This window comes from Rhinatrema bivittatum, chromosome 3, assembly GCF_901001135.1.
Source record: "Rhinatrema bivittatum chromosome 3, aRhiBiv1.1, whole genome shotgun sequence".
Taxonomy (NCBI): Eukaryota; Metazoa; Chordata; class Amphibia; order Gymnophiona; family Rhinatrematidae; genus Rhinatrema; species Rhinatrema bivittatum.
Window position 1 is genome coordinate 28177773 of NC_042617.1, and position 288358 is coordinate 28466130.

Sequence of the window (288358 nt, forward strand, 5' to 3'; positions counted from 1 at the left end):
CCAGAACTGTGAAGGACTTCAAAGGGGCATGGGATAAACACTGTGGATCTATAAAGTCTAGAGGACGTGAATGAAGAGTGGGTGGCTCGTGGGAATGATGGCTACTACCTGGAGATAATACCCTTATTCAATTAACATACACACGGTTAATGCGACTCAAACACTGCTCTAAGCTTCAACGGCAAGAGGAAATGTGGAAAAAAGGATTTGCATTCACAAAAAAGCGGGGAGTAGCTTGCTTGTTACGGCGGTTACTACCCCAAACCAAATAAGCCTGATACTTCACTTCAATGCATATCCAGCATAGCTCTCTGCTTCAACGGCAGAGGAGAAAGACATACTTCACGCATATCCAGCATAGCTCTCTACTTCAACGGCAGGGGAGAAAGACTGCTACTTCATGCATATCCAGCATAGCTCTCTGCTTCAACGGCAGGGGAGAAAGACTGCTACTTCACGCATATCCAGCATAGCTCTCTGCTTCAACGGCAGGGGAGAAAGTCTGATACTTCATGCATATCCAGCATAGCTCTCTGCTTCAACGGCAGGGGAGAAAGTCTGATACTTCACTTTCAATGCATATCCAGCATAACTCTCTGCTTCAACGGCAGAAGGGAATGAAGAAAAGTGGATCTATATACAACCAACAAGGACTGAATTAGATAGTCTGGGTAAACAAATAAGCATGGGTGTAGCTTGCTTATTGCGGCGGTTACTATCCCTAACTAATTAAGCTAGATATTTCACTTAGATGCAGTTCCAACACTGCTCTCTACATTAATGGTGGGGATGGAAGAGAAATAGAACCAAAAGGTTACTAAGAGCCAAGAGTAACAGATAAGTATGAGAAAAAAAAGTGTGAAGCTTGCTGGGCAGACTGGATGGGCCATTTGGTCTTCTTCTGCTGTCATTTCTATGTTTCAATGTTTCTATGTTAAGAACAGTAGCCTTCAAAATAACTATGCAATAGGAAATTTGAATGTAGAAAGAAAACATTGAGGAGACAATTTCCCATACATTTTTCCAAAAGGTTGAACATTATTACACTAAGATAACTGATGATTCAAAGTACCAGTTTTGGAATTAAAGAACCAGCATAAGCAGAAATAGAGGTATCCATTTTATGCAGCTTCATTGGAGTCCAGAAACCCCAGGGAGCAAGATAAAAGTTAGACTAAGTTAAAGAGGCAGACAAAGAACAATGGAGCATTTCCTCCCAGAAATACTCCCCTTTGTGTATCTGAGAAGGTCATTTTCAGCTCATGTTCACACACCTTTTCCACCCCTTTAGAAGCTAGATTACGGTCATCCCTAAGTATTCTAAAAGCCTGCAGCTACATGACCATTGACCAGCAATTGTACACAGGTATTCAGTACATGGGTTCATTATTAGGAGAGGAGAGGTCAATCCTTGAGGAAGAAACCCAATGCCTTAATTGTAACCATTGGAAATAGTAAGAAGATGGGATGCCATATTGCAGTGAGAGGTCTCGAAAGGGAACAAAAGAACCTTCTTATAGAATAAAACAAAGGGACCAAATATTACAAGAAATCCATTCCAGTCAGTGCATGGATTTTCACCCACTGTTGAAAATTAGATTATTCCACAGTGGGCAGTACAGAGAATCATCCCATTATATTTCGTGTTCTTTCCTAACAGAGCAAATGCTCTGCAAGTAGAGCATAAGTCAAGATTCCATTTCAATTTATTAGGGAGTGGTACCGCCTGGAGATAAAACAGAGGATATGCCGCAATCAAGGAGTGTTTATGAAGAAGCCATGCAGGCAGAGGGGCAAGCAAATCTTGCTCAAGCCAACAACAACCTTAACTCAAAATAAAGCGTTGCGATATGAATACAAATTTGGAAAACTCACCCCTCCTCTTTCTCTAGAGACCCATAACTTATGCAAGACTATTTTTGGTGGTTTCTCCTTCCAAAGAAACTCCAGCAAGAGTTTGTCAACAGCCTTGTAGAAAGCAGGAGGAAAGAGAATCGGGAGCATATGAAAAACATATAATACTAAAAGAACAATACACATTTTCTTTCCAGGTACTTAGGAAAGTAAGTTTATCTGAGCAATAGGAGGACAGAACAGATAAAATCAAATCATACAGAAGTAATGGTAAATAATTTCTACATATATATATAATAACAATTTTCTTTTTCTTTTCATTGTTGCTATAAAAGACCTCTGTCAAGATATAAAAAAAGAACAATACACATTTTAATAGACTCCAGTCTTCCCTACCATGAACGATATACTCCATTGAGAGCAGAGATCTCGTACTTCAACCAGAAGAGTGGATATTGTTGATGAAATAGAAGAATCAAGATCTGCAGGAAATCATATACTCAGATATTTCATCCCACTAGATGTCCACTGAAAGGGGAACTCAGACGACCTCATCCCTTGTACAGAACTGTTATTTATCTCAAGTTTAATAGTTATCTGTAAACACTGCTGCTATTGCATAGCGCTGTTGTGAGTTCCTGTTGAATGTAAACCGATGTGATGTTACTAAACGATTATCGGTATATAAAAGCCTCAAATAAATAAATAAATAAATAAAAAAAATAGGACATTTAAGGGCATAGCCTCTGATTTGGTCCACTTAATTTTATATCCAGAGAATTCCCCCAAGCTATCGATCAACTTCAGTAGATTCAGGAGGGTCCTAGCAGGATATGAAAGATATAACAGCACATCATTAGCATAGATGGATAATTTATATTCTGTACCAAATTTCAAGCCTGAAATATGTGAGGACTGAAGTATAGTAAAGGCCAAAGGAGAGAGGGAGCATCCTTGGCAAGTTCCCCACCCCAAAGACAATTATTTACATACAAACAGACACTGGGATCACTATAGAGAACCTCAATCATACTAATGATGCCATGTCCAAGGTTCATCCATTCCATGGCACGGAATAAGTAGAGAGGATCCTACTTTGAGATAGTTTTTTAATTAGCATAGGCTACATTGTATCAGTTGGTTATATAGGTTGGTTGTATGCATTGATGAAAGTTGGAAGAGGGAAAAGTAGATATATGTTTTAGTAATATGAATGGATTCATAGCGTGTATGTGTGTGATTCATGGGATAAATGTTATTGAATATATCTTTAGTGATATCAATACTACATATTTATATATGTTGTGTTTTCTGCCTCTATTTCTAGTATTCATTTTTTGTAAAATAAAATTGTATTTTGTATTTACTATAGCATCTTATATTTCATTATATTTTGGTATTTATAATGAATAAGTAATTTTTAATCTTATTATAAATTAATTAAAGATTTATATTAAAAAATTATTTTATAAGTTATTAACATTTGATTCCTTCATGTGATATATGTTTGAATATTGACATCTTTTTATTACTAACTTCTAGGGATGTGAATCGTTTTTTGACGATTTAAAACAATCGTCAGATATATTTTAAATTGTCAAAAATTGTTAGAGCCGCGATACAATAACAATTCCCCCGATTTATCGTCAAAAATCGTAAATCGGGGGGGCGGGAAAACCGGCACACCAAAACAACCCTAAAACCCACCCCGACCCTTTAAATCCCCCACCCTCCCGAACCCCCCCAAAATGTTTTAAATTACCTGGGGTCCAGTGGGGGGGGGGGGGGGGGGCCTGGCGCGATCTCCCACTCTCGGGCCACGGCTGCATTAAGAGAAATGGCGCCGGTGGCCCCTTGCCCTTACCATATGACAGGGCAAAGGTAGCACCGGCGCCATTTTGGTTCCTGTGACCCGACGTCACGAGTGCAGGAGATCGCTCCCGGACCCCCAGGGACTTTTGGCCAGCTTGGGGGTGCCTCCTGACCCCCACAAGACTTGCCAAAAGTCCAGCGGGGGTCCGGGAGCGACCTTCTGCACTCGGGCCGTATTGCCAATATTCAAAATGGCGCCGGCACTACCTTTGCCCTCACTATGTCGACATAGTGAGGGCAAAGGTAGCGCCGGCGCCATTTTGCCTGTTAGTATAGTGTAGTGTAGTATAGTGAGCAGTCTCTATGCAGCCATATTGGTCAGCACCTTAGCCATGCCCCTGGATAAAGGTGTTATAATGAAACTTAGTCTCAGAAACAATCTATTTAAGAAAAACACCATTTCAATGAAATCAAAATAAACTGATTTTAAGTAATATAACAGAGACCTATTTACTAACCCATGGAAAAATGGTGTGTTCCCATACCTGTTTACTACAAATTATGGTAGTTCCTGTAGGATTTAATAAACCTTGGGGACACGTTGATATGGCTAGAAAACTGTGCACATTCCTGTCCATGGCAATATGAGATCTTGAGCCAGGGCCATGATCTTTAAAGAAGCATTTTGCCCAAAGATAACTCCCCCCCCCCCCCGTCACCAAATGCCATTGTAAAAAAAAACACCAAAAAAGACCCATTGGTCCCTCACAGCAGAATACTTCCGCAAGCACCCCAATACAGTAACATGAAAGCCCTGCCCCCATCCCAAACCCCACCCCTCACTCAACTTAAGAGAAAACTGAGGCCCTTTTACCCGAGAGCAAGCAGAGGTCTTCAGAAGCAAGACCAAGGAGAACCATGGGACATTGCTCCTGCCCCAGACATCCACTTACCCTTGTGTGGGGAGGGCATCCATGTTACTCAATTGAGAGGACTTGGGGGAGGGGTAGTTATGCTGCAGCAGGGGGCTGTGAGGGGCCAGGGTGTTTTGGTTTTTCTTTTTTTTTTTTTTACAATGGCATTTGGTGACTGGGGGCAAGGGGTTTACTTCAGGGTGCATGCCCCTTTAGACATCTTGAGGAGGTGTGTAGGGTTTCTCATAGATGTCCTGGTTCTTCCACACCCCTAAATCTGATCCCCGTAAAGTTTTTGGAGTCTGGGAAAACAAGCACATCTGAAAGAAACTGCACCCACAGGAATCTAAGCAATTTTTTCCAGCATCATTACCAGATACTTTTACTTGAAAGAAAACAAAGCAAAAAAGAAAAAAAATACATTATGTAAGAACTGATCAAGCAAATATATTTATATCTAATGAATAAAATTGTCTGAAGTTGGTATATAATTCTCTCCATGAGTTGAGCTCAATAGTAGCAGCCTGATATGTGATACCAACTTCATTTATTCAAATTAATTAAATCACTTTATTGTTGAAGTGGAACAGGAAGTAGTTATATATTTCAGCACCTACTGGTGTGGCCAGCTGTGATTTCAATGTAGGAATAAGCTTGAGCTGTTCGATGTTAGTTGACAGGGTTGCCAAATTTGCATACCATGGGGGACCAGGAACTGGCCTTTTGGTTTTTTATTGCTATCTCTGGACCCCCACCTTACAACGAAACATTACAAAATTGGGAACCATCCCCCAAAATGAAGATCTTAATTCTTTAACTTCTTGTTCAAATCACTTAGCACAAATACATTTTTTAGAAGTAATATTTAGCCAAGAAGAAGGGGGAACATCTGCACAATCTAATTAGCATATGGACTCATAATTGTAGTCATACAGAAAAATGAGCCTATACACAAGCAGAGAGAGGAATATTGCCCTGCATACAATACGTGTCAAATATGTTTTCAGTCTTTATTTATTTAATTTGAGCTTATTATCCACAACATCCAATTAATAATTGATCAGCGCTGATTCCAAATGGCAATAATAAAATCAAAATATACAAACCAAACATAATATAAAACACATTTTTCCAATTTGTCATATTCAAAAACATAAAATATTCAATGAAAAGCAATAAAATAAAAACATAAGAATAAAAGTTAAGACAGTAACTTTCAAACTGGTGCGCGTGTGCATGTGTCGGCCCGCACCCAGGGACCCGGCCATTTTATAACATACACATGCATATATACATGTTATAAAATAGCCTGGCTGCACACACCGTGTGCTTGCAAATTCTGCTTTTACCACGTAAATTCCCAGTTTTACCACTATGTCCCCAGTTCACTCAGTTAAGGAATACATCTCACCCCCTCAGTTATCCCCGACCCTTAAAACCCCGCAGATCTGCCTATTTTTCTTTATTTTTTAACTTACATGTCATCCATAGCAGAAGTAAAGTTATGTGTCAGGGGGCCTTGGAGTGTGCCGGATCATGTATTTACGCTCACATCTCAGGATCACACCCCAAAATGCCCATGCCCCACCCCCATTCTGAAAACTTCCAGGCGGCTTTTAAAATCTGCTCAGCGCACGTGAGCCTGACATATTCACACATTCCCTAACTAATGTGAGCATCAGGCTTTTAAAATTCACCTTTAAGAAATGAGTTCTTTAAAAATATTTGCCTTAAGCTTCTTTCTAAAACACTTGTAGTCTTCTTCCTGCCGGAGCTCAGAAATCTAAAGCATTCCGTAACACTGGACCAAGCTGCGAAAACGCTCTTAACCTGATTTGTGGGCTAGGTCTTACAGTGTGCCATTCCACGCACACTATCGGAATTCAGTCTGCTCTTTCTCAACACATGCAAATAAGCCTTGTAGAAAAATAGTGTGCCAAATTTTGCAATAAAAAATTTCACAAAGTTAACTTTTTGACAAAAAACAGGCCTGCAAACATATTTTCATGTGCAGGTTTGTGCTTGTAATATGGTTAATGAGCTGCTTTGCATAAATTTGCATTGCAGCAGCTCATTGACTATGAATTTAAATGACATTTCATGCATGGTGAACTACAAGCAATATTTTGCTCCTTGTGAACACAGGAAGTTTTGCAAACGATGCTTCGTGTGCTAAAAGCTGAAAAAGTGTATGTAATCACAAATAATATGCATTATTTCGGGAAGTCCCATTTGTGGAGTTTTCCACACTTTAGCACATCACCCTCTTTGTGATCTGAGGGCCTCATTCAAAAGCACTTTTTTCTATTCTGTGGCTATGAAAAAAAAATCTTCATTCCTACAACTCTATGGTAGGGTTAGGCAACTCCGGGCCTTGAGGGTCACAAGCCAGTTGTGTTATCAAGATATTCACACTGAATATTCATGAAACACATTTGCATGCACCACATCCACTGCATCAAATGCATTTCATTATGGATATCCTGAAAAACGACTAACTTGTGGCAGTCATGGACCAACACTGCTTACCCTTGACCTATGAGGAAAAGTTACTAAGCTGCAGAAACATGCTAAAGCATGTTAATACTCGTCAGTAATATATTCCTCATCAAGATTAATGGGGCTTGTAGGTAACAATGTGTTAACGTGCATTGCATTTCAGTAAGTAGGGCTGTGTGTCTGCTACTCTTTACAGTGTGGTTATTCCCATGTGAATGTATGGACTAACTATCTGAAATTTTCTAAAACTAATTTAAAATAGCATCCCTGGTGCTTGTTGAGCATTAGTACTGCCATATTGTTGCAGGTGTGGACTCTTGGGCTGAGGTGGAGTTGGCGCAACCTGCAGGTTGGAGCTCTGCAGATCCCCACCATCGGCTGGCAGAACTGGATGAAGCAGAGGCCTGACTACAACTTCACTTATACCAGCCCTTGTTCCCCTTAGGTTGAGCTTTTGGGTGTTGGGGCCAGCAGGTCTTAGATGGGGCCCTCTGCTGATGAACTGGAGATCCTTAGAGAGGTTCAGTTTACAGGCCAGGGTCTGGGGCAGACGGAGTTCAGATGTAGTTAGAGAACAGGCAGTGGTCAGTGGCAGGTGGAGTTCAAGCACAGTCCAAGGCAGGCTGAAGTCAGAACCGGGGATACATCCAAGGAAGGAGGGACAGACAGGCAGGCGAGGAACAGCACAAGCAGGCAGACAAGGCTACAGAAGACACCGAAGAACTGAAGACTGACCATAAACGGAGACGAGGACCACTGGAACAAGGAATACAGGAAACTAGGAACTAAAGAAACAAAGACTAAGACCTGAAGAGATGAAGACCAGGAACACAGGCAGGAACGCTGAGGCAACTCGCTCTACTTGACAGTAGTGGACCTATTGCCGAGGCATCAAGGCAGGTTTAGTAAGGGGTCTTTTGTATGCCAGCACATCAGATGTCATCCAGGGGTGCAGCGGGGCTTCCCAGTCACGGGCCTTTTAAAATACCCCGTGTCGCACGTGCACGTGGCTGTGCCTAAGAGGCATGAGAGTGTGCAGGAGCAGCGGCATGTGCCATAAGAGGACCTAGCCGCTCTCTGCCGCATTTGGGGACAGCAACCCAGCCTTCGGGAAACAACGAAGCATCGCAGTGCTGGAACAGCCTGTGGACCACCGATGGCAACAAATATGCACGTTTTTATATAGAACGTTTTGTGAAGCAGTTTTAAACAATACAATAAATCAGTAACTATTCAGCCATGGTCATAACATTGTGTCCCCAGAAGGGTCAGGTGACAGGGCATAACAATTCTCATCCCCACCCCCCGACCCCTCATCCCAATATTGTACCGGTTTTCATTCTCAGCCAAAATTCAAGAAGGGACCATCTTTGGCTCATGGCTCAGGCCTTACATTTGGTCCTAGCCAAAAAGAACGAAAAAGGCAGAATTCCTGGCTATGGACATCCATGGATCATGAGCCTGATCGCCATGGTAGTTATTCATAAGGACTCAGAGAGGTCCCTCTTCTTTTTATTATTGGTTAAAATGCTTCACAAAAAACATGGAAACAACGCCCAACTAGAGCAAAAAAAAAAAAATTGTTCAGAAGGAATATCAATCGGAGACTCCTTTCTGCGGTGACCATGAACTGGTGCTTCTTGTTCAGAAGTCACGGAGGTGCTTGGCAGGGCTGGCTCAGATCAAAAAGCAAACGATCCACCTAGAACAGAAGAAATGGAAATTGTAGAAATCACAGATGAGAAGGTTAAGTTACTAAGACTATAAGAAGGCGGCAATACTCGATCCGCAAATCAAGCAGCACAAGAAACATGGAAGGTCCAGGTGGCACCTGACTCCCAATCTTAATACTGCAGCTGCAGCAGCCAGGCCTCAAGGCAAAGTAAGCTGTGGGCTGGTTTTATGGGGAGGAAACCTTTCAAAGTGATTTACCACACGTCAATAGCGAATTCTGCGCATAAAGTAGCCATCTCCAAACTGCGCTTTCTCAATGCGGCTATCAGTACGCACGGCCTTCCACTTTTAGACACATTTGTAGGAGGGCATTTCTGAGGTCAGGTTTAGTCAACTCTTCGTGTCTTATTTTCCATGAGAAAAGCATCCACACACGGAGCAGGTAGAAACGTCCACAGGTACTTCGTACATGTACCAAGTGTCAAATGAAGGGATACACGCACTTTCTTTCTCTTTGGAACTTGGTGCAGAGTCCGTGGTTATGTAGTATCTACGGACTTTGCCCTAATGCAGACAGTCTGAACATTGCCCCCTATGGGGTAGATTTTAAAAGGTATGCAGGCGTGTCCATGGCCGATTTTATAACATGCGCACGCATGTTATAAAATCATCGGGCCGTGCGCACATGCGTGCTGGATTTTGTAATCCGTGCATGTGTGTGCGTGGCGCACATAAGGGGGCAGTAGATTTTTGCAAACTTGCGCAGCGATGCATTTCGGCCTTCCGCAGTTCATGCCAATTAAGGAGCGGACTGGGAGGGAACTCGCCAACCCCCTCTACCTCACCATCCCTACTCTTCCCCTCTCCTCCCCAGCCCCTAAATACAAGAATTTTTTTTTTGTTTACCTTGTTTCAGTAACTTACTTCAGCTCCCGAGCTGAAGTAATTTGCACGTGCCGGGAGCCAGGTCTTCGGGACAGCGAACAATGGCGCTGTCCCGGCCCACCCCGCCCCTTTCAGGAAGGCCCGCACTTATGCATGTACTGACCTTTACGTGCGTGGCCGGGCCTTTTTGAAAATAGGCTCGGCGTGCGGTAGGCCCGGCCACGCGCGTAAAGGCCGGATTTTACACGCGGCCTTTTAAAAATCTACCCTTTTGTGTACTAACATGAACAATGGGCTATGTGATTCATTCCCGTTTGAGGTCTAGCCCAAATTTTGTTGTCTCTAGTGGCAAAAGGTGCACACCTCTGCATCATCTGATTTAAATAAGATAACAGTATAATATTACGAGAGAATAAGGCACGCTCCCACCTAATAAAATCAAACCACACCAAGAATGGGCACTGATTGTAATGGCAGTCCCCCGAACAGCTGCAGGCAGCACTGTCCACAGTCATCAAGACTCCTTGGAGGACAGATTTGCCAATGTAGCATCTTTTGATTTTTAATCAAATTATAAGACAAATGTCCATGTTCCATCACTGGCCGGTTTGCAGTTAGCCAGATAAATTTGGAGGGATATTCAGTGGTGCAGCCACCCTGTTGAATATTGTAGCTATTTTAAAGATAGCAGGTTAAGTTTATCTAGATAACTTTAGGTTTGCTCTATGGCATGATCAGAGTTAGCCATATTTATTATCCAGCTAGCTCTGACTATCAGAATTCTTCAAGATAATTTATTTAGCTAACCTAACTCCTTCCAGAAATACCACTGGATGACTCCTAAATTATCTGGCTAAATTTTTAATGGATAATGAGATATCCGCCATAGTTTAGCTGGATAAGTGCCCAAAATATTCAAAAGTCAGCATTTAAACAGATAACATTTATCTGGCTAAAGACTTGCTTTTTCCCTGCCTAGCTAAGGTAATTTAAGTTACAAAGAAGACAGCTCCTGGCCATTACATTTTGAAGTCAAGAAATGCAGCACACAAAGAAGTAAACAAATGTCCTTTTGAAAACCAACAAAAGGGCAATCATCCCTTGTTTATGATGGGCACTTCAGGATAATATTTCTCTTTGAAGGTTTAATAAGTGGGGGGAAGTAGTGTCTTACAACTGCAAATTAAGAAGTATGTTATCTATTTGCTGGCCGTCAGTGATACCATGTGGGCGCTACTGGAAGAGGAGATGTTAATTAAACCTCTTCTGAAACAGCAGACTTTTGCCTCAAAGCTTAGCTATGATATATTATATATTCATATCTCTGTAGACAATAAGAGGCAGGAAACAAAGTACTAATGAGACTTAACTAATTACAGCTGTTTCTTTAGAAACCTGGGGGTTCTTTAGTTTGAACAGAGAGAGTCAGACAGAAAGAGACAGAGAAAGAGTGACACAGACAGAGATATAGCCATGAGGTGGCATTTTACCTGCAGCTTTGCTATGGGGGACAAAAGAGTTAAAAAAAAAAAAAAAAAAAAAGGAAAAAGGAATTTTTCTTTACTGTTGTTTTATTTAGTCAGCTGAAACAAGAATATCCTTTTTGCTGTTTATACGAGCAAGAGTTATTAAGGTGATTTTTAGATAAATTTTGGTTTATTTTCTAACTAACTGAACAGTATTAAGAGTAGACGTTACACACCAAAAAGTGAATTTTGAAAGCCTGTTGCACGCATTAATTATGGATACACAAATAAGCCTGGCTTCTGCGCGTTGAGCGGATTTTAAAAGCCAGGGAGCTATGCATGTATCTCGCAGCGCACGCATATCTTGGAAGTTTTCAAAAAAGAGGCGAGGCATGGTCTGGGCAGGGCCTGGGCATTTCAGGCATGAACCAGAAATGTGAGCAAAAATGCTTATGCAATCCAGCGCATGCCAAGGCCCCTGGAGGCATAACTTTGCTTCTGCTATGGATGACGTGTAAATTAAAAAATAAAGAAAAATAAGCAGATCTATGGGGTTTAAGGGTCACGGCTAATTGGGAGGGGGGGGGAAGGCTATCAAACCAAGGGGTGTTGGAGGACCTATGTCTTAACTGGGCAAACTGGGGATGAACTGGTAAAACTGGGAGTGGCGTTGGCGCGCCCCTCTTTTAAAATTCGGAGATTTACACAGTAGAAGTGGTATTTGCGTGCCCATGTGCACACCCACTTAAAATTTGGCGCACATGTGCGCATGACCAGGCTATTTTATATCATGCACGCATACATGTGTGTAAGTCATAAAATAGTCGTGTCCCTGAGTTTGAAAGTTACCGGGTTGCATGGTGGTCCTGGATTTGGGCCAACACGTCCTTAACCTTATCTCCGAAGAGATTCTCTCCAGCGTAAGGCACATCAGCGAGTTGCTCCTGCACCTCTGGTCTGAGATCTGAGGCCTGCAGCCTTGCAAGCCTGTGGGTGCCAATTCCCACTGCAGAGATCCTCAATGCTTTTCGAAAACATGTCAAACGGACCTCGTGTTTTCTACACTGCAGTCCCTTATGCACCAGCAACAAGAGTGTGTCTTGCTGCTGCTGAGGCAGTTGTTTGGCAACATCCTGTACCTGCTTCCAGATGTCCCACATGTATTGGCTCATATAGAGTTGATAGGCAGCTATGCAGGCAATAAGAATAGCCCCCTGGAACACCTTTCTCCTAAGAGCATCCATCACTCTTTAATACTTCCCTCAGTGCACAGAGGAATGGGTCAGAGAACGCTTGGCCTTCTTGAGAGCAGATTTGACTACCACCAAGGGGTGGGGCAGCTGACGCTTGTTGAATTCGAGAGCCTTCTGGATGAGGTGGATCACATCCGCCTTCTTGTTCATGGGAGGCACTGTGAGGGGGTGTTCTCATATCCTCATCAGCAACTCCATAAGGATCTTGTGCACTGGGACTGCCATGATCTCCTTGGGAGACTCCACGGACTGGAGGATATCAAGAACTTTGTGCCTGGTGTCCTCTTCAGTTAGCAACTGAAAAGGGATGGCTTCTGCCATCAACCAAACAAATCCTGAGAAGGAGAGGTCCTCTGGTGGGGACTTCTTCACTCTTCTGGAGGAGATGGATCTGAGGGGAGACTCTCCGAAGCATCATCGGAGACCCTGAATGAGTCATTCCCCAAGGAAGGTGCTCTGGGTGTTCTGTTTTCATCCAGTGGTGTAGACACTGGTGGAACTGGACATGTGGTTGTAGGCACCGGTGCCTTTGGTGGTCTGAGAGGAGCTTCTTCCTCCAAGGAATCATCAACAATGATTGGCATGGCAGGGGGAAGTGGAAAACCCCCACAGGGCATCGATGCCATCCTGGGGAACTGATGCTGGCTGGGTTGGTTACATGGCGATCAGTACATGCAGGGACTCGAGCAGCAGCAAGGAGTGACGGTGCCAGCTGTACATGTCTCTCCATGACCAGCTGTTCATGTCTCTCCAGTGACTACTCAAACATTGCCAATGCCAAAACAGGTTGGGATGGAGGTGTAATCAAATCCTCTTTGGAATCGCGAGGAGGATCAGTGGCTGGCATTGGGACCGATGGAGTCTGTGGTGCACCCCTGGCATCATTAGAGGGCTGGCTCTCTTGGCTGAGGGGTCGCTTCGGGGGCATCACAACAAAAGCAAGTGCATCCTTGTGCCCAACACTATGCATCGACGGGGACTGACGCCGATACTTATTTGGCTTTCCTCTATGCTTAGCATGATCCTTCCTCCAGTGCCGAGGTTGATGGAGAGGAACCTGACTGCCTCAACCTGGAGGAGCCCGACAATGGCCAGTCTCTGGCATCCCTTTTAGTCAATGAAGCGATGGTCCTGCTGATTTTGATGGTTCAGTGTTCATTGGTGCAGCTCCGAGGTCCATTGATGGCGATGCCAATGAATCTCTTCTTTGACCTGAAGAGGCACTCCATATTATTGAGTCAAATCTTACGTCCCTTCGGGGTCATCTGGGCACATCTGCTGCAACCCTAGATGACATACGATGTCCCAAGGCACAGGACACACCTATCATGGGGTCCATAATAAACATGGTCCTCATGTATTGGGGGGCAACGCTTAAATCTCGAAATAGACATTTTTAAATAAAAGGGATATGAGATCGAAGTCAATGGTGGTGGCCAACGATGGCCGGTGGGCACCAAATGCACCGTCATTCCAGAGTATTGACACAAAAAAAAAAACTTACCACTAAACATTAAAAATCCTACCTAAGATGCTAGAGGGAGAACCAGAGGGGACAACGCGTCGACCACACAAACCAGCAATTACAAAACCTGTAGAAAAAGTTTTCACAAAAAATAGGCCAAGTAAAATGACAGGCTGTGCGGAAAATAATGGACTGAAGGGGACCCCATGTGGTGGCATGCCATCATGTATGCTGAGCATGATCAATGAGGCATAGTCAAAGTTCTAGAAAATTTGACAGAAGTTTTCCGTGCCGGGATCCATCTGATGATGTCACCCATATGTGAGGATTACCATCCTGCTTGCCCTTGAGAAATGTACTTTACCTGTGTAAATGGGCTTTTGATATTGTTTTGTCAATTGAATTGTCAATAGGTTTTACTTTTGAATATTTCTACGATAGTATGTAACATTTACACTCATAACTACTTTTAACATTACCTCCTATTAGTAGTAGGAAAACTTAATTTTAAGGAATATTCTGAAGATTTGTCATGATTTTATTCAGAATAGAGAGGGAATTTTTATTTTATTTTGGTGAGGATCGCCTAGGCCAATAGAGTGCTGGAATTCATTGAGGATTCACCAAGCATCTTATAACTGCATTTATCACCCAACTGGAGCAACTGGACTGCAAAGAAATTCTTCTCGTCTAGAGTATTCAATAATCAGGTGAGATTAAACTGAGAAACCGTATACTAATATTCTGGCTAGAATTTAGTTGGGAATTTTGGGTACTCATTTTTAATTTGCTTGAACTGAGAGAAAGGGCAGTGTCTATGGTTTTTCCATTTATAGTTTACAAAAAGTAAATTTTTCTGTCTTTTCCAATGCTAATAAATTCTTTATTATAATGCCATGGGTTTCGGTCTCCAATAGCATATATTAGAGTCTAAATGTCAGTGCATACAGATTTTGCTTATATTTCTTGTGATAGTAATATTTTGTATTTTTTAATTTTATCTCATTTTTTTTCTGTTCTTCCCTTTACCCCCCATCCCTGGAAGAATGTGTTGGCAGGTTAAGTGCCCATTTTAAATTGCATAGCTGAGAGGTGCTGTTATTTCTGTGGCCCTCTTCCATAGATGAGGGTTTCTTCTAGGAAATTTAGCACTCACTCAAGGTTCAGGATGACATGAGGCTCATTGTCATTCTCCACTGATACACAGGACAAGGCCAGCAATACAGCGACAGTGCAAGCTTTCCCCACCAGCATGCACCATGAGTTCCTTTAGCCAAGGAAGCCTTGATCTCCCTCTGCTGAGACTTGAGTATGGATTTTGATTTGTGTTGACTCTATCTGCGGGGAAGGGTTGATATGGAAGTCCGTGTGCTGGGAATTCAACTGAGAAAACAAACCATTTTTTTTACCTATGGGACATTCCATGTCAAGGGACCAATTTAGAAAGTCATCCACGCTCGACCTCCTTCAAATGGAATACAATTTTGTGTGGATGTTCGCTAGGGCCTCAAACAAAACTATGCAACATTTTTCGGCTGGATTGGTTCAAGAGCTCGAGGCAGCTGAATGAAGGTCATTCTTAGAGTACCGTGCTCCGTGCAACACAAAACAGCCACTTTGTCTAGACACTGAAGCCAAACAACATCTGTTAAGGACCTAAAATTTTGTGGATTTCTACATCCTCTGGTGCTAAGTTCTTATGCAAAGTTTGGAACCTAACATGAGCTTGCCAACCTTTTTATGGGCCAGAAAACTATGTGAAAAATTTTACAGAAGAAATTTAAGGCCTATTTTGACTCCTCATTGCTCCTGATGTATACTTAGATTCAGGCCAATAACTGGATCAGTAGTCATGGCCCATGACATACATCTAGGATTTGCACTAGGAGGCTTGGCAGCCAACTGGAAGCAAAGATTATGGGCCGGATTTTAAAAGGGTTAAGCGCATAAGGTACGCGCGTAACCCTTTTAAAACGCCCCTGCGCGCGCCAAGCCTATATTGCATAGGCTTTCGGCGCGCGCAAAGCCCTAGGACGTGCGTAAGTCCCGGGGCTTTCTTGGGGTGGGTGTGTCGGGGGGCGTGACGTGGTCGGCGCGTCATAGGGGGCGTGGCGTGGTATCCGGGGCAATGCTACGGGCGTGGTTTCAGCCCGGGGGCGTGGCCGCTTGTGTTCTAATTTGTACCTGAGGCAATAGACATTGAAGTGACTTGCCCAAGGTCACAGGGAGCAGGTGGTGGGATCTGAACCCTGACTTTGCTTGTTTGTAGCCCATTGCTCTCACCATGAGGCTACATTCCTAGATTTGAATGTTGTATCGTCTGTGAGAGTGGAGTCTTGAACTCATGTCCCAGAATATCCAGGCAATAGCAGTTTGCCATGGGTATTTAGACAGCACATCTTTGGCATCCAACTGTGAAACATGCAATTGAGCTAGAGATGTGAAATTCTACAATGCAGCTCAGTTTACTGTGCTTACCACACTTTTAGCTTTTGACACATATTTGTTTAGACATATTTTCAGAAATTAGACATCAAAATCAGGGCAAAACTTTGTAAGCTGATTAGTTTCCTTGCTTTGGTCAATGGTGCCTGAGCCACTGCCAATTCAGCAAAATTGATACCCTCATCACCTAGGGGCCACTCCAGACAGCCATCCACAGGTTTCCAAGCTTTTATTTAAGCACAAAACAAGAAAAGGCAAGACTCTACATACAAGAATTACTTAAACTGCAGATTTCACAAAAATTCCCTTGAGTCTTTTTTCCTGCCTTGCCCATGGTTTTGAATGTCCCATCAATGTGTGACAAAGTGGCTTGTGAATAAATCTACTGCCTGCACGATGAAGTTGTTATGGGTGCATCAAGGTTAGCAATAATGTGCTCTGGAACCCAACAAGTGTATCTACGGGGCGGCCAGTAACATGACCTGGCAGGAGCTTGGGGGTGCAAGAAATTGACCAAGACATCACGTTCCTAAATGGAGACTTTGCATATATGGCCAATTACACCAGGATTTATCATACATTCAAGCTAAATACTGTCCAGGTTGGAAGCTGGATACTTGGAGGGCAGGAAAATATTCACGTTCATGTTCAGGAACACTTGCAATGAATGAGGTGGTGTCATTCTAAATTTTGCTAATGCAAATTTTAGTTGCGTCAATGGGCTTTTTAACGTAGCGTGCTTACGCATGTAAATGATGCATATCATTGGGGGCCTAAATTCTGACCAAAGCAAGATCGGGTCCAAAATGAAACAGGATGACTTTTGTAGAAAAAAAGATGCTCTTTCAAAGGACATAAAAAAGAAAATAATTAAAAACTACGTAATAGAGATATTTGCACCTGAAAATTGGCAAAAATTTGCACTAAAAAATGACATTGTGTCTTTATGTAATCATATCTTTGCTTCCAGTTGCCTGTAAAGCTTCTTAGTGCAAATCTTATACGTATATGCCATGGGCCATGACTCTGGTCCAGTCAGGGCCTGAATCAAAATACAAGTCAGGAGCAATGAGGAGTCAAAGTAAGCCTTATATTTCTTTTGTAACATTTTTCACATACTTTGCTGGCCCATAAAAAGGAAGGCAAGCTCACGTTATGTTCCAAACGTTGCACTGGGACTTACCACCACAAAATTTCAGGCCCCTGAGAGGTGTTGTCGGGCTGCAGCACCTGGACAAAAATGGCCATTTTAGGTTGCGCGGAGCATGGTTCTCAGAGGTGACCTCCATTCAACCGCCTCTAGCTCTCCAACCAATGGAGATCCAGGTGAAAAATGTAGTACGGTTCTGTTTGAGACCCTAGAGAACATCCGTGCAAAATTTTGTTTGATTTGGAGGAGGCTGAGCGTGGACTCCTGGTCCACTTGACATGGAATGATCCCTATGCCATATAACAGCTTTCAGATAATCAGGGCTTCTGGTAAGGACTGACCTGTGCCAGACTTGGAATATGACAGGCTTAAAATTATAGTCCTAAAACACTGTCTGATCTCCATGTACTATCTTGCTTGAAAAAAAAATTCCATTCCTACCCCATGTAGTAAGGCATCGAAAATCTTTTTATGTAACCAAGTGACTTTAATAGGACTAATAATTTAAGAATGCTTCATTGTACATATATCTTTCTGGTACAGTGGGCACAGTGAAAACAATCCTCATGATTTGCAATACCAGAACCTACTGGGGCATCATTATTTATTTATTTATCTATCTGATTTATATTTCGCTTTTTTGGCACCTCAGAGCGGATTACATTCAGGTATTGTGGGTATTTCCCTGTCCCCAGAGGGCTCACAATTTAAGTTTGCCATACGGATTGTAGGAATGACCACTACAAAGTACCACTCCCAGCTGAATACAGTGAACACCATGATACAGCATTAGAATAAGTGCATGCATGGTATGCACGACACATAATCTATGGGAAACGGACTGCTCTTGAAATCACAAATTACAGACCCACTGTAGGAGTGATGCGCTGTGAAAGGGTTCGCAGAGACATTGTGGTTATAAGAAGACTTGCTATTTTGTAAGCGGAGTCTATGTGAGAGGCACGTACCAGGGGTGAAGTTCTGCCTTCCGGCTTTAACTGTACATGATGTGTTGCAGCCACTGTAAAAAGCACACAGATCAGCTTGTTAAATATCTGTATCGCTCTATAGGACCACCTTCAGCAGGGCACCACCATGGCCATCTGTGTGATCCAGCGTTTGTGCTTCTCTTTTCATATTTTTTTTTTACCAATAGAGAGCAAAGAAACAATACAGGACAAATGACATCACTCGCCTGTGCAGAGATTTCTCTCTTCTAGCGATTAGCTTATTTCCAGTAATATATATTCTTTAAAAGACTCTCTCTTCCCAAGCGATACATAGTTACTGAATGTAAAAGACCTGAGTGAAAGGTAAATTCATTGACAACAAAACGAGCAGATGTCTAGCACCCCTCTTCTGAGACCTGAACTTAACTTCTGCAGAGTGCCCAGACTTTGAGGCTAGATCTCTCAGCTAAAGCACCTATTGAACAAGTTTGCTGCCAAGTCGCACAGCTGGCACCTGTATGGGACTCTTCAGCAACTACTTCAGCTCTCCTTCTCAAAACCAGGGCATTTTCACTTTGCCCGTACCGTGCGTGCTTTTAGGTAAGGCTTGGTGAGGTGAGTGGATTCAGATTATATCCAGTCTCCACCCCCTCTTAGAGCATTCTCAAGCAAAGATTATGGGACATTTCTGGGGCTGGAACATCAACATCTGGTTTTCCGTCTCAGTCAAAATCAGAATTAGATCAAACGGCTTAAATTCATGTTTTTTTTAGGTTTGCTGTGAGATCTGAACCAGGTCGTTCCCAACTTGCTTAGCCTTATTTCTGATAGCAACCCGAGCCTTAATTCCTGATGTCCAGTGGCATCCCTTCTTTACCCCTATGCCGTCCTGTGCTTACCTCCTTCCTTCCCACGGCCTCATCCTTAATCCTTCACTCCCAGTGGCATCCCATCCTCTCATGCCTCCAGTGGAACCCCAGCCTCATGGAAAGGGATTACAGTTCTGGATTTTTATCGTGACAACTATGAACTTGTTCATTAAAGGCCATTTCCCCCTCGCTACTTAATAAGAAGAGGGAAGGGGAATCTTAAGATCCCATGCACTCTCCTAAACATAAACCAAACACGTTTCCTCTTTGTTTTCAGTCAGTCCAGGCGCTTTTTATGGCAAGTGCAAGTTTTGACTAATTATTCTTATTACATTTGTCATAATAATTTTTTAAAAATCATAAACAGCATAGGTAGTGCGCTACCAAGTAAGAGTAAGCACAGGTAGGTCAAACATAAGATTAACATTATCATAAAGGTATAATAGCTAAGGATCTTCCCCCCTCTCCCTCATTAAACAGATTACAGTCTAACTGGTAAAAAAAAGTGAGATATACATAAGACAGGCAGATGCTGGTGAAACCTATGAGGATAACTTTCAAAACTGCCCACGAGAGCCCATAAATGTGTGAATGCAGGTGCATGAAAATTTGCTACTGTATTTTATAACTTGCACACAAATAATATTCTCAGGTTATAAAATATGGGGTAGATTTTAAAAGAAGTGTGCGTGGCCTACATGTGCACGCGCTACCTGCACTTTTAAAATAGAAGGGATAAAGTCTGGGCAGATGTGTATAATAGGAAAATTGGTTCTTATCTGCTAACTTTTGTTCCTGTAGTACCACAGATCAGTCCGGACAGGGGTTAAGCCTCCTTACCAGCAGATGGAGACAGAGAAAAACTCAAAGGGTATCCTGTATCAGGACAATGCTTCCCCTGCATCCCTTTACTCTAAACGTCATCAAAGCAGAAAAATGTAACCTCAACTAGAGAAAAAAGATAAAGCAAGTAAAATCTTTAACATCCAAAATGTAACTGTAAAAATTTGAATAAATGCAAAGCAATCTCTCTTATTTATTTAATACATACTTCCGGTGCCATATAGCTCTTATATGTTGAGTCGATAGTTCCAGTGCCTTGTAAATTGGGCTGTCTGTGAATGTAAAGGCTTCGAGCGGCTGTCAAAGAGAAAAGGTCAGATTCCCTCCAGTAAGGGCAGGCGTCTGGACTGATCCGTGGTACTACAGGAACGAAAATTAGCAGGTAAGAACCAATTTTCCTTTCCCTGTACGTACCCGGATCAGTCCAGACAGTGGGATGTACCAAAGCTTCCCTAAGTAGGGTGGGACTGAGATAGTCCCGCTCGAAGCACCTGTCTGCCGAAGGAACCAAAGAATGGTGCTTGTACATCGAGGCGATAATGACGAGCAAAGGTATGAAGAGATTTCCAAGTAGCTGCTCTGCATTTCCCTTGCGGGAAGACCAACTGGCTCTCTGCCCAAGAGGTAGCCTGCGACCGGAATGAATGGGCTTTTAAACTCTCCGGGACTGATCGGCCCTGACAGATATACACACAGACGCAATCGCCTCCTTTAGCCAGCGAGCGCCCTTATTGGGTCTACTCCATAAGACGAAGAGATGATCAGAGACTTGAAACTCATTTGTAACTTCTAAGTATCGCAGGAGGACTCTGCTAGGTGTGCTCTCAGTGTCTTCCGAAGAAAAGGCAGGTAGCACCACTGACTGATTTAAGTGAAAAGAGGAAACGACCTTCGGTAAAAAGGATGAGTCTTGAGTGAAACACCTGAATCAGAAAAAATGGACACTCTCCTGGCCGAGCAAATAGAGACTAGAAACACTGTTTTAAGAGTGAAGTCCTTGAGTGTGGCCCACTTGAGGGGCTCAAAAGGTGTGCCACAGAGAACCCGAAGAACCAGATTAAGACTCAACGATGGGCAAGTAGCACAGATGGGCAGATTCAAATGCTTCGCCCCCTTGAGGAAACGAATGACATCAGGGTGGGCCGTCAACGCGAAACCATCGACCCGCCCTAGGAGTGAGCCAAGAGCCAACACTTGCACCCGCAAAAAATTGAAAGACAAACCTTTGGAGAGGCCATGGGACACCGGGGCCCTGCGCGCCGGTACTCCCGAGTCAGCACACATAGTCTCAAACACCCTCCATACTCGAATGTAAGCCAGAGAGGTGAAAGTCTTACGTTCACGCAACAGAGTGGAAATAACTTCCTCCCTATATCCCTTCTTCCTTAGTCTCCACCGCTCAAAAGCCAGGCCGCTAGACAAAAGCGATCCACCTGATCAAAAAATACTGGACCTTGCCGCAGAAGGTTGGGGAGGTGACCGAGGCGAAGAGGACAGTCCATCACGAGGTTCATCAGATCTGCGACCCATGGTCTCCAAGGCCATTCTGGCGCCACGAGAATGACCGGCCCCTTGTGAAGTTCTATTCTTCTGAGTACCTTTCCCACCAGAGGCCAGGGTGGGAACACATAGAGGAGGATGTCACGAGGCCAGGGTAGCACCAGAGCATCCACCCCTTCTGAGCAGTGCTCCCTTCTGCGGCTGAAGAATCTGGGAGCCTTCGCATTCCTCAGAGTCACCATTAGGTCCAAGTGGGGAGTTCCCCACTTGCGAACGACAAGAGCCATCGCTTCTTCGGACAACTCCCACTCACCGGGGTCTGGGTATGGACGACTTAGGAAGTCGGCTTGAATATTCTCCTTCACCGCAATGTAGGAGGCTGCCAGCCGAGCCAGATGGCGCTCTGCCCAGGAGAACAGCTTGCTGGCTTCCAGGGCTACCAGACAACTCCTGGTGCCCCTCTGGTGATTGATGTAGGCTACTGTGGTGGCATTGTCAGAGAGAACCCGAACCGCTTTGCGACAGATAAAAGGCAGGAAAGTCTTGAGTGCCAGGCGGACCGCTCAGGCTTCCAGGCGATTGATGTGCCATTGAGATTGAACTGGGGACTATTGCCCTTGGGTAGATTGATTCTGGCACACTGCTCCCCAGCTGGATAGGCTGGAGTCCGTTGTAACAATGATCCACTGGGGTGTTTCCAGGCACATCCCCTTCAATAGGTGAGCAAGTGAGAGCCACCACTGAATACTGGCGATAGTAGAGTCGGAAAACGGTAAAGGCGTCTGAAACTCCTTCAAGACCGACTTCCAGCGGGACAGCAAAGCTTTCTGTAAAGGATGCAAATGTGCAAAGGCCCATGGAACCAAATCTATAGTTGAAGCCATAGAGCCTAGGACCAGGAAGTAGTCCCAGGCGGTGGGCACGAAGAGAGATAACAGATGTCATACCTGATCCATGAGCTTGACTGCCCTGGCCTCGGGAAGCAAGACTTTGCCCACGCGTGTATCGAAACGTGCCCCTAGGAATTCCAGGACCTGAGAAGGCAATATCTTGGAGAAATTGACTATCCAACCAAAGGAGCTGAGAAACAAAAAGACTCTGTTAACTGCAATCGTGCAGTTTCACCACTTTCTCCTGAATGAGCCAGTCGTCCAGATAAGGATGGACCAGTATGCCCTCCTGGCGGAGGAAGGCCGCCACTACCACCATGACCTTGGTAAATGTGCGTGGAGCGGTGGCGAGACTGAACGGGAGAGCTCGAAACTGGTAATGATGCCCCAGCATTTTGAAGCGGAGATACTTCTGATGTTTCAGGCAGATGGGGATATGAAGATAGGCCTCAGTTAGATCCAGAGAAGCAAGGAATTTCCCTGTGCAAACCGCCGCTATGACTGCCCTCAGGGTTTCCATCCAAAAATGGGGGACCTTGAGCGCCTTGTTGACTCTCTTGAGGTCCAGGATTGGCCGAAAAGAGCTGTCCTTTTTTGGAACCACGAAATAGATGGAATACTGGCCTGACCCCTGTTCCTCAGGGGAGACAGGAACTATGGCTCCGAGCTGTTGAAGTCTGTCGAGAGTATGGCTAACAGCTTGACGCTTCCGAAGTCCGCAGGGAGAGACTACATAGCGGTCCGGGAGGGCCCAAGCAAATTCTAAAGCGTAGCCTCTTTCGATTACTTCGAGGACCCACCAATCCGAAGTAATTTTTACCCATTCCTCATAAAAAAGGGAGAACCGACCTCCCAAGTTGGGAATGGAGGAATGGGCCAGCTGCATCTCATTGCGAGGACTTTGGGGTGGATGCTTGAGGGTTTCCATCCCGGAATGGTCGTCGCCAACGAAAGGAATGAGACCACCATTGAGTTCTTGTGTGATGAATTTCTTTATGAAGCCCCTGGTGCCTGCTGTACCTGTGCTGCCCCCTGAAACAAGAGCACGAGGGAAAAAAGGATTTGGACTGCTTAGGGCAATCCTCAGGCAGCTTATGAATCTTGTTGTTCCCTAAAGATCTGATAAGCTGTTCCAGGTCCTCCCCAAAGAGAAACTTACCCTTGAACGGGAGAGTGTTACGGCCCCGGGCCCCCCACCTACCTCGAGGCTGGCTTGGGTTGCTGCGGTCCAAATTCGGCCTGTCCAGGACTCTGCTGCGGCTCTCCCTCCTCGAGGGAGACACCGGCGTTCCTTCGCGGCTGGCCCCGCCCCCTAGGCGCGTGCGCAGGAGCTGGGGATTTAAAGGGGCCAGCGCGGGAAACCATAGGACTGCCTCCAGATGACATCAGACGCTCAGCCCTACTTAAGTTCTGCAGTTAGGCTCCTTCCTTGCCTTGCAACGAGGTTCGACAGTCTTCTGTGTCTCTAGTTGCTGCGTTGGACTTTGGTTCACCTCTGCTGACTTTTGACTCCTGGCTTCTGACCCTGCTTCATCTCCTGACTTCGTCTTCAGTCTCCGCTCCTGGTTTTGGTTCATCCTCTGAATTCTGGCTTTTAACCTGGCTCCGTCCCACGATCCGGCTCCATCCCACGACTTCAGCTTTCATCCCTGGCTTTGGTTTGGATCTCTGACTTCTGGCTTCTGACCCGGCTTCGCTCTTGGACTCTGATTTCGGCTTCTTCCATCATCGCAGGTATCTGGTACTTGCTGGCCCAGAGGATTCTTCTAAGTCCCAGTGGCTCGGGCTCCTCCCGGGGGAACCGTGAGCTTCCGAGGGTGAAGACTCTTCATCTACCTGGGCCCAGCCATCCTCCATCCATCTCTTCAGCCGCAGCCCAGATCCTTGGTCACATAGGGTCCCACCTAAGTCCAAGAGGTCCGGGTCCCTACGGGCTCCTCCTGGGGGGACCGTGGACTTCCAGTGGTAAAGCCTCTCCGAGTCTCTTCTGTGCCGCCTCCCGGCTGTGATGCTCACTGTGGGCCTCCACAGCATACCATCCACTGTCTCAGCCGGCCCAAGGGTCCACGATCATAACAGAGAGTGCCCAGCTGAGATTTAGAAGAGGAGCCTGCTGCCCAATTTCGCAGCCAGAGGAGGCGCCTGGCTGAAACCATGGCTCTGGCCTTCACCCTGAGTAGATCATAGAGGGCATCAGCCCCATATGCAACCACGGCTTCCAGCCGTTCCGCCTGTGCAGTCGGGAGGGCCTGGGTGCTAAGTAGTTGTTGAACCCACCTAAGGCTTGTCTGCTGCATGATACTGCTACAGACTGTTGCCCGAACACCTAATGCCAGGACTTCAAAGATCCTTTTAAGATGCAGTTCCAACTTACAATCCTGAAGATCCTTTAACGCCGTTGCTTCCACCACCGGGATGGTGGTTCGTTTGGTGACCGCAGAAACCGAAGCGTCTACTTTAGGGACCTTGAGCGTCTCTAGGCATTGGTCTGGTAGGGGATAGAGCTTGTCCATCGCCCTACCTACCCGAATTCCGGGGATTCCCACTCTCGGAGCAGTAACTGCATTAGCATGGGATGGAATGGGAACGTACATGGGGGAGCTCTCAGCCCAGCCAGGACTGGGTCCACGTTACTTGAAGTGGGGGCACTGGTGGATTCTTCAGGAGGGACATCTATCCCCAGTTCGTCCAGGACAAAAGGAATGAGCGTCTCTCTTCCCGCTGAAACAAGCGCAAGACTCATGGGTCGTCTCCCTCAAACCTCGACCAGTGGATTTTGAAGTAAAATATCTGTATCTGGGTAGGGGTCTGGCTCAGGGGAGGGGTTACGAGGGTCTGCAGGATCCGGTACCCCCGGTACGGTCCTAACCCTAATAGTCCCTTGTGCATCCGGGGGCTTAGGGCCCTGCTCTATAGACACTCAAGGAATCTTTTCAGGAGGGGGGGTCTGGGGAGGGATCATTTTGCTCCTGTAAGCTGGCAAGATAGGCCTTATGTAATAAGAGAACAAAATCCGTGGAAAAATGGTGAGGGGCTTTTCCGGACATTGGGGAAGGGGGGAAATCGTGGTGGAGGTCAGGGACTGCATCCAGAGAGTCCATGGGGCTTAAATCCGGAGGAGACTGACTAAAATCAGGATCCCTTCCCCCCTCCGGCCCCAAATCTGCTGTGAGATCTGGGGACAAAATGGCCACCATTCCTGCGGTTTTCAGGGATGGGGCCAGCCTGGCAGCGCATTTGGTGGCCCGATCACGGATCGCTGATTTCGCCGCTGCCGAGGAGGGTCCCTCCCCGCCGGGCAAACAATGAGAGCAAAGCCCTTCATGGGAGAGCCGCAAAGCAGGCTCCCCGCATGCCAAACAAAATGATGATCATGGCATAACAATGGAGGTGGGGGGAAAGAAAAGCTGCCGTGGAGAAAACCGGCAGAATCAGCTGTGCCTGGCTGGGACCGGGAGCAGGAGAAATCAGCACTGCTCTGGCTCCTTCCCCCAAAGTCTGTTAGCTTTCAGCTAATTCTGTAATCCCGGGTAAGCTGAGTACTCCTTGGGGGTTTTTTTTGTTTTTTTTCTACATCTCTGTTAAGAGACCCGAGGCATGGTACATCTTAGGGGTCTTATAAAAGGGGGAGGGACTGGACCACAGTATCTCCCCGGAGCCAGGCAATGGGTCACTGGGAAAGAAGGGGCCCTAGGCTGAAGACTCAAGGGGAAAATCCCCCCATGGACCCTATAAGAGCAAGGAAACAGGCTTCTGTTTCTCCTGTCAGTAAAACTTTTTTTTTTTTAAAGATTAAAACTTAAGTAACAAATACTTGCTTGATCTTGAGAAAATTAGAAATAAGAAGGGAAGAACTTCCTCAGAGAAAGAAAACAGCTAAATACTGGGAATCGCAGGTTCTACCACCTTCGTCTGCTGGAGACAGAGAAATACTGAAGGGACGCAGGGGGAGCCCTGTCCTGATATAGGATACCCTTCGAGTTTTTCCTCTGTTTCCATCTACTGGAAAGGAATGTCAACCCACTGTTTGGACTGATCCGGGTACGTACAGGGAAAATATTTATTCTATATACAATACCACCGATGTACATAGTGCTATATAATATAATTAAGAAGGTTACAAGCTCCTCACCCACTGAACCTACAATCTAAGATCTAAGAGGAGTGTTTATTAAGGTGCGACGTGCAGTAACGTGCCGCAGCACACATTATTGGTGAATAGGCCCATTAGAAATAATGGAAGCCATGATAAATAATTTGCGTTAACACATGCTACGCCTTAGTACATAGAACCCCATCCCCACCGCTAAATCTGAAGAGAGAAGTTAAGTGAGTAGTGGTCGGCAGACTGAACCAGGGGTTTTGAAAGGTTACAGCTCGATGCTCTAACCAAGCACTATAAGCATTACCCCTGCAACACAGTAGGACCAGACGTGAACAGTCTCACGGAAATTAATGGAGTGTGAGTAATTTATGACAGCAGCCTGCTCTGTCATTTCTTTTCCCGTCATGGGTTATGGTGGTGTGCTCAGGAAGGAAAAAAAACATCTATTCATTGGATTACCTCACCTGTTCTTGGGTCAGATAAAGCCCGTTTTTGTCCTGTAAAAACTGAAATTTTCCTGAAATTAAATGACAAAGACAGGTTAGGTTATTATCAGACATGAAAACAGTAATTTTAAAAAATTTCTAATACCAAGGAAATCTATCTAGTGTTTAACAGGGGATATCCCAGGGAGTAATTGCTGATACAGTGCAAGTTCTGCCCAGGGCTGGGTGGACTCGTTAGGAACCTGGTTCCTGGCCTAGTTTCCACACAGACCCAGCTTGGATCTTTTCTGAAAGTGTTTGGGTTTTACTTATTTTACATAAACTTTAAAACATGTTGTGAATCATCCTAACCTAGTGCATTCAAAAGTAGCTTTAAAAAATATTTCTTCACAGGAAGGGTGGTGAAGGCCAGAACAGTGAGAGAACTCAAGAAAACCTGGGATAAATACAGAAAGGAAAACTGGTTCTTACCTGCTAAATTTCATTCCTGTAGTACCAAGGATCAGTCCAGACTGCTTGGTTGGGTCTCCCTTCCAGCAGGTGGAGTCAGAGAAAAAAAATTTAAGGCACCCTATGATAACCTAGTGTGCCGCCTGCGATCCTCCAGTATATTGAATAATAAAGAAGAAATTATGGAATGGAAGTAGGACAATCAATGACTAGATCAAGATAAAGAAAACTATATACAGGAAAAAATAACACGGAGAAATGGATATTCTTCAGAGTCTCCTAAACCTTGCAAAGAAAGAAATACAACAAACCAATGAGCGGGCTCTCCGGAAAAAGTATCTGGGCGGGCGTCTGGACTGATCCTTGGTACTACAGGAACGAAAATTAGCAGGTAAGAACCAATTTTCCTTTCCCTGTACATACCAGGATCAGTCCAGACTGCTGGGATGTACCCAAGCCGCCCTAAATGGGGTGGGATCCGGAGAGTCCCTCCCTCAGCATACTGCTGCCGAAGGATTCTACGTCCGGAGCCCTAACATCCAAACGATAATGCTTAGCAAAAGTGTGTAAAGATTTCCAAGTCGCCGCTCTGCAAATCTCTTGCGGCGAAACACATTGGCTCTCAGCCCATGAAGCCGCCTGAGAGCGCAGCGAATGAGCCTTCAGACCATCAGGAACTGGTCTGCCACGACAAATGTATTTATTTATTTATAACTTTTTTATACTGAGGTTCAGGTAACAGAGTTACTAATCACTTCGGTTTACATTCCAACATCAAACAAACAATGACATAAGATATGTCTTACAATGAACAAGGAGGAAAACAACTTGGATACAAATAACTTGGTAGAACAGGGTGTAAAGAGTGGGAGAAACTGGACTAGTGGGGTCTAGAACCAACAGGAGGGAAGGCTGACTAAGGGAGGGGTAGAGGGAAAAGTGCTACTATAGCTTTGTTAAATATGAGAATGGATACTTAGAGGTTTGCCCTGGGTGGGGGCAGTCCGCGGGAGCTGTGGATGCAGAGTATTGCTAAGGGAAGGCTTGACTGAACAACCAAATCTTGAGTCTTCTCTTGAATGTGATTGGCATTGTTCTAGTCTGAGGTCAGGTGGGAGCGAGTTCCACTGTTTGGGACCAGGGTGGAGAGAGCTCTTTTTCTTAATGTCGTTTTGATAGGTGGGCCTGTAGAGTGCCTCTCTGTGCTAATCTCAGCGGACGGGAGGATGTGTGAGGTTGCAGAGGAATCTTGAGGTCCAGCGGAGTGATGTTGTGAATGAATTTGTGGATGATTGATGATAGTTTGAAGCGGATTCTAAATTTGATTGGGAGCCAGTGGAGATTCTTTAGAATAGGTGTTATATGGACCCTTTTGTTGGACTTTGTTAGATCCTTGCTGTTGCATTTTGTAACATCTGAAGAGGCTTTAGAGCGTTGTCTGGAAGGCCATGTAGGAGTGAATTACAGTAATCAATTTTTGAGAAAATGATTGATTGCAAAACTGACCTAAAATCGTGGGAATGGAGGAGGGGTCTTAACCTTTTTAAGACTTGGAGTTTAAAGTAGCATTCTTTTACCGTGTTGTGATGAAACCTCTGTAGTTCATTTAATTATCCATGACTACCCCAAGGTTTCTGACTCGGGGGGATAAGGCTGGAAGTGTCACTAGTTGTGAGATATTTAGCGGGAAGTTGCCATCTTGTGAGATCAGGAGGAACTCTGTCTTGTCAGTGTTGAGTATCAGGTTGAGGTTTGAAAGGAGGTTATTGATGGTAAGAAGGCAGGAGTTCCAAAAGAGTAGGGTTTTGTGCAGTGAGTCGGTAATCGATATGAGGATTTGGACGTCATCTGCGTATACGTAATGGGTTAGCTTAAGATCGGAAAGGAGATGACATAGCGGGAATAATGTAGGGGATAATGATGAGCCTTGAGGGACTCCTCGGGTGGAACTGAATGGTAGAGACTCTATGCTGTTGATCTTGACTTTGTAGAGCCTGTTCTGGAGGAAGGATTTGAACCAATTTAGGGCTGTGTTTTTGATGCCGATCTCGGTTAATCGATCTATGAGAATCTCATGGTTAACTGTATCAAATGCAGCCGTTAAGTCAAGAAGGATGAGCAGGCAGGGCTGTTTTTTATCCAGGTTCATGAGGATGTTGTCTGACAGTGATAAAAGGAGGGATTCTGTGTTTCGGGATTTTCGGAAACCAAGTTGCGCGGGGGGAGAATGTTTGTCGAAGCGATGGTTTCCTTCAGCCATCACGCAATGGTAGCCTTAGAAGCCTCAGCCCTTCTTAGGACCGCTCCATAAGACAAAAAGGTGGTCTGAGAGACGAAAGGCATTAGTCACCTCCAAGTACTGCAGGAGCACACGGCGCACATCAAGCCTCTGTAAGTCCCTAGTCTGAGGAGAAGACCGATCTAAATCCTGAAACGCTGGCAGCTCTATCGACTGGTTGACATGAAATGCGGAAACCACCTTTGGCAGAAAGGATGGAACTGTGCGCAGCAAAATCCCCAAATCCGAGATTCATAAGAATGGTTCACGGCAGGACAAGGCCTGAATTTCCGATATACGCCTAGTGGAAGAGATTGTCACGAGGAATACCATCTTGAGGGTTAAATCCTTCAAGGTGGCATGCTTAAGAGGTTCAAATAGAGGGTCACAGAGACCATGAAGAACCAAATTCAAACTCCATGACAGAGTGCTCGAATCGGCGGATTCAAATGTTTGGCCCCCTTCAAAAAACGAGCCACATCTGGATGTGTTGCAAGAGACATACCATCAACCGTACCACACAAATAGCCCAGCGCCGCTACCTGAACGCGGAGCGAACTGTAAGCGAGTCCCTTCTTTAAAACTTCCAAAAGAATGCCAAAATGTTAACTACAGTGGCCCGGTGCGGAGACACGTTCAATCCGCTACACCAAGTATCGAAGACTTTCCATACTCGAGGTTTTTCTTGAGCTGAGCAGGGTGGTAATAACCGCTTCCGGGTAACCCTTCTTTCTCAGCTGTCGCCTCTCATAAGCCAAGCTGCTAGACAAAAGCGAGCCGCCTGATCAAAAAATACCGGACCCTGCCGAAGCAGGTTGGGAAGATGGACGAGGCACAAGGGGCCGTCGACCGCTAGGTTGATGAGGTCTTCAAACCACGATCTCCGTGGCTACTCCGGAGCCACAAGAATCACGGGACCCCTGTGGGACTCTATCCGTCGCAAGCTTTTCCCACTAATGGCCACGGAGGAAACACATAGAGGAGTATGTCTTGGGGCCACGGGAGGACCAGGGCATCTACCCCTTCTGCCCCGTGCTCCCTCTGTCGGCTAAAAAAACGAACTGCCTTTGCATTTATGCGTGTAGCCATAAGGTCTAGCCAGGGCATCCCCCACCAACGAGTGAGGAGTCTCATTGCCTCCCCGGACAGCTCCCACTCTCCGAGGTCGAGCTGCTGGCGACTGAGAAAGTCTGCTTGAATGTTGTCCACTCCGGCTATGTGAGATGCCGCTAAACGACGCAGATGACGTTCTGCCCAGACCATCAACTTGTCTGCCTCTGTGATGACCGGACGACTCTTTGTACCGCCTTACCTGTTGATGTACGCCACCGTCGTTGCGTTGTCGGAGAGAACTCTTACCGACCGATGCTGAACCAGTGGGAGAAAACTGCGTAACGCTAGACGAACCGCTCTTGTCTCCAAGCGACTGATGGACCACTTGGCCTGCTGTGGTGTCCACTGTCCCTGAGCCGATTGTGACTGGCATCCGTTGTCACAATTATCCACTGTGGATTTTCGAGATCCATTCCCTTCTGTAAGTGATCGGGGACTAACCACCATTCGAGACTGGATCGGGCTGGCTCCATGAGGGGCAGAGGCAGATGGAACTCCTCGGACTTGGGGTCCCAACGGGAAAGCAATGCTCTCTGTAAAGGTCGCAGATGCACAATGGCCCAGGGGACCACCTCTAGAGTAGATGCCATAGAACCAAGAACTTGCAAAAAGTCCCACACCATGGGTAATGGGAGATCCATAAGGCGGCGCACTTGAGACATCAACTTGAGCATCCTGTCCTGTGGGAGAAAAACTTTGCCCACAGCTGTGTCGAAACGTGCGCCCAGGAACTGCAAGACCTGGGACGGCATCAAATGACTCTTGTTGAAGTTAACTATCCAACCGAGGGCATGAAGATGATGTAAAACTATCTGAACTGCCAGCTTGCAAAGTTTCCAACTTCGTCCGGATGAGCCAATCGTCCAAATAGGGATGAACCAGAATCCCTTCTTGTCTGAGGGCTGCTGCCACTACCACCATCACCTTGGTAAACACTCGAGGAGTCGTCGCTAGACCATTTCTACCCGACCAAGGAACAATGTAGGATGTGTAGTAGAGGGGTTGTAGTAATATAAAGAAATATGTCCTGGGTTGAGTAAGGGTATGTGTGTATATATATATATATATATATATATGGTTTAAGGATGTAAACATAATATCTAAATAATTTGTAATTTTGGTGCCTTATAGGTGGTGAAGAACCAATTTATAACCTGAAAAGTGGAATTGAATTTAAAACGTTGGTGGCATCAAGTCGTCGCTCATAACTGCAGCTGGTTCAGTAATTATAATTTTGATGTGTAGATTCTCTTAGTAAGAGTATGGTGTGAGTGGTGTTTCATGGATGGCTTTATTTTAATACACGGGAGTAGTGGTTCTGTTCGAGTTAATATATTTTGGGTCTTACTATAGATGCTGTATGTCCCCTGATGAAGCCATATGGGAGAAACAATGTCCCCTGATGAAGCCATATGGGAGAAACAAGGGCCTCTTTGTAGGTTGATTGTTGATAACGTGGAGGGAGAAGCATTGTTATTCACGAGAAGTGGAATAGTTTTCAACACCGACGGGTGAACAGTGAAGAACATAGGGAGAATTGTGGCCTGTTGAAGACATGGAAAGATTCCAGCATTGATGACAGTACAAAATATATATGGAAATTGAGGAGTGATTATTTGTTTATTCAAATATTGAAGACCTAACAGTTATTGACAAAACATTTTCCCTTTAAGGGTTATAAAGCATATTTCAGTCAATAAGATTCAGGTTATAATAATTGATACAGATAGTGATTATATGTTTGTGTGATTATTCCCTGTGTTAAGAGTTGTAAATGGCATATAAGCCATAACGGGGTATAAGATTGTTAGTGATATAAAAAAACACACAAACTTAAATACCGTATTTACCGGCATACAGGACGCACTTTTCCCCTCAAAATATACCTAAAATTTTGGGTGCGTCTTATGTGCCGGTAAATACGGTATATGTACCACAGAGGGAAAAACATGTAATACATCCGTCAGAAGAGATAAAATGAGTCTTATGAGTTGAAAGACAGGAAGAGGCTGCTCGGCCCTGGCAGTGGTAGGAGAGCCCGATGTGCCCACTTGAGTTTAATGGCCTCCTTTTAAATAGAAGCCGAGCGTATCGGGAAGACACTTCTCAAAGAAGGCAGTCAGGTCGGTACCCTCATGCCCTTCGGGAAATCCCACAAGTCGGATATTTTGCCAACGCCCACAGTTATTTTATTTTTATTTTATTTAGCACTTTTATATACCGATTTTCCAGTAACAGAATTACTAATCAAGTCGGTTTACATTCTAACCAATAACAATGACAAGAGGATGTCTTACAATAAACAGATAGATTGAACTTGGATAAAAATAGTTGGGGTTAACAACATAAAGTAACAGATATGGGGCCTAATGTAGGCTGGAGTTACGAACGGGTGTTGGGCATAAGGCTAGGTTTTTAATATTGCTCTCTGGGGGTTCTCAAGGTCTTCAATTTTTTCAGTCACAGCTGCATATTGATGTTCAAGCTTCTCTACTTTACTGCTACCTGAAGTAGCCGCCATATCAAGAGCCTCCATCTTAGTTTCTAGGGAATCAAGTCTCGGTGTTCTGTGATATTTTATGTTGAGATTTCTTGGCAAAACATGGCTCAAGAACAACGCAGATTCTGCTATGATATTGCTTTCAAGCTACGAGTGATTGCGTATGCTAAAAAACATGGAAACAGAGCAGCAGAGAGGAATTTTGGGTCACTGCCAACTGAAAAGATGATAAGAACTTGGAGAAGACAGGAAGAGGAATTACAAAAAGCTATGCATAGTAAACACAATCTGCGACATGGAATTGCAAAATGGCCGTAACTAGAAGAAGAATAAAAAACTTGGATATTGGACCACAGAAGCTCGGGATTTTCAGTTTCCACAAAAATGATTATTCAACAAGCAAGACTGATAGCTACTAACAGGGGCGTCGCTGATTTTACAGGATCAACGTCATGGTGTTTCTAGATTCATGAAGAGAAATGACCTAAGTATGCGGACTAAAACAAAAATAGCACAAAAGATGCCAACAGAATGTTACTGTTATTATGTCACGTTACTGTTTTCCAGTCATTCCCTGTACCTGACAAAAGGAAATGCTTTGCTTCCTGCACCTTCAAGTTAAATATAAACCGATGTGATATGTAAATCGAACACTGGTATATAAAAACAAACAAATAAATAAATAAATAAATATGAACACAAGATTGAGTTTCATAGTTTTGTCATTAATGCAAGAAAAAGAGAAAATTTTGAACTTTCACAAATAGGAAACATGGAGGAGGTGCTTGAACTTTTCTCTCTGACTCCACCTGCTGGAAGGGAGACACAACCCAGCATTCTGGACTGATCCTGGTATGTACAGGGAACAGTAGATTCCAAAGGTGCAAAAAGTGTTATTGTTAAAACATGTGGACATGAGAAAACACATTACACAGTCATGTTGTCTTGCTGTACCAATGGAACACCTTGCCCAAGGAAAAACTGCCTAAAGGTGTGTTTGTGCACGTTCATCCTAAGGGCTGAATGGATGAAGGGGGGATGAAGTTGTGGATAGACAATGTGTGGTCTAGGTGTCCTGGTGGACTGTTAAAGAAACCTGCCTTGCTAGTATGGGATCAGTTTCGGAGTCACAGAACAGAAGCTGTGAAAAATAAAATCAACCAACTGAAAACTCAAATAGCTGTAATTCTAGGTGGCCTAACGAGCCAGTTTCAACCTTTAGATGTCTGCATTAATAAACCTTTTAAAGAATTCATGAAGGAGAAAAGGAACAGTTGGATGCAGTCTACAGATTTTGAAGTGATACCATCAGGAAGAAGGAGGAGGCCTAGCATTTCGCAGATTTGTGAATGGGTCAAAACTTCATGGGATGCTGTGAAACATGAGACAGCTGTAAAGTCATTTAAGAAATGTGGAATTAGTAACTCACTTGATGGCACAGAGGATGATATATTATACAAAGACTCAGTTTCTGAAGAAGAGGCTTCAAGTGATTCTTCATTTAGCTCTGGAGATGAATTTCTGGGTTTTGAGGATGAAGATTGAATGGTACCTAACTACAGTGCTCCCTAGTTACATTTTTGTAGACATAAATAACTATCAAATTAGTACAGTAAATCATTATGGAAATTCATGAAAAAATGTTGAAAATTATTTTTTTCTTAAAAATGAGTATGAAAAAGGGGGTGCGTCCTATACGCCAGTAAATACGGTCTGTAGGTGGGTACAACAAGGTTTGTCATTAATAAGGATTGTATCCTTGTTTTAATATGAAGAATGAATGGGTACGAGTGTGGATGTGTATAAGGGTGAGTGTTGTCATGCCATTGAGACACATTTTATGGTAATTGTTAAGTAAAGTTTGATAATAAAGTTTGTATGCTGTCTTTCATGAATACTGTATAATAATTGTTGAGAGTGTGGACAATTTCACCCACATTGTTTACATAGTTTAACTGGAGTCAGGATGCATTATATGGGTAGCAAGGTGCTGAAAATACTGGAGACTTTCAGTATTCAAAAGATATTCAAAAGATTTAGGCAATCAAAATCACATTTTTACCACGTAAATGTAACTGGTTGAAAATTTCCAACCCCCCCCGCCAAACCGACTGAAATCTACCTGCACAAAATTGCAAACACGATTTAGCCAGACAAAAAAGGGGGCTGGATCAGGGTGTGGCTGTGATTTTAAATTCAACCGCTTAATACAATATTCAGTGCCAACTGACTAGATTTGTCTTCTTAACTGCGACTGCACAGATGCCTGCCTTACATCTGGCCCTGCAGGTTTTGTGCATTTAGATTTAACCAACATACTCAGTTGGGGGCAGATATTTAAAACCAAAACGGCTAAGTAACTTAGCTGGATAACACTTATCAGACTAAGTGGCAAGGATATTCAGTAACACGGCTAGGCCGCTGAATATCCGTGCACAAGACGCTGCATAGCTGGATAAGTGTAATCCAGATAAGCTGCTACTGAGCACGTCTAGACTTATCTGGATTATACTAAGTGCTGCCTCGATCCGCCCACTGCCTGCCCACTTTTTCTCTGGCTAACAGGGTCATTCATCAAAATGTGTAATGGCGTTATCGCAGGCGTTAGGGCCCTAACGCCCATAACAACACCATAATGCATGTGATATTTAGCGTAACGCGCGGCATGAATGCACATTTTTAAATTTATTTACCACCAAAACCTCACCTCGAGTTACTAGCTGGCCCTCCTATAGTGGTATAAAGAGTTGACTACTATAAAAGCCTTATAACGAGTGCCTGTCTGTCTGTCTGCCTCTCTCTCTCTCCACAAAAGTGATGGTGCGATAACTTTAACACACAGCACAATAAAGTACCTATGCAAAGCGCACGGTGCGGTAACTCTTAAATTATTATTGCCACACCCCTTTTCCTTATCGCGGGCATTATTCTTCCAAAAATTATTGCATTTTGATGAATCTAGGCCTAAATGACTTATCCGGTTATCTAGCGGCTGCTGAGTTTACCTGGATATTCAGCGGCCACTAAATAGCCAGATAAGTACTACTTCCCTCCCCTCCCCCACACCTGATCCCCTTTTCCTAATCTGGGAAATATTAACATTATAAATGACCTTTTAATTGGACTTTTGCCATATACAAATTATGTTGATGTACAGGGCACTTGTTTATCTGTTTTTTTGATCTTTTAAATGTTTTTGATCTTTTTTTATTGATGAATAAAATCTGTTTTTACAACATTAAAAACATATCTTTTGTGGGGTAAATGATTATAGAAAGTGAATAGCTCCTTGCTTAGAAGCCTGTTTTCTGCTACCCTTTCAGTTCTGTTTTGGACACGTATTGTCTTGCCTTCTTGCACATACTGTATATGGTATATAAATTTTGATAGCATGCTTTTTTTGTCTCTGTTCTGAATTCTATCTGTCTATATAAAAGAGAATAGCTAAGTATGAGCTGTAAATGTTAATATTTGTAGTAGTCAATAAGTGCATATGAAGTAGACTTGAATGAGGTTCGTGTCTATGTTCATGTTTTTGGGACCCACAGCTCAGTATATAGTACTGTTAAACTAGGCTTCTTGTGGGCATGGACCCCCCACTTCCATTCAGTGCTATACATTCTCTCTGGATAACTATAAAGTACAATCTGCACCATTTGATCCCATCAAACATTTTATCAATAGACTGAACCCAGCAGGAGGCCAAGACATAGCAAGGGGCAACCCTGATCAGTGTCAGGGATAATAAATCTGTACATATATTTCCTATAATGCAACAATGGGACCTCAGAGAGAAACGATTTATATATGAAACTGTTTAATTCTGTTGGAGTGCTCCTAAAGTCTGCAATACCATGAAGGACTCCAAAGAAAAGAACTTACTGGTCATGATTTTAAGTCGGATCATACAGCACAGAAAATCGGTGAAGTTCAGTCTCCTTGAAGAGTCACCATATCTCAGAACCATCACGTTTAGCATGTCATTGCTAACGTCAAGATCTAGGAAACCCAAACATAGAAAGAAAGTTATGTCTCCATTCTCCACACAAGGAACAATGTTATCACATATGTATTTATTTATTTTAAAGTATTTATACACCGTTTTTAAAAATACATTTTTGTCAAAACGGTTTACAAAGGTATAAAAATAAACAAAATTAAAATTAATTTAAAAATAAAATACATAAATTGATATATAGCTAGCTAGATAGCTAGTCTTAACAAAAAATCTTATTTAAAAGAAGCTGTGCCATGGGGGGGCGGGGGGAAGAGGGGGATGAAGAGGAAGGTGAGTATAAGGAAGAATTCTCTAGACGAGAGGGGGGGTGTGAATCTGTTTTAAATGAAATGGATCGTCTGGAAGAGTATCATAAAGATAAAGAGGGAGTGGAAGAGGGTTGAGAAGTGGAGGTTGAATGAGTTGATGAAATATTAAATACAAGTTGAAAAAGATATGTTTTCAATGATTTTTTGAAATGAAGAGGATTTGGTAATAAGCGAAGAGGATTTGGTAAAGAATTCCAGAGGGAGAGTCCCGCTACGGAGAATGCTCTCTTTCTGGTGATATCTAATCTTGCCTGTCGAGGTGATGGAATGTCCAGTAAGTTTTGTGTTAGTGATCTTAAATGCTGAGTGGGTTTATAGATACGAAGCAGAGAACAGAGCCAAGTAGAAGAGGAATTATGTATTAAACCATGTACGATAGTGAGTACTTTATATTTTATCCTGAATTTTATGGGTATCCAATGAAGGGATTGTAGAATGGGGGTGATGTGATTTTGGAGAGAGATACCAGATAAGATACGAGCTGCACTGTTTTGAACTAATTGTAGAGGATGGATTGAGGAGTCGGGTAATCCTAAGTAAAGAGCATTACAGTAGTCTAGGCCGGAAAAAATTAAAGACTAGAGAATAGCTCTGAAATCATGGTGAAAAAGGAGAGGGTGGAGACGTTTTAAGAGTTGCAGTTTTTAGAATGATTTTTTTATTAAGGAGGAAATGTGTTGTTTCATTGCTAGATCCGTGTTTATAATTACTCCAAGATTTGTGGCATAGTGTGTTATTGGGATCGATATACCATTTGTTGTCAGATGTGAAGATGGACCAATTGAGGTATCTGAAATGGATGTTAGATGAATGACCTCAGTCTTAGATGGATTCAATTTTAGACGATTATGAGAAAGCCAAGAAATGATAGTGAATAGATAAAGTGAGACCATAGATAAGGTAGCAGACCAGGCTGTTTTATAGGGAACAAGGAACGTCGTCTTTCATCCGGGGGAGAGGGCTCTGATGGTAGATCATCTGTATCCTGGGACGTATCATCTGTCCAAGGATCATAGGGTTGATCTCCAGCACTTAGTGGGTCTCCAGCAGGGAGAAAAGGTGCTAATCCTGAGGGACCAGGCCTAGGCATCGGAGGTGGCACCGATGGCATCGATGGAGGAACCGAAGGCATCGATGGAGGCACCAAAGGGTCCGGTGACATCGATGGACGAGTCGGTGGTAAAATCCCAGACGGTGGAATGGGTATCGGTGATTCTTCCTCATCTGATGATAATGGAATTGGTGTAGAAGGCACCGGAGGTACCGGTGCTCTCGGTTCCATCGATGGCAGGGCACTGATCAACGCATCCAGTCTTCCCAGTAGCAGTGCGAGGGCTATGGGAATTGGATCAGTGACCGGCTCGGGGACCAGTACTGGCGTCAATGGAGGCTGGAAGGCCTGAAGTGCTTTACCGATGGCCTCCTGGATTATCCGATCCAATTCCTCGCAGAAGCCTGGGGCGTGGAACCCCGGTTCTGGAGTAGGAAGCAGCACTGGCATAGCCGGAGGGTCCACTGGTGAAGGTGGAATCGTGGAACCCTGCACCACTAAAGTGGGGAACGCCTCGGTGACCCAGTCACAGAAGAGGATGGGGCCTTTTCTGTACGGGGCTTCTTTGTCGGTGGCTCTGTCGACGCCAATGCCAAGGACTTGCCTGGATCGGTGGACTGAGCCTTCCGATGGCGGTGTCGACGCTTTTCATGATGATCCTCTCGGTCCTCTTCTTGAGGAGGCAAGGAGGGAATCGACACCTTTGGAATTGCTGACGATGGTCGGGCAGCAGTGGTGTCCCGGTGCTGACGAGAGGTCGATGGTACCGGCTTGGATGAAGTCGAAGCTATCGATGGAGTCGGGGATTTTGCCTGAAAGAGAAACTCCATTTTCCCTAAACGAGCCTTACGACCCTTTGGTGTCATTTGGGCACATTTGGTGCAAGTAAGGACATCGTGGTCGGACCCCAGACACATAACACAGACCCGTGCAGGTCAGTAATGGACATTGTTCAAGTACAGTTGGGGCACCGACGAAAACCCGATGCCATGACTCCGACAAAAATTTAGCCGCGATGCGGTCAATGTCCAGTAGGCCCCGAAGGGAAAACTCAACGGGAATCGACCGCAATTAGGGTAATGCCTTACCTTTCGAACGCGGAGTACAGATATCGATAGGGAGACCCCTATGGGGTAAACATTTTTTTAAAATTTTGAAAGAAGTTCCGTGAGGAAAATTCCTATCAGGAATCTCTAGAGAGCTCCTTAACCCACGTGGCTACTGCTGCGTGGAAAAAAGAAGACTGAAGGGGGACCCCTGCTGAATGCAGGGTTGGTGCTTTGCTGGGCATGCCCAGTAGGTGCCAGTCAAAGTTCTAGAAACTTTGACAAAAGTGTTCCGTGATTGGGCTCCATCCTGATGATGTTACCCATACGTGAGGACTACCATCCTGCTTGTCCTGTGAGAAAAATGTGTTCATTTTGTAGCTTCCCAAGGCTTAAAGAATTATTCCTTATATGAATTATTTTCCCGTTGATAAGCAGGCTGAATTAGCCATGCTCTCTGGGACGTCCCCCTGGCGGCCCGACATGGAAACTCTTTCAGTAGATACAGAGCATGGAGAGTGAGCGGTCACCCTTAAAATTAGATTTGGGAGCCACCCACTCCAAATCAATCGCATTTTTCACTGGTGAAGAGGAAAGAACCTAGATAATTTCCTTATACTGATCATATTCAGCTCCTCCTTGTAAGTGGAAGTCTTCTGCGATATGAAACGTGTGCAGGGACTGGGAAATCAGTTCCTTCTTATGAAAGATGTAGCATAGACGTATCATCCTCCTCCTCAGGGGGACATTCTCCTTCTTCTAACTCTGCTTCACTATTGCCTTGTTGAATATATGAAATCCCTCCAGATAATTCTCTGAAGAAGAATTATCTGGAGGGATTATCACTTTCATTGACTGCCTTTCCACCTTTGTCTTGGACATCTTTTTGCCCTGTGAGCCTGAGAAATCCAAAGGTACCAGAAAGTTTGCAGCAGACCCTAGAAGATCCTAGGCTCATTCCTTGCCCCATACAAAATGTCTGCAGGCCCTTAAAAAATCCTTAGAAAGAGTAGCGAGGTAATATCTAGCAAAGGAGAGCCCTGCACCAATGCATCCGAAGCAGCTGCAGCCATAGGAATGACCACGGCATCCAAAACCTGGTGTTCAGGACCATGGGAGAGAGGCATGAAGTCCACTTCACTGCTCCACAGCTATACAATTGTCACCAGAGATTCCTCTGATACTTGGGGTCTGGTGGGAAAACTCTGCTGAGGAGCTTCCAAAACCACAGACCTCTCTGCCGAGTTAAACTCGCCGCTCTGGAGCTGTCCTTCAGCTTTGGAACACCTGCGGCAATATCTGGATATTTCCCTACCTGCATCTTACTGAGCCAGCAGGCAGAGCAGAACACACATGTCTTCCTGTGCTTAGCTCCCAACGACATTATCTTGCCCACCTCCCTGCTTCTGAAAGAAAGTGAAACACTGTCCCAAAAAATCAAAAGCTTTGGGGACTCATCCAGGCTGTACTCCAAAACAAGCCCCAAGGACCCATTTTCCTTCTGCCCTGGTGAGCTCAGGCCACTGAGCAAGACTTGCCTTTTTTTTTTTTACACTTTATTGATGCTTGCAAACAGAAACAACTCAAGCTCTTAAAGAAGAAGACTCAGAAGGACCAAACAGAAAGGACCAAAGGGAGACAGCAATGGAGGGGGAAGGGGGTTAAGACCAAACCAGACCTCCTGGAAGCGCCATAGTCCTGGCTCACTCTACTGAGGAAGGGAGCCTAAGGCTTTCTCTTCAGGAGCACAAAATCCTTTTTTCCCCATTTTTTTTTTTAAGCCCAAAGTCCCCACTCATCTGAGGGAGTGAGAGCTAGTCTTTCACCTCAGGAGCCTCTCCAGTCTTTTCCTTTTCAGCCTACTAGGCTGCAGTCCACAGCAGAAAATGCTCGCCTACCATCTGATGTCAGCACGGATGCATATAAGGTGTGACATCAGTGAGCCTGTCGATCTGTCTTCCTCTGCTGGTTGGTGAACACATAACCCACTCGTCTGGACTGGTCTGACTGGATGAAGAGGAACTCCAGTTTTTGCTTTTGCTGCAAAGCTTTTCACACATCTTGGCTTTAATTTCTGCAAACAGACTTAGATGCTACAACTGAAGAAAAGCCAATTCCCCACCGTAAGAACGTCTTTCAAAAATCTACCCTGGGCTGTAATTGGGAATAAGGACATTAGTGTAGATGACTTGGTATAAAGGACACATCTCAGAAACTGAAACTGAGAAACAGACTGAGCTTCCAGAGAGGGAATACGGTGGCAGAACTCTTATTGTCACCCACTTAGTGGAAAAGGGGGTGGGGAGATGGGGGGGTGCTTCCCACTGCTTCAGCACAGGGCCCTCAATTCTCTAGCTAGGGATACTGAATCTTCGTGGACCTCCATAGAGTCAAACCGTAAACGTCTGTCAAACGTCTCAGTCTTATACCTGCAGCTTGTATCGCATTCCGTAAACCACCGAACTCAAGAACCCCCAACTGGTTTACATCGGCCTGCTGGAAAATGTCCTGAAAAACATACATGTTTTTTTTTACCGATAAATCATTTTTTAAATTGATAACATAGGCGACTGCAATGCAATGACTGTACTGGGCATATAACACAGTTCCTGTGTGGGTGTCCTTGGATGCACAGAATGTTTTCAAATTTTCCTGCCTCACAGGACTGATTTAGTTTGTAAAAACGTAGTCCTAAATGTTTATAGCAGAGTAACCCACCCTAACTGTGAATGATGGTAATAAGCAAAGAGCAAAATGAGAAATAAGACAAAGCAAAAGGGTGGGCAGAGTTGTTTTGCTAATAGGACTTTTTGTTTTGTGCAAATACTGTTTCAATCTTCAGGGTCAACGTGGGGAGGACGCTTTTACAAAGGGATGACATTTGGTAATAAGGAATTACCTGGCCAGGAATGTGGGGCAATTTCTTTGCTCCCCAACTAGATTCCTTTGGACTAAATATAGTCCCTCAAAGAATGAGTGTCCCCCGTGGTGAGGTGAAGTCGGAGGAGAAATCTACCTGCATATGTTTGATATGTGGGGAGTTTACCTACACTCATTTGCCCCATCTGTCTAGGTGGTGCAGATCTACGCTGCTACTTTGCCTCCCTTTCAAATTGCAGTCCCTGCAACCCCCAAATCTATAAAAGACCCTTAAAAGGACACTGGCCTTCCCCCCTCCCTTCAGGACCCCTCCATCTCCCCAGAATCTCATCTCATATTTCTGGAAGGTCTTCTGACTTTGCCGGCAGAAGGGATGCAATTTACCTCCTGCCAGCACCGCTGGGCTACATGGAACGGTGACCCCATGTAGACTGGAAACGTCTTAGGAGGGAGGACTGTCAGAGACTCTTCTTTAGATATGGAGACCCATCAGAGAGTCTGTTTATCATCAGGGGTGGAAAGAGCTGGGATCCTCTTGTGTGGGTCGACCTTTTTGATTGGGGGCAGAAGGAGGGCAACGCCAGCTCAGAGGGAGTTTTACATTCAGGACTTGTGCGATTGCATTTTGTCCAGCTAAGTTACTAAAAAGTTTACATTTCAGCCACAACCTAGCTAACTTGGTTGTAACTGAATATTCGCCTAAACTTAGCTAGGCAAAATCTAGCTGGGTAAGTTGAGCACGCAACGGTGTCTAAAAGTTGCATCCTTCACCCCCTTCCCCACAAATGTAGACGTTTGAGCCATCTGTTGAAATGAACCAAATAAATAGAACTGTTTATTTATTTGATTTGATTTATATTCCGCTTTTTCAGGCACATCAAAATGGAATACATTCTGGTACTGTTCTAACCCAGGCCCAAAATGTGGGGAACCCACAAACTTTTAGCCATGTTGAGCTGAAGGTGGAAGGTGGCCAGCTTTAAACTATAGACACAGTACGGTGCATCTTCTCAGCTGCTGATATTCACTGTAAAGATGCATTACTTTTGGAAAACAAAATTTGGTTAAGTTGAGAGCCTACTATGAGCTACAGATCTGTGAGAATAAAGGATATCTGTTTTGAGAGCATACCAGACCAGGTTGCAAGCAGCCCGTAGCCTGAACAAATTGTCATGAAAAGTTTTACTTCTGGCACGGACACATTGTCACAGAGGATTTGCTCCTTCAGGGAAGCTCTGGTTTTCCAAAAGAGGCCACAGGTGAGAACAGAGACTGTGTGTTAGCTGTGCTTACGTCATAGCCCAAGAGTGAAGGAATAGCCCAGAACTGGAAAGGGCAGTGGACGGTGGCCAGAGACAGTCTGTGGATTCCCATCCTTGACTTCGTTCTGTGGTCCCACTAACCCAACCCTACTACCCTCTACCACAGAAGCGTTAGAACAGGGATTCTCAGCCCACTCCTCAGCAGGGACCGAGCCAGTCTGGTTTTCAGAATATCTGCAATGAATAAGCACTGCCTCATTGTGGATCTGCTGAAAACCCACTGTCTGGGTGAATCCCAAGGACTGGATGGGAATCACTGCATTAGAAAGTGAAAACTGGAACAGGCAGGCGTCTGTAGAACTTGTACAGGGCAAGAACACAGTGCAGATGTTCCTGTTCCTGATGTTCAGTGGTGCCCCTAACTGCAAAGTTACCCGCACAAAGTTAAGTGCGCATAAAATGACCTGATTTTAAAGCACATGGTACCTGCATAAACTGAGTTTGAATATCGGGTTATGTCACAAAATATACACGCGTAACTTTACCAGTTGCAAAATGAGGTGTAGCGAATAAGCGTAATTTTTGAATATGTTAAGTTACTCTTGTAAATTCATAACATGCCCTGAAAACACTCCCGCAGCTCATTCCCAGAACGCCTGTTATATATGCGGCCAAATGTATGCACATTATGAACTTAATATGTGTTATTTTAGGTGGTTGAAATTCCACTTCAGTGTATTTCGTCAATCTACACACAAAACTCCTTATTTTATGCACGTAAAACCAGATTAAGCTTTTGAAAATGTATACCTAAATATGCTGATGACCAACTTCCCCTCCCCCACGTGGCATTACAAAGGAAACTCTGGCGGGGGGTTTATTGGTTAATAATAACAATTCTCATATACCTTAAACTCATTCAGATAGCTCCATAAGCATCTACACTCTTCCAGTTCAAGGCTCCCCTTACGGTTGATCTGTATAATACCTGTTAAGTGTTCACTACAGTAGGATGTGGAAAGAGGTTCTGTTGGCCCCAGCAAACAGCTGTGGTGCTGACACAGGCACACTTTCTCAGCAAATAATACTGTAAGACTTTTGCTTGACTCTTACACCTGGCCCTTAATCATCTTCCCATAGCACTATTATTCACGGTGAACCCGTCTCCTAAAAATCCCCCTATTATGTTAAAAGAGACACATCTAGTTATTCATCATTGAAGCATGATTGAAATACTACCCAAGAGGGTGCTAAACACCCTGAGCAGGAAAAAATATTTACATTAAAAAGTATATCCGTCAGAGAACCCTAAAACAGGGTAATGTTTTTAAAAAAATGCTTAATCTTGCAAGCGTTATTACACAATGGCAAAGAATATCAAAACTATTCAAAAAATAAAATTGGCCCAAAAACACACACACACACACACACACACACACACACACATATTTATCGATTGCCCTGGTCAATCATTCCTCATTCACCCCACTTCTAAACTCTCTTTAGTGTTATGCATTTATAACATGTATAGATATCCACATAAAGCATTGTCAGAGTGCTGGTAATGAAACAATGAAACACTTGCAATAAATGCAGCTGGACTTCAAGAAAGGTACTTTGGGAACTGCAGATGAGTCGCAAGGAAGATGAATCGCAATGCACAAGAAAGGATACTTTGTAATTGATTCACAGGTCTGCTCTTCCAATGATGTTTCTGTAGTCGCTCTTCATCTTCTGCTATACCTTGAATTCTTTCTGTCCCTACAAAGGCCTCTGTTTCGCCGTACAGGCTCCGTTCATAACTCTTCTTGCGTTGACACCATGGAGTGTATTTAGTGAAGAGAACTCGATCTCTTATTGTCGATTCTTCCTAGCGTGTTGGAAACCTTTTCAAGTCTCTTTGCTGGAACTGTGTCCGGAGCAGACCTCCAGTGCTTCTCTGCAGAACAACGAAGGTATCTTCCATGTGACTCATTTGCAATCTTTGCCCAGAGAGTCCAAATCCTCTCTCTCTCCCCAGGGGTGAAGACTCTAGATGGGGGTCTTCAAAGGTCTCAAGTGTTCTTCCTCAGAGTTAGGTGGGTCTTTATTCTCTTTTTCTCACACTCGAATCCCTGATGAGAGGTATCCTCTCTGAAACATGCAGCCCTGGGATGTTCCCCAGAAGGGCAGCAAGATGGGCGGAAACATTCTTCCTCCCTGATCGTCAACCAAAACAGCCTTTTCCCCACAAATGAGGTTAACACTGGAGTTTGTGCCTTGCTTCAGGTCACCACCATACCTCCTTCCTCATTGAGGGTACAGAGGGGCAGGTCTTCCCTACCCTGGGTAGCCCAGATGCAGTGTTCCCCGTGCCCTGTATCCTGGAGATACCCATGGAAGGGAAGGTCTCACAAGGCTCCTACCACGAAAATGCAAAATCCCACAAAATAACCCAGAGGAAAGCCCCAGCCTGCCAATTAGTGGACTGGTAGGAACCACCTCCCAACCTCGCTTAGGATCCCCAGGCAGGGTTTGCCTGGATCCTCCAAACAGGCCTGAAAATCCAAGAAACTAGCACTCCTTACTGCCACCTAATTCTCCAAACCCCGCAAAGCAGAGCTGCTTATAAACCCTTATGGATGGCCATTTCAACACCCTCAAAGGGAGGGAGCTGCATATGAATGGTACCTCCCCCCCGCCAATTACTAACCTCACTATCCCTAACTAAAGGACTTAATTATAATGAACCCAAATGGTCCATTACAATTACTTCTAATTTTTACTGTTTGTTTTCTCTCCCCCGAGCATCCCAAGCCATCAACGGCATACTACTACGGTGAGGATCACCAAACTCCCAAGAAACTGGAGCACGAGGCTACTCAAGCAAAGGCTCCTTGCCAGAGAGGGAACAAAGCTTTAGGAAAATTGGTTCTTAACTGCTAATTTTCGTTCCTTTAGTACCACGGATCAGTCCAGACAGTGGATTGAGCCTCCTGTCCAGCAGATGGAGACAGAGAAAAACTGAAAGGGTATCCTATATCAGGACACAGCCTCTCCTGTGTCTCTTCAGAATTAAGGATATCAAAGTAGAGAAAGAGAACATTAACTTGGAAATGATCAAACAAGAAACTTTTAAACAATTAACTCGTAATTCGAAATTCAAAAATCCTGTAAGAAATAAACTGCTCTTATATAAATATCTATCAGGTAGATATTTCCGGTGCCTGAAAATCTGATAGGAAGCAAAGACCGATAGAAAAAAACCCTCGTTCAGAAGTACTGTGTAGAACAAAAAAATTTCGAGCAGGCATACTAACGCAGCAGGTCGGGAGTCTGGACTGATCCGTGGTACTACAGGAACGAAAATTAGCAGGTAAGAACTAATTTTCCTTTCCCTGTATGTACCCAGATCAGTCCAAACAGTGGGATGTACCAAAGCTTCCCTAAGTAGTGTGGGACCGAGATAGTCCTGCTCGAAGCACTTGTCTGCCAAAGGAGCCAAACTCTGGCACGTGGACATCAAGACGATAATGCTGAGCAAATGTGTGCAGAGGCTTCCAAGTAGCTGCTCTGCATATTTCCTGCGCAAAAACCAACTGGCTCTCCGCCCAAGAAGTAGCATGTGAACGCAAAGAATGGGCCTTTAAGCCCTCTGGTACCAGCCTGCCATGACAGATATATGCCGATGCGACCGCTTCCTTTAGCCACCTAGCAATAGCAGCTTTAAAAGCCTTGTTCCCTTTATTGGGACCACTCCATAAGACAAAGAGATGATCAGAGACACGGAACTCATTGGTGACTTGTAAGTATTGTAGGAAAACTCTCTTGACATCCAGTCACCGCAGGTCACTACCTGGAGTGCTGGAAATGTCCTCTGAAGAAAAAGCCGGAAGCTCCATGGAGTGATTGACGTGAAAAGAGGACACCACCTTAGGTAAGAAGGACAGGACTGTTTTGAGGGAAACCCCAGAATCAGAAAAACGGAGAAAAGGTTCCCTACAGGACAACACTTACAAAGGCACATTGCAAGCCCCTCAGGTAAAATCATCACTGAGCAAAAGAGCACTATCTTCAGGAGGCCCCCACCAATGGAATGCGCTCCCCCCAGATCTAAGACTAGAACCAAGTCATCAGGAGTTCAAAAAAAAGCTAAAAACATGGCTTTTCCGTCAAGCCTTCCCAGATATCTAATGCTACCTAATCAAGTCTTTTAACCCAAATCATGGGTTATCTCACTGTTTTTTCCTATTACAATTTTTTTCAACTGTACCTTAATTTTTGAGCTCTTTCATCTTTGTATTTATACTTTACTCACACTCCATTTACTCTATCTCTTTTATATTTTTTTTCTATATAATATTTATTACTACATTACTATGTTTAATTGGTTATCTATTCTATTTGTTCCATAATTTATTGTTAGTTCTATTGTTACCTGTTTTATTGTTCAACTGTTCTATGTAAAGCCCACTACTCTTTTTGGGCATTTAAAAGTTGTATGTAAACCGGATTGATTTGTAGTTCCTACAAGAACTTCGGTCTATAAAAATTAAAAATAAATATAAATAAATAAAAATAAACACTTGGAGCTCGGACACTCTCCTGGCTGAGCAAATACTGGAATTTGAACTCATATTCTCAAACACCCTCCAAACTCAGATATAAGCGAGAGAGGTGGACGTTTTACGTGCCCGCAACAGCGTGGAAATAACTTCTTCCTTATAACCCTTTTTTCTTAGGCGACACCGCTCAAAAGCCAGGTCGCTAGACAAAAGCGATGCACCTGATCGAAAAATACAGGACCTTGGCGCAGCAGGTTTGGTAGATGACCGAGGTGGAGGGGACCCTCCTCTGTGAGGTTCACCAGATCTGCAAACCATGGTCATCGAGGCCACTCTGGTGCCACGAGAATGACTTGACCCATGTGAAGTTCTATCCTCCTGAGCACCTTTCCCACCAGAGGCCAAGGTGGGAAGACGTATAGGAGGACTTTGTGAGGCCAGGGCAGGATCAGGGCATCTACGCCTTCCAAGCAGGCTCCCTTCTGCAACTGAAGAATCTGGGAGCCTGTGCATTTCCGAAGGTGGCCATCAGGGCCAAGTGGGGAGCACCCCACCTGCGCACGACAAGATCCATCTCCTCCTCGGACAACTCCCATTCTCCGGGGTCTAGATGTTGACAACTGAGGAAGTCGGCTTGAACATTCTCTGTCCCCGCGATGTGGGAGGCCGCCAGCCGATCCAGATGGCGCTCTGCCCATGAGAGGAGCTTGCTGGCTTCCAATGCCACCAGACGACTCCTGGTGCCCCCCTGGCGATTGAGGTAAGCGACTGTGGTGGCATTGTCGGATAAGACTCATACCTCTTTGCGACAGATCAAAGGAAGGAAGGACTTGAGTGCCAGACGAATCGCTCGGGTTGCCAGGTGGTTGATGTGCCACTGGAATTGCATTGGGGACCATAGTCCCTGAGTAGATTGATTCTGGCACACTGCTCCCCAGCCGGAGAAACTGGCATCCATCATAAAGATGATCCACTGGGGAGTTGTCAGAGGCACCCCCCTTCAGAAGGTGGGCGAGCGATAGACATCACCGCATGCTGGCTATGGTAGAGTTGGAGAGAGGTAGCGGAGTCTGAAACTCCTCAGAGACCGGCTTTCAGTGGGACAGCAAAGCTTTCTGTAACGGACGTATATGCGCAAAAGCCCAAGGAACCAAACTGATAGTTGAGGCCATGGAGCCCCGGACCTGAAGGTAGTCCCAGGCCTTGGGAATGGAGAGAGCTAAGTGATGCCATACTTGATCCATGAGCTTGAGCGCCCGGGCCTCTGGTAACAAAACCTTGCCCAAGCGAATGTCGAAATGCGCTCCCAGGAACTCCAGGACCTTAGAGGGCTGGAGGATGCTTTTGGAGAAGTTGACTATCCAGAAATGTCAAGACTCTGTTGACTGATATCATGCAGAGGTCCTCTGATTTGGTGCAAATGAGCCAGTCATCCAGGTAAGGATGGACTAGGACTCCGTCGCGGCATAGGGTGGCCGCCACCACCACCATGACTTTGGTAAAAGTGTGCGGCGCGATGGCCAGACCAAATGGAAGCGACCGAAACTGGAAGTGTTGACCCAAGATGTCAAAGCGGAGAAACTTCTGATGGTTGTGGCGGATTAGGAAGTCGAGAGACGCGAGAAATTCACCTGAGCGAACCGCCACTATGACCGCCCTCAGGGTCTCCATCCGAAAATGGGGAACCTTGAGGGCCCGGTTGAATCTCTTGATGTCCAGGATTGGTCTGAAGGAACCATCCTTTTTGGGAATGACAAAGTAGATGGAGTACTGGCCGGATCCCTGTTCCTCCACAGGCACAGGGACTATGGCTCCCAGCTCTTGCAGCCTGACTAGAGTCTGACACACCGCCGGATGCTTCTGGTTCTCGCAAAGAGAGATGAGGTAGCGGTTCGTGAGGTCCCAAGCAAATTCTAATGCGTAGCCTTTTTCAATCACCTCGAGGACCCACTGATCCGTTGTAATCTTGACCCATTCCTTGAGAAACAGAGACAGACGACCACCTAAATTTTAAACAGAGGAATGGGCCGGTCGTATCTCACTGTGAGGACTTCGCAGAGGGGCCTTGCAAGTTACCATACCGGAAGGGACGTCGGCCACGAAAGGAATGAGACCACGGCTGGGATCTAGCAGAAGCACCTCTTTGGAAGGATCCCTGCACTCTGTTATTGTACCTGCACTGGCCTTGGAAGCGAGAGCGAGAAGGAAAGAAGGACTTAGCCTGTCTAGGGCAGTCCTCAGGCAGCTTATGAATCTTGTTGCCTCCCAAAGATTTAATAAGCTGCTCAAGGTCCTCACCAAAAAGCATCTTACTCTTGAAAGAAAGCGTGCCCAGCTGCGTCTTGGAGGAGGGATCTGCAGCCCAATTTCGTAGCCAAAGAAGCCATCTGGCCGATACTGCGGACACCATGGCCCAGGCCTGCACCCGGAGCAAGTCGTAGAGGGTGTCAGCTCCATATGCAACCACAGCTTCCAGCCGATCCACCTGTTCCGTCTCTGCAGATGGGAGGTCCTGGGGACTGAGTAATTGTTGAACCCACCTGAGGCTTGCCCACTGCATGAGGCTGCTACAGACTGTCGCCTGAACTCCTAAAGCGAGGACTTCAAAGATCCGCTTGAGATGCAGTTCCAGTTTGCGATCCTGAACATAGGTGGCGCTCCATCCCGGTGGTTGGAGCGCCATGGCTCCAACCACCGGGATGGTGGTGTGTTTGGTAACTGTGGAGACCGAAGCGTCCACCTTAGGAACCTTAAGCATCTCTAGGCATTGGTCAGGTAGAGCTTGTCCACTGCCCTACCCACGCGGAGACCCGATTCGGGAAACTCCTATTCCCGTAGGAGGAGCAGCATGAGCATAGGGAGGAAGGGAAAAGTACGTGGAGGAGCCCTGAGTCCCACCAGGACCAGGTCCATGTTCCCTGGGGCAGAGGCACTGGCAGATTCCTCAGGTGGGTTTTCGATCCCCAGCTCATCCAGTACAACAGGAATGAGCGGGTTCCGCTCTTCTCTCTGGAATAATCATAAAACCCGCAGTTCGTCACCCTCTATTGTGGGATTTGGGAGTATATCCGGATCCGGATGTTACGACTATGGCTGCTATGCAGCCGCCTCACCACCAGAGGTCCCCCATGAGCATGTTCTCCTGGCTGGCCCAGTCCGCCCTCCTTGTCTACTCTATGTTTCTGACTTCCTTTATAACCCTGTCTAGCATTTTCCTCAGTGCTTCGGCATCGAGCTCGTCTGGGCTCCCTGCTCTAGCCTTCTGCCTGCCTCTGTGTGGCCTTCGGGCTTCTGCCTTGCCCTGCTGCCTTTGGGCTTCTACCTTGCTCTGTTGCCTTTGGGCACTCAGCTTAGTTGTGCTGCCTTCGGGCTTGTGTGTTTTATGTTTAGTGCTGTAATGTTTGATTAGTCTGTCTGGTCATTGTCAGTCTTGTTTTCCCCGAGTTCCCTTAGTCCAGTCACTCATACCAACAGTCAGTATCACCCTTACCTGCACGCAACCCTGAGTCCATCCTTACCAGCACCCAGTTCCAGTATTCTGATCACCTCTACATGCATTCACTTCCACACATACCTCCATGCTGTTCCTGTGTTTAAGTTCACCCTTACCTCCACGCACTTTGTATTAGACTCCCTCCAGCCAGCTCTCACTACCACAGGCACCCTTCTGTTAGTATTCAGCTCCATAAACCTCAGCCAGTACCCAGCCTTACACACTCCTGCCTGCACCAGATTCTACCCCAGCCAGTATCAGAGGCTTTCCTGCAACCCCTGTCTCTCTCCACCTGGAGTCACCCCCGCAGGTGGTGTTTACCACACCTAACCGGTGTCCATTCGTAACAGCGGATCAGGATCTGGAGGAGAGGGCTGGGGAGGATCTGGGGTGGTTGATACGCCCGGAACGGTCCCGACTCGGACAGGACCCTGGGAATCTGGGGCCTGAGATGCATGTGCAACGGACCCCCGAGGGATCTTTGCCAGAGGAGGGTCTTGGGGGGGGGGGGGGGTCCTCCTGTTCCTGAAGGCTGACTAAATAAGATTTGTGCAACAAAAGCACAAAATCTGGAGTAAAACGATGCTGAGCCTTTCTGGGTAATGGGGGGGAGGGGCTAGGTCAGAAAGGTCAGGCACCCCCTCCAGGGGTGTGCACGGGGCTCAAATCTGGAGGCGAAATCGCAAAATCTGGCTCCCCTCCCCCTTGAGGCACAGAATCCGTTGCAATCCCTGAGCCCAAAATGGTCGCTGTTCCCACGGTTTTTCTCGAGGGAGCCAGCTTGGAAACGTGTCTGGGAGCCCGACCCGGACCGCTGATTTTGCTGGTGCCCCGGAGGGTCCCTCACCCCCAGGTAAACAATCTGAGCAGAGGCCATCATGGGAGAGCTGCGAACCAGGCTCCCTACTGGCTGGCAAGTTACTGATCTCGGCATGAGCAAGGGAAGGCTGCCGCTAATGAAAAACAGCTGAGCCGGGCTGCAATCGTGAGCAGGAGCAGGAGAGTGAACCCTGAGCTGCTTGTTCCGTTTGTCCCCAGAGCAACTGAACGGGGGTGAGGCGAAAGTGTTCCTTCTGGCTTCCTTGACTTTAAAAAAAATTTTTTTTTTAATATCTGCAGCAGCTTAAAAATGTCAGTGCAGCAGTACCCGAAGCAATACAAACTCCCGGGTGAGGGAAGTCAAGAGGGGGAGTGACTGGAACACCAGTATCGCCCCAAGCCAGTCAAGGGTCACCGGGTAAGGAATCCTAGGCTGAATATTCAAGGGGCAAGCCCCCCTAGGACCCTATAAGAGCCAGGGGACAGAGCTGTCTCCCTGAGAAACACGGGTTTTGAACTTTGAAAAATTTCTTTTTTTTTTTTTCTTCTGATATAAGATCCTGAAGTAACAGTGAGGAAGAAAAAACCCCCCACAGAAAGAAGAAATAGCTAAAGAAGGGGAGCCGCAGGTTCAACTGTCTGGATCTACTGGAGACAGAGAAATACAGAAGGGACACAGGAGGGGCTCTATCCTGATATATGATAACCTTTCAGTTTTTCTCTGTCTCCATCTGCTGGACAGGAGGCTCAACCCACTAACTGGACTGATCCGAGTATGTACAGGGAACCATCATTACCTTTCACTTATCAATATATTATTTGGTGTAATTATAGGGCTTTGTCAACCAATCCCTACTGTCTATGTCTAAATTATCTCTCTCTCCCCAATCAAAGGCTGATGATCTGGAACTTGGAGGTCGTTCATTGCCAGGACCAGTAACTTATATCCTTCTAAAAAAGGGCATTGCGTTCTGCACTGTTCAGGGGGTAGGAAGGCTTTCAATTGAATTTCATGGTACACAAACAGAGATGAATGGATTACGCCCACTCACACCAAGATGAATGATTGTAGTCTCCACGCTGAATGTGTTTTTCAATATGTTTGGCCATAACTCAAAGCAAAAGAAGATGTGAAAAGGAAAATATCAATTACTCTTAGTAAAAAGGATACATCCATCAATGCTAAAATTCCTCGGCATTCGTCCTCTGTGAATCCTCCACCTCCTCTCAGCCAGCCTGGACAATCTGTATATCAAAAAGCAAAAATGAAACTTTGGGGGATTTTTTTTTTTTTTAACAAACTATATTGAAGGAAATTGAGAAAGTGATACATATGGTTATGAAATATATGAGGCTTCTGACTCTGAAGACACCGGTGGAAATCCGACATCATTCTCCCTCTTCCCGCTACTCCTAACTCTTCTCCCTTCTCTAGTACCATCCTGAGTTTGCCAAGCTTTCCCTTCCAGCACTCAGGGCAGCAGAGGGAACCCAAGAAAGACTTAAATACAGCCAGGATCTAATTAGCAGTGAGAAGGCTGAAGCTCCTCAAGTCTCCCTGTAACTCTTTTGTTTTAAGCAGTAAGCTTGCACGGGCATAAAAAAAAATAAAACATAAAACAATATAAAACATAAAACAGTATTGCATTTTCTTATGTTCTTATGTTCTTAATATGCGCGTGATGACCCTTTTTTTGAGCTGGGAGTTAGTGGAAGGTAGCAGAGGGAGGGGGTGGCTTTATTTCTGAACAGCTCCTCCCTGGAGGTTACTGGAATGGCCAGCTCCCCTGCTGCTTATAAAAGCAGGCGGCAGCAGAGCCGGGTGTGGCATTTTGGTTAGGAGTTAGAGACAGTAGGAGGGCCTTTTCTTGAGTTGCTCCCCTGCTTGGGTACAGGGTTTCACAGACTGGGCTAATACCCTAATGGGAAGGGGACCAGTGCCTACTTGGTGCTAGTTCCATTTTTTGATTAGGACTTTTGGATGCTTATGCCCTTTTGAGGACTTCTCCTTGTGAAAGCCCTTGACCGGAGAATTCGGGGTATCAGGGGGGTAAGGAAGACTGCGCTGCTCTCCAGTCTTCACACAGGGGGCTGGATCAGGGGTGACCCGATGCAGGAGGCTTCCAGAGTTTCTACATTTTTGTGGGTTTTTTTCTGAGCTCCCAGTAGGAAGTTTGTGGCCACCTTCCTGACGGAAGAGGGGTCGTCTGCAAAGAGCTGCTGTGTTCCCTGCTGCTGGACTTTTCTTCAGAAAAATGCCATTGAGATAACCGAAGAGGTAAACTCTGAGTAAGACCTACAATTCTACTGCGAGGACACCCATCTGGGGTTTTCACGCTTGGGGAGAGATACTTTGGGGAGACTGTCCAAAGACTGTATGCCTTTTTGTCAGCAGCACTTTTGGAAGGGGTTCTCTGTCCCAGCTAAGGATACCCTGCCCAACTGCGAACACCATGGAGCGTAAGAGTTTCCCTGCCCAGTATTGAGAGACCCTTGCACGGAGAGAATTGAAGAACTGTAAATTCCAACCTGTGCTAAGAACTGGGCCTTGGAGGACTTTATCCTCCCCCTCATTGGAAAGAAAGCTGTCCCGGGGCTCTTGGTCTGTGCTGGAGTAGGGGGAAAGTTAAAAGACTGGCCCCGGGACCCTCGTGTCCCCCTGCCCTCTTGACTCAAGAACATGAAAAGAGCTGCACGGCAGGTTTCAAACACTTGCAAAGCCCTGCTGATCTGACGGTGAACACGACCTGTGCCCACAAGCTCCTCCTGCTTCCTGCCCTTCACAAATAAAAGGAAGCTTTACACGTGCTCTCAGGAGAGGGGGAAAGAGAAGAACAGTATTAATAGTTCGATGGAGGAGTGGAAGATTTGCTTATAAAGGCTGTGGAAATTTCAGGTTAGGTGTCTTCTCTGTGTCCTGTGAGCCTTCATCACACCCTTTCTGATGTCTTTTGTCGCGTCCTTTGAATGTCTATGGGCCGGGTTTTGTCTCCGTCTAGTCCCTGGTAGGGCAATAGTCAAAGCACTTTGCATGGATATATAACATTTTAACCATGGAAATCAGGGTTTCAAAAACAGCCTAACCTGTCCGCAGGTAAAAATATGCGTGTGGCTGAACCATATTTATTTTTACACATAGACTGCAAAGGCAATCCTGGGGGTGGGGACTGAACAACGCACGTAGTTTTGATTTTGCAAAAGTACACGCGTAGTTTTGTGCCGAAAAGTGACATGCAGAGAAAGCAGGCACAAATCTCTGCACGTAACTTTTCCTTACACAATAATCTATGCAAAACTACCTGCATGGTTTTGCTTTTATTACTGCTGCATACACCATGGGTTAAAAATACCAGCAGAGTTTGCACCAATGCACACACTTTGGATTATTTACCCCTAGTTCTCCTCGAGTTTGAACAACAGGAGAGAGGGTGAATGAGTGTGGCAGGAGTTTAGTGTGTCAGCTGGTGTGCGAAGAGTGTTAGTGCTATGCAAATTGTTAAGATGCAGAGTAGGCTGGTGGAGTGGGTGCAGGAGTCAGGAGGGGCAGGAGCCGAGGATGATAAAGGAAAATTAGTTTCTTACCTGATAATTTTATTTCCTGTAGTACCACGGATCAGTCCAGACTCCTGGGTTTTGCCCCCCCCCCCCCCCCCCATTCCAGCAGATGGAGACAGAGAAATTTTCACAAACTCTGCCCTTTACCATGAGGTGCCACCCACAGTTCGTCAGTATTTCTCAGTAACAAAGCAGAATGGATCAAAACCATCTAACAAATTAACTCTAAACTCCAAACTGGCTCACAAACCCTCAAAAGGGCACAGAACCCAAACAAACACTGTGAACAAATTGATCTGCAAAACCGAAATTGAAATAGACCATACTGCACGAGCGGACTCTCCATTGCCTGAATGCTGACAACAGGGGGACTCTGGACTGATCCGTGGTACTACAGGAACGAAAATTATCAGGTAAGACACTAACAACTCCTTTCCCTGTACGTACCTGCATCAGTCCAGACTCCTGGGATGTACCAGAGCTATCTTACCTAGGGCGGGATCCGGAGAGGCCCGCTCAGAGCACTCATTCTCCAAATCCTCCGGAATCTGGAGCTTGGACATCCAGTCGGTAATGCCTCGCGAAAGTGTGCAAAGACTTCCACATTGCCGCTCTGCAAATCTCTTGAGGCGAAATGTGTTGACATTCCGCCCAGGTTGCTGCCTGCGCCAGAGTAGAATGTGCTCGAAATCCACCGGTGAGGGCTTCTCACGCAGTAAATAAGCTGAACTTATAGCCTCCTTCAGCCAACGAGCCATCAGTGTCTTAAAAGCCATATTGCTGCTTTTCGGAACATTCCACAGCACGAAAAGATGGTCGGACAAACGAAAAGCGTTCGTAACCTCTAAGTACTGCAGTAACGCCCTACGAACATCCAATTTCCGCAAGTCTCGCACGATAGGATCCGCACAATCCAAATCCACAAATGAAGGAAGTTCCACCGACTGATTCAAGTGAAAGGAAGAAACCACCTTTGGAAGAAAAGATGGGACCGTATGCAAGGAAACTCCCAACTCTGAGATCCGCAGGAAGGGCTCACCACAAGACAATGCCTGAAGTTCTGACACCCTCCGGGCCAACGAAATAGCTATCAGAAATACCACCTTCAAAATGAGATCCTTCAGCGTTGCCCTTTTCAATGGCTCAAAGAGCAGACCACACAGAGCTGTAAGGACTAAATTCAGACTCCACGAAGGACAAGGCAGTCGGATCGGAGGGTGCAAGTGTTTGCTCCTCGAAGGAAACGCACCACATCTGGATGTGTTGCCAATGAGATGCCATGAATGGAACCCTGGAAACAACCAAAAGCCGCCACCTGGACCTTCAGGGAACTACACGACAAACCTTTAGCCAGTCCAGCTTGTAGAAAACACAAAATGTCAGCCAGTGACGCCCGGAGTGGGTCTACCTCCTGTTCCACGCACCAAGCCCCAAAATCCTTCCACACCCTGACATAAGTTAAGGATGTGGATGGCTTGCGGGACCGTAAAAGGGTAGCGACCACCACGTCCGACTACCCCTTGTTTTTCAAATGGAGCCTCTCAAAAGCCATGCCACTAGACAAAAGTGAGCCGCCTCTTCCAAACAGACGGGTCCTTGACGAAGGAGAGCCGGGACGTCCAGCAGACGTAGAGGGTCCGTCACGGCCAGGTTGAGCAGGTCCGCAAACCATGGCTGCCTCGGCCACTCCGGAGCTATCAAGATCACCTCTGCTGGGTGAAGCTCTATGCAACGGAGTATCTTTCCGATGAGCGGCCATGGAGGAAACACATAAAGTAGCACTTCGGATGGCCAGTGGAGCACTACAGCATCCATGCCCTCGGCCCCTCTCTCCCTGCGCCTGCTGAAAAACCGCGGGGCCTTGGCATTCTTGAACGTCGCCATCAGATCCAGGCAGGGAGTGCCCCATTTGTCGCAAATGAGCCAAAAGGCCTCATCTGCCAATTCCTACTCTCCGGGGTCGAGGCGGTTCCGACTGAGAAAGTCCGCCTGCACATTTTCGACGCCCGCTATTTGGGACGCCGCGATGCGGGACAATTACTGTTCCACCCAGCATATAAGAAAATTGGTTCTTACCTGCTAATTTTCGTTCCTATAGTACCAAGGATCAGTCCAAAGAAGTGGGTTGTGCATCCCTACCAGCAGGTGGAGTCAGAGAGCAAAACTTTGGGCACTGCCATATATACAAGAGTGCCACCTGCAGTCCCTCAGTATTGACCTGTACCCCAGCCAAACAACCAATACTAATGGACGAAGGGGCGACCAAAAACCACTGTCCCCCACTTCGCCCCAAGGAAACAACATGAGTAAATAAACCTTTAGAAAAAAACTGCTCCAACAATTGAATTCTGCAAAAAAGGAGCTCTATGAAAAACTAGGCAAATTGAGCCAACACAGTCTTTCGGTAACTGAAGTAAGAGGTGGGCCTCTGGACTGATCCTTGGTACTATAGGAACAAAAATTAGCAGGTAAGAACCAATTTTCTTTTCCCTATACGTACAAGGATCAGTCCAGAGAAGTTGGATGTACCCAAGCCACCCTACACTGGGCAGGAACCCGAAAGACCCGCAAGTAGAACACTTGCACTGAAGGACGCCTCATCAGAGGCCTTAACGTCCAAGTGATAATGCTTAGTAAATGTGTGCAAAGAGGACCATACCGCCACCCGGAAGATCTCCTGAGGTGATAGCAACTGACACTCCACCCAGGAAGTAGCCTGAGCACTGGTGGAATGAGCTCGGAGACCCAAAGGCACTTGGCGGCCGCGGACCAAATATGCTGAAGTAATAGTCTCTTTAATCCATCGAGAAATGGTCGCTTTAGACACCTTGTCCCCTTTTTTTGCACCCCCGAAAAGAATGAACAAATGATCGGAGCGTCTGAAGTCATTGGTAACGTTTAGGTACTTTTTTAGGTAACTTTTTGGGTACTTGCCAGGTTCTTATGGCCTGGATTGGCCACTGTTGGAAACAGGATGCTGGGCTTGATGGACCCTTGGTCTGACCCAGTATGGCATTTTCTTATGTTCTTAGATAACGCAATAAGACCCGACGCATATCCAAAAGAAGAAGATCCTTGTCCTGAGGCGACCCCCTGGAACCCTGCTGGAACCCTGAAAGCTCCACTGTCTGATTAACATGAAAAGCCGAAACCACCTTAGGAACAAAGGAAGGAACCATGCATAACATCACCCTATCATCGTGAATCCGCAAAAAAGGGTCACGGCACGACAGGGCCTGCAATTCATAAATCCGACACGCCAGCAAATGGCCACCAAGAACACCATCTTCAAGGTTAGATCTTTCAGGGAAGCGGTTCGAAAGGAGCGCCACAGAGCACACGCAATACAAGATTTAAACTCCAATCTGGACACACCACTCAGACGGGAGGTCGTAAATGTTTGACCCCCTTGAGAAATCGAACAATGTCAGGGTGTGCTGCAAGCAAACCACCGGAAAACTTTCCCTACAAGGCACCCAAGGCTGCTACCTGGACCTGAAGAGAATTGAACGCCAAACCCTTCTTGAGCACCTGCTGCTGAAAATCCAGTACCAGAGAGACCTCAACCGTTAAAGGATCGCAAGAGCGCTGATGACACCAGATCTCAAAGAGCCTCCATACCTTCACATAGGTCAGGGAAGTGGATGGACGTCTTGCCTGCAATAGAATGGAACCGGGAGAAGCTTAAGCGCTATATTATTTATTCAAGATACGTCTGTAATGCGGATGTTGTTGGAATTAACTAATAGTTATTCAGTGTGCTCTCATTTAAGCCCCTGAGGCAGCCACTGGAATGTGACGAAACTCGGCGCAAGTCTGGCATTTTTAATTAATCACATACGTCTCCACCAATTAAAGATTTGGAAAAAGACCCTTGGGCATCTATTCTTTGTTGTTATCCTCACGGCACTGTTTGATTGCCTACCTTGCTGTTTTCTAGGCCCGTACCACGGATCAGTCCAGACGGTGGGTTAAGTCCCCCGTCCAGCAGATGGAGTCAGACAAAAACTTCAGAGAGTGCTGCCATATAAGCCAGCACACCCACTATCCCAGAAAACAGACTATCAAAGCCGTAGAGAGAGAGAGAGAGGAGGAGGGATCAAGCAAACTACGTTAATGTAACTTTGAACTGTAAACTTGAACAAACCGATGCCAAAAGGCAAACTTGCAAAGAGAACTCTGAAACAGCTCCACAGGTGGATAGGATAGCCATAGAGACACAGAGAGGCAAAAGCAAGGAAGTAGATCCCAAACAGAAATCCCAACAAGTATGAGGGAGGGCGTCTGGACTGATCCGTGGTACTACAGGAACGAAAATTAGCAGGTAAGGAATAATTTTCTTTTCCCTATACGTACCCGGATCAGTCCAGACGGTGGGATGTACCAAAGTTTCCCTACTGAGGGTGGGCCCTGGATAAACCTGCTTGAATGACCCTGTCGCCAAAAGAACCAAAAGTCGACGAATGGACATCCAAGCGATAGTGCCTAGCAAAGGTATGCAATGACTTCTATGAGCCGCTCTGCTTATCTCTTGAGGAGAAACGGAGTGACTCTCCACCCAGGATGCCGCCTGGGAGCGGAGAGAGTGGGCTCTGATGCCCAGCGGGGGTTGCTTCCCCGCACCTATATTCCTGGCCCCAATAGCTTCCTTCAGCCAACGAGCAATCGTCGTCTTTGAGGCCTTGGATCCCTTCTGGGAACCGGACCAGAGGATAAACAGGTGGTTAGACAGACGAAACTCATTGGTGACCTCCAGGTAACGTATCAGGATGCGTTTGACGTCGAGCTTGAGGAGATCTCGAGGGTCATCTGAGAAGAAAGAGGGAAGTTCCACCGTCTGATTCAGGTGAAAAGCAGAGACCACCTTGGGCAGGAACGAGGGCACCGTGCACAAGGTGACCCCAGAGTCGGTGAGCCGTAGGTAAGGTTCCCTGCAGGACAGCGCCTGGAGCTCGGAGACCCGGCGGGCAGAACAAATGGCTACGAGGAAAACCACCTTAAGAGTGAGATCCTTGAGAGTAGCAGCACGTAGAGGCTCGAAGGGAGGTCCACCCAGGATCCGGAGTAACAAGTTGAGGCTCCAGGAGGGACAAGGAGCTTGAAGCGGCGGCTTCAAATGCTTCACACCCTTGAGGAACCGGACGACATCTGGGTGAGACAAAAGTGGAATTTCCTCCCGTCGCTGGATCAAGGACCCAAGGGCAGCCACCTGCACCCTCAGAGAGTTGTAGGCTAGACCCTTATCCAGACCCGCTTGCAGGAAGGAGAAGATCTGAGGCATAGAGGCCGTCTGTGGATGAGCTGAGTGGGCAGTGCACCACGATTCAAAAACCTTCCACACGAGGAGCGGTGACGTCACCAGCCAAGATGGCCGCCTGAGCTTTCGGCTCCCTCCTCCTCCGGTGTGGATCTCCCTCCATCGGGGCTTAATTTGGCTTCTTACCCACTTTATTAAGCACCTCCGAGTCCAGCAATGACGGCTCCTGCAACTCCGCGGAAAAAACCGGATTTGAACCGCTTCTCATTCGCGGCAGCAGCAGCTGCCGCGACTCCCGACACCGACGGCAAAATGGCGCTGAGCAGCGAGACGGGAGAGTGCCCGGGACTCGTGACGCCAGTCGGGGAGTTGGAGGTCCCTTCGAGACAGGAATTTCAACAGTGGTTTCAGGACCTCCGGGGCGATATGGCTCGGGTGAGAGAGGAGCTGAGTGCTCTTCGAGAAGATATTAAAACGGACATTCGTGAGCTGGAAAGAAGGGCGGATGAAAACGAGGCCGGCCTGGAGGCAGTGCATACAGCGGTGGACGAGGTACGGGAGGAGCAGGGCAAGTACCAGGAGGCGCAGGAGGAACTCCAAATGCACGTGGAAGATTTGGAGAATAGAGCCCGGAGGGTAAATCTTCGATTTAGAGGAGTACCCGAGGGGGAGGATTATAGAGACAGCACTAAAGTAGTGCAGGACATTTGTTCAGCTATTCTGGACTCAGAGGAAACTGGTGGCAGGCCCCGGGAGGTGGTCCTGGAAAGGGCTCATAGAGTATATGGCAAACCAAGGAATAACTTGCCCCGTGACATCATTGCATGTTTCCACAGCTTTCAAGTCAAAGAAACGGTGGCTCGAGCTGCCAGGTCCCAGGGCTCCCTCAAATGGAAGGGCAACCAAATTGAAGTTTTTCAAGATCTAGCGACTTCCACCATTAGAAAACGGAGGGAATTCCGAGATGTAATCAGTATCCTGAGATCTCATAATATTAAATACCGCTGGCTTTTTCCATTCGGATTGCAATTCACCATCAGTGGCACGGATTCCAGGGTCCATAAGGTTATGGAGGCTGAAGATATTCTGCGGATGGCGGGACTGATCACGGCGGACACCCCTCTACCTAAGGCCGTTGCCACTCCTAGCAATGTCCGGAAGGCAGATCGACCGCGTTGGAAAAGAGTGGACAAAGCGGGAAAGCGTTTGTGTCGCAGGTCAGGAGGGTCAGCGGACCTGGAGGAACCGGGCTAGGACCGTTTTCATCCCGGAGCAGGTTAACCTTGGCCCGATATGGGCACTCCATTCAGTGAATTAGTGCAAGTGGGACAAATGATGTGTGGACTTTATAAAGCCTTTTTCAAGCCTGGTTATTAGATGCTATTAATGCTGGAGGGGGATCCATCTATTCCCATCCTATTGTTCTGTTTGTTCTTAATGTTTATTGTCTGGCATCTGTAGGGTGGGGACGGGGGAGGGGGGGAGCTCAGTTCTGTGTGTTATCGTTATGGTTGAGTTGGCGTCGGCTCTCTCATGGTGGAGAACCACTCGGAGGGGAGAGTGGAAAGTGGGGGGTTGGGCGGGGGTGGGGGTGGGAGGGGTTGGGGGAGGGTGGGTGGGGGGGAGGGTAAGCGAGGACCAAGGCCCCATTAGCGGAGCTCCGAGTGGGAGTAACCGTAGTAGTTTGATTTGGGGATTTCAGGGGAGCACCCCCAGCCTGTTAGGTGGTGTTAGTTGTACACTTCTGATATCATGGGGTCACTAAAAATAACATCTATCAATGTGAAAGGTCTGAACACATACAACAAGCGTCGATTGTTTTCACGGGACATGCTCCATATGAAGGCAGACATTATATATTGTCAAGAAACCCATGTTAGAAAACGATATGAGCGGCTATTAACCATTAAAGGGTTCCAACCAGTGTTTCATGCAGCGGCTTCAGTTTCACACAAATATACGGGCGTGGGAATCCTCTTGGCCAGCTCTCTAGCAGCTGATGTGGTTTCGGTTGTGAGGGATGTGGAGGGCCGGTATATACTTGTAAAAGCTAAGATCAATGATGGGCTGTATACTTTTCTGAATCTTTATGCACCCAACACAGATCAGACTACATTTTTTCAAAAAATTTCCTCCATAATTAGTGAGTGGGTGGACGGTCATCTTATTGTAGGCGGAGATTTCAATATTACACGCTACCCTTACCTGGATAACTCTCAAGGGGGGGGAGCAGGAGGGAAAGCGGCCCGACTGGTGCTTAAACACCTCATACAAGATAGGGGGCTCATAGACATTTGGAGATTACAAAACCCCACGGCTAGGGATTATACATTCTATTCCCACCCGCACCAGACTTATTCTAGAATTGATTACTTTCTCATAGATAAAGGTTTAGTGGGATCAATCAGAGATGCCGGACTGGGGGTGATAACGTGGTCGGATCATGCCCCTATTTGGCTTACTGTGGTCATTGGGGGATGTCAGGCGGGCACTAAATTTTGGAGATTAAATGATCGTTTACTAGATGACAAAGATTTTGTAGAACATTTGAAGACAGAGATAGCTGTCTATTTAGAAATAAATGATGATGGGGCGGTACCTCCCGGAGTACTTTGGGACAGTCTCAAAGCTTATATTCGGGGTCTGTGTATTGCCAGGGCGGCTTTTGTAAAGAAGAAAAAAGATAGGGAACGCCTGGCACTAATGGAGACCATTGCTAAACTCGAGTTGAGTCATAAGCGTTCTCCCGACCATAGTGTTTACCAACAACTATCAGCAGCAAGGAGAGAACTGCACACTCTGGAGTTGGATGGGATAGCGCACCAGTTAGAACAGTTGAAACAACATCATTTCGAATGGGGGAACAAAGCGGGTCGATACTTAGCCCGGAAATTGAAAGAGAGAGTTTCTCAATCTCAGATTACTAAAATTAAGGGGCCCCAAGGGCAATATGTCTATACTCAGAGGGAAATTGGGAACAGCTTTAATAATTTCTACAAGCTTTTGTATGATTCTGAGGACCTCTGTACCTCGCAGGAGATTGAGCATTATTTGCAGGACTTACCACTGCCGACTCTCTCTCCAGAGTTGAGGGGCCAGCTGGATGCAGAAATTGGGGAGGGGGAGGTCTCCCTTATTATCAAGGATCTTAAATCTGGAAAAGCTCCGGGGTTAGACGGATTTACTGGCAAATTTTACAAGTTGTTCAGTGCTGAGTTGTTGTCCCCGCTGGTGGCCATGTATAATGCACTGCGAGAGGAGGGTACCCTATCTCAGGAATCTAACACTGCGGGCATTACAATCTTGGCGAAGCCCGGTAGAGATCATACTTTATGTGGATCCTACAGGCCCATTTCCCTGATCAATATTGATCTCAAAATTCTGGCTAGGGCCTTGGCCCTTAGACTCGGGCGAGTAGCTCCTACGCTGGTGCTGAACGATCAGTCGGGTTTTATACCCAGTAGACTCGCATCTGATAATGTTCGGAGAGTGGTAGAATTAATGTGGTGGGCGCAATCTAAGAATATCCCGGCCGTAATGCTCACGGTGGACGCGGAAAAAGCGTTCGACCGGGTTCATTGGCCTTTCTTATTCAAAGTACTGGAAACACTGGGGTTGGGGGTTTTTTTCATTAACTGGGTAAAGAAATTATATGGGGCACCGCATGCTCGTATAAAGATTAATGGTGCATATTCGGACCCCTTTGAAGTTAAAAGGGGTACGCGTCAAGGTTGCCCGCTCTCGCCCTTACTGTTTGCCCTCTCGCTAGAGCCCTTTGCAGAGAAGGTGAGGAGACATTCCAATATCTCAGGCATACAAGTGGGGGAGGTGGACTACAAAATCTCGCTGTTCGCGGATGACTTGCTATTCACTGTTACGAACCCTGAGTCCTCCTTAAAAGTGTTATTGGAAGAAATGTATAAGTTTGGGCGATTGTCTGGATTCAAAATCAATGCTGATAAATCAGAACTGCTCAATATCTCTATGCCAGACATATCGTATAGGGCGGTGGGGAGCACATTGCCCTTTCGCTTTGCGAAAACCTGTGTTAAATACCTGGGGGTGCGATTAGGGACAAACTTAGATGATCTTTACCGCTTAAATTATGATCACTTGCTGTCTCAGATCCAGCAGGATTTGGATAAGTGGGACCGGTCCGACATCTCCTGGTTTGGCAGAGTGGCAGCTACGAAAATGAATATCCTGCCTAGGTTCTGCTACTTGTTTCAAACGCTCCCAGTGGAGGTTCCAGCAGGGGCTATGCGCATTTGGCAAAGGAAAATCTTTCGCTTTATCTGGAAGCGTAAGCCCCCAAGGGTCTCCCAACATATACTCTTTAAAGATAAAGCAAGAGGAGGTTTGAATATTCCCAATTTAAGTTGGTACTATACTGCAACGGTGCTAGGGGTTGTCGTTAACTGGCACAGCGTGGGGGAGTTGAAGCCTTGGGTCCGAATCCAACAATTTATTGCGGGGGATATAACATTAGTGGATAGAATTTGGAGTAGGGATGCCAGGTGGATGCTTAGAGGTACGCTATCCCCATTTGCTCAAGGGGTTCTCAGATTGTGGGCTAAGCGGCGCAGCCGATTGACTGGCCCCAAGGGGATTTACTCACTTACGTCCTTTCTCTCGAATCCGGGGTTCCGTCCCGGGTTGGATGCCGCTTTTGCCACTCGGTGGAACCAATTGAATCTCACGAGAGTAGGTCAATTTGTCTCTGGGTCCCAACTGATTCCTTTTCCGGAGCTGCAAGCCTCCCATGGGTTATCACAGGGAGACTGGTACCCATATTTACAAATTGTTCACTTTCTACGAGCGGAAGGGGCTCTTGCAGACCTCGGTAAGGGTAGATCGATATTTGAATCAATATGTGCACAAGCTAGGCCCTTGAAAAGGCCGATATCCCGCCTTTATGCGCTTCTCAATAGTGGACCTAAGCTCAAAGCGTCCTATCAGCGGCAGTGGGAAGTAGACCTGGAAGAAGAGCTCTCAGATGATGATTGGGAGCAATGTCATATGGTTATGGGTAGAAGTTCTGTTTCTGCTCTCATAAAAGAAAATGGGTACAAATTGCTTTATAGGTGGTATTTAGCCCCTGACCGGCTGCACAGAATGAACAAGAACTTTAGTGAACTGTGTTGGAGAGACTGTGGAGCCAGGGGGTCCTTCTATCATATGTGGTGGACGTGCCCTAAAATACAGAATCTATGGGAGCAAATGGCGAAGCTGGCCACTGACTTCACGGGGGTGGGTATTCCTAGGTCCCCCAAAGGTTGCTTGTTAAGCTTAGTGGGAGGGCAGCTTCGAGATGCACAACGATTGCTCGTGTTACAATTATTTATTGCTACCAGATGTGAAATTGCTTATAGATGGAAAAGCACTGATGTCCCATCTGAAACACAGGTCCTTACAAGGCTTGATAAGGTGTATCATATGGGTTATCTAACAGCAGTGAAGCATGACCGTGTTCGTAAATTCCACGAGGTTTGGGACCCCTATTGTAAATGGACAGGCAGAAAGGGTCAGGTCTGAACAGTTGAAACGGATTTCTTTAGAGATGTTCTGGAAGGGTGGGGGGGGGAGGTTAGTGGGGGGGGGATAGAGGGGGAACAAAGGGTAAACTTGATTGCATTTTCTGCTGGGCACACTACATGGTTTCTTTGAAGTTTAGATGCAATTCTCTCTCATTGTTTCATGAGTGTTTAATATTGTTGATCTATATACTATGAGTTATTTGTATGATCTCATTGTGATAGTATATATTGTTTAACAAGGGATGTATTTATTTCTCATTATGCCTTGTGGAGTGTATACCAGTTGGTTCTTTGTTTGTATATATGCTTAAATAAAAATTTTCAAAAAAAAAAACCTTCCACACACGGACATAAGCAACGGACATGGACTTCTTCCGAGCCTGAAGGAGGGTCGAGACCACGGCCTCCGGATAACCCCGGCGTCTTAGCCTGCACCTCTCAAAAGCCAAGCCGCAAGACAGAAGCAATCTGCCCTGTCGAAAAATACTGGCCCTTGGCGTAGGAGGTGCGATAGATGACCTAGGCGGAGGGGCCCGTCCACCGTCAAGTTGATCAGATCCGCGAACCATGGACGACGGGGCCACTCCAGTGCCACCAGAATCACCGGACCCTGGTGAACCTCAATTCTTCGGAGGACCTTGCCCACTAGGGGCCACGGTGGGAACATGTAGAGGAGAAGGTGACGGGGCCACGGCAGAACTAGCGCATCCACGCCCTCTGCGCTGCGCTCTCTTCTGCGGCTGAAGAATCGAGGTGCCTTCGCGTTGCGAGCTGTCGCCATGAGGTCCAGATGAGGGATTCCCCAATGCCGGTCGAGAAGCTGCATTGCCTCCTCGGAGAGCTCCCACTCCCCGGGATCGAGACGTTGACGACTCAGGAAGTCCGCCTGAATGTTGTCCACTCCTGCGATGTGTGAGGCCACCAACCGGGCAAAGTGGAGTTCCGCCCACTCCATGAGCTTGTCCGTTTCCAATGAGACATGACGACTTCTCGTGCCGCCCTGGCGATTTATGTACGCCACCGTGGTCGCGTTGTCCGAGAGAATCCTGACCGCCCGATGGCGGACGAGGGGAAGAAAACTCTTCAGTGCTAGTCGGACCGCTCTGGTCTCCAAGCGATTGATCGGCCAAGCCGCTTGAGACGTCGTCCAGTGTCGCTGCATGGACCTCTTCTGGCAGACTGCTCCCCAACCGGAGAGACTGGCATCCGTGGTGACTATTACCCATTCCAGAGTGTCCTAGGGCATTCCCTGCGCCAAGTGGAGTGGGTCCAGCCACCAGAGTAGACTGTCCCTGGCAAGTCGTGGGAGTGGAAGGATGGCCTGGAACTCCCGCGACACTGGTTTATTAAAGTAAATATGATTTAATAATTGAATATTCCATTTTTGGAATATGCTCCTATGCCTACAACAGTAAATGTACCATTAATATTTGGTATTTTGCTTCTTGGTTTCTGTGAAGCTGAAATTTGTTGTTTGTATTTTATTTTGTTTTTATTATGTATGTATTCTGGTATATCGCTTAGGCCTTGTTAAGTGTTAGGCGATTAATAAATGAAATGAAATGAAAATGGTTTCCAGCGGGAGAGTAACGCTCTCTGCAGTGGACGCATATGCGCAAAAGCCCAGGGTACTAGATCAATAGTGGATGCCATGGATCCCAGTACCTGCAGATAATCCCAAGCTGTGGGAAAAGAGGCAAGAGAAGCGCTGGATCTGCGCCGTTAGCAATTGGGCCCGATCCGGCTGCAGGAGGACCTTGCCCGTCGCCGTGTCGAACCGCACTCCCAGGAAGTCTAACAACTGTGATGGAGTAAGACTGCTCTTGGTGTAGTTGATGATCCAACCAAGGGATTGGAGGAGTTCTACCACTCTGTTGACCGCCTGATGACCCTGGATCAAGGTTTTCGCTCGAATGAGCCAGTCATCTAGTTAAGGGTGAACAAGGATTCCCTTTCGGCGGAGAGCTGCCACCACCACCACCACCATAACCTTCATAAATGTTTGTGGGGCAGTCACCAGACCGAAAGGAAGGGCCTGGAATTGAAAATGCTGACCTAAGATCTTGAACCTGAGGAAGCACTGATGCACTTTGAGGATAGGAATGTGAAGGTAAGCCTCCATGAGGTCCAGAGAGGCCAGGAATTCTCCCCGATGGACTGCTGCAATCACCGAGCACAGGGTCTCCATCCTGAAGTGAGGGACCTTGAGGAACTTGTTCACAGACTTGAGATCCAGAATTGGGCGGAAAGTGCCCTCCTTTTTGGGGACCACAAGGTAGATCGAATAGTGGCCGCAGCCCACTTCTGTGGGGGGGCACTGGGATAATTACCCCGAGAGCAAGGAGCCGGTCGAGCGTCTGGCGTTCAATGAGCTATTTTTGTAGTGACCCGCAGGGAGAGAAGAGGAACCTGTCCCTTGGGGGCCGAGCAAAGTCCAATGTGTAGCCTTGCTTTAGAATATCTAGGACCCACTGATCCGACGTGATCCAGACCCAATCCTCGTAGAAGAGAGAAATCCGTCCCCCAATCCTGGGGATCGAGGAGTGGGTCGGCTTGGCATCATTGAGAAGGCTTGGAGGATGTTCTGTGGGCCACCCCGTCCCTGGCAGGTCTGCGCCCTCAAAAGGGACGGGACCAGGATTGCGAGCTGGACGAGGGCATCCAAGGGGTCTGTTGTCTCATGGTGCGGAAATGGCATTGACTGCGGAACCGGCTTCTGGAGCACTGAATGATCTAGTAGTCCGCGCCGATCCTCCGGGAGCCTATGCACCACATTCTCTCCGAGGGACTTAATAATCTGGTCCAGATCTTCCCCAAACAAGAATTTTCCTTTAAAAGGGAGGGATCCCAGCCGAGTCTTGGATGAGGAGTCTGTCGACCAGTTGCGGAGCCAAAGGAGGCGTCGAGCCGAAACCGCCGCAACCATCGACCTGGCCAGGACTCCTTGGAGGTCATACAGGGCATCCGCCCCGTAGGCAATTACGGCCTTCAACCTGTCTGCCTGACGTGTCTCCTCCGGTGGTAGGTCTTGTGAAGTGAGGAGCTGCTGCACCCACTGAAGGCCCGCTCTTTGTGCCAGCGAGCTACAGATAGCCGCCCGAACACCCAGCGCAGAAACCTCAAACACTCTCTTGAGATAGACCTCTAGCTTTCTATGTTGAAGATCTTGCAGCGCTGTGCCCCCTGTAACCGGGATGGTTGTGCGTTTGGTGACCACCAAGACAGTGGAGTCGACATTGGGACTTTGAGCAGATGGAGGAAATCCTCAGGGAGAGGGTATAGCTTCTCCATGGCTCTGCTGACTTTGAGGGAGGCTTCGGGTGAATCCCACTCCCTAGATAACAACTGGAGGAACGCAGGATGAGTAGGAAAAACTCTAGACGGTGGGCAGAGCCCCACCAACATGGGGTCTCCCTACTTCCCTCGGGGAGCGGGGCCAGACGGGTCCAGAGGGGCCTCAATGTCCAGTTCTTGCAGGAAATGCAGGATCAAGGTTTCCAGCTCATCCCTCTGGAAAATCCACAACACCCTAGGGTCATCTCCTTCCATCTGGGCAGCGAGCAATGGATCATCCAGGGCAGGGTCTGGAACCAGATCCGCCCCCTCCGCAGGGGAAGAACCAGACGCACTTTGGCGGGCCCCTGGGGGATGCCTGCAGCCCCCCCCCCCCTAGAGCTTCTACTCCCTGGGGGGCTCCCCCGGGAGGAGGGTCCGCTGTCTGTGCCACTTTGGGAGGGGGGGGTCCAGGGGTGAGATCCAGCGGCTGGGACATCCTGGCTAAGTAGGCATTGTGCATAAGTAGCACAAAATTCGTGGAAAATGGGGGTGGACCTGGGGGGGGGGGCCGAGATGAAGAATCACTCGAAGGTAAAACAGGATCCAGAGGTGGCACTGGTGTAAGGATCGGGGGCAAAAGGGAGAAAGTAGCCTCTGCTTTCTCCGCAGAGGTAATCGGGTCCATCGGCTCCTGATCCAAAATGGCCACCGTTCCCACACTAAGCGGGAGCGGGGCCTGTCGCTGCCTGAAGGGACACGCCTGACCGCGCAAAACTGAACCACCCGCCGGCTGCGAGGTGCCCTCCCCACCAGGGAGGCAACTCGTGCAGATCCCCTCGCGGGACAGCCTGGACCCTGGCTCCCTGCACATGTTGAAGCCCTCGGCATGCCTGAGGGGAGGAGGGGACCGCGGAGAAAAGGCAGGCAGTGCCACGGTGAGCAGGGAACGCTTCCGCTCTAAAACCCCACCGACCCTAGGATCTCCACCGGGCCCGCCGAGGAATATGACCTCTCAGCGGGCAGCAGCCCCAGGGAATGTGCATCTCGGGGCCGCAGGTTGGGACGCGGCAGGGGGGGGGGGAGAAGTTGGAACCTCCAACGTGCACCCCCAGTGGCTGGACCGGCGAAAAAAAATCCTGAAAGGAAAGAAATTAAACAACTTACCCTGGCCAGCTACATGAGAGAGGCAGAGACCAAAGACAGCAGACAGAGGGAGAGAAACAGGTCTGTCTGCAAGTTTAAAATGGAGAACCTGGTTTTTTGTTTTTTTTTGAACTAGAGAAACTTGATCCCTCTACAACACTGCAAAGGAGAAGAAAAAGACAAGAAACACTTAAACAGTGTGCTAGGGAACCGAGGTTCCCCTGCTCCTATCTGCTGGAGTCAGAAATATATTGAAGAGGGATAGTGGGTGTGCTGGCTTATATGGCAGCACTCTCTGAAGTTTTTGTCTGACTCCATCTGCTGGACGGGGGACATAACCCACCGTCTGGACTGATCCGGGTACGTACAGGGAACCGGCTAAGTAGCATTGGAATATGAACCTCCTTCTGTTGAGGTGGGGAATTGCTTTTAAAATGGGATATATTTTGGGTAATCGTTGGTTGCTAGAAGGATATAGGAATTCTGTGGTAAGTTCTGCCCTGTGGGGCATATTGTTTTCTGATACGTGTTTGACATGGATTAATCTATGGAAAGCATGTGCTGTCTGTCTAGCATTGATGGAATTGATGTGGTATGTTACATTGATGTTGCATTGCTTTGCAAGTTATTTTATTTATTTGTAAAACACCTAGGGGTAGATTTTAATAAAATACGCCCGCGCGAACAAGAGTATGCCGGATTTTAATAGATAGGCGCGTAGCCGCACGTATCCTTTAAAATCCGGGGTCGGCGCGCGCAAGGCTGTGCAAAATCGGCAGCCTGTGAGCGCCGAGCTGCACAGCCTGCCTCCGTTCCTTCCGAGGCCACTCTGAAATCGGAGCGGCCTCGGAGGGAACTTTCCTTCCACCCCCCCTGCACCTTCCCCTACCTAACCCACCCCCCCCCCCAGCCCTATCTAACGCCCCCTACCTTTGTTACAAAAGTTACGCCTGCCCGCACCGGGCCAGCTGCCTGCGCACCATGTTCCGGTCCAGGGGCTGGTCTGGAGGCTGCAGCCACGCCCCTGGAATGCCCCCGCACCGGCACCACACCCCCCCAGAACGCCCCCGAACACTGCGCCACCCCCCGACATGCCTCCCTAGCAAAGCCCCGGGACTTACGCCCGTCCCGGGGTTTGTGCGCGCCGCCAAGCCTATTCAATATAGGCTCAGCACGCACAGGGGGAGGTTGGGGCAGGTTTTTGGGGGGTACGCGCGTATCCTACACGCGTACCCCTTTGAAAATCTGTCCCCTAGAGTGTTTTAAGTATAGGGCAAGAAAGAAATGTGAACAAATATATAAATAAACAAATACCTTTCAGGAATACCCCATTAAGCAGCTTTTGCAGTTGGCATGCATCCAGTCTTTGGCCCTGATGAAAAGCAAAGCAGAATAGCTTCGGCATCATTTATTTTCATTGTCAAAGCAACTTTGTTAATTTTGCTGATGGTCTTCCCTTTTGTTTTTTTTCTGTAGCAAACAATTAAATCTTCATTTAACTAACAAAGCGCGGGATCAAGGGGTAAGAAAAGGAACTTTGCTCTTCACTGCTGGCATACCTGGTCATAAGGATGCATGAAAAGGACGCAGTTTTTCTACTGCAGAAGTTATTCTGCAAGATGTTTATCTAGTTTGCATTTCCCACAAGGCTTTCACCGGGGAGGGCGGGGAATGCAAAACTGCACAATCAAAAAAGAAAAAAAAATCCCAGTAGTAGAATTTGTAGGAGAAATGCGGAAACTGATAAATAGGGAAAAATTATTATTATTATTATTTAACAGCTTTTGTATATCGGCATTAGTCAGAAACATCATGCCGGTTCACATTTTAACAAAAAGGTGTGGAAAATACATTGTAACAAGGGATAGAGGGAAAAACAGGATAACAATAACCAAAGAAAGGCAGACAGCATTATAACCAAAGAAAGACAGACAGCATTATGGCAAAAGATTATGCAACGCCATCTGGCCATTTACAATATGCTTCTATGAGCACGGAAACACAAATGAAGACTGAAAAAGGAGTATTTTTTGCAAATAATTTGCAAGAGGCAAACTCTCCATATTTTGTACTTTCCACTTTGCGTGCAAAGATATTCAGATTTCTCTTTCTGGGCCTGCAACATTTTTTTTTCTGCCAATGATTTTCAGTTCTGCAAAGCATGGAAAGAAAGGTCAGTGACAAAACCATAGTTAAGTGACCCCTTTTTCACTGGCCTAACTTCATAACATTTCTTGAGCAGCTTTTAGGGGTTCCACTCCCTTCCTCAGGCCACAGCCGCCCATTCTGCTTTGATCGGTGAAGGGAGGATTGCTACAGTAACTAGGTAAGAAATATATTAAATTGATCCAATAAAAAGGTAATACCTATGATTTTTTTTTTTTTTTACTGACCTTCATTCCCATGCATTCTAGAAAAGAAATTTAACTCTCATCATCTACTCATGGATGCACTAAAGAATATCCAGTGAAAATGTGTCATCTACAGATTGTTACTTTTGTCTCTACAAATCTAAGGAGACTAACGCAGTTTTATTTATAAATAAAACTAACGCAGTTAGACTAACGCAGTTTTATTTATAAATAAAAAAATTTATAAATAAAAATTTATTTATAAATAAAACGCAGTTTTATTTATTGCTTTAATTCCTCCACCTCCTGCTCTTTGTATACTCCTCCTTGTTCGCCCTCCCTGTTCATTATAATTTCTGCCTTTTAAGTTACATTGTAAACCGGTATGATGTATGCATACTAATACCGGTATATAAAAGTTTTTAAATAAATAAATAAAAAAATTTTTAAATAAATAAATAAATAACGCAGAAACTACATTACCAAGCCCTACACGTGAGATTACTGTTTCTAATTTACGAGTTAATTAATTTTTCTGCCTTAATCTGGGCTGCACCATTCCCTCTTGGCGAATAGAAGCCGCCTTTGCTGGTAAAAATAATGGAGGTATTTGTTGGACGTAGGGAGGCAGAAACCTGTGTGTGTCTCTCTCTCTTTCCTTATGGGTGCAGTATTCAGTAACCCCATAGTTGCACAGTGCATGGACGCTTTTAACATGCATTCTTCACAGTTAACTTTGAAAAGAGAGCCACCAGGTCATTTCTCTTTGATAATTATCTAGCAGCGTGTACGCGTGTACGCATGTACAAAAGGCACGCTTTCTTTGAACATGCTATTTGCCCGAGTGGCCAAGAAAGAGTAAAATATCAAATGTGCCTTGGGAAATCCAAAGGTTCATATTAAAAAATATTTAGCAGGCTAACTCACAAGTTAGCTGGCTTTAATGACTGTTTGGGCTCTTATCTGGCTAACTTCTAGCTAGCTAATAAGTAGCACAAGTTAGGGGCGTTTCAGGAACGTAACTGAGAGGAGATGAATTAGCTGGATCAGTTAATCAGCTAACTCTGACATTCAGAGTTAGCCGGATAACTTAGCTAAGACCTAGATTTATCATTTTGCTATAAATTTTGCCAGAATACTGTGCTGTTTATACGTATGACTGTGTAGGTAAAATTACTCCCTAAACCCCAAGTCACCCCCACAAACCTCACTCCGAGTTCATAATGCCCCCTCTTACAGTGGTATAAAAAGTTCAAAATTCAGTGGGCCTCCACAGAGGCTCTCTCTTTCTCTCTCTCAACATGATTTGTGATTTTAACTGTAAATTCCAGTTTGGGAATAACGCACAGCATTAACGCCAGGAAAAAAGGTGTAGCTATTTGAGGCATTAAAACACGCGATGGCATGTGTTGCGCTATCGCACGCAATGTTAGGCACCCCCTCATTTCCATAAACTCCGCCCAAACTCCTCCCTTTTGAGTAAATTTTAAAAATTTGCATATGCATCTCGAAATGCATTTATCGCATGAGTTGTGGCATTATCGTGGGCGTTAGGGACCTAACACCCGCAATAAGGCCCTAACGCAATTTTATAAATGATTCTGTAAGTCTGGTATGGCGAAAGAGCTGTCCTAAAGTTAGCCAGCTAACGTTAAGATAGCCGTCTATATTCAGTGGTGCGGCTGTATTACTGAGTATGTCTCCAAAGTTAGCTAGATAAGTTTAGCCGGCTAACTTTGCTATCTGGATTGTGTCTGAATATTGACCTCACCAAGTACATGGGCTGTTTTATGCACCTGACCTCAACATGCCCCTGGAAACAGCTCTTTTTAATATGGCTGAAAGTACAGGCATAGTTCCAGATGGGAAAGGTGAAGGCAATTTTCAGCCAGGTCAGTTTACAAAGGCACATGACTTTGAAAATTGCCTACTCCGTGATATTTTCTCTAGCAGAGCATGCATTAGTGAATTTCTTGAAGAACTTCTGAAGCACACCATGCAAATAACTTAAATCCAATAATATAAGGATTAGGAGGCCCTCCATGAAGTTAGCAAATAGCACATTTAAAACAGATGAGAGACAATTCTTTTTCACTCAGCGCACAATTAAGCTAAATGACTTAGCGGTGAGATTAAACATCACATGCATGTAAATTCTAGCGGCATAATAAGTTATACCTCTAGAATTTAGTCGCATAAGTCAGGGGTGTTCCAGGGGCCGGCAGGATTCGTTTTGGGGATAAGTGGAGTTAGCCATATAACTTATGCGGCTAACTCCGGTCGTGCTGTATGGCTGTCCTAAAGTTAGCCGGATATACTTATCCGGCTAACTTTAAGATAGTTGGTATATTCAGCGATCCTGCCGTACCGCTGAATAACCCCATTAAGTTAGCCAGATAGCTATATCTAGTAACTTCAATTAGCCACTCCGTGACTGAATATCACCCAGAATGTGTAAAATCTTTACCATTAAAGTCAAGGTTTATATTTTTCCGTTTTTCTATTGTTTGTTTTAGATGCTGACTGATGTGTTTAAAATTGCAGGGTATGGAAGAAACTGGAGAAAGGCGAGGGAATTGTACCAGGGGAGCAACCTGTCAGATTTACTTTATTTATATATATATTTATTTATTTAAAATTCTTTTATTCCACTGCCTCTATACAATAGTTTGGCACGGATTACAAATAACAATAAAAAAATGTAAAAATAGACAATAAAATTATATATAAAATAACACACAAAATCATTGTTGATAAGCTGCAAATTAAAACACAAGCATCATCCAAATGCTATCTGAAAAAAGACTGCCTTCAACGCTTTTCTAAAGTCTTTTAACTCTTCCAGCTGCTTCACCTCCTGTGGAATTTTATTCCATTCACCTGGAGCAACGACAGCAAAAGCACGCCCTCGAGTTCTAGCTAGCTTGAAATTCCTTACAGATGGAACCTCCAACAAATTAAGATTGGGTGAAGTATATAGCACGGGAAGGAACATACGGTCTTATCAAGTCGCTGAAAGCACAAGAGGAGAGATCATGTACAAATTTAAAAACTAAGGTCATAAGTCTAAATTTACTTCTCCATTTAATAGGAAGCCAATGTAATTCTCTCAAGATTACGAAATTCAATTGTCATCTCAAAATAGTGAATAAGCCACCTGCGAACATCCAAGCATCTGAGAAGCCTGAATTCATTCCTTTGCTTCTCCCAAGAGAAAGCTGGGAGGGACACCACCTAATTGCAAGGACAGATTGGCCTATCGGGGGATCGGGCATCCCCTGGTGGGCCGATCGCTCCAGTCACGTGGTCTGTGTGCGCGGCTCTGACAGAGCCGCGCTCGGCAGAGCAAGTGACATGTCCTGGGCCGGCCTGGGCGGCGAATACCTGGGCCGGTCCAACATCGTGAGTCCGCCGCTGCCTAATTGATATGAAAGAACAAATTCACTTTTGGGAAGAAAGATGGAATAGGGAAAAAACAATCACAGTTGAGGAGATGACGAGAAAGGGATTGCAGCAGGAGAGGGCTTGAAGTTCCAAAATCCTCCTGGTGAAACAAACAGCCACCAGAAAAATAGACTTTAGAGTGAGATCCTTTAGCGAAACATGTTTCAGCAGCTAAAAGGGATGTGCCTTCAGCACCTTCAGCACCAAAGAGAGATCCCACTGAGGAAAAAAAAGGACGAAAGGGTAGAAGCAACCGCTTAACTCCATGAAGGAACCAAGCAACATAAGGTGCCCTATCACTGACACACCCTTTAGACGCCTCCCCTGTAACATGAGATGGCTGCCAACTGGATTTTGATGAAGTTCAAGGCCAAATTCGTATCTAGGCCCCTCTACAAAAAAGCCAGGATGCAAGGAATTTCAACTCTCCAAGGGGAGACTGAAAACTCCTCACAGAAGCTCTCAAATAAAAGCCAAACTCGAATATAAGCCAAAGAAGTGGGCATCTTTCTGGACTTTAACAGGATGGAGATTATGGAGGCAGAATAGCCTCTACTGCACAACCATCTCTGTTCAAGCCATAAAATAAAATCAACCCAGATCCTCCACAACCACCGGACCCTGAAGCAACAGACCCAGAACCTCCGGCAACGTAGTGGATCCTGAGCCGCATCAAGTCTGCATAGCAGGGTCTCCATGCCATTTCTGGAGTCACGAAGATCACCTGGTTAGATGATACTTTCACTTTGCAAAGCACCCTGCTGATGAAAGGCTATTTGGAAAGAGGTACAAACGCTCTTCTACTGGCCATGACTGAAGCAGGTCATTGATGCCCAAAGCACTGAAGTCTCTCCAGTGACTGAAGAACACAGGGAACTTGGCATTTCTGCAAGTTGCCATCAAATCAATGTGGGGTAGGCCCCACCATTGAGTGAGAAGTTGAACAACCTCCAGGCTCAGTTCCCACTCCCCTGGGTCCGGGAGAGTCCTGCTGAGAAAGTCTACTTGCATGTTCTCCTGACCTGCAATGTGGGCTGCTGACAGTAACAGAAGGTTCTGCTCTTCCCACAGGAAATGGCAGACTTGTCTCTGCGGATACACCCCGACTCCTGGTGCCTCCTTAGTCATTCATATGTGCTACTGCCATTGCATTGTCCGAAAGAACTTTGACTGCCTTGCCCTGGAGAATTGGAAGAAAGTGTTGCAACACCAGCCTGATCACTCGCGTCTCCAACGAGTTGATCGACTATGAGGCTTCTATCAGAGTCCACTGACCCTGAGTCACTGAGCCACCTCGCACATGCAATGCACCCCCAACCGGTTAGCCTGGCATTTAGACTGACCCTTTCAGCAAATAAGAAGGCACTGTCTACCACTGTCTACCATCTGCACCATGGGCTCTGGCAAGGAAAGGCGAATTCCATTGTTTATGTTGGGGGAGACCATGTGACAGAAAGGAGGCTTGCAGTAGCCTAATATGGGCCCTAGCCCAGGGGGCAAGGTCCATCAATGCTGCCATCAGGTCAAGCCTTGGGAGCTCACATAGCAGCAAATGTTCGCACCTGCTGAATTACCTTGCTCACTCGTTTGTCCATGAGACACACACACTGCACCTGAGTATTGAACAGCGCCCCCAAATACTGAAGGGACTGGAAGGGTCAAAGTTTCCTCTTTGGAAAATTGATGACCCAGCCCAAACTTTCTCAAACTTGAACCACTCGGCCTGGCACTCGAATGGCATCCACATGGGACTTTATTCAGATAAGCCAGTCATCCAGTTAAGAGTGGACAATAACACCTTTGTGCCACAAGAAAGCCGCCACAACTAACAAACTTGGTAAAGCCTCATGGGGCCATCACAAGGCCAAATGGTAGCATCCGGAACTGAAAGTGATCCTGCGGCATGCAAAAATGGAGCAACCGCTGATCCTCCAGATGTATCGGAATTTGAAAATAGGTTTCTGACAAACCCAAAGATACTCTCCTTTTCATACTGCCACACGAATAGACTGAAGCGTTTCCATGCAGAAGTGCGAGATGTGCAAACAGCGGTTCACCCAATTGAGGTCTAGAATCAGGGAGAAGCTGCCGTCCTTTTTGGATACCATGAAATAGCAACCAGTGCCTTGTTCAGAGACGGGCACAGGAACCATCGCCTGCAGTAATTGTAACTTTAGGATGGTCTCCCAGACTGCCCGCTGCTTGACTGGGGATGAACAAATGGAAACAATAATGGCATCTGTCGCCAGATGCCACACATCCAGGGTGTAGCCATAGCATATTTTATCCTCATTGGTCCATGGTTAATTGGCCCACTCCCAGTAAAAACTCTGCAAGCAGCTGCCTACAGGGATCACCAGTGAGCGAACCTATCTCAACTCATTGTGGGGCTTTCCCTGACGGAAACAGAGGGTGATGGGACTTACCCAAAGTCACAAGGAATGACAGTGGCCTCCAACCACTAGGCTACTCCTCTACTCCACCACTGTCTTTGTTGTAAACATTCATTAATTGAAGATAAGTACAACTTCTTTTTGGGCTGGAAAAAACAGCTGAATATCGTCCGCATACATTTTATAAAAAGGGACGCATTTTTCTAGAATTTCTGTCAAAAGACTGATGTAAATATTAAATAAAGTTGCAGGCAGAACTGATCCCTGAGGCACATCACAAGCAGAATCAAACCCTGAAGAATAGTGCTGGTTGGTTTTAACTTGAAATGTTCTTGATAATAAATACAAAGAGAACCATGAAATAACTTTACCATTTATACCAGTTTCCTGCAACCATAATAACAGTCTTTGATGATTGACAGTATCGAAGGTGGCACTAATATCTAACAAAAAAACAGCTATAACTGCTCTTTTAGTTTCTACAGTACAAAGTAGATAATGAGAGACAGAAATCAACAAGGTCTCTGTACTGTGCCCTTTTCAAAATCCGCTTTGATGTAAGTTTAGAATATTAAGCTCTTTCAGAAATTCCGTTAATTGATGAAGCAACATCTTTTCTAAAATGTTAGTGATTGATGGCAAATTGGAAATAGGCTTGTAACTTGTACAGGCATCCTTTGGAAGTGGCCCACGTTTTAAAATGGCTTTTATTATAAGCTTCAGGAAAAAACCCTTCATTTAATGAGCTGCAGATTATCTCAGTAATAGGTTGCAAGAAATGGTCTTTGCCCAAAATTAGTAATCCTATTGAACATGGATCAAAAGGGCAGTAAGAGGACTTTAACTGATACAATAGCTTTTCAATTTCTATTGCTGATGGCAATTCAAAAGTATCCCAGAGTTCGGAAGTGGAACAGACAGCAGTACATTTTCTAACAGTAAACAAAGAGGTATCTAGATTTTGCAGTAAAGTGTCGGCCTTAGATACACAAAAAAATTCCAAATTCTTTGCAACTAATTTCTATTTGGGCAGAAGCCAAATAAGTTAGTTAGATGTTTTATCTTAAGAAACAATTCCTTTGTTTATTAAATGAATTTCTTAATTGCTTAATGTAAAACTCTTTTTTTAATTTATTAAAAAGCGATTGATAATCATTATGAAGAGAAACAAAATCATCTGTAGTAAAAGGCAATGGGTGTCGTGACCATTTTCTCTCTGCCTGTCGTATGACAGACTGGAGGTTCCTCCACCTTAGTGTCCTCAATGCAGAAGCAGGTGATCACTTCAACAGTAAAACCCCAATCTTGTCCCAGAGGAAGAGCCTAATAACTGAATCTTCTTCTGCACCGGGCGGGAGTTCACCCTCTTCCAAGGAAGCCAAGCTCTCAGCATCTGGAGGCCTCTCAGACCCTCCTGGGGTTCTTCCCAAGGCAGCTCCAGGCCTCCAGGGCACCCCAAGCCTTTTTTGATGGTACCTCCAAGGCCAAGGATGAAGGAAGGGCCTCCCAAGATTTAGGGAGCACTGTGGACATAGAGGCCTCCCCAGGCCTTTAGATTGCACAAAAAGTCTGATGGAGAAAACAGAAGAACTCCGGCAAAATATCTCCGTGCGCCATTGAGGCAAAGAAAAAACAACTGGCTCCAAACACAGGGGTAGAGGGGTCCAACAACCCCTGACTCTGTAGGAAGAAGGACTGGGAACTCAGGAATGGCAAACATGGGTGCCTCCAGGCCTGTTACCATTGAATCCCGGTCAGCTGGTCTACCAGGCTCCTTCCCAGCTGACCGCAAAGAGCCTGAGGCCCCTGCAGCACCACTTGTGAGGTTTCCCTGGATCGCTCACCGGAGCTCACGCAGGCCAAACACAAGAGGACCCTCCTGGGGAGCAGCATGCCTGACCCCGTGCACACCACATTTTTATTTATTTATTTTATTTATTTATTTAAGGTTTTTATATACCGGCAATCATGAGCACATATCTTGCTGGTTTACATGAAACGGGAGTGCATTAAATACATCAACTAGAACTGTGGTGATCGCAGGAGCAGTTACAAATAACAAGGGTAGCAGAACTTGGATAAGAAGGAAGAGATAGGAAAGAATAAACGGTTGAACGGTATACAAATAAATTAAATGCTATGTAAAAATGGCATGATTAATGGCTGAATATTTGAAGTCTTTGGTTTGTATCTATGACGTGATATTAGATTGTGTCTGGGAAAGCTTGCTTGAATAACCAAGTCTTAAGTCCTTTCCTAAAAGTTAAGAGGCAGGGTTCCAGTCTGTGGCCCATTTCTGACCTCTCCATATGCAGGGAAAAAAAACAAAATGGCGGCGGGCCCAGCCGCCGTGAGATGCACGCTCTCACACCTGCCCCGCTGGGGGCACACCCTGTGAGCACCCTGCTATCCCGCCGCTCTCCTAACTAAGGCTCCGATCGTGGCGCTCGACCCCCGCCGCCCGACATCGGCACTCACTGAGAAGTGGAGTCCGGCACATGGCCAGGCCTGCTGTAAGCTATCGATCTGCCATGTCCCTCCCTCAGCCGGGCTTCTGGTCTGTACTGAAATCCAAATTTTCTACAACAACACCCTCCCCCCCCCCTCCCCTTTTTTTATTTCAAAGCCCAGAACGTGTGGGAGCCACAAAGGACTTTGACTGCCTATAACAAAGGCAAGTGAGAGGCAAGGCCAGGAGAAATGCCAATTCGAGCTCCCTTCTGCTTAAAGTATTTTTTTAAATAGCCTGCCCCCTCCAGCTCCTCTTGGTTCCCTCTGGGACTTGAGGCTAATAAAGAGGGTTTGCTGTGCTGGCCGAAGCCAGTGGCCTGGCCCAGGGTCTGAAACAACTTCTAATCCGCTGCTGAACAGCTGCACCATCTAGGATCTACCTTCTTATCTGCTGGAGGCAGAAAATACTGGATCTTTCCAGAGCTACGTAGTGGCGGTGATATCACACTAGAAAAAAACAAAAAAACAGTTTTGTCTGCCTCCATCTGCTGGTAGGGGGGAAACAACCCCCAAGTACTGCCTGAGCTGGTGTAGCTGGATGAAATGGAATTGCGTATTGGAATTACAATTTCTATCCTTCTTGCACCGTGCAATTCCAGCTGAATCACAATTCACCATAAGCCTTCATGTATCATTTTATAACTATCCAAGGAGCATCCTGATTTTACATCCCCCCCCCCCCCCCCCCGCCCTCTGTCAAACATGCACACACAAACCTCGCTCTCCTTCCTAGTCCAGCAAAAACGTAGTATATCACCTTGCCAGGGATCACAAACTGAGTGAGGCTCCTTCTGACCCCCAGTTCACGTGCATCACGAGCCATTAAGCATTGGCCGAGAGACCCTGTCCCTCCGGCAATTGCGAACGCTGGCTCCGTGGCATCCCACGGATATCTTATTTTATAATTGCATCTTTGATCAAGGACTTGTAAAGAAGAGCATTAGATTAATATAAGCAAACGTTCTTCTTAGTTACGCTAGGTGTTCAGGGTGTGTAATTAGGTTGGGGGGTTAGAAGCCCTGTTTCTGTATTTGGCAGACCCCGATGAATGATGCATGTGTGGGTGGCAGACGTTCCTGGCCTTCCACCACGCTGACGGGGTTCAAGGGGCTATAATACAGGAAGAATGTGCCAGTTCCAGGAAAGTGTAAGGCGCGGCGCTGGACTTACCTGACTGGCGTATTGTCCAAATTTGTTTTCAAAGGAACTGTGCTCGGACATCCTGCCACCTTCCTGAACAAAATACAGAAACCAGGCAAGTTAAAAACCAAACTCTGAACGTACAAAAGTCGCTCCGCGCCAGCCACTTCAGAGGGAGGGCGTGCAAAACGTGTTACAGAAGGTGATGCCCAAGGGATCGATGCAGGAGGGGAATCGATCTGAGCACCCTGCAGCCTTTATAAACCATCAGGCGCAAAGCAGGAGCCTTTGAAAGTGTCCCTTTCTGTTCCCTGGCATTTTTTTTTTTTGCTTTAACTGATATTTAACACGTGTATTCGGTTTTTATATACAACAGGTGACATTTCTTTCAGCCCCAGCTACCGGAACATTCCGGTTTGCAGGGAACATTCTTTTCCTTGCCAAGTAATTCCTGTCACAAGTGTGAGTATGTGCGTGCTTGTGTGTGTGTGTGTGTGCTTGTGTGTGTGTGAGTGTGCATGCGTGAGATACAGGTGGACCCACCGCAATTCAGTTTTATGGGGTTATTTACTGGGAAGGAAGGAGCCACGGCACAGGATGCCGGGAGGAGGATTAACCTTTTGATTGCTGAGTCCTGGAAGCCCCAGATTTCTAACAGTGGTCAAACAGCAGCGCCAGCACAGAAACAAACAAATTCATTTTTCATCCACAGTCCACCAGTTTTAGCCAGCTATTGGCAATCATGTGAAAGGTGCTCCGAGAAAGACAGAAGCACAGCAGCGCAGGGTGTTTTTGCTTTTTTAATGTATCAGGACACACTCGTAGGCTTTTTGAGAACTGAGTCACAGATAAGAACATAAGAACATGCCATACTGGGTCAGAGCGAGGATCCATCAAGCCCAGCATCCTGTTTCCCACAGTGGCCAATCCAGGCTACAAGTGCCTGGCAAGTACCCAAAAACTAAGTAGTTCCCATGCTACAGATGCCGGTAAAAAGCAGTGGCTATTCCCTATTGATTAACAGCAGTGCCCTTCCCCGGCGCCGGCAGAAATTAACGCCTACCTTTGCGCGCGCCGGAAGCCTATGCAAGATAGGCGCACAGGGGGAGGTTTGGGGTAGGTTTTCGGGGGTTACACGCGTAACGTACCCCTATGTATTTATAGTAACAGATTTTCCATGAAAAAGAACATTCAAAGTACAATCTTCTAAGTAAAAATATCACTTACAACAGGTATATTATTTACATGTGGTACCAACCAAAAAACTCCGCAAAAAAGACACCTGTAGCCATATGGTGTTGGGCCTATTGTATAGTGTGTCCGGTGTGGGCTCGGCCCTCTGAAACTTTAAGTAAACTGAATTACAATATAGCAAACCTCCCAGATGAAAACAGCACTAACTGACAGCGTTCAAATAGTAGCAATCCTACCTGTAAAAAGACAACACTGCAATTATTACACCAGGTCCTAAAAAACCAATACACCTGCTAATAGAAAAACAGAGCAAGCCAATCTGTTATAGATCCTGACACAGAAACTACATCCTAGCAGAACACCTCACTTTAGTCACACATGCAGAACACAGACAGACCCTCACCAAATTACAGAATAAAGAGATAATAAAGTATAAATATAAACATGCAGACAAAAACCATAACAAGCGAGACTCCATATGTAGTGCAACAATGGAAAAACAAACATCACTACTCCTCATTAAATGTCAAATAAAATCAAGAAATTTAAAACATCAATCATAATAGTAAAACCATACTCTCAAAAGAAGAAATATTTGAAAGTAGCTGATGCAATGATTGAAAATATATAACAGTGTTTTTTTAATTTCCCAAACATCAATAACATATTTTAAAACAACAGACACACCAAATAATGCCCAATAATTAAAACTAAAGCTAACAAAAATCTCCTGCTCTCCATACTTGGGAACTTTATAGATCCAGCCATCCTGGGATTATCATGGATTAGTCAGGGATGGGAATTATGCGTAAACTTTCTCCTCTCTTTCATATATACACTCATGTTCATTCTAACACAAGCTCCCTTATATTTCCTCTCACATACATGCTCACTGACTCACACGCTCTCTCACACACACAAACTCACTACATCACACACGTGTCTCTCATGCTGTCACTCACACACATGCTTACTCTCTGGCTTATATAAATGTTCAATGACTTGCTCTTGCTCACACATATGCTCAATCACTCTCTCTTATGCTCACACACATGCTCACCAGCTTATATAGTCCTTTTGCTCACACATATACTCATTGGCTCGCTTGTTCTCTCTTGCTCACCACATGCTCACTGGCTCACACACATGCTCTGGAAACCCCAACAAAACCAAATGTGTTATGTAGTACAACAATAGAAAACACAGAAGCATCATCCATCTTCACAAAACATCAAGCAAAATATATTAAAACAGCTGACAAACATCCAATAATGAGAAAAATTCACAGAATTTTTGTCTAATATTTCCCAAGCACCAAATATTTCAAAACAGCAGACACATGAAATAACACCTACAAATTTAAAATAATAGGATTAAAAAATCTCCAGCTCTCCATACCTGGAATGTTTTGATTTACAGTCTATCAACAGCTTCAAAATCAATGGTACCACCAGAAATTTAAACACCTCAAAGGTTTTCTTATCTTATATGTAGGCCCCTTACTTTGAGGGTCTGTATTATGGCACAGACTCTACTATGGTACAGGGTCACCTTGCTTTAATTTTTAAATTGTGAATCATTTTTGAATTGTGTATCATTTTTTGTTAGGATTTTTTTCTTACATTAAAATTACTCAAATCTCAATAAGTCAGTGTCAATCATCAATTTTCTCACAATATTCGCAGTCTCCAAAGGTACAGAGGGGACACTAATACTCATCTACTCCAATCCTGGTAGTTTACCCGACACGACCGTGTTTCGGACACAAACGTCCTGCTTCAGGGGGTATTCTTCAGTATCTCCTTGTGAGAGCGTTTTCACGGAGCCTTCTTCAATTTCCTGGCTTGCATCTTCTTCTTAATTTCACAACAGCCCCATTGAGCTACGTCTGCTCTTAGAATGGCATACGACCGGAGTGATCCTCTTATACCGTCAGAGCCGGAAATTACTTCGCCGGAAGCCACAGTCTTCTTTCACGTCCGGTTCATTTCTTTTGAAGACACACTAAGACCACTCTTTCTTTCATGGTTTTATTACTTAATGTAAAATATCGGAAACCACAGAAGCTTGTCCATCTCTATCGATCTTACATATAAATTATCACCATTGTAAAAGCCGCGTTCTATGGGATGCCGTCGTCAAATGAAGTCTTCTTTCACGTCATCTGTTTTTAAATAACTCCTCCCCTTCATCAATCACATGGACTCCCATCTGAAGTCTTCTTTCACGTCATCAATCACATGGGCAAACTTTGTCAAAGTCTTCTTTCACGTCAGTCTTTTATTCCCCGTCATCCATAGCATCCGGATTTGCATAGCTCCTCCCCTTTATCCATCACATGGACGCCCCTCTGAAGTCTGCTCATCATCAGTCACATGGACTATCTTGTCATCAATGGCATGAACAAAATATTCCCCCATCTACTTATAATTTCAACAACGGCCTCCTCTGATCTCTTCTTCCCATCGCCCATCCCATGCATCACCTTCTTCACTCCAAACGTATGGGTTCTCTGTTGAAGTCCACTTTTTGTCTCAAATTGCCACAATAAGTTGAACCAGGTATCTAACACCACGGGACGTCGTTTATAAATTGATTTCCACTGCTCTTCGTGGTAGTTTAAAACACATCCTTCTGCGTGTTGCAACTCTTCTGTATCTTTATCTCAATTTACTGGTGGTACCATTGATTTTGAAGCTGTTGACAGACACTACGGTACACTGGAATACGGTGGTTTCTGGGTGGAAAGGTTGTGATTGATTTACAGTCTTCCAGAGATTATTGTGGATTGGTGGAAGGGGGAAAAACTATCCTCTCTCTCCCAATTTCACACACATATGCTGTCATATACACAGGCTCTCTCTCACTCACATCTGTGCTGTCACACATACACAGGTTCTCTCTCACTAACATCTGTGCTATCACATACACAGGCTCTCTCTCACTAACATCTGTGCTATCACATACACAGGCTCTCTCGCTCACTCACATCTGTGCTGTCACACATACACAGGCTCTCTCTCACTAACATCTGTGCTATCACATACACAGGCTCTCTCTCTCTCACTCACATCTGTGCTGTCACACACACACACACACACAGGCTCTCTCTCTCTCACTCACATCTGTGCTGTCACACATACACAGGTTCTCTCTCACTAACATCTGTGCTATCACATACACAGGCTCTCTCTCTTTCACTCACAACTGTGCTGTCACACATACACAGGCTCTCTCTCTCACATCTGTGCTGTCACACATACACAGGCTCTCTCTGTCTCACTCACATCTGTGCTGTCACACATACACAGGCTCTCTCTGTCTCACTCACATCTGTGCTGTCACACATACACAGGCTCTCTCTCTCACATCTGTGCTATCACACATACACAGGCTCTCTCTCTCTCTCTCACATCTGTGCTGTCACACATACACAGGTTCTCTCTCTCACATCTGTGCTGTCACCATACACAGGTTCTCTCTCTCTCTCACATCTGTGCTGTCACACATACACAGGTTCTCTCTCTCACATCTGTGCTGTCACCATACACAGGTTCTCTCTCTCTCTCACACATCTGTGCTGTCACACATACACAGGATCTCTCTCTCTCTCTCACTCACATCTGTGCTGTCACACATACACAGGATCTCTCTCTCTCTCTCACATCTGTGCTGTCACACATACACAGGCTCCACTGTGGCCTTGCTGAGCCATTTTTTTTTGCACCACAATGGGTGAGCTATATCACGACCCTGCAGTCCTCTCTTCTAGCCACGATGGAATGGCTTCCACCTTGCCCCTGCCATGTCTTTCTAACATATACATACTTACGCTCCGGCGTAAGTTCCTGTTCATTGTACACCGACGTGATATCTTTGATGAGCGGCGGTATATAAAAAACTATAAATAAATAAATAAATAAATAAATATACTCTAGGATCTTGGCCTTAACATGCAAACGGGAAAGATTATGGAAAAAATACTTCCTCTACCTATCTTGCTCTAGTATCCGAAAGTTTGCCCCAAAACCACTAAGTTGTGACAAGTCCCAAAAAAACACGACCAAGTGCCTCCTTGTCCGTAACACATTTCATACATCTATCAGAGACTGCTTGTGATGAAGTGACCCTGTTTCCCCCCTCTTTGCATATGCGGGCCAAGGCATTTAGCCTGGTCCACCTTAACTCATACAGAGGGAGAGAGCTCTGTGGGAGGGACCCTGCTGGGAGGGGAATAAGAATGTGAACCCAGCCGGATTCAGGAGGCCCCTAGGTCCCCAGGAGAAGGCAGCTCCTGTCAATACAAGCTGAAGGAACTGGAAGTGTACTGCAATGGCAGGCAATCACTGTTATTACTGAAGTGCTGTTAATGGTATTAATTTGAAATTGCAAGAAGAAAAACTGGAGTCAGTGTGATTTCCTGACTCCAGAGGGTGAGGTTTTTGCTCAGCCATCCTCGCATATGGTGCCAGGTCAGGGATTTTATCTAAGCTGGGCACAGAAAAAAAAAACAAACCCCCAAGTCTCCAGGGGGAGAAAAGTGAAAGAAAGTGCTTGGTATTCAGCCCGCTGAGAGGTTTATTTATTTAATTATTTGTTTGACAACTCTTAAATTCCACATATTCCACAGTTCATAGTGGAGTACAAATGAACATACAAATCAAGAGACATATTTAAAACATTTAAGTCATTAAGACTTAAGTTATAAAATTTTAAGTTATAAAATCTTTGATGCAATCACAATTTTTATATTCAAACGGCAACTCCACAGTGTAATAATACAGAATTTATAGTACAGAATGATGGACCCTGAGAGAGGCACTGCCAAGGGGCCAGATAGAAAAGCCGCAGAGACTTTGGAGATCCCAGTGAGAGGGGCTGCAGAGAAGCCAGATGGAGGCACTCCAGGAGGGGAGGCCACGGAGAGTCTTGAGAAAGGGGGCATAGAGACCCTAGCAAGAGGGGCTACATAGGAACCAATGAGTAGCACTGACAAGGAGTCAGCGAGTGGCACGCTGGAATCGCCAGTGGGCAGTGATCGTGATGGTGCAGAGAAGGCAAAAGTCACCGGAGAGTACTCAATACCAGTCCTACAGGCAATCCAAAGAGTCCCACTAGGGTGGAATTGGAACCCGAAGCCAGCAATGGACTCAATTAAAAGATTGTGTGTGGACACTGGGCAAATGGCGCAGTGGGTGGTATTAATGTTGTCTGGGCTAACCCTAATGTGTGGGGGTGAGCCTGACCCTAGAACCCCAATCCCAAACCTAGATGATGGAGGTTAGATGAAGGGATTTTGGGATGTGAAGCACTTCCCTGGATGGGATCCAGGGGGAGTGGAAAACGCTTGAACCAACAGGTCCAAGCTGAGTGTGGGGGGGGGGGGGATGTGATGAAATGACTCTGTTTTCCCCCTCCTTTACATGTGTGGGACTAGGCATTTAGCCTGATTCACCTTAATGCCTACAGAAGGAGAGAGCTCTGTGGGCGGGACCCTGCTGGGAGGAGAATAAGAATGTGAGCCCAGCTGGGTTCAGGAAGCCCCTACCTCTGCAGGAGAAGGCAGCTCCTGTAAATATTTCTCACTTAAGCTGAAGAAATTAGAAGTGAACTGCAAAGGTAGGCAGTCGATGTTATTACTGGAGTGCTGTTAATGGCATGAAAGTGAATTTGCAGGAAGAAAAGCTAGAGTCAGCGTGTTTCCTGACTCCAGAGAGTGATATTTTGCTCAGCCATCCTCACACTGCTATCTGTGCTTTAAATGCCCTATATGGAGAGATAGATGCCTTTAGATGGAATTTGTACCGGGTCTCTCTCAGGACATATTTGATGAAAGCTCTTTTATTCCACTAAAACATTTGTAAAAGGCCTCTGCAATGAGATTCACATCTAATTCTGTCTTCATCTTATCTCACAAGTCCACAAGAAACGTTCCTTTCCCATTTTCACTGAGGTGTTTTGTGTGCTCAAATTTTAGATGGGGGGGGGGGGGGAGATTTTTAACTGATTTGTGTGTCTGAAAGCCAATTTAAATCACATAACTCTTTTGAATATCAATCCCTTTTGTCAAAAGAACTTGAAAAAAGATATTTTCTGCATGCAGGAGGCGTTGTCACTGTGGACGCTCTACTGATATCCTCCAATCCACCAACAAACAGGTCCAGAATAACTGATAAACCAAAATACAAATGTGCCTTTTTTTTATTGATCTCCCAGAGTTCTCAGATATGAATACATTTAATCAAAATGGGATGAAATTTAGGCTGGAGCTCTGGAGAAGGAATGGGCTGAGAACCAGGGAAACTAGGGTTTATCCCACTGCCCCCACCATCCTACAAGTTGCTTTATCTCCTAGTTTCTTATGTATGTATCCACTTAGACTGTAAAGGCCGGATTTTAAAAGCCCTACGTGCATAAATCCGGGGGGGGGGGGGGGGGGGGGGGGGGTATGCGCGCCGGGCCTATTTTCAATAGGTCCGGCGATGCGCGTAAAGCCCCGGGACGCTTGTAAGTCCCGGGGCTTTACTAAAGGGGCGGTCCGGGGCGGGGCGGTCCGGGGCGGGGCGGTCCGGGGACGAGGCCAGAGGCCTCCGACTCAGTGGCTATTTGCCGCTGTGTTGGAGGATCGTGTGCTGGCAGGCCGCCGGCGCGCGCAACCTGAGGCAGGCGCAAAAGGTGAGATACAATTTTTGGGGAGGGTTAGAGTAGGGCTGGGGGGGCAAAGGTTAGGGGAAGGGGTGGGAAGGTTAGGTTAGGGGGAAGGGAAGTTCCCTTCCAGGCCGCTCCGATTTCATAGCGGCCTGGGAGGGAATGGGGGAAGGCCGCGTTGCTCGGTGTGCGCAAGATGCACAATTGTGCACCCCCTTGTGCACGCCGACCCCTGATTTTGTAACACGTGCGCACCTGCGTGCGCAAGTTATAAAATTGGGTGTACATGTGTACTCGCTGGGTAGCGCAAGCACATGTACGCCCGCGCGCTATTTGAAAATCTACTCCTAAGCTCTTTGTGCAAGGGAATTATTGTATCCGAATTCTAATAATACTGTAAGCTATCCTGAGCATTAGCTGGAAAGGCAAGCTAAAAATCCAAATTATTATTATAAATACAACTCCCCTTACTTCCTCTGGGAGCAATTCTGACCTGTTTAAAATTTGATAATGCTATCAGCTTATGAAAACATAGAAAGGCCAGTTAGAACAAACTCTCTTTTTTTATTCTATCATATTGCAGACTATAAAATGTAACAAGCTTCCTCCATTTTAAGCACTGGTTAACGTCCCCCATTCAAAAATCACTTTTAGAGGGTCAGCGCCACTTTTGCTACTTTTAAAAAATGCTTTGACTTATCCTAACTCCTACCTTAGCAGATGAAACATGCACACCATCGCTTTTACCTTTTTCTAAGCTTAGTTTTATTCTAATTTACAACCTTACTCCTTTTCTCTCACACGCTCACACTTGTATTCTCCACCCTTTCTACACACATATAAACAGTGAATGGGGCCAATTCATGGATAGAAGCTGAACAGTGATTTTATTTTGCAGCAGCCAACTGAACAGGCATGACCAATAAACCACAGAGCGGCCTCACATAGGCTGCCCACAGGTCTTAGTTGTATTGGGAAAAATGTCAAAGCTATGCAAGCAGGTGAAAATACAAAAACCACATGCACTGCTGCATCCCGCAACCTAACCCTGCCCAGGGAAAATGTCCACAAAAATGCAGGTAAAAGTATATGTACTGGGGAATAACGCATCTACTTTTACTCAAAACACAGGGCGGGCAGTTTTAGACAGCCAATTATTTGGTTATATGGCTTTTGAACGTTGCCCTCATAATGTGACCTTTATCTGCACAAGTGTAACCCCCAATTCAGGGTGTTTAGGGAATTTTACTGGGGGGCTAAGTCCCAATTGTAGAGTCTCAGGGTGGGGTTTCTTTTGTAAAGGGGGGGAAGGTTATCCTGAGCTGTAGGTGGAACCTCTTCCCTGTGTATTACTGTCAGCTCTTCGATACTCTGGAAATAACAGGCTGCACTCACTGGTCAAAAATACTCAGTGTCCATACAGAGTCCCACTGTATGCTCCTCTGTGGAAGTGTCCCTTAGTCTGGACCCTGAGAACTTCTTACCCTCCAGGAAGAGGATAGATAAATGTCCCAGGTGGGTGGGGTATCTTAATTGTGGTGGAAGCCCTTTCCCCAAAACAGTACCTGAGCTCCAGAGGGTCTCCAGCTATTTCACAAACCAGTCTCTGTCCCGTGCCCGGGGCGAAGACTCCAGTGGGGGGTCTCCTCACTCCTGCTCTCCTCTCCACTCTGCTGCCGGACTTCTCTGGATGAAAAATCCCAGGCTGAGAAAATAAGTCTTTACATTCCCCAAGCTCTGGGCAAGGTAGGGTGGCTCCAAATTTCCTGCCTCAACTCAGAAAAAAAAACACCAAAGTAGGATTTAATCACAAAACCAAAAAGGGTAAAACTCTTTTCTGAGTCTCCAATGGAATGAGTCACTTCTGTCCCTTCTCTGACCACCCGGGGAGACAAAATGACTTCCCAAAGAAAGCTTCAGTCTGTCACCGGAATCCAGGAGCTGGGCAGAACCTTCCTGATAAGGGAGAACCTTTTCAACTGTGATTAGGTTGGAGGGCCCAACCAAAATAACAGAGAACCACTAACAAGATCCGTACTCTCCAACTCGAACACAAAAACTCACCCTCCCTTACTCAGAGAGGAGCTCACCACTTCCACAAGCCTCGGAGGGGCGCTAGTCAGACCGGTACGCCTCTTCTCCTGACTCATTTACCCCAGGATAGGACTAGGGCCATCCAGTGGAGACCTGGAGGCTCTCTAAACAAGGTTGAGTAAGGAAGAATGCAGTGGCGCTTCTCTTGGCGCAGCCATGCCACTGCAACGTAACGGGATAATATCAATAGAATTAACATGAAGTTTCATGATTTTCTTGTGGCAATATATTTATCTTCTGTGGGAATGAGCTGTGATGAACCACATTGACAGATTTATCAAACAGGGGTCTAGGTTCTGTTACATCAAGTTCTTGTTTTGTCCTCCAAGGCTGAGAGCTGGCACAGAAGGAGCAAGACCTATAGGCCCTCATGCTAGAAAGCAAAGGCCAATTCTGCAGGACTTTTCTGATTTGTCCAGGAATAAACAGCGCATGTCCAAGAATTTAGTAATCAACGTCCAAAAGAGCAACCATATTCCAGAAATAAAGAATCTGCCTCCCAAACAAATTAAGTAAAATCCAAAAACAAGAGATTATTTCTTAATTAATGAAAGTCTAAAGAACTCATCCAAAAATGAACAAGGCACTAGAAATGAATGCCTTATGAACAAGTTGATTAAGTAGAGTTTTCAGAAATAAAGAAATACCGGTAATCTGTCAATAGAATCTTCTGGAATGAAGTATTAATCTCCAAAAGTTACAAATTTGCCCTCTCAATAAATTAAAGCTGGGTTGCTGATATAATATATTTATCTTAGAATGTTTTGTTTTTTTTATCAGAATTTCCATGGATAATAAATGAATCTTCCAGTTGTGCGGCATTCACCCTCAAGAAGATTCGAATCACAGGGAATAAAGGTTTCATCTCTGAAAGTTTTAGTCACCAGGAGTAAAAACTTAATCTCTCAAGGTATTAAACCATTCCCAGGAATAAATGAATGATTTTCCAATGCATTAAACTAAATCTTCAGCTAGGAAGGTTCATCTCCAGTCAAATCCAATAAGAAAAGATTTGCCCAGAGTAAACAGTCCACAAAAAAAAAAAAATATTATTTCCCATATATGGTGCATTTCTATAAATCTAGGTGGAAGGCATTTCAAAAGAGATTAGAGTGCCAAAAGCAAAGGATTCATCTTCCAATAGCTCATAGCCTCCAGAAATAAAGGGTTAATTGTACAATTGATTAAACAGTTTGTGCTCTTGAAATAAAGGATTTGTCTCCCACTAGACTCTCTCAAGAATGATAGATTCACCCTCAGAAGAAGGGCCTGATTCACTCAGATTTTTTACCCCCTAGACACAGAATGGGAGACAATCCATAGTGAACCAGACTCTTAAATAGCGTTTCCCGAGTTAAAGATTAATCGCCCAACAGAACAGAGGAATCATCACAGAAAAGACCCATTAATTTCCCAACGGACTAGAAATGTCAGGGAAGAAAAGTTTAATATCCCCTAAAAGTATCTGCTCCCCAAGTGAAGCTGCATCAAGCAGCAACAAGTTAAGCTCTCAGTAGATCATTCTCAGGAATAAATTATTACAATCGTCAAGGTTTCAACCGTAAAGGCAGCCATAATAGGAAGAAAGGAGCTGAAACAGAAAGAAAACAGAGGCTGAGGGGACATAGAGTAGGACTGTGAACCAGGGCAGGGAAAGGCAAATTTAAATGTCCTAGCGGGTCAGAAAGTATCAGATAAGATAAGCAGCTGCCAGTCTGGCCCCACTCCTACAACGTTGCTACAGGTACATCTCGTAGGATCTGCGACCACCAAGACCTGGGAGGCTGTTCTGCAGCTCAGGAACCAGGGTGCTGCTCCAAGAATGTCCCCCCCCCTGCTGGAAACGTGGGGGGGGGGGGGGGGGGGCGGGTGACCAGGATGTCTGGTGCTGCTCTGGGGGCTGGGGTTCTTATCGATTGATTTTAAAATACTTGTTACCCGCCCTCCCCACGTTCGGGGCGGGTAACGAATGTTCAGGAATTCCAGCTCGGCATCTCTCTGAAGCTCCAGTAAGGGATGAATTTGGGATCTGTGTGCATCTCGTGTTTGTTCTATCATCAACAGCGAATCACTGTACAGCAAGGCACTGCTCAACAGTAGCTCTTTGTCTAGTACATTTGCTTGTGAAAGGAAACTGGTTTATTGGTAATAGCTGTTGATCACATACACAATTAAAAGGAAATTATTTTGTACTGGAGGAAGAAACTCAATAACATAGTAAATAAGAAACTCAGTAAGATAGTAAATGATCAGGCACAAAAAAGATCAGCTTGGTCCATCTAGTTTGCCCAATTGAAATTCTTCCACTTTAGGTAGACGAGAATATAAATTCCCATATTCAACCCAACACCAGCTACACCCCCTCCCCCTCCCTGAGACTTCTACATGAACTTTCAATCCCTTTTCTATCACGGCCCTACGTAGCAGTCCCAAGGGTGCCAGAATCTGTTACTGGTCTTTAGCACCTCCACTGGTAGACATTTCAGACCTTTATTTAGTTATTCATTGTATTTTGTTTTATATCCTTTCCTTCTGTGAACACACCCTTGTCATCTTCCTCTATGATTCTTATGAAGACCAGCATTGACTCCAACACCCAGGTCCCCTTCCATGTCTTATTAACAAAGCAAAATGGGCTGATTGAATCAGCAATGGGAAGTAATTAAAAGCAATTGTTCTCCTGTAAATCCTATCAGAATTGTGAACCCTTGATACGGAGGGGAGGTTGGTGCCATCTACTGAGCAAGCCCACTAGGTCCATCCTGTCAGTTGGTGGAAATGCCCTGTGGCAGGATGAGCCCTGCAGGTTGAGCCCTTGGGTTCTAGGGGCCAGCGGGACTTAGGTAGGTACCTAGGGTAATCCAACGACAATGTCATATACAGGCTCCCACTCCCCCCTCCCCCCCCACAAACAGACTCTCACATGCTCTTACAAGCTCCCATTCCCAAAAACACATACACACAGGCCCTCACTCTTATTCTCACCTGCTGTCTCTCACATGCAGGCCCCCATTCCCCCCTCCCAGACACAGGCTCTCACTCTTACATACTTTCTCACACACACACAGGCCCTCACATGCAGACTCCTACTCCCATACATATATACAGTCTCAGGCTCTCACTCTCACATGCTGTCACATGCAGGCTGCCATTCTCTCTCACACCCACACACAGGCTTACACATGCTGTCTCTCACATGCAGACTCCCAATTCCCCCAAGACACACCCAGACTCTCACTTTTACATGCTCTCTCACATACACTTTCATATTTCCACATAAACACACAGACTCACATGCTCTCTCTCACATGCAGACTCCCACTCCATAAATACATACACATAGGTTTTCACTCTCATAAGCTCTCCCATGCAGGATGCCACTCACACACACACACACACATACACAGGCTCCCACTCTTGCATGTTCTCTCTCACCCGCAGGATCCCACTACCTCATACCCACAGACTCTCACTCCCATATGCTCTCTCTCTCACAACATACATATAGGTTCTCCCACCCATATGCTCTCTCTCTTTCTCACACATACCCCAGGCAGGCTCCTAGTCACATCTCCCCCCAAATAGGCTCCCATTCACACACACACACACACACACACACACACACACAGAGTCACACACCTCACACCCAGGCAGGCTCCCATTCACTCACACACACACAAACAGAGGCAGGCTCCCTAGAAAGGGCTAGTACTTCCTCTGTGCTGATCTTGCAATGCATGAGATCAGCATTGAGTATCTACTGGCTGCACATATTTTGAATGCCACAGGGTCGGTACACTTAGAGGAGCAGGAGAATGGGCTCCTTCCCAGTTAGATTATATTTTTCTCTTCGACCAACCATGGGATGGTTCTACTGGCATCCTCCCTGGCCTCCTCATCGTCTCAGCCACCAGTGGGATGGAGTCCACCATCGGCTTCTCTGACCTCTTTTTTCTCCTGCTCCCAATGAGATGGGGGGGGTCCATCGGCGGCCTCACGGGCCTCCTCCTCTTCTCTGTCGCTGCTCCCCTGGACGTGCATGCCTTGTGTGTCTGCTGTAGCCCTGCGACAAGGCCTCTCTTCTTGGGCTGCTAGGCAACACTGATTGGGCAGGCCAGAGCCCAAAGTGGGTGGGCCATGGCCCACCCAGGCCCGCCCGTGGCTACACAACTTGCCTGCTCAGAATTGAGGCCGTGCTAAGGAAGGAGGAATCAATATTTATTATGAGCCCTTCTTCTGGTAAGAGAAGTGGAATGCAGATCAGAGACAGCCTTTTGTTTCACTTTTTAGTCAATTTTTTAGATCTGCTGCTTTTTGTCCAGAAGGAAGTTATTGACTTGAGTCCCAGATGGCTGGGACATATTTCTGTGTGTTGAGGGCTGTTTATGGTAGCTACAAATAAATAAATAACTAGAAGTATGTTTACGCAGTCTTTTTTCCACCGCATTTTTCCCACTGTTTTGGAGGGCCCAGCCCTAAATCTGGTAATTATGTTTCACCCTTGTGCGATGACTGGGGCTCCCTGCCCCTCTTCCCCCCCCCCCCCCCCGAAGGGCTGCACTCCCTCTGGAAGATCCCCAGTCCCAGCTGGCCTGAGGAGCAGAAGATCGGGCCTGGGAGTCAAGCTCAGGCCCCCTGTGTACACAGCAGAGCCACTGGGCCAGCCTCATTTTTACCACCTTTAATTAGCCCCTTCCCCAGAGAGCTTGCCTGAGTGGCTCAAGTGCCGTCACCGCCCAGAGGCTGGATAGACGTCTCTACCAAGCAAGGTCCACCTCTTCTCCCTAGAACTAGGGGAGAGGTTTAGCAATCCTTGCTTTAAAAGCAAACCGCACAGCTTCCTGAGCATCAATAACCCCAATACTTTCTCTGCTGAGTTTTTTACCTAGGAATTCCTGGTAAAATATATTCATCTAAAAGTTATTTCTCCCACGCTTCTGAATCATTCATTTTAATTAATTTAAGAACAGAAAAAGAATTTTCTTTCATCTGCAGAGCCAGATGTGTTCAAATTTGATGTTGTAATGCCTGTGTGCTTAGCTTTGCAGACAATGAAAGGATTTTTTTTTATCAAGTATGCGGTATAATCATGTACTGTAGAGTAGAGGAATGACATACAGTATATAATTGTAGGGGCATCAGTAATCTATTCATAGAATTACCTCATACATTAACTCATAATTGCACATAATTTCTCAAATGCACATCATATTTATTGTTATTTCAAAATTACCCACAAAAACTGTATACAATAATCATTTATACATTAGTCCACAAAATCATATTACACAGGAAAATATCTAGGGACATATCGGAAGGTATAAGACATCTTTATAACATTAGAACCACATTCCCTAATATACTCGTATCAAAACCCATACACATATTATCAACTCCCTCCCCCTTTTTTTCATCCAATCACAATCACTCCATCTCACCATTCATACACCGTACCAAACATTCATCATACACATTTAAAACCACCATAAAAACAACAGGGAATATGATGTGCATTTGAGAAATTGTGTGCATTATATGAGTTAATGTATGAGGTAATTCTATGAATAGATTACTGATGCCCCTACAGTTACATACTGTTATGTTATTTTTAGTAGGGGATGTACTCTCTGTGTTATGTACCTGAAACGAGTAGAGGAATGAACCACCTCTGCCACAGCACAACCCCTGCTGCAGGTTTATTCCTGCTCACGTATTAGCAAGGGACCCCTGGCCTCTCTGTGACTTTTTTTTTTTTTACTTTGGAACTGAAAAGGTGGGAGCTTTTCCTTTCACTTCCCTAAAGTTTTCATAGGACAGGCCTGAGGCCTTGGCTGAGGAAATCCTAATCAGTTCCGAGATTTATTTCCAACTCACACAGACAGTGGATGATCATCCGTATCTCAAGTTTGAATGTTTATACTTGGTGTGATTTTTTTTTTTTTTGGTATGGAAGAAAATACTATCCACATGCCCTACCCAAAGGAGGAGGGAGATTTGAGGGGTTTTTTTTAAAAGTTATCCCTGTGTCCCTCAGTCTGAGGGCTTACCCTGCTGATTAGCTGTAGGAGGAGTGAATACCCCACTGGTACTACAAGTTGGAGACGAAAGGAGGAACTGAGCCAAAATCACTGGTGCTCCCTAAAATCAAAAGGCTGAGAAGGTGCCCACAAGGCACAAGAGGAGAGGAGAGGAGAAAACAGACGCATTCAACAGCAATCAGCGGTTCCAAGGGGAATCCTTAAGGCAATAGAAGGACTCTTTTCAGAGTTGCCCAGGACAGACTCATATTCCATCTAAAGATGGGACCCCGAGGGAGAGATTAAGAGACCACATTCACATATTTACTGCTTTTTGTTGCATTAAGGAGATAACCTGAGAGATTTTTATCAAGTGCCATATTATCCATGTTGAACTACTACTTCAGTAAACTTTTATGATGCAACATCATCACAGCGTCCAGCTTCTTTATTAGCATTCGGAAGACCAGGTTATACGAAACGCCTAAGGTCTTAGAGGTTTACCCTTCCCCTCAGCGAAGAACCTGCATTCAGAGCAGATAGAGAGAAGACCAGGACTCGGCCTCAGTATTGAGTGCATGGCCCATCATCTTAAGGAGTGTCTGCGTTGGGAGTTACATGCGTATATACACACACTCACACACACACACACAAACAGCTTCAAGATAAGCTAATTAAGGAAAATCAAGATCCAGCACACAGTCAAGATGTCTGGAAATAATAGTTCTTGAAATTGTTCTATGAAAACCTGGTCCATTGCATTTGTATTTTTCCACAGATTTTCTTATGTTTTTAAAACTAAAATTAACCCACATCAAGTGAATCTGGTTGACAAAAAAAGAATAGTGTTAATCTCTGCATGCAACATAATGAACATTACCACGACGTACCACAGGCAAGTTAGGGCTTAGCTTGGTTCTCAGTTCCCTGGAAAACAGAAAAAAACAGATAGTTATTGCCAGTTTTTCCTAGTTTCTTATTTTTCTCCCATTCTTCGAAACCTCAATCTGTTTCCTCTTTGCCAACAAGAATTGATCAGGGAGCCATGATATCTGGCCTCCAATACTCTGCGCACATACATGCCCAAAAGGTGTGATTGCTTCAGAGGTATTAAAAAGCATGTATCTCGACTGGATGAATGAGATATAATCTCAAAGAATTATCGACATCTCATCACTAGAGTAACTCCTCTGGGCACACACTGAATTGGCATTGGTACATGGTATTCATGTTATTCAAGTCTTATGTAAACTAAGTAACGTAGCAACATACACAGAATCAACATGGCATGCTACCAAAATCTGGGAAGCTGCAGGCAGTCCCTGTGGAGACAACAACACTTCTCACTGTTCTCTTAAGAGGGGTACTTGTGAATGTCTATAGGAAAATTGGTCCTTACCTGCTAATTTTCGTTCCTGTAGTACCACGGATCAGTCCAGACTCCTGGATTTTGCCTCCCCTCCAGCAGATGGAGACAGAGAAGTTTGAATGGACTCTGCCCTATACCCTGAGGTGCCACCCAGAGTCTGTCAGTATTACACTGTACCCAAGCAGAAAGGTTAAACCATAACGTCCACTGTATCAAAACTTCCCCCCGAAGAGCAGAGGGTATGAAAACCTATAACGTAATTAACGAAACCATGCCCATACTCACAACCTGGGGCATACACTACCTGGGGCATACACTATAAGAACATTCGAGAAATCTGCAGAATATGAATAACTACCGGCCGGGTGGACTCTCCGTTTCCCCCAACTCCGAAATAGGCGGGACTCTGGACTGATCCGTGGTACTACAGGAACGAAAATTAGCAGGTAAGGACCAATTTTCCTTTCCCTGTACGTACCCGGATCAGTCCAGACTCCTGGGATGTACCAAAGCTTCCCTAACCGTGGTGGGACTGAGAGAGTCCCGCTCGGAGCACACTCGCCCCGAAGGAACCGAGCTCTGGGGCCCGGACATCCAGGCGATAATGCTTGGCAAAGTGTGTGTAGATTTCCAAGTAGCCGCCCGGCAAATTTCCTGCGGCGACACCTGTTGACATTCCGCCACGAGGCCGCTTGCGATCGAGTAGGATGAGCCCGAAGGCCCACCGGGATCAGACGGCCCTGAACTAGGTATGCAGAAACAATAGCTTCCTTTAGCCAGCACGCAATAGTGGCCCTTGAAGCTTTTTGACCCCTCCTGGGGCCACTCCACAGGATGAAAAGATGGTCCGAGAGAAAGAAACTGTTCATAACCTCCAAGTAAAGCAACAACACTCGTTTCACGTCTAACTTCCTTAAATCCCTAGACTCGGAAGTAGAAGAAAGGAAGGGAGCTTCACTGACTGATTCAAATGAAAGGAGGACACCACTTTCGGGAGAAAGGAAGAAACTGTCCACAGGGAGACCCTGCCTCAGAAATCCATAAGAAGGACTCCCTGCAAGTTAAGGCCTGAAGCTCTGATACACGCCTTGCTGAGGAGATAGCTACGAGGAAGACGACCTTTAATGTCAGATCCTTCAGGGTTGCTCACTTCAACGGCTCAAAAGCGCATAACAAAGGGCACGGAGTACCAGATTTACCTTCCATGAAGGACAGGGGTTCCAAACTGGAGGACGCAACTGCTTAGCTCCACGCAGAAAACGAGCCACATCTGGATGGGATGCTAGGACAACGCCCTGCACTTTACCTTGAAAACAACCAAGGGCCACCGCCTGGACTTGTAGGGAATTAAATGCCAACCCCTTAGCTAGACCTGCCTGAAAAAAGGCCAGAACATCCACAACCGAAGCCCTGGATGGCTCCAACTCGTGGTCCAGACACCAGGTCTCTAAAACACCCCAAAATTCTTATGTACGCCATGGAGGTAAAGGCTTATGGGATTGTAAGAGCGTGGCAATCACTGCATCTGCGTAACCCTTACTCCTTTATCTCCGCCTTTCAAAAGCCAGGCCATTAGTCAGAAGCGATCTGCCTCTCGTAAATAAACAGGGTCTTGGTGCAGAAGACTCGGAGACATACAAAACCTCAGGGGTCTGTCCACTGCTAGATTCACGAGGTCCGCAAACCATGGGCAACGAGGCCACTCTGACGCCACAAATATCACTTCACTAAGATGAGCTTCGAGGCAGCGCAGAACCTTGCTGACCAATGGCAAGGCGGAAATACATACAACAGAATGTCCTTTGGCCAGGGAAGGATCAGAGCATCCACGCCCTCCACTCGTTCTTGACCACTGTCCTTGCACCACTTTCCCCCGACAGACTGCTCCCCAACCTGAGAGGCTGGCATCGGTGGTTACTGCTGTCCAAGAGGGACTATCTAAGTCCACTCCTCGACGCAAATTGTCCGGGAGGAGCCACCAAATAAGACTGGAATGCACCGAGTCCATCAGTGGCAGGAGAAGATGAAACTGTTCGGAGAGCAGATTCCAACGGGAGAGTAAGGCTGACTGAAGAGGACGCATATGTGCAAAGGCCCATAGGACCAGATCAAGAGTGTTATAATTTGGTGTGGTTGTGGACCCCTGATCGAAGTGACAGATGACTCCACCCACAGGGAGGAGCCCTGCGGGGACTCACTACGTTAGGCGTGGCCTCAGCTGAGATGGACACAGACAGTATAGAGACTTTATTAGACTGGAATGTGGGGAAAACCCACCAAGTGAAAGGAAAGCTCAGTCTGGAGTAGTGATGAAGCTCTAGATGTAATCCCGGTAGTGGTCCGCAGAGCGGGGTACGCCGGGGAGCTCCTCTCCCGATGGTTCAGTTCTCTGAATAGATCCGGTAGTGGGCTGCTGCGCAGAGTACGCCGAGAATCAGCACAGCAGTGGAACAGAGAGGTGCGGAGATCAGCAGAGCAATGTAGATGATGGTACTCACTCTGAAGTGTAGAAGATAATAGGTGGGATGAGCACGGTAGTGGCCCGAGGCATGGGGTACACCGGCAGTTCCTTCAGTAAGATGATGATAGCAAGAAGCGTACTCACAAAGCTGAACAAGCTGGATACTGCAGGCAGAGGGCCCTCCGAGGAGCGGATAGCCCGAACGTGACAAGGCCCCCAAGGAGCGGGTACCTAAGGCGTTCAAGGTTCCAGACAGTAGCAAGTTCAGTGTAGCGAAGCAAAGCGTCTCCAAACAGAGTGGAATAAGCAGGAAGGAAGTCCTTGCTAACTAGTAGGAAGCATAGGCAGGAAGGGTTAAATACGCTTGACGGGTGATGTCATGCAGAGGGGGCGCCCCCAAGGTCCCCACCATGACATGAATAAGAGAGGGCCTGGCGGGTGCATGCTGCCGGGATCGCCCACGCTGTTCCAGGGACACTGAGGAAGGCGGTGTTTGCAGGTTGAGGCTGCCAGGCTCTTGAGAATCGCTGGTGCAGGGAAAAGAGAGGTGAGCAACAGAGGTCACAGCCATCTGTGAACGACGGGCGCAACAGAGAGTGGAAGCCATCGAACCTAGAACTTGTAAATAATGCCAGACTCAGGGACGAGGCATGGACTGCAAAGACTCCACTTGAGTTTGAACCTTGGTAAGTCTCTCCTCGGTAAGAAAAACTTTGCCCAAGAGTGTGTCGAACCGAGCACCCAGAAATTCCAAGGACTGGGAAGGAACTAGATGACTCTTGTCCAGATTGACAACCTAGCCTAATGAGTTCAACAGTTGTAGGACCCACTGAACCCACTTCCGGCAAAGGTCCTCCGATTTCGCTAGAATTAGCCAATCATCCAGGTAGGGATGTACCAGTATACCCTCTCTCCGGAGAGCCGCTGCTACAACCACCATTACTTTGGTGAACACCCTGGGCGCTGTCGCCAGAGTAAAGGGCAGTGCACAAAATTGAAAGTGATGTCCAAGGATTGCGAACCGCAGATACTTTTGATAGTCGGGATGGATGGGTATGTGCAAATATGCTTCTGTCAGGTCTAGAGATGCTAAGAACACGCCCCTGTGAACGGACGTTATCACAGAGCGAAGAGTTTCCATGCAAAACAGAGGCACACTTAGAGTCTAATTGACTCTCTTTAAGTCGAGGATGGGTCGGAAAGTGCCTTCCTTTTTGGGTACCACAAAGTTAATGGAGTAGCAATCTTGCCTGAGTTCTGTGGGTACTGGTACTATGGCGCCCAAGTCCTGTAGACGTCCTAGGGTATTATGCACAGCCAGACATTTTTGCTGGTAAGAGCACAGGGAAACCAGGTATCGCTCCCAGAGCAAAATCTAAAGCATAGCTGTGTTCTATTATATTTAGGACCCATTGATTGGAGGTCAAATTGGTCCACTCCCCTAGAAAAAGGGACAACCTGCCCCCTATCTTCAGTATGGAGGAGTGAATCGGCCTCGCTTCATTGTGTGGACATGAGACCCCCATGTGCCTGTGGGGCTCTGTCCCTGCCAGGACATCGGCCTTGAAAGGACTAATTCCAGGAATGTTGCCAGCTAGGACCCTGACGAGACGAGGACCCGGAGGATTGGGAAGAACGAAAATGGTGATTCCCTCGGAACCTCGATCGCTGGGGAAAGGATCCTCTCATCCTGAGCTTATCCTCCGGTAACTTATGGACCTTGTTCTCACCAAGAGACTTAATCATGTCCTCCAATTGTTGACCGAAGAGCAACTTTCCCTTAAAGGGCAAGGAACCCAGCTAAGCTTTTGAAGAAACATCCGCGGACCAGTTTATGAGCCAGAGGAGTCTGCGGGCCATGACATGACATAGTTCTGCCCGAAGTACGAAGGAGATCATAAAGCGCATCTGCACTGTAAGCGACCATGGCCTCCAGCCGACCAGTCTGAACCGCTTCTGCATCAGAAAGGGATGCTGCCAATTGTAAGTGCTGCACCCAGTGGAGGCTGGCTCTCAGTGCAAAACTGTTGCACATGACGGCACGAACCCCGAGAGTCGAGACTTCAAAAATCTTCTTAAGTTACAACTCTAATTTGCGATCCTGCAAGTCCTTAAGGGCTGTGGTTCCTGTCACCGGGATGGTGGTCTTCCTCTGGTAGCGGGTACAATTTGTCCATAGCTTGGCTAACTTTCAATCCCAAGTCCGGAGTATCCCACTCATGAAACAATAGGTCAGTAACTGACATATGGAAGGGAAAAGACCGAGCTGGACCCCTGAGTCTGACCATCACCGGATCCACAGCACCCAGCCGTGAATCCTCCTGAGGGACCGCAATCCCCAATTCTTCCAGAATAACTGGAATGAGTGGTCCTAATTCATCCTTCCGGAATAAGCGTACCACCTTGGGGTCATCACCTTCAACTATAGGCGTTCCCATTTGCTTGGTAGACTGGAGCTGGCTATCCTGGTCCGCATCAGGCCCCTGAGGATCCTGCAAAGGGTCTCCCCTCCATCCGAATGCTCCGAAGACGAACTGTCCATCGGACAAGAAATAGACCTGAGAGGGCGTTTGGACTTCGTGGATCCCACCTCCGGGGGGAACTTGGGACGCTTATGGGTAAGATGGAGTCCTTGCCCCCAACTGAGGATGCTGGAGCTGGATGAGGGACCCTGCTACCCTGAAGTCTAGCTGCCTTCCGGGCCTTAAAGGCCTTGTGAAACAATAAAACAAAGTCTGAGGAGAATGACGAAGAAGATTCATCCGAGGCCCCCCTGGGGTCATCTCCTGACGAGTACTCCTGAGCAGCCTGCGAATCACCCCCCCCCCCCCCCGAGACCCCAGGCCGCGGCAAAAGAGGTAGTGGGGAATTCCCTTCCCCCAGAGCAGCTTTCTCCTGATCGCTGAATGTTTTAAAATGGCTTCCGTTCCCGCGCTCAGCAGGAACAGGTCTGAGGGCTGGCGCTGACTATAGAGCCTCCGAGGCTCTTGGCGCACTCTGGAACTGCTGCCGCGGGAAATGTCACCAAGCGCCCTCCCCAAGGTGCCCTCTCCTCCAGAGAGGCAATCTGAGCAAATGCTGGCTCTTGAGAGCCACGCGCATGTGCTCCCACACGCCGAACAGGCCTCACCACTCAGCATGACGAGTGGATTAAAATTAACCCGGGAGCTCGGCAGTAAGCAGCTGGACTGAAGAGCGGCGGCGAGAGGAGGGGGAGGAGACGAAGAGGACGCTGGGCCGGCCGTGAAAACAAGAAAAAGAAATTACCTGTTCGTCTTTTTTTTTTTTAATAAATAGAAGCTCTGCGCTCCCCCCTTCTGAGGGTGAGTGAACTGGGCTCCCCGGTATCACCCTCAGTTGCTGCGGAGGGCAGTTACTGGATCCTCAACCCTCTGCTCCTCAGCTTCTATTACCAGGGGGGATGGTCCCACCAGGCCCTGACAATCCCCTGGGAGGCTTTTTTTTTTTTTTTTTTTAACTGGAAAGCCTTAGAAAAACTAAATTAAGCCCTAGAATCAATCTAATCCTTAAATTTAAATTAATACTAGCTAATCCAGACTGAAGGGATTTGCACCTCCAACATCTGCTGGAGACAGAGAAATATTGACAGACTCTAGGTGGCACCTCAGGGCTATAGGGCAGAGTCCATTCAAACTTCTCTGTCTCCATCTGCTGGAGGGGTGGCAAAACCCAGGAGTCTGGACTGATCTGGGTAGGTACAGGGAACTCCCTTTACCATCCTGTGTGTGTGCTTGTGTTCAGAAGACATTACTGAAGCACTGGCTATTATTAATTAAAATCCACTATAAGGCTCTGTGCACCAGGAATTCTCTATTACAAAAATGGCAAGACTGTAGTGAAGGGTGCTATGGTGAGCTTGGCCTGGTTGGTTAATATTGACCTAAGCTAAAAAACTAATAATGAAAAGTAGCAGTAAGAACATTACAGGTAGCAAGATGGATCCATCGCAGCTGGGTCATGGTATTTTGTAATAAGGCCACTATGGGGCACAATACATCCCTCAGATAGGTTTGGTACTTCTTAGGGGACAAACATATAAAAGATGTAGTACATGTACTTCAGAGACAACAAAGGTCTCGTCTTTGGATGTCAATGAATTTACAGTACCTTGCACTTACAGTGTATGCAGATAGTACAGTAGATGGTGAATTTCGCACTCATTTGAACGAAAACTAAGTGAGGATTGCTCAAGAGCTCTAGCTAGCACCGCTAGAAATCCTTACTTTCCATTTCCTCTGTCCTGCAAAATTCTCCTATCTTTACTGCAGCATGAGAAAAAAAATGCCGTGATACCAAATGTCTCTGGGAGTTTGGCTATTTATTCAGGGGAGGAATTTTGCAGAACCAAGGTACGGAGAAAGCAAGGGCTTCAAATTTAACACAGTGTATGGCTTCGCAGGTGACAGCACAGATCATTAAAAATATTCATTAACCCACATCACAGCTGTGAGTCAGCCGATACCCGAGAAATACCACATGGTTGAAAAGCACAAAAGTCTTTAATGTCTTTACTTGGTGCAATCCTTGAAGTAAACTCGGAGAAGGAAGTTCGATTCCCGCCCTTTGTTGTTTGTAGATGGAACGATGACGTAGGTTCCTGCGGGCAGGTGGAATCTCTGGATCACTTCAAACTGATTACAAAGAGGGGTTTTTATGGCTCTGGGCTCACACTGAGAGAAGAATGTCGGCGGCAATGCATTTTCCAGCCCTTGAAACTGAAGGAAATAGAATGGATTTTAACCTTACAAAAAAACCCAAAAAAACTGTTTTTGAAGAATGCATGGTCTTTGAGAAGAAGAATTTGAAACTCAAATAGAACTCATTTCAAATTATTTGAGGAAAAATAAAGCATACATCGTAATGTTCTGATTTAAAATTTTGATTTTTCGCCTGCCTCTCCAACAGGCTGATACAATAAGGTGCGTGTAGCGGGACGCACAGCTTTACCTGCCCTTGAACGCACGTTCTGTGCATGCAAGCCCTACTGCTGATGTAGGAAGGAGCTAACGCTCACAAAATGTGCATGTAAAGCTGTAGGCCCCACTTAATGCCCTTGCATGAATGACCCCTGCACATGAGGGCAATAAAGCAGTGAGGAGAGGTGCGCTGGCCAAACCTGGGGTTTCTTAGTGCTGGAAACCTTACTGCTAGGTTAGAGATGGAGTTAAGTTTCCAGAGCTGCTGTACCCTCGCAGAATTAAAGTCCATGGCCACTGTAGATGGTGATTCAATTATTAGGAAGGTTGATAGCTGGGTGGCTGGTGGTCATGAGAAATCGCTTGGTAATTGGCCCGCCTGCTGTGAAGGTGGCGGGCTCACGTGTCACACAGGTAGGATTTTAGATAGTGCTGGGGAGGAGCCGGCTTTCTGGGTACGTGTGGGTTCCGATGACATAGAAAAGGAGCAGGAAGGAGGTACTGGAAAACAAATTTAGAATTTTAGATAGAAAGTTGAAATGCAGAACCTCCAGGGTAGCATTCTCAGAAATGCTCCCCATTCCACAATGCTAACCGGTAAAAAAAAAATGCGATCTGAAAGGCCCCAACCAGCCTCACTCCTTGCGGGGCTGAGCCTGCCACCTAGTCACTGCTCCCAAAAATGCCCTGTATTGGCTTGTATACCACAAATAGGGGCCGGGGTTAATGATGGTCTAGCCACTCCCCCTCCCCTCCACCTCTTGCTCCTTGGCTTGATTTTATTTTTTTCCAAAAACAGTCAAACTCTGGGGCCGCCCCCTCCTTCCCTCCTAACCCTCCCACCCTTGCTTTACCTTATCTTTCTCTTTTTCTTCAGCCCAGATTACAGTAGCTTCCTACTGTGACTCGAGCCCGACGCTTCTGGCATAGCTAAGCTTCTAAGCGACTGTCTGCTTTCCCCCATCACCTAGTTTAAAAGCTGCATCATCTAGTTCAGAAAGATTAGTACCAGCAGCTTATTCCACTCTGGTTAAGGTGGAGTCCATCCTTTCGGAAAAGACCCCCCTTCCCCAAAATGATGCCCTGTTCCTAACAAACCTAAAACCCTTTTCCCTGTACTATCATCTCATCCACGCATTGAGACTCTAGAGCTCTGCCTGCCTGGGGAGCAGAAGACCTGATATGAGAATCAAACTAGGGGTCCCCTGGTACACAGCAGACCCCATCCTGCTGGCGACTAAGAAGAGGTCCTCTCAGTGAGAGTGTGTATGTGAGCCGGTAGGTATGTGAGCCTGTGTGTGTGTTGTGAGCTAGTGTGAGTGGGAGTGTGAATGTATGTGTCTTGATCTGGACTGCCCGCGTTCACTCCATCCGGAAGACCTCGCCTAAGTCCAAGCGGCTTGGGTCCTCATGGGCTCCTCCTGGAGGGACCTTGGGCTTCCAGTGGGGAAGTTCCTGTTGGTCTCCTGGCTCCTTCTACTCCTCCGTTTTGCAACTTCAGGACAACTCTTCGGAGGCTCATCTTCAGGAGACAGCACATAAGTCCAAGCGGCTTGGATCCTCAAGGGCTCCTCCCGGGGGGATCTCGGGCTTCCAGTGGTGAATATTCGGTGGTTCTCCAGACTTGATCCGCCTCCCGGCTACGACCTCCACTGTGGGCCTTCTCACAGTGCGCTTTCATCATCTCTAGCTGGCTCAAGGGGCCACGAATTCAACAGAGAGAAAGCTTGTGATTGCATGAAAGAGACACAGAGAGAGAGGGTGTTTGACTGCATGTAGGGGAAAAGAGCGTGATTGCATGTGGGAGAAAGAGAGAGTATGATTGCATGTGTGGGAGAAAGCATGTAATTGCATGTATGGGAGAGAGTGTGTGTGACTGTATATGTGGGAGGGAGAGAGCATGTGACTGCATGTAGGAGAGCGAGAGAGAGCATGTGATTGCATGTGTGGGAGAGAGAGTGTGTGATTGCATGTTTGAGAGCGAAAGAAAATGTGATTGCAAGTTGGAGAGTGAGAGAGAGTGTGATTTCATGTGTGAGAGGGAGAGAATGTGTGATTGCATGTGTGGAGAGAGAGCGCGAGCCTGTGTTTGCATGTGGGAGAGCATGTGATTGCATGTGTGGGAGGGAACGAGAGACAGAAAATGTGATTGCATGTGTAGGAAGAAAAGAGAGAGAATATATGATTGCATGTGTGGGAAGCGATGAGAGAGAGAATGCGAATGCATGTGTGGGAGAGAAAGAGTATGATTATATGTGGAAGAGAGAAAGAATGTGATTGCATGTGGGAGAGGGAGATTGTATGATTGCATGTAGGAGGGAGAGAGCAAGCATGAGTGTATTTCTGTGTATAATTGATTGTATGTGAGAGGGAAAGAGCAAGCACTGAATGTGGGTGACTGCATGTGGGGGGAGAGAAAGAGAGAAAGCATGTGTGTATGTGTTGGAGAGTATATGTATATGAGAGAGAGAGAGAGAGAGAGTATGAGAGAGAGAGAGAGTATGAGAGAGAGAGAAGAAAGTTTGTTTGTACCCTTCCCCACCCCAACTAATTTATAACAATCTCAGGGTGACTGGAAATCAAAGGTTCCCAAGTACGGAGAGCATTTTTCTTTAAATTCTTATAAGTTTTAATTATTGGGTGTTATTTGATTTCTGTTTAGAAATATTTCATTGGTGCTTGGAAAATATAAACAAATGTTTATGAGTTTTTAATTACTGGGTATTATTCTATTGGTCAGCTGTCTTGAAATATTTATTCTTTTTATTGGTATGGTTTTACTATTATAATTAATGTACGTTATTAATTTTGTTTGCTGTTTTATTTATTTATTTATTTATTAGGCTTTTATATACCGATGTCTGGAACAAGCCGTCACAATGGTTTACAAACAGAATAAAATAAAACAGAAATTATTAAAACTGTAAAATAATAAACAATTAAATCTAATAAATTAAAGAAATACATAGAAAAACAGGATCAATAATTTATTACATAATAATCAGTAATAGAAAGTTAAGAATTAATTAAATACAAGCCTTCAATAATCATAAAAACTATAAATAACATTATATATTCCCACACTATGATAGATAATTCATTGAAATGGCTGCAAAACTAACATACATGAAAAATAAAGATTATAATACCATCTGACACGACTGGACCAAAATAAGTTCCAAGTTTTAACTCCATCAGTGAGTACAGATGAAATTATCATCAAAATACAAACAGCTTAGATTTTTAAAAATTTTGCTTAATAAATGAACATATGTTCACCTTGATCACCAGATACTGCAGTAACTGTTATGAGGTAAGGTGATATTTCTGTTTTTCCTTTGTTGCACTGCATACAGAGTTTCGCTTGTTGCAATTTCTAGCTCAGTTTTTGTCTGTTTCTATTTATAGTTTTTTATGGTCATTTTAGTTTATTCGGTATTTGGTGAGGTTCTGCATGTGTGGGATTCTGGTAGCTAACATGTAGTTTCTATGTAGCAGCCTGGTCTGTTCTAATAGGGGGTGTATTGGTGAGGAGGGAGAGGCAGTTAGAAACATTTTTCTCTTCTCCTTTTTAAAATGTTGGTTTTACATGCGGAAAACATATCAATTTCAATCATATTTTTACAGATCTCTTGAATATTTTAACTGAAAATTAATGTAAAGTAAAATTAATATTCAAGCGTTGTGTGAATCAGGCTTGTGGGACTCGAGGACCAGAGTTACCTATCCCCCATTTAAATCTTGGCCCACCACTTCAGAAAGGGTGCCTGCCCCTAGCTTACTGTGTTGGGAATATTAAAAAATGTTAACCTGTGCATTAAGAAGCTAGGTGCTGAATTTGAGCACACAGTTTAAATGCACAGATTATTGCATCAGCATGCAAATGATGCTCAAGGCAGCTTAGAGCATTATTAGAATTCAGGTATATAGACATTTATTTTCCTATAAAGTTCAGTTTGATTTCTTGGCAATTGGTCATACAATCAAAAACAGATCTCGCTATAGGCTACAATATTTATTTATACATTGCCTATTTCCCTGATATATCTCCCTTTCTCAAGGCATTCCCTGTAGAAGATAAAGGGCCACCTTCAGATGCTGCAGTGTAGGGAAAAATGGCTACAACTCCAGTTTCAGAATTCTCCAGTGGGGAGGGCAGCAGAGCTGACGATGAAGACCCAATGGGATTAATAGATATCTGTGCAGGAATCTCTATCACCAGCACTATAACAGCCATTCATTCTCCAGGAAGGGCCCCAGGTGGACAGGGTATCCTTTGCCATTATTGGCAAAAATAGTCAAAAGCACAGAGAGTCAAAAGTTCTCTCTCTCCCCATGAGTGAAGGCGCCAGTGGGTGTCTTCAGAGTTGATAACTTCTTTCTCTCTTTAATTTCTCAGCATCTCTTGATGCAATGGGCAGGAAGAAGGGGGGGATAGCATAAATCTTCCTCCCAGATCTTAAACAAAAAACTCTGGTTCCCAAAAGCTGAGGCAAAACACCAGAAGGTCGTGGCTTTGAGTCCCAGCGAGGCAGGTCTTCCCTAGCCTGGGTCTCCCAGGGAGTTCCCCGTGACCTCACTCCTGGCAGCATCCAGCCTCTTTCCAAAACCCCAGAACAACCATGGATGCAGTCTCTGCCCTCTAAAGAGTGGATGGACAAAGCAGATCCCCGACCTGTCTCACAGACTCCCAGGCAGGGTTTGCCTTAGGAGGAGGCCTCTAAAGGTCCAACACAAGAAAAACTCCAACTCGTCTCCTAAACTTCCAAAAATCAAGCTCTCAGGAGAGAGCTGCTTATAAAACCTTCAGAGGGGGTTGACCATCCCAGCAGCCTGTGAATGGTTCGGCCCCTAATTACCCACTCTATATTGTACTAAACGACCAGGAATTACCAGGGTTTAATGGTAATGAGCCCGGAGAAGCCATTACTTTAAAAAGCTTACTGAAAAGTAGTAGAGGCCCATTTTCAAAAGCATTTACAGGGTCATTCATCAAAGTGCATTAGGGCGTCATCGTGGGTGTTGGGGTCCAAATCGCATCATGAGATGCGAAAAATAATGCATGCGATATCCCACGATGTGTATGCAAATTAAAAAAATTTAGCCAAAGGGGAGGAGTTTGGGTAGAAGTTATGAAAATGAGGGGTGTTTTAACATTGTGTGCAACAGCGTGATGCATGTTATCGCATGGTTTTTTTTTGGGGGGTTTTTTTTTATTGACAATTTTTATTGAGAAGAATATGTAACTGGTTATTGCAGGTTTTAATGCTGGAAATAACCACCTTTTCCCTGTACGTACCCGGATCAGTCCAGACTCCTGGGTTTTGCCCCCCCTCTAGCAGATGGAGACAGAGAAGTTCTAAAGACTCTGATGTATATAGCATGGCTCCACCTACAGTCCATCAGTATTTCTCTGTCTCTAGCAGATGAAGCAGGACCAAAACCTACAGCCTGTGATAGTTAGTTAGCTTTTAAAATAAAATATAAAAAATAATTATAATACTAAGAAAATAATAAGAGTTAGGTTCATTTCTTAATTATTTTCTTACGGAGTACAGAAGTGAGACTGGTTTCAGCCTCCCAGGTGTTGTCAGGCTCTGAGAGGACCATCCCCCTGGTTTTAGAGGCAGCTGCTGCTGTGGGTCGAGGGCCCTTCATACAGCCTTAGTGCAGAACTGGGGGTGATACCAGGGAGCCCGGCTCACTCCACCCAGTTGAACCAGGAGGCTATTGGGCAAGTATATATAAAATAAAATTTTCAAAATTGACTTGTAATATTTAGACTCTCCCTTCCCTCGCAGTCGAGTCGGGTCCCTCCGTTTCTTTTTCGCTGTCATTTTTCGGCTTTTTTGGCATTAAAAATTTTCCTTTTTACCGAGGTAAAAAAATGCCGCAGAGATTATCTTGCCAGGCTTGTGGAGTGGCACACGCTTGCTTGTCGAGGGACAGCCCCTGTTCAAACTGCGTGTCTGGAGGAGAGGGCGTTTCCACAACCCCTAAGGGGGTTGTTTTACGGGTTCAGTCGGTCTCCGGAGGTTTTCAAAACTTGCCCTCTCCTTCTGTCAGCCCATTCCCGTTGAGCGCGGGAACGGGCGCCATTTTGAATTTGCCTGAGTCAGCGAACTTGTTGGCCCTGTCAGCGGCGGTGGAGGGGATTCTCCCACCGTCTTTATCCCCTGAAAGAATAGTCCCTGAGGGGGACAACTTAGCAGGTATGGGCGCAACAGGCAGCACAGATTTTCCTGATGGGGATACAGATGCAGCTTCCTCTGACCCTTTTTCTTCAGATTTTGTACTGTTCCTCCACAGGGCTTTTAAGGCACGGAGGGCAGGGAAAAAGAGAGCGCTGGATAAATCTTTGCTATTGGACTCTCCAGCCGTGCCTAAGAAATGGACCAAGTCTTGAGCTGGGTTTGATCCCGCTAAATCTAAGCGTCCTCTGAGGTTAGTATCTCCTCAGCCTGATTCTACTACCTCCACAGATTCTGATAGCATGGATGGCATGGATGAGCTTTCGCAGCCTCCGCAGGGGGCAGATGGGGATCCAGACCACTTACACGGGGTTTCCCGGGGTTCTCATGTGGTGGAAGGGGATGACCAGAAGGTTGTCCATCTCTTTAGGAATGAGAGTTAGGACCTCTCATTCCCGCTATTTTAGGGGAGTTGGGTATTGAGGCTCCCCATGAAGAATCTCAGCTGGGATCTTCAGACCCAGTATTGTTGGGTCTCCATGGACCACCCTCCTCTTTTCCTTTTTCAGCCACAGATTTGATTTTTAGGGAATGGGATACTCCAGACTTGGGTCTGAAAGTTGCAAAGGCTATGGATAAGCTATACCCTTTACTGGAGGAAGCTTTAGAACTGCTCTGTTCTCCCAAGGTGGATGCAGCAGTGTCAGCCGTAACAAAAAAGACCACCATCCCTATTACAGGAGCTACTGCTCTCAAGGATTTGCAAGATACAAAGCTAGAGCTTCAATTAAAAAAGATTTTTGAAGTCTCGGCACTGAGCGTCAGAGCAGCTATATGTAGTAATTTTTCCTTGAGAGTGGGTCTTCGTTGGCTACAACAACTTCAGTCCAATGAATCGCTCTCTGAGGCGGAAGCTCTCCAAGCTGGCCGTCTTGAAGCAGTCATTGCTTATAGTGCGGATGCCTTTTATGATTTTCTCCACACATCTGCTAGAACCATGGTTTCGGCTGTTTCTGCTCGTCATCTCTTGTGGCTACGAAATTGGTCGACTGATGTTTCTTGTAAGTCTCGCCTATGGTCTCTTCCTTTCAAGGGCAAACTATTGTTTGGTAAGGAGCTAGAGGATTTAATTCAATCTCTGGGAGAGAATAAAGTTCATCATTTGCAGAAGGTCGGCCGAAACATATCGCAGCGCGGACCCCCAAGGCAGACACTTCGAAGACCTACTTGAGCTGGAGCTCCAACTTTCTGTCCTGTAAGTCCTTAAGGGCCGTTGCTCCTGTAACTGGAATCTTGGACCTTTTTGTCACAGCCAACACCGCTGCGTCCACCCTCGGAATTTGAAGAAGCTCCAAAGCTTCCTCTGGGAGAGGATATAGCTTGTCCATGGCCTTGCTTACTTTCAGACCTAAATCTGGAGTGTCCCACTCTCTGAACAAGAGATCCGTCGCCGAGAAATAGAAAGGAAAAGACACCGTAGGCCCCCTGAGGCCTAACAAGACCAGATCCATAGCTCCCAGATGGGATTCAGCCGGCGGAGCCTCTATTTCTAGCTCCTGTAGGATGGCCGGAATAAGCGGGGACAGCTCATCTTTCTTAAAGAGACGTACGACCTTTGGGTCGTCCCCTTCCATCACTTCAGAGCCTTTGCTGGTACCTGGCTGAGTAGGTGCATCTGCATCAGCCCCCCCCCCCCCCCCAGGGGCCTCACCGATGGGTCCGTCTCTTCCTGAGACGTAGAATCATTGTCCGACCCCGGTGGGGGACGGAGTCCCCCCGGGACCTATCCCTCTTTCGTTTCCTCTGGGACTGCGGCTGCAGCAAAACCTTCCCAGGCACCAGTTTTCTCCCTGCTTTTTTGGCTTTAAAAACCTTGTGCATAAGTAAAACAAATTTGGAGGAAAAAGAAGATTCTGAAGAATAATCAGAAGCCCCTCCAGGGCTATCCACTTGCAACGGAGAGGTTGTCCCCGCCGGAGCGCGCCCCCCCCCCCCCCCCACCCCGGATGGAATTTGCTGCGGGGATAGCGAGGGGGGTAGAGTCCCCTCCCCCAGCGCTGCCTGCGTGGCACGTATAATAGAGCCTAAAATGGCCGCCGTTCCCACGCTCAGCGGGAACGGGTCCATCAGCCAGCTCTGCATCCTGTCCAAAACGCAGCGGCAAACGTGGGGCCCGATTCCGACCCCCCCCCCCCCGAACGGGAACGGAAGGTCCCTCACTGCCCTGCAGGCAGCCAGAGCAGAGGCCTTCACGCGAAAGGCGCGCGGCATGAAGAACCCCGGGACATCGTCTGCCCACGAAATCGAAAACCGGCGATCGCAATCAAAATTCAAGAAAAAAACAAATAAAGACGCCAAACAAATTAGCGGAAAGTCGGTGCGCACCAAACGACAACAAACTTTTTTTTTTTTGTACAGAAAAAAAACTTGCCGTTCGCTGTCCCTGGTTCTGGAAACTCCTGCTCCTTGGGGGGGAGGGGGGGTGGTGAGTGAACCGGGCTCCCCGGTGTCACCCCCGGCGCTGCTGACCAGTAAATGTAGGGTCCTCAAACCTTCGCAGCGGCCTTGACCAGGGGGGATGGTCCCCTCAGGACCTTACAACCCCCTGGGAGGCTCTCAGAACCGCTGACGATGGACTTGTGCTCACTCCGTTTTTTTTTTTTTTTAATTTAAAGAGCTAGCTCAACAAATTACAATCAAGAACCTGACTAAATCCTATACTACCAAAACTTTCAAACAAGGATCAGAAGAGACTGTGGGTTTTGCACCTCCACCATCTGCCTTGGTTTATGTGGCAGGGTTGTTTGAGAAAACTTCTCTGTCTCTGTCTGCTGGAGGGGAGGCAAAACCCAGGTGTCTGGACTGATCCGGGTACATACAGGGAAAGACGAGATTTCTACAATGTACTCTTGCCCTAGAAATTCCCATTGCTAGACATTTCCACGTGTTAATCTATCGTCATTGGCCTGATACACAGAGGCATATAAGGTGAAGGTCCTGCAACATCGCTGTTCCAGTCCACAGTGAATAAGAACTTCTATGCTCTTGTAGGTGGTGATGGGAGGTGGTTGGGGGGGGGGGGGGGGTGGATTCTCCTGGTTCACAGGAAACAGAAACCAATCTGTGATCATATATAGGTCTTATTCGGTCCTACTGGTTCCAAGTGAATTAGATTGATAAGACAGAAATCACAGCCATCTCTCCCAGCAGGCAAAAAGTCTGCCATCTTGCATATCATACCATCATAGCAACAATGGCAGAAAAAGACCAAACGGTGCATCCAGTCTGCCCAGCAAGCTTCTTATGGTAGTAAGCGCCGCTCCGTGCAGGTTACTCCCAAGCCTTATGTTAAGGGTAGTAATATTTACAAACAAAACCGAGCAACTGTCAAAACCATAGCAAAATTACTGCTAGCAACAGCCTTCCTGATAATTCAGACAATGCTGGTGCTTGACGTGCTTTGCTTTTGGACTTGGCCGTAGAAGCAGTCCTGCGCTTTTTCCCTAAATGTCTGCGTATCGGTGCCCCGGACTGTAAAAGTCAAGGCCCAGCGTTGGCTGTCGTCGGCACCCAATTCCACTTTTTCCCAGCAGAGAGCGCTGTTGCAGTTGTATCACAAACATGAAGGCTAACTGGTTAAGGGTAGTAATCCCCATGCCTTTTGTTAGGGGCAGTAACTGCTGCTCTGTGCAGGTTACTCCCATGAACCCTTTTCTTCATTTCCAGCCTCTAGCCTTTCGGGACCCAGCGTTTCTCAAATTTCATATAATAAATACAGGTGACTTTCAGCAGTATACAATGGGAAAATAATATGCAGTACATGTAATTGGTACGTGATTGTCACCGTTTTTAAGTAATGATTTGTCAGGGTTTGTTTATCACACAAATAGACTTTATCACGCTCTCTCATATACACACACTTACAGCCAAATCACCCACCTCTAATCAAAACCATGTTACTAGTTAGAGAAAACCAGAAGAACCTGACTCTAAGCTATGAGTCGGTAATGTTTGAGGTTGCAGATAATTTGCTGGGCTTCTAGTGCTTCTCATGCCCTAATTTCCAGCACCCACTGCATCTCAAGACTTTTCTTTCCCATTCAATTTGACTCCTGCCAAAATGATGCAACGAATGTAGGTAGCTCCCAAGGAATCACGGAATAGGGAATTCCTTTTCCCCCATCCTCCTCAATCCACCTTTCAGCCGGAGCTTCTCAACCCTCGCCTTCCTCATGGCCACCCGATTCCCCTGGGCCCCACCACGCCCATTCTATTCCGCTTACGCACAGTAATATATATCAGTCGCCTTTCTTTATGTATCGCTTGTTTTCCACTGTTTTTGCTGCCCCATTATATTTGTCATTCGTTTTAGACGACCTGTTTATTTATAATCAAATTTTAACTATAATGGTTTTATTTATAATTGCTTATCTATAATTATTTTTTTTCTATATTCACCTGTTTTAGTTACAATTGCTTAGTTACAATTATTATTTTCTATATTCACCTGTTATTTAACGATTTGTTGACTTGTTTCAATGTAACGCCATAGCTGCAACTGTTCTGTTTCAATGGAAACCGATATGATTTGATATTTTTATCAAGAATGTCGGTATATAAAAATTCTAAATAAATAAATAAATAAATAGCCCAATAAGCACTGAAAGGATGCAGAGTCAAACAGAAACGCTCATCAGCCGGGATAACATATTAACACCGCACTGTCATTCACGTTTTGCTGCCACATAATAATCAGTGGGAGGGAAGCTGAAAAGGAATGTGAGGATATATTTTTTTCAGGGAGAGGGTCGAATTTATTGGCTGTGGAAGAGAGGGGGAGAAGACCACAGATCAAGCAAGACCCATGACAGAACAATAGGTAGGCACACATGGCCAACGCTTTCAGTATTTCTAATAAGGAATAAAAGGTAGCAGGACTTACCTGAGGTTCAACCTAAAAAAAAAAAAAAAAAAAAAAGAAGAAAAGGAAAACAACAAGTCAAATAGGTTTACGTATTGTCAAAAGTATGAATTTTATTTCTACTGAATGCGCAATGCCTCTTCACAAACACAAAAGCTTCAGCAAACAGGCTCCCATTTCATCGGAATCAAGTGACCGCTTTGTTCGTCTTGTCCACTTGGAAGCTTTTTATACGGCACTGTGGGCAGTATTAAAACTACCAGCTCTGCTGGGCAGCGGGGCACATCGCTCCCGCTTGTGGAAGGCAAGGACGCGTAGGGCGTGGCAGAAATCCATTAGCTGGCAAAACTAGAGTGGTGGTAATGCCACCGGTAAGACCCCACCGGGAGGATGGCGTCTCTGGTGGAATGCAGGCAAAGGGTCTGCACCATAAGCCCTTCGAGGTAGGACTTCATGACCAGTGACGGGTGGGGTGAAAAATCAATATGGGAACTAAAAAAATGAAAGGAATAAACGCAGAGGATCCTTAGGGGTGCAAAAACAAAGGCAAATTTGGAGACCAAGTAAGGCCTCTGAAACTGCAGTATGAGAGGAAAATGAGAAGACTCTACAGGCCTAGTCATATCTGCCTGCCATCAGTTTTCATATTTCTATACATAAGGGATTATATCCTCAGATTTAACAGAAGAGAGGCCTGATCGGGAGTCTTAAGGCCATATTAAGGTCACATTTTATGCCTGGTACAAATCTCTAGGGAGAACCTCCCATCAAATGCAAATCTGCAGTTCTGTTTCCTGCATATAACCTCAACGGTATCGATCGTGCCGTACTCAGTCTCACACTCTCCAACCTATCGACTCACTATTTCCAGGAGAAAGATCTCTTTTCAGAAAGGGCTAGATTTTAAAAGCCCTGCGCCGGCGCGCCTATTTTGCATAGGCCGCCGGCGCGCGCAAAGCCCCGGGACGCGCATAAGTCCCGGGGCTTCGTAAAAGGGGCGGGAGTGGCGTGTCTGGGGGGCGTGTCGGCAGTCCGGGGGCGGGTCCGGGGGCGTGGCGATGGTTCAGGGATGGGCGGTCCCGAGTCCCCCGGCACTGCGGCCTGTGCCGGGGGATGCCGAGGTGGCACAGGCAAGTTACGCCTGCTTCAAGCAGGCGTAACTTGCACAACAAAGGTAGGGGGGGATGGTGGGGGGACGCAGAAGGAAAGTTCCTTCCGAGGCCGCTCCGATTTCGGAGCGGCCTCGGAGGGAACAGAGGCAGGCTGCGCGGCTCGGGGCACGCAGGCTGCGGATTTTGCGCAGCCTTGCACGCGCCGACCCCGGATTTTATAGGCTACGCGCGTATCTTATAAAATCCGGCGTACTTTTGTTGGCGCCGGTTGCGCCAACAAAAGTACGCGCGCGCGTACTGTTTTAAGATCTACCTCACTGTGTATTCAACTTTCTATCAAGTTTGCTTATTTGCTTTCCTCATTTTTTCGGCACTTCAAAGCAGATTGCATTCGGGTACTGTACATATTTCCCTCTCCCCAGAGGGCTCACAATCTAAACCGTGAATTTTAAAAGCCCGACACGCGCATTAGGGGGTGCGAGAATATGTTGGGCTCGCGCACGCCGAGTGAATTTTTAAAGCCGCCTGGATGCGCGCATAAATGCCTCAGTGCGCACATCTCAGAAGTTTTCAAACAGGGTCTGGATGTGGTCTGGGCGGGGCACGGGCGTTTCGGGGCAGGAAGCTGAGATGCGCACGCCAAGACCCCCCCGCCATGTAACTTTACTTCTGCTATGGATGCTGTGTAAGTTATAAAATAAAGATAAATAGGCAGATCGGTGGGGTTTTACGAGTCGGGGCTAACTGGAGGGAGTGAAGGCTATCAAACCAGGGGGGATTGGAGGACCTACCCCTTAACTGGGTGAACTGGGGATGAACTGGTAAAAATGGAAAGGCACCGGCGCTCACCCACTTTTCAAATCTCCAGATTTACGCGGTAAAAGCGGCATTTGAGCGCCCTTGCACGTGCCCGTTTAAAATCTGGCGCACATGTGCGTGCGGCCAGGCTATTTTATAACATGCGTGCATACAAGCACACAAGTTATAAAACAGCTGTGCCCCCGGGACGATGAACGTGTGCACATTTGCTAGCAGGAAAGTTACTGTCTAAGCTTGTACCTGAAGCAGTAGGAGGATGAAGTCACTTGCCCGGGGTCTCAAGGAATGGGAGTAGGATTTGAACCATGGCTTCCCTGGTTTGCGGCCTGCTGCTCTAACCGCCAGGGCTGCTTCTCATTTCCTTGAGGTGTGTGTAATATATTCTATTTTCTCTTCAAAACTATTTCACCTCATGCGTTCGCAATGTAAATGGAATGCATTTTTAGAATGATTCCAGGGAAAGATAAAGTAATGACTGCACTATAATTATAATAAACTCCTGCAAAAATGCTGTGCTGCTCTTGAATTTTTTCTTAGGCAGGTGTTACTGTATAGATGAGATTTAGTATTAAACTATTGTTACTAGGGTTAGTTGACTTTATTTAATGTTCCAAGGAGTTTAGCAACTAGTAGGTAAGTAACACATCGGGAAGGCTAGTCATATACAGTACAGTCTAGTATTCCAGCGGCTTACCTTGTAAATCTTAAAACCAATAGTCGACCAGTCATCGCTGGACCTTTGTCTGTTAGCTGGGTTTTGCATTAGAGCTACTACAACATTGTCTCCTTTCTCCCTGCCACCAGACTCTGTCACTTCCATCAAGTACGGAGGGTTCCTGCAGGACGTATCTGAAGAATCAAAAAAAAAAGAGCAGGATCTCAGAAGGCTGAACAAGCAAAGAAATCCCCGTGCCACACTTTACATTCCCTGTCCCAAGGCCCATCCCCCTTTCTGGTGCAGCTACCAGTACATGTGCTCTCGTAAAGCATGGGGCAATTCTGAAAAAAAGAGTTCTTATGCGGGGAAAAACTTTTGAAAATTGACCTCCCCATGTTAGGAAAATGTGACTCCGCTGCCCTGTGGGTTTTGTAAAAAAAATAAAATAAAATAAAAATGTGCAAACCTTCTTTATGCAGGCTTTTTAGATGGGCTACTGCTCTGACTTGTAATACATTAGGAGACTTGATTCAGTATTTATTAGCCAATTAGCCCCTGCGGGATATGTTCATAATATCATCAACATCTGAAACTGGGTGGAGGGAAACGCTGAGCATGTTCTATGAGCTTGAAGGAAGGGCATGAAAGCCAAAACCATTTGTCTAAATTTCAATCACCAAATAGGCTCATATAAATCTCTTCATAAACTATTTTGGGCCCCATCTCCATAGGATTCAATAAGAAAGAAGGATAATCACAATAAAATAGAAATTCCATATTTATGGTAGAAAAGACTATTAACAAGACTGGTTTTCAAATCCATTTACACAAATAAAAGAAGAAGATACAGTTTTTATCCCCCCGTCAGTAGATATGGAGCTACATACTGCCCTAGAAGGCAGCCCACAGCGGTAAACACTTCTTGTGCACTACAACCAGGACCATAGCCCTCACAGAATAAAAGACCTCACTTGCAGAACAATATTAGTTCAAAGCTTTTCAATTTTTTTTATGTATTCCGCGCTCTTGTGTGTGGTTGGATGAACATGCGAGTTGCTGATAAATGCATTACTTTTGTTGAAAAAAAACCTTCCTCCTGCAGTGGTTCCTTCAACCCAGCGGTTGAAACATGAGCTCTTCCACCAGTCGCTCTGCCTGTTCTCCACATCCAAGAATTTTGGACTGCGATCACAAATGACAATGGAGGAAAATTCACGGATGAAATCTTGCCAGGACATCCTGTTAAAACAATGTTTTATTAAATTACAAGCCATTAAGCCCGTTAAAACGGGCTACATTACATTTTGTTTTCAGTCCATTTTCTAACACAGCACCCTTCTACACTTTTTCTCCCTCTCTCCCCCTTCCCCTCGTTCACTCCTCCCCTTTCCTCCACTCAGTCTTACTCACCCTCTGTCTCCCACTGCCTTCTTCCCCTCACTCTCACCTCCCTCCCCTTCCCTCAGTCACTCCCACCTCTCTCCCCTTCCCTCAGACACTCCCCACCCTCTCTCAATCCCATCCCCTCCCCCTCAGCCCTCCTCCACTCCCTTTTTCTCTGCTCCACAACTTCTTACCTTTCCACTTACTCACATCCCTGTCTCTCACCTCTCCCTCATGCTCCCTCTCCCCCTTCCACTTACTCACATCCCTGTCTCTCACCTCTCCCTCATTCTCCCTCTCCCCTCACTCTTCCCCACCCCCTACCTCCCTCCCACACACTCACCCACTCCTCCCTCCCTCTCACTCACCCACTCCTCCCTCCCTCTCACTCAGTCCCTCCCTCCCCCTCAGTCCCTCCCTCCCCCTCCCTCTCACTCAGTCCCTCCCTCCCAGTCCCTCCCCCTCAGTCCCTCCCACTCAGTCCCTCCCTCTCACTCAGTCACTCCCTCCCACTCTCTCTCTCCGTCCCTCCCACTCCCTCCCTCCCACTCAGTCCGTCCCTCCCTCCCTCCCTCGCTACTGGCCGCTGCCGCCCGCCGCCGCCGCTACCGCCGCCCGCCGCCGCCATGTTTTTTTTTTCCTGACGCTGCCTAAGACCGACATGCTCGCCCGCACATGCGCAGTAGAGCTGCTCTCTACTGCGCATTTGCGGCACGTCGGTCAAGCGTCGTTTATCTAGTTAGATATGCATCCATCACTTGCAAGGTTTCCAAACCAACCACTGCTGTATGGTGACAGTGGTTCCTTGGCTTCCTGCTGGGCTTGGAGGGAAGGAGGCAGTGGCACTGGGCACCATATATTTCTTGGTCAATGGGGCCTTCTCCCATCGACATCAATGTAAAACAGAAAAAGAAATGAAACCAAAAAAATCAAACTTTTTTTTTTCAAATAAACCTAACAAATGTCTGTGATTCATTAAATAAATTAATGAATCAAAATGAATTTTTAACCCTGCACACCCCTAGTATGAAGCAAAATAAAAGGCATGGCTTATTTAAAATGCATGTAAATATTGGATGTAAAAATCAACATGATTAATGGAAAAGATGCTGTACCAGAACTCTCCATTGTTATTCAATTGATGAAGCTCCTTCTTTACATTTGGGTCGATGTAGTTCCACTCTTCAGAACTGTTAAAAAACAAACATACTGATTTTCCTGGGAGATGCCATGGGGAAGAGGACAAGATTTGTGAAGGCAGAGCAGAACATGGCACATATAATATATATTAATGCATCTAAAAATGTGGAAAACTAACGGACAGAACTACAGAGCGTGATATTGATGGTTGTAGATACGAATATGTAGATATAACAATATATAACAAAGCACACAATTTTATTTTAGCTGTAATGAAGGCAGTTTTTAAACAACCCTTAACATGGGCAACTTGCTATTTACCTGTGTACATTGCTTTGAAGTCCAACTCCTAGTACAAACATCATTACTGTTACTTTAAAGTCAATGCTTCATTTCTACGTTTAGCTTCAGAAGCACGGATGGTGAACTGCAGGCCTGACTGGTCACCTCCAATGGACTTCAGGTGGACCCGTAACTCAGTTCTGTCAGGTTTCATCTTATACGAACCAAAGCAAGCAAGCTGATGTTCGGTAGAAATGAAGTTCAACAGGCACGAGGAAATGGCAGGCGCCCGTGAAATCTGCATCTCTCCTAGCCTCGGCGTGCCACAACATGCAAAGGAGAACACGGGCAAGCTACGACACCACCAAGCCGGGCAGTAAAAGGCTACACCTTCACAGATTATGCGCTCCAGCTCTAATCTTCAAGGCCCCCTGACTTCGCCCTTACTTGTGACGTGCAAACAGGGAGATCTGCCTCTTTCCTTCTCTCAGATCCCAGGGTGCCGTTGTCTCAGCATGATCAAGACAGAACTTCTCTTCCTCCCAAGCCCACCTCCTTTCTCTCTGCCTGGGATAATCCTCCCAGCCGCCTTAGCCCATAACCTCGCAGTCATCTTCCACGCCTCTCTCTCTTCTTCTCTAAATATATCCAAATGTGCCGTTTCTTTCTCTGGAGCATCACCAAAATTCTCCCCTTCCTTTCTGAACGCACTACCAGAACCCTCCCTCCACGCTCTCATCTCCTCCCGCTTATTGCAACCTGCTCCTCACAGGTCTCCCAGTTTTCCATCTCTCTCCACTGCAATCTTCCTAAATTCAGCTGCACAACGTATCTTTTTCCAAAGTCGCTGTGCTCACATAACCCCCTCTGCAGTGGCTCCCTCTCTGCACCTGCATACAGTTCGAGCTCCTCTCTCTCTCACCCACAAAGGGGCCGATGCAATATAAATCGCGGAAAGCGGACGCTGAAATGTCAGCGCCCACTTTCCTAACATGCGCATGGCGCCCACAAGGGGGCGCCATGCAATATCCATATTAGTGGGTTGCACTAGCAAGGAGGCGCTAGGGTTGGAGGCTGTTTTCATTATTATTATTTATTTATTTGCTTTTTTTTATACCGACATTCAATTCAAAATATCACATCGGTTTACATTGAAACAAATTGTCATCAAATACTATTGAGGACATAATACAGTAAAACAGTTCAAAAACATAACGTATGGAACTAAGAAACACCAGATATTTAAAAAAATAAAATGCCTATAGATTAAAAATAGATCTATATAAAGCAATAACCTATCATTGTCACACAAATTTCAGTATCTCATGAAAATAAAAGGAAAAAAAACATAGATAATTGTATTTGTTGGGGGAAAGCTTTGATAAAAAAGCCATGTTTTGAGGTTTTTTTCTAAAGGTAGGTGTGGAAGAGTCGGTCCTTAGTGGCGATGGTAGGGAGTTCCATAGAATAGGACCAATTATAGATGGGGCCCGGTCTATAGTAGCTGTTTTGGGAATTTTTTTTGCTGATGGGAATAGTGAGTAACCCTGTGTCTGTTGAACGAAGATTTCTAATAGAAATACATTGATATAGTGGTTTTTGTAACCAAGATGAGTAATCATTGTATAACGCTTTATGAATAAGCATAATTATCTTATACTGTGATCTAAAATTGATGGGAAGCCAATGTAATTGGTGCAAGACTGGATTGATATGTTCAAATTTTCTACAATTTGATAAGGCTCTAGGGGCAGCATTTTGAAGCAGTTGAAGAGGTTTAATTGTGGAAGCAGGCAAACCTATTAAGATGGAGTTGCAATAATCTAATTTTGCAAAAATTAAGGCTTGTAGTACTGTTCTAAAGTCTGGGGAGGGTGCAGTAAAGGCTTCAGTTTTCTCAGAATTTGAAGTTTATAAAAACCTTCTTTAATTAGATTTTTGATGTGAATTTTGAAATAAGTTCTTTAAGGTAATTCCAAGGTCTCTAACTGCCATGGATATTTTATAATTAGGGAATATTGATGGATCTATAGGTGGTGGTGATAACTTTCTGGAGAGAAAAAGAAACTCTGTTTTGTTATGATTGAGTGATAGTGCCATTTGAGATAAGATGTTGTTAATATCAAATAGATATAGTTCCCATTGTGACAATGTACTGTTGATGTTATCTTAAATAGGCAATAAAATTTGATCATCCGCATAAAGGAAGTATGAGAGGCCTAATTTATTCAGATAGTGACATAATGGAAGCATGTAAATGTTGAAAAGGGTTGGAGAAAGAGATGAACCTTGAGGGACACCTAGTGGGAGAGGTGAGAGATCTGAAGTATTGTTATTGAAGGAACCATTAGAAAGAAAAGACTGAAACCATTTCAGAACATTACCATTTATACCAATCTCTTCTAATCTATGGAGTAGTAACTTATGGTCGACTGAGTCAAATGCAGCAGAGATGTCTAAGAGAATCAAGATAAAAGAGGTTCCGTTGTCGAAACCATGATGGATTTTATCAACCAGAGTAGCTAAAAGTGTTTCAGTGCTATGTCCTTTTTTGAAGCCATGTTGGGCCGGTAGTAGAGTATTATTGTTTTCTAAGAATTCCGTAAGTTGTAAATTAACTATTTTTTCTATAATTTTAGTAAGGAAAGGTAAAATGGAAATGGGTCTGTAATTAGCCAAAATTGATGGATGGATTCACCAGGGGAAGATCCTGTCAGACAAATCTGATTGACTTTTTTGACTGGGTAACCAAGGAATTGGATCGAGGAAGAGCACTCGATGTCATCTACTTGGATTTCAGCAAAGCTTTTGACACTGTCCAGCACAGGAGACTGGTGAATAAAATAGGAAGCTTAGGAGTGAGTGCCGAGGTGGTGGCCTGGATTGCAAACTGGTTGACGGACAGAAGACAATGTGTGGTGGTAAATGGAACTCTCTCTGAAGAGAGAGCGGTTTTAAGCGGTGTACCGCAGGGATCGGTGTTGGGACCGGTCCTTTTCAATATCTTTGTGAGCGACATTGCGGAAGGGATAGAAGGTAAGGTATGTCTTTTTGCGGATGACACTAAGATCTGCAACAGAGTGGACACGCCGGAAGGAGTGGAGAGAATGAGACGGGATTTAAGAAAGCTGGAAGAGTGGTCAAAGATATGGCTGCTGAGATTCAATGCCAAGAAGTGCAGAGTCATGCATATGGGGAGTGGAAATCCGAATGAACTGTATTCGATGGGGGGAGAAAGGCTGATGTGCACGGAGCAGGAGAGAGACCTTGGGGTGATGGTGTCTAATGATCTGAAGTCGGCGAAACAATGTGACAAGGCGATAGCTAAAGCCAGAAGAATGCTGGGCTGCATAGAGAGAGGAATATCGAGTAAGAAAAGGGAAGTGATTATCCCCTTGTACAGGTCCTTGGTGAGGCCTCACCTGGAGTATTGTGTTCAGTTCTGGAGACCGTATCTCCGAAGAGACAGAGACAAGATGGAGGCGGTCCAGAGAAGGGCGACCAAAAAGGTGGAAAGTCTTCATCAAATGACTTATGAGGAGAGATTGAAGAATCTAAATATGTACACCCTGGAGGAAAAGAGGAGCAGGGGTGATATGATACAGACTTTCAGATACTTGAAAGGTTTTAATGATCCAAAGACAACGACAAACCTTTTCCGTAGGAAAAAAATCAGCAGAACCAGGGGTCACAATTTGAAGCTCCAGGGAGGAAGATTCAGAACCAATGTCAGGAAGTATTTCTTCACGGAGAGGGTGGTGGATGCCTGGAATGCCCTTCCGGAGGAAGTGGTGAAGACCAGAACTGTGAAGGACTTCAAAGGGGCGTGGGATAAACACTGTGGATCCATAAAGTCAAGAGGCCGTCAATGAAGAGTGGGTGGCTCGCCAGAATGACGGCAACTGCCTGGAGATAATACCCTTATTTAATAAACATACACATGGTTACTGTGACTCCAACATCGCTCTAAGCTTCAACAGCAAGAGGAAATGTGGAAAAAAGGATTTGCACTCACAAAGCGGGGAGTAGCTGGCTTGTTACGGCGGTTACTACCCCAAACCAAATAAGCCTGATACTTCACTTTCAATGCATATCCAGCATAGCTCTCTGCTTCAATGGCAGGGGAGAAGAAAAACTAATATTTCACGCATATCCAGCATAGCTCTCTGCTTCAACGGCAGGGGAGAAGAAAAACTGATACTTCACGCATATCCAGCATAGCTCTCTGCTTCAACGGCAGGGGAGAAGAAAAACTAATACTTCACGCATATCCAGCATAGCTCTCTGCTTCAACGGCAGGGGAGAAGAAAAACTGATACTTCACGCATATCCAGCATAGCTCTCTGCTTCAACGGCAGGGGAGAAGAAAAACTGATACTTCACGCATATCCAGCATAGCTCTCTGCTTCAACGGCAGGGGAGAAGAAAAATTGATACTTCACGCATATCCAACATAGCTCTCTGCTTCAACGGCAGGGGAGAAGAAAACTGATACTTCACGCATATCCAGCATAGCTCTCTGCTTCAACGGCAGGGGAGAAGAAAACTGATACTTCACGCATATCCAGCATAGCTCTCTGCTTCAACGGCAGGGGAGAAGAAAAACTGATACTTCATGCATATCCAGCATAGCTCTCTGCTTCAACAGCAGGGGAGAAGAAAAACTGATACTTCACGCATATCCAGCATAGCTCTCTGCTTCAACGACAGGGGAGAAGAAAAACTGATACTTCACGCATATCCAGCATAGCTCCCTGCTTCAACGACAGGGGAGAAGAAAAACTGATACGTCACGCATATCCAGCATAGCTCCCTGCTTCAACGGCAGGGGAGAAGTAAAACAACCAATAAGGGCTGAATAACATAGTCTGGGTAAAACAAATAAGCATGGGTGTAGCTTGCTTATTGCGGCGGTTACTTACCCCTACTACCCCTAACTAATCAAGCTTGATAGTTCACTCGGATGCAGCTCCATCACTGCTCTCTACATTAATGGTGGGGGTGGAAGGGAAATAGAACCAAAGAGCTAAGAGAAACAGATAAGTATGAGAAAAAAATGTGTGAAGCTTGCTGGGCAGACTGGATGGGCCGTTTGGTCTCCTTCTGCCGTCATTTCTAAGTTTCTATGATGGGTCTAAATGTGGCTTTTTTAGAATTGGTTTAACAACTGCACATTTAACTGGATTTGGGAGGAAACCTTGTACAAGAGACAGGTTAACTATATCAGTGATAGGCCTAGCTAAACAGTTTGGAATTAGCTTTAGGGATTTAATAGGGATAGGATCAAATGGGTGTGCTGCCGGGTTCAGTTTATGGAGGATGGACTCTACTTCAGAGGGGGCAATGGTCTCCCAATGTGACCAAGCAGGAGTAATGGAAGATGTGTGTGAAGACAAATCAGAGTTACAAGTGAAATTTATTGTGTTAAGCTTCGATATTTTGTCATGAAGATAGTTTGCAAATTCATGGCATGATATTGAAGGTTTATCACTTTGAGAGTCGTGATTAATAGGGAGAGTTAATTTAGACACATAATCAAAAAATTTTTTTGGATTATATTGATATTCGTGAATTCTTTTAGAGTAGAAATCTCTCTTGGCCGTATTAATGTCAGTCGAATAGATGTAAAGTAGTGTTTTGTATCTGTCTTGAAGTTGACTTGTAGGATTTTTTCTCCAAGCTTTCTCAGCATGTCTTAAAAGATGTTTTTTATTTTTTAGATCAATATTAAACCATGGTGATTTATGTTTTGTTGAAATTTTTATTTTTTTTAAAATGGTAGGGCAAATAATTTTAGCTGTTTTCGTGTTAATTTTAAGCCAGGAGTTTACTGCAGATAAGGTATTTAAAGTGTTTAATTGTTTTAGTGCATCTGGGAGAGTTTTTCTAGAATTTCGCTAGAACAAGGTTTAATGAACTTAATGACTTTCACATTATTTTGAGAATGTAAATAAGAGCAGTCCACTTGTAATTTAGTTTTAATTCATTTATGATCAGACCAGGGAATAGAGGTGGTAGAAGGAGGTGAGATGAGAGATATTTTGCTATTGATAAATATAAGATCTAAAATATGTACTGATTTTTGTGTTGGGGATTTGATTAATTGTTTAAAGCCCATAGCTATTAAAGAGTTAAGGAAGAGTTCTGCAGAAGGCGATAGAGGAGATTTATCCATGTGAAGATAAAATCACCTAATATAATTGTAGGAAAATTGGAATTAATAGAAGAAGAAAGCTGGAGGAGCATATACCAACAAAATATGTACAACAAATACCAACAAATGTACAACAAATACCAACAAATTTGTACAACATATACCAACAAAATTTGTAGAGATTTAGATTTAAATAGGCTTATTTCAATGGGTAATAAGGAGTTGATTGGGACCAACCTAAATTTTAATTTTTTAGCAGATAAAAACAAGAGTCCACCACCTTTTTTTTTCGGTCTGGGAATGGAGAAAATATTATAAAGATTAGTAGGTAATTGATTAACAAGTGTGATATCTGATTTTTTTAACCAAGATTCACAGGCCGATACAGTACAGTGCGCGCCGACGGTGCACACTGTTAGCCTGCTCTTGGACACGTGTTTTCCCTTACCCCTTATTCAAGGCCGCACATTTTACTTTCAGAAATTAGCGCCGACCTTTGGGTCGGCGCTAATTTCTTCCGGCACCGGGAAAGTGCACAGAAAAGCAGTAAAAACTGCTTTTCTGTGCACCCTCCGACTTAATATCATGGCGATATTAAGTCGGAGGTCCCGAAGAGTAAAAAAATAAAAAAAAAAATAAAAAAATTGAATTTGGCCCGCGGCTGTCGGGCCGAAAACTGGACGCTCAATTTTGCCGGCGTCAGGTTTCCAAGCCCGTGGCTGTCAGCGGGCTCGAGAACCGACGCCGGCAAAATTGAGCGTCGGCTGTCAAACCCGCTGACAGCCACCACTCCTGTCCAAAAAGAGGCGCTAGGGACGCGCTAGTGTCCCTAGCGCCTCTTTTTACCGCCGGGCTTAATTTAAATAAATTAACTTACTGTATCGCGCGCACAGGAGAGTGTCCTGTGCGCGCGCCGGGAGAGCGAGCGCTTGCCCGCTCTCCCGCGTTTTTTACTGTATCGGCCCGACAGTGAGGCACACTAGGTCTGGGCATTGATCAATTAGAAAATGATTGAGAATGGGAATTTTTTTGGCTATGGAATGAATATTTAGAAGGAGGGAGAGGAGAGAGAAGTTGGCTACTTGCAAATTTCGAGAAATGGGTATGGGAATAATCCTTCTAGGCAAAGCTTTAGAATATATATTATGTGGTATCTGTTTGGGAAACAGCCATTGGTTGTATATTGGGTGACTGGAATTAACATTCTGATTGTAATAAGGAGACACTCTATGAAAGGGAAGATAGGGTATATTGAGTTGACAGAATGAAGAAATAAGCATATTATGCAATTAGTTATAAAATAATGATTAAATACGCACTATTAGATAAGTTGTTGAATATAACTAAACATAAAAATTAACAAAGTAACTGAAAACATTATAAATAAAAAATGACGATATCATCTTAAAATCATGCACTTCGAGTTGCACAAAGGGGTAAGCCCCTTTGTCATGCCCCTTCAGCTCGCGACGCCTCTGCTGAGAACTTAATTTGAAAGTAAACAATGCTGACGTCAAGCGGGGGGGGGGGGGGGGGGGGGGTCACAGAAAGATGCTGGAGAAAAAACAAAAGCAAATCCCTCTCCTTTTTTCAGTTTTTTCTCATCCCGTGTGTGCCTCGGCTCTCCTTCCATTACTGGCAGACGGCAGGTTATGAAAACCAACGCCGAGTTTACCGGTCTTCATAACCGGCAGCCGCGGCGGGGTCGGGTTAGCAAGGAGGCGCTAAGGTCGCGGAAGCAGGTTATGAAAACAGACGTTGAGTTTACCGGCATCAATCTTCGTAACTCGGCGGTCTGCCCAGTTATTTTTTGTTTATATTTTACTTAAAAAAAGAAGTACAGAAAAGCAGTTTTTTCTGCTTTTCTGTACTTCTTTTACCTGCGCTCAGCAGGTTGGGGAGACTTTTTTTTTTCAGTGCTACAGAGCTGAAATACAAACTCATAGTGGGTTTGTTTTATTTATTTGTTAGCTTTTGTGCTGGATTACCACTTATAGACAGCAATTAGACATTTCAAGAAGGTTGAACTGCACGGACCTCTCGTCTTCCTTCGACCTAACTAAGGAATGCTGGATCTGGTCTTCCATCCCCTGCCAGTTCAGGGAATAAGATGCTCAACACGACTCCCATCCTCAGGTTTTCCATAGGGAAGTCGCCAGGTTACAGTTTTATCATCTCACGCTCTTAAATTAACCCCAGCAACATTTCTGTCCAGAGCAGTGGTGATCAGCCCTCTGGTTTTCAGGATATCCATAACTGTCTGCACATCTAGCCCGTGCATATTTATTCTGGAAATCTCGAAAAATCAGATTAGTCAGTGGGTCCCCACGGATGAGGTTGACAACCACTGATCTCTAGAGGACACTGTGAAGAAGATAAAAATGGAAGCTGAGATTAAACAGGATAGCATATGATCCTATTTCTCAAACCATACCTATCACTCCAAGCCCCTTTCCATTCTCCACAGCCCCAAGGGTTCCACACTCGAATTAGAAGCTCAGATCTATTCATGTAGTGTACCTGTAAAGCAAAAATGTTCAATTATATCCTTTTGCTCACATATTAGGGTTTCTATGAAAAATCCTGATTCTGTAATTCCCTTGAGATCCCAGTGACAAGGCTGCCTGACTTGCTTCTAGCATGCATGAAAGAATGACATTGGAGAAGATGGGTATTTTTTTGAAATGTTACAGTATTTGCAATTGTGTCAATCATGTGTCACTTCCCTTCAAACTAACTGGTTCAAGTCTTTTGAATAATGAGGGAGAAAGTATTGATTAAACATTTATTTATTTATTTAGAAACTTTTATATACCGGTATTAGTAGTGGACATCATACCGGTTTACATTTTATTTGTGGTTTTTTATATACTGAAGTATAGCGTTTTGCCTTCACTCCGGTTTACAGGATAACAACGTAATACATACAAATAACTTATAACTGTATTTAACATTCATATAGTATAACCTTATTTAACATATTGGAAGAGAAATTTATATGAAAGAGGTAATTGACACTAGGAGTAAATATATGATATTCATTAATTATTATGTGGAACGAATAGCAATCTGAGCGGTAGAGGGTTGATGTAGGATATGGGTAAGAGTAGGAGCTCGGGGCATGTTAGGTGCTACAGGTAAAGACTTGAGAAAGTTGGAAGAGGATGAGGGATGAGGGCAGAGTAGGGGAGGTGAGAGGGAGAGAGGGGGGTGGGGGGAGAAGGGAGATGAGACAGTGTTTAATAGAAAAGGATCGTCGAAGGAATGGGGTCGTCAGCATGTAATGGTTCGAGAGGGGGTGGATTTCTTATCCCATCTGAACAATAAGATATGGAAAATACATGTCAACAGGGAAGGATGAACTGGGAGGAGGGGTAACAAAGAGCAGCTAGGAAAAATAGATTAACAACGCAACTTGATCCTTAACATAAGGTTAACATGAGGATAACATAAGGTAGCTTGACCGTGCAACTTAATCCTTAATGTAAGGAAGGCATAACCACAAAGTGGTGATGCAGGGGTTAACTGCTGGGGGAAGATCTAATCTGGATAGGCTTGTCTAAATAATAGAAATTTTAATTTTTTTAAAAATTTGATCACACATGGTTCAAGGCGCAGGTTAGGAGGCAGGGAGTTCCAGAGTGTGGGGCCAGCGATTGAGAGGGCACGGTCACGTGTAGAAGAGAGATGGGCTATTTTGAGGGAAGGCACAAGAAGGGTGCCTTTGTTGGCAGTTCTAGTGGGTCGTGGGTGCCTGGAAGCATTGAGCGGCATGTCAAGCCATTTAGAATTGTGGGTGTAGATGGATTTATGTACTATAGTCAGGGTTTTGTAGTGAATGCGAGAGAGTACGGGAAGCCAGTGTAGTTCTCTGAGGATAGGCGTGATATGTTCATGTTTGCGGGTATTTGCAATGAGCCTTGATGTAGCATTTTGTAACATTTGTAGAGGTTTTATCGTGGAGAAGGGGAGCCCTAGAAAGAGTGAATTACAATAGTCCAATTTGAAAGAGATGGTGGCTTGGATCACTGTACGGACTTCTTGGGTGTATAGTAGTGGTCTAAGTTTTTTAAGTACGTTGAATATGAAAAAACCTGCTTTTAGGATGGAATTAACATAGTTCTTCATGCTTAATTGATGATCAAGGAGGACACCAAGGTCTTTCACAAATGGTTGCGCTGAGAGGAGGTTGAGCTTAGGGTCAGTGGGTAGTAGGGGGGAGGGGAGAGGGGAGAGTGTGTGAAGAGATAAGTTGGAGTTCAGTTTTGTTCGTATTGAGAGCAAGGTGGAGTTTGGTGAGCAGGGAATTGATGGCTGCAAGGCAGTTTTCCCAGTGCTCAAGGGCATCGGAGATGGAACTGTGGATAGGGATGATGATCTGAACATCATCAGCATAGAGAAAGAACTTAAGTTTGAGGTCTGAGAGGAGCTGGCAGAGTGGGGTGAGGTAGACGTTAAAGAGAGTGGAGGACAGTGATGAGCCTTGCGGGACTCCTTGTTGTAAGGGATATGGGGCAGATATGGAGTTGCCTATTTTGACAGAGAACTTTTGGTTCGAAAGGTAGGACTTAAACCAGGCAAGGACAAGGCCTGATATGCCAATACTTTCCAGACGTGCGAGGAGGTGATGATGGCTGATGGTGTCAAATGCCGTTGAAATATCGAGAAGGGCTAGGAGGTAGCTGTGGCCTTGGCCAATACCTCTGAGGAGGTGGTTGGATAGGGAGAGGAGTAGCGTTTCAGTGCTAAAGTGTTTCCGGAAACCGAATTGTGATACATGGAGGATAGCATGGTTTTCAAGATATTCCATAAGTTGTGAGTTAACAACTCTTTCCATTAGCTTGGCTATAAATGGGAGGTTAGAGATTGGGTGGAAGTTGGAGGGGTCTTTTGGGTCTAGGGAGGGTTTCTTTAGGAGAGGTTTAATTACTGCGTGTTTAAGTGTGTCTGGGACCTACCCATGGGCGAGAGAGCAGTTAATGACTTCTGCTATAGCTCTGGCTATGGCGTTGGGGATGGCAAGTAGGGCTTTAGAGGGAATGGTGTCATTGGGATGGGAGGCAGGTTTAAGTTTTCTGAGGATATTTTCAACTTCTTTGAAGGAAGTGAAATCAAGGGCGGCCATTGCGGGATGAGGGGAGGGTGAGGGGAGTGTGGGTGGGGTGGAGGGGGGACAGTTAGTGGAGGGGGGGAATCTCGAAAGGAGGTTGGAGATTTTACTGTGGAAGTAGATGGCCAGTTCTTCACATTTGGATGCAGCATCAGAATCTGGTATGGTGGGAGGGATGGGTGTGGTAAGGCTCGAGACGTAGGAGAAGAGCACTTTGGGGTTGAATCTGTAATCATGGATTTTTTTTTTTGCGTAGAAGTCACGTTTGTGTTTTTGGGTGGAGAGTCTATAACTGTGTAGTGCCGCTTTGTATATGGAGGAGTGTTACGGGGTCGGGTCCTTGCACCATATTCTCTCCTTTTGCCTAAGAGAGTATTTTAGGGTTTTAAGTTCAGGTGTGTACCATGGCTTTGTAGGTTTTGAGGTAGCACTTATGACTCGTTTGGAGATTGGACAAAGCTTGTTGGCAATGTCCCCTGTAAGGTTATTCCAGGATGACAAGGCTGTGTCAGGATCTGAGCAGATAAGACTGGATAAGGAGGTGGATAATGCTTCTGCTAGATCATCGCTAGGGCATGATTTTCTGGATATTATGGTAGTGTAGAGGGGCTTTTTACTTGGGGAAGAAATATTGGCGGAAAGAAGGCCTTGTATTAGGTAATGGTCAGACCAGGGAATTGGGGTGCAAGAGGGCGGGGTGGTGGAAGAGATGTCAGAGTTGATGAACATCAGGTCCAGCGTGTGTCCGCCTTTATCGATGAGGGATGCTATAATTTGTCGGAAACCTATGGCATGGAGGGATTGAAAAAGAGTTTTGCATGACACAGAGAGGGGTAAAGAATCTGCATGTAGATTAAAGTCTCCAAGGATAATGGAGGGAATATCGACTTTTATCCAATCGGCAATGAATTCAATAAGCGGTGAGGGGTTGGACTCAAGGTAGGTGAGGGGAGCGTACACTAGGCAGATTTGCAGTGTAGCTGACCTAAAGAGGCCAATTTCAAGCTTGGGAGGGGTGGCTTAATGGATGGGTTTAAGGTTTAGACATTTTTTGGCTGCCAGGAGACCTCCTCCTTTTTTTTGAGTCTGTGGATGGAGAAAATGTCATATGAAGAGGTGGGCAGTTGGTTAATGAGGACAGTGTCAGAATCTTTGAACCATGTCTCAGTGACGGCACATATGTCTGGCTTGCAGTCAATGAGGAGGTCATTAAGGATAGGGATTGTGCATTAAAGAGTATTATAGAGAGGGTGGTGAGGCCTAAGAATTGAGTCAGAGGAGAGGTAAGGATGGAGATTAGGGATTTGCGGAGGGTGGGGGGATGATGGGCATGGGGGGGAGGGATAGTCTGGAGAGGGGAAAGTGTATACGAGGGATAGGGTATGATGTCATTATGACAGCTGGTGGAAGTTGGGGGAGGACGTAATAGGGTGTATCTGAAAGGGGGAAACTACAGAGGGAGTCATAGGTGTAGGGAGAGTGCAATGGATGATGTACAGTAGGGCACAGCAAATGACATAAAATGTGGGGCAGCAGATAATACACCAAATGGCATAAGAAATATAAATTGATAACTTTTTATTGGACTAACTTACAGGCCTGGTGCAATATCAGGCACTAACGTTGGCGCACCACTGAACACACGGTTGGCCGTGCTAGACTTACGCCCGGTGCAGTACCGGGATTAGTGCATCCAAAACGCTCGTCCAATCCAGCGCATAGCCAATAGCGCTCATCACATGTAAATGCCATGTTGATGAGACTTTTAGCTAGCACGCCCAATGAAAAAGTTACCGCACACTGGACGTGCACTCTTTTACACTCAAAAATTAATGCCAGCCCTGGAGCTGGTATTAAGTTTTCAGGCGTCCCAAGCCATGCACAGAAAAGCAGAAAATACTCCTTTTCTATGCTTTTCTGTGGTTCCTCCGACTTAATATTGTCGCGATACTAAGCAGGAGGAACAAGAGAAGCAGCAAAAGAAAAATAAAAAGGTCTTTAAAGCGGTCAGGTTAGGAAAAAAGAAATGATCAATTTACGAGCGTCCATTTTCCTAACCCACGCACAGCCGCGTCTCCTGGGCGCTCGATGCCATGGACGCGCTAGGGATGCACAATTTATCCCTAGCGCATCCTTTATAGCGGGTGGCTCATTTCCCTGTTGCATCGAGCGCCCAGGAGAGGTGATTGTGCGTAGGTTAAAAAAAATGTACGTCTAATTTGGATGCATGTTTTTAGCGAATTGGCCCGATAGCGTCTCAAAACAAATCAAGAAACACGCTAACACTCCCTTCATCAGGTTGAAACAAAATGAGTCTGTCAGAGCTAAAGATAATTTTGAACGAACGTACAAGTGAATCTGAAACATTACAATGTGCATTCGTTTCCTTGGATTCGGCAGACCTCGACAACTTTCTAGTACTTGCGAAAAACGCATAGCATGCCTGTATTAATAATGAAATACATGCATTCTATATGTTTTTTGAATGTACTAGAAAGTCCGCAAGGTCCACGCCAGGAAAGGGATGCACATCCCCGATACAATGGTGGTGCCAGAGGGAAGAGGGTGTGGGTGTTGATCTATTAGCAGAGTGATAGGAAGGTGACATAAGGAACCCAGGGCCCCTTTTAAGTCCTTTTATGTTACTTGCTAGATACCTTAATGTAATCACACCTTCATTTCATTTCTCAAACCCGTGGTTAGCCTCAGACAAATGAGTAGTTCTTGTGGTCCCAACCTTGGTTCATTTCTAGATTATATTTTTTACACAGTATGGTTAGGAGCGCTCTCCTCACCTGATGACCAATTCTCCATAATAATCAAGAAGTCAGGCCTCTCAGACAGGATAAAGTCGTTGATAGAAAGCAGCTTCTTAACCACCGAATGGGCATTCGGTGAAAAAAAAACAACTCAAAAAACATTTAAAGCCCACTAGACCTCACCCTTGACTCTGATATGGAATTTTCCAGCATGGTGTGTAGAAAGGGTGAGTGATTGATATGGTCCATCCCCACAGGGCTGGTCCCTTTTCTCAGTATTTATTTAGGTGTCTCCATGAGACTCAACGGGTCGTCTTTAATGCCTTGGATGAGTGCAGAGCAGCAGCAAGGGTGCTGGCCTGCTGCCTAGAGGTGATGCTCCAACTTCTCACTTTTGCGAGTGAGAAGGCTTCTTGTCTTTTCACAGAGATGGCATAGGCCTCTTTCCCATATTGTTTTATATTTTGTAGGAGCAGGAGAGTTTCCCCTCTGTTTTTTTTTTCCTTCCAAGGGCGGAAAGCTCAACTCTCTGCAAACCTTTTGGGTAGGAGGATCCCTAATGAGGCGCTGGAAATCCACAGCTGTGAGCTGCCTTCTAATTTTATGCAAGAGAAGCTGGAGGGGGGTCTGCAGGTGCGAGCTTTGGAGGGTGTCCGGCTCAAAGAGAGGCGAGTGCTGAAGGAGTACTTGCAGGTAACTGCAAGAATCTGTAATTGCAACCACGAAGCCAAGACTGTTTCTGGCGTAAGCTTCCCCAGGACCGGAACCTTCTCCACTCTTGGTGGTGAATAAAAGGGGTTTGGTGGATGGAACTGGCAGCGAAGCTCCTCCCTAGAGCTGACAAGGACTACCTTTCTTTGCTACTTGGCTTAGAATAATTGGGGCCCGAGATCCACCCAGCAATGTCTCCCAGAGGGTGAGAGGGAAAGCAGAGGCTAAAACTTAAATGAAAGAAAAACTGAAAAAAGAAACCCTTTGTATTAAAATCTTACCCTTCCTCTTTGCATGCAAAAAACTTGTTTTCTTTCTTTACTTTATTTAGCTGGCAATTTGGAGTAACAAGTTAGTATAAATAACCCAAACTTACTGAGGTCAGTATTCAGAGGTAGCCAGCTTAGTAAGTCAGCTGGATATTCAGTGGTATGGGCCTTGCCGCTGAATATACTCAGATAAGTTTAAAGTTAGCTGGATAACGTAGCCATAAAAGTTTGAAGATTGCAACTAACCCGGCTACATTAGCTGCATAAGTGGCTCCTCCCAGTTCTACCCCCAGACACCTCTTTTTTATCCGGCTAGACTTATCTGGCAATTTTTTTTTTTTTTTTTTTAAAGGATCAGGACCTCAGGTTCTGCCACTTTCATCTGCTGGAGACAGAGAAATACTGGGGATCGCAGGTGGCACACCAGCCTGAGGAGGTGCCTCACAAGTTTTTCTCTGTCTCCATCTGCTGGAAGGGAAGCATAACCCAGCGGTCTGAACTGATCCGGGAACATACAGGAAACTACAATTAGTTTTAAGTTTGAGTTCATTATTAATATACCATTAACAATTAAGATCTTCAGACCCTTTCTTTGTGTTCACTACTTCTTTCATTTCCCCTTTACAGGTTACTCAAACCTTCACCAGATCCATGTGGGTTTATCAGCAACTACTTTACCATTATCAGCTAAGTTTTTCTTTTTTAACATATTTTGCTGTGAAAATAATTCTTCCCTCAAAACTACTTTGGTTTTCTGTTTCAGAGTTACTGCCATTTGCACATGACACCGGTTCAGGTAATTGCGTAAAGTGCTCTTCTTTCTGTTTTTTCTTCAGTCGCTGCTAATAATGTGCGCCTTTTAAAGATGCAGGCCAGGCGCATGCGTTGACATGCAACATAAAGCTCACACAAAATTTAAGTACATGGGACATGCCGGTTTTCCTATTTCCTATCCCGATGCTGTTTCTAGTTCATCAATGTCTCCGTCTGTCTTCTTTTTTTTTTTCCAGGCCCCTACTATCCTGTCTTTACCAAATTAATAAAAGATACCTGACCAATCTCGCATATCCTTCTTCCGTTATTGCTTGTCTGCATTTTGCTCCTTCTCTGGATTCCTAAACAGTTTGTGGGAGACTTAACAACTATTAATAAAAAAAATAAAAAGGAATGTGTTTCCCTAACTTTTTCTGTTAACTTCTTTTGCTGTTTTACTCCCTTGTCTATCACTTCTCCTTTCCTTACATTTTTTTTTGTATTCAGTAGTCTCTTTTTTTTTTTTTTTTTTTTAACAAAAACCTCTTTTTCTCACACTTCACAAGAACTAGGAGTCTACTACCATTGACATAGCTGCTGCCACCTGCCACTAAAGCTGGCACAGGGAAAGTTTTGCACATGCTGTCAGTCTCTGGAATTCACTCGCTCTGTTTTTTTATTAGAAATAAATATTTTAACTTGGTTTCCTATCTGACGGGCCGATTCAGTACGGTGCGTTCAGACCAAGTGCACCCTTAGCCCTGTTTGGCCGCGCGTTTTCCACGCGCTATTTTTACCCCTTATACAGTAAGGGGTAATAGCGCGTGGAAAACGCGCGGCCAACCCCCCCCCCCCCCCCCAACTAATAGCGCCCGCAACATGCAAACACATGTTGATGAGCCTATTAGTTAGTCCCGTGCATTACAGAAAGTAAAATGTGCAGCCAAGCTGCACATTTTACTTTCGGCCAGCACCGGGAAAGTGTATAGAAAAGCAGTAAAAACTGCTTTTCTGTACACCCTCCGACTTAATTTCATAGCGATATTAAGTCAGAGGCCCCAAAAAAAAAAAAAAAAAATCTTTTAAAAAAAAAAAAATCTGCCCGCAACCCGCGGGTTGGAAAATGGACGCTCAATTTTGCCGGCATCCGTTTTCCAAACCCGTGACTGCCAGCAGGTTTGACAACCGACGCCGGTAAAATTAAGCATCAGCTGTCAAACCCGCTGACAGCCGCCGCTTCTGCCAATAAGGAGGCGCTAGGGACACTAGCGTGTCCCTAGCGCCTCCTTATTAGCGCGGGCCCTCATTTGCATACTGGATCGCGCGCCCAGGAGAGGGGCCTGGGCACGCATCGGGAGAGCGGGCGCTCGCCTTGGAGCGCCGGCTCTCCCGCGCATTTTTCTGAATCAGCCTGTGAGTTAGCCAATTGATCTATATTACCAAATTTTTACAACTTTCGTTGCTTACACTCAGGCCGATACAATAAAGTGCGGCTGCGGTTACCCTGCTTCTAACCCGCTTTGTACCCAACAATTTGGCCGTGTAAGTCCAACCCGCGATTCACTATCCCTTTTAACCCATCCTTACCGCTTCTTGAAATCAACGGGTAACCCTTTCCGCCCGCGGCATGTATATGAGATGTAAACGATCGGATTAGCTATTCCCTCCCAAACAGTAACATGCGCCCCGATTATCGCCTTTTTAACCTGCAGTTTTGCCGCGTGTTTAACCTGCTAATTTACCGCCTACCCTTACCCCTGCGTTAGTGTGGAGCGTCAGGCAAGCCCCAGCAGAGAGAGAGGAAATTTCACGGGAAAACTGTCCTGTGAGGCTTCAGCAGCCCGGGGCGGATCGGGCGCTCCCCATGCGAGGCGGCTTCCAGCAGCCCTTGTCGGTGAAGGTGCATGAGCGCACGCCATGACCTGAGCACCCGGCTGGACGTCCGAGGTCACGGCGTGTGCTCATGGCAGCGAAGGTGCATGAGCGCACGCCGTGACCTGAGCGCTCGGCTGGACGTCCGAGGTCACGGCGTGCACTCATGCACGTACAGGCGGGCGTTCATGCACCTTCGCCGGCGGGGGCTGCTGGAAGCCGCGCCTCGCATGAGGAGCGCACGATCCGCCCCGGGCTGCTGCTGAAGCCGCTCGGGAGGAGGGGAGAGAGGACTGGGGCTGCTCCGGAGCTGCCAGCGAGCTTGCACGGGAGACCGGCACCCATGGACGCGGCCAGGGCAGGTGAGCGAGGGCTGGGGAAAGTTTGCCCGATCCTGGCTCCTCTAAAGGTCTTGTCCCGGGGGGGGGGGTGAGGGGGTCGGGCAGTGAAGCAATCATTTGCACAGGACAACAAAACAAACTGCACCAGCCCTTCTCCTGTATCCACTGTATAGAGCGCTGTATAGCGCTGTATAGCGCTCTATACAGTAAAATGGATTGCGCTTCATGGACGTTTCATGGACGCGGCTTGCATTTGCATGCCGTTTAAATACTGTATCGAGCGGTATGTGATCTGGACTGTGCATGCGGCAAACGCGGGTGTGCCCAGCACTGCCGCACTCTTTCTTCCGCGTCCTTACTGTATCGGCCTGACTGGAAGGGGCAAGGAGGGATGTCAGTGAGACAAGTTTGTTCTTTTCCTTTAAAAGAGATGTTAAATACCAAAAATAAGGCTGTGACTTTTCTAATTTTTATTCCAGCCTTTCTACTCATTCAGTGTTGCTACTGACAGCTTCCCATCAATCAATCCGCTAGCAAGGAGCAGATTTTTAATTTCACACATTTCTGTTTTGTGAATAAATTATCTCCCTGTCTTCTTTACTTTGATAGGCTATGTTCTTATTTTTCCCAGTTTCCTATAAATCAGAACTCACTCATACTTCACATGTACTCCAATTAAAATGTATAAAAATTCCCATCACAGTATAAACCCAACGTGTCCCCTCAAGGGCTTAAATTTTAGCTGCTCTTGACAGTCATCAGGCAGCTCTCCACAGAAATTGTACACGAGCCTCCTGCTCTCTCTGTCTCCCAACCGCTCCTCCCTGTCACTCAACTGTCACTCTGTCGCTTTACAGAAGATCCTTTCACTAGATGACATAAGTGAAATAATCCCACTTTTAAGGTTGCACAGTATCCTCAAGGAGGTCCTCTGGATACCCTTTCTCAATGTGCCTACAATTAGTAAATTATTTCAAGCCCGTTTAAAACAATAATAATCTAATTTTCCTAAAATCCTGTAGGAGCAAGTTTCAGGGTTTTCCCTTGTGTCCTTCTGCCAACTGCCACTGTAAACAAACGGCTTCTCTCATGCCGAAACAATGCTCTCATACATATTCAAATTAGCCAACGGTAGGAGAGGGATAAGGTACATGCGGAACCCTCGCCTCCATTCCTGTTTTTCGTAGGGCTCCTTTAAAGTGCAACACCCCGTGACAGGCCATTGCTACTGTGTCCTTCTGCGGCAAAAAATACATTTCCCTGGCCATTTTCTATAGTGGTGGGGGCTTGCGCAAGGCTCCTCGCCACTTATTCTGACCTCGGTTGTCTTTAAAATTGTTTCCTCCAGGGCAGTGGGTTGGCAGCACTGCGACCCAGTGCCTACATCTGGGTTCACAGCCACGGCAGCAGCAGCAGCAGGAGTGGGAGCCTCTTCAACCTTCTCCCGCTGCTCTCCTTAGGCCCCCCTCGCCCCTCTCTCTGAAGCAGCAGCTCCTGCTGTTCCCCTCCCTCCTGGCCCAACCTTGTTTCCTGCGATGGGGGGAGACAGAGCCTGGACCTCCCGCTACTGCCTTCTCATGGTAGGGCCGGCTATCAGCACTGACGTTGCCTTTCCTCTGCTGCTCTCGCCGCCGGCCCTATCAACCTTGGGATTCGTCAGCAAATTAAAAATAAATAAATTAAATAAATAAAAATCAGGCCAGGGCTTTCTTCAGAGCCAGGACAGACCTGTTCCAGCGGTCACAGGTAAAAAAATAAGAACCGTTACATTTTATTTTGTCTTCACCCTGATCACACTGGGAAAGTCTTAAGCGTGAAAAGGGAAGCCAGAAGGGACCAATAGGGATTTGTTCCATTCCTCTGAATTTTTGTAGTTTCTTGTTGGACTGTGAACTGTAACTTTTGGGGGAGAATCCAAAAGTCTGGATTGTTTTTCTTCCTCTATAACTTTATTCACTTTCAGTAAACTCTTTATTTTGGAACAGCACATTTTTATGAGGAGTATTCAGGGGCACAGGGTGACTGCTGAAGGTGGTGGTGCACCAGAAAATGTGCTACTGCCAGGTGCCCTAGAACACAGTCCACCCTCCTACATTACCTTGTGAGCACTACTTTCTTTGATGCAAAAAGCCTATCAATTGTTGCACTGCGATAGATGGGAGCGCTAGGGGGTGCTCTCCAGCACAGGATGTGGAGAGTGCGTACACTTGCGGCGAGACGGGTCCTCATCTAGGATGGAGCAAGACCAAGCCCCTGCCGACCTGCACAGCCTCGGTGAGACCAACCACGCAAGGTTGGCTTCTGAGTGGTCCTCCGACTACTCCCAGCCCTTTTGGACCTGCTGCAGGGAGCAGCAGAGGTGGCAGGCTGGGCATGAGGCAGAGGAGAAGGAGGACTTAAACATGGATGCTGATGAAGACAGGATGCAGACGAAGATCAGCCTCAGGTGAAGATCAGACTCAGACGATCAGATGAAGATCAGACTCAGACGCTGAGGGAGACAAGACTCAGGCGATGAGAAGGCAAAGTCCCACAGGTGCCTTACACAGCCCCAGCTGGGCTGGTCGCTGACCTCTCTGGAGACTTGGACGATGATGAGACGGACAAGGATCAGACGAAGACTGAGATCAGACTCGGGAAATGGAACAAGGCAAGGCAATGCAATGGCATGGCATGGCATGACAAGGCAAGACAAGGTTAAAATCAAGTGGTTAAAAGTCTGGAACCTCCAGGCAATCAATGTCCTTCCGGCGCCCTACACAGCCCAGCCGGGCTGGTCGTGGACCACACGAGAAGGCATCAGGCCAAGGAAATCCAGGGCAGAACGGACAGGCGGTACGGTCCCTCAGACCCCCTACACAGCTCAGCCAAGCTGGTCGCGGACCACACTGAAGGATAGCCCCTACCCACGGAAGGATAGACATCAGGCTTATGGACATCATAAACAAGGCAGACATCAGACATCAGGAACAAGGCAGGTCTGACGAGGGACGAGAAGACTCCTTGGCACCGTCAGATGAAAAAACCCACAAGCACCCTACACACCCCAGCAGGGGTGGTCGCAGACCACTGGGCCTCTACGCGCCCTACTCAACCCAGCCGGGCTGGTCATGGACCATGAGGGACGGGTCAGAGCAGAACTGAGGACATCTGGAATGTGAACAAAGACATCAGGCTAGAATGGAACATCGGATATTGAAGACAACAGGACTGGATCGGAACATCAGGACACTGAAGACATCAGGGCTGGAACATGAAGTTGAGACGAGGGACATCCAGTGAAGAGACCAGGAATGACAAATGAAGAGGGATCCCATGACGAAGGAAGCCAAGCAGGAGCGGAAGGCAGGAAGTCCACAGGAGGACTGGTTCCAAGAGAACAGCTCCAAGGAGGTACTTGCTCCTTGCGAAGGCAAGGGAGAACTGACCTGAAGAGCCTTTTGTAGGCAAAAGAGGCGTATCCAGGAAGTGAGGTCATCCAGGGCCCATTTCCTCACTGGCCCTTTAAGAAGGGCAGAGAGGTGCGGCCCCGCGCCTAAGGAACAGGAAGGAAGACTGCAGGACCACGGACAGCGGCCCTACTGCAGACGTCGAGAGGAGGAGTCGGAGCAGGCCGTGACCAGGCCCGACGTTGGAGACGTCGTCCGAGCCACATGGTGGAGCAAGGCAGCATCGTGCCACTAAGGAGCCAGCCTCCAGGCCTGGCGAGGACGGCATGGGCGGCGGCTCCATGCCGTGGAAGAAGATGTCTGTTCATGGCAGCTCCTGCAATGTTGGAGCACGGCGGCATGGGCTGCTGTGCCAAGGGAGACATGGGCGGTCACCGGACCGCGAGGGAGCGGCACACAGCGGCTCCTGCCACTTCTGGGAGATCTGGGCTTCAAAGCGGACTCCGGGCCGCAAAGGTAAGAGTCTGCTCGCGGCACTGCCGCGAGCAGGATCGCAACATCAATTTTATGCTCATAGCAACCCAATCCTTAGAGGAAAAATTAGCTAAATCCATCCCTTAAAATAACTGCCTAACCTACTAACATCAATTACAATAAAATATGTAAATGAGAAAGCCATTCAAAACCATTTTTCTGCATGCAAATGAAATTAATAAAGAGCAAACTTCTGTTTAAAATAGAAATGAGAGAGGACCATAATGCCATAAAAGTCAGTGATGATCAGTACCATAATTTTCACAGCAAAAATTCAAGTTACACAAAAACTGAACCTTTAAAATACAGACAAACCCTTACCAAATACAAAATAGAAATGTGCCACCAAAAACTGTACTGGAAACCAGAAGCCCGACTGCATTATTTATTATTCCTCGCAAAACATCAAGCAATAAAATCAAGAGATATAAAACACCATTCATAATATTAAAACCATGCTAGTAAAAAGAATAAATGTCAACACAGCCAATGAACATCCAATAATTTAAAAAAACTTGCATAAATGTGTTCTAATATTTCCAAAACATCAATAAAATATTTCAAAACATCTGATGAATAAAAATTCCAATAATTAAAAAGTGTTCTACTATTACCCCAAAAAACAATAAAATATTTCAAAACAATAGAAACATCAAATGACACCCAATAATTAAAAATAATAAGGATTAAAAAATGTCCTGCTCTCCATACCTGAGATCTTTTGATTTCTACTCACCCTGAGATTATCATAGATCTCTTCTCTCTTTCATTCACATACACTAACACATTCATTCTTTCACACATTTCCTCTCTCATATACATGTCAATGCTCTCACACATAAAGGCTCTCTCCCCCAAGTGCCTTGAACACTAATACACCACCTACTGGGCAAACAGAACAAGCCAGATTGCTACATATCCCTACAGAGAAACTACGTGCTAGTCAAAATACTGCACCTCTGTCACACATGCACATCACAGACAGACCCTTACCTAATACAGAATAAGATACTACAAATTAGAAACACAAATATGCAAGCAAAACCAGACTCTATGGAACTCTGGAATACTGAAGTAAAAGCAAAATACAACTATATAATAAATGCACATTCCCAAAGATGGCATATTCCAATTGCTGAAAGACAAAATAATTTTTTAATCATTGTTGTCTGATCTTATTTTTCTAATTAGTTGGTCCCAGTCTTTTTTTTCCCCTTGTTTATCTTTTTCTTATTCCTTTTTCAGGGTCTCTTTTATTCTTTGTTTCTTCTCTCTCTTCTTGTCTTCTTTCCTTCCTCTATACACACATACACAGGCTCCCTCTCACATGCGCACTCTCACATACAAGCTTTTTCTCACGCAGGATCCCATGCTTACATGCTCTCTCACATACACACAGGCTCCCACTCTCATATGCTCTCTCTCACATGAAGGCTCTTGCTCTCTGTCATGGTGTTTGGATGGATCCTTGGACACTGTGGCAGCTGACCACGCCCATGGGGGGCAGTCCAATGAGGGACCACAGTGTCAGGCTAAACTCCGGACAAACACAGATTTGAATCTTTTATTAAACAGTATATGGAAACACCAGAGGTGGCAGTAGTGAGTAGTGGTTGTAGAGCCCAGCTGGGCGCGTCTCTCACAGAATGCTGGAAGCAGATCCTCTGGAGCAGTGCTGTAGTAGAAAGCGACAGAGTTATGAGCACACAATAGAATTAGCATTCAGAGTCCCAAGTAGAATAGGAGAGCTCCGAGACAGGGAGAGCAGGCCCTCGAGGAGTGAGTACCTGGTCCCTTAGAGCAGAGACTCAGTAGCATTGTACTCACTAGCAGTAGCAGAGCTTCCACTAGACGAGAGGTCTGGCACCGGAACACAGGGCAGGCCCTCGAGGAGTGAGTACCTGATTCCAGCAATGTACTCACTGATGGTGACTGTAGTCAGTTCTTCCAAGTAGAAGGTAGAGGTTGCAGGCAGCGACACAGGGAACATGGGCCCTCAAGGAGCGAGTACTGGTTTCCTGATAGCACCTGAAAGAAGCAGAGAGGCCCCCGAGGAGCGGGTATCCCGTTAGTGACCCCGAAGGGTAGTAAGAGTTCCAGTAGAGCTGGAGTGGCAGAATAGCTTAGGAACGGAGAGCGAATCCCATCCGTACGAGTTCCGTTGCTAACTCAATGAGCTAACAAATATTGTAGGTAGTTATACCCTGGAGTCGTGAGGTCAGAACAGGGGGACGCCCCTGAGGTTCGTGCCAATGTGACAATAAAGATGAGGGCGGCATGTGCCAATGTGACAATAAAGATGAGGGCGGCGTGCGCGCCCTAGAGGTACCTTGAAGGCGAATGGCGGGAGGCAGCACCAAAGCCAGTCCGGGGACACCGGAGAGGTCGGCAAGCAGATGCCGTGGCGGCCATCAGTCCAAGGTGAGCAGGAGGAGCCGCAAGTAGAGAGAGGTAGGTGGGGCGAAGCCGTCGAAGACCGACAGACGCAACAGTCCCCCCCTCCCCCCTTCAAAGGACGGCCTCCAGCCCATTCACCAGGGTTAGGTTTGTGAGGATGCATCCGATGAAATTGAAGAAGCATCTCTTTGTCCAGGATTTTTGCCTTCAGCTCCCAAGAATTTTCTTCGGGGCTGTAACCTTCCCAAGATAGAAGGTATTCCCAAGTTTTGCCATGTCTTCTTACATCCAGAATAGCTTCAACCTTATATTCACGGTCTTCTGTGGTAATAGAAGTTGGTTCTGGTGGCTTGGGTGAGAACTTACTGAGAATGAGTGGTTTCAAAAGTGAAATGTGGAATGCGTTGTGGATTTTCAATCCAGGCGGTAGCTTCAGACTGTACATAATGTTGCCAAGACGTCAGAGAATTGGAAACGGTCCAACGTAGCGTGGAGCAAATCGAGTAGAAGGTAATTGTTGAGTCCGTCGCTGCTCGACGCCCTCACTCTGCCCTCTTTACCTCTGTGGCGACTCCCTCCGGGTCTGATGGACGGCTGGCTACCACAGCGTCTCCATGCCGTCTCTCTCCGGCGTACCCGGACCGGCTCAACGCTGCAACTCCGCCATCTTGTCCTGATGCCTAGGGCGTGTGCGCGTCCCGACTCTTGTACCAGCAAGGGCGCGAACCTCAGGGGCATCCCCCTGATATGATGTCATCTGCTTCCAATATTTAAAGGTCTTTTAAAACACTAACAAATCGAGTTAGCAAGGATTCATCCAAGCTACTCTGCCTCCTCGGACTTACCAGAGGTATCTGCTCCTCGGGGGCCTTGCTATTTTCTTTATTTTCAGATTACAGATAGGAACCGGTACTCGCTCCTCGAGGGCCCATGTTCCTGAACACTCTGAAGATTCTCTATTGCCTGGAAGCTATCACTGCTACAAACAAATGTGAGTTTCCATCGCTCTCTCAGAGCTTTCCCTGGAACCAGGTACTCGCTCCTCGAGGGCCTAATCCTTTCCAGCTCCTGAGCTTACTTGAGACCTTACGTGAGTTTTGTCATCTAGTTCTATTCATGAACTCTGCCTACTCACTTTCCACAGTTTCTCAACAGCTCAGCCATCCTGGGATCATTGTTCCAGTACCTGAGGGACTACAGCCCTGCCGGGCATATCAGCTCACTACTGCCACCTCTGGTGGTTTCTAATAACCTGTTTAATAAAAGAACTAATGTGTGTCAGTCTCCACACCCCAGCCTAGCTAGAGGTCCCTCTCAGGGTATCCTCCCGAGAGCGTGGTCATCTGCCATCGGCCCAGGGATCCACCTACTACTATATCAGATTCATTACAGATTGCTACTCCTTAGCAAGACGATATCAGAGACACTACAGTATTGCTGACTCCTCCCTCTTCAGGAGCCCGCTACACAGAGCCTTCTCTTTAGATTGCTCCTCCTATCTGACTGCTCCTCCTACCAAGCATCTTCTCCATAACAGATTGCTAACTCGAGCAGCAGATATACATCAATTTGCTAACTCCCTAGCAAATCGCCAACAGATTGCTAACTCCTTAGCAAATTCACAACAGTAATTTGAGTCTCAAGTGCTTAGTTGACAGCCAGACTTTGTCACCAGGTAGAAATACAGGCGCTTTAGAATGATGAGCGTCGTATGATTTCTTTGCTCGTTCACCAGCTTTGGTTAGCATATATTTAGTCTGAATCCATAATTGATGGATATCATCAGCAGTGGATTGAGCTGCTGGGGACAACACTGAGAGAGTCAGTGGAAGTGGTGGTGAAGGTAGTCGTCCATAAACCACTTCGAATGGTGTTGATCCAGTGGATGACGCTGGATGTGAGTTAATGGCGAATTCTGCCCATGGCCACAGTTCGGCCCAGTTATTCTGATGGAAACTCACATAGGCATGAATGAACTGTTTTAGGGTCCTATTCATCCTCTCAGTTTGGCCATTTGATTGGGGATGATAGGCAGATGTATAATCCAGAGAGATGTCAAATAGCTTGCACAAAGTGTTATGAATCCTGCCCGCGGGCTCCCCAGCGAGCAGGCTCCTTACCGCCATGTTGCTGCCTGCCGATCCAATGCGGCCGGATGCCACCGATGTCGGGCCTTTTGTGTGGCTGGAGCCGCGGACTCTGTTTCCTCTTGCGGCCCGGAGGCCGCCCATCATGTCTCTTCACCGCGGCCGGAGCAGCGAACTTCTTTGCTATCTTCGCGGCTGAGCCGCCGCCGAACCCAGTGCCAACTTCGGGCTTGCCTGGCGGCCGGAGCCACCCATGGATCCTCCTACAGCAGCAGGAGCCGCTGCTGACGTCGGGGCCTGCTCCTCAGCCCAGCCCTGCCTCAGCTACGCCATCGGTGCAGGGCCGCTGTCCACGGTCCTGCACAGCTTCCTGTTTCCTCTCCCTAGGCGCGCGGCCGCGCCTCCCTTCAAGATTTAAAGGGCCCACGGCCGGATATGCCCTGGGCCCCACCTATGGACTTTTCCTGTATCAGGCCTATAAAAGGGCTGTTCCTGCATTCCACCTTTGCCTTACATTTATTTATTTATTTATTTATTTCAGATTTTTATATACTGGCATTCGAGACAGAAGTCACATCGTGCTGGTTCACATAAAACAGGGGTGCATAGTAAACATAACTATAACAATGGTGTTGAAAAGGCAGTTACATATAACAGGGTAATAAGAACTTGGCTGAGAAGGAAGAGAAAGGAAAGGTTATTAAATTCACACAGGTAAACGATAGAAGATAAGGATGACCATGGTGTATTTGGAGATTAGTTAACCGAGTTGGAGATTAGTTAACCATGTTGGAGATTAGTTAACCATGGTATAGTTGGAGATAAGGGGTGGCTTGGAGGTGTTCTATCAATTGGCGTCCGGGAAAGCTTGTGTGAATATCCAGGTCTTTAGTCTTTTTTTGAAAGTTGAGATGCATGGTTCTGTTCTGAGATTTGAGGGGATGGAGTTCCATAAAGGTGGAATGGCTGGAGAGAAAGCCCGGTCTCTTAGTGTGCAGTGTCTGGTGGATTTGGACGGAGGTACCTGTAGCGATCCCCTGTATGCATCTCTTGTCGGTCTTGACGAATTGTGTAGTCGGAGCGGGATCTGTAGGTCAATGGGAGCCAGTTGGTTGATGTTTTTGTATGTGGTAAGAATGGCCTTGTATATTATTCTAAAGTGTATATCTTGAGTTCCAGGATTGGACGGAAGGAATCTTCCTTCTTGGGGACTACGACGTAGAAGGAATAATGGCCTAACTCTTGTTCTCCTCAGAAGGAGACTATTACACTGGGCTCATGATTCCAAGCTGGCTGGCCATCCTGGTCAACGCCAAACCCTGCTGAAATTACAGAAGTACTGTTGGTGGCCTACTATCAAGGATGGATGGCCCCTAAGTCCAGGAGCTGGTCGAGCGTCTGATGTACTATATGCTGTTTCTTTATTGGGCCGCAGGGAGAGAAGAGAAACCTGTCCCTTAGGGGGTCAAGCAAATTCTAAAGCATAGCCATGCTGTAGAATATCCAGAACCCATTGGTCTGAGGTAATTTTGACCTACTCCTTGTAGAAGAGGGAGAGACGCCCCCTATCCTGGGGGTCGAAGAGTTGGCTGGCAATCCTTCATTGGGAAGATTTGGAAGAGGCCCCCTGAGGGAGGCTATCTCGAGCTGGTCTTCGACCGCAAAAGGCATGAGACCAGGACTGCGACCTTGAGGAAGGCGGTCTTTGCGAGGCCGGTCTTGACTGTCGAAAACTCTACTGACCCCGGAATCCGCTTCTACTAGAGTTGAAAGTCCTGGAGGTCCGAGGATGATCCTCCAGCAGCTTATGCACCTTGCTCTCCCCTAGGGATGTGATGAGTTGTTCAAGATCCTCACCAAACAATTTGCCTTTGAAGAGGAGAGATCTGAGCTGAGTCTTGGACAAAGAATCCGCTGACCAGTTACAGAGCCAGAGGAGGCGCCTGGCAGAAACTGCTGATAACATTGATCTGGCCAGGATGCGGAGTAAATCATATAGCACATCAGCTCCATAAGCTATTACCGCTTCTAGGCATTCTGCCTGTTGCGCTTCCTCTTGTGGCAGGTCTTGAGCACTGAACAGCTGTTGGACCCATCTGAGACATGCACACTGCATTAAAGAGCTACACACTGTGGCTCTTACCCCCAAGGCAGATACCTGAAAAATCCTTTTGAGGTATACTTCAAGCTTCCGATCCTGGAGGTCTCGGAGGGTGGCTCCACTCATCACTGGGATGGTAGTCCTTTTTGTGACCAACGATACCGACGTGTCGAACTTGGGGACTTTGAGGAGCTCTAGGTATTCCTCCAGAAGAGGATAGAGCTTGTCCACAGCCCTTCCTATTCTCAGACTAGACTTTGGCGTATCCCATTCTCTGGATAACAATTGAAGGAGCATAGGATGAAATGAGAATGTTTTCGCTGGTGGACGCATTCCAGCAATGACGGGATCCCCTTTTGTGGCCCCCGCACTGGTGCCATGTGGATCCTGTGGAGCATCAATGACCAACTCTGCTAGGACATGGGGGATGAGAGGATCAATCTCATCCCTCTGAAACAGGCGTAAGACCCTAGGGTCATCCCCTTCCATGTGCATGTGAGAAATCAGATCATCTTGGTCCTGGTCAGGCACCAGAGCATCACTGAGGAGCTGCAGTGGATCCCTGAGGAACTGCAGTGGACTGCAGAGGATCTGCCAATTTAATCACCTTAGGAGGAGGGGGACCTGAAGAAGCATCCAGGCACTGTTCCAAACTGGCCAAGTAAGCATTGTGCAAAAGAAGCACAAAATCCACTGAAAATAGACTGGGGGATGGTGGTTCCGATGGAGGTCCCGAGGGAGGAATGGCAGGAAGGTCCCCCGGCATTGCCCCCTGGTCCGGGGGGGTTACCCAGCGTTAAAACCAGTGGGGAAGGAGAAAAACTGCTGTCTGATTCCTCATTTGGCTGCATCAGAGCGCCTGGCTCTGAAAACAAAATGGCTGCCATTCCCACGCTAGATGGGATCGGGGCCGACCCCCAGCGAGCAGCCGCGTTTGGGAATGCAAAGCTGAATGACTAGCCGGCCTCGAGGGACCCTCCCCAACAGGGAGGCACCTCAAACAAATGCTTTCGCGGGAGAGCCGCATCCCGGACTCTCTGCAGGCAGCAGATCGTGCTGAGCGCAGCAAGGGGGACGGGAAGCCTGGTAATAAATCAGAACACCTCCAGAGTCTGGTAGGAGCAGGTAAGGAACCTCCACTCAGAAACAATGACTTGGCTCTTTTTTTTTTTTTAACAAGAGGCAGAGGAATGTCGCCTCTCTGCTAGCGCTGCCCCGAGGAAGGCGGCATCTCAGGGCAGCAGGCCGTCATGAGGGGGGAAGAGGTTGGGCCACCAACATTCACACCTGTAAGTCAGAAGAAGCCTGAGTGGGAAAAAGTACAAACACTTACCATGCTAGGCCACACTGCTACCAGTTCTGCCTGCACGTTTGTAAGTGACTGAATACTCAGAAACTAGAAACCCTTTTTTTTTTTTTAAACTTGATCCATCCAGACAGTGAAAGAAATTTAAATAGAAATGAGAGGAGAAATCTAAACTTCTATCCTCCTGTAGCTGAAATGGGGAACCGCAGGTTCTGCAACCTTCATCTGCTGGAGTCAGAGAAATACTGAAGGGACGCAGAGGGCGCTCCAGGCTATAACAGGGCACCCTTCAAGCTTTTCTCTGACTCCATCTGCTGGAAGGGAGACACAACCAACTGTCTGGACTGACCTGGGTAAGTACAGGGAACAACAGATTTTAAAAGCCGCCCGGAGACACACATATCTCCAGCTGTGTGCACAACATTTTTTTTTCCCCAAAAAAGGGGAAGGGCAGGGCCGGGACTGGGTGGAACACGGGCATTATCACGTAACCACGCACACAAGCGCGCGCCGGGGGTCCCCGGCTGCATAACTTGACTTCTGCTATAGATGGCGTGTTAAGTCATTACACAAAAAAAAACCCCAAACAGATCAGCAGGGTTTTAAGGGGCAGAGCTAACGGGGGGGGGGGAGGAGGGTTAGTAAAGTTAGCGGGGATCTGGAAGCCCTATCCCTTAACTGGGCGAACTGGTAATGAACTGGGAAAACGGATAATGATATGAGCACTTGTGCCTATCAAAATACCCCCCACTTGTGCAGAAGAAGGGGCATTTGCGTACACAGGCATGTGTCCACTTAAAATTGTGTGCATATGTGAGCGCGGTCAAGCTATTTTATAACACACGCACATATAATCGTCGTGGCCCTGGGTGTGAGCCCGCCCTCCAGTTACCATCCCTGGGCTTTTGACGGCAATCTTACAGCAGTTGGAGGCCAAAATGAATATTTAACCCATGCCCGTGCTTGATGAGTTACGTTAAGAATGGTAATAAGAGCTGACTCAGGACTGGCTAAGAGTCTGGTGACTTTAACCAGGCAGATCCATCTGTGCCTCATCAGGTCATAAGGTTTCAGATTTAGTAGAACACATGGGGTAACCTGCAGGGAGCGGCAGTTACTACCCTTAATGGAACACGTGGGGTAACCTGCAGGGAGCGGCAGTTACTACCCTTAATGGAACGCGTGGGGTAACCTGCAGGGAGCGGCAGTTACTACCCTTAATGGAACGCGTGGGGTAACCTGCGGGGAGCGGCAGTCACTACCCTTAATGGAACGCGTGGGGTAACCTGCGGGGAGCGGCAGTTACTACCCTTAATGGAACACATGGGGTAACCTGAGGGAGCGGCAGTTACTACCCTTAACGGAACACATGGGGTAACCTGCAGGGCGTGGCAGTTATTATCCTTAACGGAACAAATGGGGTAACCTGCAGGGAGCGGCAGTTATTATCCTTAAAGGAACACATGGGGTAACCTGAGGGAGTGGCAGTTACTACCCTTAACGGAACACATGGGGTAACCTGAGGGAGTGGCAGTTACTACCCTTAACGGAACACATGGGGTAACCTGCAGGGAGTGGCAGTTACTACCCTTAACGGAACACATGGGGTAACCTGCAGGGAGTGGCAGTTATTATCCTTAACGGAACACATGGGGTAACCTGCAGGGAGCAGCAGTTACTGCCACGGGCTAATTGTGGGGCAGATTGGATGGACCATTTGGTCTTTATCTGCCGTCGTTACTATGTTATGTTACTATCTATGTTAAGGCTTTCTTCCCATTCTGTGAGTATAGTAAAAAAAAAAATAAAAGCTTAGTAAAATCAGGTCCGTAATCTAAATCCATTCACTGATCAGGAGTTGGGGGGGGGAAAAAAAAAAAAAGGTCTGCCCTCTAATTGCAGATTGGGAAAGGATCATGGATTTTACAGTTATGGTGGGCTTTGTAACTCTGTGGTCAGAGTCCTGGCCTTGTAAACCAGCATTCATGAATTCACCTCTCACCAGGCCCACAAGAAAGCTTTATTTTCACAGCTGCGTGTGTGTTTAGAAGCGCTACGGAAATGATACGCAGTAACAGCAGTGGGTACAAAACAGCACAGCAAGATGACAAGCCCCCGCCTTTGCCCCCTCAATTCTTACCTTCGCGGTATCTGTCACCGTATAGGCGTGACCACTCACTAGGCCGTTTTTCAACTTGTTGTTCACGTACATTTGCTAATAAAAACGAAGGAAAGAAAGCAGATCTGTACTGTGAAATGGCTCCTTATACCTACAGATCTATTTTCCCCCCCCTAACAACATGCCAACAATGGGTTTGATTCAGGAGCCTCAGATTGGATTCAGAGAAAGACAAAAAAAGCACACGTGAAGGTGATGGAGTGATGAGACGTGGGCTGCATACTGCAGTCAATTAAACCACAAGCTGCACACCTAATCCTTCACTTTCATCCGACAGGCTGTTCTGTGCATGGTTCTTTTGAACGGATGGCAATATCTTTGGATAAAGAAAAAAAATCAAAAAACTACATGTTTCTATTGTAGGCGCCCTTTCTATTGTAAGAAAAAAAAAACATAGCTTTTGTAAGATTATGCAGTTCGATACATTTTCTTACAAATGTAAATGCAAAAATAATACTTTAACTGCTCCTGACTGATCTGTGGGCACATGAAGTAGGGATGAGAGACTCAGTGAGGTAACAAATGGCCGCGTGGACAATTTCATGGCAAGTGGCTGATGTTCTAAGCAGCTGAGAGGCGACGAGATATGCGCTACATGCAATACAGCCACCGAGGGTCAAGCTGAAATTGCAGTGAAAAATATTAGGGAGGGCCTGCTTACCCGAGAAGGAGCCCTCTTCCTATGATCTTCACCGGAGGGACACATCAAACTGAAGTCATACAACAATTAAAAGCTTCATAAACAACTGTGTCTTCAACACCTTTCTAAGACACTTGATTATCTGGAGGTCCATATTCAAAAGCCATTTAGTCAAATAACTTAAAAAGTTATCCATCTAAATGTCAAAACCAGCATTTTCAGTCATTTATCTGGCTAACTAGTTATTCAGCTAGAATTTAGCTGGCTAAGTCGGGGCATTCTGAGGAGGATTGGTGTTGCCAGCTATGTTATCTGGCTAACTCTGGGGCCGATGCAATACAGTGCGCTCAGCCGAGAACACTGCAAAAAAGAAAATTATTCTTTACCTGCTAATTTTCGTTCCTGTAGTACCATGGATCAGTCCAGACAGTGGGTTATGTCCCCTGTCCAGCAGATGGAGTCAAACAAAGCTTCGGAGGGTGCCGCCTTATAAACCAGTGCACCCTCTGCTACTCTTCAGTAATAAGAATATCAAAGCAGGATACACAGAGAAGGATGGATCAAGGAAACCTTGGCGTTCCGGAACATCGCCATCAGGTCCACACAAGGTGTTCCCCAACGGGCACAAATGCGATGAAAGGCTTCGTTCACAAGTTCCCATTCTCCGGGATCTAGGTAATATCGACTGAGGTAGTCTGCTCGAACCCGGCAATGTGAGAGGCCACTATGCTGAATAGATTCCATTCCGCCCAAGAGATCAGTAACCGAGCTTCCAATGCTACTGGTTGACTTCTGGTACCTCCCTGATGGCTGATATACACCACCGTGGTCGCATTGTCGGGCAGAATGTGACCGACTTGCCGCGGAGAATCGTCGTGAATGCCTGCAGTGCCAACCTCACCGCTCTGGTCTTCAGCCAATTGACAGACCACCGAGCCTCCTGTGAGGACCACCTGCCCTGCATGGACGTCCGCTGACAAACCGCTCCCCAACCATATAGGCTGGAATCCGTGGTGACCACCGTCCAATCTGGAATGACCAAAGGCACTCCCCGCCTAAGTTGTCCGGGTTGAGCCACCAGGCGAAGCTGGAACGAGCAGAACCCATCAGGGGTAACTGAATATGGAACTGTTCTGAGACAGGGTTCCAGCGGGAGAGTAAAGATGACTGCAAAGGCCGCATATGAGCAAAGGCCCAAGGAACCAACTCCAGAGTCGACGTCATGGAACCCAGCACCTGTAAGTAATCCCAAACAATCGGAGAGGGATTGGCTAAGAGGGTCCATACCTGCCGCTGAATCTTGACCCGACGCTCCTCCGTGAGGGACACCGTGCCCTGCTGAGTATCGAACAGAGCTCCCAAAAACTCCAAGGACTGGGAGGGGATCAGGTGACTCTTGGCCGGATTGACTACCCAACCCAGAGTCTTTAGTAACTGCAGCACACGAGCGATTGCCTCCTGGCAACTCAATTCCGACTTTGCTCTGATCAGCCAATCGTCCAAATACGGATGCACCAGATATCTCTCTTTGTGGAGCTGCGCCACCACCACCACCATGACCTTGGTGAATGTCCTGGGCGCAATGGCGAGCCTGAACAGCAGAGCGCGGAACTGGTAGTGGCGCCCCAAGACGAAAAACCTTAGATAACGTTGATGATCTGAGTGGATGGTGATGTGCAGATAAGCTTCGGTGAGATCCAGAGAGGCCAGAAATTCCCCCTGTCGCACCGACGCAATGACGGACCTTAGGGTTTCCATTTGGAAGCGAGGGATCCGCAGGCATCTGTTGACCTGCTTGAGGTCGAGAATAGGACGAAATGTTCCTTCCTTCTTGGTACCACGAAATAAATGGAGTACCGGCCCTTCCGGACCTCCCCCGACGGCACCGGTACAATGGCTCCGAGGGCGAGAAGCCGTTGTAGCGTCTCTTGTATCACTTCGTGTTTTGGCTCCTGACTGCAGGGAGAAACTAGGAATCTCTGGCGGGGCCTGCGTGCAAAATCTAACGCGTAACCGTGTTTTATCACAGAAAGGACCCACTGGTCTGACGTGATTTTGGCCCACTCCTCGAAGTATAGAGTCAATCTGCCTCCCACCATTGGGATCGAGGACTGAGCCAGCCGCCCATCATTGCGAAGTCTTTCCACTCGGTACACTCTGTCCGGAGCCAGGTCTACCAAAACGCCGCCCTCGAAAGGACGGAGTATAGGACTGCTGCCTGCTGGCATTGTGATGAAAGGAAGAACCCGATCCCCAAGAAGTCTGGGAGTTCCTACCCCCCGCGAAACTGAGCCTTGGAAGAAAAAGCTCCTTTCGACTTCAGCTTATCCTCCGGCAGCCGATGAACCTTATTCTCGCCCAAGGACTGAATCAGGTCCTCTAGCTCCTTACCAAAGAGCAGCTTACCCTTGAACTGCAGGGAACCCAGGCTAGCCTTGGAAGAGACATCCGCTGCCCAGTGGCATAACCACAACAGACGTCGGGCGGACACAGCCGACACCATAGACCTGGCCGATGTGCGCAGCAAATCGTAAAAAGCGTCCACACTGTAGGCAATGACTGCCTCCAGGTGACTTGCCTGAAGAGCTTCCTCCTGGGACAACGAGTCATTGGCCAGTAGCTGCTGTACCCAGCGCAGACCTGCCCTCACGAAAAATTGCTACACATCGCTGCCCGTATTCACAGGGCAGACACTTCAAAAATCTTTTTAAGCTGAACTTCCAGTTTACAATCCTGCAGGTCCTTAAGGGCCGTGCCCTCCGTAACTGGGATGGTGGTCTTCTTCGTGACCGCCGCCACAGCTGCATCCACCGTAGGATCACGCAAGAGTTCCAAAGCCTCCTCGGGCAAGGGGTATAACTTGTCCATTGCCTTCGCCACCTTGAGGCCCAAATCCGGAGTGTCCCACTCCTTAAACAGCAAATCCGTGGCTGAAAAATGAAAGGGGAAGGACGAAGGAGGCCTCCGTAGACCCAGTACGACAGGGTCCGTAGCTCCTAGGTGCGACTCCACCTGAGGCAGCTGGATCCCAAGCTCCCCCAAAATAGCTGGGATGAGAGGCCCTAACTCATCCCTGCGAAACAGGCAGACCACCTTTGGATCATCCCCGTCCGCCCCATGGACCCCTCTGAGCCCACTCTGTTGCATCTTGGCCTCTCCCTCAACCCCCCTTGGGGGCTGAGAAGGTAACTCCCGTTCATCCGGGTCCTCCGATTCCTAGGAAGGCTCAGGGTCAGGCACCGGGGTCCTTAGGGGCTTTGGTCTCTGGTCGGACAAGGCCCCTGCATTCTGAGGGCCCCGAGGCCGTTTTGGAGGAAGGGGCTGGGATTCCAGGGGAGGGGTCTTCTCTTATGTGCCCTCCAAGCCTTAAAGGCCTTATGCATTAGCAGGTCGAAATCTGAAGAAAAAGAAGACTCGGAAGAGGTATCATCCGTGTCCCTTGCAGCCGGATCATCAACATTCAACCTGACACTAGTCGCAGGCCTGCCCTTCTCGGGGACTCTGCGCTGAGGTGACAAACTCGGGGGAAGGTCATCCTCCCCTGGAACTGCCTGTGCTGCAGCGCCCCCCATTCCCGAATGAGACAAAATGGCGTCCGCCACCAGGACCACTGACCCCGAGGGACCTAAAATGGCGCCCGTTCCCGCGCTTCCCGGGAATGGGCCGGTGATCGCGGCAGGCAGCTCCCCAAACGCTCCCATAAGAGTCTGCACCTGAAGGACCACTCATTTCGGCGGCACGGAGGCACCCTCACCCCCGGAGACGCAGGAAGTACACAGATTGTCCCGAGATAGGCGCGCGCGCGCGCCGTGCCGCAGGCTCGACATGCAGCTGGATGCGGCATGGTCGGGCAGGCAATCAAATTCAGCACCTACCCCCCGAGAACGCGGTGAAACGGTGCCAAAATACACCCCCCTCCCCCTGCGAATGGTAGGGCAAAGGGAGACGATGCGTGAAAAATTACCCTTTTTTTTTTTTTTTTTTAATTACCTGTCCAGCCACCTCGGGTCCTGAATCCACTGGGGGGAGTGAGCCGGGCTCCCTGGTATCACCCCCAGTGGTAGTGTGGGTTGGAAAATGGGTCCTCAACCCCCAACACCAATAGCCTCTGTAACCAGGGAGGATGGTCCCCTCAGGACCTCACAACCCCCTGGGAGGCGAGAGACCCTGACCTGCAGGAACATACTGTGGTCGGTCTCCAACTAAATTGTCTCTAGAAACCTTATGGGAGGGAAGCGGGGTGGTGAAGGTGTAGGTGGCCAAGAGAGACAACTATTACTAAAGGAGGCACCCAGGGGCAAAGAAGGGAAGGTAAGCTCAGGTCATGTCCAATCGACGGTACTCACTGACCCCAACACTGCCATATCCACTCCTCACTATAAGTCTCCTCTGCAGAATCAAGCCTACTACAGCGCCCCCTGCTGGACCACAAGCAGGCGTATCACTACAAATGGGTAGCGTGTCCCAAGTCCGAGACCCTATAATGCAAAAAGCACGCTTTCTAAAGTCCGGCAAGGAGGGACTTTAGAAAACATGAGCACGAACAAAAGGCAAAAACAGAGATTTCAAGAAACCAAGACCTTGTTTTTGTAAATCTTGAAAATTTAACATGATCAGTTTCAATCAGACTCACAACACAATAAGCAACCGATGCAATTCAATCAACTCCGGGGTCATAGGATCTCGCTTATCACAGCTTAAATGAGGCACACGGCTGAATTCTGCAAGACCTGCAGAACTCATAAATAATGAAGGTTTTGGGAGTCCAACGTACTGAATGTTACAGTAATCTTAGGTTGGTAAAAATAAGGGCCTGACCACAGTTCCAAAATCAACAACCTACTGGCCCACCTCAACTTATAAAAAAACAGATTTAACCATTGCTTGAATCTGTGCCTTAATGGAAAGAGAAGAATCAAAGCTCATACGTATGCTTCTAGCTTTGGACAACAACAGATAGATCTTCCAAATTATCACTAGGCTTTGGGAAACCACACAAACAATGTTTTAAGTCTCTGCAATATTGTCATGGCGCAAGGTTTGCTCAGGGCATACATTTATTGCAAGATAACTTGCACAAAGGGAGTTGTGCAGGTTGGAAGATGCACAGGCAGCACCCTAACGAGTTTGCCCAATCTTTAAATCTACTTCTAACTGCATTGGGATACCATTAAGACAGAGGAAAATAAAGTAAGAACGTTATTGCAGGCAAAGAAGGAAAGCTCACCTGTCCCACCGCACATCCAATCAGTGCACTCAACTTGGCCACATGGACTATTTCCCAGAGCTCAGCCGGACGGATGCGGGCATGCGTTAAGTCAAATGTTATGGCCACGCCTCCTGAGAAGCTCTCATAGGCTTCAGCTAGATTGCCCCAGTGCAGCCTCTGGTAAGAGCCGTGCAACCTGCAGAATGAAAAAGTGGAAGCTCGGGATAAAGAAATACATGAAGTGGGCTTGGTTTTGTGAAATTCAGCAGTGTACAAAATAAACTCTCACACACACACACACACACACACACAGAGGGATATTCAGGCTGGCCGTGCAAATGATTTAAAAAGCCTCCAGCCCCGCTCTTTGCCAAGGACCGTGCTGTCAGCCCTCATTTCACATCTCTTGGCCCCCAGGATCCCTTCTGGCCTTGGCCTGGAGAATATTCATCTTGCTGGCAAGCAGGTGCATAATTTTGCAGAAGGCACCTGGGGAATATAGGCAGGCCGTGCCCACCGCACATTCTAAAGCTTTTCCCACACTGCCCGTCAGAAAATTCAACCACTTTGATGACTTTGATCATTTAGTGATCCATCAAACTAAATAAATACAGTGGCATATCATTCTGTGGGCATAATAATAATAACAATAAAAATAAAAATATCCAGTTAATATCTCCCGATATTCAATCTCTTATGCACAAGAAAAATGTCAGAATCAACCTCACATAATTATTTGAAATATTTCCACGCTAGAGGATTCTGGGCAATATACTTTAACCCTCAGGACCAAAGAAAATTTGAAGAGAACTGACACGTTAACACATTTACAGAGCAATTTGCAAAGCCCGCCCTTAGCTTGTGGGTGAAGGACCTGCAGGCCTGCAAGCTCATTTGAAAAGTTGCAGCCAGTGGAGAAGGCGGGTGCTTCCCTGCATATCTGCACCGGCTTTGGAGCAGGTTACAGTCCTCAGAATGAAGTTCCCAGCATGCACTTTGCCTTTTCCTGACCTAAGCCCACCCCCTTTCCTCTGCGCGCGTTGTGAAACAGCATGGCTACTTTTACCTGCACTGAGGGGGGGCAATTGAAAAAAATTGCTCTTCCAAAACAAATATAAAACCTGTTTATTTTTACTATTACATGCATTTGCATATGCTAATGCCAGAAGTCTAAGAAGTAAGATGGGAAAATTAGAATGTATAGCAGATTGTGATAAATTGCAGGAAGACCTTGTGAGACTGGAAAATTGGGCATCGAAATGGCAGATGAAATTTAATGTGGATAAATGCAAGGTGATGCATATAGGGAAAAATAACCCATACTATAGTTACACAATGTTAGGTTCCATATTAGGTGCTACTACCCAAGAAAGAGATCTAGGCATCATAATGGATAACACATTGAAATCGCAAACAGAATATTGGGAATTATTAGAAAGGGAATGGTGAATAAAACGGAAAATGTCATAATGCCTCTGTATCGCTCCATGGTGAGACCACACCTCGAATACTGTGTACAATTCTGGTCGCTGCATCTCAAAAAAGATATAATTGCGATGGAGAAGGTACAGAGAAGGCCGACCAAAATGATAAGGGGAATGGAACAGCTCCCCTATGAGGAAAGACTAAAGAGGTTAGGACTTTTCAGCTTGGAGAAGAGATAGCTGAGAAGGGATATAATAGAGGTGTTTAAAATCATGAGAGGTCTAGAACGGGTAAGATGTGAATCGGTTATTTACTCTTTCAGGTAATGGAAAGACTAGAGGGCACTCCATGAAGTTAGCATGTGGCACATTTAAAACTAATCGGAGAAAGTTCTTTTTCACTCAACGCACAATTAAACTCTGGAATTTTTTGCCAGAGGATGTGGTTAGTGCAGTTAGTATAGCTGTGTTTAAAAAAGGATTGGATAAGTTCTTGGAGAGGAAGTCCATTACCTGCTATTAATTAAGTTGACTTAGAAAATAGCCACTGCTATTACTAGCAACCGTAAGATGGAATAGACTTAGTTTTTGGGTACTTGCCGGGTTCTTATGGCCTGGATTGGCCACTGTTGGAAACAGGATGCTGGGCTTGATGGACCCTTGGTCTGACCCACGATGGCAATTTCTTATGTTCTTATTTATTTACTCGCAGAAATTACCGCACCTAATCAAAAGACCGTTGGGAAGTTCCATAGCATGTGGAAGAATTACTGTCTATGGAAAGATACGCATGGCAAAGGCGGGTATAGCCAATCCTAGTGGAAGACCTCAAATAATTATACCCTCCTTGTCCATGGGATTTTATGACAACTATCCACCGTCTTAGAAACAACTTGCTCGAGGGATTATGAAAGGGGAAAAACACAAGACACAACCAAAAACTTAGGACATGACATTGGATGTAATCAACGGTCTTTATTATGGATTGGTGATGTTGGTGGATGTCTGATTTATAATTATGTTTATGCTAGTTGTTACTGTTATATGATTATTTGATATTGTTATCTGACCTTTGTGTTCTACCGTGTTTTGCAATTAAATAGTGAATGAAAAAAAAATGTGCCCTGGAAACCAGCACACAGTTTTGGTTTTTTTTTTTTTTTTTTAACACTCAGCTAATTGCATCGGCCTGATTATCTTTCTGTCTCCCCCTCCCCTCTCTATCAGCCCAGTCCCCGGTCCTCTCTCCTTCTCTTTTCTCTCTCATCATGAGTCCTTTCTCCCTCTCCTCCCTCCATATTCATTCCTTTCTCCCTCTCATCACCCCTAGCTAGGGTACTTTCTCCCTCAGGCTCGTCTTTCATGACCCCTGCCCTTCATACCCATTGTCACCCTCAGTCCCTCTTCTTCCCTTGATTCTGGGTCCTTTTTTTCCTCTCTTTAATCCCCAAATCCTCTCCCTCTCTTTGCCCCATCACAGGTTCAATCTTCCCTCTCCTCAGTTCCCAGAATGCTCTTCCCCACATTCCCTCCCCTTGACTTACAGATAGCTCTTCCCACACCCCCCTTTCCAACTTTAGAAAGCTCTCCCTGCATTCTCCACCCATCCATGGAGGCTCTCCCCATACTCCCATCCTACCCTTAGTAGGCTCTCCCTATGACCCCATCCCACTCCCAGAAGGCTCTCTCTACATTCTCTTCCTTCGCCTGAAAATTCTCTCTACATTCCTCCCTCCAAAAGTTCTACATAAAAACACAAGAAATTGCCACGCTGGGTCAGACCAAGTGTCCATCAAGCCCAGAAATGTTCTAAGCTTTAGATTGTGTGTTCATGTACGATCCCTAAACACTGCTGCTATAGCTGCCAGTTTATGTAATAAGATACAGTGGTTGCCATATTGTACCAAACGTGTATACAATCTGAGCAATGAGCGAGGTAAAACGGCTGCTGCTGTTATCACTTCATGGGAAGCTTGGTTAGTTATTAGTCAAGTAAGGCAAACAGTGAATTAACCAATGTACACTAAAAAAAAAAGATTACTTCCAATTTTGTGTTGTAAAATTGCTGCTATAAAATAATATAATACTGTCATGAAGGTAGCGTTTGCATCAGAATTCACTCACACGTGTTTCATAACCAAGAGTAAGACGGGAATCTTGATAACAATAGTCTAAAAGGGAATTTGCCCTCATGCATGTAGGTTTCACAAGGGAATATTACTGTATTTCACTTTCATGTGTTGCACCAGCACTATGGTACAATGTCCTTTTATTGTCGGGGTGGAACCACGGATCCCCTGTGGCTGTGAGGAAAAACTGTCTTCAGATGGAGCTGCTCAAGGGTCTCCACTGAAATCAGAGGCTTAACAGATGCAGCACTCTATGTACTTTAGGATACTAAATTATCAATTATTGAAAAGGAGACACTTCAAATGCGACAGAGTTAGGCACCACTGCACATTCTCTAAGGGATAATGCCGCAAAGCACTCTCTTTCATGCAGTGTGTTCTGACTGATATTTTAGCATTTGCTTATTTTTCCATTTTCCAAATTCACTGGGGCGTCCTCTGCACTGGTTTCGAAATGCATAACCTGAATAGGTTTTCAAAGGCTTTCTGGGAGAATTCAGTTTGTCTGAAACATCTGCCACAGATAAACCAGCCTAAATAGTTTGTGAAGAAATGAGAGACTTTACTTGGCATATGCTTTTTCCAGCAGGCATGGCCAGAATTCATTTTGGATGCTCGGATGAACGGCCAGGAGTTTCCTGTTCAGAGCTGGCAGTCTGTCATCTATCACCACGTCCACCCATTCACCAAAGTACCAGAACTGAAAAAAACGAAGATATTAAAGACAGACGGTGATCTTGTTTTGATTTTTTTTCTCTGTTTTTCTCTCATTTCATGTAATGATTGCACTGGATAAGTTATATTCCCTGTATGTACCCAGATCAGTCCCAGACAGTGGGTTATGTCCCCCTTCCAGCAGCTGGAGACAGAGAAAACTTCGAAGGGTGCTCCCATATAAGCTAGTGCACTCTCTGTCAATCTTTAGTACTCTTCTGACTCCAGCAGATGAAAGTGGCTGAACTCTGGTTCCCCACTAAGACTTCTAAAAAGCTACATTTTAGTGCTCTTTTCTCTATTTCTTAGCTTCCTTCCTATCTTAACATGGATCAAGGTTAACAGAGGGTAGTAAAAAAAAAAAAATAAATAAATAATAATAATAATAATAATAAAAAGACAGGGAAAGCTGAGACCCTTGTCTAGGGCCCAGCAATCTAACTTGCAGGAAGAGCTCGTTTTCAGTCTCCATTGCTGTATTTGCTTTGTGGGGGTAAGTTTTGTACCTTTCTTAATTTGCAGGTTAGATTTGTAAGCTCCGGGGTGCAAGTGGGTGGACCAACCTCTGCCCCTTTTCCTGCAAGCCGACCTGCTGCCCTGAGAAGTCGTTTTGCCTCGGGGCAGCCTCCACAGAGACGCGACATTCCTCTGTGTACTGTTAATAGCAATTCAGGCAGGTCGGGGAGAAGAAATAGTGCTGCAAAGGGGGGTTTTCCCTGCTACTCACAGCCACTCATCAGCGATTCATTGGCGGCTCAGCTAATAGATCCATGCCGCGGTCCTTGAGGTGCTGCGCGTGTGGAGAGCCCAGTTCCCGGCTCTCCCGCGAGAAGATTTGCGTGAGATGCCTCCCTGGTGGCGAGGGTTCCTCGCGGCCGGCAGGACGAGCAGGTTCACGCGCGATGGCGCGCCTTGATGCACGGAGGCCGGCCCCAATCCTGCCCAGCGTGGGAACGGCGGCCATCTTTGATTCTGAGCCGACTGCTCTTGAGCAGCGAGGGGATGATTCGGATGCTGGTTCTTCAGAGCTGCCACCGATCCTGACCCCTGTCAACTCCCTGGACCCTTGTACAGCCGCAGGAGACTCCCCCCCCCCCCTTGGTGCCTTCTTCTGGACCATCTCTATTTTCGGCAGATTTTGTGCTTTTAATGCACAATGCCTACCTGGCCAGAATGGGACAACAGCAAGATCTAACAGGGCCTACTCCCCCTAAGGGGTGCAGGATGGCTGATCCCCCGGGGCCTCCAGGATGCTCTCAGGGTGTGGGGGCCTCAGGACCTCGGGTTCACCAAGGTGCCTCCAGGGTCCGCGTGGTCCATCATCTTCCGGGGGGCTTGGCTCCTCTTCCTCAAGGCCCTACCCCGGACCCAGACCTGGATGAACCCTCTCGGATGGCTCAGATGAAAGGGGATGATCCCCGGGTACTGCAGCTCTTCCAGAGGAATGAGTTGGATCCACTCATCCCGTATGTCATGCAGAAATTGGATATTGAGAATCCACAAGACCCTCCAGGGCCTTCTCCACCAGCTAAGAAGGGGGACCCCGTGCTCTCAGATCTGCGTTCACTGTCGGGGTCTTTTCCTTCCAATCCTACGCTACTGCAATTGCTGTCCCAGGAATGGGATTCCCCTGAAGCCTCCCTCAAGGTGGGTAAAGCTATGGATACCCCCTCCCAGACGATTTTCTAGAGCTCCTCAAGGTTCCCAAAGTGGACGCAGCGGAATCTGCAGTGACTAAACACATTACCATTCCGGTGATGGGAGGTGCTGCCCTATGGGATATGCAGGATAGAAAGCTCAAGGTGTATCTCAAGAGAGTATTCAAGGTGTAGGCTCTGGGCGCCACAGCCGCAATCTGTAGTTCCCTCAATCAACGAGCAGGACTCCGATGGGTTCAACAGCTCCTCAGTACACAAAAGCTGTCTCCTGCCGAAGTGCAGCAGGCTGACCGCCTGGAGGCCATGATGGCATATGGGGCAGATGCGCTATATGACCTGCTCCAAGTTCTGGCCAGGTCTATGGTTTCAGTAGTCTTGGCCAGACACCTCCTGTGGCTCCGCAACTGGTCGGCGGATTCCTCCTCCAAGACCCAGTTGAGCTCCCTACCCTTCAAAGGGAAATTACTCTTTGGAGATGATCTGGACTACATTATCAAGTCACTCGGCGAGAATAAGGTCCACAAGCTGCCGGAGGATCGACCATGGGCTGCTAGGACCTTCGTTCCACTAGAAGCTGTTTCCGGAGCCAAAGACATTTCCATCAACCAAGAACAGCTGCCTCTCATCCACTCTCTTTGCGTTCCCAGGCATGGTCCCATTCCTTTCGTTGCCAAAGATCGGCCTGGGATAGTCTCCCCCAGGGGGCAGCTCCCAAATCTTCACAATGAGGCCGTGCCGGCCCACTCCTCGGTCCCCAGGATAGGGGGATGTCTCTCCCTCTTCCACGAGGAGTGGGTCAAGATTACCTCAGATCAGTGGGTCCTGGATATTCTAAAGCACAGTTACGCTTTAGATTTTGCTCATCCTCTAAGAGACAGGTTCCTCTTCTCTCTCTGCAGACCATCACAGAAACAACTCATAGTACGCCAGATACTCGACAGGCTCCTGGCCCTCGAAGCAATTCACCCAGTTCCTCCAACGGAAGTGGGAGCTGGCCGTCTACTTTGTAGTCCCCAAGAAGGAGGGCTCCTTCCGTCCGATCCTGGATCTCAAGATGGTCAACAAAGCCCTCAGGGTCCCACACTTCAGGATGGAGACCTTACACTCAGTGATAGCATCAGTACACAGCGGAGAATTTCTGGCCTCCTTGGATATGACGGAGGCTTATCTCCACATTCCCATCCTCAAGGCGCATCAGCGCTTCCTTCGCTTCAAGATTCTGGGACAGCATTTTCAGTTCCAAGCCCTACCTTTTGGACTGGCGACAGCTCCCCGTACCTTCACCAAAGTAATGGTAGTAGTGGCGGCAGCCCTCAGGAGGGAGGGAATATTGGTCCACCCCTATTTGGACGACTGGCTCAACCAAGCAAAGTCCCTGATCCAGTGTCAGCGAGCAATAGACAGAGTGTTGCATCTCCTTCAGTCCCTCGGATGGGTGGTCAATTTCTCCAAGAGCAGCCTTACTCCATCTCAGTCCCTGGACTTCCTAGGAGCACACTTCGATACAGCTGTGGGCAAGGAACTGCTGCATCCGGATTGGGCCCAGGCTCTCATCCCCCAGGTACAGCGATTCATTTCGCTCTCTCTTCCTACAGCCTGGGATTATCTTCAGGTTCTGGGCACTATGGCTTCCACTATTGATCTGGTACCTTGGGCTTTTGCGCATATGTGTCTGCTGCCGAGAGCCTTGCTCTCCCGCTGGAAACCGGTCTCTTGGGAGTTTCAGGCCATCCTCCGTCTGCCAGAGAGGACCAAGGACAGTCTGGCCTGGTGGCTCAACCTGGATCATTTATCAAAGGGAGTAACCTTGGAGGTCCTCAGTGGGTGATTGTCATTACAGACGCCAGTCACTCCGGTTGGGGAGCGGTCTGTCAGGCAAAATCGGCACAGGGATCACCACAGACGCCAGTCACGCCGGTTGGGGAGCGGTCTGTCAGGCAAAATCGGCACAGGAGATGTGGTACGAGTTGCAAGCATCCTGGCCGATCAATCGCTTGGAGACCAGAGTGGCATGCCTGGCCTTGAAGCATTTTCTCCCCCTAGTCCAGCGTCAGGCGGTTCGGATTCTGTCAGACAACGCAACAACAGTAGTGTACATCAATCGTCAAGGGGGAACAAAGAGTCGTTATGTTTCTTGGGAGACGGACAAGTTGTTGGCCTGGGCGGAGGTCCACCTTTCCTGTCTAGCGGCCTCTCACATCACAAGTGTGGACAACGTTCAAGCCGACTTCTTGAGTCGTCAACGCATAGATCCCAGAGAGTGGGAACTCTGAGGAAGCAGTGGCACTTCTATTCCATTGGTGGGGGTCTCCCCACCTGGACCTGATGGCCACTCTACGGAACACCAAAGCTCCGCGATTCTTCAGCCGCAGAAGAGAGCACAGCGCGGAGGGAGTGGATGCCTTAGTCCTTCCCTGGACACAGCACACTCTCCTCTACATGTTCCCGCCTTGGCCCCTGGTGGGAAAAGTGATCCGAAGAGTAGAGCGTCACCACGGGCCAGTAATTCTGGTGGCGCCAGAATGGCCACGTCGGCCATGGTTCGCGGACTTGGTCAACCTCACAGTGGACGGCCCTCTTCGGCTGGGACATCTTCCCATGCTTACTGCGCCAGGGTCCAGTATTTTTCGACCAGGCAGATCGCTTCTGTCTTGCGGCCTGGCTTTTGAGAGGCGCCAGCTGAGAACATGAGAATACCCGGAGGCCGTGATCTCGACCCTCCTCAAGGCTAGGAAGACCTCTACATCCATTGCCTATGTCCGAGTTTGGAAGGTCTTTGAGACCTGGTGTGGCTCCGTACCTGTCTCGCCACGGAGCACCTCAGTGGCTCAGATACTGTCGTTCCTGCAACAGGGCCTGGATAAGGGATTGGCCTACAATTCCCTGAGAGTGCAGGTGGTTGCCCTCGGTTCCCTGATCCATCACCGGGAGGGAACCCCCCTTTCCTCTCACCTGGACATTGTCCATTTTCTCAAAGGAGTGAAACATGCCTCCAGTACATGCTCTGTGTCCCTCATGGAACTTCAACTTAGTTCTTCGAATTCTAGGCGGCCCACCTTTTGAACTGCTACGAGCCGCTACCCTCAAGGATCCCACGCTCAAGTCAGTCTTCCTGGTGGCTATTTGCTCTGCCTGCAGGCTTTTGGAGCTTCAGGCGCTATTGTGCAGGGAGCCCTATCTCCGTTTCATGGATTCAGGAGTTTCCTTGCGTATGGTACCCTCTTTCCTGCCCAAGTTTGTTTCCGCGTTCCATATGAATCAGACGGTGGAACTCCCGTCTTTCTCAGCTGAAGATTCTCGTGAGCTATGCAAGCTTGATGTTAAGCGCATCCTCATTCACTATCTCGAGGCCACAAATGACTTTCGCTTGTCGGATCATCTTTTTGTACTTTGGAGTGGCCCAAAGAAGGTGGCCAAGGCTTCGAAACCCACCATTGCTCGCTGGCTGAAAGAAGCTATTGCCTCAGCATACATTAGTGCTGGTCGACAGCCTCCGGTGAGCATCAAGGCCCTTTCTCTCCGAGTGCATGCGGCTTCCTGGGCGGAAAGTCAATCCATTTCGCCTCAGGAGATATGCCGAGCAGCCACCTGGAAGTCTTTACATATCTTTGCTCGGCATTATCGTTTAAATCTACAGCTACCGGTTTTCGGCTCTTTGGCAATCGGGTCATTTGAGCAGGGCTATCCAGGGCCCACCCTACATAGGGAAGCTTTGGTACATCCCACTGTCTGGACTGATCCGGGTACATACAGGGAAAAGAAAATTATTCCTTACCTGCTAATTTTCATTCCTGTAGTACCACGGATCAGTCCAGATGCCCACCCTAAGGATTTATGGGATTGGGATTCTCTCTCTGCTCAAATTGTTCTCTGTATACCATGTGTTTAGTGGCTGTTTCATGATTCATTTTGCAAGTTTAGTTGCCTCTTAAAGTTCAGTACACATGGTACAGTTGTTCAAGTTGAACGGTTTTTATACCTTGATCCATCCCCATCTTGCTCTTCAGGCATTGATATTCTTAATACTGAAGGATGACAGAGGGTGCACTAGCTTATATGGGAGCACCCTTCGAAGTTTTCTCTGACTCCATCTGCTGGAAGGGGGACATAACCCACTGTCTGGACTGATCTGTGGTACTACAGGAACGAAAATTAGCAGATAAAGAATAATTTTCTTCTCTCCTGCAGGCCAAGGGCTGGAAGGGAAGTCTTTTGCTGGTGGATGTCACCCGCCTGTATATAACATGGCTGACCTGGGCAGTTCACCACTACAACTGATTTAACTCCAACTGCCCTTGAACAACAAGAATCTCAAAGCCAAGTGTCAAACGTGGCGATTTAAGTTCTTTTGCTGGAAGTAAGCCATGTACTCAATCAACGACAATAGGATAATTTGATTCGTATAGTTAAAGACAGTTTGGGATCCCTCCTGCGTCCCTTAAGCACTTCTGCTTGTCTGTCATCAAGGGTCTCAAGTTTAAGCCAGTCACCCATAATTAAACCTTTGTTCAGATCAACCTCGGTGACTGACCCGATTGGCATGGTCACATTTTGAGCGATAGAGTTTTGCCTCCATCACCATACTGGCTCTGTTTAGATCTGCATCGGGTGATCGGAGGGAAGCTCCAACCCATAGCAGGGCTGTTCCACCCTCTTTCTCCTGACAGAGATCGCTCTTGGTTAAGATCCTCCAGTCCTTTCTTCCTGAACCCTACTTCCAGCTGGTTTCACAAACTTTGGGAAACCCTAGCAAAAGTTAACAAATTAGAAGAATGAATAAACAGGATAAAATTACAATTTTACTTTCTCAAATGATCTGAACCAAGATCTGAATAGAACCAGCAGTAACTTAACCAACAATGTCAAGACCTGATCCAGGTCCATGCCATGTTGACTGTCTCTGTGCATGCCCAATCCATACGGCATTGGTTTTAATGGATGGATGCTAGAAAATATTAATGATAAAAGCGAACACAACACAAATAAATTCTTGAAAGACATAGAAACATAGAAATGACGGCAGAAGAAGACCAAACGGCCGATCCAGTCTGTCCAGCAAGCTTTCACACTTGTTTTTTTCTCATACTTAACTGTTACTCTTTGGCCCTTAGTAACCTTTTGGTTCCAATTCCCTTCCACCCCCAGCATTAATGTAGAGAGCAGTGCTGTAGCTGAATCTAAGTGAAGTATCTAGCTTGATTGGTTGGGGTAGTAACTGCCTCCATAAGATTGCTGCTCCCATGCTTTTACCCAGCCTGTGCAATTCAGTCATTGTTGGTTATTGTCTGAATATAAATCCTCCTTTCTTCTTCCCCCCTGCCGTTGAAGCAGAGAGCTATGCTGAATATGCATTGAAGTGAAGTATCAGGCTTAACTGATTCGGGGTAGTAACTGCCGTAACAAGCAAGCTACACCCATGCTTATTTGTTTACCCAGACTATGTAATTCAGTCCTTGTTGGTTGTTGTCTGAATATAAATCATCTTTTCATTCATTCCCCCCTGCCATTGAAGCAGAGAGCTATGCTGGATAAGCAGAGAGCTACGTTGGATATGCACTGAAAGTGAAGAATCAGGCTTATTTGGTTTGGGGTAGTAACTGCCGTAACAAGCAAGCTACTCCCCACTTCTTTGTGAATGCAAATCCATTTTTTTCCATATTTCCTCTTGCCACTGAAGCACAGAGCAATGTTGGAGTTGCAATAACTAAGTGTATGTTTATTGAATAAGGGTATTATCTCCAGGTAGTAGCCGTCATTCCCGCATCCACTTCATCTGGAGCAGAGTTACCATACCTTTTTAAAATACATGTCCACCAATGCCTATAATAGCGTCATACTAAGTTTAGCGCTATTACTTTCTCTTTTCTTGTACAATGCTAGGGAGGAGGGTAGGAGATCTTCCAAATCATTGAACAAACTGTAAAGTTTCATATCCAAAGTACAGTAAAGTACAAGAAACATGACTCAGCTTTTTTACTTAACTTGGCTCAGCTCAACTAGGATTTACTTCAATCAGAACTCCATTTGCTGCTAAGCCTAAAATACCCTGAGGGGCTTGTTCTCATACTTTCTTGCCTCTTGTGGATTTATTTTGCTACAAATAACACCTGCTTGAAAGATCTTTGAAACACTTACCCTGAAGTGAAAAATACCAGCATATTTGTTTCCAAATTCTTGGTCTACTGGTAGAACCTTAGACAAAAACCTCTCTTTTGAGGTTAAGGATCCAAGTGCAGCCAGAACCCAGCAATCACCTTCAGGGAGCAAGACACAAATACAAATATTACTCTACAGCACATCTTTCCACCTTCAAATCACCTGATTCAGTTCCTCCCTCCTAAACAGATAGAGGTCAATATTTGAAATGATTTGTCCAGTTAACTTTTATGGGGGTCACTTTTGTAATGTTTGTGTAGATTTTCAAAGAGGTCATGAGTGGAAAATTAGCATATATGCGCTTAAGGAGCCTGCATTCGCGTATATGCTAGTATATAAACATCAAAAGCAGGTGTGCATTTTTGGTTTTGCACACAGATTTACCTGAGCAAAAAAAGGGGCAGTCTAGAGGCTTTCCGGAGCAGGCCAAGAGGTACGCGCAGGAGTTCCTTATTTTGAATACATTAGACAACTTATTTGTGCAATTAAGGATCGAGAAGTTCTTGCAAGACGCATAGAACATTTAGAGAACAATGCTAGACATCTTAACTTGCGTTTTCTCAATTTTCCAAGAGTGGTTGGAGAATTCAGTTTACAACATTAAAGATGTTTTCTGCAAGAAATTTTGGGGTTTACAAGTGAAAATTTGACATCTATAAATACTTGTTTCTTTCTCCCAAAATCCAGAACTTTCAGAATGGCTACAAATGTTCAATTTCAGAATGATTTCTCTAATTTTTTAGAGAATTCAGCAATGGAAGTTATACATAGAGGAATGTTATTGGTTTCCTTTATTTCCTCTGGTGATTTAAATTTGGTAATTAAAAACTACTTTAGGAAGTATCCGGTTAGTTATTTTGATTTTCCTGTAAAAGTTTTTCCTGATTTAGCTTCAATTACTCAGATTCGACGAAGAGGGTTTTTAACTCTCTGTCAAGATATTGTAGCATTAGGTTTTTCCTTTTTACTTCGTTTTCCTTGTAAATGTGTAATCAGAAAAAGGGGGATGAGTGCTTTATTTTTTTTCCCCTGAACAGCTAAAATTGTTTGTGGAGTCAAAGAAACCAGCTACTTCTTCCCCGTTAAGCAAATGAAAACAGATAATGCTGGATGACTGTGCTAGGCCTTCATCTCTTGTTTTATTATTTTTCTTTGTAAGATACTCCCTTTAAATTGCATCTACCTCCCCCTATTTCTAAATGTATTTTGCTGGGAAGTGGATTAGATATTATACCTTGAATATATATTTGATTTTGATTTTGTTGAGATTGATTGTGATTATCCACGGGTTTCTGTAACAAACTATGTTGTTTGTAAATTAAAATTTAGAAATAAAGAATGCCATGGTTTTATCAAATACTGCCATATGTATTTTGAGCTGCAATTCAGCCGCTTCCTCATTGATTGCTCTAAAGTAACTTATATTCTTTCTCTGCTTGATGGCATGGCCTTAGCCTGGGTCTCATCTATATAGGATCATGAGGATCCTCTGCTCCATAGCCTTCCAGATTTCCCGCAGCAGTTTCAATTAGTCTTTGAGGAACTCAGCTGGATGTCCTCGCTAGCCACCGACCTGTATCAGATCTGACAGAGTTCCTGAACTCTAATTGAATGTGCCATTGAATTCTGCATGCTAGCCTGAGTTGCACTGGGGAGAAGACAGCTTTACAGCCATATTTCTGCAGGGGCTTTCGGGCAGAATTAAAGACAATTTGGCTGGCCAAGACATTCCTCTTTCTCTTGATACCTTGATCGCCACTTCATGGAAAGGGCCCAGCAAAATAAATTTAACCAGCGACCAGTATCTCTGGCACCTCATTTTCAACACCCTCTGACTTTGACTCCTGCTCTAGAACCCAGGACTTCAGAAGAACCTATGTAACTGGGAAGAATTAAATTCTCCCCCAGAAGAAAAGCTTTGCAGAAGGCAGTTGGGCCTCTGTTTATACTGTGCAGACCATGGACACATGGCTTCCCACTGTCCAGAGAAGCACGGAAACACTCATGCCTAAGGTTGATCGAGGAGTTAACTGTAAGTAAGACATCGCCCTCCCTCCACCAACTGGTTCCCATCTCGATCTCCACCATACAGGGTCAGTTCCACACAGAGGCCTTTCTAGATTCCAGAGCGGAAGGGAATTTTATAGATCAAGCCCTGGTCCATCAACGTCATATACAGACCATCGCCTTGAAACAACCAGTAACCATCTCCTCTTTTTAAGGGGACCCTCTTCCTGGCCAGCTCACTGAAATAACAATTCCTTTGTCTCTTCACACTGGCTTTCTTCACTCAGAGACCATCTCCTTTTATGTAATTCCTCGAGTTTTGAACCCAATCATCCTGAGGTTGCCCTGGCTGCAGCAACACCAGTTGATCATTGACTGGTCCTCCTTGAAATTACACTAATGGGGCCCCTCCTGCTTCACTACCTGTCTTGAATCCATTCATCCTCCGGTCTACTTTACTCTGGCTGCCACCTTGCCAGGACTCCCACCACAGTATGCAGATTACATTGACATCTTCTCTAAACAGCAAGCGGAGACCCTACAACCTAACAACTCCAATGACTGTGGTATACACCTCCTCCGTGACAAGGTGCCCCCGTGAGGGAAGATCTACCCATTATCACTGCTTGAAATCAGATCCATAAGCGAATATATTTAGGAGAACCAGGCAAGGGCCTTTATCCAGCTTTCCTCCTCCCCAGCTGAAGTGGGTTTCTTTTTCATTGCTAAGAAAGATGGAACTCTCAGACCCTCAATGCCATCACCAAAAAGAACCAGTATCCACTGCCCCTTATCTCAAAACTTTTCGACTGCCTGCAATGTTCCAAGATCTTCACCAAGCTGCACTTAAGGAGTGCTTATAACTTCATTTGCAATAGACAAGGGGATAAGTGGAAAACAGTCACTATGGATACCTCATCATGACATTTGGACTCTTCAATGCCCTGGCCATATTTCAAAATATGGTAAATGAAATCTTTCGAGACCTCCTCTATTCCTGCGTAGTGGTCTACTTGCACGACATTCTTATCTACTTGCAATCCCTGACATCGGACCGTGAACATGTCATACAAGTACTCCAACAACTATCAGACCACTATCTCTACATAAAACTTGAGAAATATCTGTTGCGCTCGGGGGGTGGACCCTTGTCCTGGGGCAGTGGAGGAGGACCTCCTGATAATGATCAGGAGGCAACTGCCCCCAGGGGGGCGGAGCATTGGAGGAGACAAAGGCTAGGAACAGCTTCACCACTGGAAGTCCGAGGTCCTCCCGGGAGGACTTAGGTGGGCCTTGCAGGGTCTCCTGGGAGAGTGTAAGTCCGGTGTGCCCACAGAGGAATGTAGAGTGCAGTCAGGTTCGAAACTGGAAGCAACAGGGAAGACCAGTAGAGCGTAGGTGACAACAAGGCTAGGAGAAGAGCCAGGATCTAGGAGCGTAGTCAGGCAGGCAAAGGTAAAAGTCAGGTTCTGCAGAGACCCGAGGAGAAGAGGGCACTCTACGGGAGGGCCAGGAGAGAACTAGCGGCTTTAGCAGGGACACGTGGAATGTGTTATGGATACCCATGGCTCGAGGTAATTGCAGTTGATAGGATACAGTGCCCACTCTTCGGAACACTGGAAATGGTCCAATGTACTTCGGAACCAGATGGTGAGAGAGAATTCTCAGTCTTATGTGGCGAGTACTTAACCACACTTTCTGGCTGGGACAGAAGAGCGGAGCAGGACATCTATGGATATCAGAATTACGCTTGGAGCGCTCAGCTGCTTGAAAAAGACGTTCTTTAACTTGATTCCATATTTGACGAATGGTATGAGCCATGGATTGTACCGCTGTAGAAGGAACTGTCAGAGGGACTGGAAGAGGCAGTCGGGGCTGCCGTCCAAATACCACGGAGAACAGAGATACATCGGTGGCTGCAGCAACATGAGTGCTATGCAACAGCTCAGCCCAAGGCAGAAGATCAGCCCAATTATCTTGCTGATCATTTACATAGGAATGGAGAAATGTTTTCAGAGTCCAATTGGTCCTTTCAGCTTGACCATTGGTCTGTGGATGATAGGCCGATGTATAACTCAGGGAAATGTTAAACTTCTTACCCAGGGAACGCCAATATTTGGTAGCAAACTGTGGTCCCCGATCGGAAATGATCTCCTTGGGGAGTCCATGAAGGTGAAAGATGTTCTTCAGGACCAGTTTTGCCAGTTCCGGGGCTGAGGGAAGACCCGGCAAAGGGATGAAGTGACCCATTTTCGAGAAACGGTCAATGATGACCCAAATCACGGTGTTGTTCCGGGAAGGAAGCAGGTCCATAATGAAGTCTGTTCAGATGCTAGACCATGGCTCCATAGTTGCTGGAAGTGGCTGGAGTAAGCCCCAAGATTTACCAGTAGGTGGTTTCTGTTGGGCACAAATAGGACACGAGTCCACATAGTTTCATGAGTCTTGCACCATACTGGGCCACCAATAGTGTCTTCTCAACATCTCTAAGGTCTGGGCACAGCCCGGACGGCCTGCCAAGTTAGAGTCAAGAGCCCATTTCAGGACTCATTCACGTAGTCTTCGCGGAACGACTGTTTTCCCAACGGGGACTGTAGTTGTTACAGCAAGGGATATACAAGCAGGATCAATGATTAAGCTAGGGACTTCAGGAATATCTTCGAGTTCAAATGATCTAGATAGCGCATCAGCGCAGAGATTCTTGGAACCAGGGCGGAAACAAAAGACAAAGTTAAATCTTTCAAAGAAGAGAGCCCACCGGGCTTGACGCGAGTTCAGGAGTTGAGCTTCTTTAAGGTGCTCAAGGTTCTTATGATTAGTGAAGATGGTGAATTTGTATTGCGCTCCTTCTAACCAAGTACGCCATTCTTGAAGCACCAACTTAACTGCGAGGAGTTCATGGTCACCAACAGTAAAACGTTGTTCCGTGTGAGAGAACTTATGAGAATGGAAGGAACAAGGGACATGTTTCCCCTTGGGGGAATATTGGCTCAAGACAGCTCCGGCGCCAATTGCAGATGCGTCGACCTCCACAACGAATGGGTGTTGAGGGTTCAGATGCTGTAGGCAAGGGCCAGAACAGAAAGCCTCCTTGATAGTTTGAAAGGCGGCTACCGCTTTGGGTGTCCATACCCGGGTATTGGCCCCTTTCCTAGTCACTGCTGTGAGTGGAGCAACATGGGACGAGTAATTAGCAATGAAGCTCCGGTAATAATTGGTAACCAAGGAACCATTGCAAGGCATGGAGGCCTACTGGCTGAGGCCAGTCATGAATCCCCTGGACTTTCTCGGGGTCCATGGAAAATCCCCGGTCAGAGATGATGTACCCTAGGAAGGGTAAGCAATTACGCTCAAACAGGCATTTTTCCAGTTTGGCATACAAGTGGTTCTCTCTAAGACGTTGAAGGACGATCCGAACATGATCTTGATGGGATTCAAGGTCCATAGAGAAGATCAGAATGTCGTCAAGGTACATGACTAAGAAGGTATACAGAAGATCTCAGAAGATCTCGTTCATGAGGCGTTCAAAGACCACCGGGGCATTACATAGCCCAAAGGGCATCACAGTGTATCCATAGTGACCATCCCTTGTATTAAATGCGGTTTCCAAATATCATCGGGTTGGATGCGCACCAGATTGTACGCACCTCTCAGGTCCAACTTGGAAAAGATCCGTGTCCCCTCAAGGCGATTGATCAGTTCACTAATGAGGGGCAGTGGGTACCGGTCTTTGTGGGTTATGGCGATGAGCCATCTGTAATCAATACAAGGGCGGAGACCACCATCCTTTTTCTTAACGAAGAAGAACCCCGCACCAGCAGGGGAATCAGACGGGCGAATGAATCCTTTTTCTAGATTCTCCTTAATATATTCAGACATAGCTTGAGTCTCGGATTGTGACAACAGATAGGTCCTGCCTTTGGGAGGCGTGGTGCCCGGAAGGAGTTCAATAAAACAGTTGAACTTATGTAACAGAGGCAGAGTATCCGCTTTCTGCTTCGAAAACACATCGTTGAAGTCAAAATACTGCGGAGGCAAACCAGGAAGGGTAACAGACTTCAGGACAGGAACTACTGGAGTAACAGAACGGAGACAGGTTTTCTGGCATTTGGAGCCCCACTGTACCAACTGCAGAGAATGCCAATCGAGCTGGGGTTCGTGGATCTGGAGCCAGGGTAACCCCAAGATAACAGGATGGGTTGAACGCTTCAATACGTGGAAAGATTTCTCTTCTTCATGAAGGGTGCCCACGGTGAGATGGACAGGCACAGTTCGGTGGGTAATAAGCCCCGGAAGATGATCTCCCTGAATGGAGGCTATGCGTAATCTCACCTCCAAACGCTGGAGAGAAATGTTTAGGAGTTTGACGACGTCATCCATAATGAAGTTGCAACTAGCTCCAGTATCATCGAGCGCAGAGGTAGCGAAGGTGTGGGCCTGAATACCCAGGGATACAGGAAGCAGGAGTTGAGGGTCAGTAACAGGGTCTCCTGGGAGAGTGTAAGTCCGGCGTGCCCACAGAGGAATGAAGAGTGCGGTCAGGTTCGAAACTGGAGCTTGGAAGCAACAAGGAAGACCAGTAGAGCGTAGGTGACAACAAGGCTAGGAGCAGGATGTAGGAGCATGGTCAGGCAGGCAAAGGTCAAAGTCCAGGAATCAGTCCGAGAAAAGGTCAACAAAGCAAGGTCAGGTTTCCAGAGGTCAGACGAGATTACAGGCAGGCCGAGGTCAGAAGGCAGGCAGGCGAGATGAGGAACAGACTGGAGTCAGGAGGCAGTCAGCAGGCAGGCGAGACGAGGAACAGACTGGAGTCAGGAGGCAGACAGCAGGCAGGCGAATCGAGGGACAAACTGGAGTCAGGAGGTAGGCAGCAGGCAGACGAGCAGGTCAAGGAACAGACTGGAGTCAGGAGGCAGGCAGCAGACAGATGAACAGGTCAAGGAACAGGCTGGAGTCAGGAGGCAGGCAGGTGAGCAAGACGAGGTCAGTACCAGTAAGACAGTCTGTGGTACTTCCTGGGTAGACGAACAGGAACGGGAGGACACTGGAGTACCAGGAAGCAGGAACAAGGCAGGAACAGAATGGGAACAGAAGGATCCTGGAATGAGACTAGGAACAGACAGGAGCAAGCAGGAACGCAATGACAATCTATCAGGAAACAGACCCAATTGCCAAGGCAAGGAAGTGCAGGGGACGACTTCCTTATAACAAGGAATCAATCAGGGCACGCCGCGGAGCTCGGGCCCACCCTTTACCCTACAATAGGCCAGGCGGTCCGCGTACACGTATGGGTGTAGCTGACACAGCCGAGGACACCGAGATCCAGCGTGAGACTTTGGATGTCGTGGAAGGCCCGGCAACCGCCGCTGCGGGACGCTGGGGCCTGGGCGCACTGGCAGCGGCTGCTAGGGAGGCCAACCCGGGACCTGCCATGGAACCATGAAGGTGAGCAGGCCCATGCGCGGGCCAAGCACGGATGGGACTCGTAACAATATCTCTTTGAACAAGGGCAACTCTCTTTCCTGGGCTACATCATTTTTCAGACCAGTCTTCTCTTGGACCCTGCAAAGCAGAAAGAAATCCTAGCCCCAGCTGTTCGGTCTTTGCACTCTACTGGATCTCTCCTCAGCATTTGACACCGTGAATTACTCTTGCCTCCTTCAGCGTCTAGCCGACATTGGCATCACAGGATCGGCGTTTGATTGGTTCAAATCGTTTCTTGAAAACAGGTTTTACAAGGTCAAGATAAATAACAAAGAGTCTCACCCTATTGATTCAAAGTTGGGGGTACCTCCAGGATCATCCCTTTCACCCACACTTTTCAATATTTATCTTCTCCCACTCTGTCACCTACTAACCAACCTCAAGCTAACACACTTCCTATACGCGGTTGACATACAAATACTCATCCCTATAGCGGAATCTCTCCACAAAACTTTGTCTTACTGGACCAACTGCCTCTCAGCAATCAACAACCTACTCTCCAGCCTCAACCTGGTACTAAACACCAACAAAACTGAAATCCTTCTTATAGCTCCAGAAAATTACTTCCCTCTCATCCCTCCAACTGCTAGCCAATGTCCTATCACCTCAATTGACCTCACTTCACAAGTAAGAGACCTGGGTGTGCTACTAGACAACTGACTCAGCCTCAGCAAGTTCATAAACAACACTACAAAAGAATGCTTCTTTAAATTACAAATATTAAAAAAATTAAAACCACTTTTACTCTACCGAGACTTCCGCCTGGTACTACAATCCATCATCCTCCCGAAACTGGATTATTGCAACTCACTCCTTCTGGGCCTTCCCGCTAGCACCATCAAACCACTTCAGATGGGCCTGAACGCTACGGCCAGAATTCTCACAAACACCAACAAAAGGGATCATATCACCCCCATCCTCCAGCACCTTCACTGGCTGCCGATTAAATACAGGATTCACTTTAAAACCCTTATGATGATACACAAGGCCCTACACAACATCTCCCCTCTCAACCTAACTTTTCAACTCCAGCAGCACATCACTAAGAGACCGACTAGAAGTGCGTACAAGAACATGCTACTCACCCAGCCGGCAAAAACCTCTCTGAGGAAACGCGCTCTTTCCACGGCGGGTCCCCCACTCTGGAATTCGCTCCCTCCGGACCTTCGCCTAGAACCCTGCCATATAAGTTTCTGTATAGTTCTATATTGCAGTTTAATTAGGCCTTGTTGTTCTTTGTAAGTTCTTTATTCTTTATTGTTATTTGTTCCAATGTAAGCCGCCCCCGAGGCGACAGTTTTATTTCCTTGTAAACCGGTGTGATATGTATATTATACAGGAACATCGGTATATAAAAAAATTAAAAATAAATAAATAAATACAATGTTTCTTTGGATTCACTATTACCGTCAATTCATTCCTTGGTATTCCACTCTTGCAGATCTTCTCAGTGCCCTGACCAGAAAGGGTGCTAACACCCGAAATTGATCCACAGAAGCCATCTATGCTTTCTAGGCACTTAAAAACTTCTTCACCCAAGGACCTTGCCTGCAACATCCGGATCCTGATTGCCCTGAAGGTAGATGCCTTTATCCTTGGGGTCGGGGTTGTTCTCGGTCAACACAGTGCTGAAGGAACCCTCTTGCCATGCTCCTTTTCCAGGAAATTTTCCCTGGCTGAGAGAAACTATACAAATGATGATTGTGAACGCCTGGCAGTGAAACTGGCATTAAGAAAATGATGGCACCTCTTAGAGGGGACCAAGCATCGACTCACAGTCTATATTGATCATAAAAATCTGGAGTACCTTCTGCAAGCTGAATCACTCGATCCTAGGCAAGCCCGCTGGTCCCTCTTCTTCTACTCATTCAACTTTGAGCACCGCTAGCGACCAGCAGCCAAGAATCTGATGGCAAATGCACTTTCCTGCACCTTTCAAATCTAAGACTTAATGAGACCCCTGCAAGAATCATTGATATTGTCGCTATGCCTGTTCCCTCTGGGAAAACGGTAGTGTCCAAAAGGCTTTGGGACTCTCACCTGGCAGGTCATCCCAGAGTAACCCATACACGCAACCTCCTTCAACGCAGCTATTTGGTGGCCACAGGTAAAAACTGATGTGAAAAACTACATGGATTCCTGCCCTGTCTGTGCACAGCATAAATCTGCTTGTGCCTGTTACAGCCATTGCCAGCCCCCAAGGAATCTTATCCCTACCTATCCACAGATTTTTTCATGGATCTCCCTCTCTCACATGGCTCCACTGCGATATGGGTCATACTGGATAAAGTTTCCAAGATGGCACATTTCATTCCTCTTCCCAATCTACCTTCTGCTCCAGAGTTAGCCCACCTGTTCGTCCAACATATCTTCAGATTGCACTGATTACCTTCTCACACTAAGAGAAAGGCTAAGATTAGGGAGATAATTACATCATCTCCCACATCTGAGTCTTCACAACCACTGATCCCAAATTTCTTCTCACCAGCACCCAATAATGTTCCGGTGAGTCAGGCCATTGAGGGCTCTGGTATAGAGCGGATACCGAACCCTCTGGTCGAAGCAACGCTGAATCCCGGCGCCCCTGATACTCCTCCTCAAATACTTTCTACTGATTTCCTGGCTAACGATTCTGATAAAGATCAGAAGGGAGAAGGAGACCAGGCTAAGGAGGGTCAAAGAGATCCTAATGCCCTGAAAAGTGACATATTGACAGTACTAAAACCAGAAGAGATCACTATGGATGTTATTTGGTCAGCCATAAAATCGCTTGAATCTGCAATTGTAAATTTAACAAAAATAACTGAGATATCTAATCAATGCTCTAATAAAATTGAGGCTGGAATCTCAAAATTGGATAAAGAACAACATTAAACTGATGGAAGATTAAACAAGTTGGAATTGTGTTATCAGAGATTTACCAAAACAGAGATTCTATATGATAAAAGACTCGAGGCTATTGAGGATACTTTAAAGTATTTAAACTTAAGGGTCCTGAATTTTCTGAGACATGACTTAATACAACCTATAGATATGTTTAAAGAATATCTCAGTGTTATTTTACAGATGCCATTGAAATCTCTTCCCCCTATATCTAAAATATATTACATTATATCAAAAGGGAATGATATAATTGCAGATGGTAAAATGCCAGAATCACAATTAAACTTGTCAGAAATCATAGAAGCATCTGCAGATACTATAATAAATACCAGGTCGACACTTCATGTCTCATTTGTTTTTGCAGTTGATAGGGACACTGTATTTCTTACCTACATGAGGAAAAGATCAGAGAAATTCCACGGGGCACCTATTTGGATTTACCCCGATTTCTCAAGACAAACACAGCTAAGGAGGAAGCAATTTCTCACTTGCAAAACTGAAATTGAGAAATTTGGAGGGAAAATGATTATAAAGTTCCCATGTAGGTGTGATATGTTTCGCTTAAACCAGAGATATACTTTCTATGAGGTGTCACAATTAAGAGGGTATTTGGATTCACTGACCCATGAGTCTTTAGTTCTGGAAAAAGAGGCAGAGTAAAATAGAAGGTGCAACCTTAATTTTCAGTTGTTTTAGTGTTCTCACTTATTTCCTTTAACCGCTTATGTTCCTTATCATACTCCTAGTGGAGTTTCCTTAGATAATAATATACAGAATTAATTGTTGTTAAAAATGTTTTTCAATTTGTTAATTTCTAATTTCTGTAATAAATTTTTGTCTATTGTAATTTAAAATGCATAAATAAAAAAAATAAAAAAAAAAAAAACTTGCCATACTGGGTCAGGCTAAAGGTTCATCAAGCCAGTATTTTGTTTCTAATAGTGGCCAAGACAGGTCACAAGTACCTGGCAGGATCCCAAGAGGTAGAGAGATTCCAAGCTGCTCAACCCAAGAATAAGCAGTGGATTTCTGCAACTCTACCTTAATAATAGTTAATGGACTTTTCCTCCAAAAACTTGTCCAAACCTTTTTTAAACAAAGCTACACGAATAGCTTTCACTACAGCCTCGGGCAATGAATTCCAGAGCTTAATTATGTGTCGATTAAAAAAATATTTTCTCTTATTAGTTTTAAATGTATTACCTAGTAACTTCATTGTGCATCCCTTCATCTTTGTACTTTTCAAAAGAATAGACAACTGACTACTGTTTACTCATTCCATTCCACTCATTTTACAGACCTCTATCATATCTCCCCTCAGCTGTCTCTTCTCCAAGCTGAAGAGTCCTGACCTCTTTAGCCTTTTTTCATAGGAAAATTGTTCCATCCCCTTTATCATTTTGGTCTCCCTTCTCTGTATCTTTTCTAATTCTGCTACATCTTTTTTGAGTTGTGCTGATCAGAACTGCACACAACTGCGATACAAATGCATTATGATATTCTCTGTTTTATTCTCCATCCCTTTCCTAATAATTCCTAGAATTCTATTTGCTTTCTTGGCTGCTGCTGCTGCACACTGAACACAAGATTTCAATGTATTTTCAACAATGTATTTTATTTATTTAACATTTTTTTTATACCGGGATTCATGTAAAATTTACATATCGTCTCGGTTTACACTGTAACTGAAAAACAGGCATGTGAGAATGCAATTACATAGAATGGGCATAAAACTTGGATCAGAATACATGGGGAAAAACTTGGAACATAATAAAGGGGAAAAAACGCATATTTATATTATTAGGCGCATATATTTAATATGAGAGAGATAAAACTTTGGGGTAAGCTGATGTAGAGAAGGGTTACTAAATTGTAAGGGTGGCATGATTGGATAGTCTTAATTTTAGAATGATGGCTAGTGTGATGGTGTTGATGTACGTTGTTGTCATACTTAGAACGCTTGCTCAAATAGCCAGGTTTTTAGTCCCTTTTTAAAGTTGATTGGGCAAGTTTCTGAACGGAGTTCTGGCGGTAGAGAGTTCCATTGTGCTGGACCTACTACTGACATGGCTCGTTTGCTTAGAGAGGTTTTGATGTATGTTGTTAGGAGAGTGTTTTTGTAAGCCGTTCTCGTCGGTCTGGTTGGTAGATGTGGTTGAAGTGGAATGTTGAGTTCCAGTGGAATGAGCTTGTGGATGGTCGTTAGTGTTTTGTGTAGGATTCTGTACTTGATTGGGAGCCAATGTAGGTTTCTTAAGATGGGGGTAATATGGTCTCTCTTGTTGGTCTTGGTCAGTATCATGGCAGAGGCGTTTTGCAACATTTGAAGGGGTTTAATGGTGTTAGCTGGAAGGCTGATTAGCAGAGAATTGCAATAATCGATTTTAGAGAAAATGATTGCTTGGAGTACTGATCGGTAATCTTGGAAGTGTAAGAGTGGTCTGAGACGTTTAAGGACTTGCAATTTATAGAAACCCTCCTTAGCAGTGTTGTTGATGAATCTCTTTAGGTTTAATTGATCATCCATAATGACTCCCGAGGTTTCTCACCTGGGAGGAGAAGGATGGCTGATTTATAGGGTTTGAGTTTGGCCTAGCATAGTTACCGTCTTGAGAAATGAGGAGTATTTCCGTTTTATTGGAATTGAGGATTAGGTTAAGGCTTGAGAGCAAGTTGTTGATGGATATAAGGCAGGTGTTCCAGAATTCTAGTGTTTTTTGAAGGGAATCTTTAATCGGTATCAAAATCTGTACGTAGCAAATGAGGGCCTTGGTTTACATTGAAACACAGGAGAACCTGGGAATGATTAGAAAGAGAGGAAGAGAGAGCAGAAAATGAGGCATTATTTGAGGGAGTCTCAGTTGACCTAAATAAGGAAAGTTGATCATGCTGCTAATTCAGAATCATGTCAAAAAGTCCAACTATATTTTTTTGCCTCCAAAAATCCATTAACTTCTTTCTACATGTAATACTACAGATTATGAGTTCTCAACTTTGGTGTCACAGGTCTCAAACAGGACTGGTATTTGGGATAACCACATGCAAATGAGCCATATTCTTAGATCACATGCCTCCAAACAGGTCTGAGGAATATTTATCTTTGATATCCTGAAAACCGGAGCTGTATGTTGGCCTCACTGAAATCCTGAAGAAAAGATCCTCAGCAAAATAAAACCAGAAAAGGGACTTGAGCCCACTTTTTTTCAGTATAATGTCTTCCTTTAGAAGTTTAGACATATTGATCATGTTATGACCGTCGGCCGCAGCCACAACTCACGTCGTGTCATCCAGATGAACTCGCGGCTGTGGTTAGCGCTACCGGCGCGTACCTCCTGGCTCCTGAGACTCCACGTAGCGGCTAGGATGCCGCCGACCTGCACGCCGACTCTGGGCCTTCCTAGGCGCGCGCGCGTGCCACCAGGCCTCCCTTTAAAGGCTCAATGGCGAGAACTTCAGGGGTGTCCCCGGTTGATGACATCCCAAGCCCGAGATATTTAAGCACCTCCTTTGGCCTACGCTAACCAACTTGGCAACGAGTTCCCTGAGCTCTGCTGCTGCTTGTTCCTGTTCTCCGGACCTGCAGTTCCTGCCTTGGATCCCTGCTCTACATCTTGGACTCTGGCTCTGGGGTACCCGCTCCTCGGGGGCCTGCTCTGCGCTTCCATTTCGGGACTTTGTCTTGCGCTGCCCCGCTCCTCGGGGTAACCTCAGCGTTGCTACACCAGAGATCCTGTCTCTATGCTTCCCCACTCTTCGGGGTAGCCTCAGCGTTACTACACCAGAGATCCTGGCTGTACGTTTCCCTGCTCCTCAGGGTAGCTTCAGCATTACCACACCAGAGACCTCCTCGGGCCTGTTCTGTGCGTCTCTGTCTTGGTGATCCTATTTCCTGACCTACCCTGCACTGCAATACCTGCTCCTTGGGGCACCCCACAGTTTTGCCACAGTGCAGGTGCCTGCGATCACGTGGCTGTGACACAGACAGCTCGGTTATGCCTCCTTTTTCCTGGGCCACAGCAGTGGTCCAGTTGCCTGTGTTTCCATTCCACTTCGCCTCCCGACAGTGGGGCCCTGTGAGGTTCAACCCCCTCAGGGAGAGTCAACTCCCACCTCGGGCCAAGGGTCCACGAAACCTACAAAACCTAACAGATCACAGGGAAAGAGAACTGGAAAAATCAGATATACAGAAGATAGTCTCAGTTACATCCCTCATTCAACTGTACTATCATTGATGTGAGTGAGGGTCTTATGGTAATGAGAGGCTTAGAATAATGAGCATGATTCCATCATTATGGTTTGTAGCCTCAAAATTAGAAAGAGAGACCATAATCTTTGAAAAGAGATACATCAGTGACAGCAGCAAGTGGCGCAAGACCAGAGTTGGATTGTTTTCATGCTAAAACATTTGCAAAAGCTTCTTACCTAGTATTTTATTTTGACGGATATCAAACAAACTGACATCTTCCACAATTAATTGGGGACGGCCATGTAATTCCTGATAAAAGAAAAAATGAGCAAAATGAACATCAGCTGAGTTATAAGAGGTCATCCGCAGCTCTTCTAAAAGACCTCATGTGAACAGAGCCTTGGCATATCACCCTAAAACACCAACTGCATGAAATCTTTTGGAATATAGGTGCCTACAGTTTGCTTTCTGCCACTTTTCAATTGCAAACTGGGCAGCCATAGTTTGTTTTAATTGTGGCCCCCTTCCCACCTTCTGGTGAGAGGCAAAGGCTCACTTGGCTCATCTGCAACCCATAGTCCTGACGGAGGTGGGGGAAGGGGAAGAAAAATGATGTCTGCCAAAGCCTTGTGAGGTCTTCTGGCAAAGTCTCCATGTAGGGCAAAAAATAAAAAATAAAATCACACAACACCCCTGTCTGGGGGTTGCTCCAAAATAAATCCTTTTACTGGGATGGTTGAGGCAAATGAACTATTTGCATCTGGTACAATCTGTACAGAAATTTAAAAAAAAAATGAAATGGGTACACAGACAAGAATCCTTAAACCACTCCTAGAAAAAAGGGACTCTTCTATAATATAGAATCGGAAATATGGGCTCATATCTTCCTCCAACTTAGCAAAGCTTCCATTTCAGCGAATCTCATAGAGAATGGATAGAATATTCTTTATCGTTGGCATCTTACTCCCGAGAGAATGTGCAAATTATCATCTCGTAACACTGGTATATGTTGGCGGGGATGCAAGGAGATGGGTAGCTTTGTGCATATGTGGTGGTCGGGGTCATGTATTCTCTCAGTGTGGTCTCGTTTACAATAGTTACTGTCTCTTATACTGGATACAAAAATCACGCTTTCCATGGACTTTGCATTACTGCACAATACGGAAGGTTCCGAAACAATGACTAATTGTTCACTATGGGGCGGATTTTCAGAGCCCTGCTCGCGTAAATCCGCCCAAAACCGGGCGGATTTACGCGAGCAGGGCCCTGCGCGCCGGGAAGCCTATTTTACATAGGCCTCCCGGCGCGTGCAGAGCCCCGGGACTCGCGTACGTCCCGGGGTTCTCGGAGGGGGGCGTGTCGGGGGGCGGGGCCGGAGCGCGCGGCGTTGCGGGGGCGTGTCGGCAGCGTTTTGGGGGCGGGTACGGGGCGTGGCTACGGCCCTGGGGCGTGGCCGCGCCCTCCGTACCCGCCCCCAGGTCGCGGCCCGGCGCGCAGCAGGCCCGCTGGCGCGCGGGGATTTACGTCTCCCTCCGGGAGGCGTAAATCCCCCGACAAAGGTAAGGGGGGGGTGTAGACAGGGCCGGGTGGGTGGGTTAGGTAGGGGAAGGGAGGGTAAGGTGAGGGGAGGGCAAAGGAAAGTTCCCTCCGAGGCCGCTCCGATTTCGGAGCGGCCTTGGAGGGAACGGGGGGAGGCAGCGCGGCTCGGCGCGCGCAGGCTATACAAAATCGATAGCCTTGCGCGCGCCGATCCAGGATTTTAGTGGATACGCGCGGCTCCGCGCGTATCTACTAAAATCCAGCGTACTTTTGCTTGAGTCTGATGCGCAAGCAAAAGTAGGCTGATCGCGCTTCTTTTAAAATCTACCCCTATGTCTGCAAGCTTGCATAGCTCTCCGAATGGAGACTGCCAGTACATGGAAAACATCTCAAGGTCCACAGTTTTCGGCGGTACTGCCCAAACTGGACCACATATGTACAATGTGCAAAATTACAGAGGATAAACGACACAATCCCCAAACTTTCCACCATACTTGGGATGCCTACTTGCAATGGCGAGAGTCCGGAGATGGTTAAAATGACTTTTCATCGTGGGTACCTCTGAACACTTTGAGCACTTTAAACATTAGTTTCTTATATTCAATCACTCTACTTGGTTGGTATGGGTGGGAGGGATATGATGATAACCAAAATATGTCTTATGTGGTGTTATTTCTTCGCCAAATGTTTGTATTATAATCTTGTGTTTTTACACCAATAAACTATAAAAACAAAAACCAACAAAAAAAAAAGAAAAAAGGCACTCTTTGGGGATGGATCCACCCTGGGCATTTGAATACCTTAATTACTTAATGCAGATCAGTTCTTTCAAATCAAAGCACTTCCCTTGAAAAAAAATCCAGAGGAGCTCTACTTCTCGGACACTAGGGGGCTCACATGCACCCGCTAGTTATGTTAGACGGATTTACCTATCTGGCTAACTTAGAGGTAGATTTTAAAAGCCCGGCACATGCCAAAACCGGGAGATATGCGAATGTGTTGGGCCGGCGTGTGCCTTGCGGATTTTAAAAGATGTCCGCGTAACCCCCGCTGCGCGCACAAAAATATTTTCCAAACAATGGGGGCGGGGCTTGGGCGTGGTCTGAGCTGGGCATGAGCATTCCTGGATTTCACATAGGACTTCAAACCCCCCCCCACCCCCCCAGTGTAATATCCTCCCTTTTACCCTGTTAACCCCGACCTTTAATACCCCGTTCATCCGTTACATTTTTTTGTTTTGATTTACATGCCATCCATAGCAGAAGTAAAATTACGCAGCAGGGGACCCCGGCGCACGCTTGTGTGTGTAAGTAGTTAAGTGATATCAGAGGAGAAAAAAAGAGGCTCTGTAGAGGCCTGTGGCGACACCAACTGACACTCAGCCCAAGAGGCTGCCTCACTACCCCTCTGGATCCTTCAGAGCCTTGCAGACATAGGCAGAAAAAATAGCTTTCTTTAACCAACAAGCAACAGTACTCTTAGAGGCCTTACATCCCTTATTTGGCCTGCCAAACAATACAAATAGATGATCCGAATGCCAGAAACTGTTGGTAACCTTCAGATACCACAACAGTACTCAACAAACATCCTACAAATGAAGCTTCCTTGCTTCTGACATCTCAGATGACCAATTTGGAAACGTGAGTGCTGCGTCCGTCGGTCTCAGACGGCTTCGTCCGACATGTCTCACCTCTATTTCAGCCTTCTCCACCAGCCTTGGGAGAATGGCGTCCATGGCATCTCCTTGCCACACCCTCCGGCTTCCCTGGAGCGGGTCTGGTGCGGCGTTCCGCCATGTTGACCTGAGGTCTCCTAGGGCGCGCGCACACGCACACCTCTCATCTTGTAACAGTTTTGGCGTGAACCTCAGGGATGTCCCCCTCGAGTGACGTCACTGCTGCCGACTACTAAAGGTTGCCCATTTGCTGACTCTCGCCGAGTTAGCAACGGATTGGATTCGCTCCAGTCTGAAGCTACTCTGCTGCTTCTACCCTGCTGGAAGCCACCTTCACCCTTCGGGGTTCTCTAACCTGGGTACCCACTCCTCGGGGGCCCTCTGCTTATTTCCAGGTGCCTACCCTAATACATGTACTCGCTCCTCGAGGGCCTGTGTGTCTATCCGGTGCCTGATACCATTTCTTCAACCTGCTGGAACTTCACCTATCAGCTACAGAGTGAGAACTACCTCTATCAGTCTGTCTACCTACAGCTCTGCTGTATCTCTACACCAGAGCTCAACACCACTATTGTGGAACGGGTCTCCTCTGCCAAGGAACACGGACTGCTACTACCTATCCTCTCTGCTGCCTATTGGGAATTCTCTCTACTCAGCTACACGAGAGTATATTAACATCTGCCAGTCTGTCTCTCCTACAGTGCCTTATTGGACATCTGCATTGAGGCCTTACACCACCATTGTGGGACGGGTCTCTGACACCAAGGATTACAGACTGCCGCTATCTATCCTGCTCTCTGGTGGTCATCCTAGCTGTGCAATAAAAGATACAATCTCTGTGTTTGTGCATCTGAGTCTAGCCCGGTGCTTCAGTCTCCCTACGGGGCTCCTCCACATAGGAGCTAACATCACTATTGCCCCTGAGAATCCACCAAACACCTCGATATCATAACAGCGAGAAGTTCTACTGTCTGGTTAAGATGAAACGAGGAAACAAGCTTGGGCAGAAACGAGGGTACCGTGTACAAAGACACACTCCCTCCTCCATAATTCTCAGAAACGGCTATCTAGAGGACAAAGCCTGCAGCTCCGAAATCCATCCCAGTCGGGTAGTATTCATGGCGCCGGAGTGGCCGCATCACCACCAGAAAAACTACCTTCTGGGTGAGATCTTTCAACAACATCTTCCATAATGGCTCAAACAGAGGTCCGCATAGCACTCGAAGTATTAAGTCCAACTCCACGCCGGACACAATCTGTGTTCTGGCAGCCAAAAATTCTTTGCCTCTTTCAAAAACCATACCACATCTGGATGCAATGCCAAAGTGCCCCCTTGTAGTTTACCTCTGAGACACCCCAAGGCTGCCACTTGCACCCAAAGGGAATTATAAGCTAAGCCTCTGGACAAGCCCGGTTGTTAAAAGGCCAAAATATGAGGGATCCCCATGTGCAACAGGTCTAGACCTCCCTCTATACACCAAGAATCAAAGACCCTCCACACCCAGACATAAGCCATAGATGTGGACGGTCTCCTGGCCTGAAGCAAAGTGGCAATGACAGACTCTGAGTAACCTTTTAACCTTAAATGTCACTGCTCAAACGCCAAGCCATGAGACAAAAGCGATCCCCCGATCCAATAAGATAGACCCTTGTTTTAACAGGCCTGGAAAATTAGCTAACCTGAGAGGCTCATCTATTGCGAGATGAATCAGATCTGCAAACCATGGATGATGCCAGCGCCACGAATACTACCCGACTGGGATGTTTCTTGATGCGTCCCAACACATGACCTATTAACAGCCATGGAGGAAACATGTACAGCAGAATCCCTGTCGGCATTGGAAGATTTAGAGCATCTATGCCCTCTGCTCTGACCTTTCTTCTGCAACCAAAAAACCATGGCGTCTTGGGATTGCTCCGCATCGCCATCATATCCAGCTGGGGGCTTCCCCAGTGAACCCAAATCAAGTCGCAGGCCTCCATTGACAACTCCCATTCCCCCATGTCCAGCTGTTTCCAGCTGAGATAGTCCACTTACACATTGTCCACTCCTGCCATATGAGAAGCTGCTATCCCTTCTAAATGCCGCTCTACCCAAACAAAAAGCTCTTGGGACTCCCGAACTATGGTAAGACTGTTTGAGCTGCCCTGCCAATTGATATACACCACCATCATTGCATTGTCCAAGAAAACTCTCACCATATGTCCTCGGATTTGTAGGAGGAAAAACATCCATGCCCTGAGAACCGCCCTCATTTCCAAATGATTGATAGACCAAGCTGGTTCTGTAGGTGACTACCAACCTTGAGCCGCCTGTCCAAGGCAGACCGCCTTCCCAACCACTGAGGCTGGCATCCATGGTCACCACTACCCAGTCAGGAGTCTTCAGATACCCTCTTCTCCAAATTGTGGTGAGACAGCCACCACGAGAGACTGGATCTAGAATCCGCCTGCAACAGTAAACACCGTTGATACTCCTCCGACAATGGACTCCAACGGGACAGCAGCATCCACTGGAGAGGCCTCAGGTGGGCAAATGCCCATGGCACCAAATCTAGCATAGACGTCATATAACCCAGCACCTGTAAACAAACCCAGGCCTTGGGAACTGGCAGCCTCAAGATAGGCTTCCATCGGATCCCAAGGCCGTCAGAAATTCTCCTTTCTGAACGCTGCAATGACTGTCCACAGTGTCCCCATCAGGTAACGCGGCACCCACAGTGCCAAATTGACCTTCTGGAGATCCAAAATGTGTAGGAATGTACTCTCTTCCTTGGGAACCATGAAATAGATTGAGTACCTTCCTTGTTCCTTTTCTGGAGCAGGAACCTGCACAATAGCGACCAGCCCTTGTAAGCGAAGTAGAGCGTCCTGTATCGCCTTTTGCTTGGATCGGGATATGCAGTGGGACACCATGAAAGCGTCCCATATTGGACGAGAAAATTCTAAAGCGTAACCATCTCTTATCATCTCTAGAACCCACTGGTCCAATGTGATCCTGGTCCACTCCTTGTAAAAGTGGGACAATCTCCCTCCTACTGCTACGAATGAAGAGTGGACCAGCCTGACTTCATTGAGAAATCTTACCTCCTCCGGTTCCCTGACCAGCACCATCCCTGGAAATCCGGCGGGAACCCCAAAAGAACTGCTGCTGACTCGAGGCCTGCTTTTGCCCCATACTCAGGTCCATCTTGCCAGACCGAAAACGCCACAAATCCCTAAACCGAGCACATGGCAGAAAGGTCTTCTTAACAGCCTTCTTGTCCTCCAGCAATCTATTCCACTTGAATTCCCCCAGGGTTTTCATCAACTGCTCCAGTTCTTTGCCAAACAGCAACTTCCCCTTAAAAGAGGATTTCACAGCTGCGACTTAGACCACACATCCGCCGACCAGGTACACAACCATAGCAGCTTTCTTGCTGCCACCACAGAGACCATATTCCTGGCCAACTTCCAGACTAAGTTATATAGTATATCCACCACATAGGCCACCCCCAGGTTCCAGCTGAGCTGCCTGCTTAGAATGTTCTGGCAAATCATCCTTCACCTGTGCCTTCTGCAGGAGCAGTTCTATAATGAGGCAGAGTGAGATGGCTGAATCAGGCGGCAAGATTCTGAGATGGCAAAATTGCCCCCTGAAACCTTCCTGCCACAGCCACCTCACCCTTCATTCAGGTAAACAACTCGGCCGGCAGGAAAACTGCAGTGCTGGTGGTGTGGAACAGTGACATGCTGCCGGGGTTCCCACTCCCTGCCAGCAAAAGAAAGATCCTGGAGGCGCAGAACTGTGACGTGCTGGCAGGGTTCCCACTCTCTGCCAGCAAAAGGAAGGTCTCAGTGGTGCAGAACTGCAATGTGCTGGTGGGATTCCCACTCCTCACCAGCAAAAGGAAAATCCATCAGCCGAAAAAATGTTACTGTGGTACCGCCAGCATCTCCTCCGCAACTGGCAGCAGAAAAGGGCCTGTGGTGCTGCCAGCATTTTCCCTGCAGTCAGTGGCAGAAAATGCTCTGTGGTGCTGCCAGAGAAAAGATCCAAAATGTGTGTGTGAAAGAGACTGGCTCTGTGAGAGTGCCTGTGTGTGACAGACACTTTGTAAGTGTTTATGAGAGTGTGTGTGTGTATTTGAGAGGGTGTATGTGTGTGCATGTATACATATGAGAGGGTGGAGGTGTGTATGAGAGGGGGGTGGGTATGGGTGGATGTTTGTATGAAAGGGTGGAAGTGTCTATAAGAGAGGGAGGAAATATATGTATTAAAGGAGGTGTGTGCATGTATGAGAGAGGGTGTATGTATGTGTATGTATGAGGATGTAGGTGGGGATGAGTTTAAATGTATGAGTGGGTTTGAGTATGTATGAAAGGGTAGGTGTTTGTATGAAAGGGAGGGTGGGTGGGAATGTGTCTCTGTATGAGGTGCATGTGTGTGCATGCATGAGAGGGTGGGTGTGTAGGTATATGAGAGGATGTGAATGTATGAGAGGGTGGGTGGGGGTATGTGTATGTAAGAATGGGTGGGTGTATGTATATATGAGAGGGTGGGTGGTGTATGTGTGAGTGTGTGTATGTGTATATGTGGACTGGTGTGTGTATGTATCTTTGAGAGGGTCTGTGGGGGTGCGTATGTATGAGAGGGTATGTGTGTGTATGAGTGTGGGTGGTGTGTATGTGTGTGTATGCATGTTTATGTATATATATGAGAGGATGTTTTTGTGTGTGTGAGAGAGTACACCTCTGTATGTGTGTGTCTATGAGGGAGAGTGCTTGCGTCCCTAGCGCCTCCTTATTGGCAGAAGCAGCAGCTGTCTGCGGGCTTGACAGCCGACGCTTAATTTTACTGGTGTTGGCTGTCAAACCCGCTGACAACCACGGGTTCGGAAAACGGACACTGGCAAAATTGAGCGTCCGTCTTCCAACCCGCGAGCTGATTTTTTTTTTTTTTTTTGGGGGGGGGCCTCCGACTTAATATCGCTATGATATTAAGTCGGAGGGTGTTCAGAGAAGCAGTTTTTTATGCTTTTCTGTACACTTTCCTGGTGCAGGCCGAAATTAACACCTGCCTTTGGGCAGGCGTTAATTTCTGAGTGTAAAATGTGTGGCTTGGCTGCACATTTTACTTTCTGTATGGCGCGGGAATAACTAATAGGTTCATCAACATGCATTTGCATGTTGCGGGCGCTATTAGTTTTTGGGGGGTTGGACAAGCATTTTCCTCACGCTATTACCCCTTACTGTATAAGACAGGGGTGGGCAAGTCCGGTCCTCGAGGGCTGCAAACCAGTCGGGTTTTCAGGATACCCCTAATGAATATGCATGAAATAGATTTGCATACAACTGAGGCAGTGTGTATGCAGGTCTCTCTCATGCATATTCATTAAGGATATCCTGAAAACCCGACTGGTTTGCAGCCCTCGAGGACCGGAATTGCCCACCCCTGGTATAAGAGGTACCGTGTCGAAAACGCGTGTCCAGATGGGAGCTAAACGGTACGCTCGGCCGAGCACACCGTTCTGTATTGGCCTGTATATTGGAATTGTAGTGAAGTTTATTCCTGGCATTCTGTGGGCCAAGTCTACCCCCAGTGCACTTTACCATAGGCCTAACACCATATGGGATCCAGTAAACCGCCTTGATTACTATGAGAAAGGTAGATTATTAAAGCTATTAAGCTATTATTATTGAAAGTGTATTCTTTTGCAGTGTATGCCTTTATAATATATATGTTGTTGTAAGTGACATTTTTACTTCAGAAGATTGTACTTTGAATGTCTATTTTTCTTATGCAATCTGCCTTCTTATGCAATCAGAGATTGGGGGTAGCTAACTTGAGAGCCGGCTGGAATAATACAAAGTGCTTGTGCACAGCCCAGAAGAGGAGCCAACTGTTTCCAGTGCAGATAAGCCTCAAGTTTTATTAATTTATTATATTATAGAAGATTCTGTGTATAAATACTGCTCTGTGCTTTCATTATCTGTGCTCTCTGTGTATAAATACTGCTCTCTGCTTTCATTATCCCATTCTCTACTAGTTCAAGTTATTGCATATTACTTTGTTTGGTTTCTGCTATTGGTTTGCTTAAAGATTCCAAAATCCACCAAAAAGAAAAAAAAACCCCAGTATCTCTCTTATTGTATAGCTTGTCTTTAATCTGTTTAATATTGGGACATAAGTGTTGTGGGATCATTTAATAGCTAAGAAATAGTACAGTTCCAAGAAGTGTCCTGCTCTACCCAGCTTGATCTAGGTTTAAACTGTTTAACTCCCTCCCACCCCTAGGTTTGTTTTTCTAATATAGTCTGCCTAACTTCAAATTGGCAACAAGATAAATTAGTAAATTGGTATTTCCTTAGGTGTTAACAAACAAATAATTTACCAAAATGAGGACTATCCAATGTAACTATTGTGGAGCCTTTATTCTTAGGGAAAGCATCTGGAAACTTAGAGCTTGCCCCATTTGTGCAGAACTCTCTTCCTTGAAAAAGGAGCTGGCTGAAGTTAAAGCTGAATTAGCTTCAATAAAGAGAAATTCACCCACATTACTTTACTCAGGAATTAATTCCCCATTACCACAGAAAAACCAAGAGTCAAGAAAAAAGAGAGATACAGTGGGCTCAGGTAGGATAAAATATGTGACCCACAGACACCCATTTTTGACAGCTGGGCAGCCCACAAGTATACCCCCCCCCCCCCCCCACACACACACACACACACACACTCACACAGGACATTAAGGAACGCAATAAAAACCAGGATTACAGTGGGCTCTGGTAGAATTAGACCTGTGATGAGGAGACACACACTGTATCAAGTGCAACAAGTACAAAAAGCCTTCTCTATATTAAACACTGAAGAAGTTCTTGAGAAAAAGATTGAAGTGTTACCTGAAAAGAGAGAAAAAACCCAATGCATGCAGAAATTCCAGATCAGTAACCAAAGGAAAAAGCTCATTGAGATTGACGACTCTGTCATCAGTGGCACAACTGCAAAGGGAAAGAGTGAAGTGAATAACAAAACTCAACTAAAGTCTCAAAAGGAGTCCAGGAAAAGCAGTAACCTTAACGAGAAAAGCTGGAAAGCTATGACCACAAATGCTCATAGTTTGGCCAATAAAATCCCAGATCTGCAAGCCCTAATGGTGGAGGTGGACTTGGATGTTGTTGCTATCACAGAGACATGCTTCACAGAATCTCATGATTGGGATACAGCAATACCAGGCAATAACTTGTTAAGGAAGGACAGAGTAGATAGGAAAGGGGGAGGTGTGGCTCTTTATGTCAGAAACAATATCCAAGCATCTGAGCTGCAAGGAAGATGGGGCAATGAAGAAGCACTATGGGCCAACCTAAAAAAAGATAATGGGGCATCCATTTATATTGGAGTGGTTTACAGGCCTCCAAACCAAAAGGAAGAGCTGGACAGGGATCTGGTTGAAGACAACCATAGAAACATAGAAACATAGAAATGACGGCAGAAGAAGACCAAACGGCCCATCCAGTCTGCCCAGCAAGCTTCACACATTTTTTCTCTCATACTTATCTGTTTCTTTTAGCTCTTGGTTCTATTTCCCTTCCTCCCCCACCATTAATGTAGAGAGCAGTGATGGAGCTGCATCCAAGTGAAATATCTAGCTTGATTAGTTAGGGCAGGGGTCGGGAACCCATGGCTCGCGAGCCAGATATGGCTCTTTTGAGGGCTGCATCTGGCTCGCAGACAAGTGTCGCCATACTTCGCGGTTCCCCGCTGACCCAGCTGCTCCCCGGTCCTCCGCAGCCCGGGCTTAAAATGCTGTCAGCCCGGGCGGAACGCGGCAGGACAGCTGGAGTCAGCGGCACCGGCGTGCTCTCTTCTCCTCCCCCCCCCCCCCCCCGCGGCCCGGAAGAGGAAGTGGAGAGCATCGGGTGCCTGCGCGGGAAGAAGAGACCACACTAGCGTGGTCTCTTCTTCCCGCGCAGGCTGATGGATTTTCCGCGGGAAGAAGAGAGCACGCCGGTGCTCTCTTCTTCCCGCGGCCCGGAAGAGGAAGTGGAGAGCATCGGGTGCCTGCGCGGGAAGACCCGCGCAGACCGCGCAGGCACGCTAGTGTCTGACGGGAAGAAGACTGCAGCGCGGCTCGGAGGAAAATGAAAATCTTCAACCGCGGCCGATGGGACTCCGCCTTCGCCTCCGCGAGGGCTGAAAATGAAGGAGGTTAGCGTTGGGAGGTGGCTGCTGCTGCCGCGAGTTCCCGGGGGGGGGGGGGGAGAAGGGGGAGAGAGAGAGAGTGAATGAGCGAGCAAGCATGTGTGTTTGAGATCCTGTGTGTGTGAGTGAGAGATTGCATGTATGTGAATGATTGAGAGCCTGTATATGTGAAAGAGAGTATGTCTGTGATTGAGATCCTGCCTGTGAGAAAGAGAGCATGAATGTAAGTTTACCATTGGGAACCTGTATGTGTAAGTTTGTAATTGAAAACCTGTTTGTTTGAAAGAGTATGTGTGTATGATTGAGATCCTTTGTGTGTGAGAGAGATCATGTGTATGTATGATTAAGAGCCTGTGTGTATAAGTAAGAGAGAGACCATGTGTGTCTGTGTGTGATTGAGAGCTGATTTAGGTGAGGGAGCATGTGAGTATGTGATTGAGAGCCTGTGTGTAAATGAGAGAAAGAGAGGACATGTTTGTAAGCATGTGAATGAGAGTCTGTGTGTGAGAGAAAAAGACAGCATGTATTTATGTGATTGAAAGCCTGTGTGTGTGTAAGCGTGAAAAGATAGACAGCATGTGTGTAAATGTGTAATTAAGAGCCTATATAAGTGAGAGAGAAAAAACATTTGTATATGTGAGTGACTGAGAGCATGTGTGTATAGGTGTGTCATTGAGAGCCAGTGTGAGAGAGAGCGCTGGTATGTGACTGAGAGAGGAGAAAGTTCCAAGCAAACCACCCCACCTCCTGCTAATTCAGAACAATCTCAGGACACCTGGATATCAAACGTTCCCAGGTATGCAGAGCAAAAAGATTTTTGTATCCTTATTATTTTTCATTACTGGGTCTTTGTGTCTGTTATTTTGAAATATTTTGTTGGTATCTGGAAATGTTTTATATGAGTTTTTAATTATTGGATATTCCACTCATCAGCTGTTTCGAAATATGTTCTTTTTGTTAGTACAGTTTTACTGCTGATGATTTTATATTTCTTGATTTGTTTTATAAGGATGTGTGATGTTTCTTTTTTCCTTTGTTACACTGCATACAGAGACTCTGGCTTGTTGCAGTTTCCAATTCAGTTTTTGTCTGCATGCTTTTTGTTATGCGTTTTGGTCTCTTTATTCTATGTTAGGTGAGGGACAGCACGTGATTCAGGTGAGGTTTTCTGCTGGCGTGTAGTTTCTGTGTAGGACTCTATAGCAGCCTGACTTGGTCCGTTTTCCTAATAGGAGATGTATTGGTGTCTTAAGGCCTGGTGTAATATTTTCAGAGACTTATTGTACTTTAAAAGTGTGATCTTACATAAAATGCACACATTTACTTGTATTTAGTTTTAAACATATTGTATGGCTCTCATGGAATTACATTTTAAAATATGTGGCGTTTATGGCTCTCTCAGCCAAAAAGGTTCCTGACCCCTGAGTTAGGGGGTAGTAGGGGTAGTAACCGCCGCAATAAGCAAGCTACACCCATGCTTATTTGTTTTAACCCAGACTATGTTATACAGCCCTTATTGGTTGTTTTTCTTCTCCCCTGCCGTTGAAGCAGAGAGCTATGCTGGATATGCGTGAAGTATCAGTTTTTTCTTCTCCCCTGCCGTTGAAGCAGAGAGCTATGCTGGATATGCATCGAAAGTGAAGTATCAGGCACATTTGGTTTGGGGGTAGTAACCGCCGTAACAAGCCAGCTACTCCCCGCTTTGTGAGTGTGAATCCTTTTTTCTTCTCCCCTGCCGTTGAAGCTATGCTGGGTATGCGTGAAGTATCAGTTTTTCTTTTCCCCTGCCGTTGAAGCAGAGAGCTATGCTGGATTTGCGTGAAGTATCAGTTTTTCTTCTCCCCTGCCGTTGGAGCAGAGAGCTATGCTGGATGTGCATCGAAAGTGAAGTATCAGGCACATTTGGTTTGGGGTAGTAACCGCCGTAACAAGCCAGCTACTCCCGGCTTTGTGAGTGCAAATCCTTTTTTCCACATTTCCTCTTGCTGTTGAAGCTTAGAGTGATGTTGGAGTCACAGTAACCATGTGTATGTTTATTGAATAAGGGTATTGTGTCCAGGCAGTAGCCATCATTCTGGCGAGTCACCCACTCTTCATTGGCGGCCTCTTGACTTTATGGATCCACAGTGTTTATCCCACGCCCCTTTGAAGTCCTTCACAGTTCTGGTCTTCACCACTTCCTCCGGAAGGGCATTCCAGGCATCCACCACCCTCTCCGTGAAGAAATACTTCCTGACATTGGTTCTGAATCTTCCTCCCTGGAGTTTCAAATCGTGACCCCTGGTTCTGCTGAGATAAGATAAGAAAGAAGGGAGAAAGAAGGGAGAAGTGGTGATAGTTGGAGACTTTAATATGCCAGATATAGACTGGAGAATCCCATCTGCAGAATCTAATAATAATAGAGAAATAGTGGATGCCCTGCAAGTCGCTTTGTTCAAACAAATGGTAATGGAACCCACGAGAGAAGAAGCTATACTCGACTTAGTGCTCATTAATGGAGATAACATCTCTGATGTCCAGGTGGGCGCCCATCTCAGCATCAATGATCATCAAACGGTATGGTTTAATATCACAAAAAGGATACGGAAAAGAAGCACAAAGACCCAAGTTTTACAGTTCAAAAACACGGACTTTGATGAAATGGGGAAGTACCTGGAGGAAGAACTAAAAGGCTGCAAGAACGAGAAAGATGTGGATCAACAGTGGACCAATCTAAAAGGAGCAATTACCAAGGCAACTAATCTATATGTTAGAAAAGTTAAGAAAAGCAAAAGAAAAATGAAACCTATCTGGTTCTCAAAGGAGGTGGCTGACAAAATAAAGGCTAAAAGAACAGCGTTCAAGAAATATAAAAGATCCCAAAGGGAAGAGCACAAAGAAGAATATCTGGTACAACTGAGGGAGACGAAGAAATTAATCAAGACAGCAAAATATCAAGAGGAAGAGAGGATTGCCAAGGAGATAAAGAGAGGTGACAAAACATTTTTCAGATACATCAGTGAAAGGAGAAAAGTTCAAAGTGGTATAGTGAAATTGAAAGGTGAAAAGGATCAATGTGTGGAGAGAGACGAAAAAATGGCAGAAATATTAAATGAATACTTCAGTTCTGTGTTCACTAAAGAGGACCCTGGTGAAGGACCGTCGCTACTTAACAAGGAACTGGAGGGGAGTGGAGTAGATGTAACTCCATTTACAGTAGAAAATGTATGGGAAGAGCTGGAGAAACTGAAAAGTGGACAAAGCCATGGGGCCTGATGAGGTTCATCCCAGGATTTATTTATTTATTTATTTATTTTAATTTTTTATATACCGGCATTCGCGATGGGAGTCGCATCATGTCGGTTTACAATTAACAGGGTGTGACAAGAGGAGAAAAACTTAGAACATTAACATGTGATATAAGCAGAAATAGCAGTTACAATAAAACAGGGACATAAAGTAACTTGGAAAGTAAGGAAAGCGATAGAAAATTAACAATGTGATAAAAAGAGTAACAAGGTAATATACCGTATATAATAAATTTATATAATAATAAAATATAATATATAATATATAACATACCGTATATAATAAAAGCAACATAAAAAACCTGCTCATTTAATGAGAAATAACATTATGGAGTTGTTAGAGGATACTGAGGGAGCTCAGAAATGAGCTGGCGGGTCCGCTGTGTGACCTGTTCAATAGATCCCTAGAAACGGGAGTGGTGCCGAGTGACTGGAGAAGAGAAGTGGTGGTCCCACTTCACAAGAGTGGGAACAGAGAAGAGGCTGGTAACTACAGACCGGTTAGCCTCACTTCGGTGGTGGGAAAAGTAATGGAGTCGCTGTTGAAAGAGAGAATAGTGAAATATCTACAGTCGGGACAATTGCTGGACCACAAGCAGCATGGATTCACCAGGGGAAGGTCCTGTCAGACAAATCTGATTGACTTTTTTGACTGGGTAACCAAGGAATTGGATCAAGGAAGAGCACTCGATGTCATCTACTTGGACTTCAGCAAAGCTTTTGATACAGTCCCGCACAGGAAACTGGTGAATAAAATAATCTTAGGAGTGAGGGCCGAGGTGGTGGCCTGGATTGCAAACTGGTTGACGAACAGAAGACAATGTGTGATGGTAAATGGAACTCTCTCTGAAGAGAGAGCGGTTTTAAGCGGTGTACCACAAGGATTGGTGTTGGGACCGGTCCTGTTCAATATCTTTGTGAGCGACATTGCGGACGGGATAGAAGGTAAGGTTTGTCTTTTTGCGACGACACTAAGATCTGCAACAGAGTGGACACGCCAGAAGGAGTGGAGAGAATGAGATGGGATTTAAGGAAGCTGGAAGAGTGGTCGAAGATATGGCAGCTGAGATTCAATGCCAAGAAGTGCAGAGTCATGCATATGGGGAGTGGAAATCCGAATGAACTGTATTTGATGGGGGGAGAAAGGCTGATGTGCACAGAGCAGGAGAGAGACCCAGAAGAATGCTGGGCTGCATAGAGAGAGGAATATCGAGTAAGAAAAGGGAAGTGATTATCCCCTTGTACAGGTCCTTGGTGAGGCCTCACCTGGAGTACTGTGTTCAGTTCTGGAGACCGTATCTCCAAAGAGACAGAGACAAGATGGAGGCAGTCCAGAGAAGGGTGACCAGAAAGGTGGGGGGTCTTCATCGAATGACTTATGAGGAGAGATTGAAGAATCTAAATATGTACACCTTGGAGGAAAGGAGGGCAGAGGTGATATGATACAGGCTTTCAGATACTTGAAAGGTTTTAATGATCCAAAGACTACGACAAACCTTTTCCGTCAGAAAAAAATCAGCAGAACCAGGGGTCACGATTTGAAACTCCAAGGAGGAAGACTCAGAACCAATGTCAGGAAGTATTTCTTCACGGAGAGGGTGGTGGATGCCTGGAATGCCCTTCTGGAGGAAGTGGTGAAGACCAGAACTGTGAAGGACTTCAAAGGGGCGTGGGATAAACATTGTGGATCCATAAAGTCAAGAGGACGTGAATGAAGAGTGGGTGGCTCGCGGGAATGACGGCTACTGCCTGGAGATAATACCCTTATTCAATAAACATACACATGGGTAATGCGACTCCAACAATGCTCTAAGCTTCAACGGCAAGAGGAAATGAGGAAAAAAGCATTTGCATTCACAAAAAAGTGGGAAGTAGCTTGCTTGTTACGGCGGTTACTACCCCAAACCAAATAAGCCTGATACTTCACTTTTAATACATATCCAGCATAGCTCTCTGCTTCAACGGCAGGGGAGAAAGACCGATACTTCACGCATATCCAGCATAGCTCTCTGCTTCAACGGCAGGGGAGAAAGAACGATACTTTACGCACATCCAGCATAGCTCTCGGCTTAAACTGCAGGGGAGAAAGACCGATACTTTACGCATATCCAGCATAGCTCTCTGCTTCAATGGCAGGGGGAATGAAGAAAAGTGGATCTATATCCAGACAACAACCAACGGACTGAATTACATAGTCTGAGTAAACAAAATTATGGGTGTAGCTTGCTTATTGCGGCGGTTACTACCCCTAACTAAGCTAGATATTCACTTAGATGCAGTTCCAACACTGCTCTCTACATTAATGGTGGGGGTGGAAGGGAAATAGAACCAAAAGGTTACTAAGAGCCAAGACTAACAGAAGTATGAGAAAAAAAAACTGCAAAGTTTACTGGGCAGACTGGATGGGCCGTTTGGTCTTCTTCTGCCGTCATTTCTATGTTTCTATGTTTTTAGGTTGGGGAAGTTAATACATTTTAAAATGGAAAAGAATGCATAATTTTTAATTATGTGGGGAGGGGAGGGAAGGGGGAATGAAAGGCTGTAAGGTTTGTCTAGGGCATCTAATACCTTTGTATCAGACCTGAGAGAGAGTGTGTCACACACACAGACTCCCACCAGTCACCAACCTCTCACACCCCCAGGGAGCAGATCCTGGAGAAGGGTGGGAGGCAGGCAATAGGGAATGGAGGATTCCTATTTATAGACCCAGGAGGTGGGGCAGCCATTAAACATTTCTCCGGCGCCCCCTAGTATGGACGCCGAGGATTGAGAACCAAAATATAACAGGCCCAAAAACTGAGTGGTTAGAGTAGTGAGCTGCAAACAAGGGAAGCCAGGGTTGAAATCCTATTGCCATTCCCTGTGACCTTGGGTAAGTCACTTCACCCTCCATTGTCTTCCCCCTGACTTGGCTCTCTTGGTGATTCACCTGCACCGTACCATGGGGGGCTCCATTTCATCGTTCGCCTCAGGCAGCAGATTGCCTTGAGCCACCCCTTGGCCTTCTGCACCCAGTGCAAATAGGCCCGCTGCATCAGCCTACCACAAATCGCAGCCTGGAGGATCAAGGCCAAGACCGCGAACATCCTCGTCAGCTGGATCTCCAGCCTGTGGTCCTGTCCATCCTTTAGGGCGGCAGACCCCACCCACAGGAAAAGTGGTCTTCTTTGTGACCACCGAAATTGCCACTTCCACCTTAGGCGGCCTCAGCTGCTCCAAAGTCTCCTTCACCAGTGGATACAATTTCGCCATTGCCCTGCTGACTTTCAGTGGAGTGCCTCAGGGATCTGTATTGGGACCCTTACTTTTCAATATACTTGGATTTTCAGAAGGCGTTTGACAAAGTTCCTCATGAGAGGCTTCTAGGAAAAGTAAAAAGTCATGGGATGGGTGGCGATGTCCTTTCGTGGATTACAAACTGGCTAAAAGACAGGAAACAGAGAGTAGGATTAAATGGACAATTTTCTCAGTGGAAAGGAGTGGGCAGTGGAGTGCCTCAGGGATCTGTATTGGGACCTTACTTTTCAATATATTTATAAATGATCTGGAAAGAAATAAGACGAGTGAGATAATCAAATTTGCAGATGATACAAATTTGTTCAGAGTAGTTAAATCACAAGCAAATTGTGATAAATTGCAGGAAGACCTTGTGAGACTGGAAAATTGGGCATCCAAATGGCAGATGAAATTTAATGTGGATAAGTGCAAGGTGTTGCATATAGGGAAAAATAACCCATGCTATAGTTACACAATGTTAGGTTCCATATTAGGTGCTACAACCCAAGAAAGAGATCTAGGTGTCATAATGGACAACACATTGAAATCGTCAGTTCAGTGTTCTGTGGTGGTCAAAAAAGCAAACAGAATATTTAGAAAGGGAATGATGAATAAAACGGAAAATGTCATAATGCCTCTGTATCGCTCCATGGTGAGACCGCACCTTGAATACTGTGTACAATTCTGGTCGCCGCATCTCAAAAAAGATATAATTGCGATGGAGAAGGTACAGAGAAGGGCTACCAAAATGATAAGGGGAATGGAACAGCTCCCCTATGAGGAAAGACTAAAGAGGTTAGGACTTTTCAGCTTGGAGAAGAGACGACTGAGGGGGGATATGATTGAGATGTTTAAAATCATGAGAGATCTAGAACAGGTAGATGTGAATCGGTTATTTACTCTTTCGGATAGTAGAAAGACTAGGGGGCACTCCATGAAGTTAGCATGGGGCACATTTAAAACTAATTGGAGAAAGTTCTTTTTTACTCAACGCACAATTAAACTCTGGAATTTGTGGCCAGAGGATGTGGTTAGTGCAGTTAGTATAGCGGTGTTTAAAAAAGAATTGGATAAGTTCTTGGAGGAGAAGTCCATTGCCTGCTATTAAGTTCACTTAGAGAATAGCCACTGCCATTAGCAATGGTAACATGGAATAGACTTAGTTTTGGGGTACTTGCCAGGTTCTTATGGCCTGGATTGGCCACTGTTGGAAACAGGATGCTGGGCTTGATGGACCCTTGGTCTGACCCAGTATGGCATTTTCTTATGTTCTGTGACGGGGTCTATGTCCCAAACCAGAACCGTCAGGTAAAGACCCAGGAACCAAAGATTCAGGAGAAGGGGGGGGGAAGGAAAACATGGCAACACCCGGCTAGAGACGTCCCTTGGTTCCTTCCCCCAGAGGTTGTAGAATCAGAGGAGCCACAGGTGTGGGAAATTAAGGGTGGAGCTGGTGAGGCCAATCCGTGGTTTCAGGGGGAGGGCCAAAGTGAGGAGGGGCCGTCCCGAGCCAACCAGCTGCGTGTGAAGGAGGAGTCTCTAGAGGATAAAAAGGACGCCCTGGGAGAGCAGTTTCAGTCTCCTGCCGGGGACTGAGGAGGACGGAACGGGCTGCCTGGCTACTCTGGGAAACTTGGACACTGGATATCCCCGACAGTGTGAAGGACTGCAACCACTATCACAAGGAAGGTGAGCGCGGGGACTTCTGTTGTTTTGGACTTACGATAAAGACACTTTACTTAGAGAACTGCCAAGCGGGTGGTTGTATCCAGGGACGAGAAAAACCATCCCAAGAGATACAGTGGGTGGTGGCAGTTAGGCCCAGTGGGGCCAGACGTTTGAACATTGAACTTGATATTGGCCAGTATTCAGGAAGTGAGTTGCTGGCACAGTGGGGAAGGCATCCGCCTTCCACCCAGGTGGAAAGGGTTCAAACCCCGCCTGAGGACTTGTACAGAAAAAGGACTTTAAACTATTATGAGTTCCTGAGTGACCAGGGTAGATCATACAGGGTTGGACCCTGGAACAGATACAATTAACAAGGTGCAGACCGGCGAAAGCATCACATGTTCTTAAGCTGGCTTTCAGAGTATCCCACTCCTGATCTACTAGCTTTCTGATCTTCTTGAGCAACAGAAAGGATTTTGGCAGACCCCCTCAGGCCATGCAGAACTGGATCCACACCCTCCGTCTGAATTCTCCTGAGAGACCTTGATACCCAACTCATCCATGTCATGGGGGATGAGGGGGCCTCAATACTTTCTTCCAAAATGACTGAATGACCCTCGGGTCATCCCCGTCAGTCACCAGAATCCTCTCTGAATCGGCCACATCATTATTCGCTCCTGGATTGCTGCCAGTGCACCTGTTCCTAGGACAACCCCGGGTCGTCTCCTGGATCGGCCCCCGGGTCTTTCTGTAAAATCCTCAGCATCATATGGTCCAACCCGCCTGAGGACCAAGCCAGTCCCAGGCAACGCAGCAAGGCTCCAGAGCTCCTCTCCCCCGATCCCACCTTGACCTTTTTCGAGGGGCACTATGGCCTCCCCCTCAGGGGTTGGTTCTCAGCCACTCCTCGCCTGGCCAAATAGGCCTTGTGTAGGAGCAGGACAAACTCCAGAGAGAAATCATCCACAGCCAGGAGATTAGACTGCTCCGGATCCCACCCCATCCTCCAAACCTCCTCCGAAGGCTGCCCCACTGGGGAAAGAGGAGGGGGGTGTCCTTGGGCCCTACAGGAGTGGAGGCCGTTCTGCTGCGTGTCTCAGGAATCACCTCTGCACTCTCAGCTCCCCCCCCCCCCCCCCCCCGGGAGCAAGTGACACAGGGCCCGACAAGCGGGTGCTTCTCCGGCCGCCTGCCGTCTCTGCGGAGAATCGTTCCCCCACCCCCTGCCACGAGGAACAAGCACTGCAGAGGGCACATGAATTCAGCTGCATTCAGTGCAAGCTGCAGGCCTGACAGAATTTGGCATGCTGCGATGAGGGCGCCATCGGGGCATACCACAAGGCCGCCTCGCCGCTGATACGCAGCCCGTCGCCGCACCAAACAGGCACCCCTGATAAGCCCTGGAACCTCTGGCGAAGTTGGATACTTCGAACAGCCTCTCCCCAACGCCAAGGCCTGCCCTCGATCAAGCCCAGCCTCAGCTCCAGTCATGGGACTTTTTTTTTTAATTTAAAACTGACAACAAAAAATAAATGACTACAAAGGCTGCAATATTTCCCTGCTGCCAGTGGGTGATCCAGAGAGAAGCCCTCTGTGGGGATGAAGAAACCAGGACTCCTGGGAAGATGCGGGCAGAGCCAGCCAAGGATTACTAAGCCTTTGGTCACCTGGCTCCACCTGAAGGATGGCCCACAAAGGTGCCTAACACCTCAGGGAGCACTCTCTCTCTCTTATCTCTTGCTTCTCAAAATCTCCAAATTCTCTCTTTTTTTTTTTAACGCTTACTCAAACTGCAGGTTTGCACCTCTGCCATCTGCTGGAGACAGAGAAATATTGAGGGACTGCAGGTGGCACTCAGGGTTATGCAGCAGTGCCTCAAAGTTTTTATTCTCTGCCTCCATCTGCTGGTAGGGATGCGAAACCCACTTTTTTTGGACTGATCTGGAGTACAAACAGGAAATGCTGATTTTTACATGCACAAGCTTTGAAAATTCACCTTACAGAGGATAACTTCCAGTGGCATATATGCATGTATATGGGTGCGTGTCATTTTACCGCAGTATTTGATAACATGAGCATATCACATACTTGTGCATTATGAATGTGATGGGACTATGCCGCCAATAAAACTGCAGTCATTTTTCATCAGTGAGCAGTGGGAGGGTTTTGCAGGTTTTTGAAATCCTCCCATGTCCAAAACTCCACCTTTCCAGGGGGAAAAGGCTTCTTGGCGTATAGAATCCTTTGAAGCATGCTCAGTTCTTTAGAGGGAAGGAGATAGGCATAGGGCAGGTGACCTGAGAGGAAAGGAAGCTGGCAAGCACCCCCTTGATCTGAAAGCAACAGAGACAGGAGTAGGAGTTGCAGTTTGGTCATAGCCTCACTCCTGGAGGCCCCTGATCCAAAGGAGCAGAAGGATTTTTGCTGTGCATTGCAATGGAGAGTTTGGAGCTGTGATCCCAGTATCCCAAAAGGCTGTATCAAGGAACTCTCTACCCAAGTGACCAGAGAGACAGCAAGAGAGCAGAGAAGTTTTGAGGCTCTTAAGAAGAAGAACTCAAAAGGCTTGAAGATTTTTTAGAGTTTGGATTACTGTTGGAGTTTTTGGAACCCAGTTTTGATATTTTTGTGCCTGGGGAGTTTTCTTGTCTTGACCAGCTTATCCTGGAGCTGCACTCTAGTTATCCCACCCTCCCTGGTGAGGATATTTTTGCTATGGATGAAGGAGCAAGAGAGAGGAGCGAGGTGAAAAGATCTACCATGGATAAGGAAACCATCTTTTCGTTCTGATTACTGGCTTGATGCCGGTTTTGATATTTGCAGTTTTGGCCTGGGTACTTTCCTTTAAGTTGCCATAAACTGATTCTCTTGAACACCTCTAATGGACTCTGTGTTTTTCCATGTACGCCAGAGCACTGGATGAGTGGACGCTGGCTTGAATTTTGCTGGTTACCCCTTTTGTTGATTTTTGTTTCAGGGTTATTATTTTGGACCATCTTGCACCTTATGCAGATTTTGCAGGGAGACTGTGAGTCAGCGACAGTGATACTGGCTAACAGTGCCAGAGGCCCTGGAGATTAACTGCTGCTCCCCATCCAGACTCAGATTCACACCCAGACCCCTGGATGGCGTTCACAGCACAAGACAGGGGCTGACTACTTAAAAAAATTGGATGTTTACCCCACAGCTGCACGCGGATGTAGGCCAATGCACAAATTCATGCAATGCACTGAAATCACATATTTCAATGCACTGAACGTGCCTACTTTAGTACCCACATATTTTAAAAGTATTATAAATTATATCCAGCTAACCTTAGATGTGCTATTGAGGTCTACACTTAGCCCAATAAGTATGAATATTGGCACTTATCCAGTTAACTTAACCAGATAAATAGCTCCACCCCAATTCACCCATTCTCTGCCTCCCCCCCCCTGTTGACTGTCAAACTGTCTATTTAGCCAGATTAATAACTTATCCAGCTAATTAGTGCTTCAATATTAGCCTCCAGGAATCTGTGCCCAGGGGACTCTCAATCAGAGAATAATGATCTGGGTGAGGACTGTGAATATATATGAACAAGAAAATAAAGCCCCAACCTGCCCCCATGGAGCTACAGATGTATGTGTACATCAGGGTCACTAACACTTTTAGGGTGCCTAGCATATCTACGCTTATGCTATACATTTACGGGTAACATTTATAAGCTAAGTAATCAGCCAGTTGCACTACCACATCATTGACTGTTTTGCAGAGTGAGTTTCAGTGACGAATTTTGCCCCGTGCCCTGTAATTGTTACTTATGTGTATCCATTTGGATTTGCTTCCAGTAACAGTAAGTCTCTTACCCCTGTTCTCAGCATATTTAGGTCTGCTGAATCCAGAGGACGTACTGCTGTTCAGACAATGTTACGAGCGCGACCTCAGTCGGCCGTTATACTCCGCGGCACGGAGGTGCGGTCGTCTCTCAAAACGGGGTTGTGAGCCCTTGGGCCTCGGCATGACCCAGGGAGGAGCCCCAAGCCACACCGTGGGAGGTGAGCTGGTGCGAGCAGGGGTAACAAGGCAAGACTAGGCTGAAGCAAGGACTAGGGTACAAGGTCTGACCCTCAACCGGACCTGCACGCCCCAGGATAACCAACAACGCAATGTTGATTAATGAACAGTCCTCCGACCGTTCTAAGCCCTTTCGGACCGGCCGCTGGGTACGGCAATGGGCGGCAGGCTGGACACAGGACAAGGGCAGACTGAGTCCTTCGAAGACAGAAGACTTTGGACGAAGACTGAGGCACAGACATGGACGAGGACTGAGGCGAAGACATCAAAAGACACAAGACGTGGATGAGGGTCTTGGAAGACTCTCGACGAGACAAAGAACTTGGAAGGCTCTAGACAAGGCGAGGAACTTGGAGACTCTTAGATGAGATGAGGGACTTGGAGAGTAGACATTGGCACTGTCTCTCAGGGTGCCCTACACCGCCAACCTACACGGGAGGACCCAGTGGGCTGGTCGAGGACCACCCTGTCCCACTGCGCGCCCTACACAGCCCATGGAGGCTGTTCACGGATCATGCGGAGAGCGGAACAAGTGCAGGAAGGAATCCAGCCGAGGCAAGACTCCGATGACGGAGCCGGTTTCATCCGGAGAACCACAAGGGCTGGCAGGTCAGGAAGCTCAGGAGCACAGGATACGAGTCCACTGCAGGCAACTCCACTGACAGAGACATGTCACCCGGAGATCCAAGGAGCCAGCAGAACAGAAGGCTCAAGAGCAGAGGAGCAAAACGTCAAGGAGGGCTGGAACATCAGGAAGCAAGACATCAGGAAGCCTGGACGAGGGACCTCAGGAATCGAAGACATGGAACACAGGAAGCATCAAGACAACAGAAGAGCAGAACATCAGGTACCGGGAACTTGAAGACATCTGAAGACAGGAACAGAGGACGTCAGGAACCTGAAGACACTGAAGACCTGGACGAGGAACATCTGGAACATGGAGACAGCTGAAGACAAGGACATCTGGATCTGAGCAACATCAGGACTGAGAACAAGGAACATGAAGACACTAAACATGAAGCCATCAAAGCAAGAGAAGACCATGGAGGACCTGGACCGGTCTGAAGACACAGGCAACTGTGGAACCTGATCCGAAGGTGATGAGTCTGAAGAGGAATCCCTTATAAAGGGCTGAAGCAGGAAGTCATCATCAGGTGGAGCTAGCAATACTTCCTGTGGCTGGCCCTTTAAATAGCATGAAGAGGTGCGTGCCGGCGCCTAAGGGAAGCCTGGAGCAGAAAGCAGGACCCTGGACAGCAGCGCTCTCCTGCACTTCACCGCGGAGGCAGGAAACAGGCAGGCAGGCTTCAGGGCGGCCCCCTGCCGTCCAAGGAGGACCCCGAAAATGATGACGCGGCTCCCTGCCGCGTAGGCCGACCCGGGGCGGCTCCAGGCCGCGAAGAGGAGACGGACAGCAGGGCCTCCAGGCCGCGGGTCTCGGCGGTGGCTCAGGCCGCAGCAAGATGGCGCCCGCGGGACCCGGCCTGGGCGTCAGTCGAGGCGGCTGCTCGGCGGGGCCGGTCCTGGCGAGAAGGACAGGAACCGCTGCGGCCTCCGGGCTGCATGAAACTAGGTCGGCGGCGCTGATAAGACAGGTGGGTGCAGAGGCCTGCTCGCGGAGTAGCTCCGCGGGCAGGAATCATAACAGACAATCTGTGTGGAGAGACCAGGGTGTGGTGTTTGGGTGGCTTTGGACACACTGCCTTACCCTCTTCCTGGCGAGCGAACCTGCTATAAATTATAATATTGGCTCTTCTAAGGTAGCTCCCCCTCCCCAGCTCTGGATAAGCTGAACTACCCCAGGAGGGTGCTACAAATACATTCATAGATATTTATTTATTTGTATGTGGCTTTGGAAATTCAACTCTAAATGTATTACAGTCTACAGTGGCTCCAGGTGTTTCCAGGATCAATGTGGCTGCTAGAACTCCACATGGACATCATCTTTTAATAGCTCACCCCCCCAATCCTTTGTTTTATTAGGACAGCCATATTCAAAGGGCTTGTCCAGCCCTTTGAATATGGCTGTCCTTTGAAGTTTGCAGTTAGCCAGCCAAAACCCGAGATTTGAATATTTTCCCCCGCCCCCAGTTAAATTTTCTCCAGGCAAACCGTTTCCTGCACAAAATGTACCCCGGTAAAGAGAGGCAGCCCTAGGGGCAATCCCGGGGCGCGGTTTCACTTTGACTGGGCAGTGCCGCTGTTCAGCGCGGCACGGACAAAGTCAGTCGGGTGAGTCTGATCAGCCCCAATCCCTGCCCTAAGGTTATCTGGATAGCTTTATTCGGATAACTTTATGCGGGTATATTCAAGGGGTACGTTGAGCTGAATACCCGACTGAAGTTATCGGGTAACGTTCCCGCTCGCCGGCTTACTCCGTACGGGACTCTGAAGGGCTCACCTTTGGCCTCAACCATTCTAGGTGCCGAATGTTGAATTTTGATTCCAGCTCAGGACCAATAACTCTGTTGTCCGCTGGGAACTCGTCATCGGTGAACAGCAGGCCCCGGCTCAGATGAAATTCTCTCAAGGAATGGAAGTCCTGGTTCTTAAATTTCCTGGGATTCTGCAAGCTCCCGATTCCGTCCTCTGCTTGCTGGCCACCATGTGTTTCTGGAGGTCCCCTGGGGCCTTGCATGGTATCACTTGGCCAAGGGGAGAAACACTGGCAAATCTCCGTGAGATCTCAAAAGAAAGCCTGCAGAGAAGGAGAACGAAGGTTTCAGGACAGCAAAGTCAGAAATACTTCCATTTCAATAAATATTACACCTTCTAAAACAATGACCCAAAAAGCATGTCCTCAATATCTTTTGTTTTATTTCAAGTATTTTCAAATAAACGTGCCCCCCCCCCCCCCTTGGTCTGGACTGTGAATTACCCCTATGCTTGAGGTGGGGAGAACCACATGAGAGATTACATTTACTAATATGATTTATCTTCGGGTTTGCAGCCTGCGTGAGACAGGGTCCCGGTCGCCCCGATACCGCAGTTCTGTGCTCTTCCCACACAACCTCTCACTTGTGGCACCACAGACCTGATAAAGTCATCCCACCAGAATAAAACAGAAATGAACCCTTTTACTAGGACTGTGTAAGCAGTCAGTAAATCCAACCAGAACACTAAATGGGACAAGTACAGCAGTGAAGTATAACACAAACCTGCAATTTTCTTATTTTAAATCAAGCAATGCAAAAATAACACTGGGCATGGTCTGTTAGCCAGGGCACCCAACATACTCATATGGATAGAAGAAAAAATAGGAAACGCGAATAGAGAAAGACTGGGGGGAAAGCAGTGAAGTACACAGCTTTCAAAAATTGTCTTTACCCCTGAGGACTCAAAAAAAGAGAGAGGTGGGGGAACAGATCCACCCCAATATCACCAGTTTGTAAAGGGTGTGCCCAGGCCCATCCACCCTTTCTAAAAAAAAAAAAAATTCCCCCACCCCAGAACCTCCCCTCAAAGGCGTCCTACTACCCCAGCCAACCCCCCAAATCCCCCCCAACATTAGAAGTACTGCCAGGTAGTCTAGCTGCCCACCCCCCCCCACCCCCTGGCCTCTTCCTATCTTTAGAAGAAATCCCTGGGTCTCTAATGGGGCCCAGAGCGCCCCCTAGGCTCTGGACTGATCAATATGGCATCGATTGGGTCTTTGCATCCATCATATGATAGGGACAAAGGCAGCCAACACCATTTTCTCAAGAAAATATAAAAATAATGGCTGCAATATTTCCATGCAAAACAAAAAGAGACGTTTTACAATTAAAAATGTAGGTCTTAACTCCATACATCGCTGTTTTTTTGCACGTCATACATTTTTTATTTGTATATAATTTAAATATTGTTTTAAAACAATGTGAACATTTTTCAATTAAAATTTGACATTTTTGCATAGTCAGAGGTATGAATTTTTTTTATGCTAAACTATGCAAATTAGCCACATAATTGCTGCAGAATTTTGAAAAATCTGCCACAGAATTTGCTGCCTCTTGCCACAGACTCTTGAAAAACAGGAAAGCAGAAGCTCTGGCTATAGGACACGGCAGAAAAGTTGTTAACTGGATGAGGAGTCATTTGAGCAACAGACTGGTGCTGTATGGCTTCCGGGCTGGTGAAAGCGTAAAGGGGTGCATTTTGAATGGGATCTAGCTGGCTGAGTGACAATCTGCCGCCACTGAGCACCTCTAGAATATAGCTGCCTTGTTCATGACATAAGGACCTGGGGCACATGACGAAATTATCAGGTGGCAGGGTTTATTTAAGACAAGGAAAAGCATTCCTTGGCACAGCGCTGAGTAAACCTGTGAAACTCATTGCCGCGGGATGTTCTGGGGGCGATTAGTTTTAACTGGATTAAAATTTAGGAACCACCCAGATCAGTTAGTCGTAGGCTGTTCACCATAAGGATCAGTGATGTCACGCCAAGTGCAAAGTACCCCCAAACTTGGAGGGTCTGACCTTCCATGTCATATGCACTTCCTCTAAGCCCTTCCCCGTTGCCGCTCGCCACTCTCAGAGATAGGATGACAGGTTAAATGGACCTTTAGCTTGACTCGGTTTGGCAATTCTTATGTTCTTGTGGTCTCATTAGTGACTCGTCTGAGAGGTATGGGAGGCCCTGGACTCTAAATGAAGGGCCGCCTGCTTGAATCAAATGCAATAAAACTGTTTATCCCAACTTTCTAATATCTGAATCCCCAAGGACGTGTGAGCCATTTCACAATGTGAAGGGGATATCAGCAGGTGACAGAGTTATCTTACCAAATCTGGGGGGGAGAATGAGAGGGGTGAGGCAGTGGCATCTCCAGACAGAAGTACTCAAGAGGACAAAAAGGTGACGGATTAGGTATGGAGGTGGACAAGCAGAAGTGACTTTCCACGCGATATGCTCTCCTCCCTACCAGCTCACAGCTTTTGCTCTTGCTATCTCCCACATGCCAAACTGTCAGGAAAATCCTTAGCCTTGAGCTCTCGTGCCCTCCCATATACTCTCTCACTCAGGTTTCTCTTATCCTTTATCCCACAGATAAAGGTAAGGCACACAGTCTAAGAACTGTAATCATTTAAAGTGGTGGCAATGAGCAGGCAGTTTGTAGGGAAACCTGAGAATTTTGGAATCTGCTCCCAAAACGGGCAGTTTCCTGACACCTGCAAGCACATTGGGTGCCCACAAAATGTTAAGATGCCAGTGCAAACTCTCAGGGCTGGAGGATGCTTTCTGTGAGAGAAGGGGATTGGCTGATTTTGGCTTTGTCTGGCACATAATCAATCGGATGCTCCCGGTTTCCTCCTGTGGGAGATGCATCCGGGTGCCAACATTCTGCCCTGGGTCCCAGGACTGTCGCTATCCGCAGGGAAAAACCTAGGGGGCAGAGGAGGGAGATTCCCACCGCCGCATGTATGGCCTCCAGATCTCCTGAAAGGACGATAGCTGATTATTCGTTCACTTAAAGTCGCTTTTAGGCAATCGCACGTGGGTGAATTTTAAAGGCCAGTCGCGCGCCCAAAACCGGGAGATACATGAATATGTCGGGACGGCGCACGCCGAGGAGATTTTAAAAGCCGCCCGAGTATGCATCTCCCAGCACGCGCACAAATGGAACAGTCCAAAAAAAATGGGTGGGGCATGGGTGTGCTCTGGGTGGGGCTCGAGCGTTCCTGGATTTATGAATTAAACCAGAGCGTAAAAATGTACACGCACAAGCGAGCACTGGGGTCCCCTACCGCGTAACCTTAATTCTCCTATGGATGGCGTGTAAGTCCTAAAAGAAAAAAATATAGGTCTGTCAGCAGGGTTTGAAGGGTCGGGGTTAAGAGGAGAAAAGAAAGGCTATTTAAAAAGGGGGGATTGGAAGTCCTATCCCTTACCTGGGCGAGCTGGGAAAAGAAGCGGTTTAACTGGTAATTGCGTCAGCGCGTGTTTCTATTAAAGTTCCCCCCAATTACACACACTGCGCATGTCTATATAAAATTGCACGCACATGTACATGCGTACAGCCTATTTTATACCATGCACATGAACATGTCTATATAAAATTGCGCGCACATGTACATGCGTACAGCCTATTTTATACCATGCATGTGCGTATGTTATAAAATGGCCACATCTGTAGACGCGAGCGACATACACACGTGCATGAACACCCACGCATCGGATTACAACTTACCTCTCGTAGTTTCCAGCCTTTGCTGTCTCTGGCTTGACTTTCTGTTTTCTCTCTCATTCTTTGCTCACGTCTCTGTTTCTTTTCCATTTTCTCTCTTTAGCACCCCTCCTTCCTTTATTCATACCACTGAATACCACTGTATTCTTTATTTTCCTCCTTTCCCCCTTGTTATGCTTTCTCCTGCTTCTCTTCTTGGTTTCCTATGTGTCCTATGCACTCTTCCCTCTCCCTTCCCTCTATTTCCATCTTCCTCCCATAAACTGTCTCTTCTCTCCCCTTTCCAGCTGTGTTCTCTCTCATCTCCAATTTCCTCCACTGATTGCTCCTGAATCCTTCCCCTCTATTTTGTGCTCTCTCCCTGTATTCCTGTGCTCACACCTAGCCCTGCTCCCCGCCTGCCTCCCCTTATCTTCTCTACAGTATGTCCACACCTTCTACACTCTCTCCCCCCCTCTTGTTTTCTCTTCTCCCCTTCCCTCCAGCACTCTCTCTTCCAATTGCTGTGCTCTTTCCCTGCACTCTCTCTCTCAGCCCTTCTTCCTCCAGTCCCCCTGCCAGTTTCATCTCCAGCATTTTCACTCTTTCCACCCTCCAGCTTCATACCCACCTTTCATCCTCCCCCCCCCCCCTCCTCCACCAGCTAACTCCCTGGTCCTCTCTTTACTCACCTATTTTGTTTGTTTGCTTATTTACTTATTTATTAAAAAGTATTTATTTCCCACACCCTCCGAAGCTGGGGCTGAGGCACATCAAAGCAACATGCATAAATGTATACAAATGCAATCATAAAAAGGTGCTCTATGCAGTAATAAGCATCAGCTAACTGTAACATGCACAGCGCACGTTTATCGTCAGAAAATGTCATGGGGATTGTGTAAATTGATGGACAACCTAAAGTTATTGTTTCAGTTTTTTCAAGATAAATATTTTTTAGTTCAGTTTAGCTTCTCACAATCCCAAGTCCCTAAGCCCACTTCTCCCTCTCCACTCTTCCCTCCCTTTTCTCTCTTTCTTGGTCATCCCAACCCCCCCTGCCCAACAAGAAAGGGGGTAGACGTCATGGCTCCCTCTCCCCACCCAGTGCCCCAATGGACTTTGTGGTTTCCTCTAATCACTCACCCATCCCCAACAACCTCATGGCTCTCTTTCTTCCTCCTCCTTCCCTATGGATCTCACTGCTCCCACTCCCCTCTCCACTATCCCCCATGGACCTTGGGTTTCCCTCTCCCCACTTACTCACCTCACGTGGACCTCAGAACTCCCTCTGTCTCCTTGTGGATTTCATCCCTTCTCCTATGGGCCTCACAGCTCTTCCCAGGTGGGCCTCATGGTTCCTTCTTCCCATCCTTCCCATGGACCTCAGGGTTCCTTCTTCCCATCCTTCCCATGGACCTCAAGGTTCCTTCTTCCCATCCTTCCCATGGACCTCACAGCTCCTTCTCCCTGTACAACTCAGGGCCATTTCTACCTGCCATCCCCCATGGACCTCAGGGTCCTTCTTCCCATCCTTCCCATGGACCTCAGGGTTCCTTCTTCCCATCCTTCCCATGGACCTCAAGGTTCCTTCTTCCCATCCTTCCCATGGACCTCAGGGTTCCTTCTCCCTGTAGAACTCGGGGCCATTTCTACCTGCCATCCCCCATGGACCTCAGGGTTCTTTCGCAGACCCTGTGAACCTCAAAGCCCCCCTACCTTGTTGGCTCCATTTCCCTGCCCTCCCTCTGCGGACTTCACAGCTTTCTCTCTCTCCCTGTCACTGCTGCTGCCATCACTTCCCACCTCCCCCAGCCCCCTCTCCACGGCTGGCCCCAGCACTTGCGAAACCCGCTTTCTTCTTGCCATGCGCTGGCTCCTCGTCGCATCCTCTTGCGGCTCACACAGTTTATGAACCATATGGGCTGCCGGAGGAAGAGATGAGGAACCAGCGCACTGCTAAAAGAAGGAAAGTTTTGCGAGTGATGGGCCTGGACACAGACTGAGGGGTTTAGCAGGGAGAAAGGAGCAGCAGCAGCACACAAAGTGTTGGGAGGGGACAGCTGGGAGTCATGGCATTGAGGAGACTCAAATCACAGGCCCCATGTGTCCATAGCACAGCACTACACCCAACATTTTGGTACTCTAGGTGACTACCTATTTTCACCTAATGGGACCACCAGCCCTGACCAGTGGAGTGTACCCTTCTGTGTCATTGCCACCATATTCACAGGACCACAGCAAGGGATTTTGGCACACAGGACAAGCTATCAGTCTGATGGTCCTCTCATCATCCTTGTAAGATGTAAGGTATAGATAAACATGCAGGCAACTTCAGGCAGGCGGAAGGAGTAAGACAGGTCTATAGCCTCTGTCCTTCCCACTCTACTGGAGCGATCCATAGCCCCAGAAATGAAATTAAGTAACCCAGACCAAATGCCTGCTGCATGCAGATTATGTAATCATTTTATCCGCCTCCCCAGAGGAATCTAAACTTACTAGAGACTTCCTGAAAATCACGGGCCCCACAGATGAGTTTGGGAAAGACAAATTGATAATTTTCCAGAAAATGCCAAAAAATTTGGCCAGCGGGAAAGTGAGAGGCAGGAGTGTGGTGCCCCAGAAGCAAGAGAGGAATTTAGGGGGGCACTTGTGATGCCTGTGGGGAGAGGTGGGGCAGACATATATATCCAGTCTCTCTTGCTAAGACCTAGCCACTTTTTCAGAAAAGATTTAACCTGAACCAAAACCTCTGTCAGGGCCAGCAAACCTTGTGCATGAGCATGCAGCTCAGCTCTTCGTGTTTAAATTAAGAGAACAAAAGATTGACCTTGGGGCAAGTTCTGTCATGATAAATGTTCCAAAACCTCATGAGCATTCTTTGGACTGCATGCATGAAGACTGCATCTATAGTAAACAGATCATTAATTTTAATATACAAAGGAATTCTGTGAACCTTCATGTCTGGAAAGCCTTTTGTTCTCAGAATCCTCTCCTTACTGCAAAGATCTGTATGTCAACACTCTGCACCCTTAACGTGTATTCATAACCTGGCTAGAAATTACAGCCACACGAGTTCCTCTGACAAGTGCCATTTCAAATCAGGTCTCCACTCAAACAGAAATGCTCATGTCCTATTTGTGCTGCAAGCTGGAAAATGTATTTATTATATATATTTAGGGGAGAATGTGGTATCTGTCGATGATTTGGCAATCGGCGGGGTGCACATGTGCGTGTCCGTGCGCCTGCACACTCCAATGTCCACTGAGAAGCGAAGGCACGCAGTCTCAGAGTCACGCGTGCGCATGTGAGCTCAGCTCGATAGGTACGCAGGCTGGTCAAAGAGTATGCAAAGCTCACACTTAATGAATGTACTATGGAGTCTGTGTGCTCATGCTCCCCAGTGGATGGCGGGGCGCTCATGTGCACACTAGTGCACACACACATGCACTCCACCATTTACCAACAGGTAGAAGTGTGCTGTGGTTGGGCGGGAGGAAGCGAGGACTGGGATCAGGCTGAGGAGAGGAGTCACAGTGTGCTAGGGTTGGGCTGGGGAGGGAGGACACTGGGGGACAAGCTACGGGGGGGGGGGGGGGGGGAAGAGTGCAGGTTCATGGTGGGGAGAGGAGTCAGAGAGCTCTGGGACGAATTTGGGAAAGGGATCAGAGAGTGCTGGAATTAGACTGGGGAACAGGGTCACCGTGCTGGAGGGGGAAGGGGTCGCTGTATTCTGGGGACAGGCATGGAAAGGAAAGAGAAGAGAGTGCTGGGGTTCAGATGGGGAGGTGAGGAGGAAAGTGCTGACGATGGGCTGGGGAAGGGGCAGAGAGTGCCAGGATGGAGATGAAAAAGAAGGTAAGACCTGCTGAGGTCAGGCTGGGAAAGGGAGAGAGAGTACCAGGGTCAGGCTGAGGATGAAGGCAGAGAGTGCTGGGGTTGGGCTGGGAAGGGAGGTAGAAACTACAGAGGAGCGAGGATTGCAGAGTGCTGGGGACAGGCTGGGAAGAGGGGGAGAGTGCTGGGGACAGGCTGGGAAGGAGAGGTAGGAGAGTGCTGGGGATAGGATGGGAAGGAGAGTGCTGGGGACAGGCTGGGAAGGAGAGGTAGGAGAGTGCTGGGGATAGGATGGGAAGGAATGGGGTGGGAGAGTGCTGGGGACAGGCTGGGAAGAGGGGGAGAGTGCTGGGGACAGGCTGGGAAGGAGAGGTAGGAGAGTGCTAGGGATAGGATGGGAAGGAAGGGGTGGGAGAGTGCTGGGGACAGACTGGGAAGGAGAGGTAGGAGAGTGCTGGGGATAGGCTGGGAAGGAGGGGGGGGAGAGTGCTGGGGACAGGCTGGGAAGGAGAGGTAGGAGAGTGCTAGGGATAGGATGGGAAGGAAGGGGTGGGAAAGTGCTGGGGACAGGCTGGGAAGGAGAGGTAGGAGAGTGCTGGGGATAGGATGGGAAGGAGAGTGCTGGGGACAGGCTGGGAAGGAGAGGTAGGAGAGTGCTGGGGATAGGATGGGAAGGAGAGTGCTGGGGATAGGATGGGAAGGAGAGTGCTGGGGATAGGATGGGAAGGAGATGTAGGAGAGTGCTGGGGATAGGATGGGAAGGAAGGGGTGGGAGAGTGCTGGGGACAGGCTGGGAAGGAGAGGTAGGAGAGTGCTGGGGATAGGATGGGAAGGAGAGTGCTGGGGACAGGCTGGGAAGGAGATGTAGGAGAGTGCTGGGGACAGGCTGGGAAGGAGAGGTAGGAGAGTGCTGGGGACAGGCTGGGAAGGAGAGGTAGGAGAGTGCTGGGGACAGGCTGGGAAGGAGAGGTAGGAGAGTGCTGGGGATAGGATGGGAAGGAAGGGGTGGGAGAGTGCTGGGGACAGGCTGGGAAGGAGGGGGTGAGGTGAGAGACTGCTGGGCTGGGCTAGAGAGGAATGTCAGACTGTCCTGGAATCAGAGGGGAGGAGGACAGAGTCCTGGGGCCTGGCCAGGAAGTGGTGTCAATGAGTGCAGGGCAGGTGGGAGGGAACTAGAATGCTGAGGTGCACATGAGGAGGAGCAGCAGAGAATGCTGAGCATTTCCATTGGGACATTCCCGCCATTACATTTTCAATGGGTATTGGCTTGTATATTTTATAATATTCCCATGTTAGGCGGTCTTTTCTTGGGACAGCCTGATAGCTTGATGGCATCACTAGGCACTGCCAGGGTTCACTTCCTGAGCCCGGTTTCGCCATGGGGCTGACCAGGGCTGGGGATACTGCAGGAGCAGGGTTCACAGGCCCTCCAGGGAGCGGTATTGGGGGGGGGGGGGGGGGGGGGGTGTGGAATGGCATCTCTGCCGTTGCAGAATCATCATACTTAGCGGCCGAAAACAGGCTGCATGCTCACCGGCTTCCAGAGGGGGAGAAGTGGTCTGTGACCCCTGACTGAGGACTGTTGCTGAGAAAACGGGGCTAGACAGGAGAGGCAAGAGAGAGAGGTTAAAATGCAGAGAAAGAACATGGTGCAGGCCCCATAGACACCCTAGTATTCGGCTAATAAACGATGGTTTCATTTGAGCCGGAAGCCGAAAGATGCAGGAAAAAAATAATAACCAGCAATGAGAGTTCTTAGCTCTCACAAACGCTGTGGGTACCTGCATTTCTTTCATGTTGGACTATCAATCAGGACTCTACCGATTATTGAAAACCAATCACATTTAAACGGAAAAGAGACTCATGAGGCAGAAAGGGAAGCATCCAGCTCCGAGGAATGGCTGCTGAACTGGGACCTTACCCGCTTGAAGGCTGGCATTCTTCAATCGGCCTACGCCAAACGTAGGCTCGAGCAGTCTTTTCACCACGCCCGGTGTAAATCCAGTGCTCCTGCCCCCGAGGAGCGTATCCGGTCCTCATGGCTTCAAGGAGCAACTCTGGGACCCACCTGACTGCTCCCAGCGAGTACAGAGCTCGGGGGGGCCCTGCAGGAAGGGACCCCAGAAGAGCTCTTGCGCCTGAGGGACTGAGGCACTGCGTGCCCGGACCCTGCACCAGAAGCCTTGCATGCCAGCTGGGAGCCTGCCCTTGCACCATTTACGCTCACTGAACCTGCAACCCCCCCCCCCTTGCTTGCCGCCTATAAAGAAAAGAACCGGGAATCCTGGGACGATAATCTGCCCGAGTTACATAATCCGCCTGCAGTTTGCAAGCCTGGATTTACCTCTCTTCCGGTTACATGTGAACAAACCCTTGTTTGAAGCTCCGCCGCCGAGTGTGGCTTATACCGGAACTGCGGGGGGGGCCCCCCAGATGACAAATACTTTTGGGGGCGATCCGCTCCCTCCGCATCGCCTTGGTTTACTGAGTAATCCGCCTCCTTTATTCTCTCCGAGTCCAGTCCAAAACGGCTCTCTCTTGTTTCCAGAATTGCCTTTGGACTCACTGGCGGTTATACCCTGTGTCTGTATTCCTGTTCACAGCCGTCCGTGTTCTCTTGCCTCTCTGAATTTCAGTCTAATTTAATGCCCCCCGCCCTCCCCCAAGCCTTGAGAAAATGCAATCCCCAGTCTTGAACCTGTCCTGGGCAGCACGGGTTATTGAAGGGACCCGTTCGCTTTCTGGGAAAGCTTTCGCGGCCGACCTGCCGTCTGACTGACAAGGAAAATCAATTGGGCCTGAATGAGAACGAAGCGAGGGGGAGGAATGGGCGCTCTGAGCCCCCCGGGGACGTTCTTTTTTCCTTGCCACCCCGCGTGCACAGCGGTCGGTCGTATTGTCCAGGGCCTGACAGAGACACCGGGGGAGGTTTCCGGCCGCAGAGGGACACTGAGAAGGGCTCATTGTTAACAGGTGCCGTGCGCTATGCACCTTCCCCACCCCCTCAACCCGCAATGTAATCCTCAGTGTGCGTCCCGGGGGTCCCCAAACTTCCGTGAGCAGAGCCACACAGACCATTTCAAGCCCACCGAGAGGGCCACATGATGAGAGGAGAGACAGGGAAGGGGGGGGGGGGTCCAGCCCTCTCAGTGCCGTGAAATACCGGGGCATAGGGCAGATAGGAGCAGGTAGGGTGCCAGTTAATAATATTTGTATATTTCTTCAGAGGTTGGAAATCCTGCCCCCATCTTATTCCCCCCTCCCCCTTTCTTTCCCAGCTCTGGCCTCCTGTCTCATCTCCTTCCAGCCTCTCCTTATGGCTCTTCCCAGCATCAGTCCTTTAATCTCCTCTCTTCCAAACTCTCCTGTTCTCTCTCTCCCCTCTGCTTCTGTCCTTCTCCTCTCTTCCAGCCTCTCCCCTTTCTTCCAAACTCTCCTGTTCTCTCTCTCCCCCGTGCTTCTGTCCTTCTCCTCTCTTCCAGCCTCTCCCCTTTCTTCCAAACTCTCCTGTTCTCTCTCTCCCCCGTGCTTCTGTCCTTCTCCTCTCTTCCAGCCTCTCCCCTTTCTTCCAAACTCTCCTGTTCTCTCTCTCCCCCGTGCTTCTGTCCTTCTCCTCTCTTCCAGCCTCTCCCCTTTCTTCCAAACTCTCCTGTTCTCTCTCTCCCCCGTGCTTCTGTCCTTCTCCTCTCTTCCAGCCTCTCCCCTTTCTTCCAAACTCTCCTGTTCTCTCTCTCTCCCCTGCTTCTGTCCTTCTCCTCTCTTCCAGCCTCTCCCCTTTCTTCCAAACTCTCCTGTTCTCTCTCTCTCTCACCTGCTTCTGTCCTTCTCCTCTCTTCCAGTCTCTGGTCTCTCCCCTCCTCCCGCTCCTCTAAGCCCCTGTGCCCAGAGGGCGCAGCCGCTCCTCTTCCCTTCACTCCTTCCAGCCTCTTCTCGCAGGCTTTCCCTTTGAAAATTATCCCACCTGCCCACACTGCCCCCTGCTAATTTGCTTACAGAATCTGTTCAAGAAGATTCACGTCCCTTACGTTTGAAAATGCAAAGGTGTGCACGGAGGTGCAAGCCCCTCCCCCCCAACCTTGCTGCAGGGGACGCTTCTGCCCCCTGAGGGTTAACGGATGCGCCTCCAGCCCTCAGTGCAAGTTAACTTTATATCACGGGTTATTTCTGCAGGTAAAGGCATTTCCATGAGTAAAACAAAGGCTTTACCTGCAGAATTGACTTTGAATATTCTTAGCTGCAGAAAAGGCTTTAAAAAATTACCCTTCCTCTGTCAGTAAATGTCCCTGCTAAAACTTGCCAACTTTGATGCTCTTCAAGATGCACAAGCATGCAGAAGAAATAAACATTTTGTTCACGTTTGGTAGGAAAAATAATTCTAGGAAACTGCTGCCAGAAATCTCAACTAATTTTGCTGCCTTGGGATCAACCTAAGGAGATTTCGATGCATTTTAACACAACGCCATTTAAATAAACATTATCGGGCCGATACAGTAAATATCGCGCTCCTGTGCGCGCGATAAAGTAATTTAATTTATTTCAATTAGGGCCGGCGGTAAAAAGAGGCGCTAGGGACACCAGCGCGTCCCTAGCGCCTCTTTTTGGACAGGAGCGGCGGCTGTCAGCGGGTTTGACAGCCGACGCTCAATTTTGCCAGCGTCGGTTCTCGAGCCCGCTGACAGCCACGGGTTTGGAAACCGGATGCTGGCAAAATTGAGCGTCCGGTTTTCAACCCACGAGCCGCGGGCCTATTTCAAAATTTTTTTTTATTTTTTTTTTATTTTTTTAACTTTCGGGACCTCCGACTTAATATCGCCACTTCCCCGGCACCGGCAGAAATTAGCGCCTACCTTTGCGTAGGCACTAATTTTTAAAGTAAAATGTGCGGCTTGGCTGCACATTTTACTTACTGAATCTCGCGGGAATACCTGATAGGGCCATCAACATGCATTTGCATGTTGCGGGCGCTATTAGGTTCGGGGGGGGTTGGACGCGCGTTTTGGACGCGCTATTACCCCTTACTGAATAAGGGGTAAAGCTAGCGTGTCAAAAACGCGCGTCCAGTCGCGGGTTAAGAGTGCGCCCCGCCGGAACGCACTGTACTGTATCAGCCTGATAATAAGGGGGAGATTTTCAACCAGTCCGCCTAGGTTCTTCCAACTGCAAACCTTGCACCTCGTTTTCAAAGGGAACGCGTGTGCGTAGTTTCCCTTGACAAAATCGTCCACTGGAAAGACCGTGCAGGCAGATTTGAAAATCCACTTTCCGTGTGCTGTTTTCCAATCCTGCGCTAAACATCCCCCTCCCAGCCAGAAGCACCTCCCCTCCGTCCTGCAAAACGTGAGTGGGCTATGTAACCCCAGTGCATAGGTTTGTAACCAGACAAAGAGCAACTTTCAGACAGGTCAATGAACCCAGAGAAACAGCTCCGAACGTTGTCTTCTACGAGGTCAATGTAAATGATTAAAAAATCCAACTCTATCCCCCTGGCAACTGGCTAAATTTAAGCACCTAAAATTGCCAGGCAGTCAAATTCTGCTAGATGAAAAAAGGATCAGGCAGCTCCGGGGGGGAAGGGAGGTGGGCATTCTTGTGGCTGGTTTATGATTTAGCTGCTTACTTTAAGGATAACCTTAAAACGAATGTGCGTGTGCCCAAGGACGCGCATATAGGCACACGCAGAAAGATGCCCTGGAATTTTAAACAGGGCACACACCCGTATGTTTTTAAATACACCGACCGCGTGCAGGCATGCTCCTAAGAACATAAAAAAATGCCATACTGGGTCAGACCAAGGGTCCATCAAGCCCAGCATCCTGTTTCCAACAGTGGCCAATCCAGGCCATAAGAACCTGGCAAGTACCCAAAAACTAAGTCTATTCCATGTAACCATTGCTAATGGCAGTGGCAAGTCCCTAACGGGGCAATTTTCAAAAGGAGTTACGCGCATAAATATAACTAGTATTGTAGCAATTTTCAAAAGCCATTTACTCGAGTAAAGTGCAGTTATGCGAGTAAATCCTATGGATAATACAATGGCATATATTGTAGCAATTTTCAAAAGCCCAGTTATTCAAGTAAAGGGCATTTTCAAGAGTAAAACCCAGTTTTACGCGTGTTAAATGCTTTTTAAAATCAGGTCTTAAGTGAACTTAATAGCTGGTGAACTTTTAAGAGGTTGCTCTAGCACAGCTAGCGTGGGGGGTCTTCCTTAGGACTTTTCGACTTTTACCCACGTATGCAGGTGGATTTTAAAACATGCTCGGGCGAGGGGGAAACCTGTTTTGGTTTTTTTTTTCAAATTAGTCCACCAGTTTGCCCAGTTAATACCGAGATATCCCAGACCCCTCTGGTTCTTCATCCTGCAAGCAATCCCCCCACTTGACCCCCGAACCCTGAGGCTGTGCTAAAAGCCTTAAAAGCTCCAGATCTCCAGCTCATCGGGACCAGCAGTAAAGTCACGCCGATAACAAGTTCAGCATTTTTTAAAATACGGCTTTACACGCGTAGGTCTTAATTTCATGAACAGTAGCCCTAAGAACATAAGAAAATACCATACTGGGTCAGACCATGGGTCCATCAAGCCCAGCATCCTGTTTCCAACAGTGGCCAATCCAGGCCATAAGAACCTGGCAAATCTAAATCTAGCCTGGCAAATTCTGTCCTGGCTGGTTAGGGTCGGCTGAAAAGACTCGTTTAACCGAGCCGCTGGATGGCTTACTGACCACGGACCCGTAAAGAAATAAGCCCGGCAGCCTGCATCTGAACTCGGGGCTAGAAGCCTCGGTTTACTGTTTCCCTCGAAAACTTGTTTAACCGGATTAGCCCTCCCCGTGCGACGCTTACCAGACCTTCTCGCGCTCTCTCTCGCCAGCCTCTCTGGTTTGCAGAATATTCTTTTCACAGCTTTTTTATTTCTCTCCCCCCCATATACCTCCGCCCCCTTTTGAGTTTTTTTACAGCCTTTTCGGGAGTGCACGTCCCGGTAAACGATACTCATCTCCTTCCAGCCCCAAAACAGAATCACAGGTTTCCTAACACCCGAACCACTTTAACACAACCTGGGGAATTTTTTATTTTTTGCTTTTCGTTTTTTCTTCTTATTATTATTTTTTAATATCTCTAGCAGTGTGCCAAGAACACAGCACGAAACAAAAGAAGGAAAAAAAAACCCTCGAGCCCCGCCTTGACAAAGGTGTCTGCTCCGATCTGAGACTGTCTTAGCAGAGTTTCAGCAAACTTTTAGGCTGATTCTCAGTGAACTCCACGGGAGAGCCGGCACCCCGAAGCGCGCGCGCGCGATTCTTTATTTAAATTAGGGCCCGCGCTAATAAGGAGGCGCTAGCGACACTCGCGTGAGCTGCGTGACCCTCGCGCCTCCTTATTAGTGGAAGCGGCGGCTGTCAGCTTAATTTTACCGGCGATGGTTGTCAAACCCGCCGGCAGCCACGGGTTCGGAAAAACGGATGCCGGCAAAATTGAGCGTCCGTTTTGCGAGCCGCGGGCACATTTATTTATTTATTTTAAGAAGTTGGGGTTTTTTTTGGGAGGGGGGGGGGCGTTACTTTCTGTGGGGCCGATGCAATAAATTTTATGGAAAGCGGGCGCTGAGTTTTGCCTCCTTGCTAGCCTGACCCCCTAGTTTCAGATCGGAGCAGACACCATTGTCAAGGCAGGGCTCGAGGTTTTTTTTTCTTCTTCTTTTGTTTCGTGCTGTGTTCTTGGCACACGGCTAGAGATATTGCGCGTTGTGTAGCGGCCTGTTTGTCTTTCCTGCCTGCTGAAATGAGGCCTCCGCTATTCCTGTGATCGGGTGCACCCAGGGGATCAGAGGTAGGATGGGGGCCCCTCATGTCGCTTTGGCAGAAAGGATTCCTCTGTATTGTTGTGGCTCCATCCCGATGCTAGGAATTGCTTGTAAGAAAGGCCGTCCTTGACAGCCTGAGCCTCCAGTTTCGCTTCCTAAGAATCTATCCGAGTCTCTGGCAAAAATCAACCTAATCTCTAGCAAAGCTCCTGAAAGCAGACCTGCGGAAGCCCCCCCGGGAAGGTGTGGCTGCCCAGAAGAACCTGCTGTGTCACATTCCAAACAGATTATTTTTGGGGGTTTTTTTTACTGGTTTCTTTTGTTTTGGTGGGGGGGGGGGGGGGGGGGGGAGAGCGCTTGCTGCAGTTTCCTCCTGCTCCTATGGGCTCTCAGCTCACTCACAAGCGAGGTTGGGATCTGCAGCCCCGAGTCTTCGTTCTCAGCTAGTTGGAGATATTTTTCTGCTATTTTATATCTCCTCCCAGTTTACCTGGCCCACTTATCGTGGCAATAGTCCTCAGCCAGCGGCCATGTCCTGCTTCCACAGGTGCTCTTCTGTTCTCCTACTTTTACCGTCTCCAGCTTCCACAGCAGTCTTTCTGTTTCTGTTGCTAATACCTTGTTCACGCCTTTATTCGGCATTGTTTTTTTGCTTTCTGTTATACTCCTGACTGGTGGGCAGCCTGCACATTCACGGTTCTGTGGTGTTCAATGCAGCTGGCTCTGAAGGATTAATCTGTGACTTGGAAGCACGGGGGGTTCCTGGGTGATTTTCCTCCTGTTTTCAGTCAGCTCTGGCCAGGCCTCAGTGAGTTTAGCAGCCAATCTGGCCAACCCTGCAGGGATATCCTCATTCATTCATTCATTCATTTATTTACTTACCGACATTCGTGAAACACATTATGCCGGTTTACAAAGAACTCAGGCGGGAAATACAATAAAACAATATAAAACAATATAACAAAATAATAATATAACAAAATAACATTGCTAGCAGAAACAAAAATCAGAATACAAAAAGAACCAGAATGGAGCAATAACAGAAGGGGGGAGGAGGGTCGTAGGGAGGGAGGGGAGAAGGCATATCTAGATGAAATATAAAACAAAGATAAAATAGAGAAGAGGGAGACTATGTACAGTAGGAATATGTACAGGTACTGTTAACTTAAGAAGTACTACGGAAGTATTGGAAAACCGGCCATATTGATTGGGCGGCGGTATTCACTAGGATATAACTTTATTAATGGGAAACTGAGGGTGTAGAGGGTCTTTATTTCTGTGGCCCGCCCCCGGGAGGAGGGGGGGGCAGTTTAAAGCGACGAAGCGACTTACTTTTGCAGCCCCCCCCCCTCCGGACATCGGCGACGACCGCGGCTCCAGCCTCCAGCTGTCAGACAGACGTATCGCACGTGGGAAAGCAGCCCCTATGCGTGCAATTGGCTGCTCAAGACGTGACGTCACGACGTTTGGCGTCACGACGTGTGACGTCACGTCTTGAGCAGCCAATTGCACGCATAGGAGCCGCTTTCCCACGTGCGATGCGTCTGTCTGACAGCTGGAGGCTGGAGCCGCGGTCGTCGCCGATGTCCGGGGGGGGGGGGGGGCTGCAAAAGTAAGTCGCTTCGTCGCTTTAAACTGCCCCCTCCTCCCGGAGCAAGGCTGCTTTTCGCGCCCTGCTTCGGGAGGAGAGAACAAGGGACTGCAGGCCCGAGCGTAGGATTGCCCATCTCTCCCCTCGCTCTCTTGCTACTTTTTTTTCGGGTTTTGTTTTTTTTTTTTGCTTCGGGAGGAGGGGACAGGACTGGGGCTGCACCGGAGACCGGACACGGCCAGGGCAGGTGAGCGGGGGCTGGGGGAAAGTTTGCCGTCTACCCTTACCCCTGCCTCTAACGCAGAGGTAAGGGTAGGCGGTAAGTTAGCAGGGTAAACGCGCGGCAAAATGGCAGGGAAAGATAGCGATAGTCGGGGCGCGCGTTACTGTATGGGAGGGAATAGCTAATTCGCTCGTTTACATCTAATATACATGCCGCGGGCGGAAGGGGGCACCCGGGGATTTTAAGAGGCGGTAGGGATGAGTTAAAGGGGATAGTGTATCGCAGGAAGGGCTAACGCGGCCGGAAAGTGAGTAGAAGGCGAGTTAGGAGCAGGGTAACCGCGGTTGCACTTTACTGTAATCGATCTGTCTGTGAGTAAAGAGCGAGTTAAGCTATCTGTTTAAGCTGTGCATAGGAAACGCAGAATAAGGTCCCTTCCAGACCCTTACCATCATGGGTCCTGACCCCAGCCACTAAGTGTGGAGGAGAGAGTCACTAGGACTCTCTCCTCCAGCTGGGTTCACTGATTCGGCAGCATCCCCAGCCCCGGGTTGGCCCAGGGAATAGAAGACCTCACCCAAGATATCAACCCAGGTCCTTCACATGGCAATGCTGTGCCTCTGAGCCACTGGAAACCGTGATTTTGCTGTTCACGAAGGGTATGTCTCTAGTCTCGGTGTTTGCTAATCCTCCCCAAAAATTAATCTGATTTTTTTCAGGGGTCATGTTCTACCACTCTCCTGTAAAGAATAAGTGACATGGGTCATTGAAAAGTTCACAGATTTCTGGAAATTAGTGAAGTAACCCTGATTCAGCCCTTCAGGCAAGGGAAACGCTGGTTTAACTTAAACTTCGCTATACAATAGATTGTTATTCCACGAAGAGCTGAGGACGCAGAGCAGATGTTTCCCAGCAAACATTACTGGAAAAGATATCTCTTAAAGTTATAAGAATGTGAAGCGAACACTGAAGTGCCCTTGAGGTTTGCCAGAGAGAATCTGGTGGGTTCCAGGATTAGGCCCCTATCATCGTCATCACAAATGCCAATACAACCCCTGATTCCCCTCACACACAGACATAGCTTAACTTGCTTAATTGGAAAGTCTCACCTTCTTGTGATTTATTAAAACCTGTCAAATGCTTAAAGGTTGCTGTCAAGTACCTCCCATTCCTTTGTTCCTGTTTGACTGCAAAGTTGCACGCATACTTTTAAGCCTGCACAAAACAAGTGATTTTGAGGCAAGGTACCCACCTACGCTGAATTTTAAAATCGGGTATTTATGCAGCTAAATACACATGTGTGCATTTACGTAAAACAAAACAGGGGGTGTAAAGTTAGGTGCATTACCAGCATGCCACCTATGTGTAATTATTCTCGAAATATAACATTATGATCCTATAGCTTATATACACCCCCTTTATTGGCATTTTTCCTTTATATTTGCATTTCAGAGATATTAACAATTAGATTTGAAGGCAGAAAACGATATGCGTTTCATTTTTTTATTTTATTTTACTTAATTATGTGAGAATTTTTAGTATGTATGTATGTTTTTATTTGTTTCTATAATGACTTGTTATCATTTGTATTTGTCTAAGTCTAACACATATGTTATTAATAGTGTAAACTGCCCTGATGGTCTTGTTATTGGAAGTGCGGTATGTCAAATAAATAAATCATAATAATAAAAATAGAATAAATTGTAAAAAAGGCAATTAAAGGTTCCTCAAATAGGCCCCCAATATAGGGAGAACCAACAAAGAGAAATTTGGGAGCAGGCATTAAATAAGAAATAAGCAAGTATACAACAGCTTGATCAACCCACTGATAGCATATTTGCACTGTGAATTTATCCGCCTCCTCAACAAAATAAAACTGCAGGCATCACTTGGCTTCCAAGAAGTCTTAGAAGGAAAACACAACTGAGAGGCTTCAAAGAAAACCTTAGGTAAGCATTAGATATTTTTAGTAAACAACTGCAAGGAAAATGAATACATAAAGCTGCAGCAAGACAAACCACTTCCTGGCACATATCGAGGAATTTCTTTTGACTTTAAGTCTGGAAAAATCGTCACTTTGCACCACAAAAGCAAAACTCGGCAATACAGAAATATAGGTGCAGGGCAGCATCCCAATCTCGAGTCTAGAAAATCTGAAAGATCCAGTCACTCCGGCACCTGTCGGCTCAGTTTCTCTCCTCGAATAGAGATTTTGCTAGGTGTGGGGAAACTTCAGGGCTTTCATGCAGATACTGTATCTCTTAAACAAGTCCAAGAGAGCAGTCAAAGGGACCTGAAGGGAAAAAATTCAGGGTATGCAAATTTAGGGGCCCAGCACTATTCTCCAAGTTTTCAGCTCTCCAACGTTTGACGTTTTTATCTTGCATTAAACTCCTCTGCATAGTCGTCAGTTAGTTAGCTGGTACACTGCGCCAACCTTTTTATTCGTCCTCTCTGCCCAGCCAGATTAATCTCCTGGGCCTGTATTTGTGAGTGATTGCCGAAAGTTAATGTCGTTAAAGAGGAAATGTGTGTGTGAAGCTGGTTTTGGTGGAGGAGGGGGCAGGCTCTGCCTCAGGAGGCCAGGGTAGAGAAGGCCTGCTCTACCCCTCTTGCCATCCCTGGAGGGAGAGTATCGGACTCACCACAATAGAGGCGGAGAGAGAGTTTCCCTTGGAGTGAGATGATGTTGGGTTTTGGTGGTTTTTTTTCCTGACTGGGGACGAAGATTTGAGGCTACTCCTCCTTACCCACAGGCTGAGGAAAGGTGAAGATCTGACTCTGTCCCAGCCTTGCCTTGCCTCCAGATTGGTCCAATGGAACATTTTGGAGAGGACAGCTGGAGTAGGAGAGGCGTGACATCTGAAGACACCCCTCACCCCCCACCATAGGAGCCTTCAACCCTGTTTTTTTAAGACCTGGAATTCAACTGCAAAGTTGCACACAGGTACTGTAGGGGAAGGGATAGCCTCCCCACCTGGGACACTTATCTTTCCACTCCCTGGAGGGTAAGCCAGCCTCAGGAATCAGTACTGAGGAGAACTTCCACAGAGAGGGTGAGAGAGAGAAAAATCTTTTCAGCCAAGAGAACTGTCTGAACATGGATGTAATTAGGAACAGCTTTGTTGATGCAAATCAAATTAAACTTTTAATCTGAAACACCCCACTAGTGAGTCTAGCCTGTTCTTTCCAGTATACCTGCCCCATAGAGCTGATAAGGCACTGAGAAGGGATTCTGCCTACACGCTCTGGGCCTAGTAGAACTGCCTTCCCCAGGTCAGAATATAACCCACACCCCGGGCCCAAAGGACTCGTGACGATACAATTGGACTGTGTGCGGCCCCAGCAGAATTCAGCAGACATAAGGAGCAGCAGAGACAGGGAAAGGAGAGAGTGAAGAGACAGGAGGTACAGAGTGCTATCGCCAAATTTGAGACATGCCCCTGTTATTGTACTTCCTGTCACCTCTAATTTTACCTATTCTTATTCTTATTATTTTTTGTAATTGTTTTTCCCTTTTGTGTCTTCCCCTTTTATTTTTTTCATAATTTATTCTTTATTAAGATTTTAATCATTTACATGATAAAAAAAAAAAACCAAGGCAAAATAAGATTTATCAAGATTGACAGACAGCAAAAGAAGAAGAATCTTATCAAGTCCACCTAGAAATGAGGAAATATTTACAACAGAAAATTAATCCACATCAGGACAAGAATGCCCATCATTACCCACCCACCAGGCTAGATCTTTACATTCATGATGACTTCTCTGCTAGGAAAGTTTTGCAGACGTGCTGGATCCGCACGTATACAGCTCTTCCCTTGATATGCCACTACAGCTTTGCAAGGAAACTTTAAAAAGAAGGATGCCTGCAGGGTTAAGACTCGTTGCTTTTATTGAAGGAGAGGTTTCCTTCCAGCCTGTGTTTTCCTAGAGACTTCAGGGAATACATGTGCTTTTGTACACAAAATAAACTTTCTTTATACTTAAAGTGGTGTTGAGAAAACATACTTCTATCAGCATCTAAAGCAAAGGTAATGACAAAGGTACCTCCGAGGTTAGAAGAAATAAGGAGAGATACGGGCTAGAGAGGGGAAGCCAACACATCAGAGGTCCCTTCCTCAAAGCCAGGAATCCCCTTCATATTAGGGAGATAATAACTTTTAGACAACACTTATTACTAGAAAACTGTACAACCTCAGTAGCATATCTTTTAAACAATTCTGTTCCGGAAAGCAAACAAGCTTTAGGAAAATTCAAGAGACAGATTTTTAGGTCTAATTCTATTTTCAGTCAACTCATACTGATAATGGATATTCAAATCGTCTTTCAAACTTGCTGACATAGCGGTTTTCAAGGTAGAAATGCCTGCAGATTGTGCAACCACTTAAGAGCACCCAGTCTCTGATCCAGCTCCTTGCCCATCAAAGAATTATTGATCCTTTCAACAATCCTCCACATATCTTTAAGAGACAGACTTTCAGATCAAGACAACCTAGCATTAGCCATTGCTAGACCTGAAGAAGTAGGAGCTGGCAGAGACAATGCTGAGTCTCTTCCCTCCACTTGGGACACAGTAAGGGAAGAGGTACTTAAAACTCATGGTATAGCTTGGAGTCTAGATGTCAAAACATCCAGTGGAGCTGAAGTATTGCCTGACTCAGCTACAGAAGACCCCTCCTGCCATTACATCCTGGAGGTTAAAAGGCATAGGTGGTAGAGGACGGACCTCTGGGCCTAAGGAGGCATCAGCCAGCTGTGTACTCAGATTCACCTGCAGCGGGGAGTGGGCTCGGAACCCATGCGGATCCATGGGACCTCTCAGGGACTCCTCCCCATGGGCTGTACCACCTTTCACCTCGGCCCAGGGCCCACATACCCACAAATCCTAACATTGTGGGGCTGTGACTTATAGGAGGTCAAAGAACAAAGAGATTGATCAGGTCAGGAAGAGAGGAAAAATGCTGGGGTCATCTCTGGAGGGGGGAAGAGTGGTGATGTTTAGGGGGAGGGGGAGGGAAGAGCTGAATAAAATCAGCCAATCTAATAGGGCTGCTGTATCAAAGACAGACTACCCAGGCCGTTCCATGCCCTTTATCATTTTGGTAGCCCATCTCTGGAGAAAGTACAGAGAAGGGCAACCAAAATGGTAAAGGGCATGGAACGGATCCCCTATGAGGAAAGGCTAAAGAGGTTAGGGCTGTTCAGCTTGGAGAAGAGACGGCTGAGGGGGGATATGAGAGAGGTCTTTAAGAACATGAGAGGTCTTGAACGAGTAGATGTGAATCGGTTATTTACACTTTTGAATAATAGAAGGACTAGAGGGATTTCCATGAAGTTAGCAAGTAGCACATTTAAAACAAATCAGAGAAATTTCTTTTTCACTCAATGCACAATTAAACTCTGGAATTCATTGCCAGAGGATGTGGTTAAGTTAGCTAGCGTAGCTGGGTTTAAAAAAGGTTTGGATAAGTTCCTGGAGGAGAAGTCCATAAATTGCTATTAATTAAGAAGGGATAGTCACTGATGTTTGGGTAATTGCCAGGTACTTGTGACTTGGATTGGCCACTGTTTGTTATGTATGTGGACCCTTGAGCTGGTTGAAGGTAGATGGAATTACTAAAGGAATATCCCTTAGGATTACCTACAGCAGGAATGCGGACAATACTAATATAGACAGGAGCTTCACCTTACTAGCCCACGTTCCCCTCAGGTTGAACCTTTGGGTACCAGAGCCAGTAGGACTTGCCAGAAAGTCTTTTAGCAGAAAACGAGTCCAGGAAAGATCTACGTCCAGACTGATGATATTAGGGATAATAGTAATCTGATGATCCAGGCAAACGGTTAAAGCATAAATCACTGAGGTAGCTATGACTCCAGATGTAACCATAGAAAAATGAACTTTATTCTTTTAAAAGCTCAGCCAAATATACAGTCCAGAGAAATACAGGCTTTCTGAGACCACAGGCGATGAGACTGAAGGGGAAAAAACCCATCAGAACAAAATAATAAAAACAAGAATCCACCGGAGAAAACCCTGACAGTTGCTCACTCTAAGCAGACTCGTTGCCAAAGCAACCAGAGACGCTGACAGTGGCCTTACCCAACCCCCCAAGTGATGGCGTCATCCAAAACGCCATGACGTCGTCAGCTGCTGCTCGTGCGCGCCTCCAGTAAAGAAGGCCCACAGGCCGCCGCTAACACCCGCCGGCGCGGCCCCCCCCCCCCCCTGCCCGGAGCGAGCGTGGCGAGGGCTCAAGCCACCCGCCTTGAAGGAGCAACAATCCGCCATGACCCGAATCCCCACGCCACCCCCTTCCGCCTCGAAAAAGTGCCAAGACCGGGGACCGCGACCAGACCTGTGACTAAAAGAGACCGGGAACTGCGACCAGCATTAACCCTGTTGTAGACAGGGTACCGGGCCTGATGGACCATTGGTCTGTCTCAGTGTGGCATGTCGTATGTTCTTACGGCAGTATGAAAAGCATTACTGTACAAGCGACTCTTGTAAACAATCCAGGCCTGGATTTCCACACAGTAGCTCTGGGTCGTCGCTCTGGATTTCCACACAGTAGCTCTGGATCGTCGCACCCTGTCACCTGCCCTGTTAGATGACACAGTTAAGCATCCCATTGAGGGGAATTGGGTTTTGTTACGTCCATGATCTACATGGGACCGGGGGGGGGGGGGGGGGGGGTGTGACTGATGTGGACCCAATTTGCCGCCTCTGCAGCCCTCCTGCCACAACAGAGGCTGCAACACACAAGAGCCGGGCCACTGAGACTTTACCGTGAACTTCCACCCTGGGCCATGCCTAAACCTTCCTAGGAAGGCTGAGAGGGAGCAAGAAGCGGGGGTAGCACTCACAATGGCTAGGGGTGCCAAACCCTAAATCAGACTTACCACAGGGAGCTCTGATGGCAAACCCTGGTCTCAAACAGGTCCAGCTCTCGGTTTTCAGGCCAGCTAAACTATGCAAACAAACCTCAGGTGAAATATATACAAAAAAATATTTTATGAATATTTATTGTGGAAAAAAAACCAGCACGCCAGATCTGTTTGTGGCACCCGGGGACTAGAGTTCACCACCTCTGTCACAGAAGACTGTGATTTTGGAAACGGACTCTGTTAAAAAGAAGAAAAAAAAAATAGGCCTGCCTCTCTCTTTGTTTTTTAACGTTGTACCTCGAACCAGGCTTCTAATGTTACTTGCAGGCGTGGAATTGCTGCAGGGGGAAGGCCTAGTTTTCTAGACTAGACGCTGTCGTCAACATCTCACGCTCGTGGCATTCATTCTGCGGCAGCCTCTCTAAACCTGGCCTGATTTAGCAGACAGAATAATAGCATGAGAAGTATTTCTCCCGTTGACTGTATTCTGCTGGAAATTCTCTTTATTTCTAGCTGGGCTTGTGAGCTGTGCTGGATTTTTCTGGTGTGCAACCTGCAGGGGAGTGAACCTGTTGTGCCTGCTCATTTCCACAAACAACCGAAAGTCCTTGCTCCTTTTTGTACAGGTCTGTTTGATAGTATCCTGCGATCCTGGAAGCACCCTGTTAATTCAGAGTTTTGTGCCCGGGTAATTTAGTTCTCCCCCTCTGTGCTTCCCTCATTTTCTCTCCCATTCTCAAGCTGCCTGTGTCTGACTTCTGAGCACGATGCACTGATTAACTTTTCGGTGTTTTTTGGCAGAAAGAACGCAGGAAGTGGAGGTTTGCATTTGCTTCTGACTCGATGAGAGCTCAGGAAGCAGCAGTATTGTAGCAGGCTGCATCTCTGTGGCTTGATTGACAGGAGAAATGCATTACAGTTTGCTTCCCTTTGTGTGATAAAATTTTTAAAAAAAAATCCACTCTACGATCGCGTGTTGTTTTCGGGCAAAACTAAGATGACGTCAGTTATTTTTGCTCCTGACTTCTGAACAGCTTCCAGCTAATAAAGATCCTGCGGCCTGCAACCCCCTGGGCTGGTGTTTGTGGCCGCGGCACGTGCTGCCGGACCTGTTGCATGAAGCCACCCGTTACAGTAAGATTATGGCACTGCTGTGCCTTCTGCTGCAGAACCCGTACCGCGATCTAACCTTAAACTCACCGGCCCTGTTCCTCGAGAGAGTTCTCTTTCAAACCGTTCCACGGCGTCCAATGCCTCGGGCACTCCAGGCTTTCTGCTTTGTAAACCTGTTGTGCACGCCGATGCAGCCGGAGCGCGGGTTTAATTCACCGCCTCCCTGCCTGGTGGCGCGCAGGGCTCGGCTGCGGCTTTGCTGGAGAATCTCTTACCTGTGTCGGTTCTCTTGGGTGCACCGGGCCTCAGCCGGGCTTTACAGGAAAGGAGCCCAAGGGGGGCCGCCAGCTCCTGCCTAGCACTGGAAACGGAAAGCGTGACTGGGGGAGGGAAGCCTTCTTGCAGCTCCTCGGGGCCGGATGGGGTGGGAGTCAGTGTGAGGGGGAGGAAGGAGTGTCAGGCGCCCCGGGGTGAGTGAGGGGGTGTGTGAATGAGTTGCTCTGCGGCTGAGCCTGTTGTGTTGGGGCAGGACCTGGATGGGAGCTGAAGGTTCATCCTCCCTATTATAGGGGGGGGGGGGGGGGGCAGAGCAGGTGGGGGCTGCAGGCAGCCTTAAGCAGCCCTGCATGTGTCTGAAGGGGGATGGGGAGAGGGGGGTCACATTTTTATAAGGGGGTAAGACTTGAAGGCCCAGGGGGTTATGTTAATGTGCTCCTGATTCTTTTTTCCATTTATGGGCCCGGTCAACCGGCTTGCCATGAACCACCGGGAAGATGTGTACCTGAGGGGGAGGGGGCTTTTAGAGATCCTTGCACCCCTTAGCTCCGGGATGGAGGAGGGCACTGTCGCGTGTTGCCACGGCTGGGAATGTGACAAAAAAAAAAATGTGGGATGTATTAAACTGCCGGGTGTTGAGTCTGTGGACCCTTGTGCCGAGGCAGGATTGGCACCAACCTACAGGGAGGAGCCCTGCAGGTTCCCACCGCTGGCAGGTGGGCCAGCGAGAACTTCGCCTACAGCAGCCCTCGGGTTGAGCCTTTGTGTGCTGGGGCCGGCAGCTTTTAGGTGGGGGGTCTCTGCTGGTGGCAGAAGGGGTGGTTCTTGGATAGCTTGGGTCGTAGGCAGGAGGAGGGGCAGACGCGTCCAGCGTCCCAGCGATGGTCAGAGGCAGGCTGAGGTCAAACCAGGTATCCGTCCGAGAGGCAGGGCGGGCAGGCTAGGAGAAGAACAGGCGGGCAGCGAGGAAGGTGACGAGAACCAAAGACAAGACGCTGGACGCAGGCAAGCTCTACCACAGGGGTAGGTGGACCCTGTTCCTGAGGCCTTGAGGGCTGGAGCGAATGGGTCCTTTATTGGGCTTTAGCGGTGACATCATCATCCGGCGTCGCAGGGCTTTTCCCGCCACCGGCCCTTTAAATTAGCAGAGGCCTGGCACGCACGCGCCTAAGGAGAGGTGTGTCAGCCGGGGGCCGCGTGAGGTGTCTGCGGCGTTTTGCTGCGTTGGACTTGCGGAGGAATGACGTATGGAGCGTGGGTGACGTGTCGGGAGCAGGTAGGAGAGGCCCGGCCAAGGAGATGAGTGCAGCAGTCTACAGCAGCCCAAGGACTGCCAAACGTAACACAGTGCTTGGGTACTGAGGTTCAGTAAACCCTCAAAGTTTTTTCCTGTGGTAAAGCAGCACTTCTAGTGGGGCTTAGTAAATAGGCCCCCTAAGTTTATACCTGAGGCAATGGAGAGCAAACTGACATTCCCAAGGTCACAAGGAGTAGGATTTGAATCCTGGCCTCCCTGATTCTTAGGTTGCTGCTCTAACCACTAGGCTGTTCCACACTAGAGAAGTAGGTGGCTGCCTGGAGATCAGCAGGTGGGCAGAGTTAACCCAGGGAAGCAACTGCAATTGCAGCTGTATTCCTGCAGTGACATCAGTGCATATAAGGAGATCATTCCTGCAGAAGTGCAGCTCCATATAAGCAAATGCATTCCCTGCAGTGAATTCAAAAGCTAAATTCCCATGATCACAGCGCTGTTAGAATCATTTTTATTCTATTTTATACTTACATTTTTCCATTGGGCCAGAGTACCACATTAAGAGGACAATTTTTCAAGCTTGATTGAAAATTGCCTTCTTCTGCCTTTGTACAAGTATGCACACAGTCTTCCATTGGGCACGTATTTTGGCCGGAATACGAGGAGGTGTTCCCCCAGAGGCATGTTTAGGACCGGGAACGAAAATAGCTAACGTAATGATGAAAATGCCCATGTGCACTTGTAATTTTTCTCTCACTCTCAGCCACCCACGCTAAAGAGCTTGCCTTCATTTTCTCACTTCTACCTGCTTTCCATGCAGGTAGGTATTCCACAAAATTAACATACATAGACTTGACGATACAATCTGCTGGTGTTACACCCATCCCACCTCCCCTCACTGACAGGTAGATTTTAAAAGCATTGCTCCTGCAAAACAGCCCCATACACAAGTATGTGGGCCGGGCATGAGCAACGCTAATTTTAAGAAGCCGCAAAGTATGCACGTACATACCCGAGCGCTCATAAAGAACAGGGGGCCATTCCTGGGCAAGGCCTAGAGTTATGCGCTAAACTCCAAATTTTAGAAAAGCTGACCATGGTGTGCGTCGGCGTGTTATCTGCATAACTTTACTGCTAGTCCTGATGAGGAACAAATCTGGAGATCTTGAGTTTTAGGAATTTCAGCACAGCATGGCATGAGGGTTCAGGGTCAGGTGGGTGGCTTACAGGATGAACTTTTCCGATTTGTTTTAAATGTGCTACTTGCTAACTTCATGGTTTACCCCCTAGTCCTTCTATTGTCTGAGAAAGTAAATAACTGATTTACATTAACCTGTTCAAGTCCTTCATTCCCTCCTCCATGGCCTGGGTGCAAGGGTCTGTAGTGCACCAATGTAACACCGCACCCTCCCAAACCCACTGTGAGCTGAAAGTGCCCCTCTTACAGTGGGAGATATATAGCATGTCAGATTGTCTTTCTTACAGTTCTCTCTCTCCTTCTAAATGTTGCGTCTGTCGGTGCTAGACGGCTTCGTCCCGTTTGCCTCACCTTGTTCACAGCTCCTCCCGCTTCCCTTGGGAAAATGGCTGCCGTCGCATCTATAAGCCGACCTCTCCAGTGTCCCCTGAATGGCTGTGGTGCTGCCTCCCGCCATGCTCCTCCCAAGGGCCTACTAGGGTGTGCACGCGCATGCCACCCAAGTCTTTATTCCAGCAATGGCGCGAACCTCGGGGGCATCCCCCTCTAGTGACATCATGCCATCCGGGTATATAGCCTGTACTAAGTTGCTAGCTCGTTGAGTTAGCAAAGGATTGGTTTCAGCCGGTCTAAGCTACTCTGCCACTTCCGTGCTGCCGCTGGAAGCTCTCTCTCTGCCCTTTGGAGTATTGCTAACCTGGGTACCCGCTCCTCGGGGGCCCTCTGCTTTATTTCAGGTGCCTTACAGGGATCAGGCACTTGCTCCTCGAGGGCCTTCTCTCCCTGCCTCGGTGCCAACTACCAACTTCTTCAGCCTGGTGGAATCGCATACCCTCAGCAACCATCTAGTGAGTAATCTAACTCTCAGTCTATCTCATCCTCAGTACTGCCTTGCTGGGAAGCCTACACCGGAATTCCCCTATACCAACGGGGTGAGAGAAGGGTCCCCTCTGCCGAGGGTCCCGAGACTGCTACATCCAGACAACCTCACCACTGCCACCTCTGGTGGTAGACATCAAGCTGTACAATAAAAGATCTAATCTGTGTTTGTGCGTCTGCGTTTAGCCCGGCGCTGTGGCGTCTCACGGGACTCCTCCCTGTGGGCGTGGTCATCTGCCACAGTACCCAAGAATCCACCCAATCACCGCTTAACCATAACACTGAAGACATGAAAAAACTGGTTTTCCCCTTGTGTAAGCATACATGCATAAATCCCTGGTGGCAATACGCGTGGGACATTTGCTCTAATGGTATGTAAGTACACGATATAAAATTGCAGTGTATCTCTGCTTGCGTGCTGATATGGGCGCATGCATGTTCTATTTAAAATTAGCCAGTGAGAATGCCTCCCTTAAATGTGGCTAAAATTGGGTGCACTGTGGGATAACAAACATACTTTTAGCTGTATTGAGGGATGGCCAGTTTCAGGCATCCGAATTATGTGGATAAATAACTTTTTTTTTTAATTAAAAAAACCTCTTTATTTATAAATTTCAAAATTAACATACAAGCAAAACTTGCATTGAAAAAGCAATTTCATAAATAGAAATTAATGGGGACAGCAAAAATAGAACATATAATATTGCAATTGCATGCAGAGATCCACAAGAAACCAAGGGGGGAATGCAGAAATAAGGAAGTAAATAAAGGACAAGGAAAACATTTTCTTCCAGGAAGACATTATCAGCTGATAATAACAAAGAGATACTCCGTACGTCCACCTCTAAGCTAAACCTCGCCCGATGCAGAAGGACTATACCCCTCAGGAGTCTGAGAATCAATAGTGTCTAAGCTATGAAGGTTCATAGAAGACAAACCGGTCAGCGAGAAAAAAATAATCAAACATTTACAAGGAAAACACAGGAAGACGAGCGCCCATGGCAACAGTTTCCTGGCGCACAGCCAGGAATTTCTTCCTACGATCTTGCGCAGTACAACAGAAGTCTGGAAAAACTTTTACGTTAAATCCCATAAAGGGCATAGGAGCCCTACGAAAAAGCAATCGAAGCACAAGGGAGGAATGGAAGCCAAGGCGGCGTGCAGCTCTTACATAAGAACATGCCATGCTGGGTCAGACCAAGGGTCCATCAAGCCCAGCATCCTGTTTCCAACAGAGGCTCAATCCAGGCCATAAGAACCTGGCAAGTACCTACTGCACCAACAGACCAGTCCTACCACATTTTTGGAAGGGTATTTTTAAAGGACGGCTATGGTGCCGGGGGAGTCCAGTTTCTAACATCTGTTGCATAAATTAAAAATCAGGGCCGAGACTGCAACCGAATCAGAGGAGGTTTGTCCGTCTCAAAGCCTGTCTACCTTGACTGGCTCAAGTACTCCAAGACTCCTAACTCAGCTACAAAAACTCCTGCCCTTTCTTCCCAGGACAATACGGAAAGCAACGCCATCATTTCAATGTGACCCTAATTACAAAGAAAGACACCGTGCTCGGCTTTCCCTCACTCACCTAGACCGGCGAACTTATCTAAACCTTTTTTAAACCCAGCTACACTAATTGCACTAACCACATCCTCTGGCAATAAATTCCAGAGCTTAATTGTGCGTTGAGTGAAAAAGAACTTTCTCCGATTAGTTTTAAATCTGCCACATGCTAACTTCATGGAGTGCCCCTTAGTCCTTCTATTATCTGGAAGAGTAAATAACTGATTCACATTAACCCATTCTAGACCTCTCATGATTTTAAACACCTCTATCATATCCCCCCTCAGCCGTCTCTTCTCCAAGCTGAACAGCCTAACCTCTTCAGCCTTTCCTCATAGGGGAGCTGTTCCATCCCCTTTATCATTTTGGTTGCCCTTCTCTGTACCTTCTCCATCGCAACTATATCTTTTTTGAGATGCGGCGACCTGAATTGTACACAGTATGGATCGATAGAGAGGCATTATGACATTTTCCATTTTATTCACCTTTCCTGCCTATTAATTCCTAACATTCTGTTTGCTTTTCTGACTGCCGCAGCACCTTGAGCTGATGATTTCAATGTATTATCCACTATGGTGCCTAGATATTTTTCCTGGGTGGTAGCTCCTAATATGGAACCTAACATTGTGTAACTATAGCATGAGTTATTTTTTCCTGTATGCATCACCTTGCACTTATCTACATTAAATTTCATCTGCCATTTGGATGCCCAATCTTCCAGTCTCGTAAGGTCCTCCTGCAATTTGTCACAATCTGCTTGTGATTTAACTACTCTGAATAATTTTGTATCATCTGCAAATTTGATTACCTCACTCATCATATTCCTTTCTAGATCATTTATAAATATATTGAAAAGCACTGGTACAAGTACAGATCCCTGAGGCACTCCACTGTTTATCCCTTTCCACTGAGAAAATTGCCCATTTAATCCTACTCTCTGTTTCCTGTCTTTTAGCCAGTTTGTAATCCACGAAAGGACATCACCTCCTATCCCATGACTTTTTAGCTTTCTTAGAAGCCTCTCATGAGAGACTTTGTCAAACGTCTTCTGAAAATCCAAACACACAATATCTACCGGTTCACCTTTATCCACATGTTTATTAACCCCTTCAAAAAAAATGAAGCAGATTTGTGAGGCAAGACTTCCCTTGGGTAAATCCATGTTGACTGTGTTCCATTAAACCATAACTTTCTCTATGCTCTGTGATTTTGATCTTTTGGAATAATTTCCACTATTTTTCCTGACACTAAGGTCTGGCTCATTGGTTTATAGTTTTCTGGATCGCCCCTGAAGCCCATTTTAAATATTGGCCACCCTCCAGTCTTCAGAAAGAATAGATGATTTTAATGATAGGTTACATATTTTAACTAATATATCTGAAATTTCATTTCTGATTTCTTTCAGAGCCCTGGGGTGCATACCATCTAGTCCAGGTGATTTGCTACTCTTTAGCTTGTCAATCTGGCCTACTACATCTTCCAGGTTTACTGTGATTTGCTTCAGTTCATCTGACTCCTCACCCTTGAAAACGGTCTCTGTAACCGGTATCTCCTCATCATCCTCATTAGTAAACACAGAAGCAAAGAATTAATTTAGTCTTTCTGCAATGGTTTTATCTTCCCTAAGAGCCCCTTTAACCCCTCAGTCATCTAACAGTCTAGCTGACTCCCACACAGGTTTCTTGCTTTGGATATATTTTTAAAAGTTTTTATTATGAGTTTTTGCCTCTACGGCCAACTTCATTTCAAATTCTGTCTTAGCCTGCCTCATAGCAGGGACACAACTGGGCCCCTTAGGAAAACTCTCTCATCAGTGCATGCAAGCCACGTACTTAGGAGAAGTACAATTAATAACCACGGAAAACAGCATAGACTGGTGATTAAACAGGTAGATTAATCCATGCCAGTCCTAACAGCTGAAACATTAGAATACTAAATGGAAATTTACAGTGATCATGGTAATTTACTTAATTAATTTGTCTAAATATAAAACTGAAATTCATTAGTAATGATCAGACTCCAGGTGATGTGATTAGCATAAAAAAGCAGAGCTATAAAAGCAATGTGCTGCTTTATAAATGCCACAGCCAAACTGTATCAGATTTCACAGCCCCCTAATTTGCGGCTGGTGCAAAGCCAGCGGCAGTAGCTCCTCTAAAACCTGGTGGCCTCAAGGTCACTTACTGGGGGAAGACTGGTGACCAAGCCATTTGTTGTTGTCATTAACCATCTGGCCCCTGAACTGGCAGTAGAAAGTCTTATGTGGCCCATTCGATGTTGAACTCAAACCCAGGCAAATCTCAGCCCTGGTTGGAGTTCGATGGAGAACACAACATTTCCTGAGATCTGCTGGGGGAAATCCACTAGACCTACGGATAAGCCCACGAGGGGGAAATAATAACAGAGGCAAGAAACAGCTGCTGCTGCTGCAAAATCCTCCGCCTCCCATCCCCCACCACAGCCCTTGGCAAAATCTGACGCAGACCTGTCAATATCCAATGTGCAAAGCCCCGCCGTGGGTTTCTTGCGGGCCTGAGATGATTGCATTTCCCATGGATCTGCCTTGGATTTTACTTTCAAGAGACATTTCCTTTCAAGAGGCTCGTAAAACCAACCCGACAAACCTTCGAACGTTTTCGGGGGTTCATCGGATGGTTCTGTGGATTCCTTTTACCGGAGCTTGCATATCCCCGAAAAAGGGGCAGGTGCGCAGGGCACGGGAATGTGAATCTCATCCCTGCCAATGAAGTGCCTTCCTCCATGTGGTCATGGCAATGCCGCGATTCTTGGCACGAGCATAGTTTTCTTTCAGGTCCCTCGTGTCTCCCACGCTTCACAGCTTTATCCTTCTCGGAGATGTATGGGAAGAACATTGTTGTGAACCTTGGGGCGTCCACACTCTCCGTACGCTGATAAGCTAGGTGGTGCTTGTTGTGCATTGGACAGGGTTTGAGACTGAGTGATTATTGAATGATAACAAAAAAAAAAAAATGTTTAAGTGATAGAGGCTTGTTTTTCACATCCATGCACCATATATGGGCTATGATTGCACTTGGAGAACGCTCGCATTAAGGAACTAAACATGGTTCCAAGGCTTGGCATTAACACGTTTATGTATCAGTGTCCATACACTTACCACGTCTTTAATGTTTAATTTTAATTTCTGTTTTTGCCAAAAACCTACAGTAGGTCTAAGGGAATGGGTTCCAAGTGTCTTTTTTTACATTTTTTGCGTGGTTTTCTGGTTAGCATTTGGCATCATAGCACTGCATGTGAATTTAATGCACGTTGTTGCAAGTGTTTTGTTTTTTTTTTACTTCAGAAGACCGGACTTTGAATGTCTTTTTTTAATGTAAAATCTGTTATAAATCATTTTTCATTCGTGTCTTTAGGGCCGTGGGGTGGGGGAGGATGCAAAGCTGTAAGATTCACCTAGGGTGCCTAATACCCTTGCACCGAACCCTGCCCCAGCTAATCCGTGCCAGGGACCAGAGGGCGGGAATCAGTTGGGGGTGGGGGTGGGGCTGCCATTGACGATTTTCACCCAGGGCACCATTTGCCCTAAGGCCAGCCCTGGCGGTTCAACACAACTTTGCTCAAATGAATAAGGTTCAATCAAACATGAAGCATGCGCATGCTTTACACATATAAAGGTGAATTTTGAAATTCCTGGCGCAGGCCAAAATCGGGAGATGCACGCATCGAATTTTAAAAGCTGACCAGATGCGCACATTTTTCCCGCTGCCCACACATCACATTTGATTTCAGAAAGGGGGCGTGGTCTGGGCAGGGCGTGGCCATTTCAGGGCGTGGCCAAGAGATGTGCACATAAATACTTAGGTGCCCAGGTCCACTGCTGCGTAATTTACTGCTGCTATGAAGGAGGTGTTATGTAAAAAATAAAAGAAGGTAGCTATTGATGCCAAGTTCAAAGGGTCTGGGGTAGCTGAGGGGAATACAGGCTATCAAACCAGGGCGGGGTTTGTAGGACCTAGCTCTTAACTGGGTGAACCGGTGGACAAACTGGTGAAACTGGCAATGGCGAGGATGCGCACCCATTATAAAATACCCCGACTTGCGTGGTAGAATCGGGATTTGTGTGCCTAGGCTCGCACCCACTTAAAACCGGGTGCACACGTGCGCGCGGCCAGGTTATTTTATAATGTGAGCCACATATGTGCGTGCAAGTTATAAAATGGCCAAAGTGCGTCTCCATGCTCCAGACTGAAAGTTAATGCATAGAGTAGGAATGTGGAAAGGCAAAAATCTAATTTTTTGTTTGCTTTATTTGTTCATTCGTTTCTCATTAAGATCAGTGGAGGGAGCAATGCTGCCTATTTTGGGCTCCCAAATTGGGATATTCTAATAATTTCTAATGAAACTTGCGGATAAACATCATCAGAAGGGTGAAGGCACTCCTCGCATCCCGACTGTGTCAATATGGCACCAAAAGTGGCATAAACAGCCCAAGGACTCACAATGGGACAAAACACCACCAGCAGTGGCAGGAGGTTCCCCAAGGCACCATCAGAGGAGCAAAGCAGCTGCAGGAGTGCTCAGAACACCTCAAGGCTCCAAAAGTGGGGAAAAGGACACCCACACCAGTGGCATGAGCTCCCCCAAGGCTGCACGAGAGGGGCAAAGCAGAACCAAGTGCAGCATGAACAGCATGACCGAGCAAGAAATAGATGCATGGATTCAAAGCCTCCTGGAAGGACAGAGGCAGTTGCAGGAATGTGTCATAAAGTTCCAGACGGCCTGGGTTTTTGCCTTAAAAGAAGCAAGCTGGGTGCTCTTATCTGCCTGACTGCCAGAGGTAAGGCCATGGAAAGGCGCAGTGCAGCCAGAAGCAGAGAAAGAACAGCAGCCGAATGAATCACTTGACTGGGGCTTTATCCTCCAGAGGGACAAAACGTTAGAGGAAGAGAATAGCGGCCGATGTGCTGGGAAAAGACAGCAGCCTGTGGACAGTGTGACAGGAAAACCTGGAATGGAACCAATGAGCAAGGACACGCACAGCTGACTACAAGAAAAGTGAATGAAAGCCAAGTGAATGAACCTGCAGTGACTGTGACTTGTAGGCAAGAGAGCTCATGGAGGAGCTTTACAGCCTGACCTGAGCAAGGCAACACAGACTTCTCTGAATGAGGCAGTACGGAGTGGCCTGATGGAAGCAGCACAGACTGGCCCGAGGAAGGCAGCATGGAGGAGCCAGAGAGAGGTTTTGCAGAGAGGCCAGTGAGAGGTGCTGCAGATGGAGACAGCACAGAGGAGTCAGAAGATGACATGAGAAAAGTTGTAAAAGAGAAGAAGCCTATCACAATGAGAAGTGAAGGAATGCAAGTTATAGAGCGAGTAGAAGAGAAGCCACAACAGAACTACCCATGTGGAGTCACGCAAGTCAAGCTGGAATAGGTCTGGAACTCAGAGTTGCAATTGGACTTTTTAAAAAGACTGTGAGTGGACACTGGGCAAAGGGCAAAGTGGGTGGTTGTGGTAATTGGGTGTTTGGCTAAGGGTAACCCTAATGAGAGGGGGAGAGCAGGACCCTATTACCCCTACCTGGAGTTTAGCTAGCAAGAGGTCAGAGGAGTATATTGGGGAGTGGAGTCACTTCCCTGGATAGGATCCAGGGTGAGTGGAGTCGCTCGCCCCAATGGGTTCAAACTGAGGAGGGTATGTAAAAGATTGGCCCTGCAACCACGCTGTAACCTGTGTGGGACCAGGCATCTAGCCTGGTCCACTTTAAATGCCATACGGAGAGAAAGCTCTGTGGGCAGGTTCCCTGGGAGGAGAAATAAGAATGTGAGCCCAGCTGAGAACAGACAGGCCCTGTGTCTCCAGGAGAAGGCAGCTCCCAAAACATAACTGTCCTGAAGGTGAAGTTATAAGTTATACTGGTGAAGGTAAGAAGATGAAATTGTGAAGTGTTGCCTTATAATAAAGTGGACTCATTTAAGAAATAAGGCTGGAGTCAGTGTGATACATGCCTCTAGCCCAAGAAGTATGTTCGGCTATCCCACAGCTAGTTTTTAAAAAAATGCTTTGCCATGATTGTTCCTCTTTCCTGTCTTCTTGCCTACTTCTTCCTCCTTGGCTCCGGCCTAGCTGCTACCTCACATGGGCAATGCTTGGATGCTACAGTTACCAGTTAGTCTCCGCAGCTTTCTCACTTTAGCACTTTTCCATGAGCCATACACTAGAAAACCGAAACAAATGAAAATTTTTGTTTAAATTTGTGGGCACTCTCCATTTGTTTCGGGGTCCACGAATGAAACAAAAATGGTCTCGTTCATTGCGTTTTACTCATTCATTTCAAATGCATGCACATCCCTAATTTACAGCAAAACAAGTAAAATTGTCACAGGTCCTTAGCTTAAACAATCATATATAAACAAAAAGAATAAATTAAGATAGTCTAAGTAATGAGTTCCAGAGAAAGAAAAAAGCAATATTAAGAGCTCTTTTGTTGGAGTACTTATTTTTACTACTGGCAAAATTCCTTTCCAGTCCTTGGGGGGGAAAAGGTTCATCATTTTTCCTTTCTAGCTAACTAAAGACCGTTTTCTGAGTGAAGCCAACAACTCGTGGTTTTCTTTCCAGGTCTCTGGAAGCAGGGCATTTTGCAGTCCGAGGGCTGAAGACACTGTCTTTTACCTTTCTGCTTTCTTCAAGCAGTCCTGGTTTTTCCAGAGACCCAGGCAGTAGCGCATAGGCTGCCCCCACCTCAGAGTCTGGAGTGGTCTTTGCATAATGGGCCCACGGTGGTAACTTTCTCATGGGATACTCCTCTCCCAGGGGTACACAGACCTAAAAAAGACCCTCTTAGCACTCAGGGCCTTGAAAGATCACTTTTACCCCATCCAACAAAGGACCCACACCCTGGGCAGAAAAGAGACAGTGTCTACCACTAGCCAGGGGTAGGGTCACAGCTGGTTGGATCCCAACTAGGAGTGCCTCTCTGCCGGTGCTAAAGAACACAAATCTGATCTCCCCTCTCCACCAGCCACTCGGAAAGCAGCTGTTGCTTCTCCTCTCTGTCCCCGTCTCCTCTTTGGGAATTTGTTTTTCTTTGCTGTATGGGCAAAAAACACAGTCACTTCCTTTAGCTGTCGATTCTCTCATGCTTAGATCAGAACTGTTATCTCTCACTCGAGTGGATGAGGACAGATTGCTGTGTGCCTGATGGCCGCTTGTATTCACCAGTAAGCCCTGGGTGAGTCCTGTTTTCAAGCTGGAGCAGGGTAGGTCTGTAAGGGGGAGGAGCCCCTCCCTTTGAGGGGTCTGGAATGGCCGTCCCCTTGGGAGGTTTTTTTAAGCAGCTTCCTAGGGGGGGATTCTGCAGGCAGTCCCTTAGGGTTTGTCTAGAGCAGCGGTTCTCAACTGGTGTGTCGCCACACTTCCCGGTCCCCCACTGGTCCAGCTGCTCCCCTTGCCCCAGCGAGATGCAAACTTTTCTTCCGCCCGGGATGAAATGCTGATAGCCTGGGCGGGATGCGGCAGGAGAGCTGGAGTCAGCAGCCTTAGTAACCTGGTCTCTACTCCCTGCCCTCGCGGCCCGGAAGAGGAAGTGGTGTGCAGCTGCTACGCGCACGGGAAGAAGAGACCATGGCAATTTGTAAGTGCATGCAGCCTCGGCCCTGAGCAAAAAGAGGAACAATGTCAGCCCCCCGTGGCCAATAGGAAACCTTTCTTGAGGCCACGAGGGTTGGAAGAAGAGGCTGCTGCTGCCGCCAATTGTTATTTGGTGGGGGTGGGGAGGGTGGAGAGAGAGTGAGTGATGAGTATGTGTGTTTGAGACAGCATTTTTGTAAGTGTGTGTCTGAGAGACTGTGTGGTGTGTGTGTGTGAAAGAGAGAGAGAGCATGTGGTGTGTGATTGAGAGCCTGTGTGTTTGTGTGTGATTGAGAGCCTGTGTGTGTGTGTGTGTGTGATTGAGAACCTGTGTGTGTGTGTGTCTGTGTGTGATTGACATCCTTGTGTGTGAGAGACACAGCATGTGGTCTTTGCACAATGGGCCCACAGTGTCAACTTTCTCAAGGGATACTCCTCTCCCAGGGGTACACAGACCTAAAAAAGACCCTCTTAGCACTCAGGGCCATGAAAGATGGCTTTCACCCCATCCAACAAAGGACCCACACCCTGGGCAAAAAAGAGACAGTGTCTACCACTAGCCAGGGTCCCTGCCCCAAAGAGGCTATAAATAAGTTTAAGGCCCTACCCGTGCAGGATAGGCACATAAGGGTAGGGTTACAGCTGGTTGGATCCCAGCTAGGAACTTCGCATCTCTCCCAGACACCGCAGGAAACTCCCTACAACTGAGAAAGCAGGATGCAGCCTCCTCTGAAACGCAGGCCAGGTCATTCCAGGTTGACTCAGTGCATGCAACTAGTAGCAAGTCAATTCCTTGTCCCGGGGACTATGAGCCCTGCCTCCATAGGGTTCCTGACCTCAGACAGGAGCCTACATCAAACCTGGGTCTCCTACATAACAGCAAAGCATTACTGCTGGCCTGTACGAGAAATCTCAGTGAAAACGTGTTGGATTGATTACTTTTAATCTGCTTTCTACCACGTCCAAAACACCAGGCCATTCTCTAAGATTTCTATCTGAAAATAATTCAAGTTTTATTGCTCTGTATTGAGCAGGCATTGAAACCATGCTATTGGGGACCTGGTGATATTTTTGTTTTAGGTGGGGATGCTACTGCTTCATATCATATTTTTCATGTGTGATGAAAATGGCAAATTGGAAATTAGAAATATATTGTGGCAAAATTAATAATCCACTTTGGATGCTCCACACCTTGCTGCCTTTAATAAATTGGTCAACCATCTACTAAGTGGAAGCCATTCATAATGTTCCCATCACCCGGTAATGAATCATTTTTCTGTAGATAAATGTGATACAACCAGGCAGATTCTGCGTCTTTCTCTGAACACAACACCAGCAGCAGACTGTGTTTCTGCAGGGGTTTGCATCTTTATGTGCATGTATTTGCATTTTCAAAAGTGAGTAAATATTTTTCCTTGAAATAACTATCTTACATATTAGCCAGTATAAATGTGCCCAGGTAGATTTTCTGGGATAATTTTCAAAGGGAATGTACTCACAGGGAGGATAACTTTGAAACAGCAGCGTGGGATGCACATGTACGCGCGTATGCCGGCTCACGTCTAGAGGCACGTCCATTTTGTAACATATGCACGTAAATGCGTGCATGTTATAAAATAGGTTGAACGTGCATATATGTGCACACAATTTTATATGGCCGCGCGCTTGTGCACGCAAATCCCATATAAGTCGGGAAATTTTACAAGAGACTCTCGCTGATGCCTTACCCTGTTTTTCCAGTTCGTTCCCAGTTCGCCCAGTTTAGGGATAGAACTTGCAAACTCCCCTAATTTTATAGCCACCCTTCCCCCCCCCCCCGGTAGCCCCGAGCCTTAAATCCCCGCTGCCTGGCATAAATTGTTTTATTGTACTGCTTACACATCCTCCATAGCAGAAGTAAATTTATGCGGCAGGGGACCGCTGCAGATCCAAAGAACGTGCTTACATGGATGGGCAGGAGAACTTGCTAAGGTACTTCCGTTGTTCTCCCCTGGAGTGGCCCCGCCACACAAGAAGGAGGAGGGGCAGCCTCGGTACCCAGATTATGATCCGAAGAGATCTTGCAGCTGCCATTCTCTGCATCAGTCGGGCACTGAAGGAAATCACAAGGGATATATCATGACAGCTCCTTACATGACCACAAGCAATAGCGCTGCAGAGGAACCAAGCTTGTAGAGCTTATGGAGTAATAGATTTCAGTGAATGTTTTGCAAGGTAAGGAGAACAGAAGGTGTGATATAACTTTCAGCTCACTCATCCCGTCAAAGATGGAAATCTGTTAGATGTACAAGGATGCGAATGACTAACCCTCAGAAAGCCATGAATAAATGGAATAACCATTACAATATAATAAACCTCCCACACCAAAACAACTCTAACTGCCAACACTCAAACAGTAACAACCTTATCTATGAAAAGGTAACACTGCACATATTACATCAGGCCCTAGAACACCAATACACTTCCTATTGGGAAAACAGAACAAATCAGACTGCTATAGATCACAACAGATGAATTATATAGCAGCAGAATACCTCACCTCGTTCACACACGGAGAACACAGACAGACCCTGACCAAATACAGAATAAAGAGACCAAAAAGTATAAATAGAAACGTGCTGAGAAGAACTGAACTGGGACCCACAACAAGCAGAGCAACGATGGAAAAAACAGAAACATTACCATTCCTTATAAAACATTAAATAATAAAATCAAGAAATATAAAACATAAATCATAATAGTAAAATCATAGTCATAAAAAAATATTTCAAACCAGTTAACAAAAGATTTCCCAAACAGCAATCAGATATTTCAAAACATCTGATGAATAAAATATCCAATAATTAAATGTTCTAATATTTCCCAAAAAATAAAAAATATTTCAAAACAGTAGAAACATCATATTACACCCAATAATTAAAACTAATAAGGATTAAATCTCCTGTTCCCTATACCTAGGATCTTTTGATTTTCAGTCACCTTGAGTTTATAGTGGATTGGGGAGGTAGGGCCACACAAACTTTGTCTACACACACACACACACATACACATACATACATACATTCGCTCTCTCACACACTCCATCTCTTATATACATGCCTATGCTCTCGCACTCACTTGCTCTCTTTCCCTCACAGATGCATTATGTGTGTGTGTGAGCATGCCTGTGAGAACCTATATGTGATACATAGACTCACAGGCACACGTGCACACACACACATGCACACAGGTACTTGCACACAGGTTCTCACATAGACACAAAAACATACACATGCACACAAGCTCTGACACACACAAAGCTCTCACATAGACACATACATACACATAAACACAAGCTCTGATACAGACATACACTCAAGCTCTCACACACACACACACACAGCTTCCTTTTTCCAGGCCATGGTGAGATAGGCTCCACTGCGGCCCCCTCCGTCCTCTTCCTCTTTACTTCGGGCCGTGGTGGAATGAGCTCCTTTCTTCGGCCCCACTGGAGCTGCCACCACCAGTAGATAAGCTGGGGTTGGAGGATGCATGAAGGAAGGTTTGCCTAAGGCACCAAATACTTTTGCCCTGGCCCTGGACACGAGTAGCATTCGTTTACACAGTGTTAACAGATGTGTCATTGTCTTTGTGAGGAGCATGCTCAGTGTGCTTCTTCCACTCAATTCCAATTCAACACATAGGAAAAAGGATTATGTAGCACCTTCATACTGTTGTGAAGGTTAAGTCCATAAATGCGACAGAGTAAACCCTAGACCCAGAGCGTCCAGAAAAAAAAAGATCTGCTTGATAACCCAAATTCAAGCATATATTTTGCAGTGAAATATTTGAAGGCATTCTCATTAGGTCCAGAAGGATTTTGAATGTGTAGGGACCCCCCTGTGTTGTCCCTAGCTTAGACTTCAAGTTAGGAAATGGAGTTGTCAGACCACCCCTGACCAGCACCCCAGGCCGCACAGGGAAGAGGTGTGGCCATTTTGTTTTGGATTTTGGAGTAGAAGGCGTGGGTTGGAGTAGCTCTCAATTTCAGGCCCAGGGCCTGCTACCAGAGAGGGAGAAGTGAGAGGCAGATTCCTGGCCCCGTCCCCGACCAGTCTGGCAGAGTCGGGCTTGTTTGAGGAGCAGTCTTTTGGAGATATTGTATTTGCTTTTTCTGTGTTGGGGGAGACACCCCGTTTCTGCCTTCAAGAGGACTGTACCCCCCCTGCCTAGAGGAAGACAGGGAAAAGAGAATCGGTGGCTTTCCTCCTAAGGAAGTGGAGGGGCAGCAGTTCTTGCCCCAGGGGAGGATTTATTTTCAGATTTTGAGAAGCTTTTGGTTCCTGTTTCGGTTGAGAAAAATCTTTGTGCCATCAACTCCTACCCAAGAGGTGAGATTGAGAAGGGCATTTTGGGACTCTTCCAGACAGGTCCCGGGAGAACCCCAGAAGAACCCACTAGAGGCCCATCTTCAATGCCCCCTGCAAGTTAGGGTTTCCTTGGTGCCGGCCACCTAAAGGACACTCATTCAGAGGAGCAGGCCTGCGACAAAAATGATCCTTGGAGTTTTTTGGAAACTGCTGATTGTTTTGAGGAGTTTTGGGTTACTGTAAATTTTAAGCTGGAACACCCCACCCAAGTGTCCAGGGTCTTACTGAGTGCAGAAGGCGCTGCTAAGTCCAGGTCATCCAACCATGAGTACACCAGTGAGAGAGGGAGAGGGAGAGACTGTTTCCCTCCCAGTCTGCCTAGGGCCTTGGAGATTAAATCCTACCCCCTCCCCCCCCCCCCCCTTCCCCCTCCTGGAAAGGACCTAGCACCCTGGGACCTTGTGGACTGAAAAAGGGACTTTGTGGCCCCGGGACATCATGAACCCCTGCATTCCAGGTACCCACCAAAAAGGGGATCACATACGGAAGTGTTAATATGAGAGTTACAGCTTCTACAAAGAATTTCTGCACCATTGCTTTCCCCACTGAAAACAGCGGGAGCTTTTTCCTTGGTTTATCTGCGTAAGACTAAAAATGATGCAGACCTTTGGCGTAAGCGATCCTCACGGTGTTCTCAGAGTGCGGCTGAACCTCACGGGTCCCCAGCGCTGTGAATGCAGGAGGGCCTGTCCTGATTTCTCCACTGAGCGAAGAGGAACTATGAAAAGGAATCTGTGAGCTAAGATGGCCATATCTACAGCGGCAATGAGCACAAGGGCTGGTGTGGCTAGGACTGCTGCTTTTTACCCCACTTACATTTCATTTCTCTCAGAATTTACTTCTGCATTTGTGCTACATCTGGTTTGCTGGACAGCGTGTTGCTTTTGTGATTTCTTTTTTTTTTTAACCTGTATTTGCATGAATGTACCAGGCTGAACAACAGAGCCGAGTGAAGCAGCTTCATTGTGGGTACTTATGATCCTGTCAAATTATTTTGATGCCTAGTTCATGCATTTTGGAATATATTTATGTAAACCAGTTTGCTGAGCTGCCTATAGAGATGCCGCATTATAATTCCTAACAACTTCTTTTTAGTGAGATCTGATTATGCTGAATTAATTTACAAGCTGCTTATAAATTATGCACAAAAATACTCAGGTGAATGTCAAGGTACATTGATTTTGGGGCGGGCAGGGGGAGTGTAGAAAGCCATTATATTAGCCAGCTGCTTAGCCCTGTGGCGCCCTCTCCCCTTGGATCTTAATTATTTCTTCCATATTATTTATGCCCTGTAAATGATGGATTGCTCACCATAGGTGCAAGTGAACCTCAGTCAAATACAATGTCCCTACAAGGATCCATTCTTCATATGCTAGAAATACCGGGTTCTGTGCGTAAATCGCCATTTGAAAGTCAATTTGGGGTCTATGAGCATAGAAATGCACAGGAACACAATTTTGCATTTACGTAACATAGTAATGATGGCAGAAAAGGATCACATGCTCCACCCAGTCTGCCCAGCAAACTTCTTTCAGTAGTATCTGCCGCATCGTGCAGGTTACCCCCATGTTTTTCTTAAGGGTAGTGACTGCCGCTCTGTGCATTTATCCCCAAGCCTTATGATAACCCATAATATATTTATTGCTAGCAACGTTTCACTGGGTATTGAGCCTTCTTGAAAATTCAGACAGTGTTGACATGTTTTGCTTATGGATTTGGCCTTAGAAGCAGTCCTGTGCTTTTTTTTTTTTACTTACATCTGCGTATCAATATCCCAGACCGTAAAAGTCAGGACCCGTGTTGGCGGTCATCTGAGTCTAATTCCTCTTCCACTAACCTCCCCCGCTCCCCACTGCTGTCGTAGCAGAAAGTGATGTTGCAGCTGTGTCAAAAACATAGGAAGTAGGCAATCCAAGCCTGGGGGAGGCAGAGCTGGAGCAGGGGAAGGATATAATCACATACTTTTGATTTTCAAAAGTATGCCTGACAATGAATCCACAGGGAGAAAGTTATGCCTGGCTTTGTGGCTTTGTGTACATAACTCCGCTTTGAAAATTCGAGCTGGGCCATTGATCATGACCCTCATAACGGATCCCCAGTCTAATATGTTGTGAAAATGGGGTTTCAAGTTAATGACACTTATTAGCTAGGCATGCACGGGGATCGCCACCTCCTACTTCTGGGAATGAGCAACAGGGCACTTCTAAATCATCTGGGTTAGCCACTGTCAGACACTGGATGCTGGGCTCCCTGACCCAGCTTAGCACCTCTTATTTCCCCTGCTCATGCTTAAGCCACATTTGCGAAGGCACACTCAACCAGGAGCGTGTTATGCTTACTGCTTTTTTTTCCTGGTGATTCCTATAGGGATAGCACCATTCAGTGCCAGATGTGAGAAACTGTCCGGAATTTAAGAACACAGGTAAAAATTATAGAAATTGCAATCAATCATAGAACGCAAATTAAAAAATTATTTAAAAAAAAAAAATTAGAGATCAGGGTTAGCTGCAATACGGAAAAGATGGCTATTAAAGATATTTGAAAGGGTATAGTGGGGACAGGGATTATATAATATGGAAGTGAATTGGAAGGGCCTCACTATTGCTATCCCTTTTTTTTTTTTTTGGATGGTTGTATTATCAACATTTAGGTATGAAACATAAGGCTGGTACGCTGTAGTGATTTACCTCGTTCTGAGTCCCTGCGCTGTGAGCAACAAAAGGGAAGCTTTGGGTTTTGTCAGCGTGAAAGGTCTTTGGCGTGAGGCAATGAAAAACCATAAGCAAGGCAGAAGGCTGCCTGATGAAACTACATCCCCCAGAAGCCTTAGCAGTCAGCCCCTGGAAGTGCTGACAGCAGAGAAGGAAGGGTCGGAGTCTATTTCTAGGCAGGAGAGTAATAGGTTAACCTCTGTATAAAGAGAGGGGAGACTAGCAGGCTAGGGGGTAGGAAGCAGCTGGGGACTTTTCAGCACGGAAGAGGTTGTGGATGAGGAGGAAGAGCCAGAGTGGAACTGGAGACAAATCTAGCCTAACATAAGCTTAACTGTATTAGAAGGGAGTCAAGAGTATTTCAGGAAAAAGAGTGCTTGCTTTAATCTGAAGTGCTAAGAAGGGAAAAGTAAAAGCTGAAGCTTTTTGGAAGTTGTTTTTTTTTTTTAAACCCTGGCTCAAGGAAAGAAAGTAAAACAACAAGAAGGGATGCCACAAAGAAGCCTTTTTCAATTCTTTATTGGTGGAGATGTAAAAAACTGCCCAACTCTGGCCGAGTTTCGCCACATAAAGTGGCTGCCTCAGGGGCTCAGTTAGCGTCAATAGTGCTTAAAAATCTAACATTTCCATTCATCAACGGTGCCATATACATTTAGCTGCACACAGCACAAATCGTCTCCACTCTCATTGATTCAGGCCAAGGAAAGAAAGTGTCATGAACAATGTTTGTGCTGCACTAGATACTCACCTGCAGACTCATTAAGAGAGAAAGGAACTGCAGGAAAGCTAGATTTCAAAAAGAGGCTTATTTGGTTGGTTCCCACAGTGCAAACTGTGCACTTGCACCTGTGTTTGAGAGAACATGTGTGTGTGTGTATGTTTGAGAAGGAGCACATATGTGTTTATGTATGAGAAAGGGAGTGTGTGTGTATGTGTGTGAAACAGAAGGAAAATGTGAGAGTTAGTATGAATGTGTGGGAGTGTGTGATGAGAAGCAGCATCTGTGTGTGAGAGGGAGCATGTGTATATGTGTGTGTGTGAGCCCATGGGAGAGAGAAACTGTGTGCATCTGAGAGAGAAAGCATGAGGACCTATGAGAGAAAGAAAGTGTGTGCGCATATGTGACAGAGAGAGGAGAAAGTTTATGTGCCCTCCCTCCACCACTAATCCACAACAATCTCAAGGTGACTGGGAACCAGAAGTTCCCAGGTATGAAGAGCGGGATATTTTATTTTTATCCTTATTAGTTGTAATTATTGGGTGCTATTTGATGTCTGCTCTTTTGAAATATTTTACTGGTGTTTGGGAATTTTAATTGCGCAAAGATAACCTTATGATGGATAAAACTCCCTCGAGTGAAGCTAAAACACAATATTTAGCCAAACAGGTGAAATTAAACGCTCTCATTCATCAAAGGACTAAAAAGGGTCTTTTGTAGCATAAACATAAATTGTTTTCATTTTGGCAATAAGCCGGGGTGCATGATGGGATCCTTAGTGAAGAATAAAATGGGAACACGTCATATTACAACAATGCGAACTGCTGAGGGAAAGTTAGTGCATACGACCACGGAGATCGGTGACATTTTTTTACAGATATTATCAAGATCTATCCACTGCTGAGAGCAGAGAGGTGGCTACCATTCAGGAGTACGTAGGGGCCTCCTTTTTTGCCAAAACTAACACCGGAACAGTTATGGGTTTTGAATAGTTCAGTTAATGTACAAGAAATCTGGGCGACTGTTCATCAGTCTAAGTTATTCAAATCCCCGGGACCTGATGGGCTGCCAGGGGAGTGGTACAAATGTCTGATAGATGAAGTCTGTGGCCCAATGGAAAGGATATTTCAAACTCTTACAGATACTTAAAAGAGATGCCCTATCAGCTAAATCACGTAACTATAATTGTTCTCCCTAAACCAGGAAGGAAGAGTACAACCCCTGGGGCATATCGCCCAATATCCCTGCCTAACAATGACACAAATTTACTAGCCAAAATTATGGCAGATCGTTTAGTACCTCTTTTAGCAGGGTTGGTGATGGATGAACCTGTGGGGTTGGTGAAAGGCCAGGCCTCAGTGATGAATGTGAGGAAGGTCTTGATGACCATTTACCGGGTGGTGAGACAAAAGGCATGTTCGTTGCTCATCAGTTTTGACGCCAAGAAGGCATTTGATAGGGTGGATTGGGTTTTTGTGTTTGAATCCTTGAGGTATAGGGGGCAGGATGGGAGTTTTTTACAATTATTAAATGTTCTCTATAAGAATCTGAGAACTAGAATAATGATTAATGGGGATTTGTCTAGAGAACTTATTTTGCATAGGGGTACTAGGCAGGAGGGCCTCTATCACCGTTATTGTTTGTGCTTTCCTTGGACCCATTCTTAAGGGAGATTATGGCTAATCCACATATACAAGGGATATCAGTAGGTACACAGACCTTTAAATTATCGGCATTTGCTGATGATCTTTTGCTACACGTTGGACCCTGAAAAGTCTGTGAAAGCGCTTCTAAAGGTAATTGACCATTATGGGCAAATAGCAGGCTTTAAGCTTAATCTAGACAAGTGCTGCAAATAGGAGATTGGCAGACATGGGCTTGGTAAGGCGTTTTTCCTTTTAAATGAGCAAATAGACAAATAAAATGTTTAGGCATTATAATACCCCAGGACCCAAACTTATTGCAAGCACTTAATGTGAATTGTTTATTAAACACCATTAAATGGGTATTGAGAGTGTGGACACCATTGAATCTTTTTTTGATGGAGAGGGTGTATTGTTGAAAATGATTTTTACCTAAATGGTTATATGCATTTAGTATTCTCCCTATTTATTTGGACAAAGTCTCTCTGGCATTATAAACCAAGGAGGTTAGGAACTTTTTGTGGGAAGGGCAGAAGCCCCAAATGTCAATAAAACAACTTATGAAACTCTGCGGTAAGGGAGGGTTGAGGGTACCTAACTTAAGACGGTATAATACAGCTGCAAATTTACTTCATTTTGGGGATTAGTGTATTTTTTATTCAGAGATTCAATTTCAATCTAATTTGACAGATCCAATCTCCCTCTCTTTTATACTTCACATTACTAGAGATGCACTAGCTTTACCCCTTATTCAGTAAGGGGTAATAGCGCATCGAAAACACGTGTCCAAACCCCCCCCCCGAAACTAATAGGGCCATCAACATGCAAATGCATGTTGATGGCCCTATTTGGTATTCCTGTGTGATTCAGTAAGTAAAATGTGCAGCCAAGCCGCACATTTTACTTTCAGAAATTAGTGCCGCCCAAAGGTAGGCGCTAATTTCTGCTGGCAGCGGGAAAGTGCACAGAAAAGCATAAAAACTGCTTTTCTGTGCACCCTCCACTTAATATCACGGCGATATTAAGTCGGAGGTCCCGAAAGTTAAAAATAATTAAAAAAAAAATTTAAAATCGGCCCGTGGCTTGCGGGTTGAAAACTGGACGCTCAATTATGCCGGTGTCCGGTTTCCGAACCCGTGGCTGTCAGCGGGTTTGAGAACCGACGCCGGCAAAATTGAGCGTCAGCTGTACGTCGGCTTTCAAACTCGCTGACAGCCTCCGCTCCTGTCCAAAAAGAGGTGCTAGGGACGCGCTAGTGTCCCTAGCACCTCTTTTTACTGAATTGCGCGCACAGGAGAGTGGCCTGTGCACGTGCCGGGAGAATGGGCACTCGCCCGCTCTCCCATGACTTTTACTGTTTCGGCCTGTGTGTGTTTATGCCTCTGCAGCAGACCTGGCGATGGCTGAACCAGGTATTACAGTCACATTATAAAATCTTCTCTTTTCTGCCAATGGTGGGTAATACTGATTTTTTTACTGGGAATGCAATCTGGAGGCGCATCAAGATGGGGACGACAAAGATTGCATATTGTGGGGCAACTTTGGAATGATCGGGGGGGATTTTTTTTTTTCATTTCGGGAATTGCAAGAGCAGTTTGGATTGCAAGGGAGGGATTATTTCACATTTCTCCAGTAACGTCATTATATAATGTCCTTAAAGAGGACAAATTAACTAAAGAGAAGTGGGAATTACTACAGGAACGGTTTGATATTGAACACTCAAACATGGGTACTCTGTTGAATGTTTATAAATCCCTGCAGGGTATAGAGGGTCCCTGGGATTTAAAAACGCAGGCTCCTTTAAAAACACTGAGTACCAATTTTGCCCTTATAGCTATGCTATCTAATAACATCCAATTGCATGAAACTCAATTAAAGTTTTTAAATAGGGCATTTGTGTCTCAGCGTCAGGCATTTTTGGTGCATATTGCAGAGTGGGAAACCTGCCTCAAGTGCACAGGGATAGTAGGAACGTTTGGCCATGCTTTTTGGGCAGGCTCTAAGACGCAAATATTTTGGGGAAAAGTGTTTTCTTGTATAGAAAGGATCACTTCCTTGCAGTTGATGGACGATGAGTTTGACTGCTCTGTTGGGGGAGGTCAGATCTGCACCCTCTTGTTCTACGGCAGAGAGGGGGTGGATAAGAAAAGTGTTGCTTTTGGCGAGACAGGCAATATTAAATCATTGGAGACAACCCCGATGCCCCTTCCATAACATTTTGGAAAAATAAAATATACCACCTCTTAGTAACAGAGCCGACGTCTTCTAAACGTTTTACGTCCAAGGAGAAAACAGATGGCTTTGGATAGATGGCTTCCATATATTAAGACGCTCCCCCATAAAGCTCGCAGTTAAATATTTTGAATGATTTTTAATACTGACAAGCGGAGAACACTGATCTCTCTCTGTAAGGTAGTGTTATCTGCCTATTATTTTATGGTGGGTGCTTGTCGAGGGGAAGGGGAGGGAAGGGACGGGGGTGGGTAAGGGTGGGGGATAATAAGGTTGGGGAGGTAGGAACACGAAAGTTGTATTTGTGGATTTAGAGGCATCATGACTTGTTCTACAATTAAATGCTTATTGATCTCTGCTCATGTTTGAAAATCAATAAAATAGATTTAAACAAAAAAGATGGAAATGTGTTTGTCAATGTGTTTTCTAATTCCTGCTGTAGAATCTGTGAAGTTTAGACCTTCTGCTTCCTGTTGTCTGACTTTATGGGCAGGGGGCAGCACAACTCTAAATCCGTCACTGCCCATGATTCAGAAGAAGACTCTTCAGCCAAGTGGCTAAGACTTCTTTTTTTGTTTTTTCTCTTACTAGTTTAAAATTTGTACATTTCTTGCATGTGTTACTTAGTGTGTGCCGTGAATTCAGGAGTACTGTGTGTGGAGCAAACGAGATGTGTATGTGTGCAGGCAGTGTGAAAGAGAGATGTGAGTGATTATGTGTAAAGGAGCTTCTGGATGGAGAATTGATTGAGTGGAATAGTGCAATATAGTGCTATAAGAGACTGTGAATTATGCTTGCAGATATAGTATTACAGTATGACAGAAGTGCCTCCTCTGATCTCCCTACTGTCCTGTGGATACAGTTTATTAGATATATGCTGTATGTTAGAGAGTAATAATATATGTGAAAAAGAGCTCACAAGCATGTGGAAAGTATGTGAAGCGCAAGTATCAGTATATAAGATGTGACAGAGAATGAGGGGATAAGGTTGTGACTTAAGGGGAAAAAAGTCATAGAATAGCATAAGAGAGGTGATGTCAAGTATGACAAGTCAACGTATTTTTTAAAATGCAAGAATTGCAGTCCCCAGTGGGTAAAGTGATTTTACTATAAGCAATGTTTAAAAATTGGAAAGTACACTTTATGACTTGTATAGGAGAATTATTTTATAGAGTAAAAGAAACGAGTTCATTCTGTTTACAGGGGTGAATTTTCACAAACATTTATGCAGTAAATATAAAATGCAGTTTTACCAATGAGCTCCAGGGCTGTAAGCAGAACCGTGCACGCGGAAGTGATGTCGTGCGTACTTTTCCACGTACTGCAGACGGGCATTCCCAGGCTTGGAGTTGGGGTGAGGAAATCATTTACACAGGTACTTTTGATTTTCAAAAGCATGCACGTAAATGTTCGCATGAACGTCTGCACCTGCTCCCTAGCCGGTATGAATGTGTGCGCCTGTGCCAAGCAAAAATACATGCAGTGCTGATCATTTTAAAAGTGGACTCCCACACACATATGTTTGCATTGAAAATTCGGGCTGAAGTCATACGGCCAATATTTCCTCATGGTCACACATTTTTAAAAACGGTCAAAATTTCCTCCTACAAGAAGTAATGGGAGCTGTGTGACGGTATCACCAATCTGGCTAAAACAGAAGCAAATATGATTGGGTTTGAGGACTTCCAGAGGCAGATAAAAGTTGCATAAGTGTATTTGCATGAATGACTTTGGACATGTCTGTAGAGTGGAGGGAATTAATGAAGGGTAAATGGTGGGTTCTCTTCCTGCGCACTCCAAAACATTCATTTCAGGCTATGACAAATATTTTCTGGTTGGTAAAAGCTTCTCATGGGTTTCTGCTATATGACTGCTATTGTTCAGGTTTCTGCCACCATTCACTCTTCGGAGACTAAAATGAATTATGGTGAATCAAGCTGTGTCCAATTTTTTTTTCATGCTAAATTTCTGAATAAGAACATAACAAGTTGCCATACTGATTCAGACCAAGGGTCCGTCAAGCCCAGCATCCTGTTTACAACAATGGCCAATCCAGGTTACAAGTACCTGCCAAGTACCCAAACATTAAATAGATACCATGCTACTAATGCCAGTAGTAGCAATGGCTATTGCCTAAGTCATCATGATTAATAGCTGTTTATAGATTTCTCCTTCAGGAACTTGTCAAAAACTTGATAAAACCCAGCTAACTGCCTTAACCACATCCTCTGGCAATGAATTCCAGAGCTTAATTGGACACTGAGTGAAAAATAAATTTCTCTGATTGGTTTTAAATGTGCTACTTTCAAACTTCATGGAGTGCCCCCTAGTCCTTGTATTATCTGAAAGAGTAAATAACCGATTCACATTTACCCATTCTAGTTCTCTCATGACTTATTAGACCTCTATCATATCTCCCCCTCAGCCGTCTCTTCTCCAAGCTGAACAGCCATAACCTCTTCAGCCTTTCCTCATAGGGGAGCTGTTCCATCCCCTTTATCATTTTGGTTGCCCTTCTCTGTACCTTCTCCAGTGCAATATATCTTTATTGAGATGCAGTGACCAAAATTGTACACAGTACTCAAGGTGCGGTCTCACCATGGAGCGATACAAAGGTACTATGACACTCTCCATTTTATTTACCATTGCTTTCTAATAATTCTAACATTCTATTTGCATTTCTGACCGCCGCAGCACACAGAGCCAATGATTTCAATGTATTATCCACTATGACGCCTAGATCTTTTTCTGGGGTGGTAATTCCTAATATGGACCCTAACATTGTATATCTACAAAGTGATTTATTTTTCCCTATGTGTATCACTTTGCACTTGTTAACATTGAATTTAATCTGCCATTTGGATGCCCAGTCTCCTAGTCTTGCAAAGTCCTCCTACAATTTATAACAATCTGTTTGTGATTTAACAGCTCTAAATAATTTTGAATGATCTGCCAATTTGATCACCTCACTCGTTTTTCCCCTTCCCAGATCATTTATAAATATATTAAAAAGCACTGGTCCAAGTAAGAAAGACATGGTTTAATGGAACAAAGTCAGCATGGCTTTACCCAGGGCAAGTCTTGCCTCACAAATCTGCTTCACTTTTTTGAAGGAGTTAATAAACATGTGGATAAAGGTGAACCGATAGATATAGTATACTTGGATTTTCAGAAGGCGTTTGACAAAGTTCCTCATGAGAGGCTTCTAGGAAAAGTAAAAAGTCATGGGATAGGTGGCGATGTCCTTTCGTGGATTGCAAACTGGCTAAAAGACAGGAAACAGAGAGTAGGATTAAATGGGCAATTTTCTCAGTGGAAGGGAGTGGACAGTGGAGTGCCTCAGGGATCTGTATTGGGACCCTTACTTTTCAATATATTTATAAATGATCTGGAAAGAAATACGACGAGTAAGATAATCAAATTTGCAGATGACACGAAATTGTTCAGAGTAGTTAAATCACAAGCAGATTGTGATAAATTGCAGGAAGACCTTCTGAGACTGGAAAATTGGGCATCCAAATGGCAGATGAAATTTAATGTGGATAAGTGCAAGGTGATGCATATAGGGAAAAATAACCCATGCTATAATTACACAATGTTGGGTTCCATATTAGGTGCTACAACCCAAGAAAGAGATCTAGGTGTCATAGTGGATAACACAGTGAAATCGTCGGTACAGTGTGCTGTGGCAGTCAAAAAAGCAAACAGAATGTTGGGAATTATTAGAAAGGGAATGGTGAATAAAACGGAAAATGTCATAATGCCTCTGTATCGCTCCATGGAGAGACCGCACCTTGAATACTGTGTTCAATTCTGGTCGCCGCATCTCAAAAAAGATATAATTGCGATGGAGAAGGTACAGAGAAGGGCTACCAAAATGATAAGGGGAATGGAACAACTCCCCTATGAGGAAAGACTAAAGAGGTTAGGACTTTTCAGCTTGGAGAAGAGACGGCTGAGGGGGGATATGATAGAGGTGTTTAAAATCATGAGAGGTCTAGAACGGGTAGATGTGAATCGGTTATTTACTCTTTCGGATAGTAGAAAGACTAGGGGGCATTCCATGAAGTTAGCATGGGGCACATTTAAAACTAATCGGAGAAAGTTCTTTTTTACTCAACGCACAATTAAACTCTGGAATTTGTTGCCAGAGGATGTGGTTAGTGCAGTTAGTATAGCTGTGTTTAAAAAAGGATTGGATAAGTTCTTGGAGGAGAAGTCCATTACCTGCTATTAAGTTCACTTAGAGAATAGCCACTGCCATTAGCAATGGTTACATGGAATAGACTTAATTTTTGGGTACTTGCCAGGTTCTTATGGCCTGGATTGGCCACTGTTGGAAACAGGATGCTGGGCTTGATGGACCCTTGGTCTGACCCAGTGTGGCATTTTCTTATGTTCTTATGTTCAGATCTCTGAGGCACTCACTCTTTACCTTTCTCAACTGAGAAAACAAACCATTTAAACCTACTCTTTGTTTCTGATCTTTTAGCCAGTTTGTAATCCACAAAAGGATATTGCCTCTTATCCCATGACTTTTTAATTTTCTCAGGAATATCTCATGGGGGACTTTGTCAAATGCCTTCTGAAATTCCAAATATACTAAATCTTTTGGCTCACTTTTATCCACATGTTTATTAATCCCTTCAAAAAAAAAAGCATCAAATTTGTGAGGAAAAATTTCCCTTGGGTAAATCCATGCTGTTTCCTTTAAACCATGTCTGTCTATATGTCCTGTGGTTTTGTTCTTTAAAATAGTTTCTAAAATTTTTCCCATCATTGGCCAGGCTCACCGGTCTATAATTTCTCAGATCACCCCTGGAGCCCTTTTTAAATATCAGGGTTACATTGAGCACCCTCTAGTCTTCAGTTACAATGGACGATTTTAATGATAAGAACATAAGAGTTACCATACTGGGTCATACCAAAGATCCATCAAGCCCAGTATCCTGTTTCCAAAAGTAGCCAATCCAAGTCACAAGTACGTGCAAAGGACACAAACATTAAATAAATCTGAAGCTACTATTGTTTAATAATTAATAGCAGTTTATGGATTTTTCCTCTAGGAACTTATCCAAACCTTTTTTAAACTCAGCTGCTCGGGCTGGGGGAGAGAGTGAGAGAGGAAGGAGGTTTGAGCTCCCAACCGAGAGTGAATTAAATCCAGCTCTGACGGGCCCCAGTCACGGACAGCCTGAACCCTGACGTCATCTGCTGGGACTGCAGAGGGGGCCTTAAAAGCGGGCCTTTAGCAGTGGGAGAGAGAGCGAGAGAGGAAGGAGGTTTGACCTCCCAACCGGAAGTGAATTAAATCCAGCTCCGACGGGCCCCGGCCACGGACAGCCTGAACCCTGACACTGACATCATCTGCCGGGACTTTAGAGGGACCCTTAAAAGCGGCCCTTTAGCGGCGCGCAGCCGAACCCGCGCGCAGCAAAGGGGCATGCGGCTTTGTCCAAATCAGAACCAAAAAAATCTGAGTCCTAACATCATATAGCTGAGGAAAAAGGACTTTGAACCTCCTGGTAAGCTCACGCGATCTTGTCGGAGTTAGGAAGTGAAATCTGAAGCGTGCTTCCTGTGTCTGTTTCGCCCCGGGTAAGTCCTCATTATTTCTACTTGAGACGTTTTTTTGATATGCCCGCTAAACGAAAAGGGAAAGCTAAGAGTATTTCCCTCTACGTCTAACATCCCTCCGGGGCAACGTACCATTCCACAGTACACAGGGTCCTACCCAAATATCGGGGTGGCGAATATCCCCGCTGGTGAGATAAGAGAAGGAGCCTCTGTCTCACCTGGGGAGGTTTCTCTTAGCCCCCCCAATCCTGCGGAAAGTGTCGTTGACGCCCTCACAGGCAGCCACAGAGAAGGTGTGTGTGCTATTAGTGATCAACTATAGTCACAGAGGGTACACCGATGGAGCCTGAGAGTTTAACAACAGCAACGACTGTGGAGAATAAAGTCCCCACAGTTAAAGTAGGTTTACCCCAATTAAATGTAGTGGAGAATCTGGATCCTAAACCAACTGTTGTGACTTTAGACTCTTTATGGGAGTTAGTGGCACAGTTGAGGTCTGAAGTTCAAAAGTGTTCCCAACAAATTGCCACAAGTGCATTAAAACTGGATACGTTTTCTTTGGAATGTAGTACTCAACTAGAAGATCATAAACTTCGGGTACAAGCGCTGGAAGCTGGAACAAAAAAAAGGGCTAGAAGTTCAGACCACTGTTATACAAGAACAAACATCTCTGAAGAGGAAGATGGAATATATGGAGGATCGTCTGAGACGATTAAATCTCAGATTACTGAACTTTCCCAAAGTTATAGGTGAACAGCCCGGGACTGACTGAGGTACTGAAAATTGCATCAGATAATTATCCTTCCTTTAATAGGGTGTATTTCTTACCATATCGTCCGGGAGGAAGAATTGAATAACAACAACATCATTTAAATTTGGAAAACTTAACAGAGTTTCTAGAGTCCTCCCCAATAGAGATAGCAGAAAGAGCTACCCTTTTAATATCTTTTGTATATGAGCAAGCCCTCAGTTTAGTCATGCGCAATTATTTCCAAAATTTAGGGGTTCATTTTCATGGAAACTTTATACAAATATTTCCAGACCTAGCTAGGTCCACTCAGGAGAGGAGGAAAGGCTTCTTGGCTTTACGCCAAGAAGCCCAATCACTAGGAGCTACCTTTCAATTAAAGTTCCCTTGCAAATAATTACTGAAATTAAATAATGAAGTGTATGTGTATTTCCTACCTGAACAATTAAAAAGGTTTATAGATTCTCGGAAAAGGCTACTCCAGGCCCCCTCTCCATTAGTAAGTCCCATACCCCAGGAATGAAAACAAAAAATGGGTAGATTGCATGTCATGTTTCCCAGAGGATTTGTTTCTTCTTTTAGATTTGGCTCCTACTTATGTATTTTCCTCCCCCCCGACGATCAGTACCATTAGTGGTCTCAGATATAAAGAATGATTTTGTATTGTTATTCATTATTTTCTTTTGTTAAGATAGTTTCTTTGTTTCTGTACAAAATATACTGCTTTGTAAATAATTTGAGAAAATGTTATAAATAAATAAATAGAAACCAGCTACACTAACTGCACTAACCACATCCTCTGGCAAAGAATTCCAGAACTTAACTGTGCGCTGAGTGAAAAAGAATTTTCTTTGATTTGTTTTAAATGAGCTACTTGCTAACTTCATGGAGTGCCCCCTAGTCCTTCTATTATCTGAGAGAGTAAATAACCGATTTACATTAACTTGTTCAAGTCCTTTCATGATTTTGTAGACTTTTACTATATCCCCCCTCAGTCATCTCTTCTCCAAACTGAACAGCCCTAACTTCTTTAGCCTTCTCTCATAGGGGAGCTGTTCCATGCCATTTATCATTTTGGTTGCCCTTCTCTGCACTTTCTCCAGTGCAACTCTTTTTTTGAGATGTGGTGACCCTAATTGCCCACAGTATTCAAGATGTGGTCTTACCATGGAGCGATACAGAGGCATTATGTCATCCATCATTTTATTCACCACAGCACACTGAGCCGATGATTTCAATGTATTATCCACTATGATGCCTAGATCTCTTTCTTGGGTAGTAACTCCTAAGATAGAACCTACCATTGTGTAACTACAAGTGTTATTTTTCCCTATATGCATCACTTTGCACTTGTCCACGTTACATTTCATCTGCCATTTGGAAGCCCAATCTTCCAGTCTCCCAAGATCCTCCTGCAATTTATCACAATCCACTTGAGATTTAAGTGCTCTGCATAGTTTTGTGTCATCCACAAATTTGATCACCTCACTCGTCATACCCTTCTCCAGATCATTTATAAATATATTAAAAAGCACTGGTCCAAATAGAGATCCCTGAGGCACTCCACTGTTTACCTTTTTCCACTGTGAAAACAGACAATTTAATCCTACTCTCTGTTTCCTTTCTTTTAACCAACTTGCAATCCATAAAAGGACATCGCGTCCTATCCCATGACATTTTAGTTTTCTTAGAAGCCTCTCATGGGGGACTTTGTCGAACATCTGCTGAATATCCAAATATACCACATCTACTGGTTCCCCATTGTCCACATGTTTATTCACCCTTCAAAAAATGTAGAAGATTTGTGAGTCAAGATTTCCCTTGTGTAAATCCATGCTGGCTGTGTCCATTAAACCATGTCTAACTAAATGTTTTGTGATTTTATTTTTTATAACAGTTTCCATGATTTTTCCTGGCACTGAAGTCAGGCTTACCTGTTTATGGTTTCCTGGATCACCCCTGGATCCCTTTTTAAATATCAGAGTTACCTTGGCCATCTTTCAATCTTCAGGTACAACGGATGATTTGAATGATAGGTTACAAATTAACTGAAATAGGTCTGAAATTTCATTTTTTTTAGTTCTTTCAGAACCCTGGTGTATGCCATCTGGTCCAGGTGATTTACTAGTCTTTAGTTTGTCAATCTGGCCTACTCCATCTTCCAGGTTCACTGTGATTTAGTTCAGCACATCTGAATTATCACCCTTGAAAACTGTTTTTGGAACAGGTATCATCTTCATTAGTAAACACTAAAGCAAAGAATTTGTTTAGTCTTTCCATGATGCCTTATCTTCCTAAGTGCACCTTTAACCACTCAAATATCTAATGGTCCAACCAACTCACTCACGGGCTTCCTGCTTTGGATATATTTAAAAAAGGTTTTATTGATGTTTTGCCTCTACAGGCAGCTTCTTTTCAAATTCTTTCTTAACCTGTTTTATCAATGCTTTTTAACTTGCCAATGCTTATGCCTATGCTTTGCTTTATTTTTATCAGATGAATTATAGCCATATTTCACCTCACTTTTAAACCATGCTGGCAGTTGTTTGGCCTTCCTTGCATCTTTTTTAATGTGAGGAATACATCTGGACTGCACTTCTAAAATGGTATTTTTAAACAATGTCCACGCATGTTGTCCACTCTTAACCTTTGTAGCTGCACTTTATAGTTTTTTTCTATTTTCCTCATTTTACCAAAGACTTCCTTTTGAAATTTTAGTGCTAGAGCTGTAGATTTACTTATTGTCCCCTTTCCATTTGTTAAATCAAATTTGATCATGTTATGATTACTGTGGCTGATATTCAACCGGCAGATAACCGGTTAATTAGGACTTATTCGACTATCTAGCAGACACTGAATATCCGCTCAAATTCAGCGGCCACTAGATAGTTGGATAAGTCATTTAGCCAGTTATCTGGCTTGCTGTTTAACTTGTGGGTAGGCATTGGGCCAATCAGTGCACCACTATTTAGCTAGATAACTTATCCAGCTAAGTAGCGATATTGGCCCTTAGCCGCTTAAGTTATGCGGTTAAGTCTGCTATTGAGCACGTCAAGACCTAGCTGCATAACATTTATCTGGCTAAATCCTATTTGTATGCTTAGACATGCCACTGAATATTCTTGTAATTTAGAGGGATAAGTGTTATCTACCTAATAGGGTCATTCACTAAAGCTTTATCACGTGTGTTAGGGCCCTAACACATGCGATAAGGCCATATTGCATGCGAAAAGGGACTTTTCGCATGCGATATAATGCTAATTAGGGGGAGGGGAGGAATCGAGGCGGGGGGAGGGAGGAGTCGGCGGTGTCTTCACAGCCACCGATAACGTTACCAACATTATCGTCGGCAGTAGCGCGCCAAATAGCACCACCTTTCACGGTGGCGCTATTTGGTGCAAAAGCCGGCAGCGAAGACACCATGGTGGTGCGAAGGCTGCGGGCTTTCGCAGGCCCGCCCCTCTTCACACACACCCCCCCCCCCGACCTCCGTTTTCGCTGGATTCATCATTCAGCGATGAATGATGAATCCAGGCCTAAGTTACTTATAGGGGGATTCATCATTCTGCGATTTTTACAGTGGAATGAAGGAAAAAGGGGTGGAATGAAGGAAAAAGGGGTGGAGGGATATTGTGAACTTGGCTGCGTTGCAGCGGTGCATTTTTGGCCACTGCAGTTGCAGTGCGGCACACACTATCGCCCCCCATACGCCACCATAAAAGGTGGTGTTATTTCTGGATCTGCTGCCGGCGATAATGTCTAAAACATTATCGCCCACAGCGGTACCAGAAAAAACATTTCCCTAACTAACCCCACCCTAACCCCTCCTCTTTCCCTCCTTTAAATTTTACTGCCACGATGTGGTAGTTATCGTATACGGTAGTGCGTTATCACGTGCAATAATGCTCTAACACATGCGATAACCCTACATCACATTTTGATAAATGACCCTATTAGTTGGCTGGCCTCTCAATATCTTCCCCACTAATAACAAGTTGCTCCACTACTATTATCTTTCAAACCAAATCCTGTGTTCCACTAAGAATTAGATCTAAAATGGCTCCCTCTAATCGGTTCCTGAAACAATTGCTCCATAAAGCAATAATTTATTCCGACCAGGAATTTTACCGCTCTAACATGTCCTGATGTTACATTTAACCAGTCAATATTGGGATTTCAATCTCCAATTTTTACTGTTCTACAAAATTTGTTAGCTTCCCTAATTGATCTTAGCATTTCATTATCCATCTGATCATTTTGGCCAGGTAAATGGTAGTATACACCTATCGTTATACCCTTGCCCAACATGCATGGGATTTCTACCCATATAGATTCTCCTGTGCATTTAGTCTCCTGCAAGACCTTTATCCTGTTGGACTCTATGCCATCCTGAATATAAAGTGCCACCCCTATAGGGTGGATCAGCGTGGTGGTAGGGGTGAAAAAATGTTTAGCATTAAAAAATAAGGGGCGGATTTTCAGAGCCCTGCTCGCGTAAATCCGCCCAAAACTGGGCGGATTTACGCGAGCAGGGCCCTGCGCGCCGGGAAGCCTATTTTACATAGGCCTCCTGGCGCGCGCAGAGCCCCGGGACTCGCGTAAGTCCCGGGGTTCTCGGAGGGGGGCGTGTCGGGGGCGGGCCCGGTCGTCACGGCGTTTCGGGGGCGTGTCGGCAGCGTTTTGGGGGCGGGTACGGGGGCATGGCTACGGCCCAGTGGCGTGGCCGCGCCCTCCGTACCCGCCCCCAGGTCGCGGCCCGGCGCGCAGGAGGCCCGCTGGCGTGCGGGGATTTACGCCTCCCTCCGGGAGGCGTAAATCCCCCGACAAAGGTAAGGGGGGGTTTTAGACAGGGCCGGGCGGGTGGGTTAGGTAGGGGAAGGGAGGGGAGGGCAAAGGAAAGTTCCCTCCGAGGCCGCTCCGATTTCGGAGCGGCCTTGGAGGGAACGGGGTAGGCTGCGCGTCTCGGCGCGCGCCGGCTATACAAAATTCATAGCCTTGCGCGCGCCGATCCAGGATTTTAGTGGATACGCGCGGCTCCGCGTGTATCTACTAAAATCCAGCGTACGTTTGTTTGCGCCTGGAGCGCAAACAAAAGTAGGCTATTCGCGCGCCTTTTAAAATCCGCCCCTAAGCATTTAAATATTTATTTTGGGGAATGAAAGAGGGGTGGTGGAGGTGATGGGTGCTGGTTTAAATATGGCAACTTGTATTCCCATCTACCCAGAAAGGTAGCGACCAAAGACAAGATGACAAAATTGATTTGGATAAGAAGCAATATCTTACAGGCAGTCAAGCTTGTACAGCTTACAGCTGAAAGACACCCTTGGCTATAGACGTGTAGAAGAGAAGCACTAGGCAGACTGAATGGGACAACAGGTCATAATCTATTGTCATCTACTTGTTACTATGTAAGCAAGGAAAGAGTATTTCTTCATATGCTTTCTCAAGACGTTTATGCAGTGTATTTGTTTCATCATTCACTACACTGTGGAATACTGCATGCAATGCATTAACTCAAGGAATATTCAAAAAAGAGCAGAGATACACCAGCTTTTTTTTAGTTTATTGTTTGAATAACAGATTTAAAAAAAAAAAAAAAATTAGGTTTCCATTTTTTCCTTATAGACGTGTATCATTAACCATGTGCAGGAAAGCACAGTATATCTTTTAATGATGGATGTGGTTGGTATGCACAACGAATTAGTGATGGTAAAATGGACTTTTCCACATGCATAATTACAGCAATTGCAGTTATTCTTTGGTCATAATAGTGAAGGTGCACTTTGGTTGTAACATGGAATACGACCTTTTTTTCGTTAAACGTTTTAAGATTTCTAGTGAATTTACTGCTTGTAAAGAATACCAGGCCTACAGAACAACGGAGACAGATGTCCTCCTACACACACTGTGCCCACGGTGCAGTTTTAACATACTTTGTGTCTTGTGTACTAAAGGGTTTTCCCCATTTTGGAAAAATGCTGCATATATGTATAGGCCCTTCAGTGCAAGTCTCAGTGCCACCACACTGTTCGCATGCTTAAAGCCTAATCTAGAAGGACCAGCTCTAGGGAAGAGAGGGGAGTTTGGTTTCATTATCCCCTGCTCAGTCTGCTGAGGAGCACGTGGTGGTGGAGTTTTATGACAGGAGGACCTGTCAACTTGCAAATGGGCTAAAACCACCAACTCATTTCCTAAAGGCCAGAGAAAACAGGCCTCAGCCATGAAATCCTTTAAGTGTTCATGGATATCCAAGAGAAAAGCAGGGGGAGGAGTTGCACTGAAAGCCATGCTGGTGGGGGACCATGGCTGTCATTGTACTTGTGTTTATTGGGAACATGTTTACTTGTTGTTGGTTGGTGAGTTTGGGTGTACACAGTCTGTTAAATAAAAAGTATTAAGAAAAAAAACCAAAAACAAAGCTACGCTGAGAAATTCTAAAATCAAGCAGCATAACAGTCCCTGCTTCTTGACGAATCTGTCTACTTGCACTTTCTTGCTCATCTTCTCCTTTGGAAACCCCCATGTTATCCCATTTCATTCTCACTTGTGCAACTATCACGTTAAAACCACCTTATCTCTGCCCTCAAAGTCCAAAGTTAGACCAATGCTCAAATCTCCCGAAGGTCATTTAGAACCTGAATCCGCTTTAGGGAAATACCATGCCAAACAAAGCACTAGCCATTAGGTCTTTGAAAAATATGAGATTTAAAAATTCATATTTCAACATTCAGACTACATAAAATGTAAGGTTTGAATAATAGGAACCAACAGGAAGTATGTTCACTAGTGATGTGCTTTAGTTTGAAACGTAAAACATACAAAACAATATCTATAACATTTCATATCGTTTTTTAAACAAAATGTCAAAAAACCCCACACATTTTGTGTATTTTTTTTTCAGTTTTAGTGTGCATTAGTTTCTGTGTGCAGTATCTGAGTAAGTGTGCACTAAATTGAATGAGTGCTCTAAAATGTTAACTTAAATTTTAAAATGACAAATTGTGCAAAACAAAAATAAAGAAATGAAAATCTAAACATAAGAAAAATGAAACAACATTTTCTGCCATGCACATCCTTAATATTTATTGCTAGATATTGTCTCTTGTCCCCCAGTACATTAACAATTAGGGAGGTTCATTTGTTTGACATGAATGAGTAAAACCTGATGAATGAGGCCATTTTTGTTTGTTTTGAATGACGTGAACCAAAAATAGCCTCCGATGAAAGTACCTGAAAATGTTTGGTCATTTTCATTTTTGTATATTAATAAAAAAAAGAGCCTGGCCTGTCGCTGAGGCCTAGGTCCTGGGCCAGATCCTGGGTTCCATCGCCAAGACCCAACCCTAGACCCAGGCCCAATACTGAGGGCCAGCCCAAGGCGAAGTCCTGTAACCAAAGCTCACACTTGTCACTGGGACTCAGCTTGAGGCCAGGCCCTCTCACCCAGGCCCGATGCTGGGGCCCTGCCCGAGGCCAGGACCTGTTGCCAAGGCCGAGGCATTGGCCCTGGCCTGACACCGGAGCCAAGCCTGGCCACTTCACTGAGGCCCAGGCCCAGTGCAGATTCCTGGATCCCATTACTAAGGCTCAGCCCTAGGTCAGGGTCAATACTAGGGATTGTCGCAGAGGCTGGATTCTGTCACTGAGGACTCGGCCTAGGCCCAGGCCTGATGGTACAGCCCAGCCCAAGGCAGAGTCCTGTCGCCAAGGCCCCAGCATAAGCCCTGGCTTGACACTGGACGCCAGCCTATCCCTGGTCACTGAGGCCTAGGCCTGCTGCTGGGTCTATCAACAAAGCCAGCCCTAGGCCCAGGTCTGACTTTGTTGGCCACTGAGGCCTGATCCAAGACCAGATTCCATTACTGAGGCCCTAGCCTCGCCCAGGCTCAATACCAGGGCGAGGCCCAAGGCCATGTCCCATCCCAATACCTAGATCCAGGCCCGACACCAGGGCCTGATTTGATGCCAGGTCCCATTGCCAAGGCCTAGATACAATGTTATTGTCCAGCCTGAGACTGGGTCTCATTTCTGAAGCCCAATGCCAGAGTCTGACTCTGCCAGTGAGGCCCAGGAGTAGATGTAGATCTGTTGCCACTGCCTGGTCCAAGACCGGATTCCATCGCCAGGTCCAAGTCCAGGCTCAGGCCTGATGCCATGGCCCAGCCTGAGGCTTGATGTCTTCATTGAGATCTGGGCCTAGTCCCGGCCCAACACCAGGGCTTGGCCCAAGCCTTGGGTCTCTGAAAAATGACACCATCTGGTGGAAGGACACACCGCAGTGAAGCCACTGTTGTGCCTTCCTTTCAAGCCAACAATGCTATTTTGATGTACAGCTGTTGAAATTATAAAGCCATATATTAATACGGAGCAATCTGCTTGGGAGGAAGACAAAGCAATGGCATTATTGTAGCGCGTCCTTTCATAGGATGGCATCATTTTCTGGGCTAGGTCCTGGCATCAAGCCTTGACATCTGTGTGGGCCTCAGCATTGGGCCTCGATTTGGGCCTAAATGGTGGGACCCAGCCTTGAGCTGGACCCTGGTGGTGGGCCAATGCTTTGGTGGTGGGATCCAGAGTAGGGCTAGGCCCTGGTGTTGGACCCAGGCCTCCATGATGGGACAGGCTCAGGCCTCAAGGGATCCATTCCTAGCCAATTTCTGGTTCACAGTGAAGTCAGTGGGGGTCTAAGGATTGCTTTCCCCATTGATTTCAATGTAAAACAAAAAAAAACAAACACAAACAACATTTTTTTTTTCATTTGAGACAAACCTAACAACTCACTGTGACCTAAGAAATAAATGAACAAACCAAAACACATTTTTTGACTCTGCACATTCCTATTAACAATGGCTTTGAAGATCGCTATTACTTTTATATGTCTTTCTTTACATATATCATAAAAGAAAGTATTTTAAAATAAAAGTTGTTTTCATAACTGTATTTATGGACAATATGTTTACTTCGGTGAAATAAAGAACCCCAAAGCAAACAGAATATTTGGTGTCAGTCCTCCGAGTACATCCTTGCCACAACCTTCTAATTTACTAACGTGAAGTTTATAATTCAGTTCCAAATTTCTAAAACATGATAATCTTCCATCTTAAATGGAGTATTGCATTTGCCCTGTTAGTCCACTTAAATGATTAAAGATCAGAAAACAAGTTGCAGGTGATTCCTTTTTATTGGACTAAGCTAATATAGGTAGGTAAAAGGGGGATTCTCTTAATAAATTAAATATTTGCCTCTCTGAGATAGCCACTTGGCTTTGGTCCTCTAAACTTAAAGTTAACCCTGGAAAATTTGAGGCTGTTTGGTTCACCAGCAATCGTGAGCCAGTGGACTTCCCTACTCCTATCATGGCTGAAGAATGCAGTCACTTCTTTAGGGTTTACAACTAGATTCTTCACTCAAGATTCTCTTCATATGTTTCTACCCTAGATCAGCGATCCTATTTTTTCTTACGATTCATTAGAAGACTCAAACTGTTTTTAGAAATTAAGGCCTTGAAGACGCTTACCCATTCTCTGATACTCAATAGACTAGACTATTGCAATGCCATACTACATGGACTCTCTTCCAATCAAGTTCGCAGACTTCAAAGAGTACAGAACATAGCAGCTAAAATAATCTTCGGTAAGAAGAAATTTGATAATGTCACTCCACTTCTCATCGAACTTCATTGGCTTCCAGTATCTTATAGAATTAAATTCAAGACTGGCTGTCAAACTTTCAAGGCCTTTCGCTGGGGTACTCCTTCATAGTTGTCCAATCTTCTTCTTCCATATTTGCCTTCTCTACGTTCCTCATAACTAGACTTTCCAGTTCTCCCCTAATCTAAACTGATAAGGCTGGAACACACTCGTGAAATCTGCCTTTCTTATCTGTTGCCCAGCCTTTGGAACTCTTTTTCTTTGGCGTTCCACCTTGAAAAAAACTATGCCAAATTTAGGAAGTCCCTTAAAACTTTCCTTTTCACAAAGTCCTTCGAAGACTAACTGCTCCCGAGATTTTACAGATATCTAGGTTCTAAGTATTTATACAGATTTTTAATGTTACTTTCTAAAGTTTACTATAGTTTGTATCTTTTTTAATCTTCTATTATTTTCATTTTTTAAGTCAATTTTTTCATTTTAATTGCAGATTTTGAATCTACAATTTGTATTACTTACTTTTAGCTTTAACGTATGGCATGTTTACTTTTTAATTTATGTACATCGCATTTATATACTTTTGTAAGAATTGCGATTTCATCAAGCCTAATAAATAATATTGATACATAATTATAATCCTGGTGTTCTTTTTGCCTTTTATTCTGTTTAATAACATTAAATGATGCACGTAGAAATGTTTCTTTTAGAACAGTGCAAACCTGGCATTAAGAGTTTAATTTTCATTGGCTTACACAAGGCCAACTACTCTATCTAACTGGAAGTGTGAGTGACATCTGCAAGTAACCAATTAGGAAGCTGCATGCTGCCCAGAACCAATCCATAAGAGAAACAGCATCCTCTGATTTGGGCTTTGCTTGTAGCAGTGCCTGGTGTGTGTAAAGCAGTACCTGGTGTGTGTGAGCATGGGGAGCAGAGCCAACAAGAGCTGGTAGAAGTTAGCATGTGGCAGATTTAAAACTAATCGGAGAAAGTTCTGTTTCACTCAACGCACAATTAAATTCTGGAATTTGTTGCCAGAGGATGTGGTTAGTGCAGTTAGTTTAGCTGGGTTTAAAAAATAATTGGATAAGTTCTTGGAGGAGAAGTCAATTACCTGCTATTAATCAAGTTGATTTAGAAACTAGCCACTGCTATTACTAGCAACAGTAACATGGAATAGACTTAGTTTTTGGGGACTTGCCAGGTTCTTATGGCCTGGATTGGCCACTGCTGGAAACAGGATGCTGGGCTTGATGGACCCTTGGTCTGACCCAGTATGGCATGTTCTTATTAGGAAGATACAGCCTGGGTGACAGAATGTGGGAAGCTCTTCCAGCTCAAGAAGAGCTGTTTGTCTTTTTTTGAGAAAGGAGAGCTGCATCAGCTGCATGCTTGGGAGCTGAGAATCACAGGGAAGTGTTGAGATCCAGTGGTGAGACATGCTGCACCTGTCCTCCACTCACGCCAAGCGAAATGTGCTCATAGCACCAAAAAGCAGAAAGCTATCAACGCCAGGTTGTGTGTTAGAACAGCAGGAATTGTACCAACCTCTATAACTGAGTAACACTAACCAATGTGTCTACGATTTACTGTGTGAAAAGGGAAGTAATGTGCCTCAGTCACGGAACTATTATTGGGTAGGTAGTGAGGAGCTGCATTCCATTCACTTTCCAAGAAACTAAGACTTTGTTTTTGCTTTACCTGATTCTGGTTTCACTGACCCTTTTCCTTTAGACTTCTTGTGGGCATATTTGATAAAAAATAAATACAAAATAAAACGGAACTGCTTTCTTCACTTTATGCTTTAGGGTATTCTGCTTGTTTTGTGGCCAGTTCCTTGTTGCAAGATATTGAGTAAAGTCTTGAATCCTAACTATAGATTTGTGAGTTATTTGACTCTCATGACACAGGGTATATTGGGATACTCTTAAATAAGAACAAAAGCAAGGTAAAATGACAATAGAGTGTGTATCACTTCATACGAGAGCAGCAAAAAAAAAAACCCTTTGCTGCATAGCTATACCATATAGAGTAACAGGAATGCTTAGCATCGCCAGTGCTCACATCTTTGTAATGGTGGGCCTCGCGTACCTAACGGAAATGTTTTCTTTTTTTAAATATTTTACTATTTTCTTAATATTTCTAAAAAAAAAATGTCCATGTGATGCAAAATAGTGCTGGGCAATAATATTGAAAAGTGGCCACTTACCTTAAAACTACGATGAGAAATCATTCAGACTTTGAACGCCGACAAGAAAGCAATGACGTGCGTTTGACTGATATGAGAGGCCTTTGTAAGACTAACGCCTGAGTCTGCTAAAAGTGAAAATTTAAATATTCCAGCAAAGACCTGTGATGCCCCTGAAGAAGGTTTGAAAGTGCGGTGCGTCGGGCTTTAGGTGGGCTTATAGCTGGAGCATGTCTTGGCGTTTTTTGCAGCTCTGCCATGAACGTCTCTTAGAGGTGATACATGCTCTATTGACATTTACCTTGGTTTTGTTCTTATTGAAGTGGATTTTTCTACCGTCGAGGTATTTCTGTTTTCTTATTTTTTACAGTATATTGGGATATAAGCATTTGTTCTCTGAGACTCGTTATTCCTGGCTAACGTGGAACAGGGGCCCCTGGAAATTTCATATCTTCTCCCTATTTTAAGAACCCATGGATATACAATACTTGGGATTGGGGTTTTTTTTTTTCTTCTGCTACCGATCCCCCCTCCCCTCCCAGCAGCCTCCAGGGGAAGGGGGTAACAGATACGTGGCAGGGTAGGGTGATGAAAGGAGGGATATGAGCACCCAGGCTTCTGCTATTAACACAGGCAGGGGTTTCTATTTCTCTTGGCCCAGCGTCACAGGTTCAGCCCCCCAGGGTTGTGGCACTGTGGACTGGGTGGGGGAACATCAACCTTCACAAGGCATAACAAACTTTCAAGTTAACACTTCGTTCTTCAGATCAGTCCAATAGCAGATACAGATGATATTCAAAGCCATTTCCATGCAGGAAACACAGGTTTATGCATGCAAATGACTCTTAGAAAACGGCCTGGGGTTTGTGTGCATAAAAGCGTGCGCATTGCCTCCTGACTGCCTGCAAACTTTTATGTGCACATAAACCAGGTGTACCTGGGGCAGACTTTGGATTTCCTGGCATGCTTCTTGATTTTAAAAAGTGTGGGCATAAATTCAGCAACACAAGTTACATCCCGCAAAGAGCAGGCGCCACTCTGTGAGGGCGAGTTTGTGTGCATTATTCCAGGTCATTTTCAAAGCGAACTCATGCGTGAGCTTGCTTCGAAAACTGGGGGAACTCATACGCGTAGCTGCTGCCTAAGTTACCCACAAGATTACCCTCTAAATTGATAATTGGAGTAAAACAAACCCTGGTACGATCCAAGCAAAAATGTACTTGCATGTGGAGGCCAGTCGAATCCTTGGCTCCTGATGAAGGGAGTATTAGTGACAGTCAGTCACATGCATAGGTTAGGTTAGTCCAATAGAACAGAGCCACCTGTGGCCTGTTGGCTGACCTTAATTATCATGAAACGTGATAAAAGTAACAATGCTTTCCCTAGAACGCCAAAGTCATTGCACTCTCAAACGATGCCGTCTAGTTATACTCTGGTAGTCACCATAGAATTGTTTTCGCAACGCACTTGTATTTGGAAACATACTGGGGGATGATAATAAGAACTAAAATGCAACTTCCGGTGCGCTTTGTGCAATGGCGCGGAGCGTGAATGAGCGAAATAGCTACGGCTACTTCAGTCACGGTAGAGCAGAGTCTGACACACAGCGAGACAGGAAAACAAGAGCAGGGTGACCCTTTCTTATTTCCCTTAAAATATCCAAATGTATTCCCCTCCAAAATGCATTATATATTTATATATATATATACACAGCCCTTACATACAGACCACTATATTCACATTTCATAATGTGCAACATAGCTTTAGTCTAGATGGGGGACTGGGGGATGGGATTGGGTTTCCTGCAAAAAGTACCAAATTAAAGTGCAAGAATTGGGCTTGGTATGGTCTTGCATACCTCCAAATCCCTTCTTCCTACTAAGCATGTGCATTTTCCCTGATTGAGACCAAGGAGGTCTGTCTAACAGTCTTAATGTTTTAGGACATTCCTGCCAGTGGTTTGGCCCACTGCTGACTGTGCACGGCAGCTCATTTTCTTAGGCACCATAAGGCTGATACCTTTCAGGTTTTCATGTATATGTTTAGTCTTTTTTTTTTTTTAAACTGATCCGAATAGGTCCAATAATCAGTCCGGTTCCGGCATGTAATGCCCAACATTGTTCTTGAAGCCCCAGAAGAGCTGGATGGATCCTACCGCTGGGCTCCAGGCTGCTGCCACTCTCCACGTTGCACGTGATCTTCAGTGCTTTCTGCTCCGGAGGACGCAGCTCTCTTCCCGGGGGGGGGGCTCTTTGACGACAGTAGCGTTCCTGGCCTTCCCCTAGATTTTAGTCACGAGAATACCATATCCCAGCGCTGGCTAATCGCTGAGCTCTCGCATGGGTTGATCACCAGCTCCCTGAGGCTTTCGCTGGAATCTCCCAGGATCTCAATGTCCAAGCAAAACCGGGAGGCCATGTGCTCGATGTGGGAGCCCACCTTAGACCACCTCTGTCAAAGAAAAGGGGAGCAAGGGATGAGCGTTATTGTCACAGTAACAGTCGGTAGGACCCACTCAGGATAAACATCTTCAGGTTACATTTGTCTGCAGTAGGCAAAGCGATCACTTTCCCAAAGGTACTGGAGCATGAGGCAGGGGGACAGGGAGACAGGGAGCATGAGGGATAGGGAGAAGACAGAACATGGGAGAAAAGAGGGAGATAAGAGCGCTAGCGAAGGGAGGCAAAAGAGAAGGAAGGGAGGAAAGAAGAGAAAGAAGAAGAGGGTAGGAGAGCGGAAAAAGAACGAGGAAAGCAGGGTCCCCCTCTCTTTTTCTGACATTCTCCTTTTCCCTATCTCTTCCTGCCCCTCTCCCCCTCCAGGCATTCTCCCCCCTTCTCTCCCCGTCCCTCCATCCATTCTCTCTCCTTCTTCCTCCCATCCTGTGTCTTCTCCTAACTTGCATCCTCCTCTCTTCCACTTCATATTCCCAAGTCCTCTCTCCCTTTCTGTACCTCCCCTCCATACTATCCCCCTCCCCCCATGTAGATCTACCTCTCCCTGACCCCCTACCACCACCTTATGTACAGTATCTCTCCTTGCCTTCCCACCTCATGTAGTCCCTGTCTCCCTACCACCCACCACCTCATATGATGTAAGTATCCCTCTCTCTGTCCCCTCACTCCACCCCATGTAGGTATCCTCCCACCACTCCTAACTACCTATCCCTGTCCCCTCTCCCCACAAAATGTACAGTCTCCCTCTCCCTGCCACCCATATCATGTAAGTCTCCCTTCCCTCCTACCACTACTCCGTGAAGGTCTCCTTTACTCCCCCACCATTCCATGTAGAGTCTCCCTCTCCTTGTCCCTACCACCCCCAAATGTCAAATGTAAAAAAAAAGTCAGATAAAATGTAGGTCTTCCCACCACCCTGCCTTGGTATTGTCAATTTTTCCTCCCCTCTTGGTGGCCATATCACCAGCTCTTCTTTGGGTCCACCATCAGCCAGCAGAGGAGGAGCGGTGCTTACTTTCTCTGCTGCATGAGGCTCGTCTCGTAGTACCACCATCAGCCAGCAGAGGAGGAGCGGTGCTTACTTTCTCTGCTGCATGAGGCTCGTCTCGTAGTACCACCATCAGCCAGCAGGAGGAGCGGTGCTTACCTTCTCTGCTGCATGAGGCTAGTCTCGTAGTACCACCATCAGCCAGCAGGAGGCACGATGCTTACTTTCTCTGCTGCGTGAGGCTAGTCTCGTAGTACCACCATCAGCCAGCAGGAGGCACGATGCTTACTTTCTCTGCTGCGTGAGGCTAGTCTCGTAGTATGAGCTGCAAAATTATGCAATCTCATGGCTCTTATTGCCAGACTCGCACAGCAGAGGAAGCTGACACGCAATTAAGGATCAATCCTCCTGCTACCTGGGTGTATAGCTGGGAGCAGATCTGGCCTAGCTCATTGGGCAGTGTTGGCGGTGCCAGGGTGCCTCTTGTCTCACAGCATCCCAGGTGATCACCTGGCTTATCCTAACCTGAGGCCGGTCCTGACGGAGCAGTACAGGAAGAAGCTGAAGACAGAACATTGGGGGAAAAGAGGGCAAGCGAGAGCACTGGGGAAGGGAGGGAGAGAAGATGGCATGAGAAAAGGAGGTGCAGGAAAAGAGACACCATACAGAAAGAGAAGGGAAGACAGGAGAGTGATCAATAGGGAACGGCAGCTCTGGCACCAGACGTGGGCTGCCCAGCTGGCAAGCAAGGGGTGGGTGAAGCCAAAATTACAACTTTGTAACAGGCAGTTTTCAACCTGTCCACGCTGAGGTAAGGTCTGGGGTGTTTTTTACCTCCTGACTTTGGCACCGATTTTCAAGGAGAAAGTATGGGCACTTTCACTTTGAAACCTGCCACAGGTAGAAAGTACCAAGGACATCTGCACCTGATCTTTGCGTGGCTGCGTTTTCCATGGACAATAACACTCGAGGAGTCAAACATGAATCTACGCATGTTACTCTCTTACCCCTGAGAACTCCTTTTCCAAACGTGGCTAAAACCATGCAGTGTGGAACACCACGCACACCTTTAAGGCATAGCGAGGGACCCAATTTACGCACATGAACGTGGCTTTGCAAATTGTCCTCATGTGGCCTCTGTGCAGGCTCTATCCTCGGCCTTTCTTTTGTTCCCCGTCTCCCTTTCCCCGTCACTTCTCCCTGCCCCTTCCAGTGACCTTCCTGCAGGGTGGTACCTGACACCGCATTCAGCACCGCATGCAAATGTTAGCTCCAGATAAAACAGGCCGACGCAATACCGACGAGCTAAAACTGTGCGTCCAAACCGGTCGCGCTTTTATTTAACGCGCACACAATCGCCTCTCCTGGGCGCTCGATGCAACAGGCAAATGAGCCGCCACGCTAAAAAGGAGGAGCTAGGGGATAAATTGGGCGTCCCTAGCGTGCCCATGGCGTCGGGCGCCCAGGAGAAGCGGCCGTGCACGGGATAGGAAAATGAATGCTCGTAAATTGAGCGTCTGTTTTCCTAACCTGACTGTCAGCAGGATGTTTTTTTAAAATGTTTTTTTCAGGTTGCTGCTGAGGGTTAAAATGGGCGTGTTGGGCGCACATTTATTTTTTACATAAGGGGGTACCAGCTAATAGCCTCATCAACATGGCATTTCCATGTGATGAGCACGATTAGCTACGCGCTGGTTTGGACGCGCTAATCCCCTTATCGCGTAAGGGGTTATGGACTCGCGCGTCCAAGCGCGGGTTAACCTGTGCGCAAGCCTGAGCGCACGGTATCGCATCGGCCTGCAAATGTATTCCAGTTGAGGGCAAACGAACTGGGCAGTTTTCAAAGCCGGTTCTGCAAGCAAAATGGTATTTTATGAATGGAAATGGGCTTTTTTGGGAAAACTGCCTACCCC

At 46.3% G+C, this 288358-nt stretch overlaps 2 protein-coding genes across 3 annotated transcripts in view; both read right to left on the reverse strand.

The window, feature by feature from the left end:
- Positions 1-8430: 8430 nt before the first annotated feature.
- On the reverse strand, positions 8431-229636 carry LOC115086740 (calpain-13-like). Of its 2 annotated transcripts, XM_029593020.1 has the most exons (23): positions 229571-229636; positions 215152-215448; positions 189304-189376; positions 174487-174605; positions 166546-166679; positions 162445-162622; positions 156539-156613; positions 133204-133289; positions 124309-124383; positions 122883-123049; positions 121847-122001; positions 119243-119254; positions 107706-107908; positions 100233-100269; positions 83420-83482; positions 72865-72922; positions 53954-54027; positions 44835-44903; positions 42214-42292; positions 37244-37360; positions 27039-27091; positions 18386-18438; positions 8431-8781 (listed from the first exon to the last, which is right to left on the reverse strand). In XM_029593020.1, the coding sequence occupies exons 2-22, from the start codon at positions 215386-215388 to the stop codon at positions 18412-18414; spliced, it is 2091 nt and encodes a 696-aa protein (XP_029448880.1). In that variant the 5' UTR covers positions 215389-215448; positions 229571-229636; the 3' UTR covers positions 8431-8781; positions 18386-18411. The 2 variants fall into 2 exon arrangements, with proteins under 2 accessions (XP_029448880.1, XP_029448881.1); XM_029593021.1 differs by lacking the exon at positions 44835-44903 and having other exon boundaries at positions 53936-54027.
- Positions 229637-283417: 53781 nt separating this feature from the next.
- The window catches only part of GALNT14 (polypeptide N-acetylgalactosaminyltransferase 14), a gene marked incomplete at its 5' end in the record, with an annotated part of 19029 nt that continues 14088 nt past the window's right edge, over positions 283418-288358 (reverse strand). Inside the window, 1 exon segment of the mRNA XM_029593022.1 lies at positions 283418-285452. Coding sequence (XP_029448882.1) covers positions 285294-285452 — 159 coding nt within the window.

Excerpts from the sequence above, each read along its gene's own strand:
- LOC115086740 (XM_029593020.1), bottom strand. The coding sequence starts at position 215,388 with ATGCAAGGCCCCAGGGGACCTCCAGAAACACATGGTGGCCAGCAAGCA. Across the intron at positions 83,483-100,232 it reads TAAGCCCTAACTTGCCTGTG|GAAGGTGGCAGGATGTCCGA; the intron begins GTACGTCGTGGT and ends TATTTTGTTCAG. Across the intron at positions 54,028-72,864 it reads TAATGGGGTATTCCTGAAAG|ATTGTCCAGGCTGGCTGAGA; the intron begins GTATTTGTTTAT and ends TTTGATATACAG.